This window comes from Oryctolagus cuniculus, chromosome 5 (genome assembly GCF_964237555.1).
Source record: "Oryctolagus cuniculus chromosome 5, mOryCun1.1, whole genome shotgun sequence".
In the NCBI taxonomy this organism is placed as follows: Eukaryota; Metazoa; Chordata; class Mammalia; order Lagomorpha; family Leporidae; genus Oryctolagus; species Oryctolagus cuniculus.
Window position 1 is genome coordinate 166,894,396 of NC_091436.1, and position 280,610 is coordinate 167,175,005.

General features: G+C 52.1%; 9 protein-coding genes and 1 long non-coding RNA gene across 29 annotated transcripts in view; 6 read left to right on the forward strand and 4 right to left on the reverse strand.

The window, feature by feature from the left end:
* Positions 1–14,766: 14,766 nt before the first annotated feature.
* Positions 14,767–16,311, forward strand: LOC138849727 (tubulin beta-4B chain-like). The gene is made up of 4 exons (XM_070074489.1): positions 14,767–14,991; positions 15,496–15,604; positions 15,880–15,990; positions 16,065–16,311. The coding sequence occupies exons 1-4, from the start codon at positions 14,896–14,898 to the stop codon at positions 16,172–16,174; spliced, it is 426 nt and encodes a 141-aa protein (XP_069930590.1). The 5' UTR covers positions 14,767–14,895; the 3' UTR covers positions 16,175–16,311.
* Positions 16,312–20,099: 3,788 nt separating this feature from the next.
* SERPINB9 (serpin family B member 9) lies at positions 20,100–240,441 on the forward strand. 2 transcript variants are annotated; one of them, XM_070074483.1, is made up of 8 exons: positions 20,100–20,110; positions 229,791–229,894; positions 231,685–231,862; positions 233,428–233,565; positions 233,948–234,065; positions 235,354–235,496; positions 237,228–237,383; positions 238,824–240,441. In XM_070074483.1, exons 3-8 carry the CDS (start codon positions 231,695–231,697, stop codon positions 239,229–239,231), a joined length of 1,131 nt encoding a protein of 376 aa, XP_069930584.1. In that variant the 5' UTR covers positions 20,100–20,110; positions 229,791–229,894; positions 231,685–231,694; the 3' UTR covers positions 239,232–240,441. The 2 variants fall into 2 exon arrangements, with proteins under 2 accessions (XP_069930584.1, XP_002721003.2); XM_002720957.5 differs by lacking the exon at positions 20,100–20,110 and adding an exon at positions 229,289–229,448 and having other exon boundaries at positions 229,794–229,894.
* On the forward strand, positions 23,375–27,075 carry LOC100349792 (tubulin beta-2A chain). Its single transcript, XM_002720954.5, has 4 exons — positions 23,375–23,681; positions 24,761–24,869; positions 25,144–25,254; positions 25,841–27,075. The coding sequence occupies exons 1-4, from the start codon at positions 23,625–23,627 to the stop codon at positions 26,899–26,901; spliced, it is 1,338 nt and encodes a 445-aa protein (XP_002721000.1). The 5' UTR covers positions 23,375–23,624; the 3' UTR covers positions 26,902–27,075.
* BPHL (biphenyl hydrolase like) lies at positions 27,519–65,847 on the reverse strand. 3 transcript variants are annotated; one of them, XM_070074484.1, is made up of 8 exons: positions 65,660–65,812; positions 60,384–60,485; positions 58,197–58,300; positions 54,658–54,824; positions 52,206–52,359; positions 41,285–41,416; positions 38,668–38,791; positions 27,519–27,821 (listed from the first exon to the last, which is right to left on the reverse strand). In XM_070074484.1, exons 1-8 carry the CDS (start codon positions 65,764–65,766, stop codon positions 27,734–27,736), a joined length of 978 nt encoding a protein of 325 aa, XP_069930585.1. In that variant the 5' UTR covers positions 65,767–65,812; the 3' UTR covers positions 27,519–27,733. The 3 variants fall into 3 exon arrangements, with proteins under 3 accessions (XP_069930585.1, XP_069930586.1, XP_069930587.1); XM_070074485.1 differs by lacking the exon at positions 60,384–60,485 and having other exon boundaries at positions 65,660–65,847; XM_070074486.1 differs by lacking the exons at positions 38,668–38,791; positions 60,384–60,485 and having other exon boundaries at positions 65,660–65,823.
* On the reverse strand, positions 69,846–118,528 carry RIPK1 (receptor interacting serine/threonine kinase 1). Of its 5 annotated transcripts, XM_051855900.2 has the most exons (12): positions 118,392–118,518; positions 114,847–114,923; positions 106,049–106,269; positions 104,891–105,047; positions 102,341–102,478; positions 99,031–99,259; positions 96,712–96,861; positions 86,164–86,240; positions 81,423–81,513; positions 79,457–80,056; positions 73,469–73,618; positions 69,846–71,800 (listed from the first exon to the last, which is right to left on the reverse strand). In XM_051855900.2, the coding sequence occupies exons 3-12, from the start codon at positions 106,198–106,200 to the stop codon at positions 71,514–71,516; spliced, it is 2,031 nt and encodes a 676-aa protein (XP_051711860.2). In that variant the 5' UTR covers positions 106,201–106,269; positions 114,847–114,923; positions 118,392–118,518; the 3' UTR covers positions 69,846–71,513. The 5 variants fall into 5 exon arrangements, with proteins under 5 accessions (XP_051711860.2, XP_069930581.1, XP_051711861.2 ...); XM_070074480.1 differs by lacking the exon at positions 114,847–114,923 and having other exon boundaries at positions 79,457–80,026; positions 118,392–118,528; XM_051855901.2 differs by lacking the exon at positions 114,847–114,923 and having other exon boundaries at positions 118,392–118,528.
* Positions 108,003–142,237, forward strand: LOC138849893 (collagen alpha-1(I) chain-like). Its single transcript, XM_070074947.1, has 3 exons — positions 108,003–108,027; positions 118,072–119,265; positions 119,548–142,237. The coding sequence occupies exons 1-2, from the start codon at positions 108,003–108,005 to the stop codon at positions 119,178–119,180; spliced, it is 1,134 nt and encodes a 377-aa protein (XP_069931048.1). The 3' UTR covers positions 119,181–119,265; positions 119,548–142,237.
* NQO2 (N-ribosyldihydronicotinamide:quinone dehydrogenase 2) lies at positions 122,774–170,913 on the reverse strand. Of its 7 annotated transcripts, XR_011388853.1 has the most exons (9): positions 169,909–170,263; positions 162,147–162,218; positions 159,497–159,661; positions 154,945–155,075; positions 152,350–152,463; positions 151,018–151,119; positions 133,548–133,704; positions 127,786–128,552; positions 123,565–124,975 (listed from the first exon to the last, which is right to left on the reverse strand). XR_011388853.1 is itself a non-coding variant. In XM_008274279.4 (7 exons), the coding sequence occupies exons 2-7, from the start codon at positions 162,151–162,153 to the stop codon at positions 147,580–147,582; spliced, it is 696 nt and encodes a 231-aa protein (XP_008272501.2). In that variant the 5' UTR covers positions 162,154–162,218; positions 170,852–170,913; the 3' UTR covers positions 147,035–147,579. The 7 variants fall into 7 exon arrangements, 5 of the variants coding, with proteins under 5 accessions (XP_008272501.2, XP_051711882.2, XP_002721012.2 ...); XR_011388852.1 differs by lacking the exons at positions 123,565–124,975; positions 127,786–128,552; positions 169,909–170,263 and adding exons at positions 122,774–122,988; positions 167,666–167,858; XM_008274279.4 differs by lacking the exons at positions 123,565–124,975; positions 127,786–128,552; positions 133,548–133,704; positions 169,909–170,263 and adding exons at positions 147,035–147,756; positions 170,852–170,913.
* SERPINB6 (serpin family B member 6) lies at positions 176,792–201,789 on the forward strand. 4 transcript variants are annotated; one of them, XM_008274283.4, is made up of 8 exons: positions 177,817–177,951; positions 189,805–189,878; positions 189,959–190,133; positions 191,842–191,994; positions 195,387–195,504; positions 196,580–196,722; positions 200,541–200,696; positions 201,235–201,789. In XM_008274283.4, the coding sequence occupies exons 3-8, from the start codon at positions 189,969–189,971 to the stop codon at positions 201,637–201,639; spliced, it is 1,140 nt and encodes a 379-aa protein (XP_008272505.2). In that variant the 5' UTR covers positions 177,817–177,951; positions 189,805–189,878; positions 189,959–189,968; the 3' UTR covers positions 201,640–201,789. The 4 variants fall into 4 exon arrangements, with proteins under 4 accessions (XP_008272502.3, XP_008272503.2, XP_008272505.2 ...); XM_008274280.4 differs by lacking the exons at positions 177,817–177,951; positions 189,805–189,878 and adding an exon at positions 176,792–177,253; XM_008274281.4 differs by lacking the exon at positions 189,805–189,878 and having other exon boundaries at positions 177,800–177,951.
* Positions 220,253–228,870, reverse strand: LOC103352280 (uncharacterized). Its single transcript, XR_007923328.2, has 2 exons — positions 228,734–228,870; positions 220,253–225,557 (listed from the first exon to the last, which is right to left on the reverse strand). It is a non-coding gene; the product is annotated as an uncharacterized lncRNA (long non-coding RNA).
* Positions 240,442–267,145: 26,704 nt separating the features above from the next.
* The window catches only part of SERPINB1 (serpin family B member 1), a 16,823-nt gene continuing 3,358 nt past the window's right edge, over positions 267,146–280,610 (forward strand). Inside the window, exons 1-4 of one of the 4 annotated variants that reach the window (XM_051855914.2) lie at positions 267,146–267,429; positions 276,608–276,783; positions 278,332–278,469; positions 279,133–279,250. In XM_051855914.2, coding sequence (XP_051711874.2) covers positions 267,426–267,429; positions 276,608–276,783; positions 278,332–278,469; positions 279,133–279,250 — 436 coding nt within the window. In that variant the 5' untranslated portion in view covers positions 267,146–267,425. The other 3 variants (XM_051855916.2, XM_051855915.2, XM_051855913.2) reach the window with 3 other exon arrangements.

Consider the following 280,610-nt stretch of genomic DNA (forward strand, 5'->3'; position numbering starts at 1 on the left):
CAGGAGCCTGGATGCTGGTTTCCATCTGGGTCCTGGGAAAGGCCAGTCCACCCCCACACGCAACACGCAACCCCCACGATCATAACACCCCCCATAGTACAGCAGGAATAGAGAGGTGTGTCTAGCTGAGAGACCCTGAGCCTCACTGGGTCCCAGCACACTGTGGGCGAGCCCCTCGCTTGGAAGGGAACAGAGGGAGCTGAGAGAGGGCTGGAAGAGCCACAGGCTTCACCATGAAGACTGTGGGACAAGCCGGGTGCGTCGGCACGAACTCTGTAACGGGAGACCCGCGGAACAGGGGCGTCTCACCAGGTGTCGGCGGGGACAGGTGACAGCGAAAGGGCAATGGGAACCAGCCTCTGTCTCCTCTGCCTCAGCCTCAGCCTCAGGGAGAAGCCGACTGCGGGTCTCCTGAACTGGCCGAGACGCACCTACACGAAGTTGAATTTACTGCTCCTGCCAGACAGGAGGAGAACTGCCGAGACAGAAGTTACAGTCCGCGTTAGGGAAGCTTCACAACAAATAACACACCTGTGTTCTGTTAAACTGCCACCTGCGATCCTAGCGCTCTGTGTGAGCGCCGGTTCAAGTCCCGGCTGCTCCACTTCTGGTCCTGCTTCCGCTGATGTGCCTGGCAAAGCAGCAGATGGAAGCCCAGGTGCTTGGGCCCCTGCACCCACATAGGAACCAGAACGGAGTTTCCTGTCTCCTGGCTTTAGCCTGGCCCAGCCCCAACCGTGGCAGCTGTTTGGGAAGCGAACCAGCAGATGCAAGAGCTCTCCCCCCTCTTTCTCTTTAACTCTGCCATCCAAATAAATAAAGCTTTATAAAATTAATATACCTGTATTCCTTTCCTGGAACTTCACATTCTATAACAATGGACATCAGCAAAGCTAAAAACATTGCCAACCTGATGAAAAATAGTATCTCCCTTTCATTTTGTTTATCTTTCTTCATTCTCAGTAGGGATGAGCTTTGTTCATGCTATGGGAGGTGCTAATTTTAAATTCACCACAGTGTTCTTTAAATTCTGTGCATTTAATGCTTACAGGTTAGGATATGGGTGTCTGCAGATAAGCCCAGGTGCATAGAACGGGGTCCTGCCATTTTTACCTTTCAACTGAGTCGGTCTAATCTGTAAGCATTAAGTAGTCTACATAAGAGAAATACAGGGGACTTCAAAAAGCCTGGGAAAAAGGAATTCAAGAGAATTTTATTTTACATCCTTGTGCATATACTTTTAAAAGATTTATGTATGTATTTGAAAGACAGAGTTACAGAGAGAAGGGGAGAGACAGAGAGATCTTCTATCTGCTGGTTCACTCCCCAGTGGCCCCCAATGTACAGGGCTGGGCCAGGTCGAAGCCAGGAGCCTGGAACTCCATCTGGGTCTCCTACAGGGCTGGCAGGTGCCCAGGCACTTCTGCTGCTTTTCCCAGGCACATTCACAGGAAGCCCGGTTGCAAGTGGAGCAGCCAGGATTCAAAGCAGAGCTCAGATGGGGAGCTGGGGTCACAGGTGGTGGTTTAGACCACTGGGCCACAATGCTGGCCCCCTTGTGTTTTAACTAAGCATTGCCCCCTGCTTCGGACATCAACATGCCACTGTAGTCTGCAAATTCATAAGTCAGAAAAACAGTGACTGGGCTGCTGTAGAATTCAGACATCATCACACTCCTATTTTCTACTTCTATCATTTCTTTTTTTACTTGCGTGTTCATTCACTCAGCAAGCATTTATGGTGCTAGGCACTAGGAGTACAAATAGAAACAAGACACTGTTCTCACCCTTAAGGATTTTACAGTCTGGGGGCTGGAGGCAGACATGATGATGTAATTTTTATGCACTTACTCATTTGAGCCACATATTCATGTTCTACTTGAACAAGGACCAAAATACAGAATAGGGATTTTAATGCTGTGTGTGTTCTGGTAGATGTTTCCTTAAGATGGGGCAGGCAGAGCCAGGCAAGGATCTAGACTACGGGCCACCACGTTCACGGCGTAATCTGTGGACAGCACATGCTCCTGCTTCTGGCCGGAGGCCAGGTCAACAGATAAAGAAGTTCTTTTGAATGAGAAACACAGTTAAGCATTGAAAACTTGAGCACAAGAAACACAAGATAAAAACAGAGCCCCACCGGCTCCAGGAGACAGGTCTCTCACTGGCGGACTTCAGCACAGCCCGTCTGCCAGTTCCACCCTTCCTGCACTACGGCGCATTTCTAACCAGGAAGCCAGCCAAATCGTGGCTAAGTGCACGGCCCGAGTTTTGAACAACGAGGAAACCTGCTGTGTTTCAGGCCTAGAAGCCTTTATGGGAATCTTAAAAAAAACAGTTTTTAACTAAAAAATAAAACTGGGAAGTGGAGAGAAAAGCAGTCAGCTCCCGCACCCGGCTTCAGCCTCGGCCGTCAGTGAGCGTCGTGTTCTGGGCCTGCGCGTCTGCCTCTTGGGCCCAGGTCCTCGTCTCCGCAGAGCTAAGCACGCGAGGCAGAAACAAGCCCAGGGCACTGGCAAGAGCAGGATTTACTTAGCAGACAGGGAATGGACACACACGTGCACACGAGGGCTTTCCTGGGTGGGCCAGCGGCTACGCGCAGAGAGGGGAGGAGGCGCAGAAGCATCCCCAGGCACCGTCAAGCGCAAAAGGCAGTCTCTCCTGAGATGGTGGTGCCCCAACTGAATGTAGGGGAGAGGGAGAGAGAGAGACAGACAGAGACAGAGAGAGAGAGAGAGAGAATGTGCGCCTCTGTGTGTGTCTATCTCCCTCCCTCCCTGGGGGATTCATGGCTTCCCCTGTATATCATGGCGTTGCTTCCTTCCTGGCCCCGGGATGAGACACAGGTGCATCATGGGAAAGTGGGCCTCAGACTGACATGTAAGGGGGCGGAGCTACAAGGCAGGGCTGGCAGAGATTCCAGTTCACCCATCCCTCTCCCTCTCGCCTCCTGGTTTGTAAACCATTTTTAAATGGAATTATCTGAAGGGAGATTATAGACATCATGACACTTCATTCCCCAATGTTCCAGCTTACCCTCTCGGGACAATGTCATTATCACACTCAAGAAACGTTCCATTTCTTGGTTGCTGAGCGGATCGCCTGATCTCCAGCTGCCGGCTCAGCCGGCCTGGGAGCATGTGCTGGCACCAGCCTCCTGCCTGGGCACTCAGCGCCGTCCCTGCCCTGTCTAGAACGAGAAGTCCAGAGACCGTGCCAGGCACTCACCCATCGGCGTAGACCCCTGCGTGCTGGTAACGTCCGCATCCCTGGAACCCGGCTAGGCTGATGCCCCTGGCCTGGTCCTGCAGCCCTGTGGCCCCTGACGGGTGATTCCTGAAACGTGATTGAAGCTGTCAACCACGAGTGGCGGGACTGGCCACAGACCTTTCCCACTTGCTCCTTGTGCTGGAACGGTGCCAGAAAATGGCTCTCAGTAACGCCCAGGAGCTGGAATCCCATAATATTCATGTCGGCAGAGAGCTGCTCATAAAAGCAGATTCCACTGCAGCTTCTCAGCAAAGAGCAAAGGAAATGCTTCGGGCGCGTGAAGATCGGATCACGGGAGGCGCTGCTGCCCCCCCGCTCTCCCCGCCTCCCCCTGCGCCCCCCCCCCCCCCGCCCTCCCAGCTGAGCCTGCAGCAGGGCACGGACAGTGGATTCGCCACATCCCACTGGCCACCTGCAGTGACCGACACAGCACAGACCCCGCACCAGCACAGACAGGTCACGGGACACGGGGATGTGCCAGGCTTGGCCCCTGCCCTGGCCATTCACGGCTCCAGGGAGGGGTGAGGACGCTGGGCAGACGGCCTGGCATTTCTCAAGGGGCACACAGAGGCTTGTGTGAATCAGGGCTGACTGTTGGAAGGACAGAAAGGCGGAGAGAAAAGGGACAGGCAGGGGAGGAGTAAAACTAGAGCAGGCTCAGGGCTCTCACAGGCAAAATAGTCCATGGACGCTGGTCCTTCAGGGCGTGGAAACACTCACTGGAAACAGAAGCCACGGGCGAGCTTTTGGGTATTCTGCTTTTGCCACATCAACGCCCAACAAAGGACAGAGGCACCGGGAAGGCAGGAAATGAGGGGTGAGGAGGCGCAGGCTGCATCCCCCTTCCGCCTGTCTGTGCCTCCCGAGGCTGGAGCTGGTTACCTAGGAAACAGCCTGGATGTGAAACGCCAGGCAATGTGCTGTCTGGAGGCACAGAGGCAATTGCTGATTATTTGCTGGCATCGTGAGATGCCGGCCATTTTCTAAACCCGTCTGAGCCGGCGTCTTCACACGTCAGGGGAACGTGACACCTGCTTCGCACACGGGGCGTGTGCATGCATCAGAGCTGGGGCCCGGATGGCTCTCAGAGTGGATTTCTTCCCTTCTCTCCCACTCACCTCCTGAGTGTGGAATAAACAGGATGTAGCTTTGGTATGGAAACAGTCTTGGCAATGAATGAGAAGGAGACCAATTTTGCAGTAAGAACACTTCCGATGTGGCACTGGACGATCAATCTTTTGTAAATTGAAAGATCAGCTAAGATGCATACCCTATGAATTCATCCCTTCTGAAGATTTTAAATTTCTTTCCTCGAATGTTTTAGTCCCTTTGTATAAGCACAGCCACGCAGTAGGGTCCAAGGGTCTTGAAAATACCTTGTTTCGGGCTGGCGCCGCGGCTCAATAGGCTAATCCTCCGCCTTCAGCGCCGGCACACAGGGTTCTAGTCCCGGTTGCCCCTCTTCCAGGCCAGCTCTCTGCTGTGGCCCGGGAAGGCAGTGGAGGATGACCCAAGTGCTTAGGCCCTGCACCCGCATTGTAGACCAAGAGAAGCACCTGGCTCCTGCCTTCGGATCAGCGCGGTGTGCCTGCTGCAGCGGGCTGGCCGCAGTGGCCATTGGAGGGTGAACCAAAGGAAGACCTTTCTCTCTGTCTCTCTCACTGTCCACTCTGCCTGTAAAAAAAAAAAAAGAAAGAAAAGAAAAATAAAAATACCTTGTTTCTCTGCTCCGGTTCCCACCTAAACTGGAGAGGGATTTGGGCCCCAGAGGTTGCAGCAGCAAAATGGCAACATTGTTCCTGATAAAATCGAGGCATGGACCTGTGCAGCAACAATGGGCCTTTTAATGCTGCTCCCTCCAATTGGAGAGACTCCACCCACAGCTCTGGCAATCAGGACCTGACCCTGTCTCAGCCCCATCCCCCCACCAGTCGGGGGCTGGTGGTCGACCACCCCCACAGTCACACATGAAGTAGAGATTGTTGGCCTCATGTGCCTTAGAGACCTGGAAGGAGTTACAACTCTAAGTTGTACCCCCACACCCACCCCAGCACTGTGGCATAGGGGGCTAAGCATCTGCCTGCAGTGCCGGCATCCCATGGGAGCGCCGGTTCCTATCCCAGCTGCTCCACCTCCGATCCAGCTCTCTGCTACGGCCTGGGAGAGCAGTTGAATATGGCCCGGATGCTTGGGCCCGGAAGAGGCTCCTGGCTTTGGATCAGCCCAGCTCCGGTCGTTGTGGCCATTTGGGGAGTGAACCAGCAGAAGGAAGCTCTCTCTCTCTCCCTCTCTGTAAATACCTCTTTAAAATAAATACATTAAAAAAAAAAAAAACCAGGTTCCCAGTTTTCATGATGCCATGATGCCATCTACTGCCAGGCTCTCCCTTCGGGCCAATGAGGTCCTCATCTCAGCTGCTCCAGTGGGGGCCTTCGGGAGCCCCTCTCTCTGAGGTGTTTCAGCTGGAGAGGGTGGCTTCACACAAAGCGGCCACCCACGCCTGGGGGCTCACAGGCCGAGGGCTGGTCCCTGGGGGAGGGCACCCTTTGCCTGGGTTTGCTCTGAAGGGGCATCTGAGCTCAGAGCGCCCTCGGCTGTATCATTCTGGAACTGCACCGTGCCTGGCTTCCTCACTCTCCCGTCCATCTCCAACTTGATTCTCGGCATAAATCTCTCTGGAACCGCTTTCCTGAGGAACCGACGAGACAATCAACATCAGAGTGACGTCATCGCGCATCTGGATTGCAGGAAGGTGATGGATGCCACCACATGGAATTACAGCCGAGAACGCACTCTGCAGTCATATTTGTTCTTCAAAAAATTATTTAATAAGGTAGAGTTATAGAGACAGAAAGATCTTTCACCTACTGGTTCACTCCCCAAATGGCCACAATGGCCAGGGCTGGGCCAGGCCAAAGCCAGCACCCTGGAGCTCTGTGTCTCCGACGTGGGTGGCAGGGATCCGAGCACTTGGGCCACCTTCCACTGTTTTCCTAGGCTCATTAGCAGGGAGCGGGATTGGAAGTAGAGCAGCCAGGGCTCTACCCGGCTCTCACAGAGGATGCTGGCCCTGCAGGCTGTGCCTTAACCCCCTGGGCTGTGATGTCAGCCCTTCAGCTTTCTTGTAGTTAAACGACATTTCTCCCTAGTTCTTTTTCTCTCCAGTTCGTCTTTGTGGAGTTCCTGTCCCTCTGAGGTTGCCTTTCCAGGCCAGTCTTGTGCTATTGTTACCACTTCTCTCGTTTTCCAGCTCCCTCTCTTCTTCCTGCATTTCTGGGAGACCTGCTTGACTGACTGATGCAGGAGCAGCTAATGCCATCAACCCCAGGCGCACAGCGGGCCCAAGCTCTGCCCCTTATGAGTATTCAATTAAGGGGGTTTCTAAGAGTAGCTGGGACTTGCTCCGAAGCTGTGCAGTGCCCGGACGGTCTCCTTGTTTCTGGCATAGACTTTCCACACTGTGTAACCTCCGTTTTCCTAAGGCCTCGTAAGCCTCCGGCCTTTTTGCTCCCTGGCAATGTGTATCATGCCATACATATTTTACCACCTTTACCAATGAGACGGCCCATCCCCACATAGCCTCTGCAAATAGACTGTCGTCATCTGACCCCGAGAACCCTTGCTGTGTCCGAGAGGCCGTCTGATACCCGGTCACGGTCACGTTTCTGGTCCTAACACCTACGTGACCCTGACTCTCACCCCCAACTCCACTGACTTCACAGTTCCGTTTTCTCCATCATTTGTTGCCATCTCCCATGGCAACACCCAGAACGAGGGGTCAGGATGTGGTCCTGGGATGTGGCCGACAGGTGGCCTACGAAATACTCCATTCGAGAGTTCGTCCACGTTCTTTGAAAGAGTACTCTGCCCTCCCTTCAGTCGATCCCTTTCAGGATTGTTCTAATGGTCACATCGAGCCTGAAGCTAAAGTGTTGAAAATGAGGCCCCAGACCTCTTGTGATCCACCCTGCCCACCCCCACCAAGGACAGCAGGTGTCTGGGAGACATGAAGGGGCCGAGGACATCACAGAGGCAGATTTGGGATGCCACATCTGAACCGACCCACGAGGGGCCCTGGACTCCAGCTCTGACCTAGCTCGCTGACAAGGGCTTTCACAGAGACGTGAACCACTCCTTCTCCTACCTTTGTTTGCTCCCTGGGTCACAGTCTTTCAGCCATGGGGACTCCCCACCCATCCCACCCAATCACCCCTGGAAACCCTTAGACTGCACGTTCTAACAAGAATACCTCATTTTCTTTCACAGTGCTCTGCTACAACGTAAGCAAGAGAATGGAGAAACTTGGCCACCAAACAGGACCCCTCAACCACTATCCTCTCCCCCTCACTCACCCCTTCTGTAGGAGACAATAAAAATGGCCACTTACACTCTTCCAAAATCCTACCCTCGGGGAAGCCGTAGGCTCTAGTCTGCCCGTTCCTTAAAGAGACCCCGATTCAGACGGGAGCAGAGAGGTAGGTGGATGACTCACTACCCAGTTGTCCTCCCGCTCAGCTGGCCCCTCCCCCAAGCCCCAGCCCCCCCCCATCTTTTAGCCCACCACCTGCACCCCGAGATGCGCCCCCCTGCTGGAGGACAGCCAGGCTGGAACCACTCCCGGTGGGGCCTGCTCCTGTCAGGTACAAGGACGCTTTGTCCTCCAAGAGAAGTGGCCGATACAGAAGCTGGAACAGCAACGTAAACAAAAGCTCGAAGGATTTCAGAAGACACTACAGAATTTCAGACCCAACTCCAGCCTTGCACTTGACCTGGGGTGACCTCTGTGTTGTCCTGTCCACCTGCTGCCCCAGGCCCCAGCCCTGACTCCCTGGTGGTGCCGCAGCCTGGCCAGCATGCTGTGGGAGCTGCAGCAACAGCCGTAGTGGCCACTTGGGGGGTGAACCAACGGAAAAAGACCTTTCTCTCTGTCTCTCTCTCTGTCTCTAACTCTGCCCATCAAAAAAAATAAAAAATAAAAAAAATAAAGATTGGTGGCCAAAGCTCTCAAGCCAAAAAAGCACATTCCTGTTTGTCAGGTTATTCCAAGGGTCCCAGGGTCACTCCCAGGAGCCACAGGCAAAGGGCAGGCCTCCCTCTGGGTAAGATCTGCTCACTGCACAGTTACCACTGGTGTCAGAAGAAGGCATTCCTACAGCAGAGACAGAGGGAGAGAGCAAGCTTTTTCATCTGCTGGTTCACTCCCCAAATGGCCTTGATGGTCACGGCTGGGCCAGGCAGAAGCCAGAAGCCTGGAGCTCCATCCAGAACCCCCACGTGAGTGGCAGGGGCCCAACCGTGTGAGCCGTCTTCCACTGCTTTTCCCAGTCACATTAGCAGGGAGCTGCATTGGAAGTGGAGCAACCAGAACTTGAACCAGGGCCCTTCGGATGCCAGCTTTGTAGGCAGTAGCTGTGCCACAATGCCAGCCCTAGTATTTCTTGGATAGAGTCATAGTGAACAGCTAATCCGCCCTATAAAACCATCACACACTTTCATGCTTTTGTCCCAATTTGATTGTTCTCTTCCCCTCTTGATCTGCTGCAATTCCAACCTTACAATGAATTTCTGCAGCCATGCTTGGTATAGAGTTAGGTGATGGCCAACAAAGGCCAGTCCTTCCTCAGGATGGTCACTGCACTACCTCTGGAGGAGGCGTTATTGAGCTCAGTCCTCGATATATTTGATGATCAATACCGGTATCATCATCAGGGCCATCTAGAAGGTAGTTGACCATTACTGGTAACCAGTCCGTGTTCTATCACACTGCAGTCCGGTAATCCAAGAGCCAAGACCTAACACTTCACTGTGAGAATGCCACTCGGTCATGAGCATGCCTGCCCATCGTCATCGTATGACCAGAATGTCTCCCCAGGGAGGGCACTCGGGGTTCCAGAGGCACATGTGGGCCCGGCAGCGCAGGGCTCCACCCTCTTGGGCATCCACTGCACTCGATGCCATCAGTTGTATACCATCGCTTGCTCTGAGCCTCCCTTGAGACACTGGCTTCCCCTCACTGCACAAACCACTTATCCAGCCCTTCACTCCCCGGTCCCTTCCTCCCTCTCTGCTGTTTTCCTGATGAGGTCAAGGCACAGCCTCAACAGCAGGCCCTCCCTCTGGGATTCGGACGGACGGGTTAGAAGCACAGTTAGCTTCCTGCCGGGGAGTCATCCCTGCTTCTGGCACCTCCTGTTGCTGCCTTGGTCTTGCCATTCCAAGAAGAGGAAGTCGCGGTAGAACTGTGCAGACACAGGCACATCCTCCCCGCCCCGTCTTCCCCAGACCCCACAGAAGAGTGGGGGGACCCAGCCAGTGTGCACCTCACCCTGGCCCCCTGGTACGTGTGCCAGGCTCATGCCATGATCACTCCGTTTTAGGTGCTCAGTTTGTGACGATTATTCTGTTCTCTACCAAACTTCCCTTCTGAAGATGAAAGTGTGTTCCTTATCCCAAAGAAAGGAGACTCGGTGGTCCACACTGGGACCTTCTGTTCTAGTCCTTTCAGGGCACTTGCCTCTACCGCTGTCCAGCAGCCTGGCTGCTCCCATGAGGACTCACGTGTAGGCTTCAGGGGCCAGCAGCATCGGCCATGCTGGGCCGTTTTGTGCAGGGCCTTTCCCGTAGCCCCCACAGGCTGTGAGTCTGTTGCTGGCCGACTGGACAGCCGGCTGTGCCTCAGAGGGTGTGAGAGGAGTGTGGCTGGCCTCAGCCATCTCCGTATTACCAGTGTCCTAACGCTGCTCATTTCACGGGCCCAAGACGCCACTTACGCTAGTGCACCAGGACGTCCACCTGCCAACTCCAGCCACTTTCTGATCCTGGAAGATCCCTCGCTGGACACGGCCATGTCCTATGTTAACATAGCCCTCAAGTCCTCATGGCGATTTCCACAGAGCCGTGTCCCCGTTGGCATCCTTCTACCAGGCCAGTTTTCCATTGCCATTGGCCACTGCCCCAGAGCCAGCAAAACCCCCAACGGAACGGCATGCGTTTCGGCCCACTCAGGACCGTCTTCACCTTCCTCCACCAGGGTGGCAGCCTCCCCAGCAGGACGCCGTCTATTCACCTCCAGGAAGCAGTGGCTCCTCGTTAGTCACCGCACAGTTCTGTGTAAGACAACGCCCAAGGGCTTACAGGGTCCGGCAGCTCCTCGGGCGATTCCAAAGTCAATCCTAGGAGAAGAGAGACGCTGTGGTTACAATTACCTCCTCCTTGCGTTCCCTGGGTGCCATGATCTTGTATATGTCATTTCCGTGGCGTTTTATTTTTAAATTTTTAAAAATTTGAGGGGCTGGTGCTGTGGTGTAGTAGGTAAAGCCACTGCCTGCAGTGCCGGCATCCTTTTGATGTCCCGGCTGCTCCACTTCCAATCCAGCTCTCTGCTATGGCCTGGGAAAGCAGTAGAAGATGGCCAAGTGCTTGGGCCCCTGCACCCACATAGGAAACCTAGAAGCTTCTGGCTCCAGATCGGCACAGCTCCGGCTGTTGCGGCCAATTGAGGAGTGAACCACTGGATGAAAGAACTGTCTCTCCTATGTGTAACTTTTCCTTTCAAGTAAGTAAACAAATCTTTAAAAATTTTATTTGAAAAGCAGAGAGAGAGAGAGAGAAAGAGAGAAGGAGAGGGGGGAAAAGATCGATTAGTTTTCCATCCACTGGTTCACTCCCTTAATGCCTGTAAAGCCTGGCCTGATCCAGGAGCCAGGAGCCCAGTCCGGGTCTCCCACATGGGTGCCAGAGACTCAGGTTCTTGGGTCATCACCTGCTGCCTCCCAGGGTGCACATTAACAGGCAGCAGGAGTTGGAAGTACGGAGCTGTTCTGAGTACTCAACACCATCAGTGCTTCCCTGACACTGCCCAAGTATTACGAGATTTTAGGTTTTTAGACTGCGGCTGGCCATCCCCCTCCTGGGAATTCACCCAAGGGAAACGCAGTCAGCATGTGAAGAGTTGTCTGGACCCCCATGTTTATTGCAGCTCAATTCACAACAGCTAAGACATGGAATCAACCGAGATGCCGGTCAACTGAAGACTACATTATGGGGGTGGGGCCCAGCGCTGTGGCGTAGCGGGTAAAGCTGCTGCCTGCAGTGCTGGCTCCCACATGGGTGCCCGTTTGAGACCAGGCTGCTCCACCTCCAATCCAGCTCTCCGCTACGGCTTGAGAAAGCAGTAGAAAATGGCCTAAATCCTTGGGTCCCTGAACCCACGTGGGAGACCCAAAGAAGCTCCTGGCTTCAGATTGACACAGCTCCCGCTGTTGCTGCCATCTGGGGAGTGGACTAGTGGATGGAGGACCTCTCTCTCTCCCCCTACCCCTATCCTTGCCTCTCCCCCCTCCCCCCCACCCACCGCCTCTCCTATGTAACTTTCAAATAAGTAAATCTTGAAAAAAGAAATTATGGGATAGGTATACTGTGGAATACTGCACAGTGGTAAAAAACAAACAAAAAATCCGAAATCTGGTCACTTGCAACACAATGCGTGAAACTGGAAAACATACTTAGTGAAACTCCAGTCCTAAAGGGCTAAATCCCACATGTTCTCCCTGACCCGTGATAACTAGTAGAGCACCTAAAAAGCAACCTGTGGAAGTGAAATTGACACTTGGAGATGCAATGACTTTGAACAGCCCTGGGCTCAACTGAGGAACAGTTTTTCATATTACTTGAACTCTTAACATAGTTAATCATATGTATATAAAGTTAGTTGAAACTAGATCTTAGTAAAAAAAAAAAATTACGAGTGGTGAGGAAGAGGGGTGGGAGGGCAGGGATAGTGGGAAGAATCACCATGCTCCTAAACTTGTAACTAGGAAATGTACGAAGTCTGTATTCCTTAAATAAAAGGTTTCTGGGGGGAAAGACTGGGGCTGGCATTTAGCCTGTGGTCAAGTCACTGGTTGGGATGCCTGTGTCCCACACCAGAGTACCTGGGCTAGACCCCCAGCTCCAATTCCAACTCCAGCTTCCTGCTCACGCTACCCTAGGAGGTAGCAGGTGTCAGCTCAAGTCGCTGAGCCCCGACCCTCGCGTGGGAGACCTGGGATGGAGTCTGGCTCTCAGCTGCAGGCGTCTGGGCACTCCCCAGCAGTCAGGAGTTCTGTCTCTATCTCAGGTAAAAGAAACAGATCATTTTATGTCTTTCAGTCTTAGGATGGTTCTAACGTCCAACAAAAGACCAGTTATTACCTCTTGAAGGGAAATTTTGTGGTTCAAACTCCAGCGGTCACCACTGGGTGACATCTTGCAGACTTCTGCCATCAGCCCAGTCTGTACTCCACACAGTGATACTGTGTATCTACACCATCACTCCAGGCAAAACACCACCCTGTGTGCCCCCCCACAATCTCCTTGATTCTCAGCATGTCCAACCAAAATTGGCTAGAGAGCAGCTTTATATGCCTTCTGATTTATAATCCTAGGAAAAGGGAGCCTTTCCCAGTCCCCCTCAATATCCATGTCCTTAGATTCATGTAAAGGAGGCACAATAACATAACACCTGTGGAAACAATTTTTAGCCAAATGTTCACCTTAATCCCTTCAACCATTTCCTTCCCACACCCTCCAAGTCTAATTGTAGTCCCAGTTAGGACTTCAACAGGTTCGGGAATTACGGTGCTTGCGGCTCCCCTGTGGAGTTCTAGAAACCGCTCTTCCCCACTCCCAACCACCGTACCCACACGTGTACAGCCTGGGGTGCACATCCTGGAGGATGGAGTCCAGGGACCTACGCCCTCCTGTCAGTCATCTCGGTTGGATTCTCAGAAAGCTGTCCCAGGTGACTCTGAGTGAGGTTTCTCATGATCTTGGCTTGTGACTGCACAAATCCCTCCAGAGGCCGGAGTGGTGGTGCAGCAGGTCAGCTGGCTGCCTGGGATGCTCTTAGCCCGTATCAGAGTGCCTGGGTTCAAGTCCCATCTTTGCTTTCAATCCAGCTTCCTCCTAAAGCACACAGTAACTACTGTATTATGTCCGATTTAGCTTTTCTAGTCACTGGGAGATGCAAAGATCTACAAAAGACATACTACACCTACAAGCCGAGACAAAGAATTCCAACTCCAGAAAGCTCTCCAGAAGCCATGGATCAAGAGGCTAAGAGCCTGGGAAGAAACCAGTAAGACTTGATGCTACAGCAGCTCAAGGATGGACACACTGGGGCCGACGCTGTGGTGTAGTGGGTAAAGCCGCCGCTTGCAGTGCCAGCATCCTGTATGGACGCCAGCTCAAGTCCCAGCCACTTCCGATCCAGCTCTCTGCTATGGCCTAGGAAAGCAGTAGAAGATGGTCCAAGTCCTTGGGCCCCTGCACCTGCATGGGAGACCTGGAGGAAGCTCCTGGCTTTGGATCGGCGCAGTCCCAGCTGTTGCAGCCATTTGGGGAGTGAACCAGTGAATAGAAGACCTCTCTCTGCCCCACTGTCTTTGTGTAACTCTTTCAAACAAATAAATCTTTAAAAAAATTAAGAAAGGACACATTTTCTGCCTGGGGCTGCTGGCTGTGGCCGCACAGGAAGCTCACCAGGACTCTCACTCCCCACCTTCTGCTTCAGCTCATCAGAACTGCAGATACTCTCGTCAAAGTCACCATCCGCGCCAGAGAATAGGGAACTCCAGCACACATCTCGCGATGGTCCGACATTGGGCACGATGCTGGCTGCCCAAAGGATACCTGTGCATTGGTAGAAATGACCGCTCTGTGCATATTCCCATAGACCTCGCTGATGTCTTTACTATCACCAAAAATAGATTGCAAACCGAAACGACATCAAATTGCCACTATCATTCTCCACGCAACACTTACGGATGCTCCAGGTCCAGCATCCAGGCTCTCCCTTCCAGCCTCAGATCCGAGCTTCCCTCTCTCACTTGACCTTAGCCCTTTTATTGTATCCCTGTTTACCTCTGAACACCTGTTCTGAGACAGTCACTGCTGGCAGTGTAGCAACACGCTCAGCCGACGACAGTCCTTTGGGTCCTAGAAGACATAAAGACCAGCCCACCCCTGAGGACACCCTCAACCTCGACATGAATGATACCCCATTCCCGACAGCGTTTGCCTGCCAGGAACAGGCCAAAGGCTTGCAGCTTGCCCATTTCTTAGCCACTACCTCGGCTTGGGTAACGATAGTGAGGTTTTCACCTTCCCCATAGTCCTACACATTTCACCTGCTGCAAAAGACGCAGGCACCACTCAGCATCTAGGGGCAGAATCAGCTGGCCCTGGGGATCAGAGCTGCCTGTGGGAGGGAGCGACTTTGCCAGCTGCCGACCTCAGCTTGCTTGTCCTTCATCAAGTTCCTGCGAGTCCCATTCCCCACACCTTGCTAGAGAAGAGCTTTTATCCACTGGACTTGGGGGCTTGCAGAATACTGAGACAACAGCTTAATGTTCTCCGCATGAGTTTCTTCTCGTCTGTCTCACTTCTCCTATTTGAGCATAGAATCACGAGGTGAAGCTATCAAGTACATTCCCTTAGCATGGAGGTCACTTGGACGTGATGACATAGAGGGAGACGGCGCGGCCCCGTGGAGCTGCAATTCCTGAGCGCGGAGGGGAGGCAGCAGCGGGCACGGTGCAGGGTGTGGGCGGCAGCCTGCACAAGGACGTGGTCTCTCCCGACCGCCATGTTGCCCACCCCAGCCTCCCCGCCCCCTCTCCTGCTGCAGTTCCACAATGGAGTCTGCGCCCTCCGGAAGGCCAGCCCCTCCCACCGCAGCCAGGTACCCTCCCAGGCTCCTGCTGCCCAGCCCCTCCCACTCGAAACCTGGCCAGCACTGGAGGCTCTGTGTGGGTCAGTGGCACACACCTGCACTGCCCGACGGCTGCCTGGGGTCTGTGCCAGGAGCCACGGATCTCTGGAGACGCCGAGACGGTGGGGGGGGGACTGGGGGGCACCTGGGGAGGATCCTCAGGACCTGTCCATCAGCCAGGACGGCAGGCACCCACCCTCTCTGGGGGGGGCAGCTGCTGGGCCCACGGCTTCCCCTGGAGTGGGGGCTCCTGCGGCTCCCCCAGCCCTTCAGTCTGGACATAACAGGACGATGCCCTGCGGCTCTGCAGGCGTCTCTGCAGCGGGGACATGGGGCGAGCGGTCCTGCTCTCGGTCTGGACTCCCCGCGTGGCTGCAGTGCACAGCTGCTGCTCCAAGGACGCGGGAGCAAGGGGAGGGCCAGCCTCGGAGACCAGGGAGGCCCCTCAGCCATTCCTTCTGCTTCTGCTTGCAGTTCTGGGAGGTCATCAGTGACGAACACGGCATCGACCCCACCGGCAGTTACCATGGCGACAGCGACTTGCAGCTGGAGAGGATCAACGTGTACTACAACGAGGCCGCAGGTGAGTGCCGGATGCTCGCCCAGCCAGCTTTGCCTTGCAGGCCGAGCCTGGGGGACCGTGCTAGGCGCACACGAATGCCATGCTGCTGCATTTTCGGTGTGCATGCTAAAAGCCACACCTCCCTGCTCCCGGCACATTTGCTCAGCGTGTCCTGTCCCTAAGCAGAAAGCCCGCCCTCCTCTCCTCCGCTGGTCTGATGCTGGAAGTCTGTCCAGTGAGTTCTGCCCGGGTTCCTCCACTGAGCCCAGGCCTAAGTCAGCTCTTGTTCCCTGCAGGCAACAAGTACGTCCCCCGGGCCATCCTGGTGGACCTGGAGCCCGGCACCATGGACTCGGTCAGGTCGGGACCCTTCGGCCAGATCTTCAGGCCGGACAACTTCATGTTCGGTGAGTGCTCAGGCAGGGGGAGCCGGGACAGAGACTCACTGGCCTCCAACCTCCACTCGTGTTCTTGGGTTCAGAGCCGACTCCACCGACAGCTGGGGTCTCCCGGGCCTGGGCGCTCTCCACGGCCGAACGCCCACTGTCAGCCTGCAGAGGCTGCGGGCCTCCACGCCCCAGCGGCCTGTGACGGGCAGGGCTGAACTGCAGCACAGCCTCGGCGATTTCAGTAATGACAGCAGGCACTGCAAGGAGCCAGACGCCGGGCACAGGTGGGAGGGAGGCTTCAGTGCTCGCCTGTCCTCCTATCACTATCTGTGCCCTCGCCCTTCCTGACTACTATACCTGATTTGAATATTTATAGTCCCAGCTGTTTTGTTTTTTAAAACAGGTGACTTTTTTTTTGACAGGCAGAGTTAGACAGTGAGACAGAGAAAGGTCTTCCTTTTCTGTTGGTTCACCCCCCAAATGGCTGCTATGGCCGGTGCGCTGCGCCGATCCGAAGCCAGGAGCCAGGCGCTTCCTCCTGGTCTCCCATGCGGGTGCAGGGTCCAAGCACCTGGGCCATCCTCTACTGCCTTCCCGGGCCACAGCAGAGAGCTGGACTGGAAGAGCAGCAGCTGGGACTAGAACCGGCACCCATATGGGATGCCAGCACCGCAGGTGGAGGATTAACCAAGTGAGCCATGGCGCTGGCCCCAAAACAGATGACTTTTATTAATCTGTCTTCAACTGGCTTTATTATCAACCTCATGCTTGTGAGGGTCACCAGTACTTTGAAACTTTAAAAGATGTGAAAATCAAAGAGGAGAAATATTCCATCCACTGGTTCACTCCCTAGATGGCCGCAACAGCCAGGGCTGGGCCAGGCCAAAGCCAGGAGCTTCATCCAGGTCTCCCATGTGCGTGGCAGGGGTCCAAACACTTGGGCCATCTCCTGTTCCTTTCCCAGGCGCGTTATCAGCTCCATCTGGCGCTCGTGTGGGATGCTAGCGTCGCCGGCAGCGGCTTCACCTGCCATGGCACAGAATCCTAATGTTAATGGCCGAGACGCCTCCTGGCAGCTGCACCGGGACCCAGCCTGGCTTCCTGCATGTCGCCAGCATGACAGCTGCCGCGGTCAAGCCTGCATCGCTGCAGCCTTGGAGCAGGGCCTACCACGCTGGCCAGAACGTCTTTGCCTTTGCACTCGGGTCTGAAGCCGCACCTCCCCCACCATCAAGGAAATAAAATCCTGTTTCATCAGAGGTTCGGAGAGCAGTGAGGCGGGATGGACAGTGGCCGAGGTGGAGCCGTGGCTGACATCCACATGCCTGCAGACACACGGGCTCTTTGCAACAGACGTCCTTGCCGACACTGGACTTGCCGTGTGCCTCGAGCCCTTCCAAACAGCTGGTGTTTCCGACCACCACCCGTGGTGACCTTGCAGGATCTCGTTTGCCAGCCCACTTTGGAAAAAGCCTCTGGTTATTGAACGTTAGAGAGCCAACAGCCTGTCTTCCCCGGCTGTCGGGCGTGACAGCTTGGGCGTGTGCTATGCCCGGCCTCTTACAGGTCCCGCTGGCTCCAGCCCTTGGCACCCCCAGCGGTCCCCTGGTCATCTGAAGCAGCTTCCCGGCTCCCTCTCCTGCCCGGGCTCTGTTCCCCACGCCCTGGAGCTCCCCAGGATGCGGACCGCCCTGCTCGGGGCCCACCCCAGTTCTCCCCTCCACGTGGGAGAGCCGACCTAGGACACTCAGGAAGAAGCTCCATGTACTGCTTTTCTACAGTGACATAGACACTGGCACCAATTCAGCAGCTTGCGGCGGCCATGGAGCAGGAGGCCAGCAGGCGGGCAGGGAGGGTGCTCAGCCCCACAGCACCCCTGCCCAGGGGCGCTGTCCTTTGGCGCGCAAAGGCCTCCTTCGTGGGCTCAAGAGGAACCAGGCACTCACCGGCGCAGGTCTCTGCACGCTCACTGCCTGAGGCCCGGGCTCGGCTCGTGGACACATCCTGCTGCGAGTCTCCGTCCCTGCCACAGGGTCCAGGCCGGCCCCTGGAGGGCCATCGGAGGAGGGGCTCTACCACTTCCAAACTGAATCCCCCACCTACAACTGGGTGGAGACACGCCCCTGCTTTAAAAGGGCTCGTGTGATTCGCTGTCCTGAGGTCAGCTGACTTGGGACCTTAATTACGCTCGTTAACTCCCATGACAGCAGTAGCTAAATTAGCGTTTGACTGACAACTGGGAAAGGGTGTGCGTATACCTGGGCGGGCGAATCCCGGCCACTGAAACAACAGGGTCTTCGGGATCAGCTGGGCCCGTCTTAGGAGGCCAGGTGACTTTTCTACTTACTAGCTGTGTGGCCGTGGGCACGTATCTCTTCGCAAAGAAAATGGTAGTCACAGTACCCACTTCAGAGCTGCGCTGAGGATGAAGGGGACACTTATGCAAAGCACCTGGCACACAAGAGGGCAGGGACAGGCCTGCAGCGGGTGCTGCGGCACAGCGCGTTAAGCGGCGGCCTGTGATCCTGGCATCCCATACGAGCACCAGTGTGCGTCCCTCCACTTCGCTTCCCATCCAGCTCCCTGCTGTGGCCTGGGAAGGCAGCGGAGGATGCCCAAGTGCTCGGGCCCCTGCACCCACGTGGGACCAGATGACGCTCTGGGTTCCTGGCTTTGGCCTGGCCATTGCAGCCATTTGGGGAGTGAACCAGCCAAAAGAAGATCCCTCTCTCTCCTCCCTCTGCCCCATAATTCCACCTCTCAAGTAAATAAAATAAATCTTAAAAAAAAAAAAAAAGTCTGTCTTAGGCCGAGCTTGGAGTAGCATGTGAAGTTTCTTTGAGTCAGCACAGTGCAGGTCTCACTGCAACCCATGTCTCACCCCCGCCGTACGGACCCTGCTCCCCCTCTCCCTGCCAGGCCTTTGCACCCACAGCTGAGACTGCCCACGGCTGAGACGGCCCACGGCTGAGACGGCCACGGCTGAGATAGCCACGGCCAAGATGGCCTATGGTAAGATGGCCCACAGTGAGACGGCCACAGTGAGATGGCCACGGTGAGATGGCCCACAGTGAGATGGCCCACAGTGAGATGGCCCACGGTGAGGCGGCCACAGTGAGACGGCCACGGTGAGATGGCCACGGTGAGATGGCCCACGGTGAGATGGCCCACAGTGAGATGGCCCACAGACTCTGCCTCTCACATCCATCTCTGATCAGGCGGTTCACCTGCTGACTCGGTGCCTTCGCCTGCCTGGCCTGGGCCGCCCCCTCCACCTAAGCTCTTCCCACCTGCGCCCTTTGCTGCCCCACTCTCTAAAGCCTGCACGGGTGCTGGATCAGAGAGGAGAAGCTGGGACTTGAACCAGCGCCTGCAGGCGGAGGCTTAGCCTACCGTGCCAGAGTGCCAGCCCCCTCCTTTCATTCTTTAAAGCGTATCAGCAGGGGCCAACACTGCGCTGCATCGTGTTAAGCTGCAGTCTGAAACAGACATATTGTCTGCTCTGCTTCTGATCCAGCTCCCTGCTAATGCACCTGGGACAGCAGCAGAAGACAGCCCAAGTGCTTGGGCCCCTGCCACCCACATGGAGACCCGGATGGAGCTCCAGGCTCTGGCTTTGACCTGGCCCAGCCCCAGCCATTGCATCCATTTGAGGAGTGACCCAGCAGATAGGTTTCTTTCGTTCTCTTTCTGTCATTCTGCCTTTCAAAACAATAAGACAAATCTTAAAATAAATAAATAATAAGGTGTATCTGCAAGGGAGGTTTTACCACTGGGCACTAAAAGCATAATGTTTGTGTTCTTTAGTACTTTCAAAAGTTTCTAATTTTAAAAAAGATTTATCTATTTTTTTTTTGAAAGGCAGAGTTACAGAGAAGCAGAGAGAGAGAGGGAGAGAGAGTCTTCCATCCGATGTTTCACTCCCCAGGCGGCCACAACGACTGGAGCTGTGCTGATCTGAAGCCAGGAGCCAGGAGCTTCCTCCAGGTCTCCCACACAGGTGCGGGGGCCCAAGGACTTGGGCCATCTTCTACTGCTTCCCCAGGCCATAACAGGGAGCTGGATTGGAAGTTGAGCAGCTGAGACTCAAACTGGTGCCCATGTGGGATGCCGGCAATGCTGGCCCTGCAGGAGGCGGCCTCACCAGCTACGCCACAGCGCCGGCCCCTAAATTTCCTAATTTTATAATCAGAGAATGTATAGCAAACATACCACATACAGTCAAGTGCATATTATATTCCTATCAGTCTGGGGAGTGTGACTTAGATTTGACGTCTAACCAGGAACGGCATCTTCAGCTTTCAAAGTCCCAGACTGGCGGTTGCGGTAAGAATGGACACACTCGACAGGCTGGAGTTGGGGTGCAGCCAGTTAAGCCGAGCCCTCTACCAGGACCACAATCACGAGTCCGAATTTTGTCATCCCTGCCCCAGGATGCCCTCTGGGTGGGCGTGGCCGAGCACAAACCCAGGTGGTGACAAAAGCAACCTGTGGGGCTGGACAACGTCTGACTCCTGTCCTCCCCTGCCGACAGCCGGAACACCTGCTCCTTTTTAGGCAGGAAGAAAAACAGGCAAAAGGCGAGACGGAGCAAACAGCTTTCCCCCAGTGCTCCTCAGAAGCCTACGCCAGGCAAGGGGAGCATTGGTTGGCTTCCTGTCTCCCTGTTATTATCTGCGTTGGGGCTGTACAGAACGCAAGGCTTTGCGACAGCGCGGTGGGGTTTGGGACACAGAGCAAGGGAGGAGCGCAGGACTCAGGGCCCTCCGATGAGTCACCTTGGGCAGGGCAGGCGCTGTGTTCAAGGCTGCCTGTGCGTTTCCCTGATGACATACTACCAGATCTCGGGGCAGGTGCTGGGAGGCGAGGCTGTAGGCTTGGAAAAGGCCTGGGCCTGCCCTAATAAACGCCGCCACGTATTGATGTACGGTGCATCCCGTCTGTCTACTCACAGGCGGTGCCTCTCGGCTTCCCGGCACGCGGGCCACAGATCACTCTGCAGAGGGACAGGCGCTTGCCAAAGGCTGGCGCTGGGGAGCAGCAGAGCGGGCTCCTCCATGGGCGGGGGTGGGGGCGAGCCAGAGCCCACCTGGGAGGGGCCCAGTGGGGCTGGGGGGCTGGGGCCCCTCTGATAGAGGTAAAATGTCCTGCACGAGCAGGCTGCTGGCTGTGGCTGGAATGCCTGTGGCCAGGCTGACCGGCACCTGCCCCACTAACAGCTTCTTGTGCTGATGTGTGACCCTGAGACCTTAAATGGCACCTTCAGGGTGGCTGCCATCTTGTCCCCAGAGCTGCCAGGGGAGGGGGCTGAGCCCCCAAGGAGACCCCCCATCTCCATGAGCCCCACGCCGATCAGCACACAGTATGTGGAACCCCCGTCCAATGGCACCCTGAGAATGCCTCGGAAACCCCGGGCACTTGCTGAAGGCCAGTGTCCTGTCCGGCATGCTGCCCCGCACACTTGCTGAAGGCCAGTGTCCTGTCTGGCGTGCTGCCCCGTCTCCTCTCGGACCAGACGCCTTTCTGTCGAATAAAAGCGTCTGCCTCTTTGCACATTGTTTCCTGGCTTTTTATTTCTCTACGGAGCTGAGGAAAAGAACCCACAAAACCAGCTCCTGCACCGGCCTCCCCTTCATGGCCGGTAACATCTCTGGTGCCCGAGGCCGCCCCTTCCAGGTCTTCCCCTCTGCCCATCTTTCACCCCAGATCTCCACCTGGGATGCAACCACAGAGCCCAGGAGGCGCTTTTCTGCAGAGCAGTCTCTGGAGTGGTCCTGGGAGGCCTGGCTGGTCGTGAAGACCCAGGATGTAGGGGAAGGCGGTGGAGGCCGAGCCCCCGGAGAACTGCACTGAGGTTGTGTGTGGGGGGGGGGGGGTGGCAGCATGGGGACCACAGGGAGGAGGAGGTGAGAGTCTAGGACCCTGAGAGCAGGCTCTGGGTGCTGCCTGGCTGCCCAGGACCAGCGCCAAAGTTGGGGTGATGACGACGCTCCCGGCCGAGGGGACCAGCTCCGAGACAGAGCAGTGATTAGCAGGGCAGGAGACACGCATGCTCATAACGACAGCATCATGCCGGGTTTTATGGAGGGCTTTTTGCTCCATAAACTCGATGGCCTTTCATATAGAGCTTCTCCCTTCCTGCTCACAAAGCTGGCTGCGGGGCACCTATAATTAGCATCATTTCAGACCCGGAGAAGCCGGTCCCAGGGAGGAAAAGGCGGCGGCCCCCATTCACCCAGCCACTGTCCAGGATCATCCTTGATGATCCTTGCCCGCGGTCCTGTCTGCGCCCTGTTCAAGCCATCACACTCACCCGGGCTTTCTCCTTGTAGAGAAGTTTTAGAGCTGGGGGCCGGTGCTGTGGCATGGTGGGTCAGGCCGCTGCCTGCAGCACCGACTTCCCATATGGTTCAAGTCCCAGCTGCTCCACTTCAAATTCAGCTCCCTGCTAATGTGCCTGGGAAAGCAGTGGAAGATGGCTCCAAGATTTGGGCCCTCCCACACCCATGTGGGAGACCTGGAAGAAGCTCGTGGCTCCTGGCTTTGGACCGGCCCAGCCCAGGCTATTGCGGTCACTTGGGGGAGTGAACCATTGGGAGAGTGGATGGAAGATCCTGCTCTCTGAAAAAAAAAAAAAAAGAAAGTTAGTTCTAGATTCCTTCACCTTCTAGCTTTGGGGGTACTCAGGTCTTCCTGTCTCCCCTGTGGCCTGTGAGCTGGGGTAGAATACTGGTTATTATGGCAGGCGGCAGGTCCACAGGCAAATGCAAGCCACCTGCGTCACTTAACTTTTTTCAGATAGTCCTATTTTTAAAAAGTTAACACCATATATCCCAAACCTTATTATTTTGCTATGTAATCAATATTTAAAATTAGCAAGAGAATAGTGCACATCATTTTATCTTGGGGAGCCCGTGAAATCTGGGGTGCATTTGATACCTACAACGCGGCTCAGTTCAGAGGAGCGCTTGGTGGCCAGCAAGCCACATGGGCTGGCAGCCCCTCAAGGGGCCAGTGCCGCTCTTGTGGGGAGCAGGGTCTGGGAGCCCTAGCGCATGTAAGGTGCACACCTGCAAAGCCCCACCCAGAACAGCAAGGGACCGAGGCACACGCGCTGCCCAGGACACAGCACCCCTGGCGAACAGCTGGAGACCCACGCAGGGCGCCTCTGCGACCCTGGGCGCCCATCTCCAAAGAGAACCAGATGCCTCTCCCAGATTGGGGACTGTCCCTCCGCGGGCTCCAGGACCCGGGCCTCCATCCCCACTGCAGGGTCGAGAGAGGGGGCGTGGGACGGGCACTGCGGCGAGGCCAGTAGACTTCGCGCAGGGGTGCAGCCACGCCCGGGCGTCCGAGAAGGGGTGGCCGGCGGGAGCGGGGCGCGGGGCCGGGCACCGCCCTTGCACCACCGTCGGCCTCCGGGCCCGGCGCCCCCGCACCTCGCACCGCGCCCCAGCTCCCTCTCGCGGTGCCGCAGTCCCAGGCGCACCGCCGCGCACCGCCCCATGACGTCACCGCGGCCCGATGGGGCGCGGGCATAAAAGGCGGAGCGTGGGGGCGCAGCGGCAGGTCTCCGCGCTGCCAGTCTCGTCGCTCCACGCCGCGCTCACAGCTCCGAGGGCCAGCGCCTCTCCCGCTCCGCAGCCGGCACCATGCGCGAGATCGTGCACATCCAGGCGGGCCAGTGCGGCAACCAGATCGGCGCCAAGGTGAGTGGGCTCAGGTGGGGGCGGGGGCTCCGGGGGCGCGTTCCGCGGCCGGGAGGCCCCGGACGCCGCGCGAGCTGCCCGGGCGCAGATGTGCGCGCCTCTCATCAAGGCCGCTGCGGCCCCGGGACGCGGCCCTGCGCGGCGCAGCTGCGTGGCGCTCTGAGCGTCCATCTGCACTGCAGTCCACGTACCTGTGAGCCGCGCGGCAGAGGGCACTGGTGCATTTTCTGTCCTTTGATGGAAAACTGCAGTGTCACTGCACTGACAACGCCGCAGAGGCCTCTCTTTGGGTCGTAATTACGATGACCCGGGTTTTTAGGGAAACCCTCCGAAACAGACCCTGTCTAGACATGATGACATGGAGGGAGACGGCGCGGCCCCGTGGAGCTGCAATTCCTGAGCGCGGAGGGGAGGCAGCAGCGGGCACGGTGCAGGGTGTGGGCGGCAGCCTGCACAAGGACGTGGTCTCTCCCGACCGCCATGTTGCCCACCCCAGCCTCCCCGCCCCCTCTCCTGCCGCAGTTCCACAATGGAGTCTGCGCCCTCCGGAAGGCCAGCCCCTCCCACCGCAGCCAGGTACCCTCCCAGGCTCCTGCTGCCCTGCCCCTCCCACTCGAAACCTGGCCAGCACTGGAGGCTCTGTGTAGGTCAGTGGCACACACCTGCACTGCCCGACGGCTGCCTGGGGTCTGTGCCAGGAGCCACGGATCTCTGGAGACGCCGAGACGGTGGGGGGGGGACTGGGGGGCACCTGGGCAGGATCCTCAGGACCTGTCCATCAGCCAGGACCGCAGGCACCCACCCTCTCTAGGGGGGCAGCTGCTGGGCCCACGGCTTCCCCTGGAGTGGGGGCTCCTGCGGCTCCCCCAGCCCTTCAGTCTGGACATAACAGGGCGATGCCCTGCGGCTCTGCAGGCGGCTCTGCAGCGGGGACATGGGGCGTGCGGTCCTGCTCTCGGTCTGGACTCCCCGCGTGGCTGCAGTGCACAGCTGCTGCTCCAAGGACGCGGCAGCAAGGGGAGGGCCAGCCTCGGAGACCGGGGAGGCCCCTCAGCCATCCCTTCTGCTTCTGCTTGCAGTTCTGGGAGGTCATCAGTGATGAACACGGCATCGACCCCACCGGCAGTTACCATGGCGACAGCGACTTGCAGCTGGAGAGGATCAACGTGTACTACAACGAGGCCGCAGGTGAGTGCCGGATGCTCGCCCAGCCAGCTTTGCCTTGCAGGCCGAGCCTGGGGGACCGTGCTAGGCGCACACGAATGCCATGCTGCTGCATTTTCGGTGTGCATGCTGAAAGCCACACCTCCCACTCCCGGCACATTTGCTCAGCATGTCCTGTCCCTAAGCAGAAAGCCCGCCCTCCTCTCCTCCACTGGTCTGATGCTGGAAGTCTGTCCAGTGAGTTCTGCCCGGGTTCCTCCACTGAGCCCAGGCCTAAGTCAGCTCTTGTTCCCTGCAGGCAACAAGTACGTCCCCCGGGCCATCCTGGTGGACCTGGAGCCCGGCACCATGGACTCGGTCAGGTCGGGACCCTTCGGCCAGATCTTCAGGCCCGACAACTTCGTGTTTGGTGAGTGCTCAGGCAGGGGGAGCCGGGACAGAGACTCACTGGCCTCCAACCTCCACTCGTGTTCTTGGGTTCAGAGCCGACTCCACCGACAGCTGGGGTCTCCTGGGCCTGGGTCTCTTTCCATGGCCGAGCGCCCACTGTCAGCCTGCAGAGGCTGTGGGCCCCCACGCCCCAGCGGCCTTTGACGGGCAGGATTGAACTGCAGCACAGCCTCGGCGATTTCAGTAATGACAGCAGGCACTGCAAGGAGCCAGACGCCGGGCACAGGTGGGAGGGAGGCTTCAGTGCTCGCCTGTCCTCCTCTCACCATCTGTGTCCTCGCCTTCCCAACTCACTGTACCTGATTTGAATACTTGTAGAAATGTTATAAACATATGGATAAAATACGTTGTTAATCCCGTGTTCCCCAATTAAAGGCCTCATTTCCTGTTGTGCTCCCCAAACCTTTGAGAATCAGGAATACAGAACTTGCAGGTATAATTGGTATTGAAGAATGTTCTAGACCAGCCCTGCCTTCTCCACAGTGCAGCCGGCAGAATTGAGTTCTTCAAGGTCAGAACCTGACCCTGTCCTTTCCTCCCTCTAGGCCAAAGCGGGGCTGGGAACAACTGGGCCAAGGGCCACTACACGGAGGGGGCCGAGCTGGTGGACTCGGTGCTGGACGTGGTGAGGAAGGAATCCGAGAGCTGCGACTGCCTGCAGGGCTTCCAGCTGACCCACTCGCTGGGCGGCGGCACGGGCTCGGGCATGGGCACCCTGCTCATCAGCAAGATCCGCGAGGAGTACCCCGACCGCATCATGAACACCTTCAGCGTCATGCCCTCGCCCAAGGTGTCCGACACCGTGGTGGAGCCCTACAATGCCACGCTGTCCGTGCACCAGCTGGTGGAGAACACGGACGAGACCTACTCCATCGACAACGAGGCCCTGTATGACATCTGCTTCCGCACGCTCAAGCTCACCACGCCCACCTACGGCGACCTCAACCACCTGGTGTCGGCCACCATGAGCGGGGTCACCACCTGCCTGCGCTTCCCCGGCCAGCTCAACGCCGACCTGCGCAAGCTGGCCGTGAACATGGTGCCCTTCCCCCGCCTGCACTTCTTCATGCCGGGCTTCGCGCCCCTCACCAGCCGCGGCAGCCAGCAGTACCGCGCGCTCACCGTGCCCGAGCTCACCCAGCAGATGTTCGACTCCAAGAACATGATGGCCGCCTGCGACCCGCGCCACGGCCGCTACCTGACGGTGGCCGCCATCTTCCGCGGCCGCATGTCCATGAAGGAGGTGGACGAGCAGATGCTGAACGTGCAGAACAAGAACAGCAGCTACTTCGTCGAGTGGATCCCCAACAACGTCAAGACGGCCGTGTGCGACATCCCGCCGCGCGGCCTCAAGATGTCGGCCACCTTCATCGGCAACAGCACGGCCATCCAGGAGCTGTTCAAGCGCATCTCGGAGCAGTTCACGGCCATGTTCCGGCGCAAGGCCTTCCTGCACTGGTACACGGGCGAGGGCATGGACGAGATGGAGTTCACCGAGGCCGAGAGCAACATGAACGACCTGGTGTCCGAGTACCAGCAGTACCAGGACGCCACGGCCGACGAGCAGGGCGAGTTCGAGGAGGAGGAGGGCGAGGACGAGGCCTGAGAACTTGTCACGTGCGTCGTGCACCTCAGTGAAGTGTGGTCCTCCAGCATGGTCTATTTGTCTACTATGGTGCTCAGTTTTGCCTCTGTCAAACTCACCGTTGATGTAATGATGTGGAATTCTTTTATTTATTGTCTGCTGACATCGATACTAATAAAAGTGCATGTGTATAAATGCTTGTCTTTTTCTCACTTTAATTCCTCTTAGTGTTTCAGGGTCTAATTTGAACAGCAATATAAGAATACTGTCTGTTATTCATTAATAGCATTCCTGCCCTTTTGGTAACGATCAATGATAAGTCACGACTCTTTCCAATGGCCCAAAGATTTAAAATGGTCTCTCCAAGGGGTCCATGCGGAAGGGCGGTTTGAGGAAGCAAACCTCCCCTTATGTGCTGTCATTCGGACTCCTGGGAAGCGGGAGAGCCAAGCCCTCAGGCTAGGAAGGTCTCCTAGTTTTCTGCTTCTCTTTGTACAGTGTGATAAATGCAAGTGCAGAGGGGGGTGATGCTACATCCCTTAGACAACAGGTACAGGTGCATTCCGGCTGTCCTGTGGTCGCCGAATTCACACTACAATGTTATGCTGAAAGTATTTGAAGGTAAATCACAGCAGGGATTTGTTTTTTAAGACAACATTAGAAATTTACAATTTAATGTTAAAATTTCATTTTTTGCAGCTGTGAAATCTAGAGGTCATCTCTGTACCATTGTTTCAGTTTGATTGGGGTCAGATTGTGTGGGGGAGAGGAGGGGGGAGCTGTGACATCCCAGTTAGAGGCAACAGTGTGATGGAAGGCCACGCCCACCGAGAACCATGGAGACTCGGCTGTGTCACTGGAGGAAGTCTTCTACTAACTTGTTGAATTCGTTTGCAAAACGTAAATGCAGGTTGTGTTTGCCTTCTGGCATCAGATGTAACCTAAAAAAAACCAAACCGCGTTCTCATCAAAGGAATCACTTGGAACCCCTTCCCCACGCAAACATTTCATGAAAATAAAATTGCTACATCTTTCCCATGAATATATTTTTGGGGATATATCATGTATGCATTTTGCACAAATGTAGACATGAGTGTGAATCCCCTTGGAGGTTGACAGCCTGGAGGGTGACTGTAAGGCCATCATATTTGGCAGTCTCGCTCCTCTCTCCCATCCCATAGGCAATAAATCATTTGAAAACTGTCCGTGGCAGAGGTGATTTGTGGTCAAAATAAACACATTTCAATGAAGTCTATCTTGACAGGAAGGTTGGAAAGATAATACAAATGGACGTGAGTTTCTTGGTGTGTGTGTAGTGTAGGAGTACAAATCCGTTCTCCAGGCCGTTGTCCAGTGTTCCAAGCTGCCTGCCATCTCTGGGGTACTGAACGAGTCAGTCTGAATACAAGCCAGGCACAGACTTCCCGAGGACTGAAGACGGGGCCCAGTCAGCAGCCCTGGGGCCAGGGAGCCACCTGGCTCGCTGCATCATCTTGGTGGCAACTCTCACTGCACTCAAAAGGCTGCTACTTTTCAATAGGATTGTGGTCCAAGGACGCTGGTTGGTGTTTTTTTGTTTTTTTGTTTTTTTTTTTGTTTTTTTTTTTTTGACAGGCAGAGTGGTCAGTGAGAGAGAGACAGAGAGAAAGGTCTTCCTTTTGCAGTTGGTTCACCCTCCAATGGCCGTCGCGGCCGGCGCACCATGGGGTGCAGGACCCAAGGACTTGGGCCATCCTCCACTGCACTCCCGGGCCACAGCAGAGAGCTGGACTGGAAGAGGGGCAACCGGGACAGAATCCGGCGCCCCAACCAGGACTAGAACCCGGTGTGCCGGCACCGCAAGGCAGAGGATTAGCCTAGTGAGCCGCGGCGCTGGCCACTGGTTGGTGATTTCTATTAAGTGTATTATTAAATGGCAGGCTTTGCTGACTTCTGCATTTTACCTAGTGGCCACAAACTTGTAAAAATTTTTAAACTTATTTTCTAGTTATTTGAGAATGCACGTCCATCTGCTGCTGCACTAACAGCTGGGGCTGTGCCTGGTGGAAGCCAGGTGCCTGGAACTCAACCCAGGGCTCCCACGTGGCAGGTCGGAGGTCCAGTCCCTCGAGCTGTCACCAGATGCCTTTCAGTGTCCACACTAACGGGAAGCTGGGTCAGGAGCTAGAGGTGGGACTTGAACCAGACCCCCTGGTGTGGGATGTGGCTGTCTTAACTGCTAGGCTAAATGCCTACTTCCCAAGTGGTAAACAGTGCTGCTAGGATATCAGCACAGGTTCAAACCATTTTCTCTACAAAGACAACTGGATATTAAAAGGACTATATTGGGGCAAAATGCCAGCTACTGCACTGCCCAATTCTTGGACGTTTCAACGTGGGGGGCCTGAGAGCTGGCAGAGCTCCGTGGCACTTGGGAGGACTTGGGAAGGGAACTGTCTTTGGAAGACGCTGGGCCTCTTGCAACTTGACCGCACTGGGGTGGGGATAACGCAGTACAGAGAGAATAACTTGTGGAGGACCGATGGTCGGTATCCCTCGGAGGCCCTGGGGAAGTTGCTGCATTAATAACAACCGGAATGTTCTAGCCCAGTTTTATGGCTGTTCAGAAAAGAGAGGCTGCACAGGATGCACAAAGCCAGGATCCCATTCACCCTACAAAAGCAGCAGCTCAAGGCCTATTTTTTTTTCCTTTGGTGTGTGTATGTGTATGTGTCTTATTTTATTTGAGAAGTAGAGTTAGAGAGGGAGAGACAGGTCGTCCATCTACTGGTTCACTCCCCAAATGGCCACAATGGCTAGAGCTGGGCTGATCTGATGCCAAGAGCTTCTTCTGGGTCTCCCACGTGGGTCCAGGAGCCCAAGCACTTGGGCTGTTTGCCACTGCTTTCCCAGGCACATTAGCAGGGAGCTGGATTGGAAGTGGAGCAGCTGGGACTCAAACCAGCGCCCATGTGGGATGCCTGCGCCAGAGGCTTGGCCCACTACACCACAGCGTTGGCCCCAAGGCCTGGTTTTTTGGAGACAGAAAAGAACCAGTTGCCAAGGATGCTGAGGTCACAGTCCAGGCTGAGCTGCAGCCCAGACTCTAAGCTATGTTGACTCGGGGGCAGAGACCCCACCTGCCAAGCCTCAGGTCCCCTCGCAGATACCCAATGTGGCCATGTGCTCTGCTTTGGCTGCTATGATTGTTTCTTTAAATTTTAAAATAAAGACTCATTCTTATTTATATGAAAGGCACAACTATAGAGAAAAGGAGAGAGATCTTCCATCTGTTGGTTCACTGCCCAAATGGCTCCAATGGCTAGCGCTGGGCCAGGCCAAATCTAGGGGCTTCCTCCAGGTGTCTCCAAGCACCTGGGCCATCTTCCACTGCTTTCCCAGGCCACAGCAGAGAGCTGGATCAGAAGCAGAGCAGCCGAGACTTGAACTGGTGCCCACATGGGATGCCCGCCTCGCAGGCATAGGCTTTACCTCCTACACCACCATGCAGGCCCCAGCCTACGATTTTCTTAATTCCCAGTAAAGAAGGGAAGAGACACTAATGGTAAATCCCTTCTTTTAGCCATTTAGTGTTGTCTTCACTCCTACAGGCATCTCCAGGTCTTGAGGAAATAAAACGAGATGACCTTCATTACAAATATGGGCGAGCTGCCCAGGACGCTGACTGACCTGCTGGACAGGATGGGCACTCGGTGAATAGAAAGCAACCCTTCTCCTTGACGCCTGGGAAGCCACTTCAAGGTCATTTGGGTCCCTTCCTCCTTTTGGTCTGACACAGGATCCACTAGACTCAAACTTGTCTTGTATCCTCTTTGCCAACAGGACGACGGACAAGCAAGAACATTAGCTATCAAGACAGAGCAGGGGGTTAAGTCGCTGCTTGTGATATGCCGCACTGGAGTGCCAGTCTGAGTGCCAGTCGCTCTGCTTCCGGTGTACACGGTAAGGCAGTAGACGATGGCCCAAGTACCTGGGCCCCCACCACCCTTGTGGGAGACCTGGATGGAGCTCCAGGCTTTGGCCTGGCACAGTCCTGGCTGTTGAGGCCATTTGGGGAGTGAACCGTTGGACAGAAATCAATCCATTAATCAACCAACCAATCTCTCTTCCTCTCTAATACTCTGCCTTCCAAATAAATAAAAAATAAATAAATCATTCACACTGGGGCACTGCCGTTTCCTGCCTCGGGCTCAAGTGGAAACACAGCTCTTCCCAGGCCCAGAGACTGCTGGCTTTCAGGCCAGAACCACACCATCGCCTCTCCTGGTGCTCAGTCCTCTGGACTTAACTGGAACTACCCAGCAGCTCCTCTGGGTCCCCTGCTTGCCGAATCACACTGAGGACCTGAGACTTGTTAACTCCCCTAACTGCAGAGCTGCCAGTTCTCTATGAGGAATCTTCACATGCACACTGTTTCTCTGAAGAGACCCTCGCATGCCCCCATCCCTGCACTACTGCAACAGTGCTGGAGATTGAAACGGGCAACTCGCCCTGGCCTGGTAGCAAGCTCTCCCCTGATGTCTCCTGGGGACTCTGCCGCCTGCACCCCAGCCAGAATCCCCCCACCAAAGTGGCCGCTGCGTGCCAAGCTCTCAGCAAGTCTTAAATGCACAAACGCCTTCTCGTTCATTCCCCAGAAGGATGTTCTGAGTCGACAGGTGCCATCATCTCCATTTTACACACGAGGAGACAGAGGCGCAGGCACAGACAGTGCACACAGGCGTTCAGGCTGTCACCAGGCCACAGCCTAACCCTGGTCTGAGTTAACCTGTGCAGCGCTCCTACCCCACTGCCATGAGCGCAGCTCAACAGCCCCAGGACTGACTCTGGTTTCCGGCCAGATTCTGTTTCCACCTCTCCCCTCTAGGCAACCCCAGCCCGAGGTGCCATGTCTTTGCACACATGGACCAGGCCTTGGTCCCGCCTCCCGGGTCTGGCTCTCAGGCCTGGCCTGCAGCACACAGCTGGACCTGCTCCAGTGGCCACACCCACCACAGGATCTCGGCCCTCCGAGTGCCTCCTGCTCTCATTTTCCTTCTTTCTGCGCACATTACGTGCTTTAAGATGTTCTAGGTGACACCCTGGGAGAGGCGAAGTGTCCAACACAGGAATATTACAGTTGCACAGTCACATCTGTGAAAAAGTTAGGACTAAGGAGCTGCATGGTTAGAGATATGCGTGACTGGAGGAGGTGGAGACGAGGAAGCTTAAACCCAGGAGATGTTCAAGCTGTGACCAGAAGGCCAAGTGCATCTGGCCCAGCACAGGAAGGGCTGAGGGATGGAAAGGGGTCCCGGGCAGGAGCCCGGCATGTACAGCTGGGTCTGACGCCCGATCCAGATCTCTTCTGAGCTTCTAATGCCTGGGACCCAAGCCAGCACTGCTCTGAGCTGACTTCTGTCTGTCCCTCCCCCGAAATCGACTGTTGATGCCCTAACCCCAGGGCTCAGAGTGTGACCTTAAATGGATGTAGTCTTCAAAGAGGTCATGAGGTTGAAATGAGTTGATGTGGTTACGCCACAGTGCGTGTGACAGTCCTTCAGAGAAGAGGGGAGGTTCGGAGGGAAGACCACATGAAGACACTCAGAGAGGGCAACCCTAGAAAAACCAACTCTGCCCACACCTTCACCTTGGACTCTGGAGCCACGAGCAAACACAGATGCTCTTCAGCTTACAATGGGGTCACACACCAGGGAGCCTCTGCACGCTGAAAATGCTGTTAACATACCTACCGAACCTCAGAGCTTAGCCCGCCTACCTAGAACACTCTCGGAACACTTACACTTACACACGCCTACAGGTGGGCAAAGCCACCCAGTACAAAGCCCGGTTTCTAGTAAGATGCGGACTATCTCGTGCAATTCACGTAATACCACTCTGCAAGGAAAGAACGCTGTATGGACGTGCTCTGGCACCGCTGCAAAGTGGAGAGATCATTCTTCAAACCCTGTCCAGTCCAGGACTGCACCCACCTCCGCTGGCAAGCACTCAGAGCAGTCTCAGCAGCCCTGGCTGACACACGTGGCGTGACCCGCTGTGCGGCCACATCCTCTTCTGAGCCGGCTCTCTCCCAGCCATCCACCTCAGCCCCGGGGACTGACGGCTGCCAAGCCTGCTCCACAAGGATTTCCTGAAAGCAAGCTGAGGCGGGCCTTCTGGGTGACGCCAAGCCCAGGCCAGACCGGCTTACTAGGCAGCTGGGGGCGACGTTGGTGATGCGCAGTGCAGGGGCAGGGCTGGACGTGCAAAGGTCGAGGGCCAACGTCCGCTCCCGTCACTGCTGCAGTCTGGGCAGCTCTCTTGCCTCTCAGAGCTTTGCATCCCATTTTTTTCTTATGGGAGGAATTCGGTTTTCCACAAATAAAACCACTGAATGCAAATGATCTCCGAACCCTCTGAACTCGCATCTGAGAGGCTCAATCATTCACTCTTCTCCCACAGAGAGGGAAGCGAGGGCGGCAAGTGGGCACAGCTGGTCTGCTGAGCAACCCCGGCTCCCCTTCGGCTTCCTTCTGAGGAGGGAAGGGCTGCCTGGTGTTTCTTGGGGAATATCTACAGAAGGACAGACAACTAACATGCGCCTGGGCAGGTGTCAGGCCAAGTGTTACGACGGCCACGTCCCACACTGCAGTCCTCACTGGAAACCTGCCTTCCGTCTCACTCCAGCTGTGTGCTGATGCAGCTCGGAGAGGAGCCGTGTTGGCTCAGGTGACTGGGTTTCTGCCACTCAAGTGGGAGGCCCGGATTGAGTCCCTGGCTCCCGGCTTTGGCCTCAGCACAGTTCCAAGTGTTGTGGACATCTGGGGAGTGAACTAATGGATGAGAAAACTCAAGTCAAAACAACTTAAAAAAAAATCCCCAATCCTTCCATTAAGAAAACAACGCACTGACAAGGTAATGAAATACCAAGTTCACTGCCACACTGAGCTGCTTCCCTGCTGTCACGCGGCTGCTGCACAGGTCACAGCCGGGTTCTGGTATTCAGCAAATCCACTTTCCTTTTGTGGGCCGACACGGGGCAACACAAACCTACCAAGCTCTCGGCAGAATCAGGCAGAGAGAGGCAACCAGTGAAAAATACAAGCCAATTTTATTTTGCTTTAATTTTTAGAGATTTATTTATTTGGAAGGCAGAGTTACAGAGAGAAGGGGAGATGTCTTCCATCCACTGACTCCCTCCCCAAGCGGCCACACTGCCGGGGTTCAGCCAGGCTGAAGCCAGGATCTAGGAACTTCAGCTGGGTCTCCCACACGGGTGGTGGGGCCCAAGCACTTGGGCCATCTTCCGCTGCTTTTCCCCGGCCACAGCAGGGAGCTGGATGGGAAGGGGAGCAGCCGGGACTCCAACTGGTGCCCATATGGGACACTGGTGTGGCAGGCGGTGGCTGTACCGACTCCACAACCCCAGCCCCACAAGCTGATTTTAGATGGTCACTCCTGAAAACACTCAACCCATTTGTCGGTAAGAATATTGTTAAAGAAAAGGACTGTCTATAAAACAGTCCACAGAAGTGTAACATCTGCACGGCAAGGGAGTCCTTCTCCTAGGTTGATGCATTTGTTGCTAGGAGATGGGTCTGAAACAGAATTCCTAAACTACATTTCCTCACTCTTACTGACCCTGCTTCAAGGGAACACTGCATTCACTGTGCATGTCACTGTGCACGAACCTGTCATTTCTGAGCTGGCCCACAATTACCCAGGCTCCCTAGCACATCATTCCAGGCACCCCTGTCATAATAAGAGTGCGCTGAGGGGCCAGTGCTGTGGCGAAGCAGGCAAAGCCACCTCCTATAATGCCAGCATCCCATATGGGTGCCAGTTTGAGTCTCAGCTGCTTCACTTCCCATCCAGCTCTCTGCTACGCCTGGGAAAGCAGTGGAGGATGGCCCAAGTCTTTGGGCCCCTGCACCCGCGTGGGAGACCTGGAGGAGGCTTCTGGCTCCTGGCTCCAGATCTGTGCGGCTCCGCCCATCTGGGGAGTGAACCAGCAGATGGAAGATCTGTCTCTGTCTTTCAAATAAATAAATCTTAAAAAAAAAAAAAAAAAGGGTGTTGATGCGAAGCAGCTGTGCTCGGCTGGAAAGCACTTGCTAGGAGGAGAAAGGTTTTGGAGGCCGGCGTGTGGCACAGCAGGCTAATCCTCCGCCTGTGGTGCCGGCATCCCATATGGGTGCAGCTCTAGTCCTGGCTGCCCCTCTTCCAATCCAGCTCTGTGCTGTGGCCTGGGAAAGCAGTAGAAGATGGCTCAAGTCCTTGGGCCCCTGCACCCGCATGGGAGACCCGGAAGAAGCTCCGGGCTCCTGGCTTAGGATCGGCACAGCTCTAGCTGATGTGGCCATCTAGGGAGTGAACCAATGGAAGGAAGACCTTTCTCTCTTGTCTCTCCCTCTTACTTTCTATAACTCCACCTCTCAAATAAATAAATAAAATCTTAAAAAAAAAAAAAAAAGGTTTTGGGTTTCTCATTGACTAGCTACACAAACTTAGACGAGTGTTTAACATTTCCTGGTCTTGATTTCTCACCTGTAAGGTGGACAATATGTTTTTCATAAGTTTGCTGTGAAGTATAATTAGATATTTAAATAAAATATCTTTAAAAATATACAATGCTGGTCGGCACCGTGGCTCACTAGGCTAATCCTCCGCCTGTGGCACCAGTACTCTGGGTTCTAGTCCCGGTTGGGGCGCTGGTTCTGTCCCGGTTGCTCCTCTTCCAGTCCAGCTCTCTGCTGTGGCCCGGGAAGGCAGTGGAGGATGGTCCAAGTGCTTGAGCCCTGCACCCGCATGGAGACCAGGAGGAAGCACCTGGCTCCTGGTTTCGGACAGGCGCAGCACGCCAGCTGTAGTGGCCATTTGGGGGGTGAACCAACAGAAGGAAGACCTTTCTCTCTGTATCTCTCTCTCACTGTCTAACTCTGTCTGTCAAAGAAGAAAAAAATATATACAATGCTATAGGGAAATATCATATATATACATATATAAATAAATAAATTTAAAAAACCAAAAACTGAGACTTACAGCAAAATTTTGGGGGCCAGCATTGTGGTGCAGTGGGTTAAGCCGCCACCTGTGACATCAGCATCCCGTAACAGACACCAGTTCAGTCCTGGCTGCTCCACTTCCGACCTAGCTCGCTACTAACTGGAAAGCAGTGGATGATGGCTCAAGTGCTTGGGCCCCTGGGACCCACATGGGAGACTTGGATCAAGTTCCTGCTTCCTGGCTTCAGCCTGGCCCAGCTCTGGCCACTGAAGCCATTCTGAGAGCAAACCGATGGATGAAAGGTCTCCATCTCCCTCTCTCTCTAACTCTGCCTTTCAAATAAAGTCAGTCTAAAAAAGTAAAAAGTACGCTACTTGAATTTTCCACCACGAATATGACTTAGCATTATTCTCTTACAAAAGTCTAGTTTGAAAGTACCTTGTGGGGCCGGCACCGTGGTATAGTAGGTTAATCCTCCGCCTGTGGCACCGGCATCCCATATGGGCGCCGGTTCTAGTCCCAGCTACTCCTCTTCCAATCCAGCTCTCTGCTGTGGCCTGGGAAAGCAGTAGAAGATGGCCCAAGTGCTTGGGCCCCTGCACCCACATGGGAGACCTGGAAGAAGCTTCTGGCTCCCGGCTTCAGAACGGCGCAGCTCTGGCCGTTGTGGCCATTTGGGGAGTGGACCAACGGAAGGAAGACCTTTCTGTCTGTCTGTCTCTGTCTGTAACTCTACCTCTCAAATAAATAAATAAAAATCTTTTAAAAATATTTGTTAAAAAAAAAAAAGAAAGTACCTTGTATTTCCTAGTAAAGCAATAAACATCTCTGTTAGCCTTTATGTCCACCCATAACTTCTTTCCTTATTCTTTCCTTACTCTCTAATCTGGCCAAAGGATTACTTATTATAAATGCCCGTGTATATTTCTTTTGATTTGTGGCTGAAGTGGTATAGGAGAAAGGAGAAAATGTATGGAAAAAAGAGAGGCCTTTCAATTTCTGAAAACGCTGTATAGATACAGGAATGATAAGGGTTTACAATGATTGTCACTGCAGAGTAACAAACCATTGGAGAGCCCGCTCGTCAGCATCACGTCGCAGAAGACGGTGACACGGAGTGGAAGGCTCTGGGCCTGCCTTCCTGCTGCTGCGGGGGCTGAGGGACCCTGACGAACCCTGTGGGGCAGCGCTGGCCCTCACAGGCCTCAGCAGTGGCCTGATTGGGGGGGGGGGCAGGCAGCACCTTCTCACACTGCTATTCTAAATCCAACTTCCAAAGGATTCCACTGAATTCCAAGATGCCTGGGGCAGCTCAGAGACACCTGCAGCCTGGGGAGGGGTCCAGGCTCACTGGGATGTCTCTTGGTTAGAAAAATAGTCAGTCCAGGGCTCCCCCATCTTCCTCATTCTCACCTCCAGGATGTGCATCCTCTGTGTGTAAAGGAAACAAAGAACGTACTCAACTCGGAATTTCTAGCTTGGTAACAGCACCAGTGAAAGCTGGCTCCCGTACCAGCCAGTACTTAGCACACAGGTTTCTGTGTATACAGAAATGAACGGGACTGAGCAACACGACTTCCGCTGGCCTGATGAGGGCCTCACTACGCCTCCTGCTGTGGTCTCTCCCTCAGCCTGCGGCCGCTCTGTAAGACATAAGCCGCAGCCGAGACCCGAGACGGACGCTGTCCCTCCAGTTAACCCAGCTAACATCTCAGTGCCAGCCTCTGCTGAGCGAGGCCGCGACTCACAGGCCCTGACAACACGAAGCGATATCCAGTGCACCCCAGACCCAGACAGACCGCAGCCCACCCTGCTACGCCAACGGAAACATGCCAGCCCTTAGCACTGACCAATCAAAGGCCACGTGCACCGTGCGCCAGCCAGCAGCCACACGAGCTGACAAGCACTGCGCACCCCCGCCTGTGAACGGTGAGACTCACTGCCTTCACCCCCTTGGGGAGGCGGGAAACTGGGCTTTGCCTGCCTGGCTCCCTCCTCTGTGCACTGCAATGAACTACCTCTTCCTACCACCCCGGTGCCAGCGACTGGCTTGATGTGCACGGCACGGGCAGACCCAGGTCTGGGGCTCTCTAGCAACTCCTCCAACCAGTTCTGGGGTGTTCTACAAGTCCCCTGATGTCTAAGACTGCCTGGCAGAAGTAAGACTAAAAACTGGCGATACGCATCTGCTGTCTTACCAGGTATGTTATCAGAGTCACCTGTGTGTCATGGTGGATGCTGTACTCGGTGTCTGTGGCCGACAGGTCCTCATTATGGTGTGGAGACATTCAAGACCGAACAAACATGTGAAGCTTACAACATGATTTTAAGTGGAGGGAAAAGGTAGGATTCAGAGCTGAGTATAAAATAGGACTACATCTGTGTATAAAAATGCTTATGATGGTAAAGTATTTAAATGGGCAGCAAGCCAAGAGCAACTTGTTTTCTTATTTTGGTATTTATGTGTATATTTTTTAAACTGTGGGTAGTGCTTTTATGAAGATAAAAAAACTGAACTGAACTGGAAATTGGGAAATATGAAGTTGTTTCAGTGAACAGTGCTGGATCTAAATGCCAACAGTCATCGATGCTGCAGAACTTGTGAGCCCATCTGCCAGCCAGAGCAGCCAGGAGAGACCTCTCTCTGAGAGCCTCAGTCCTCCCAGGCGCGGGGACCCCCAGGGCGGGGTCGGGAAGGGCTGCGCCGCGTGGGAGCCGCCCTGTGCCCACGCCTCAGCCTCCTGCCTCCTTCCTTCCTGGGATGAGGTTTGGCGACAGGGAACTGATGTAGTGACCACTCACCGTGACCCTTTCACATGCTCATGCAGGAAGTCGGCGTGAAACCGTGGGACCAGAGGATCCTTCTCGCCGTGCACGATTAAGGTGGGGCACTGAACCAGGGGCAGCAAGTGCCGACAGATGTTACCTGCAAGACAGGAGTGCCAGGGCTCTGCCTCAGTGCGACTCTCGGTGACTGACGGGGAACGGAAGGCAGGCGCCACGCCCCTCGCTGCACCTCTGCTCCCTTGTCTATAACGGGGGTCACATCTGTGCCTACGGAACGCGGCTGCACCTCTGCTCCCTTGTCTATAACGGGGGTCGCATCTGTGCCTACGGAACGCGGCTGCGCCTCTGCTCCCTTGTCTATAACGGGGGTCGCATCTGTGCCTATGGAAGGCGGGCGCCACGCCCCTCGCTGCACCTCTGCTCCCTTGTCTGTAACGGGGGTCGCATCTGCCTGTGCCTGCAGCCACCGTGCTTTGTGTTTCCTTTTTGATTCTTCTGCTGTTTTTCCTGCTTGGTTCTTCAGCTCCGCCTGACTGAGGCTCATAATTCATGTAAAACAGCAGGGGAATGGAACAAACACAGACCGCCCAACTCTACGTTACGAAGGGGCAGTCGGGCCCCACTGCAAAGCAGTGGCCAATGCTGGACACCCGGTAAGCTCTTACCTGGAGTCACCTCTCAAATGGTGGCTGTGAGGGCCCTGACCAGTCCCTGGCCACAGGGACATGATGAAGACACAACTTGCTAATGGCAAGTAGGCGTTCTTCATCGTTCAGGCCTCTGTGCCAAACACACATCTGAGAGAGGGGGAGGTGCCAACTGTGCAGCTACAGAACAACCCGAGCTCCAGCCCTGACTGTGGAGGCTTGGCGGCTCCTTACCACACTGAGCTTACAATAAAACAGAGCGACCATGAATCCCTGGGGCTGTCACTGAGGCTAAACACAGAGGTGTATCGGAGAGTCTGGCACTGACTCGGCTGGCTGCCGCCTCCTCCTCCTCTCCGTCTCCGCCTGCGTCACGAGGAACGCAAGGGTGACCTGTGGCCAGGGAAATGCCTCTCTCGTCCCTGAAGCTGCCCTTTCCTGTCCCTGGGGTGACCCGCTCCTGCTAATTGAATAACCAAATGGGGATGCTGCTGTTTGTTTTAGGGACTGTTCCCACAAGCGGAACAGGATCACTATGAAGCACGCATTTGCGATTTCGAACTTAAACCCAAAAACTAACATTTCCAAACGTCCTTTTCACTGTGAAAGCTTTGTCGGGTGACAGGGCTGGGAAGGATCATCTAGCAGATAGAGCTGGTGCTGCAAACACGTCCTGGACCTGCTCCAAGGTTAGCCCTTAACTCCTCTGTTCTTCCAACCAAGATGAAGAATGAGAGACTGCAAACAAACACTTGTATGCAAATAGGCTTTAACTCAGACTATCTATGCGAGACGTCTATTCTTGCTGTTAGCAGAAACCTTGTTAGGTTTTCAGATAAAGAAAGGGGGCTAGTGTTTGTAGCTAAGGTCATATAACAATTCTGAAGACAGGAAAGTAACTAAATACTTTCTTCTTCATACTAATTTCTTAAAATATTTATTTATTTGAAAGACAAGGGGAGACAGAGAGAGAGAGACAGAGACAGAGACCTTCTGTCTACTGGTTCACTCCTCAAATGGTCACAACAACCAGGGTTGAGCCAGGCCAAAGCCAAGAGCCTGAAACTCCACCCAGGTCTCCCACATGGATAGCAGGGAGCAAGCACTGGCTCATCTCCTGCTACTTTCCCAGGCGCGTGAGCTGGGGGTTGGAACAGAAGTGGAGCAGCTGGGGCTCAAACAAGAGCCCATATGGGATGTTGGCATCACAGGCAGAGGCTTAACCTGCTGCACCACAGGCGGGCCCCATTCCTCACACTAATTCTGTTGAAGATCAGGACAGAAAGTGCCTCCTTGTCTGTCCTGGTGTCAGAGGATGTAGTCGGGTGGCACGACACAGACTATATTGTGGCTGTTCTATAGCGAGTTAGAAATTAGAATTAGGAAACAGAAATTGGGGCAGGCGTCGGGGTGCATCAGCCTAAGTCGCCACTTGCAGACACTCACACGCTGTGTCAGAGTGCTGTTCCGGGTTCCTGCACCTCCAGTTCTGACCCAGCTTCCTGCTAATGCATCCTGAGGGGCAGCAGGTGACGGCTCTGACATCCACGTGGAGACCTGCACTCTGCTCCTGGCTCCTGGTTTGTTGGCTCAACCCTGGCTGTTGCAGGCATTTGGGGAGTAACGTGGGGAAAGACCTCTTTCTGCTTCTCTTTCAGGCGGATGAAAATCAATAAGCAAAACAGAAACTGAAGCTTCCTGAGGATGACTCTGTCATCACACACACAAGGGAGCAGAAGGAAAAGGAACAGCCTGCTGTTAAAGACGCAACAATAAGGGCCTTTATCCGTGCGGTCCTGTCTCCAGTTGAAGGCAGATTTGTGACACAAGCACTTGCATTGTCTACGATGACTAGCGTTCTGTCCATACACTGGTGTGCAAGGGCAACAGGCGACTCATGGATCATGGGGACTCGGGAACACGATGGGCAACTCAAGCATCCTCTCTAACCGACAAAGGAGCCGTCAAACAGCCCATGCACCTACCATCTGGGAGGCGTTTAAACTGCTGTATGCCGTCCACCCACTGTTCACAGGTTTTGGCAAAGTAGTCATAGCCGTACAGGGCTTCCAGGGGCTTTCTTGCCTTCTCACTCCACTTAGAGACATCTCGGATGCCTGGAGAACAGAAGGACACGTTTAGTCTCGCACGAAGATGTCAGTCACCTTTAAACATCCCAGGCACAGGCCACCGCTGGGCCGTTCACCGCTCAGTCCATGTGCAATGCTGGAAAGCTTTGCCTGGCACCTCGTGGCTCACTCTTCACGTCAGCCAGTTGTCTTTTTTATCTATCTATCTGTCCATCCATCCATCCATCCATCCATCCGAAAGGCAGGGTTACAGAGAGGGAGAGACAGACAGTGAGAGATCTTCCATCCACTGATTCACTCTTCAGATGGCTGCATTGGTCAGAGTTGGGCCAGGCAAATGCCAGGAGCCTGGAACTCCATCCAGGTCTCCCGCACGGGTGCAGGGGCCCAAGGACTTGAGCCATCTGCTGCTGCCTTCCCAGGTGCATTCGCAGGGAGCTGGAGCAGCAATGGAGCAGCTGGGACTCAAATCCAGCCAGGTGTCTTACTCGAGTGTCAGCCAGGCTCCCCCTGGCACCCGGGGGCCCACCCTCTATCCACATTAAGTGTATCAGACCCCCGACAAACACCCAAGGAATGGAATTAGATCTGCACTTGAGGCTTTCTGTTAAGGGCCTAAAATCAAAGAAAACTCTCCTCTACTGCCTGAGTAGACATCAGTCACCTGTGAGATCCACGAGAGACTTGTTTCAGGACCACTGAACACACCAGACTCTCTGGACCCTCAAGTCATTCAGCAGACGGCTCAGTAACTGCACATAACCTGCACACGTCCTCCCGCGTACAATCTCGCATGCTGCAAGTGCCGCGTAAGCAGCTGCTGTACCACCAGGGAACAAGGACAAGGAATGCACCACCAGGGAACAAGGACAAGGAATGTACCACCAGGGAACAAGGACAAGGAATGCACCACCAGGGAACAAGGACAAGGAAAGCAGTTTGCACACGTCCGGGACAGGTGCAGTCCCCCCAGACATGTCTACCTCCAGCTGACGGGCTGCGGATGCAGGCGGCGGACTTGGAGACAACGAGGTATTTTTAAGAGGAGCTTTTTTCCCTGAATGTCCTATCTCCGTACATGAAAAAATACACGCAAATGATTTATTCTAATTTCTGCTACTGGAGAAAAAGTGGGTATAAAAGGCTAACTACTTATTTCAAACTCTGTTAGAGAGGAATCATTAGTAGGAAAGAACCAGTATCTAAAACCCACTTTTAAAACGAGTCAACAAATGCAGTAACTTAGCCTAACCTCTTCCTGATTTCTTTAAACACTGGTAATTTAAAGATTCGAATGCTCTTGAGCACGTTAAATATTGCTGACTGAGCATTCTATAGTGCCTTTGCTAAACAATCCACCTGGAGAGACCACCTGACAGCAGTGACATGAACTCCCATCAGTCTACAATGGTACGCACCTGCAGACAAACAGCGCCCTCCCCAGATGCAGCGGCTGCGTGGAGGATGACCTGCCAGTCACACCTGCAACGGCTCTCTGGAGGCCGGATGCCAGCACGGAGGCCGCCTGCCCTTGCTTCCGCAGGTGGCCGTAAGCATTCAGAGGGACACCCAGTGACTGCAGAGGGCGCAGGGGCAGAACTGCTCTGCATGAGAGGGCAGTCGGGGCGTAGAGAAGCAGTCTGGAAATGAGGAGGTGAGGGGGATGTCTGGGGAGAAGAACAAGGGGAACTGGGAGTGGGAGAGAGAGGAGAGAAGCTACGAGATGCCGGCATCCCATGTGGGTACTGACTCAGCTCCCTGCAAATGCACCTGAGGAAGCAGCAGAAGATGCCCGAGTACTTGGACCCTGCCACCCATGTGGGAGACCCTGATGGAGTTCCTAGCTCCTGGCTTTGGCCTAGACCATACCTGGCTACGGTAGCCATTTGGGGAGTGAACCAGAGGATGCCAGAGGATGGAAGATTCCCCCCACCCCCACACTTCCTCCCTCCCTCTCTGTAAATCTACCTTTCAAATAAATCTTTTTCTTAAAAAAAAAAAAAAAAAAGGATAATGTGAAGACACTCAATAGTAAACTTCCCTGCTGATACTTTCCCTGGGGATTTGGAGACCACAACCTCAGACAGGCTGCTGGCAGTGGAATGACTACATCATTCATAAAACATAGTTTGGGCTGGTGCCGCGGCTCAATAGGCTAATCCTCAGCCTTGCGGCGCCGGCACACCGGGTTCTAGTCCCGGTTGGGGCGCCCGATTCTGTCCCGGTTGCCCCTCTTCCAGGCCAGCTCTCTGCTATGGCCCGGGAGTGCAGTGGAGGATGGCCCAAGTGCTTGGGCCCCTGCATCCCATGGGAGACCAGGAGAAGCACCTGGCTCCTGCCTTCGGATCAGTGTGGTGCGCCGGCCGCGCCGGCCATTGGAGGGTGAACCAACGGCAAAAGGAAGACCTTTCTCTCTGTCTCTCTCTCTCTCACTGTCCACTCTGCCTGTCAAAAACAAAACAAAACAAAACAAACAAACAAAAAAAACAAAACATAGTTTGGCCACATTGTTGCAGTTCTAACAATTAATGGGCCAGGGGCTGGTGCCATGCACAGTGGGTTAATCCACCGCCTGTGGCACCAGCATTCCATATGGGCACCGGTTCGAGTCCCAGCTGCTCCTCTTCCGATCCAGCTCCCTGCTATGGCCTGGGAAAGCAGTGGAAGATGGCCCAAGTCCTTGGGCCCCTGCACCCATGTGGGAGACCCGGAGGAAGCCCTTGGCTTCTGGCTTCAGATTGGTGCAGCTCCGGCCATTGCAGCCATTTGGGGGGTGAACCAACAGATGGAAGACCTTTCTCTCTGTCTCTCTCTCTCTCACTGTCTGTAACTCTATCTCTCAAATAAATAAATAAAATCTTTATTAAAAAAAACAATTAATGGACCTGGCAGCTGAAGGTATGTGAGTATGTCTGTAAGAGAAAGGGAACCCTGAAGTAGAACAAAGGTGGCAGGGTGACTCAGATGCGGGGCAGGAACACTGCTAGTGCTGGCTGGGGGCGCGAAGCCTGCGATTCCTGCCTGAAGCCGAGGAGGAATGGCCCAGGCTGGTTCTGCGCACTGGCCCTCACAGGCGCAAGCCTTCTCAGAAGGGAAGCATTCAAAGGATGCTCACTGTGCTGTGTGTAGGTTTTCAGTCTCAAAGTACGCAAGTGTCGCCTCCTGGCCAAAGGGCAAAGGTCACAAGAGAAACAAAGTCCTCTAAAGCTGATGACAGCACTAGAAAACGGCGAGAGCGAGCGAAAGGAACTCTGCAGAACACACGACACAGAGACAAGGAGACGCGGAAGACAGAAAGACGAGGTCTACGACAAAGCACACACTCCAGACGAAGGCGAAGGGAGAAGACATGACAGGTGGGAGTGTTTTCAGAATGGATGCAAGCAACCATGGGCAAAAGTCAAACAGGACAAACGGAATGAAATCTGCACTGAGACACAACTCAGCAAACCAACAACACGTCCCGGGTAAAGGGAAGCTCTGAGAAACAGAGAGGAAAGACAGGCGAGTCCAAAGGAGGACACGCGGACCCACAGGAAGGGCTCAGCAGCAGCTGAGGGGGACTGCAGAGCCGGGGAGAGCAACTGCTGTCCCCTTGCATCCCCCGCCTGTCTTTCAACAACAAGGGCCAAATCCAGATGCCCTCAGGCAAACACTGGATCGGCCTCGAGGAAGGGACGCCTAGCGAGACACACCGGGCTGGAAGTGCAGGGCGAGTGACCGCTGGGGAATCTACACAGCAACCAACAGCACTCTGTGTGCCAAGCAGGAAACCAACACTGGGACACCTCCGCATGTTAACATGAAATAGCGCTGTCCACAAAGAAAGGGGAAAGAGCCACAGCTGTGAAAAGGTGTCTGCAGCACAACTACCCTTCAAGGGGTTATTAACTCCATTATCAAAAAACCACCATGAACAAAATCTGAACATCAGAAACACTGTAATAACACTGCAGTGTTCTGAGCGGGCGGAGCCCTTGGCTGTTCGCTCTGCTGTTGCACCTCATATGGCGCACCTGTTAGAAACACTGTATTACACTGTACGTATCATGCTTCATAACGGGGGAGCAACTTCAGTCTAGCCTCGAAGGTGCTGGTTGGGATGTGAGTATCCCATAGTGGAGTGCCTGGGTTCAAGTCCCAGCTTCTCCTCCAATTCCAGTTTCATACTGATGTCCACCCTGGGAGATGCAAGGTGACGGCTTAAGTAGTTGGGTCCCTGCCACTCATGGGGGAGACCTGGATTGGGTTCTGGCTCCTAACTGTAGGTATCTGGGGAATAACCCAGTGGATAGAAACTCCCTATGTCTGCCTTTTACCCAAATAAAATACATTTTAAAATATTACATAATTAAAAAGATACGAACAGGTTTCATACTGAAATAACCCAAAAGGTGACTAAACACAAACATTCTCCATCTTATTAATGATAGTAAATGAAGACTACAGTAAGATGACAGTTCACACTCACTTGATTGGCTAGGGAGTTAAAAGTCTGATAATTTCGGGTTTTTGTTGCCGATGTAAGTTACAGAATCACACAGAATGCTGGCAGAAGTGCAGATTTATTTTGTTGGAAACAATCTGTCACTTGTGCCGTGGTGCATCTGTCCACTTTCACGGGTGGGCGGGCGTACCCTCCAGAGATACTGCTGCTCCTGCGCCCAAAGGCACAGCACAGAAATGTTCACAGCAAACCAGAAGCACCTGGTAAGCACAACCTGGCGAATCCGCCCAGCGCACTGCACACCAGCAGTGAAAACCACTGCACTGGCGCCACCAGCGGCGTCATGAGCGAACCTCGGAGGTCAGTGCAAACACACACAGGATGAACGCGTTTTCATAAAGCTCAGGAACACGGAGACTAGATATGGTTTAGAATATAAACGTATGCAGCGAAACTTTTTTCAAAAAGACACCGGGCTGACGTGTAGAGCCAGACGAGGGAGGGAGCGGGCCGGGGAGGAGGCACAGAGACACAACAAGGCCCATCCTGGCCCCAGGGTGGGCTCGTGGCTGTCATAACTCACCCTCATCACACGTGCTGCACTCTACTTATCAAATACAAAGACACTCCAGTTCACTGGTAGAAAATGGAATTCAATGAGAAACTTATTTTGGTGTAAGAAATTTTGAAACCTCTGAAATCTGAAATCCTGGAGAATGCATATTATGAGAAAAACTATATGCACGGATTTCAAAATTTCCTGCATCCAAATAAATTTATTTTAAATTTCATTTTCATGAACTTTTAAAATACCCCATATATAATAAAAATTATAAAATAAATTCGTAAAAAGAAATATTCCTATGATGCAAGGGCCAGACCCTTGAAGCACCAAGCTGGCTGATGTTCAATGTGCAAGCTTTTCTGAAAACCGAAACAAGACAGCAGGCATGTGTAGCAAAAGACTTCCCCAGGAATGTCAACCTGGACAAGGCTTCAACTCCCTGTGGAAATAGCGTCTCAGTCCCAAAGGGCAGGAAGTCCAGCTGGAGCTGGAATAGCCGGATGTTCACATCAGGTTAAGAACAACAGTCTGGGAGTCGGACTGCCTGGGTCGGAGCCGCCACCCTGCACTGACTACCTCCGTGACAGCAAGCACTTCACCCCTCTAAGCTACAGACCTCTCACCAGAGAAATGAAACTCGAACAACACTGTGGAATAAAGTGTAAGTAAATTAATACAGAATGGGATCACCACAGTGCCGGGCATAGGCAAGCATCTGACAACACTTTCTGTATTTATTTACTTCTGCTAACTGACTTAAAGAGAAAGCTAGTTTTGGGGCCGCCTGCAGTGCCGGCATCCCATATAGGCACTGGTTCCTGTCTCAGCTGCTCCACTTCCGATCCAGCTCTCTGCCATGGCCTGGGAAAGCAGTAGAAGACGGCCCAGGTCCTTGGGTCTCCTGTGTGGGAGACCTGGAAGAAGCTCCTGGTTCCTGGCTTCAGATCCATGCAGCTCCAGCCATTTCGGCCAACTGGGGAATAAACCAGCGGATGGAAGACCTCTCTCTCTCTGCCTCTGCCTCTCTGTAACTGCCTTTCAAATAGATAAATAAATCTTAAAAAGAGAGAGAGAGAAAGAGAGAGAGAGTTTTGTCCCCAAGCACAATTACCATAAAAAACTAAGTAGCAGTTATGTTTCACAGTGAAGTTTCCAGACTAGCCACTTGAATCAGTTTGCTGATTCAAAACAGAATTTGTATCCCCAAGGATACAATTTTTTTTAAGCATGTAATGGAACCAAATGGTGGAACTGTAATGGAGAAAGTGTGTTCACACAGCATTAGTTAGTGAATTAATCCAGAGAACATTATTTGAGGCCAACTAAGTGTTAGTGCTGGCACAACTCGAGTCAGGTATGGGCTCTGACTTCACGGGCCCTGCGGTCCAGTCAAGAACCCACAAGAGCGGTGCCGTCATCTCCCTTCTCTGCAGGGCCAGGTTTCAAGACCCTCAGTAAACGTCTCGAAAGGAGGACAGTACTGAGTCCTGCCTGACGCTGCTTTTCCCTGCGTGTACGTTTCTATCATAGAGCTCTACAACAGGCATGATAAGAGATTCACAACAATGAATAATAATGAAATAGAACAACTGTAATGATATATTATAATAAAGATCACTTCAAACTTATAGTTTCCAGAATTTTCTATGTAATATTTTCAGCCCTAGTTCACCACAGGCAACTGGAACCGTACAAAAGGAAACCACAGATAAGGGGGCTCATGTAACCCGCTGGGCATCACTTATCAAGGTGAGAAATTTTAGAGGAGGTACAGGTCTGGAGGAAACATCATGGGTTAGTCTTCTACACACCAAATTTCAGGTGTGTGTGGGGCGACCAGATGAGATGAGAAAATCCAGCAGAAAGTGCCTGGGATTTGGGAGTAAGAGGAGACCAGTCCTGGGATGGGTGTAAAATGAGAGACCAACCGCTGGACACAAAGCCAGAGAAGAGCCAGGAACAGGAGGCATCCACGCAGAGAACACAGTGGCCAGGACTTTAACTTGGAGAACCTTCCAGAAGACGGGAGTGATCAGCAGCACACATATCATGAGCCTATTTTCACAGGCTGCAGAGTGAGCATGGAACCACAGGGCAGCCAAGTGTCCCTCCCGCAGGCTCCCAGAAGGCACTGCCTCTGCTGGACTGGGGGGTCAGGCCGGGGAACAAAGCAGTGGGAAGAAAGCAGAGAGGCACTGCACGGGACACGTTAGGCACAGGGCTGAGCGAGTGCAGAGCCAGAGCAACCGCACACTTGGAGTTTACAGTGACTGAGGCAGGGGAGGGAGGGGATGGGGGTGCACAGGACAAAGGGCCACCGTGCACGTCAGTGCAGCGTCTCAGGGTCTCAGAGGGACGGGCACCCAGCAGGTCAAGTGTTCAGGGACGCCTGCGTGGAGGTGGTGCTCGGAGCTGGGTGCTGGGGGGAGGACTCGCTTGCTGAGGAGCCTGGCTGGAGGGGAGGCCAGTGCGAGCCGGCGTATCAGAAGGCATGGGGCAAAGCAGTGTGGAGGCGAAGGCTGGCGTCAGGAGTGGCAACTGATGTGGTGTGGGAAACGCACAAGAGGGCCGAGGGAAAAGGAAGACGTGTCTAGAAGGGCCGGGTGGGCAGTACTGGCACGGGCAGCCAGGCCGCTTGGACCTCACTGACGTTACTCCAGGACTTTAAGTAGGAAAACTCTCCCACGCTAGGAGACAAGCTACACTAGGAGAACGGGGGCCAGGTGGACGGTGGGGAAGGGAGAGGTGGGGACAGGCTGGGTGGCATCTGAGTGCAGCCACATTAAACAAGAGGGCAGAACAGGGGCCAGGAGGACAGGGAGAGGTGGGGACAGGCTGGGTGGCATCCGAGTGCAGCCACATTAAACAAGAGGGCAGAGGAGGGGCCTTCAAGGGACAACCCTGGGTTCTGGCTTTCGTGTCTGTTGACAGAGACTCAGGGAAAGGACAGGTGAGTGAGGTGTGTGTGTAGGGTGAAGGATTCATCATGAAATAAGAAGCTCATTTTAAAGTTTTATTTATTTGAAAGGTGGAAGGACAGAGAGTGGGACAGAGAGAGAGGGAAATATCTTTGATTATCTGGTTCACTCCCCAAACGGCCACAATAGCTAGAGCTGGAACAGGTCAAAACCGAAACCCCAGAACTCCACCCTGGTCTCCCATGTGGGTGGCAGCGGCTCAAGCACTTGGACCATCATTTGCTATCTTCCCAGGCAGTTCAGCAGGAAACTGGATTGGAAGCAGAGAAGCCGAGACTTGAATGATGCTGATATGGGAGGCCAGTGCTACAGGCAGAGGTTTTACCCATTGTACCTGTGGGGAGCAACTCGGACTAGACTAAGTTACTGGAATTAAGACTTATTCTATGCATCTGCTCTCCCACAATATGGCGCTGGGAGAGGAGCAAACAGCTTCTACCCAGCTGCCTCTCGCCAACTTGACAAGCTGCAGGAGCTGCTCCTGATTGGAGGAGAGCAGCGTACTCGGCGTGTGGGTAGCAGAGTTGGGATTGGTGGAAGAGGACTATAAAGGAGGAGAGAGACAACATGCACGAGGAACATCTAAGGGGAACATCTATCTGAAGGAACACCTGTGCAGCCCCCGAGAGAGCCGGCCGGCAGTGTGCCGCTCCCCCGCGGAAGTGGGGAAAGTGGCTAGGGGGAACCGCCCTTCCACGGTAGCCAACCCGGGAAGAATCAGCAGCAAACCCGGGGAGGGCCGAGCAGACAAAAGAACAGCGCAGGGTCCTGTGTCGTTCCTCCACGAAGACGGGGAGCGACAGTACCATAAGGCTGGCCCCAGTAAGTTCAATTTTGGACCAAGGCAGATCATATCCTGGGGCATAACATGAGCCTTAAGAAATTTAAAAGAATTGAAATCACATAAAGTATATTTTCTGAATCTAATGATAATAAACTCAATACAGATAACAGAAAAATATCTGGGAAATCTCTAAATTCGGAAACTAAATAATATATTTCTAAATAAGCTTGGATCAGAGAGGAAGTCTGGAGGAATATCAGAAAGTATCTTGAACTGAACAAAAGTACAAGATATCAAAATGTGTAGGAAGCTTAGTTGTAGCAGTGCTTAAAGTAAAACTGATAGTGTATAATGCTTAGATTAGAAAAAAAAAAAGAAAGGCCTCAAATCAAGAAGCTAAATTTCTACTTTGAGACAATGGAGAGGAAAGTAAATTAAAACTCAAAGCATGGAGAAGAAAGAAAATAATCAAGAGTAGAAGCGATGACACTGAAAACAGAAAGCAGCAGAAATAAGTCAGTAAACCCAAAAGCTCGTTCTTTAAAAAGATCCATGAAGTTGATAGACCTCTAGCTAGATTGGCCAGGAAAAAAAAATACAGATGACCCAGATTACAATATCAGGCAGGAAAAAAAGAGGAGCTATCACTACAGACCCCACAGTTTTAAAGGTAACAAGGACAGAAACAACCTACAAGTGCTTGTTGGCCTAGACCAGAGGGGGACTGTGCTTATTTCCATGGGAACAGTTCCTGTGGTGTGGCCTGCAGTGGGCTGGAGGGGCCAGGGGCCAGAAGGGACCGGAGAAGGAAAGACAGGAGAAAGCACAGACGCCTAGAGCCCAGGCGGCTCTTTCGACGCGTCTGAGGAAGGCTATGGCGTCCAGGGTGTCAGCTACAGACAAGGGCTGGCAACTCACTCCCTCTGCTGTGGTGAGAAGGCACTGCAACAGCAGAGGTGGGGCAGAGACCCACGGGAAAACACCAGGGCACTGCACAAGGCAGACCCTTCCTCTGAGCCAGGCAGGACACGGTGGGGACGGGCAGGAGGACTGCCTCCGAGTCTCCTGTCTCTTTTACAAGGCAGAAAGAGGTGAAGAGCCAAGGTTCCGCACCAGAACGCTGCATTCAGGCTCGGACACAGCCACTTGACTCACACAAGCACGGAGAAGGTGACACGCCACCCAGGGCCCTGCAACCTTCTTTTGTAAAAGGCCAGGAGAGTGAATCCCTGGGCTCCGGAGGCTGGGGCCTTGTGCAGGACAGGAAACAGCCTACCCACCTTGTCCTAACTGCCTGGGGGGCCGTCTGGGGTCCTCTGGAAACACTCGGGACACAGAGCAACTGGCTGAAGAGGAGGGGCCTGGGCGGCCCTGCCAGCAGGTGGTAAGGGGCAGCCCAGACCCTGGCCCACCCCTCCTCCTCCTGAGAGCCTGGTCTCAGGGCAGCAGCTGGAGGCTGAGCGACTCCTGAGCTGCTGGCTGACGCTGCCTGGTAACTGACTGTCCCCATGTGTCCCGGGGCTCCCAGCGCAGCCCGGGGAGCAGACGGGCAGTGGGAGGGCACGGGCGCTGCAGGCTGCTCTCTGACCCACAGCACCAGTGCAAAAGCAGATCCAGCGCAGGCTGGCCACAGGCTGCGGCGTGCAGCGCCTGTGTGGTGCCTCTTAAAAACCTCTAAGAAACGCTTGAAGAATGACTTTCGAACCGCAGAAGGCACAGCAGCTCCTTCAACCTGTAGAGGAGGCTTCGCGTTTCAATCCAGCGCGGTTATTTTTAACAGGGCTCCTGGCGACACTGACCTCGCCCCGTCCCTTCTTAGGGCAGTATCAGAGTGACATAGGGGCTGACCGCACTCGGGCTTTTCCCGAGTCATTCAAGTCCCGCTTCTGAAACAGGAAGCTTTAAAGCCCAGGTGCTGCACTGCGCTGCTTCTGAGCACTCAGCACGCTTCCTCCAGAGTTGGGAGGCGGAAAACAGAGAGGCTGCGACTTGCCGACACGGGTCAGGGTGGGGAGAGCAGGCCCTGTGGTGGCGGAACGTACCCTGATAAATCCTGACGTCTTCATCAGTGACGTAGGCGTTGGCTCCCCAGATCACCATCTTGCGGACGTAGGACGGATACTTGGCGGCGGCAATGAGTGCGGTTATGCCGCCGTCACTCCAGCCCAGCAGAGACACCTTCTTAAACTGCAGCGCCTGTGGCACACAACAGAATGCAGGGCCCAGGTTACTACCGCCCTCTGCCCTGCCGAAGGAACCCGGGCGTCAGGAGCAACCAGCAACACAGGTGGGTGGTGTGGAGCGCCCTCGTCTAACACTGGGTGGCGTCACGCTTTCTCCCAATGAGTCTGCAGTAATACAACTCCTGAAACCTGACTGCAGGGCTGGGTTTGGAATCCGAGGGAACTACGGCTTCCGGTGGGATAAAACCTTGAGAAACTCGAAGCAGCAGGGACCAGCGTGCTTGGATCTGACAGTACTCCGTGTGCACATGCACGTGCCTGAGCAAGGACTTCCAGGACAGCAGTGACCAGAGCTGCCGGATGACGCGCAGCCCGGCGTCTGGCTGTGCCACTGAGCCCAACCGTGGGAAGAGCTGGTCACAGGCCGGCTGGAAGAGAACGTCATGGGGAAATTAGGTTAGGCTCAGGTGAATTAACCAGGGCTAAAAAGGAAGTGGACCAACATTATACCCAAGAGATGCTGCCTAGAAGTGAAGGAGTTAAACTTAAACTCAGCCATGTTGAAAGTTAACATCTTACAATAACAAGCCTCCCCTTACCTTTGAGTTTTCTTCAAATCCTGGGAACTGGTTCAAAGACCAGATGGCCGAGCCAACAAGATAAAGACCAGGTGGCCAGGCCTGTGGGACGCTTGTGTAAAATAATACCAAGAACCCTGACCCTATGCTGAACTCACTGGCTAAGTACTTGCCAGGAAGAACGGATCCTGTGCTAAACGTCAAAGAGAAAAACAAAAACAAAAACAACAACAAACTGCTTACTCACTTGAATAGTCGCCAGTTTAGGACAAGTATGAATTTAGAGCACGAGCCTATCAGATACTGCGTACCTGAACTTGCACGTTCAACTATAAAAACCCTAACGACCTTAGGGTAGGGGCACCCAGCTGCGCCTGGTGCGGACGTTGGACCAACTCGACTTTGAAATGAAGCTCTTGCATCTGCACCAGCCTCGGCTCCTGGTGGTCTTAATTGGTTGGAATCAGACGTTTCGGGTACAACAGTGAAGGAATGAACAAACACTCGTCCAAGACGCTTACTGACAGGATATAAACTGCTGTGACTACTAGAGATAATAACTTGGCAAGACCTTGTAGCACGAACATTTGTATCTTCTACCATCCAGCATGCCACCTCATAAACTCGTAATGGACCCTGTACATGTGTCCTGGGCTCCATGACATGGTACAGTACAGCAAAAAGTGAGGACTGAAATGTCCACAAACAGAATGCTCACGCCACGCATGATCACAGGGAGAAAGAAGGTAACTTAAAGATTGTTACTTATCTACCTTAGGAAAAAATGGGTGAGGACACAGCACATTTTATATGATGAGACACAGCAGGCTCCCTTCACAAGGGGGATGTCTGACTGCAGCTGGCACTGGCTCCTGTGAGCAGTTCTTTTTCTCTACGCAGTGTACAGTACAGCATGGACTCATGTCCCAGGCGAATCATCACCCCGCTCAGAGTGCTGCACGATTTAAAACTTATAAGCTGTTTTCTTCTAGAATTTTCAGACTGAAATCTTGGAAACCAAAACCATGGATCAAGGGGGGCTCCTGTGACCTGTGTCTGTGAGAGGCTGATGCAATGCTTACTTACTGATACGGAACCGCCTGATGACAAACTGCTCGATAAAAACAGCAAGTTGCAAAAACACTGGTACAGCATGATGCCATCAGTACTAACCTGGGTATTTAAATATGTAGGAAAAATGGGCCAGAAAGGTAGAGTCTTTCAAGTCTCGGTAGTAGGGTCTCCAGATGGCTGGATTGTGGGATCTTTCTTCTTTATAGAAGTTAAGACCCTTACCCAAAATGCTTGGGACCAAGACGTATTTTAGATTCAGATTCTTTTTTTCAGATTCTGGAATATTTGCAGTTATATAATGAGTATCTTGGGAATGAGACTCAAGTATAAACGTGAAATTCATTTATGTTTCATAGATCCAGTTTCACTAGCCTGAGGTGATTTCCTACAATATTTTTAGTGCACCTACATTGACTGCAACCTATTGTAGGTCAGGTGTGGAATTTTCTACTTGTGGCACCATGTCTGCCTCAACAAGTCTCAGATTCTGGAACACTGTAAGGATTTTCTATTTTGGGATTAGGGACGTGCAAACCATTTGCTTTGAAATTTCTTACAGGGTATTATCTTTGTAAAAGAGAAAAAGGACAACAAAATCAAACAAAGTGAATGAAGGTGCCCGGCCATCCCCCACCGCTGGGTGCTTCCCTGGGACCCACCTTCATCAGATCAATGGCATCTCTGGCATCCCTCTCAAAAAAGTCCACTGGGAAGTCACGATCCGGGGGCCTGGAATGTCCGTATCCCCGAGGGTCCCAGGCTACCACCGTGAACAGCTTCTTACTTAGGTTCTTAAGCTGGGGTCCGAAATCAGTCTCGCCACTTCCTAAAAACAGCATTAAGGTTACCTCAGCCGAATGCTCTCACTGTATCAAACATGGCACAGCACGAGAGAAGCAATAATCACCCTAAAACAGAGGGCTGGCGCCAGGCATTGGGCCTGTGGCTGAGGCCGGCGTCCCACACCGCAACGCCTGCCTTCGCTTCCCGGCTCCCGACCCTGACACCAGATTCCTGCTGGTGCACCCTGGGAAGCAGCAGGTGATGGCTCAAGTGGCTGAGTGCCTGCCATGCATGTGGGAGACCTGGACTGAGTTTCTAGCTCCTGGCTCTGGCCCAGTTGTGGGCATTTAGGGAGTGAACCAGCAAACGGGAGCTCTTTGTCTCTCAAAAGAGAAGCACTACAGCTAGTCTCCACTTGGCCATCAGCAAGGCAGGCCGGTCACTGCTGAATTCATTCACTGGGAGGTGGAACTGTTGTCCTGGCGCAGTTCAGATCTGTCGCTGACGCCCTGCTCCGCCGCTGCCTGGCTATCTATTTTCAGAAGAAACGAGGCTCTAACTTCCTTTGTTCCTTTTTTATTTCAGCATTTTTCATACCCCTTGAGCTTAATTTTCATTTTCTTTTTTTGAAATAATTAGTGAAAATGTTTAGAAACTAACTTACAGATGTATGCTTATAGGCTATTTTATTTAAAAAATTTTTATTTAAAAAAACAAAAACAAAAACTCATGGGGCTGTGGCATGGTGGGTAAAGCCGCCACCTGCAGTGCCGGAATCCCATATGGGCTCTGGTTCTAGTCCCGGCTGCTCCACTTCCGATCCAGCTCTCTGCTATGTCCTGGGAGAGCAGCAGAGGATGGTCCAAGTGCCAGTCCCTGCCACTCACATGGGCAACCCAGATGAAGCTCCCGGTCCCTGCCTTCAGCCTGGCTCAGCCCCAGCCATTGCAGCCAATTTGGGGAGTGAACCAGTGGATGGAAGATCTGTCTTTCTCTCCTTCTCTCTGTAACTTTTTCAAATATGTAAATAAATCTACAAAAAATTGAAAAAAAAATCAGAAAACTGAAACACCTCGATAGGGGTTAGGGGAGGCATGAAGGGAAGAAATCAATTTAAGTTTGTTTGATTAAAACAGCACAGAACTATAATAAACAGAGCCTGTGGCGGCCTTGACTGGCAGCCCCTGGCCTGCCCATGGGGTGACACAGGTGTGTATGTTCACACCCACTACACATGGTGTGAAGGCACTGCACTCTCTCCCAGAGCCTGGTCCAGGCCAGGTCAGCATTTCACTTGTAAAATCCACTCGACTTCCAGCAAACAGAGCTCAGGCCACAGATGCACACTGAACACCTTGCCCGGTGCCCTGGCTGTATTCAAAAGTGTCTTTCAAGGTGGTGCAGGCTCATTTCACACAGGTGAATCATTCAGAAAAAACAAAGAAAAAAAAATCAATGGACTGTCAAGCTAGGACTGTCCGAACACAGGAGCCTTCTTGGAGGTCCTTGACCTGCAGGGCTTCTACAGGGGGCAGGAGGGAATAGGGAGGGGCAGGGAAAACAGGCTGGAGACAACCACAGGAATCTGGCACACCCCCACGTAGAAAGCCCGGTGCCAAGAACGGGAAACTAAGCCTTCGAAGAATGAATGGGGAGCCCAAGCGTATGTCCACGGATACCAGTGCCCAGGACCTGTGACGCCCGTGGAGAGGGCGACAGGTGCTGGGGGCCAGGATGTGAGAATTTCACTGGCTTGGGTTCTGGAAGCATGCCGATGCTCTACACCAACAGTAACTAATTAGAAAAAGCATCTTGTGCCTGGATAACGGCTGCAATGCTGAAATAATGGAAGTCTGAAGTCACTGGTTTTACAGGTAACTCCGGCTTACAGCCAGCCATCAGAGTAAATGCCCTCCTTCATTACTTGCAAATAATTATGGATTTAAAAAGGTACTAAACACCATCAGATGGAGAACATTTTGTTTTTTTTTGTTTTTTTTTGGTTTTTTTTTTTTTTTGGGCCAAGGACCATCTGGATATTTATAACATCAACCGTGGGCCACACAAAATTGTCAACTTGAAAATTAGCCTGCCCCTCCTCCCTGCCACTCTGCCTGGATGTCTTCGACTCTAATGAATCTTGCTTTTAAATCCAAAAAAAAAAAAAAAAAAAATTAGCCTGCTATAGATTTATTGAATTTAAGTCCCACCTGCAGTTGCCTTAGCAGGGCCAGGACAAATGGTTCTGCAAGACTGATACAGCCCACAGGCTCCACGTTCCCCAACACTGCCATGGACACACAGGCCGCACTAGCCACAGCACCATGCCAGTCAGCTGGGCTCAGGTGGACCACCAATCAACTGAAAAATGTTTGCCCTTAATTGTCAGGAGAAAGGAGCAAATCACAAGGAAGTGAGTATATGCCAGGGTTGTTTAACTGAATTAAAAATAAAGCAATAAAATAAAACCCCTTAAAGCCACACACGGCACGTCCTGGGACCACCGTAAACTGCCCCTGAACTTCTTGGTCTTATTTTTTTGAGAGGCAGAGTGGACAGTGAGAGAGAGAGACAGAGACAAAGGTCTTCCTTTGCCGTTGGTTCACCCTCCAATGGCCGCCGCGGCTGGTGCGCTGCGGCCGGCACACGGCACACGGCGCTGATCCGATGGCAGGAGCCAGGTACTTTTCCTGGTCTCCCATGGGGAGCAGGGCCCAAGTACTTGGGCCATCCTCCACTGCACTCCTGGGCCACAGCAGAGAGCTGGCCTGGAAGAGGGGCAACCGGGACAGAATCCGGTGCCCCGACCAGGACTAGAACCCGGTGTGCCAGCGCCACAAGGCGGAAGATTAGCCTAGTGAGCCGCGGCGCTGGCAACTTCCCCTGAACTTCAACACCTGTTCTGGGGCAGGAGCCCGAGACCCAGTGGGCTCCCCTTGCCCTACATAATGCCAGGGTAATATGGACATCTTTGATTTTCAAAAGGACTTGAAGGTTTCTTTTTACCTCTTACTTTAACTGAACAAATTCTCAACAACAGGGTGCTCCACTTGTCCTGGTTTTAGCACCGGAAGTCCACATCCTGGGAAACCGCTGGACGCCAGGCACTCTAGGAGGGCCGGACACCCACTGACCTTGTTCTCTCATCGTTCCCTTCTCACACCCCTGCCACCTTCCCAATTACAGGCAACTGTGGCTTCTCACTGTGCTTATGGGAAAAACTAGAGACAAAGCAACGAAAAAAATACATGCAGTAGGAAGTCATGCACTTTTCTAAGGCACTTAAACGTGACTGTAGCAAATATGACTTGAAACATTCAGCAAAGCACTGAGTTGGGAAATAACCCTTGGCCGGCACTGTGGCTGCATCCCAGCGACCACACAGCATGCGGAAGCACCAGGAAAGCATCCAGACCCAGCATCCCCGGAAGCAGCAGGACCGCGTGCTCGCCCTCGCCGGTCCGCTGGTAATGCAGGTGCACGCCGTTCACAGCCACTTTGGCAGACGTCACTGCGGTGCTACAAGAAAAACAGCAGTAATTAAAGACTCACCCTCAGAGAAAATGATTTGGCAGTACAAGTCTAACAAACCTGGTCTTTTGGAGCCGGCACCGTGGCATAGCAGGTGAAGCCCTGCCTGCAACACGCCATCCCACCTGGGCACCCGTGTGAGTCCCAGCTGCTCCACTTCCAATCCAGCTCCCTGCTATGCCCTGGGAAAGCAGAAGATGGCACAGGGGCTTGGGCCCCTGCACCCATGTGGGAGACACAGAAGAAGCTTCTGGCTTCCTGGCTTCAGCCCGGCCCAGCCCTGGACGTTGTGGCCATTTGGGGAGTGAACCAGTGGATGGAAGACCTCTCTTTAACTCTGCCTTTCAAATAAATAAATAAGCCTGGTCTTTTATATGCAGTTTCACCCTCAGGCTTCTTGGACTATTCTGTGTCTGTTTTCCAGCCCTAAAAAGTACGTTGGGTCTGTACTTCTGGGAAGAACCGTGTCTTCATGTCTGAACCTGCCTCGGCACCCAGCCTGGGGCTCCTCTACAAACGCACCACGAGGCTTCCTGAAGTCAGTGGCCACACAGGCCGGGGCACAGCCGCGGTGAGCGGCAAGCCAGCAGTGCCCACGTGCAGACTGACCCGGGGGCTCCACACAGGGAAATGCAAGGGGCGGCGGAGGAACACCGACCGGGAGCACCTTCTGGACCCAGCGCGCCACCAGCACTTTCAGCCTCTTGGTGGCATTCCCACAACAAGGCCGGGTCCAGGAGTCCAAGGGGAAGGCTTTGATCTCAAGGCTGCTTTGTAGGAGCAGGGCTTCCTGTGTCACCTGGCCAGCTACAGGAGGGCTACGGTCAGGGATGACCCCCACACTGACATGGCCACACTGGTTTTTATTTTTATTTATTTTTTATTTTATTTTTTGACAGGCAGAATGAACAGTGAGAGAGAGAGACAGAGAGAAAGGTCTTCATTCCATTGGTTCACCCCCGAAATGGCCGCTGTGGCCGGCGCACCACACCGATCCAAAGCCAGGAGCCAGGTGCTTCTCCTGGTCTCCCATGCGGGTGCAGGGCCCAAGGGCTTCCGCCATCCTCCACTGCACTCCCGGGCCATAGCAGAGAGCTGGACAGGAAGAGGAGTGACCGGGACAGAATCTGGAGCCCTGACTGGGACTAGAACCCAGTGTGCCAGTGCTGCAGGCGGAGGATTAGCCTAGTGAGCTGCGGTGCCGGCTGGCCACACTGGTCTTTAAGAAGCTGAAATGTTTTGGAGTTGACTCCAGCTCAAGTCCCCATCTCACCAGCCCTGCCCTGATTCGGCATTTGACTGGCCAAGCCTCAGAGCAGGGCTAACCCCAGGCCCTGTCTCATCTGAATGGCACGTGTGCCAAAGCAGGTGTTCTGGCTAGCCTCTCCTCTGCTGCTCTTCTGGGCGCCCCAGAACAGAATACCCAGGGACAGACACCAAGAGCGCATGCGCGTGCGGGGCTCCCGCACCAGCCTTCCAGGCCTCCCCACCGGTGTCAGGTGGACGGCTGAGGGGCGTGCAGAAGGGACACGTGGCTGTGGGCAGGGGCCAGAGGGGCGCCCCTGTTCTCCTGGCTAGCACATTTAAATCAACCGCGACTTCCTTTTTCTTTCAGCCCCTGCCTAGTCCAGATAATTACTGACTGAAACACTGTTAAAAAACTGAGGTTCTGTTTCCTCTAGGTTTCATCTTACTCACCAGCTTCAAGCAGGGAAGGATGCAGAAACAGAGGGGTGGTGATGGGGGTACACCTAAACTCACTACACCGTCTCTGAGAAACCAAGACAGCACCGGGCGTCATACCTACAGGCCATGCCTACAAGCCATCCTGTACAGAAACACCGCGCAGGGGCACTACGAAAGCCGCTGACACCGCAATGCTGCCAATGCTAATGATGAACACCTGTTTCCTGTGACAGTGACTTTACTATCTTAGGGTCAAGAAGCCAACGAGCGCGCTCCACTGACACAGGTTCACCGGCGCACCTGCTTTGCCACACTGGGCCCAGGAGCAAAGGCTCAGGACGGTTCGCTGTGCAACCCCTCAGGGAGGGAAAGCAGAGAGGGGCACCTGAACGGCCGGCATTGCCATGGCTCGCGGCAGTGACGCGGAAGGTCCCCATCCCCTTTACTGCTCCAGCGCTGAGGGCCCTGTTGAGGGCACGTCCACAAACTGGTGGGAAAATGCAAGTAAATGACAAGTTTATTTTGGTGCAAAATTTTCTCAAGTTCATGCATAATCTCCATTTTCCATGAACTTTCTGAAGGCCCCGCCTACCATGAGAAGCTCCCTCCCTCACCCTTCTCAATGCCCAAAGCCCATCCTTTTGTAAGAACGGGCGTGGCTGCCTCCAGCCCTGGATCACGTTCATGGCCATCCCTAAGTCTCCTGCAAACCCCTGCCACTGCCCTCTGCCCTGGGCTGTGTCTGTGCCCGGTTCCTTTCCATGCAATTGTAACTACTGCCGTCCCATATCCTTCTGGCAGTCTAAACGGAACACAGAAACAAAACCAAGTGACCCAGAGTTCAAAGGCAGACAACCTGGAGGGTTCACTTGGAAGACAGAGACAGATCACATCAGGGTTGAGTAGAGGTTGGAGATGAACCTCCAAAGGTGGTAAAATTCTGAAAAAGGAATGTAACGGGGAAGGCACTTCTGGAAGCACTCACACGACGGAAGGCCCGACACAGGCGGCAACGAGCCAGCGCGCGGCCTTGGGACTGGGAAGCCCTGGTGGCGGGCTGACCGTCGCAGGGCTGTGCAGGGAAAGACCAAGATCCAAGGGGAAGACCAGGTCCCCGGCGCTCTGTCGTCAACATCCCAGACGCCCATCGCACCACAGGTAGCTGCCGTTATCCCATCAGCCCTTCCCTCGGCGCGGACGGAGGCTGCGAGGCCCGTGCCCGATTCTCCCGGTGGGGGAAGAGGCGGGAGGGCTGTCTATGAACAGCAGCAAACCGATTTCAAACACAGGAGAACGTTCACTCTTTAAAGAGAACAGAGCTCCTGAGCGCTGCTTGTTTCCACAGCACACAAGCTCTTCTGAAGTACTTCTGCTCCAGTTTATGGAGAGCCCCCGAGAGCCTGGCCAGGCGTGGTGTTACCAGTTCAGTGCACACTGGCAAAAACAAAGAAAAAAAACTCAGTGCTTCAGTGGCCTTGATGTGCTTATGCCTCCAAGTACTTTCAAGAAACCAACTCCTCCCAACTCCAAGGAAAAAGAAAACTTCAGGAGATTTAAAGGACAAAGTGAACGCCGCCTGTTTCTCTCTCACCCCTTTCTCCCCGCCCCCACATCCCGTCTCTGACCCAGGTGCCCTGCAGCAGGTGTGTTTATTAGAATCACCTGTGGAGACATCAACCACATAGGGCAGAGTCCAGCTCATTAGCTCTGGAGGCACGGCTGTGGGGTCGTCTTTCTACAGTACCAAATCTCTGCTGCACTCCTCACCTATCCAGATAACTCCTGAATGAATGCTTTGTGCTGGGCACTACAGGCAGGCTCACCTGCAACTCGGAACCTAGAAGGAAAGAGAAACAGATCGCCTGCTACCAGCACTCACCAGCAGTGTGCAGGGTTTTACAGGAAAAGCTGGGGGACAGAGACCTAGGGCACAAGGAACCAGCTCCACACTCCTGCGCCAGCAGCTCCACGTCTGCTCACATGGCCCCCTTTTACCAGGGTATTTCCTGCCTCTCCCTGTGTCAGTGGGGCTCAAACTCAGGTTTGAGCAGGGCCGCAAAAGCCGGAGCTAGGCCATTCTGAAGCCAGGAGTTTCTTCCAGGTCTCCCACGTGGGTGCAGGAGCCCAAGGACTTGGGCCATTTTCTACTACTTTCCCAGGCCACAGCAGAGAGCTGGATGTGAAGTGGAGCAGCCAGGACTAGAACCAATGCCCACATGGAATGCAGGCGCTGCAAGCGGAGGATTAACCTACCGCACCAGCCCCCCACACCCCCTCTCCTGTCTCGGATTTGACCTCCACCCCCCTTTCCGGGAGGCTGAGAGGCAATGTCGGGGAAGCGGAGGAGGTAAGAACAGCACAGTGGTATTGAAGACCCTGAGCCGCCCCCTCAGAAAGGGAGCTGACTGCGGAGGGCGACAAGGCTAGCGGAGCCACTTACTCAGAAACACCCACATTTTCAAAGTCCCAGGAGTGCCTGTCCAGGGGCCAGCGCTGTGGTGTAGTAGGCTAAGCCTCTGCCCACAACACGGGTATCCCGTATGGGCACTGGTTCCAAACCTGGTTGCTCCACTTCTGATCCAGCTCCCTGCTAATACGCCTGGGAAAGCAGCAGAAGATGGCCCATGTATTTGGGGCTCTGTACCCATGTGGGAGATCTGGAAGAAGCTCCAGGGTCCTGGCTTCAGCCTGGCCCAGCCCTGGCCATTGCAGCCATTTGGAGGGTAAACCAGCAGATGGAAAATCTGTCTCCTCCTCTCTGTAATTCTACCTTTGAAATAAATAAAAGAGTGTATGTTCAGCATGTTTTTTCTGTGTATTTTGTCCAAAGTACTCAGTAGTTACAATATATTAGCTACCTTGAAGCTTGAATTTACAAGAACCTTGATGACTTTTTACTTACTTTGTATCTGGCATTATTCAGATCTTGACTATTTGCACTGTAACTGGTCGCACCTGCTAATCACTGGGTATTTCTGCCTCAGGCTTTCTACATTGTTTCAAATCCTCACAGAAGCTCTGCAAGGCAGGAGCCTCAGGGAGGTTAGGGAACCTGCCCATTCACACAGTGAGCAACAGTAACAGGGCCATCAGTTCCAAAGGCCAGCCTTTCTCTTCCACCCCACAGCCACAGCCCCCACCAAAGCTCAGGCACGGGGGCCACTGGGGCCGGGCATCCCAAGGGTGACTTGGGGAAATACCTGGTTCTGTCAATTATTAATACTGCAACTGTCCGCATCACTCAACTTCAAGTAGAACCTGGCTCAGGAACGGATCACCTTAGAGACTATGAAATGAGGGTCAAAGTTCCAAACGACACATTTGGCCACACAACTCAGCTGCGTGTTGGGCATGGGCTGAAGCAGGTTGTTTTTTTTTTTTTTTAATTCAGCATTTATCTTGGTGAGTCTTGGAGCAGCTCTCCAGCCCTTTAAAAAAAATCTAGTAATTTTAAAGCTAGATTGGGCTGACCATGGAGGATGCAGTACCATTTTTTTTTTTGTAAGATTTATTGATTTTACTTGAGAAAGCCAGAGTTACAGAGAAGGAGAGAGAGATTTTTCATCCACTGGTTCACTTCCAAATGGCCACACAGCTGGGGATGGACCAGAGGGAAGCCAGGAGCTTCTTCCAGGTCTCCCATGTGGGTGCAGAGGCCCATTAGCAAGGTGCTGGATTGGAAGTGGAGCAGCTGGGAATCAAGCCGGTGCCCATATGGGACGCCAGCGATGCAGCCGCCGGCTTTTCCGGTTTCGCCACAGCGCCGGACCCTGAAGCAGTTTTTACAGGAGTGCTTCTGGCTACCCGCTTTGGGCTGCAGCCTGTTCACAGGATTAACCAATGCCACTGCCTTCTTCCCCGGCCTGTTCTATCAACTTGCAACTGTGTCTATGAAACAGCAGTCCAAACCCCAGAGAAACCCGATTTTCAGGGACATTTTTGAAAGAACACAGTGCAGCTAGATGTAAGGGACCTTCTCTCAACCACTGAACCACCTACGGAAACCAGGATACTGGTACAATCACACTAATCTCAACGCTTCCGGAGGCAGGAACTGGCCAGAATGCCAATTTCACGGTTGATCTTTACAGTGGCACCCACTATCTGCATCAAAAGTCCTGAAAATCTTCAAATAATTCTAAAGCAGCAATAAAACACATCAAATGCAAAGCTCGAGCCATCAACCACAACAGGAAAATTTAAAAACCGCATCAGATCTGCCTTCCTTTCTTCCAAAACAAGTTTTCAAGTTAAAGTTTCCAAGTCGGAGAAAGTGACGCTCTCAATGCAGGCGCCTAAACGCCGTTCCGAGCTTTTCTCCTAGTCCTGGTTCGCCTGAGTACTCCAACAAGCTCGCGGGAAACTGAATTAAGAAGTCTACTTTGGTGCAAAACGCTGGAATCCACGCAGTCCGCTCACAAGGCGTGTGTTCCGCGAACTTCCTGCGGACCCCCGGGGAAGCAGAGCGCACAGCAACGCCGGCGTCTTGCGGCCGGACTCGGTTTTGGCTCAGCCAGACGGCCAGGGCATCGGAGGCGAGAGAGCGCACGGGGAGCCCGGGGCACTCGGAGGTGAGAGCGCACGGGGCGCCCGGGGAACTCGGAGGTGAGAGTGCACGGGGCGCCCGGGGCACTCGGAGGTGAGAGCGCACGGGGAGCCCGGGGCACTCGGAAGTGAGAGCTCACGGGGCGCCCGGGCACTCGGAGGTGAGAGCGCACGGGGAGCCCGGGGCACTCGGAGGTGAGAGCTCACGGGGCGCCCGGGGCACTCGGAGGTGAGAGCTCACGGGGCGCCCGGGGCACTCGGAGGTGAGAGAGCAGGGGGCGCCCGGGGCACTCGGAGGTGAGAGCGCACGGGGCGCCCGGGGCACTAGGAGGTGAGAGCGGGCACGGGGAGCCCGGGGAACTCGGAGGTGAGAGCGGGCACGGGGCGCCCGGGGCACTCGGAGATGAGAGCGGGCACGGGGCGCCCAGGGAATTCGGAGGTGAGAGAGCAGGGGGCGCCCGGGGCACCCGGAGGTGAGAGCGCACGGGGAGCCCGGGGAACTCGGAGGTGAGAGAGCGCACGGGGAGCCCGGGGAACTCGGAGGTGAGAGAGCAGGGGGCGCCCGGGGCACTAGGAGGTGAGAGCGCACGGGGAGCCCGGGGAACTCGGAGGTGAGAGCGGGCACGGGGCGCCCAGGGAATTCGGAGGTGAGAGAGCAGGGGGCGCCCGGGGCACCCGGAGGTGAGAGCGCACGGGGCGCCCGGGGCACTCGGAGGTGAGGGCGCACGGGGCGCCCGGGGCACTCGGAGGTGAGGGCGCACGGGGCGCCCAGGGAACTCGGAGGTGAGAGCGCACGGGGCGCCCGGGGAACTGGAGGTGAGAGAGCGCACGGGGAGCCCGGGGAACTCGGAGGTGAGAGAGCAGGGGGCGCCCGGGGAACTCGGAGGTGAGGGCGCACGGGGCGCCCAGGTCTCCAGCCGGCTCGGATCTCAGACGGGAGAGAAGGTGTCCTCCGGGGACTGCCAGCCATTGACGAAAGGCCCGTACTGCGACCCCAAGTACAGGGACCGCCCCCTGCCGCCCAGCCCACCTGAGGCCCGCGCGCCGCTCCAGCCGACCCCCACCCCGAGAGCGCGCGCACGCGGGGATTCCCGGATGAGAGGCGCGCGCCATTACCCGAACGCGGCTGCGGGCCCGGCCCGGGAAACACGGATCCCAGGCTTCAGCTGTGACAGAAGCAGCCGCAGCCGCAAGGCGCTCCGCGAGCCCAGCGCCACTGCCATGGTCGCAAGTCGCGCCACGGCCGACAGTGCGCATGCGCAGGGCCCTAGCCCGCCCTCGCCCCAGCCTCCTCCGCTCCGCCACGCCCCCTGACGCCACGACGCGCTTCTGGCTCCTCGGGCCTCGACGCCCAGTCACGCCCACAGCCCGCCCGGAAGCCACAGCTGTCCTCCCTCAGGTGCGGCGAGCCGCGGCGCCCTGCCACGCCCCCTAACGCCACGCCCCCGGACGCCACGGCCACGCCCACAGCCCGCCCGGGCGCCACAGCTGGTCCTCCCTCAGGTGCAGCGAGCCGCGGCGCCCTGCCACGCCCCCTAACGCCACGCCCCCCGGACGCCACGGCCACGCCCACAGCCCGCCCGGACGCCACAGCTGTCCTCCCTCAGGTGCGGCGAGCCGCCGCGCCCTGCCACGCCCCCTAACGCCACGCCCCCGGACGCCACAGCCACGCCCACAGCCCGCCCGGGCGCCTCAGCTGTCCTCCGTCAGGTGCGGCGAGCCGCCACGCGCGTAGCCCGCCACGCCTCTCCCAGCCCCGCCTGCCTTGGAACCCTCGCGAACCCGTCTAGACGGGCTCCTCGACCCTGTCCGTCGCCGTGGTGCCGTGGCCGTGGCGGCGTGCACAGCGGGCTGGGGAGGCGAGACCGCGGCCCTGCGGCCGGCTAGGGCGTGAGGCGCTGGGGGGGGGGCGGGGGGCTGCGTTCCCTTCTCTCCATCAGGGTGGCTGCAGGTGTTTTTTAAACGGAAGCAGTGTCGGCACGGCCGCTGTGGGAGCCAGGAGATGACGTTAACGTTACGCGTGGAATTGCTGTGGGAGGCAGCGGTTCCCCGTCTGGGGTACACCCGAGGGAGTGAGCAGGGGCCTGAGAGCGCTGCACGGGTCATAATGCTGACGTAAGCGAAGGGCGCGGAGCGGGGCAGGTGCGCGCGATGGCGGGGGCTGTGACGCACCTGCCGCGGGACGGCCCTTAGGGCCTTGCAGTGAGGGAGCCGTTCACGAAGGACCCGTACTGCGGCCCAGGTACGGGAGAGCAGAATGGGGCGTGCACACTCGGGGTGAGGGGACCGATACTGCGACCCCACGACAGGAGAACAGGAAGGGGTGTACACACTCGGGGTGAGGGGACCGATACTGCGACCCCACGACAGGAGAGCAGAATGGGGTGTGCACACTCGGGGTGAGGGGACCGATACTGTGACCCCACGGACAGGAGAACAGGAAGGGGTGTACACACTCGGGGTGAGGGGACCGATACTGCGACCCCACGGACAGGAGAGCAGAATGGGGTGTGCACACTCGGGGTGAGGGGACCGATACTGCGACCCCACGGACAAGAGAACAGGATGGGGCGTGCACACTCGGGGTGAGGGGACCGATGACCCCACAGACAGGAGAACAGGATGGGCTGTGCACACTCGCGGGGTGAGGGGGTGGAGGGTGGCAGTTTGCTGGATGCAGACTTCTAGATTTGCAAAATAGAGAGTTGGTGGGTGGATGGCGGTGATGGTTGTGCAACTCCGAGATCGTAGTTGATGCCACTGGACGGTGCAGTTAAAAATGGTTGAGAAGGTGGAAGTCACCTAAACGTCTGCAACTCCAAGTTAAGTGGACAGATGTGAGGGCCATCTGGCCGCGACATCTGTCACCCGATTGGTCGCCAGGGTTGATTGGGCTGACCTGGCTGGCTAGGCGGGTGTCCCCTTCCTCCCTCACGGCTCCACGTGCGTCCCTCCCGAAGCTGCGACCTTCCCCTTCCCCGCTAGAGGACGACCGGTCTCGGTCAAGGGTCAAGGTAGCTGCGCGCCCCTGCCAGAACCTCCAAACAAGCTCTCAAAGTTAAGTGGGAGAAAAAGCTGCCCCTTTAACTGGCTGCCATTCTGCCTTCCTTAACCGCACACGGTGGCAGACTTGTGGCCACGGCTGCAGCTTTGGCTTGGATTCCTCCAGCTTCGGCTTTCTCACGTGCTGTTTTTCCTCCAGAGCCTCCTCGTGGGACAGCTCCATAGGAACAGTACTTCCAAGTGTTACAGCTGTGGACCGTTCCAGCGCCTGCAGCGTCCTCACTGGCCAACTGCAGCTTCTCGGGCAGCAAACGCAAGGTTAGTCTAACTACAGGATATGCAAAAAATGCTTGTAATCTACTTTTGACTTAAGTCTACCCCCATCAGTTCCTGCAAAGCAATACACAATATCTGAGTTCACATGGATATCATTTGACCTCCTGCAATCTTTAGCAGGGTCAGTATTCCTTATTTTTTCCTGAAATGTTGACTGGGAATTCTTCTGAGATGAAGATTAAAAAAAAAAAAAAATAGTAGTTGTCTGGGGGCAGGTGTTGTGTGCAGCAAGTTAAGCCACAGCTTGGGACTCTCAATTCCCACACTGGAGCAGCAGTTCAAGCTACTACGAGTCTAGCCCAGCTCCCTGCTACTGTGCCTGGGAAGGCAGCAGCAGATGGCCCAAGTGCTTGGGCCCCCGCCATTCACGTGGGCCATCAGGATGGAGTTCCTGGCTTTTGGCTTCATTGTGGCCCAGCCCTGGCAGTGGCGGCATCCGGGGAGTGAACCAGCAGAAAGATCGCTCTGTCCCTGTCGCTCTGCCTTTCCAATAAATAAACTTTAAACAAGTGTACAGTTTTTTATTTTTTTTAAAGATTTATTTTACTTGAAAGAGTTACAGAGAGAGAGGAGAGGCAGACAGAGAGAGGTCTTCCATCTGCTGGTTCACTCCCCAGCTGGCTGCAACGGCCAGAGCTGCGCCGATCAGGAGCCAGGAGCTTCTTCTGGGTCTCCCACGCGGGAGCAGGGGCCCAAGGACATGTGCCATCTTCTACTGCTTTCCCAGGCCACAGCAGAGAGCTGGACAGGAAGTGGAGCAGCCGAGTCCCTAACCAGTGCCCATATGGGATGCCGGCGTGGTAACCTGCTGCGCCACAGTGCTGGCCCCAACAAGTGCACAATCTCAAACCCAGCCATCCTACTGTCAAGCAAAGATGGCAGCACTGAGCTTCCAAGTTGTTGGTCTGACGGTTTACTAAGCACGTACTTGAGGACTTCCTTCACGCACACTGTGGCACAACAGTGTACTGCCATTCTTGTGCCAGCATCCGAGGACGCACCCCCTTCGTCTTTCCATCGACCTCGTGTGCTGCTGCCACCACCACCTGAGGAAACAGGCCCTAGGCCACACAGCCGAAGAGCAGCCGGGGGAATCTGAATTCAGAACTCCAGAATGCTGACCTTGGGTTACTGCGTACTGTGGAGCTCACTGCAGAAGGCCAGCCCTTCACTGATTCCATGATAATCCCCTGCTTCTAAAACCGTGAAAGGTAAACAGTAAGAGAAACTTTCTCTGTAAATAGATATTACATCAACGCTAAGGAAGAACCACTTTTCTTCCTGAAGCCCTTGATTGGATGCGAGACTCAGAGCAAAGACTATGCCCACAGCAGCAAGCGGGAAAGCTGCCAAGCAGGCTCTCGTTCACCACGGATAACCTCGCGTGTGAGGATCTCCTGGAGCCCGTGAAGGACAGCCGTGTTGTCGGCCTGTTCATTGTCTGGAAGCTTCCCCTGGGCGCCATCAGCGGGGTGAAGGGCAGTGCCTGCTTAGGTTTTCGTGGCTACAGTGAAACACCTGAGCAGCTAACTTTACAAAGTACGTTCAGCTCCCGGTTTTGGAGGTTCACGTCCAGGGTCAGGTGGCTCCCCTATTTCTGCCTCTGTTGGGGCTGACCAGTGGCAGGAGCTGAGAGTGTGCCGATCACATGGTGCGCCAAGATGCAGAGAGAGGGCGTCTGGGACCAACCCAGGCTGTGTAACCAAACGTCTCTGAGGAAGGAGCTGCCAAGGGCACAGCCTTAGTGACTCAGGCCCGCCCTCCAGGCCTGCCTTCAAACATCGCTGGAAGAGGCCTCCACCTCGCAGTGACATTATCCTGACTTAAGCTTTAAATGTCTGCAGGCACTTAGGGACCAAGTGCTACTCAGACTAGACAGCAGGAGTGGGCACAGGAACGCCGGCCTGAGCAGTAAACCAACAGTGGGGACTTCCAAACTGTCACACGTATGTCAGTGTACGACTTCAGAGGTGTAACATTTTATTCTAGAAGGTCCATTAAAATCTTATTTCTCTCTCTTAACACTGATCTCTGAATGTGGAGACTTGAGAACACCATCAGAATGAAGGCACAGGGAATTCGTTTTTAAAGGGAAACACCCAGGCCTTGCTGCGGAAGTCAGGGCACTTTCTTTGCCCTCTGCAGGCCTACCGCTGAGTGGCAGCTGGGTGGTGAGCCCGGATCTGTGTGTGGACAGGAGACTGAGCTCCGATGTGCAGCACTGTTCTCCACGGAGGCGGCTGTGCCCTTCCGAGGAACACGGAGCCACATCTGGAGACGGGTGTCACACCTCAGGGGAGGAGGCGGGGAAAACCGGCACTCAGGGCACCTGGTGGGTGGAAGCCGAGGGTGCTGCCAAGCATCCCGCAAGCCACGGGACAGCCCACGGCAAAGAGCTATCCTGATCAAGATGCCAGGGGTGTTGAGGGAGAAACCTTGCTTTGCAGCCTCCTTCTGGGGGTGGGGGTGTGGCTGGCCGGCTGTGTCTGCTGGAGCTGGAGGGGATTCAGAATCAGAACCGACACGTTATCAGCCCAGAACCCCGGCATCCGTTCTGACAGCTGGAATGGCCACCCCTGTTCCCTTCCCCCTCCTTCCCGGGAGAGCGAGGTCAATGGCATTCCCGCTGTCCAGAGGGCCCTGGGCACCTTCCGTCTGTGGCTCCTGCGTTGCCTCCCGGTTTCCAGTGGGCTCAGAAAGGCCAAGTGCCGGGGCACAGTGAGCAGCCTCTCCCGCTGTCCCTTGTCTACTTCTTAGCACAGAGAAAGCACCTCGACAGTACACTGCGGCAAACCGAGGTGGCGGCTCCCCAGGGACCAGTCCCCAAGCCCCAGTCCTGCCTGGGGGCAGAGATCACTGCTCCTCATATGCCCACTCTCCTCAAGGGACCCGGGCTGTGCAGAAAGACCAGGACACCAGGGAAGAACTGAAAAAAAACGAAGGCTTTCTGCAGTCGTCACAGTTAGCAGTTTCTTGGGAGCTCTGATGATTTCCCCGCCCCGCCCGACTTCCCCCGCCCCGCAGCATTCCACAGGACACCCTCGGTTCATTTACCCATTAACTGAGTATAAAGTCAGCTAACGTGCAAGTGCGTATAATGGAGAGGAGACTGCGTGCAATTCATAAAGCCTGCGGTGACCGACAGAGTGCTCGACGTGAAGTTAACAGACTCTGCCGTCTGCAGATGAACTGTGGCCGCGATTCAGAAGTACCTATTGAGCAGAACGTAGAACCCCACTGTTCTTGGGTTTTAACAGAAGCCTGTGTGGAGAAGGGAGCTCTGATTTTTTTTTTTCCTTTCTCAAACAAAACTCCAGGAAACAGAATGATTAGCATAATGGAAAGCGATCTCCCTCTAGTATCTCTCTCTCCCTTTCAAAAGCCAACCGGGCCGCTGCTTCTGATTGGTTCTGGGCCTTGAAGAGGTCTTCTTGCTTTCCGGAATCCGCTTGCCAGGATTTCTCTTCCCATCCTGCAGCTCCGAAAGTGCAGGAAATGATTTTGATGTCGACACGGAACCCGTCCCAGTGCGAACAGAATTCTGGACGCGCTGGGCAGCTCTTAGCAATGGGCTCCTCGCTGAGTGAGGCGTCTGCCTCCTGCTGCCAGGACCTCCCGCCTGGCCCCAGGGCTACTTCTGGCTGAGCTGTATCAGACAGGTGAGGAGATCCTGTCTGGAACACTGGTGCAGCGCACGGGCCAGCTTCCCCACAGTGGCCCCCTTGGTGCCTTCCCGCATCAGCCACTTCTGGAGCATCTGGTAAACCTTCTCTTTCAGTCCGTCTCGCTCATAGTCATGGTCAATCTCGTCGATCTGCGATTCGGTGAGGCCCAGCTTCCGGGCACAGTTTTTCCAGTGTTTTCCCAGGTTGTCCCTGACGGGGCTCAGGTGTTTGTCCGTCAGACTCGTGGTGTCATCTGCCGAATGGAAGAGAGAAGACAGCATCAAGCTACACCCCTTTCGTGCATTCTGGCTCCCAAACAGCTAGAGAAACCTGGGAGGCGAAGAAGGGGATTCCTTAATCATAGAGCTGTCGGAAAGGGTGAAAAAGAGAACTCAATGATGTGGTGACTCACTGGAGGAAACCAGCGTGCTGCCGGCCTGGGAGTCCTGCAGTGAACTGGGATAGGGCGCTCACTTCCTCTTAGCAGGTGTATCCCTGAACTACCGCTGATGGCTTTGTGGTCAAAACCACCACGTGCTCACTGGGCTGGGTGCTCCCTACAGTCCTAGTCAGCAGCCCTGTTCACAGTAGAACTTCTTGGATGTAAAGGAGAAAAGCACCACCTTTGTTCCTTTTGCACATTTCCCATTTACACCTGGCCAGAGACAAGGCCACTAACCTTTTGACCCTGTGCCCTCCCCTGCCACACTTCACCCCACAGTTTCCTCCTATCCAGTCGTGGAAACTGAGGCCATCAAGAATGAACCTGACCATCCGATGTGAACCAACAAGCGTGAGTCTTGTTCCGTGCCTTCCCTTGTCTTTCAAGGGATAAGGAGTCTAAATGCTTCCATGTCTATTTGAGATCCATCCTTAGCCTCCCCTTCCAACTGCTGTTCCCTCTTCTCTGTACTTACTGGATTCTTCCCCTTAACCCTGCATAAAATAATTAACAAGAGGAAACAAAAACACTTACATTCCTGACTTTCATCCAAACTCGAAAAGCTAAACAGAAAGACATCTCATTTCCCCCACTCAACTCCCAGTCTTCCTTGCCCACCATAATGCAGCTCCCATCGCTACCACTAGATGTCAGTAGTCCATGGACCGAGATAACGTTTGTCAATATCTTTTAGGAGAGGGATTCTGGGTTTCATCAGATTCTCAGACACCCTTGGCTACTCAAAGGTTAAGAACCTCTATTCTAGGTATGTTAAAAGCTGTCCTTTAAATGGCTCTGAGCAAGGGTTGGTAAACTATCACCTGTGGGTCCAGTCTCACCTCCTGTCTGTTTTTCGGTAAATAAAGTTTTATTGGCACTTAGGCCTGCTCACTCATGTGCACACGAAGCAGTGTGTGGAAGCCTCTGCATTGCACAACAGAGCTGAGTAGTTCCAAAAGAGACCTCAGGGACAAAACCTAGCCTACTTACTATCCGGCTGTTTACGGACAGAATCCGCCAATCCCAGAGTCAATCAAAAACCTGTGTTCTAAATTATGCTAGACTCACGACTGCTTTCCCCAGGCTGTTTCAGGACTAATGCTATGGGTCTGCACAGCAGAGCCCTACGGAAGACAGCCCTCTGGTTTTATTACAGAAGTGCTAGTGAAAGCAGTGTTTATCTCGTGTAGAACCTTCTTTGATGATGATGAAAGTCTAACACTTCTACAGAACTGCGTGCTAGGAGCTCTAAGCTCTTTCACACATCAACTCATTTCATTTTTACAACAAAGCCATGAATCAGATACTGTGATTCGTCCCATATTACAGATAAATACATGACAAAGGAGTGAATCTGTGGCTTTTACAGAGAAAACGGGGTAGCTTTCAGGAGAGTCATGGGGCAGTTTTCAGATTCCACTACATCCCTCTGAACAGGTGAGAGAGCTCACAGTTGGTGGACGCGTAAGGGACCCTTACCGAAGATGGCTTGGTACTTAGAAGCTGGCTCCTGTAAGTTTGTGCACAAGCATTCTAGTGGTGGTGAGCTTATCCCGCCGATCTCCATGTAGTTACAGGCTCCAAGCTGAATGCCACTGCTGTTGTATATGGTGCATTTCATAGACTCTTCTGAACAGAGAGAAACACACAGGCGAGGGACATTTAAATCACAAGCAAGAGTTACAACAGGGCGTCCCTTCACGGACGTTGAACTTCATCACCTATGCCTGTCTTTAAATTTTTCTTAAAATGCAACCCACCTAACAGCCACGAGGATGGTACTTATAAAAAAGGAAAAGAAAAAAACAGAAAATACCAAGTGTTAACAAGACTATGCAGAGAACAAAACCCTTGTGCACAGAGTGCAGAGGTTCATCAGAAACTTAAAAACTCCCGTGTGATCCCGCAATTCCATTTCTGAAAGTGGGATTGTGAAGAAGTATCTTTACACCCATGCTCACAACAGCACCCTTCACAGCAGCCTGGAGATGGAGACAGTCCAAGGGCCCACCAACAGAGGGCTGCACGGACAACAGGTCTCCACCAACAGAGGGCTGCACGGACAACAGGTCTCCACCCTCAGAGGGCTGCACGGACAACAGGTCTCCACCCTCAGAGGGCTGCACGGACAACAGGTCTCCACGCTCAGAGGGCTGCACGGACAACAGGTCTCCACCCTCAGAGGGCTGCACGGACAACAGGTCTCCACCAACAGAGGGCTGCACGGACAACAGGTCTCCCACCCTCAGAGGGCTGCACGGGCAACAGGTCTCCCACCCTCAGAGGGCTGCACGGGCAACAGGTCTCCCACCCTCAGAGGGCTGCACGGGCAACAGGTCTCCCACCCTCAGAGGGCTGCACGGACAACAGGTCTCCCACCCTCAGAGGGCTGCACGGACAACAGGTCTCCACCAACAGAGGGCTGCATGGACAACAGGTCTCCACCAACAGAGGGCTGCACGGACAACAGGTCTCCCACCAACAGGGATGCACGGACAACAGGTCTCCCACCAACAGAGGGCTGCACGGACAACAGGTCTCCCACCAACAGAGGGCTGCACGGACAACAGGTCTCCCACCAACAGGGCTGCACGGACAACAGGTCTCCCACCAACAGAGGGCTGCACGGACAACAGGTCTCCACCCTCAGAGGGCTGCACGGACAACAGGTCTCCCACCAACAGGGCTGCACGGACAACAGGTCTCCCACCAACAGAGGGCTGCACGGACAACAGGTCTCCCACCCTCAGAGGGCTGCACGGACAACAGGTCTCCCACCAACAGGGCTGCACGGACAACAGGTCTCCACCAACAGAGGGCTGCACGGACGACAGGTCTCCACCCTCAGAGTTCAGTGAGCTCTCCTCTTCAATTCTTACTGAAGGCAGCACACTTAGTAAGAGGAAGGGACTCGGGCCCTGTTTCACTGAAATGATGAAGTGTTTCTTTTCTTTCTGGGCTCCCTGATTCAGACATAGCCTCCTTACAATGCAAAGAAAATTATTTCTAATCAATGTAGGGTCAGGACTAACAAAAGCAAATAAAAGAATCCCGTTACATTTGCAAAGAGAAACTCAACTTGTTCATTTATTAACTCAGGGCTTTGCAGGGTCATCTTTCGGGGCAGGAACGCAGATCATTCCGTTATTCTTACAGACTCACTCTCTTCCTGCACTGGGAGCATCTCAGATTCACTGAGGGCTGGACCCCTGGATATCTGCGACTGGCAGGGCAGCTACGGGAGGAGGAGTGGAAACAGACTTCTGGCACCGAGCTAGTGTGACTGGGTTACTCTGACGGAGTTCAGAGCAAAATGAAAGTTAAATATTGGCTGATGACCTGCCTTTTACCCACCAGGATTTAAACTCCACGAGGGAAGGGATTCAGGCTCTCTCCCACTGCTGTATCTTTCCAGGCCCTAGACCACTGCCTGGCACAAAGTGGGACAAGGCTTAGAAGTTGCGGGGTGGGCATTTTGCCTGGTAGTTAGGACACTCACACCCAGGTTCAACCCCTGACTCCAGGTCTGGCTCCTGCTGCAGCTTCCTGCTGGTGCAGACCCCGGCAGGCAGCAGCAACTGGGACACCTGGATGGAGTTCTGGCTCCTGGCTCCACTCTAAGTCTTAGTTGTTGTGGGTATTTGGGGAGTTAACCAGCAGATGGGAGCTCTAACTGTCAGATTCATTCTGTTTAAAGATTTATTTTATTTATTTGACAGAGTTACAGAGAGAGGTAGAGCCAGAGAGAGAGGTCTTCCATTCACTGGTTCACTCCCCAAATGACCACAATTGCCAGAGCAATTGAGCTGATCCAGAGCCAGGAGCTTCTGCTGGGGTCTCCCATGTGGGTGCAGGTGCCCAAAGACTCAGGCCATCTTCCACTGCTTTCCCAGGCCACAGCAGAGAGCTGGATTGGAAGTGGAGCAGCCAGGACTCAAACTGGCACCCATATGGGATGCTGGCGCTGCACCTGGGCTTTAACCCACTGCGCCACAGCCCTGGCCCCTATCTACCTTTTGAAATCTTTTTAAGGGGCCAGCGTTGTGGCATAGCCAGTTAAGCTGCTACCTGCAGCACTGGCATCCCATATGAGCACCAGTTCCTGTCCTGGCTTCACGGCCATTTGGGGGAGTGAACCAGCAGATGGGAGATCTCACTGTCTCTCCCTTTCTCTCTGTAACTCTGCCTTTCAAATAAATAAAATAGATCTTTTTTCAAAAAACTTTTAAAAAATAAATAAAATGATATAGTAGCACTAATGGAAAGTTTTATTGAAAAACACAAATGAAATAGAAGGGTATTTCATGGGTCAGCGTTGTGGTGCAGGGGGTTAAGCCACCACTTACACCACTGCCATCTCATACAAGCACTAGTCGAATCCTGGCTGCTTCATTTCCACACCAGCTCCCTGCTAATGTACCTGGGAAAGCAGCAGGAGATGGCGCCGGTATTGGGACCCTGCCACTCAACTGGCAGACCCCAAAGGAGTTCCTGGCTCCTGGTTTGGCCTGTCCCAATCCTGGCCGTTGCAACAACTGGGGAAGTGAACCAGCAGATAGAAGAGCTCTCTGTCTCTCTCTAACTCTGCCTTTCCAAAAATATAAAAAAAATTTTTTTAAAAAAAGGACATTTCACTTATTTGATTGTGTGTAATGTAGATCTCACTTGATGCCCGATTCCATGCATCTTTTAACAAAACCCATAGAAAAAATCCAGAACGTTTTCATAAGAAGCTTTGGGATTTCGAAAGAGGAAATCCAAATGGCCAACAGGCACATGAAAAAATGCTCAAGGTCGCTAGCAATCAGGGAAATGCAAATCAAAACCACAATGAGGTTTCACCTCACCCGGGTTAGAATGGCTCACATACAGAAATCTACCAACAACAGATGCTGGTGAGGATGTGGGGAAAAAGGGACACTAACCCACTGTTGGTGGGAATGCAACCTGGTCAGGCCACTATGGAAGTCAGTCTGGAGATTCCTCAGAAACCTAAATATAACCCTACCGTTCGACCCAGCCATCCCACTCCTTGGAATTTACCCAAAGGAGTTTAAATTGGCAAACAAAAAAGCAGTCTGCACCCTAATGTTTATCGCAGCACAATTCACAATAGCCAAGACCTGGAACCAACCTAAATGCCCATCAACGGTAGACTGGATAAAGAAATTATGGGATATGTATTCTTTAGAATACTATACCGCAGTAAGAAACAACGAAATCCAGTCATTTGCAACAAAATGGAGGAATCTGGAACACATCATGCTGAGTGAAGTAAGCCAGTCCCAAAGGGACAAATACCATATGTTCTCCCTGATCAGTGACAACAGACTGAACACCAAAAAGGAAACCTCCTGAAGTGAAATGGACACTATGAGAAACGGTGACTTGATCAGCATAGCCCTGACTGTTAATGAACAACTTAATACATTATCCCTCTTAGTATTTTTTTTTGTCTGTTCTACTTAATATGACTGGTTTCATTCTGTAATTATCACACAGTTATTCTTAAGTGTTGAAAATTAACTGAAATGTGATCCCTGTTAAACATAAGAGTGGGAATAAGAGAGGGAAGAGAGGTATAATTTGGGACATGCTCAAGCTGACTTGCCCCAAATGGTAGAGTTAGAAACATACCAGGGGATTCCAATTCAATCCCATCAAGGTGGCATGTACCAATGCCATCTCACTATTCCAAGTGATCAATTTCAGTTCACAATTGATCATAATGAAAGGACTAAGAGTCAAAGGGAGCACATAAACAAGTCTAGTACCTGCTAACACTAACCGATAGAATAAATAAAGGGGAGAGTGATCCAACATGGGAAGTGAGATACTCAGCAGACTCATAGAATGGCAGATGTCCTAAATAGCACTCTGGCCTCAGAATCAGCCCTAAAGGCACTCGGATCTGGCTGAAAAGCCCATGAGAGTATTTCAGGCATGGAAAGCCAAGACACTCTGGCAAAAAGATCTCTGTGAGTGAGATCCCAGTGGAAACAACAGGTCTTCAAAGAAGGAGGTACCTTTCTCTGAAGGGAGGAGAGAACCTCCACTTTGACTATGACCTTGTCTAAACAAGATAAGAGTCGGAGAACTCAGAGGGCTTCCATAGCCTTGGAAACTCATGACTGGGGCATAGGGAGATTACTGATGCCATAGACAGGAGTGTCAATTGGTAAAGTCAACAACAGGAGTCACTGTGCACTTACTCCTCATGTAGGATCTCTGTCCTTAATGTGCTGTACATTGGGATTTAATGCTATAATGAGTACTCAAACAATATATTTCACCTTGTGTTTCTATGGGGTTGCAGACTGTTGAAATCTTTACTTAATGCAAACTAAACTGATCTTCTGTAAAAAAAAAAAAAATAATTATCAATTCCCAACTTGACTCTCACTGGGATTAAACATGACAATAGGTCTGATCTGATTTCATCATCATTTAAAAAAATCATCTATTATTTTTCACTTTATGTTTCTGTGTGGGAGCAAACTGTTGAAATCCTTACTTAATGTGTGCTAGGCTGATCTTCTGTATGTTAAGATAATTGAAAATGGATCTTGATGTGAATGGAAGGGGAGAGGGAGTGGGAGGTGGGAGGGTTGTGGGTGGGAGGGACGGTATGGGGGGGAAGCCATTGTAATCCATAAGTCGTACTTTGGAAATTCATATTCATTAAATAAAAGTTAAAAAAAAAAAAAGAAGAAGCTTTGGGAGAACTCTGCCTTTTGAAATAGAATGTAACAAAGTTCTGTAGTTCTGAAAACTTCCTCTACTGCTAATTTCAAGATTTCCAGGACACTGTATGGATATGGTTGACAGATGCCAATCAGCAGTTAAGGTAGTGTTGGGATTCTCTGACACTGACGCTGGATATTCAGTTCTTTCTACTAGACTGTCAGTAGCTACTATCAATGAACTTGTACTTCATGGGATAATGATATGGGGATGGAAAGAAAATCTTTCATCACAAATGGCAGTGTTTGGGCTACCTATGAAAAGAAATAAAGATGTCCAAGAGGAATCTTTAGAGAATTCATGGAAGACACATAGTTTGAACAAACTGCATGGATTTCCAAGGCTTTTGCACCAAAACAAACTTATCTTTTGAGTCCATTTCCTATGAACTTTGTGAAAATGAGCTACCTTCATACTTTTTAGAAAACAGTGAGTGAGATTAGCGTATAAGCAGCTATCTTCCCATTTATTGGAGATTGGGTGTAACATGGCCACCAGGTGGTGCAGGTTAGAATGGAAGAAGTCACCAGGACCTGTAACAACGTGTGGGGGCGCCGTGATGGATCCTGGGCCCAGACTGCACTATTCCCACAACCACTCCGCGGTGGCCAGGCTCACTTTGCACTTGAAGGCTCCCACTACTCGCCCTATGTCACCACCCTCCTCGTTATGTCCATCATGCTGCTACGGGGCATTCATTGTCAGCAATAGAGATGCGTTTACCTGCTGGCGACAAGGAGCTGAATGGAATGGTGGGCGTGTTTCCTAGTAGGTTGGTCTCAGGCACTGGAGTTTTATACAGACTTGACATTGGGCTTAGACTTGGCCCATACCAAACTGCTTGACCTGCTGTTCCCGGCTCCAAAGGCCTTGTTCCAAAACCATGTAGACTGTAGACTCCATTGTTCCAATATGGCAGTTGGGGTTGGCTGGTTAGTCCTGTTGGTTGGTGTGCTGCATTGCTATGACTGGTTGTACCAGGGTAACTGTGGACTTTTATTCCTGTTTTCTGAACATTTTCATAGGGTGTCTGCTGAGCAAAAGGGTCATAGGAAACCCTCCGTCTCCTCTCCTCCTCTCTGCTGTAGGCCACACTCTGCCTGGGCGGCTGTCTCGTCTGCTTGTCCATGCGGCTGCCGTAAAGATGGTAGTTGGCTTCCTCCTGGAGCTTACTCTGCAGGCTGGGCTCATTCTCTTCTTGCGAGATCTCAGGGCAGGCAGAGAAAAAGGACACCTCCACTGGACCCGTCATGAAGCCCTGGGAACTGTGCAGGGAGCTGGGCTGTTCCGTGGCTGGGAGGGAACGATCCACATTGTAATGGGCTTCAGAAAACGTGAAAAATAAAGTACAGCCTGAACAGGGTCACGAAGCTGAAAACAAGCAAGAGGCAAGAACAAGGCACACAGAGGGTCCTCCTCCCCCAAGTTCCACAGATCACACAGCCTCTGGCCCAGAGCGAGGGAGCGCGGGAACAAGCAACAGGAAAGCGAGTCTTATAGGGACCAGGGAAGACAGAGGCTGGCTTGAGCAGGGAGGGCGGCTGGCTCCTTACAGGGATGCCGGTAGAAAAGACAGCCGTAGCTCTGTCCTAAGCACTTCTAGGAAGGCTTCCATTCCTTGGAAGCCCTATGAAAGCAGAAGCCGTTACCACGATCTGCTGGCTGAGGCACAGGAGTGGGAAGTAACTTGCCCCAGGTCCGACAGCTAACACGCGGCTTCCCTCTTGTCATGATGCAAATGACAATGAAAATCTGCCGGTTCTGCCCTGGATCCAGTCACCTCTGACCTCCCTCCCTTCCTTCTCTCCTGTCACTTTCTCCCCTGTCACGTTCTCTCCTGTCACGTTCTCCCCTGTCACGTTCTCCCCTGTCACGTTCTCCCCTGTCACGTTCTCCCCTGTCACTCTCTCTCCTGTCACGTTCTCCCCTGTCACGTTCTCCCTAGCAGACGTATTATGTCGCTCCTGTTTAGGAAGCTCTGGTCATTTTAGTGAGAATACTGATTACTTCCTATTTCCAATATATTTCACTTGATTCTTGAATACATTATGGATCCCTTTAAGGCAGAGTTTCTTCTGTTTCCCACATGAAGGCTCTTCAAAAAGCTCATGGAAAATATTAAAAGAAACAAAGTATTAAGAAAACATTTTTGGGCCGGCGCCGCGGCTCACTAGGCTAATCCTCCGCCTCGCGGCGCCCGCACACCGGGTTCTAGTCCCGGTCGGGGCGCCGGATTCTGTCCCGGTTGCCCCTCTTCCAGGCCAGCTCTCTGCTGTGGCCCGGGAGTGCAGTGGAGGATGGCCCAGGTGCTTGGGCCCTGCACCCCATGGGAGACCAGGAGAAGCACCTGGCTCCTACCATCAGATCAGTGCGGTGCGCCAGCCACAGCGCGCTGGCCGCGGCGGCCATTGGAGGGTGAACCAACTGCAAAAGGAAGACCTTTCTCTCTGTCTCTCTCTCTCTCACTGTCCACTCTGCCTGTCAAAAAATAAATAAATAAAAATTTAAAAAAAAAACATTTTTAAAAGATGAAGAAAACAACTATGCATTGATTTCAAACTTGTCAGTACCAAAATAAACTTATCTCTTAACTCAATTTTCCATGCACTTTTTGGAGTATTTTGTACAGTGTTCAGGAGAGGAAAGAGCCAGTGGATGAATGGAGACGTCTGAGCTCGGTGCAGGTTACCTGAATTCGACCTGCTCGGAGGCACTGGCACACAGTCCAGCTGGAGAGACTGCATTCTCTTCACGACTGCACTCTGCTCTGGATACTGCTTCTGTGAAGAGAAGCACAACACCAGGGAACATTCAGCTCCAGAAATCACTGCGAGGAGAATCAATCTTTTCAGAAGGTGGAAATTTCATACAGATCATACAAGCAGGAATTTTTTTTAAAATTGGTGCTTCTGCCAAACAGCCAAAACAATCCTGAAAAAGAGGAACAAAGTAGGAGGAAGACTCATACTTCCTGATTTCAAAACTCACTCTAAAGCCATGGTAATCAAATATGGTACTGGCATAAAGACTGACAGGTAGACCGATGGAACAGAAGAGAACCCAGAAATCAATCTTCCCATCTATGGTCAACTGACTTTTTTTTTTTTTTTTTTTTTTTGACAGGCAGAGTTAGACAGTGAGAGAGAGAGAGAGAGAGAGAAAGGGCTTCCTTCCGTTGGTTCACCCCCCAAGTGGCTGCTACAGCCGTGCTGTGCCAATCCGAAGCCAGGAGCCAGGTGCTTCCTCCTGGTCTCCCATGGGGTGCAGGGCCCAAGCACTTGGGCCATCCTCCACTGCACTCCCTGGCCACAGCAGAGAGCTGGCCTGGAAGAGGGGCAACCGGGACAGAATCCGGCGCCCCGACGGGGACTAGAACCCGGTGTGCCGGCGCCGCTAGGCGGAGGATTAGCCTAGTGAGCCACGGCGCTGGCCAACTGACTTTTGACAGTTTTGCGAGGATTACTCAAGGGGGAAACCAGATATATACATATCAAAGAATGAACCTGAACCCTTAATTATATCATATACAAAAAGTACTCAAAATGGATCAAAAATATAAATTTAAGTGCTAAAATTATAAAACTCTTGGCAGAAAACATAGCAGAAAAGCATGGAATTGGTCTTGGGGGTGATTTCTTGGGAATGACACAAAAATCAAGGGCAACAAAAGTAAAAATAAACTGTACCACATCACGGTACCACATCAAAATTCACGCCTTCGTTGCATCAAAGACACTATCGAGAAAGTAAGGAGACGTCCCTCAGAGTCGGAAAGCATTTGTAAATCAAACATAACCAGTAAGGGACAGACATCCACAACAGATAAAGAACTGCTGCAATTCAGTAACAAAACACAACCCAGAAACACTTGTGCTAAAGACCCGGCATTCATCCAGATTTTCAAATGTCCGGCAAGCACAGGAAAGGATAGTCAACATTCGTCAAGTCACTGGGGAAATGCAAATCCAGGCCACCACGAGACTGCTCTAATGACAATGGTGGCAGATCAAAGCCACCATCAGAGATGGCTCTGACAAAACAAAAAGCAGGCAGTAACAAGTGTTGGCAAGGATGGGAAGAAATGGTGTTCTGGTACCCTGTTGCCGGGGAATGTAGAACAACACAGTTACTGTGGGAAACAGCTCGACGGTTCCTTAACAGGAACACAGAGTATCTTTTTAGCTAGTAATCCCACTGCTAGGACTGTCCTCAGAGTGCAAAGCAGGGATGTCAACAGATACTTGTACAGCCACATTCGCCACATTGTTCTTCACAACAGTCAAGCTGAGCACCCATCAGCAGGTAAATGGGTAAACACAGTGAGGTGCAGCATCAGCAGGGAATGTCGGTCCACCGTAAAAGGGAAGAAATTCTGATAGTGCTACCAAACGCAAACATCTTGAAAACACTCGGCTAAGTGAAATACGCCAGACCCAGAGGAAAAATATTCTATCTGATCTCCATGAACTTCCCAGAACAGGCAAATTCAGATACAGAAAACAGAGCCGATTCCATGGGCAGGAGAGCGAGGGATGGGAGTCACTGTGTAATAGAGTTTCTGTTGGAATGATTTTTTTTTTAATTCTGGAAATGGGTAGTGGTGATGGCTGCACAATCATTTAAATCACTTAATACCACTGCACTGTACACTTGCTAACTACCAGACCCAAACGGAGTGCAGGTTCAGAGAGGTCATCCACGCTTCAGTGGGACCCCCGATCCTCTTCTCTGGGATTTGTAAGATTTCTCTAGATATCACTGGAGTCTTGTCAGTTACACGTGTGCCGCAGCCGCCCCCCCCCCCCCCCCCCCCGCCGTGGCTGGTCATCCCATAACGGGTTCTTATTCAAGGAGTACGTTCTTTCATCAAATCTATCAGTTTTTGCTCTTACAGTTAATGCTTTTGTATCTAACCTTAGAGCAGGAGAAACTTTTCCGATGATATTTTCCAATAGCTGTATTCTTTTGTTTTTCCCATTTATGTAAGTCATCGGCCTGGAGTTTTTTGGTATGGTACAGATAAGAGTGCAATTTCTTTTTCTTTTTTTTTTTCTTTCTAAAAAGTTCGTTTGGTAACTATTTGTGGTGGGTAAAACATAAATTAATTTTTTTCCTGTACTGATTTTATAACCAAAAAAATCCTATTATGGATTCAAAAAGATTCTTTTGAATGTTATATGTAGGTATCCCATCATTTATCCATGACGACAATCCTGGTCCCTCCTTTGCAACCCTCTTCTCTCTTGCTCTATGGCAGTAGTTAGGGCCTCCACTACAGCACACTCACTAGAAATGGTGGAGACAGCATTCTAGTCTCACACAGTGCCTCTAACAAAAGCTGTTAATATTTTATTAGTAAGAACAGTATTTGCTGTGATTATGTCAGATACCTTATTACCAGACAAGGAACTTCTCCCTTTCCTGAGTTGCTAATATTTTTAATTATGAATATACGCTGCATTTTAACAACTGATTTTTCTACATCCATTGAAAAGAGGCATTTTTTTTCCTTTTAGTAAGATTATTCCTTAGAATGACAGACTTTCCTGAACTAACTTTGGTTTCTTGGAATAAGTCCAACTGTTTTTCTGTCCACTGATGAACTCAGTCTATTTACATTTTATGTAAGATTTTTATTTCTATTCTATTAAGGGAGATTGGCTGTGATTTTCCTTTCTCGTACTTATGCCTTCTTTTTCAGATTTGGGAATCAAGTTTATGCTGGCATGAGATGAGTCTCAAAGAGTCTCTCGATTTTCTGGAGATGTGTGAAGACTGCGATCATTTCATCTCTGAGTACTGGTAGAGGTCGCTGATGAAGCTGCGTGGCCGTGGGCTTTCTTTGGTTGTAGGAAGACTTGATCATGATGCAACCTCTTTAAAAGCTGTGGGCTTTTCTGCTTTTTGTTTGTTTGTTTGTTTTAGAGGGTGGGTGCACACTCACTCCTGCGATTTCTGCTGATTCACTCCCCACATGCCCACAACGTCCCTGGCTGAGGCCAAAGCCCAGGTCAGGAACTCACTCCAGGTCTCCCACATGGGTGGCAGGAAGACAGTCACGCGAGCCATCACCACTGCCTCCCAGGGTCTGCAGGGGCAGGGAGCTGAGTCAAAAGCAGAACTAACATCCCACCCAGGGACCCCAAAGCAGGACAAGCTTCCTGCTAGGCCACGCCCACCTCCCATCAACCTTGTTGAATGGTGACATATTCATATTCACCTTTCTCTATTTCAGTCAGTTTTGCTATGTTACACTTCTTTCCTAGAAATTTGTCCATTTTAACTAAATTTTAAAATTAATTATCAAAAGGTTGTTAATAACTGTCTCTATAGCATCTGATGTGTGTAGGGTCTACTGTAATACCTCCTTAGTCATCATTTCAATCTTGCCTCTTAAGTTTAGTCAGTTTTATTAGCCTTTGTTTTTTGCTCATCTTGTTCTTCAGATATTCTACATCTTTCCTGATTTGTCTCTGTTCTATCAATTATAGATGCTAGCATCAAAGCCCGTGGATTTATGCATTTATCCGAGTTCTGTCATTTTTTGCTTTTTTCACGGTAAGGGCATGTGATGACGGGTACATTCATATTTAAAGCTGTTGCATCTTCCGGTCAATCGGACCTTTAATCATTCAGAAATACTCTTGAGTCTTTGCGATAATGCTTTATGCTGATACCACTTTGGCTGCCCTCTCAGTTTGCACTGGATATGCCTCTTTTATAGTCTGCACATTTCTCAAAAGCCTGGCAATTCCTGCCTCTCTGTTGTAGTTTGAAGTCTGTTTGCTCGCCTGTTTCATGTACTGTGGCATGTTTCTCATGCTCATGGGGGGATGCAGCGGGAAGTTCGGGCAGTACACGGATTCCTGAGTGTATCCGTGCCGCTCAGTTCCTAACTGGGTTTTGACACAGCTCCCTGACCTCTGACCCCAAACTCACAGCTTCAGCCCGAGGCAGATGGCGCTGCCGCCCACTGCTGCACACAGGGGACAGGGGTCGGCAGCCAACTCCTGTAGACGGCACCGTGGGGTTTCCACAGGACGGCCTCTGTCAGCGTCCCAGGCGCCTCTGCGGTCACTCCCACACCTCCTCCAGGACGTCTCCCTCAGCACTGGGTTTTAGGTTAACATTTCCTAAGACGTCTTGGCAGATACAGCTCTGTTGTCTCTCGCTCTCTCAGGAATTCCTCAGAACGACCACTCTGCTCCCTGTACTTTCCACTCTTTCCCAGGGACACTGCGCTTTTGTTTCACGTCACCACGCACATCGGCTCTGCTGCAGGGACGGGTCTAGTGTGCCGACATGACGATGTCTGCACATAGTGGCTTCATCGCAAAATCTCAGTAGCAAATCACACCACTTCACTTCTCGCGGTTGGTAATGTGGTTCTGATAGAGGCTAACATGCTGAGCTTCTGCTGTGGTACCTACCTTTAAGCTCTTCACATCCTCTTCTACGAATTCCTCGTAATGACTTGAATAAAAAGGTCTAAATCTTTCTTCAATATCTACATGAAAAAAAATAGTACTTTAAATGTCTTAAATATTTCTAAAATAAAATTTAAATATGAGCAAGCTACTGTCTTTGAATTACTTACCTTAACCTGTGCGCCAAGGGGTAAAATAAATGATTAACCCTCACATCACTGACTCCGACGAAGAAACTAAGACCAAGCACCACGCAGACAGAATAAGGGATAGGACCCCACTGGGACCACGGGCTCCGCCCTCCAGTGTGCAGTCCCGCTGGCCAAGCCACTAAGTCCTAGCTGATGCGGGTTCCTCCCCAGTGAACAAGGATGGGGGAACTCCATGTATCTGTGCCTCTGGCATCAAAGATTCGTAACAGGGTAGGATATGCAAAAGAAAGATGTTGTGCAAAGGGTTAGAGCTATTAGCTTGAAAGGGAAAAGCCAGCTTCCAGGCCCAGGAGTCAAAGAGGCACTCTGACATGGGATGCAGGCAGCCCAAGGGCAGAATCACAGGCCGTGCCTCAGTGCCTGCCCGCAGAATAACCCTTCTCTGAGAAACCCTCGAGAGTGGTTTGAGGCACTTCCGGGTGAGGGGCGCTGGCGTGGCCCACCTGCCAAGCTTCCCTCCCCACCTGCTGCTTTATGAGTGTCTTCTACTTGGCTGTTTTGAGTTGTATCCATTATGAAATGAGGATATACTTCAAAAAGTTCATGGAAAAATGGAATTAAAAGAAACGTTTATTTTGCTGCAAACATTTTTAAACCCATACAGCTTTTGTCATATAATTTTTCATCAATTTTTGAAGACCCCTAGTGAACAGGTAAACACAGGGAGAATGTTTTCCTCAGTCCTCTGAGCCTTGCTAAGGAACCGCATGAGAACACCTGACTCGGGGAGCTGGGCACACTGCGAGCAGCCTCCTACCCAGTTTGCAGCTGGCATCAAAGCAGGGGCAGTCCTGGGGACTGAGCCCGTAAACCCGCGAAATCTGATGATGACCTGGGTACTCAGTGCAGAACTGAACTACACGTCAAGACACCCAGCTGGTGACACATTTGGCATCAGAAATGGAATCATGAACAAGACACAAAAGGTAAATATAACAAACTTTCATCCTCCTCTTGAGTGTCCCAAACCATGGCAGCTGACGCCAAGTTGAACAGTTCTAAATGTACAAGCAAATGTTTCCTCTTATGCAGGAGGACTATCTGGGGCACCAACACCCAAGAGGTAAAAGGAGGTGGGCGTCTACACTTCACTCAAATTAGTAATGTGCCAACATCAGTAGACTGTGATAAACCATGCACACAAAGTGGGATACTCAGAATGTCAGTTTGAAAAAATTATACAGGATGGGCACTTGGCACACCCATAAACCATGCTGGAGTGTCTGAGTTCAGTTCTAAGCTACGCTTTCCATTCCAGCTTCATGGAAAATGTGCACCCTGGGAGGCGGCAGATGATGGCTCACGTAATTGGCTTCCTGCAGCCCACATGGGAGACCTGGCTTCAGATGTGCACAAAAGAGAACTACAGAAATGTTCATGAACTCATAGGGATGCAGGGAAAAGAAAACAGAAAAGAAAATCAAAAGAGAAGAAACAGAAAACAATAAAATGAGACTTGGGTCCCAATAGCCTAATAATTACATTAACTGTACATGGTCTAAATGCATCAATTAAAAGAAAGGAACTGATGGAGAGATTTTAAAAAGATGATCTGGGGCCCAGCGCTGCGGCACAGCAGGTAAAGCTGCTGCCTGTGACGCTGGCATCCAAATGGGTGCTGGTTCACGTCGCAACTGCTCCACTTCTGATTCAGCTCCCTCTAATGACCTGGGAAAAGCAGTAGAGGATAGCCTAGTGCTTGGACCCCTGGACTCACATGGGAGACCAGGACAAAGCTCCAGGCTCCTGGCACAGCCCTGTCTTGGCCATCTGGGCAGTGAACCAGCAGATGGAAGATTCTCTCTTCTCTTTTCTCTCTCTAACTCTTTCAAATACATAAATAAATCTTAAAAAAAAAATAAAAACATGATCCAACTGCATGTTGTTACAACAAACTCACCACACTTGTGGTAATACAGGCATCTTACAGCAAATGGGTGGGAAGAGATGAACTATGTAATCATTAATCAAAGGAAGGCAGAGTGACTGTATTCAATAACATAGACTAAGAGCAAACAAAATTCCTAGAGACAGAACGGGATATCTATACGCTGAAGGATCAATCCATCAAGAAGATATGGCAATCCTAAATGTGTAGGCACCAAACAACAGAATTGCAAAATATGAAAGCAAGAGATGATAGAACCAAATGCAGAAACAGACAAATTCACAGTTAAAGTTGGAGACTTGGGTACCCCTCTCTCAACAATCAAAAGAGCTAGACAGTTAAGAGAATTTCTAGATATAGAAGAACTCAATACCATCAACCAACAACAGGATGCAACCAAGAGTTAGCGAACAGTCTAAGTGACCTGGGCAGCATAACCAGATATTCTCCCCAAGTGCCAGTGTAACATGTAACAGTGTAACATGACATAACATGTGTAACATAACATGTAACATGATATAACATGTAACATGACATAACACATGTAACATGACAGACCATATCCTGAGCCTTAAAACAAATCCCAACACATTTCGAAGACTTGAAACATACAAAACATGTTTTCTGATCATAGTAGAATCAAGCCAGAAAGTTAGTAACAATAAGATAACAGGAAAATTTCCAAAATTTTGAAAATGAAACAACATGCTTGTAAACAATACAAGGATCAAAGAGAAAAATCTCAAGGGAAATGAAAAAAAACATGTACTGAGATAGGTACGGCTGTTGGCCTAGCCGTCAAGATGCCGCTTGGAGCAGCCACATTTCATACTGGAGTTCCTGGGTTTCAGTACTGGCCCCACTCCGGATTCCAGCTTCCTACAGATAATGTGCAACCTGCCAAGCAGCTGGGTCCCTACCGCCCATGTGGGAGGCCTGGACTGGGTTCCCAGCTCTTGGCTTTGGTCTGTTTCAGCCCCCTCTCCTCTATCCTTCTAAAATAAATAAAATTAAATTTAAAAAAAATCCATCAATGCAAATGAAAATCAAAATATAACAGAACTAAAACTGTGAGACACAACTAAAGCAGTGCTGAGAAATAAATTCACGGCGATAAATGCACACATCAGAAAACAGAAGAGGTGGGAGGTACTTAGCCTTAAGATGCCCACATCCATATTGCAGTACCTGGACTTGATACCGACTCCAGTGTCCGACTCCAGTTTCCTGCTAATGCAGACCCTAGGAGGACTGATGATGGCTCAAGCAGCTGGTTCCTGCTACCCACATAGGAGACCTGGACAGAGTTCCTGCTCGGAGTCCCGGCCATGTGGGCATCTGGGGAGTGACCAGAAAGAAGCTCTCTCTGTGCTTCTATCTGTCTCTGTTTCTGTCTCCGTCTCTGTCTCTCTCTCTTTGCCTCTCAAATAAATTAAAATTTAAGAAAACAAAACAACAAAAAAAGACAGCAAGAGACAACAATAATGTAAGTTCCCTCCTGAAGAACCCAGAAAATGAACAGCCAAACAAACACAAAGCAAGCAGAAGGAAGGCAATGGTGCTAAGAGAAGAAATCAAAGATCAGAAGACAGAAAAAGTAGAGAAAATCAATGGAAAAAACTAGTTGTTTGAAAGATGAGTAAAACTGACAAACCTGTTCACAAAGACTGATACAGAAAAAAAAAAGACACAAATTGCTAATACCAAGAATGAAAGAGGCTATCACTATGCAAACAAAGGATACTAAGGAATACCAAAAACTGCTTCACACGCATACATTTAACAACTTACAAGAAATGCATCACTTACTCAAAATACAAACTACTGCAACAAATCATGTGAATATAACTGCTAACGAAATCGACTCCAAACTTTAAGACTACCCAATCAGAAACCTCTCCAGGCACAGATGGTTACGTGGGAGAATTCTACCAAACTTTTCAAGAATTAGTATCAGCTCTACACACTCTCTACCAGAAAACAGAAAAGCAGGGAGTGCTTCTAGTTCATCGTATGAAGTCATTTTATAAAATCAGCATTGGGCTCTGCTCCTCCCTGGCTGCCTGAGGGCAGAGGGTCACCGTGACCAGCACTTGTCTGGACCTGGAAGTTCACGACCACTATCACTATCACTTCAGCAAACGATCACGGCCCCTCGCCCGAGGAAGCCAACAGCGCCTGAGACAGAAGCTCGGGGAACGCTAGTGAAGAGGGAGAAGACTCCACTGGATGCCATCTTTGTATTTGGATTCAGAACCCATTTTGGTGGCGGCATGATTTACAGTTTGCAGAGAAAAAAATGAGCCCAAACATAGACCTGCAAGACATGGCCTGTGTGAGAAGGAAGACCTAGACAACAGTGAAAGGAACGTAATTCAGAACAGAGCCCGGGGACCGCCACGGCCAGTGTCACCGCCGGCAGGGACCTGGAGATCGGATGACAGCAGAAGAGTGCAGGCTGTAATGACTTTATCTGTGGTGACTGTGTGAATCGTTAACATCACAACTGGACAGGTAATACAAAAAGAAAACTAGAGACCAAAATCCTCAGGAATGGGCACACAGCAGTTCTTCACAGGGCACTGCAAATGGATCAGCAGTGTGTAAGAAGGACTACACACCAGGACCAGTAGGTCTCATTTCAGAGATGCAAGATTTCTTCAGTAAAAAAAAAAAAATCAATCAGTGGGGCCGGTGCTGTGGCGCCCTGGCCTGAAGCACCGGTGCAAGGTTGAATCCCAGCTGCTCCACTTCCGATCCAGCTCTCTGCTGTGGCCTGGGAAAGCTGTAGAAGATGGCCCAAGTCCTTGAGCCCCTGCATCCGCGTGGGAGACCCAGAAGAAGCTCCTGGCTTCAGATCGGTACAGCCCCGGCAGTAGCAGCCAATTGGAGAGTGAACCATTGGATGGAAGACCTCTGTCTCTCTCTCTCTGCACAACTCTTTCAAATAATTCAATCTTTAAAAAATCAATGAGTGCAGTCCACTGCATTAACAGGGTACAGAAGGAAAAATCGTATGGTCATATCAGTTGGTGCAGAAAAAGCATTGAACAACATTCAACAACAATGCGTGATACAAACTGCAGAAAAATAGGACTATGTATGATGAATTTCTTATGGTGATAAAAAAAATCTACTTTTAGAAAGTAGGGGAGAGATACCTACAGCTAACATCACACACAATGGTGAAAAAATAATAAACACCTTCCCTCTAAGGTGGAGAACGAGGTGAGGTTGTCTGCCCTCGTTGCCTTATTCCAGACAGCACTGGAAGTTCTAGCCAGGAAATAAAGTAAGGAAAGGTGACGGATGGCACGTATCAGACAGAGAGATGCGTATCCGAAAGGAAGAAACGTGTTCGTAGGCGCCGTGTCCAGCACGGCAGGGTGTCGGTTAACCCGGGAGAGACGAGGTCGCATAGAAGGAGGAAGCGGACTCAGACTGAAGAGTCTCCCCCCGGGCAACCAGGGAGCCACTGTCCACGGCCGGGCGGGGGCAGAGGCAGAGACCCAGATGTCTGGCTACTCCAAATACCTGTTATCAACAGTGACGTGATTCATTAATCATAAAAACGTCCAGTTTCGTGAACACAGGATTTCCTGATGAGGGAGTTTAAGCACAGTGGAACAAGGAACAATGGGGAGTGTGTTGTTTACATGGGAGCTGGGCTGTAGAGAACAGCCACAGGTGGGGGGCCTGAGGGGGAAGGGTTACCAACTGGGGTGAGCGTCCCACTTGCAGTTCACGGAGCCCACAGCACTTCCTTAGCTGCTTCCGCATCATGTCAAATGACCTTGGCCGCTGCTGACACAACCTGGCCAAGCATGCCTTCAGCAGAATTCAGGCCATGCGGTGGACCCCGACGTGAAGGAAGACATAAATATACATCACAAAGGAAGAAATAAGTATTTGCCAGTATTTTTAAGAGTTACTGGGGCTGGGACTGTGGCTGTGGCATGGTGGATAAAGCTGCCGCCTGCGGCGCCACCATCCCATATGGGCGCCAGTTCGAGTCCCGGTTGCTCCACTTCCAATCCAGCTCTCTGCTATGACCTGGGAAAGCAGTGGAAGATGGTTCAAGTGCTTGGGCCCCTGCACCCGCGTGGGAGACCCGGAAGATCCTGGATCCTGACATCAGATGGGCCCAACTCCATCCAGCTATTGCAGCTATTTGGGGACTGAACCAGCAGACAGAAGCTCTCTCTGCCTCTACCTCTCTGTTAATTATGCCTTTCAAATAGATATATCTTTAAAAAAAAAAAAAAGAAAGGAAAACTATATTATATATTCATGAGGATTGTGGCATGTAAGTTTTCTTCTTGTATTATCTGGTTGTGATAATCACACAGTCAGGGCTGGCATTGTGGCATAGCAGGTAAAGTCACTGCCTTCGAGGCTAGCATCCCATATGGATGACCATTCAAGTCCTGGCTGCTCTAATTCTGATCCTGCTGCTTGCTAACACACCTGGGAAAGCACCAAAAGATGGTCCAAGTGCTTGGACCCCTGCACCATGTGGGAGACTCAGAAGAAGCTCCTGGCACCTGGCCTCAGCCAGGTCTACCATTGCAGCCACTTGGGCAATGAACCAGCAATTGGAAGATCAACATCTCTCTCTCTCTGTCTCTCTCTCTGTCTCTCTCTCTAATTTTGCCTTTCAAATACATAAATAAATCTTAAAAAAAATTCACACAGTCGGGGCCAGCAGCATATGGCATAGTGGGTAAAGCTGCTGCCTGCAGCGCCAGCAGCCTGTATGGATGACAGTTCAAGTTCCAGATGTTCTATTTCTCATCCAGCTCTCTGTTTTGGCCTGGGAAAGCAGTAGAAGATGGCCCGAGTCCCTGGGCCCCTGCATTCTTGTGGGAGACCCAGAAGAAACTCCTAGATCCTGGCTTCGGTCTTGTCCAGCTTTGGCTGCTGTGGTCATTTGGAGAGTAAACCAGTGAGGGGAGATCTCTCTCTCTTTCTCTCTCTCTGTAACTCTGTCTTTCAAAGGAGTAAAAATTTTAAAATTCACACAATTACCACAGATAAAGTCATTGCAGTCTTCACTTCTACTGTATCCAATCTCCAGGATACATCCACAAGCACCAACATTAGCCTACTGCCCCTATTTGGAGATGACATGAAAATCCCTTTAAAAATGTCAGAAACAAATCCCTCCTAGAACTAAAATGAGAGTTCAGCAAGGTTGCAGGATACAAGATTAACATGGCAAAATCAACTTTATTTCTAAATACTAGCAATGAACACACGGGCACCTAAATTAAACATACAATACTACTTATAATTGTTTACCAACTCTATTTCTCTACCACCCCACCCCATCTATCTGAGAGTTGCATACTGAAAAACAGTGGCAACACCAGAAGCTGACAAGGATGCAGAGAACTGGATCACTCACGCACTGCTGGTGGGAATATATAGTGACGCCGCCGAGGACCAGCCCTGTGGTGCACTAGGTTAATCCTCTGCCTGCAGCGCCAGCATCCCATATGGGTGCCAGTTCTAGTCCCAGATGCTCCTCTTCTGATCCAGCTCTCTGCTATGGCCTGGGATAGCAGAAGATGGCTGCTCCACTTCCAATCCAGCTCTCTGCTATGGCCTGGGAAAGCAGTAGAAGATGGCCCAGGTCCTTGGGCCCCCGCATCCATGTGGGAGACCCGGAAGAGGATCCTGGCTCCTGGCTTCGGATCAGCACAGCTCTGGCTGTTGAGGGCATTTGGGGAGTGAACCAGCAGATGGAAGACCTTTCTGTCTGTCCCTCTCACTGCTATAACTGTACCTCTCAAATTAATAAATAAAATCTTAAAAAAAGAAAAGATACAGCCACTCTGGATAATGGATTGGCAGTTTAAAAAAAAAAAACACCAGAGACCTGGAACCACCACATGAGTTAGCTGCTTGTTTCACCCCTGGGTATTTATTCCAGAGATTTGAAGACATTTTCACATAAAAACACAGACATGTATATTTATAGTAGTTTTAGCTCCAGTAGCAAGAACTGGAAATAAGTCTTCCAGGGGAGGGGGGTACAGGTAAACTGAGGTACAGCCACACCACGGAATACCACTCAGCAATTAGAGGGTGAAATCTTGATGCATGTGACGACGTGGAGGACCCTGCAGACAATTACGCTCGGTGGAAAACAGCCAACCCCAAAAGGGGACATGCAGGGGCGGGGTGGGGGGCTCCATTTATATAACATTCTTGAAATGAAAAAATTATAAAGGTGGAGAATAAATTGGTGGCTGATGGAGGAAAGGAGGTGAGGGCATGGAGGCAATGTGCACGGCTACAAAAAGCAACCCGAGGGGTCGTCCTGGTCAGGGAGCTGTGCCGCAGCTGACTGCCGGTGCCAACGCCCTGCGGTGACGCGGGACTGCGGTCTGGTAGGGGATCTCCTTTAGAGGAGTAGCTTTGTGTTATTTCTTGTAACTGCATATGAATGCAGAGTCATCTCTAAAGAAGAACACTTTTCCCTCCTTTTATTTGACAGGCAGAGAGAACCTGCTGGGTCATGATCTCCAAACGCCTACAGCAGCCAGGGCGAGGCCTGGTGGAAGCCAGCACCCCGGGACTCAGCCCAGGTCTCCATGTGGTCGGCAGGGACCCAAGGACTTGCGCCATCGTCTGCTTCCCAGGGTGTGCAGCAGAGGGGCTGGACCAGAAGCAGAGCCGCTAGGACGGGAACCAGGCATCCTTGTGTGGGATGCAATGCAGTCGTCTCAACGCAGTGTCTTAATCCGCGCAACAGAGGCTCCCCACCCCCAACAGGAACTTTGATCTCAGCAGGTGAAGAAGGACTGAGAAGGGAAGACACCAAGCCAGGCAAGCAGGAAGGCTGACTGGCACCTGAATGGACAGCTCGGCCAGAGCGCCCTGAGACCCCGCGATGGGACTGGGGCCCAGGGCTCTCACAGCAGACACAGGATGGCAAAGCGCTCTGCAGGCTGCCACGTGCCTCCGACCACACGCTTCTCCTCACCCAGCTCACAGCAACCTAGGCCAACCTGCAGGATGGAACACTCACCTGCATATCCAGCTAACAGGAGGGGAAAGAAGTCAAAACAGCCAGGAAGCAGAAGACCAGCTGAAGCAACCAGGACTGACGAACAGAACACACCACGTGGTCCACACCCACACGGAATACTGCTCAGCCATAAAAAGAAATGAAATTCGGACACAGGGTATGCTATGCTACGTGAAATAAGCCAGGTACGAAAGACAAATACAATATGGCCCCACTTAGATGGGTAGCGTAATCGAGGACAGAAAGTAAAACAGAGGTGACTGGGAGGAGTGAGTGTTTAATGGGCAGAGTTTTGGTCTGGGAAGGTGAGAAAGCTATGGAGCTGGCCAGTGGTGATGGCTTCACCAACAGTGCCACTGTACTTAACACCACTGAACTGTACAAGCAGTCTTCAGAAGGCTGATGGAAAACGCATATTATGAAAAAAGTACGCAGAGATTTCAAAATTTGGGGGGAGGGGCAGTGCTGTGGCACAGCAGGTTAAGCTGCGTCCTGTGATGCCAGCAACCCATACTGGCACGGGTTCAAGTCCTGGCTGCTCCACTGCCAAACCAGCCGTCTGCTAACGTGCCTGGGAAAGCAGTGAAAGATGGCCCAAGTGCCTGGGCCCCCCTAGGTGCGAGACCCTGATGGAGTTCCAAGCTCCTGGCTTCCACCTGGCTCAGCCCTGACCATGTGGTCATATGGGAGTAAACCAGCAGATGGAACATTTTTCTCTCTTTGTCTCTCCCTGTCTCTGTAACTCTGCCTCTCAGATGTGTATGAATAAATTTTTTAAAAAGTTTTTTGCACCAAAATAAACTTAAAAAAAAAAAGTCTATTTGAGAGGCAGAGATGGAGAGAGAGAAATAGAGGAGCTGCCATCTGCTGGTTCCCTCCCCAGATGCCTGCAAATCCAGGGCTGGGCCAGGAACCCACTCCCGGTCTCCCATATGGGTGGCAGGGGCCCAATCACTACAGCCACCACCACCACCTCCCAGGGTCTGCATGAGCAGGGAGCTGGAGTAGAAGCCGGAGTGGATACTGAACCCAAGTTATCAGTATGAGTGTCTTAACCACTCACCCCTAACTGAATTTTAAATTCCATTTCCCAGGAACTTTTTGAAGTATCCACACGTAGTTAAAATGGTTAAGACGGTACATTTTGTAATATATACATGTTAACACAATAAAAAAATAGTTAATTATAAAAAGAAGAGAGAGAGAGAGTGTGCAACAGGCCTTCTACGCCCTCATGCTTCTGAGAGAAACGCCATGTTTTCAGAGCTCCGTGTCTGAGACTGAGGCAATCAGCAGGACACGAGAACTAAGTGGAACTTGGTTTCCTGAAGACGCAGACCCGGTCTCCCAGGTCCTCCTGGGGAGCCATCACACAGGGATGCGGACGCGCCCCACAGCGCCAAGGCCGTGCTCACCAGGGAACGTGGGCCGCGCTCTCGGGTCCGCCTCCCAGCAGAGCTCCATGAGGCGGATGAGCTCCCCGGGGCAGTCCTCGGCGACGTCGTCCACGTCGGGCCGGTTGCCGGACTTTATGCAGAGAATCAGCTGCTGCTCACAGATGGCATCTGGAAGGGAGAGACGCTTTCAGGTGGTGCCCCTCTCGCAGGCAGGGAAGGGGCAGGGGGACACAGCGGGGACAACACTGCTGACGTCTCGCTGCCTAGGGTGCGTGTGGTGTGCGTGCCTCATTCCAGAGGACCGGAACGGCTGTGACAAAGAGCTGCCACCGTTCATCAGGGGATGATCGAACTACATCTTAGTCCCGCAAACAAAGACAGAATTCGCAGCAAAGCTGCCTGCTGGCAGAACAACGTGATCACACGGGCGAAGCCACTGGCGTTCTCCAGCCTGTAAGTCAAAGGCAAATGTGGCACAGGCCTGGCCTCTACGGAGCTGTTCAACGAGTGACTTAAAACCCAGAGTGACGGGGCCTTTCGGGTCTGGTAATGCAACCATGACTAGAATGGAAGGCTGAGAAGGTGTTCTTGGGTCCAGAAAAATAAGCAGGAGGCATCCAGTAGAGAAGGGGGCAGGGGGATACGGGGAGGAGGCTTCCAGGCCAGGGAAACAAGACAGGAGAGGATGGGGGGATACGGGGAGGAGGCTTCCAGGCCAGGGAAACAAGACAGGAGAGGATGGGGGGATACGGGGAGGAGGCTTCCAGGCCAGGGAAACAAGACAGGAGAGGATGGGGGGATACGGGGAGGAGGCTTCCAGGCCAGGGAAACAAGACAGGAGAGGATGGGGGTTAGAAGTCAGGATGCACTTCAGAGGTTCCTCCACCAGAATGATGACTGACAACGGGCGAGAGGGTACGGGACAAGGCAGAGGCCAGATCCTAAAGGGGCTTGTGGTCCGCACGGAGGAACTTGAACCCAACCCCGAAGGCCTGCAGAGGCTCAGCAGGTCTTAAAGCAGGGCAGTTAAGCGGTCGCGTTTGCTGTCTGGGAGGACTATCGTGGTTGGCTGCCACACGATGGCCGTCTACACCAGGAAACTGTAGCAGAAAGAAGGAGGGTTGGAGCTGAACAGAGGCCGTGGGGTCAGAGAAGTGCTGGCACGAGAGAGCTGCAGTCGTGCCTTGAGGTCTGGAGGGATGTGGGGACAAGCGGCAGCAGACAGATGGCGGCGTGCTTACTACAGACGAACGCAGCTGCGCGGGTGCAAGGACGGCATTGTAAACGCATCTGTCGGAGGGGAGCTGCTTCGGGGTTCCTCTGCTACCTGCGGTGGCTTTAACAGGCGAGTGGGGAACCAGGCCAGGGCCAGACAGTCAGAGGAACTGGTGGAAGAGATGACACCTAAACCACAGGACGTGACCCTCCCAAGAAGGGTGTGCAGGGAGGCGTCCATTGTTTACACACTTCGCAGACGCAAGGACGGCTACCTGTGCACTCTCCGCCTGCACAAACCAGGACTTATCCTTATGTTCCCAACGTCACCCTCGTGGGTCCTGGAAAAAAATTCTCCAGTGCAGGCGCAAGTGAAAGCACGAAGCATTCTCCGTGTGAAAGCCAAGTTCTCAGGCCGGCACCACGGCTCACTGGGCTAATCCTCTGCCTGCGGTGCCGGCACTCCTGGTTCTAGTCCTGGTCGGGGTGCCGGAGTCTGTCCCGGTTGCCCCTCTTCCAGGCCAGCTCTCTGCTGTGGCCCGGGAGTGCAGTGGAGGATGGCCCAAGTGCTTGGTCCCTGCACCCCATGGGAGACCAGGATAAGCACCTGGCTCCTGGCTTCGGATCAGCGCGGTGTGCAGGCCGTGGTGGCCACTTTGGGGGGGTGAACCAACAGAAAAGGAAGCCCTTTCTCTCTCTCTCTCTCACTGTCCACTCTGCCTGTCAAAAAAAAAAAAAAGAAAGAAAGAAAGAAAGAAAGCAAGCAAGCAAGCAAGCCAAGTTCTCATAAGCACTAACAAGCCAGGCTTTGCCACCAGGAAGACCCTGGAATTGTCCGGCACCTCCCAAGCTCGGTGCATGCGCGAGGCTCCTGTTTGTCCTACGACCTGTCGTGGTAACCCGCAGCGGAGTGACTCATCCAATCCACAAACACGTACAGGGCACTTGGTAGGTCCCAGGCACCGTGCATGAAGACGCTGAGGAAACAGCCGTACACGGCTCAGGCGAGGCCCTACCCTCAGGGAACCTACAGTCTCACGGATCGAGCTGCCACTCAACAGAACTCCTGGTGGATTTCAGTTTCGATTCCTAACGACAAGTGCCCCCGCACAAGCTTCTTACTTTCGTACGGCTCCTTATTGGCAAGGACTGCCCAGAGTACGATGGCAAAGCTGTACACGTCCGACTTCTCCGTGGGCTTCGCGTTGACGTCATTCAGGTGCTCGGGGGCCATGTAGCACAGGGTGCCGCCAGTTTTCTTGCGGGTGCTGTTCACTTTCCTCTGCTCGTTGTGTTCCTCTTTGGTCAGTTTGCTCCACGTCTTAAAGGAAGCAACGCCAAGGTCGGCGATCTGCGAGTGAGGTCAGACCCAGGGATTATTCTGGGAAGGCCACACGTCAATCAGGGTTGATGGGTGCACCGGGCAGGTTTAAAACAGCTACTTCTGAACAGACTCAAGGACAAACTTTATGTTCCCTCAGCCATGTGGGAAATCTCCCTCAGCAAATACTCATGGGGCCAGCGCTGCAGCTCACTAGGCTAATCCTCAGCCTGCGGCGCCGGCACACCGGGTTCTAGTCCTGGTTGGGGCACTGGCTCTGTCCCGGTTGCCCCTCTTCCAGGCCAGCTCTCTGCTGTGGCCTGGGAAGGCAGTGGAGGATGGCCCAAGTGCTTGGGCCCTGCACCCGCATGGGAGACCAGGAGGAAGCACTTGGCTCCTGGCTTTGGATCAGTGCAGCGCTGGCTGTAGCAGCCATTTGTGGGGTGAACCAATGGAGGGAAAACCTTTCTCTCTGTGTCTCTCTCACTGTCCAACTCTGCCTTAAAAAAAAAAAAAAAAAAAAAAAAAAAAGGAGATGCTCATGTGAGTTAAGCTGCCGCCCGCAATGCCGGCATCCCCCACGAGCACTGGGTTGAGTCTCTGCTGCTCCAGCTCCCTGTGAAGGTGCCTGGGGAGGGAGCGGCAGATGAGCCAAGTGCCTGGGTCCCTGCCACCCACATGGGAGACTCAGATGAAACTCCTGGCTCTTGGCCTGCGCATGGCCCAGCCTGGGCTGTCTTGGCCATCTGGGGAATGAAGCAGTGGATGGAAGCACTGTGTGTGTGTGTGTGTGTGTGTGTCTTCCTCTCCATAACTCTACCTTTCAAATGAAACAAATAAATCTTAACAACAAAAAAATAAGTACTCATGTGAAATTCTGGTATGTCAGGTCTTACGCAACAAAGGGAGGCAGAAAGCAGAAGCTGCCCCGGACACACTTGTTCTAACTCCGTGCGGGCTCTGCATCTGCTCTGGACTCTGCCTGCGGCGGACGCTGGGGGAGGGGAGATGGTAAGTTCTCCTCTGCAGATGGTAACCGGATACCACACCTTCTACTTCCCCACAGGGCGTCCAGAGGCCCAGGGATGCGAGTTTCCAAGGATCCCAAGGACACACTGTGGTGCTGCTGGCTTTGAGCTGGTGGCCTGAACCTAAGCCGGGAAGGGGAGGAGGAGAAAACAGATGGAAAGGCAGAGAGAAAAACACAAGGTCAGACACGGAGCAGAGAGGGAGGCGGCAGGGCAGCGGGACAGAGCAGCACAGCGAGGGCACAGTTCCACTTCTGCCTCTGGGAACCCACGTGACGGCCTCAAAGGCACATACTGGGGCCGGCACCGGTGCTGTGGGTTCAGCCGCTGCAACTAGCATCCCTGTGTGTGCTGGTCCAAGTCCTAGCCGCTCTACTTCCAATCCAGCTCCCTGCTAGTGCACGGGAAACACTGGAAGATGCCCCAGCACCCGGGTTCCTGCCACCCAGGGGGAGACCTGCATGCAGCTCCAGGCTCCTGGCTTCCGTCTGGCCCAGGCCTGGCCACTGTGGCCATTTGGCGAGGGGGTCATTCTCTCTCTGGAACTCTGCCTTTCAAATTAATAAATAAATAAATCTTAAAAATAAGTAAGTTAGCCGGCGCCGTGGCTCACCAGGCTAATCCTCCACCTTGCGGCGCCGGCACACTGGGTTTTAGTCCCGGTCGGGACACCGGATTCTGTCCCGGTTGCCCCTCTTCCAGGCCAGCTCTCTGCTGTGGCCAGGGAGTGCAGTGGAGGATGGGCCAAGTGCTTGGGCCCTGCACCCCATGGGAGACCAGGAGAAGCACCTGGCTCCTCCTGCCGTCGGATCAGTGTGGTGCGTCGGCCGCGGCCGCCATTGGAGGGTGAACCAATGGCAAAGGTAGACCTTTCTCTCTGTCTCTCTCTCTCACTGTCCACTCTGCCTGTCAAAAATAAATAAATAAATAAATAAATAATAAGTAGTCAATAAAAGTCACACATTTTTGAGGGAAGGCTGTGGTGCAGCAATGAAGACGCCACCTGGGGTGCCAGCATCCTGTACCAGTCTCTGGGTTCGAGTCCCAGCTCCGCTTTCCATTCCAGCTTCCTGCTAATGCGTCCTGGGAGAAAGCAAGTAATGGCTCAAGCGGCTGGGTCCCCGCCACCAATGGGAAACCTGGCTTGGGCTCCCGGCTCCGGGCTCTGGACTGGCCCAGCCCCGGCTGTTGAGGGCATCTGGGAGTGAACCAGAAGATGGGAAAGGGTGCCTTTCAAATCCATTTAAGAACTATGAAAACTAAAATTCAGAGATGTGAACCCAGAACTGTGAGAAATACGCTACTAAAGAGCTATCATGAAAGAAACAGGAATAAAAATGTGTCCAAGCTAGAGCGAAGCGTTAGAGGCAGCATCTTCTGACGGAGAGGGGGACCGGCAGGCACAGGTCCCGAGTTCCTCCCTAGGGCCACGTCCCTCGACTCCTGAGCTGGGATTCCAAAGCCTTGAGTGGCCAAAGGTACAGTTCCTTTCGCTTGTCTGCTCTACCACAATGGGAAAAGAGTTTGTAAACGGATACTGATTTTTTCAAAGCGCAGATGGCATTAAACAGAAACTATAAATCAGCGAAATTTCAAAGCAGATGTTTCTTGATGCCAAAACGCCCAACTTGCTACTGACCTGACTCTAGGCCAGATCTGAATGCTGGAGATTTTCCAAGCATGCCTTCACACCCCTGTACTTCCAGAGAAGAGTCCTAGCCACACAGATTTCCCGGGGGAATGATGGGGAAAATGGCCCACTCTAGGGTCAGCAAGGCAAGCCTGACATGTTTCCATCTAGAGTCTGACAGAGCAGGAGAGCAAAGGCCAGCAAAGTGGTTCCTCCCCATCCCATCCAATTCCACTTCTCTCCGAAGACACCGGTTCCACTCTCAGTTACCGCCCAAGCCCATCAACCCTGTCTTTCCTCTCAACCCGCAGCGGAGCCTTTCGGCCCCGCCACCACCACCACCATGTGCACGCAGGCTAGTCTTCCTGTATCTGCCATTTACAGGAACGGGTTCAGGGCAGGGACTGAGGCTCAGACTGCTGGACCTCCTAGAAGCCTGCAGGCTCCGGCTACCTTAATGTGGAAGTCGTTATCGACGAGGATGTTCTCGGGCTTCAGGTCCTTGTGAATCACACCTTCTCCGTGCAGGTAGCACATCCCTTCGATGGTCTCTGCAATGATCCTTCCTTTTACAGAAAGCGGGATACTGATCTAAAACGGGGGATGTTACATCTGTGAAGTGGAGAAGTCAGCAAACAGGCCAGTGCAGCTGTTAGGTTAGCGTGGCAGGGTCCGAGGCGGGCACCTGGGGGTCAGCCTCCCGCGTCCTAATCCCCGGGTTCCATTCCCAGCTCCAACCCCCAATTCCAGCTTCTTGCTAACACAGCACCTGCGAGGCAGCAGCTGACGCATGAAGTAGTTGGGTCTGTCACCCACGTGGGACAGCTGGGTGAGGTCCTGGCTCCTGACTTCAGTCCTGGGCGAACAACTGGGGTGTGAACTAGCGGATGGGAGCTCTATCCATCCATCTCTTTCTGCCCCTCAAAAATGTAAAAAATATGTATCTTTTTAAAAAAATATACTATTAAAGAAAGTCTCTAGGTGTCCTCACACTGCAAGCCTTTCTCGTCTGTGCAAGGCTAGGACGCTCCCACTGCAGACTACTGGACACTTCAGAACCTCATGGAGTGGCAGGTGTTTGGAACAAGAGTCAAAATGCGGCTTGGAACGGCCGCATCCCCGTCGGGATGCCTGGGCTCAAGTCCCAGCTCCACTTCTGACTCCAGATTCCTGCTAATGCACACCCTGGGAGGCAGCAGCTGACGGCTGAAGTAGCTGGGTCCCTGCCACCCACACAGGAGGCCTGGATTGGGGCAGGCATCAAGCTGGCCCTACTTGCTGGTGTGGGCACTGGGGGATGAACCAGTGGATAGGAGCCTTCTCTGTCTCCCTGCCTTTCAAATAAATAAAATATAAAATAAAATAACTAAATAAGAAAGTTCATGGAAAATAGAATTAAAAGATATGTTTATTTCTGTGCATAAAAAATTTGGGGCCAGGGCCTGTGCTGTGGCTTAGCAGGTAAAGCCTCCATCTGCAGTGCTGGCATCCCATATGGGCGCCAGTTCAAGTCCCGGCTGCTTCACTTCCAATCCAGCTCCCTGCTAATGTGCCTGGGAAAGCAGTGGAAGATGGCTCAAGTGCTTGGGCCCCTGCACCCATATGTGGAAGACCCGGAGGAAGCTCCAAGCTCCTGGCTTTGGATCGATCCAGCTCTGGCCATTGTGGCCATTTGGGGAGTGAACCAGTGGACGGAAGATCTCTCTCTCTCTCTCTCTCTCTCTCCCTCTCTCTGCCTCTCTCTGCCTCTCTGGAACTCTGCCTTTCAAATAAATAAATAAATCTCAAACAAAAAATGAGGGGGGCCGGGGCCAGCGCTGTGGTACAGTAGGTGAAGCCTCTGCCTGTGGAGCCAGCATCCCACATGGGTACAAGCTGATATCCCGGCTGCTCCTCTTCCGATCCAGCTCTCTGCTGTGGCCTGGGAAAGCAGTGGAAGATGCCCAAGTGCTTGGGCCCCTGCACCTGCATGGGAGACCTGGAGGAAGCTCCTGGCTTTGAATCAGCCCAGCTCCAGCCACTGCAGCCAACTGGAGAGTGAACCAGCGGATGGAAGACCTCTCTCTCTCTCTGTGTGTGTAACTCTGACAAATAAATAAATAAATCTTTACAAATTTTTTTGAAAAACTATTTGGTTTAGGTAAACCCTTTTTATTTCCCTGTTTTAAATCTTATACTGTGTTATTGTTGCTAATGTTCTATAAAAGTTTCTTGAATTGTTTCAAAAGGTAATCTTCAATCTCCCATCTTCTCTTGCAGTCTCATACAGCACACATGCTTAATCAATCAATCAACATCTGTCACCCTCTTCATGGCGTGCATGCTTTCACAAGCCGGCTTTAGCTGCTATGTATCAAGCATGTACCCACATCAGATGACAGGCTTCATTAGGACAGAGCCCACCTGGGAACTGGATCAGACACAGGCTGACAGGTACGGTCAAAAGGCCCAGAGGACCTTCCAAGTGAGTGACACGGCGGCTGTCAGAGGCTGAGAGGATGGAGAAACGACTCCCTGGGCTGGGACAGGCAAAGAAAATCTAACAAGGGACTGACTTCAAAAAATCCAAACAGGGCCAGCACTCTGCTGCAGTGGGTTAAGCCCAGGCTGGCATCCTGTGTCAGAGCATGGGTCAAGTCCCAACTACTCGGCTTCTGACCCAGCTCCCTGCTACTGTGCCTGGGAAGGCAGCAGCAGATGGCCCGAGTGCTTGGGCCCCTGCCACCCACGAGGGAGACCCGGATGGAGTTCCTGGTTCCTGGCTTCAGCCTGCCCGGCCCTGGCCGCTGTGGCCATTTAGGGGAGGGAACCGGGGATGCAAGAGCTCCTTCTCTGGTTCTCCCTCTCTCTGTCACTCTGTCTTTCAAATAAAATAAATGCATCTTTTTTAAACAAATCCAAACTATGAAGCAACTCACGAAGGGATTATGTTATAGCAGTGCGCTGTAAGCAAACGGCCACACGGCAGCCCCGCGCTGGAGGGCTGGCGACCGTGTCCTGTACCTCGGCTTTGAGCACGTGCATCAGGCTGCCCTTCTCCATGTACTCCATCACCAGGCAGTAGTTCCCCTCTTCCATGACGACGCCCAGGAGCTCCACCACCCGGCTGTGCTTCAGCCTGTGCATCATCCTCCCCTCCTCGAGCAGAGACTCGTTGTACCTGCGGGCAGGGAAGGCACCAGGCTCAGGAGGGCAAGGCCCAAGGAGCTCGGCGCGCGCCTCCAACGCTTCCCATCTCCCGCACTTCTGCCACGCTTGGGTCTGTACTGATGGCTCCCCGGCTCAGAACACACTAGGAGGCACCTTTATATTGCGCCTTAACAGGGACTGGCAGTGGGTGCTCAGGATATGTGACGGAATGACAGGTGCACAAGCGACAGTGCTGGTGCATGAAGAAAAGAATGCACAAGACAGAGCAGTAAGAAACATGGCCTTGGCACTGTGGCGTAGCGGGTAAAGCCACCGCTTGCAGTGCTGGCATCCCACAGGGGTGCCAGTTCGAGTCCTGGCTGCTCCACTTCCGATCCAGCTGTTTGCTATGGCCTGGGAAAGCAGTGGAAGAGCCCAAGTGCTTGAGCTCCTGAGCCCATGTGAGACCTGGAAGAAGCTCCTGGCTCCCGGCTTTGGATCGGCACAGCTCTGGCTGTTGCAGCCAATTGGGGAGTGAACCAGCAGATGGAAGACCTCTCTCTCTCTCTCTCTCTCTGCCTCTCCTTCTCTCTCTGTGTAGCTCTGCCTTTCAAATAAATAAATAAACCTTAAAAAATAAAAAGAAACATGGCCTCTGCCATACCCATTGTAACAAGGAGAGTGGGAGGGAAAACTCTCCCCTGGTTACTTGAAAGAGAAGGCTACCGGAACCTCTCATGAATGAACCGTCTGTTTTCATAACTAGGGCTGGTTTGCACCAAAAAGGTGAAGCAAGTGAGTAGCTTCAGGAATTCCTCCCATTTCTCATCACCTCCCAGATCGTCCATTATTTATCGGCTGTGAGCTTCTGTCTGAGCAGCCCGAGTCCTCACCAGTGACGACAACAACCTAAGAGTTCTCATTCCTTGACGCAGGTCCACGACCCGAGACTCCCGCCAGGGTCTGCCTCGTCCTGAGAGCTGGCCACTCATGGGCGCAGCCGTGTCCCACCCGCCCCTGCTCCCAACTCACTCGGCACGCTTGGGCCCTGTGTACACCTTCTTCAGGATCACTAAGCCGTGGAGTCTGTGGAAGCACAGAGACACCTCCCCGAAGCCGCCGCTGTCCAGATCCGCCTTCTCCAGGAAGTCACTGGACTTCATTTTAATGTCATCCAAAGACATGTCTGCTTGCTGTGTGCGGGCTCAGAACGCCCCCAGATCCACCACGTCCCCCCGTTCCCAGGTTGTGTCCTGTAAGGAAAACAGAGAGGGCGTCTCAGGGCAAAAACATCGTTACTCAGAAGTCCGGCCCACCTCCCGCCAGCGCGGGGGCCTGTGCGTTATCAGCCTCCGAGAGGGGCGGCTTCTAGTTCTAAGAATCCGGGAGACGGGGGTGTTTATGCCCCCAGCTTTTCATTTCTGCCAACAGGGGCCACTAGGAAGCCCTCTAAACCTCCCTGCCACACAGCACCTATACGTTGGAGACCGGAATACAAACGTGTTCTGAGGCGCGGCTGTGCTCCGTGGAAAGGACAGAGCTCCGGGACGGAAAAGCAGCAGGCACTGGATAAAGGCAGAGGCCCCACGTCATGCCCTCGCAGGGCACTGCCAACCTGGCCACCCAGACACCAGGGCTTAAAGCCCGACCAGGGACAAGAGCTGAGGTCAGGGCATGCAAGGAGAGAGGGCTGCAACAGACTGCCACGGAACGCGGCACCCTCAGTGCCACCCTCAGGACAGCACAGGCCAGAGTGTGACTGTCTCGGACGAGGCATGGGCTCTTTACAAGACGTCTCTGTGTGAATTCACCACTTGGAGCCTGTCTTCACATACGCCTGGGCTTTTCGATTTAAGGGCATGGCCAGGATTCTCCAAACCAAGAACTTTCTCATGTAGAAGGTGGCTGCAGGCCGCTGGCAACTTCAGGTTAATAAACCTAAATGTCTGTGCACTCGGGATTCCCAAAAATGAAACTTAACATGACCTTCCTTCCCCAGATGGTAGAACACACAAGAAAAACATTTCCTAATGTACTATGGGTAGACCCAGCAGACAAAACTGGAAGCCACTGGAATTCTTTTTTTTTTATTTATTTATTTATTTATTTATTTATTTATTTATTTTGACAGGCAGAGTGGACAGTGAGAGAGACAGAGAGAAAGGTCTTCCTTTGCCGTTGGTTCACCCTCCAATGGCCACTGCAGCCGGCGCACTGCGCTGATCCGATGGCAGGAGCCAGGTGCTTCTCCTGGTCTCCCATGGGGTGCAGGGCCCAAGCACTTGGGCCATCCTCCACTGCACTCCCTGGCCACAGCAGAGAGCTGGCCTGGAAGAGGGGCAACCGGGACAGAATCCGGCGCCCCGACCGGGACTAGAACCCGGTGTGCCAGCGCCGTAAGGTGGGGGATTAGCCTAGTGAGCTGCAGCGCCGGCTGCCAATGGAATTCTTACACACTGGTGGCAGGAGAGTAAAATAGTGCAACCACGGTGGGAAAGGGTGTGGTGGCTTTGTATAAAACTGAGTGCACGGTGCCGGATTCTTTCCCAGTTGCCCCCCTTCCAGGCCAGCTCTCTGCTGTGGCCAGGGAGTGCAGTGGAGGATGGCCCAAGTGCTTGGCCCCTGCACCCCATGGGAGACCAGGAGAAGCACCCGGCTCCTGCCATGGGATCAGCGCAGTGTGCCGGCCGCAGCGCGCCAGCCGGCGGCGGCCATTGGAGGGTGAACCAACAGCAAAGGAAGACCTTTCTCTCTGTCTCTCTCTCTGTCCACTCTGCCTGTCCAAAAAAAAAAAAAAAAAAAAACAAAACTGAGCACACAGCTGGTTGTGACCCAGCAGTTCCAATCCTGAGAAAACCGGAAATGCACAAAAAACTACACAGTGCCCACTGCAGCTTCATTCACAACAGCCCACGCTCCATTCACACAACAGAACCCTCACTCGGCAACAGACAGGAACTGAGCTAGCGATGCAGAACACGGCGTGATGAAACGCGATCACATGATGCTCAGTGAGAGAAACTGTCCACAAACAACACGTGCTGTGCAGCTCCACGTATTTAAAGTTCTAGAACAGTCCAAAGCAGCCCGCTGTGAAGAGAACACTGGTCGCCCGGGAGCAGGGGGAGGACTGAGCGGGAGGGGGCATGAGGGAATTTTCCGGGATGATGGTAACGATCTATTGTGCCCAGGCCGGTTGGGGGTGCACAGGCATTCGCATCTGCCAACACTGAGCAAGGGCACAGCTGGGTCTCCATTCCCGCTGGTTCTGCATCCATGCCATTGTGGCTTGAGAATATCTGAAAGGGGCCAACGTTGTGGCATAGCAAGTAAAGCTGCTGGCTGCACTGGCATCCCATATGGGCGCCGGTTCGAGTCCCGGCTGCTCCACTTCAGCTCCCTGTTAATGCACCTGGGAAAGCAGCAGAAGATGGTCTGAGTGCTTGGGTGCTTGGGCCTTTGCACCCACGTGGGAAACCAGGATGGAGCCCCTGGCTCCTAACCCTGGCCATTGCAGCCATTTAGGGAGCGAAGCAGTGGATGAAGATCTCTCTCTCTGTTTCTTCCTCTCTGTCACTCTACCTTTCGAATAAATACATCATTCGAAAAAAGGAAGTATTTGGAACAAAATACATCTGTACTAGACACACACAGGCTCCTCTTCTTGTCAGTATTCCCTAAACAACAGTACAACAACTAAGCACATAGCACCGACATTGTACTAGGTAAGCCATCTAGAGATCACTTTAAGTATACGGGAGGAGTTTTAGGTTAAAGGCAAAGTCTATGGCATTTTACACCAGAGACTTGAGAATCCCTGAGTTTTGGTGTCCACAGGGTGACGGGCAGGGTCTCTGGGAACCGATGCGACACAGGCTCCAAGGGACATCGGTACTCTTTAAGAACTGCAGTAAAACTTACAATCAGAAGAGAAGTCTGTAAGTATTTTGAACCCTCGTCAGTTCTAAGCACGGTGAGGTAGTCAGGGGGATGTGTACTCTGAAATACATCCCCTCCACCCAAAAAAAAAAAAAAACCCACCCAGCCTGGGGGACAGCCAGGTCTGCACCAAGCAGGGTCGAACCACACTGAGAGGGGCGGAGCTCCCCGTGAAGAGTGCTCACTCGGCAACTTCTTGAACGGTTTTCATAACAGGCTGCTGGAGGGTACAGAGTGTCTAAGCAGCCTGGGCAGGTGTTTCTGGGAATGCTCTCGGCCTCCCCTCCCTCCCCGTCTTGTCCAGTGGCCTGCAGCCCTCAACACACAGAGACCGCAGGCGGCCCTGTCTACCCAGACCAGGCCCACACGTCGGCTCCTCAGTCTGGCTCTGGGGGCCACGTTCCCCATGAGGCAAGACAGTGGCCAACAAGAGGGAGCACCCGGACAGAAGCACACCCCCGGGAGGGGCGGGGGACGGGGCTGAGGGCGAGCGGGTGCCGCCGCGCGCTGTAGGTGAGACCGTGGGAGCACCATCCGTCCGCTTGCTGAGTGTGTCCTTTAGCTCAGCCCCGTGACCTTGCGGAAGTTACTAATGCCTCCATTTCCCCTCTGCAGAGGGAAATGGTAACACCACTCCCGGGGCTGCAGAGGCTGTGAGAAGGAAGCCGCTGGCTCTACCAGGCTGGCCGTCCGCATTTACCCACGCCGGATCCGGGTGCCCTGCAGGTCTCCACCGTCTCTGTGACAGGGACGTGGGGCAGGGGACGGAGGTGGAGGGCACAGGAGAGGCGGATCTGTGTGGGGCCTGCTCAGCACTTACTGTGCATCCACGGAGAAAAGCGGACCCGCGTGGCCGTCCCCCACCTCGGGGGGAGTGTGCTCCACCCCCTCTGCGCCTCGGTCAGCCATGTTCTTCTCCCGGCCTCTTGCCTGGCTAGACGCTGCCCATCCTTTGGGTGTCAGCAGGATGTCGCTCCTGGGGGAAGCCATCCTAAGACTTGCACAGCCCCAGGACTTCTCCCTGAGAGTTAAGGCTGCTCGTGTCTGAGAATGAGCCCGTGGAGCTCGGGAAGGCAGACAGCGTCACAGACAGCAGGCAGGGTCCTGGGTGCCTACCAGAAGCTCACAGACGGCAGCGCATCACGAGATGGGGGACTTTTTTTTTTTTTTTTTTTTTTTTTTTACAGGCAGAATGGACAGAGAGAGAGAGAGAGAGACAGAGAGAAAGGTCTTCCTTTGCTGTTGGTTCGCCCTCCAATGGCCGCCAGAGCCGGCGCGTTGCGGCCGGCGCACCACGCTGATCCGATGGCAGGAGCCAGGTGCTTCTCCTGGTCTCCCATGGGGTGCGGGGCCCAAGGACCTGGGCCATCCTCCACCTCACTCCCTGGCAACAGCAGAGAGCTGGCCTGGAAGAGGGGCAACCGGGACAGAATCCGGCGCCCCGACCAGGACTAGAACCCGGTGTGCCGGCGCCACAAGGCGGAGGATTAGCCTAGTGAGCTGCGGCCTTGAGATGGGTGACTTTTAAAAAGGACTACTTTGGAGTGGGCATCTGTCCCCAGAGTGGAGTGTCTGACTTCGAGTCCCGGCCACGGGCCCCAGTACCAGCTTCCTGCTAAGGCAAATCCCGGGAGGCGGCAGAGACGGCTCAAGCGGTTGGGTCTCTGGCGCCACGTGGGAGACCTGGATTGAGTTTCTGCCTCTCAGCTTCAGCCTCGCCCAGCCCTGGCTCTTCAGACAGCCGAGGAGGAAACCAGTGAACGGGACAGCACCGTGTCTCTCTACTGCACAAATAGTAAAAAAAAAAAAAAAAAACAAAACAAAACAAAACAAAAAAAAACACTAATAAAAAGTTAAAAATAAAAAAAGGATTACCTAACTGTGCAAAAATAAAGCACATGTTAAATGGATTATAACACATTCCTTAGAATGTTACATAACTATGCAAATAAATTTTCAAAAAGTCTGTAGCAACAGTGTATCTGTACACACACAGAGAGACTAGAGATCTTCAGAGGGTTCACAGAAATATGTACTATGAAAAAAACACATGCATGGATTTCAAAAGTTTTGGTACCAGGAAGCCCTTGCTGCTTGCCGTAACATGTGTGAGAAGGATCTAGTCTGAGGCGCTAAGATTAACAGGAGTTTGCAAGACTCAATCAGAGCAACATGCATTTTGCCAGAACAAACATCAGATTTACGGCGAAGCGTGGGTGGAAGAATGGTGAAACGCTGGGTGCTTCACAACAGGTCTATGGGCAACGCCCCAACACGGATGACACGTTTTAGGAAGGGACCGATGCGTGACCATCAGGCCTGCCGCAGCAGATCATCCATGTGAACCCACAGGGAGAAGCACGAGTCTCGTTCACACTCTGATGGAAGATGACCTGTGAAAACAGCAGGAGCGACAGCGAACACCACAGGCATCTCACGGGCCCAACTGACACACTCAGGACTGAAAATTAAAAGGGAGCAGGCCTGCTCTGTGGGAGCCGAAACTGCTGCATCCAGACCAGGGGCAGACAAGAGCAGGGCTTTCCATGGAAATTTTAAACAACGGGGATCAGAGCCTGAAGCAGGGCCGGCGCTGTGGCACAGCGGGTTAAGCCGCTGTCTGCAGCGCCGGTATCCCCTACGGGCACCCATTCGAATCCCAGCTATTCCACTTCCGATCCAGCTCCTGTGGGTGCAGCTGGGGAAAAGTGGGAGACATCCCAAGTACCTGGGCCCCTGTACCTACAGAGGAGACCTGGAAGAAGCTCCTGGCTTTGGTCTGGCCCAGGCCCGGCCACTGCAGCCATTTGGTGGAGTGAACCAGTGGATGGAAAACCTTTCTCTCTGTCTCTCCCTCTCACTGTCTGTAACTCTACCTCTCAAATAAATAAAATCTAAAATAAATAAATAAATCATAGACAGAAGCCCATACTGACCTGTATACTCCTAGGACTTTCAGTTCTTCAAGGACGGACTAAATGGTAAATGTCATCACTTACTGTGGGGAGCAATTCGGACTAGACTAAGTTACTGGAGTTGGGACTTGTTCTGTGCATCTGCTCTCCCGCAATGTGGCGCTGGGAGAGAAGAAAACAGCTTCTACACAGCTGCCTCCAGTTCAGCCAATAAACTGTAGGACCTGCTCCTGATTGGAGGAGAGCAGCGTACTCGGCGTGTGGGCAGCCGAGTTGGGAGTGGCAGAGGAGGACTATAAAGGAGGAGAGAGACGGCATGCACCAGGAACATCTAAGAGGAACATCTAAGGGGAACATCTAAGGGGAACACCTGTGCAGCCCCCGAGAGAGCCGGCCGCAGTGTGCCGCTCCCCTGCGGAAGTGGGGAATGTAGCCAGGGGGAACTGCCCTTCCACGGAGGTGGAAGGGATAGTAGCCAACCCGGGAAGAACCAGCAGCAAACCCGGGGAGGGCCGAGAAGACGAAAGAACAGCGCAGGGTTTAGTGTCGTTCCTCCACGAAGAGGGGGAGCGACAACTTACCAAAGTTATTTTGAACTTGATGAGAAAGTCTAGGGGAGGCATGTGGCTTTCCCATTCTGTGTCTGAGCACCTGTTCAAGTCCTGGCTACTCTGTTTCAATCCAGCTCCCTGCTAACATGCCTGGGAAGGTGCCACCCACAGACGTACAGCAGGGCAGGCTATACATCAAAATATTCATATTGGCCTTTCAGTGGTAGGGTTCATTTTAATTTCTAAATAATCCCCCCCACACACTTTTTCCTGGTGACCATACATAACAGCAGTGTGATAGAAAACACTGGCTTCCTACCTCATTGCTGCTGCTTATCACACCAAAGGCCTGTGTGATAAAACTCTAGTCCCCAAGGTCTTTTGTTCACAGAACTGAAAGAGTAGAAACATAATTCAGTTGGGGTTTTTGAAGGTGGTGCCTTTGGCAGTTGACTAATTGGGTTGGTTTCCTAGGGTGGAGCAATCCTAATGATTAAATCCTCATGGCTTCTAGGAAACCCACGTAAGACAGTCAGGTGATGTTCTATGCACACTCAGGGTTCTGCCAGCAAGAACACCATCACTGAAGATCACACACACACACACCAATGGGGCCTGCCCAATCTTGGTCAGTGAACCTCCAAAATCATGAGCCAAAATAAGTCTGTCTTTCCTTCATAAGCAGCTGGTGTAAGGAAATGCGTGCAGACGGGTGCCTCCTCACACAGGGCGTCCAGTGTAAGGAATCAGGGCGCAGAACAGAGAGGAGACAGGAACACAAACTCACAGCCACACCGACTGTATTCAGAGAGGTAAACTCGCAGAGGTCGGCCGACTGCCAGCCTGGACACAGACCGGAAGAACACAGGCAGAGGGCTCCAGAGGTGGGTGACCCACTGCGCCGTGCACAGACTGAACACGCGGCACAGAGCCCAGAGGGGGGTGACCCACTGCGCCAGCACACAGACTGAACACGTGGCACAGGGCCCAGAGGTGGGTGACCCGCTGCGCCATGCACACAGACTGAACGCGCGGCACAGAGCCCAGAGGGGGGTGACCCACTGCCGCCGTGCACAGACTGAACACGCGGCACAGAGCCCAGAGGTGGGTGACCCACTGCCGCCATGCACACAGACTGAACACGCGGCACAGAGCCCAGAGGTGGGTGACCCACTGTGCCATGCACACAGACTGAACACGCGGCACAGGGCCCAGAGGTGGGTGACCCGCTGCGCCGTGCACACAGACTGAACACACCGCACAGAGCCCAGAGGTGGGTGACCCACTGCACCATGCACACACACTGAACACACCGCACAGAGCCCAGAGGTGGGTGACCCACTGCGCCGTGCACACAGACTGAACACGCGGCACAGGGCCCAGAGGTGGGTGACCCACTGCGCCGTGCACACAGACTGAACACGCGGCACAGGGCCCAGAGGTGGGTGACCCACTGCCGCCGTGCACACAGACTGAACACGTGGCACAGAGCCCAGAGGTGGGTGACCCACTGTGCCAGCACACAGACTGAACACGCGGCACAGGGCCCAGAGGTGGGTGACCCACTGTGCCATGCACACAGACTGAACACGCGGCACAGGGCCCAGAGGTGGGTGACCCACTGTGCCAGCACACAGACTGAACACGCGGCACAGAGCCCAGAGGTGGGTGACCCACTGCGCCGTGCACACAGACTGAACACGCGGCACAGGGCCCAGAGGTGGGTGACCCACTGTGCCATGCACACAGACTGAACACGCGGCACAGGGCCCAGAGGTGGGTGACCCACTGTGCCAGCACACAGACTGAACACGCGGCACAGGGCCCAGACCCCAGGGGCTGGGGCAGGGGGCGGCAGGCAGAGGCGAAGTCCTCCACACAGGTCTTTCCAAACCTGGGGAAGAATGCGGGGTTGGCAGTAAAGACAAGAGGGTGTGAGACAGAATGTGAGAATGGCTGTGTCCGCTCTGCGCATGCCAGCAGTGGGTCACCCACCTCTGCAGATTTGCTTTCCCTGAATACATTTGGTCTGGCTGCAGATCTGTACCCTGCCTCCTGTCTGTTCTGGGCCCCATGTGAGGAGGCACCGGTCTGCACTCTTCCTCACAGCCTGTCAGGTTTCACTGTAGTAGTAACAGCTGACTACTGGATCCCCTCTTCCTCGCTAACAGAACTCTGGTTTCGGCCAGGAATCGAACGTGACCACAGCACTGCTCTAAGATTCTGTGATGCTCCAAGATTCTTGATGCTTCGCCCAGATGAACAAGAGCTCTGAGCAAAGAACCAATGAGAAGCAACACCGCAACAGAACTTAAGCATTATCATTTATATCAGCGTATCCTGACTCTGCCATGTGAATTCTACTACCATCACCTCAATGCACAGAATGAAGAAACTCAGATTTGGAACGGAACGAGTCACTTACAAGGGGCAGTTCCTGGAAACCAACTTCTGCCTTTCACTCCGACTTCCAGCGTCAGTTCCCTACCACGGAACACCTCCCTAGACAGGCAAAGGATAATTCATCTTTAGAAAAATAAATATAAAGACCCAGTCTTACTGCTTTGCTCACCTATATTCGGTGAGTACGCTACAGTCAGAAACATGGAGTACATACAGGCAAAATTTTGAAAACATACACAAAAATATGGTTCACAATCAATATTCTGGGGCCAATGCTGTGGTGTAGTGGGGAAGCCACCCCCTCTACCACTGGCAGCCCATATCAAAGTGCTGATTCCAGGCCTGGCTGCTCCACTCCCAGTTCAGCTCTCTGCTAATGCGCCCGGGAAGACAACAGACGATGGCTCAATGGCCTAAGCACCTGCCACCCACCTGGGAGACCCAGACGTTGGTCCAGGCTCCTGGCTTTTATCTGGCCCATCCAAGGCCATGGGGTATCTGGGAAGTGAACCAGCAGAAGACTGATATCTCTCTCTCTCTCTCTCTCTCTCTCTCTCACCTTCTCTACTTTTCAAATAAATAAACCTTTAAAAAAGACCAATATTCTATAGATTAGCATGGCCAATCATTTCTGACAATGTAATATTCAACCAATCATGAGAAGTTATGCATTTTGCTTCAAATTCCCGGATCACATTGGTGGTATTAACACGTTACGGGTTAATAAGCACCCAACAGGGGCCGGCGCTGTGGTATAGTGGGCTAGGCCTCAGCCTACTGCACCAGCATCGCAAATGGCTGCTCCTCTTCCCATCCAGCTCTCTGCTGTGGCCTGGGAAAGCAGAAGAAGATGGCCCAAGTGCGTGAGTCCCTGGACCCACGTGGGAGACCTGGAAGAAGCTCCTGGCTTCAGGATGGCCCAGCTCCAGCCATTGTGGCCATTTAGGGGATGAACCAGAGGATGGAAGACTTTTCTCTGTTTCTCCCTCTGTGACTCTCTCAAATAAATAAAGTAGAATCCTTTTTTTTTTTCCAAAAAAGCACCAAATAGTAGTAGCCTGCCGAATTTTGAGGTTGATATTAATATTCCAGGAATTTTTCTTAATACTCACAATCCTGAACATAGATCTCTGAGGCTCAAAACATTACATAGAGAGGAAAATTAAAAGCTGATCATTATTACTGGTTTATCATTAATAATAAATTTTCTGTGTATAGAAAAGCTGCAGCGGGGCCGGCGCTGTGGCTCACTAGGCTAATCCTCTGCCTGCAGCGCTGGCACCCCGGGTTCTAGTCCCGGTCGGGGTGCCGGATTCTGTCCTGGTTGCTCCTCTTCCAGTCTAGCTCTCTGCTGTGCAGTGGAGGATGGCCCAGGTCCTTGGGCCCTGCACCCCATGGGAGACCAGGAGAGGCACCTGGCTCCTGGCTTCGGATCAGTGCAGCGCAGGCCATGGCAGCCATTTGGGGAGTGAACCAACGGAAGGAAGACCTTTCGGTCTCTCTCTCTCACTATAACTCTACCTGTCAATTTTTTAATTAAATGATTTATTTGAAAGGCAGTTAGAGAGAGAGGAAGAGAGAGAGAAATCTTCCATCCTCTGGTTCACTCCCCAAATGGCCACACAGCCTGGCCCAGCCCCAAAACCAGGAGCCAGGAGCTTCATCTGGGTCTCCCATGTGAGTGGCAGGGACACAAGCACTGGGCCACCCTCCGCTGCTTTCCCAGGTGCGTTAGCTGGGAGCTGGACTGGAAGTGGAGAAGCCGGGACTTGAACCAGTGTCCGTATGGGATGCCGGCATTGCAGAACGCAGCTTTAACCCCCTGAGCCACAGCACTGGTCCCCCACACCTGTAATTAACCACAAGTTCCCGGTGGTCACAAAATGCAGATGAGTACACCACCACTCCAAGTTCACCCACAAGTTCCCGGTGGTCACAAAATGCAGACGAGTACACCACCACTCCAAGTTCACCCACAAGTTCCCGGTGGTCACAAAATGCAGACGAGTACACCACCACTCCAAGTTCACACCCGCCTCGACAGCTTCCAGAGTTGAGTCACAAGATTCAGCACCCTCAGCCGAGGCCGGCAGCCTTAGCTGTGTCGGAGACAAACAGGAGCCCCGAGGGCGGGAGGAGCCCCAGAACCGCAGCGCCTCCCCCACCCATCCTCAGGAGGCTTCCTCAAACACTGGGAGTGGGGCGCAGTCTGCGGCTTCCGAACCCCGAGGAGCCCGCGGCACTCCCAGGAAAGCAGTTACCACCGACGCCCGGGAAGGGGAAGCTGCAGCCGGCACACTCCCCTGCCCGGCTCGGAGACCACAGGGATCATCTTTAAACCCGCTGGGACCCCACGTGCACAAGTAAAAGGCCCGGGGCGGACCCCTGCAGCGCCAGCCTCCCTGAGGGCACCAGCCTGCGTCCCAGCTGCTCCACTTCCCATCCAGCTCCCTGCTAACGCACCTGGGAAGCAGTGGAGGACGGCCCAGGGCCCCTGGAGAAGCAGTGGACGGCCCAGGGCCCGGGCCCCGGGGAAGCAGGGGAAGACGGCCCAGGTTCCCCGGGGAAGCGGTGGAGGACGGCCCAGTGCCCGGGCCCGGGGAAGCGGTGGAGGACGGCCCAGTGCCCGGCCCCGGGGAAGCGGTGGAGGACGGCCCAGTGCCCGGGCCCGGGGAAGCGGTGGAGGACGGCCCAGTGCCCAGGCCCCTGGGGAAGCAGTGGAGGACGGCCCAGGGCCCGGGCCCGGGGAAGCAGGGGAAGACGGCCCAGGTTCCCCGGGGAAGCAGTGGAGGACGGCCCAGGTTCCCCGGGGAAGCAGTGGAGGACGGCCCAGGTTCCCCGGGGAAGCAGTGGAGGACGGCCCAGGGCCCCGGGGAAGCGGTGGAGGACGGCCCAGGGCCCCGGCCCCTGCTCCCGCGGGGCAGACCCGGATGAAGCTCCTGGCTTCGGCCTGGCCCAGCCCTGGCTGTTGTGGCCACCTGAGAGTGAAGCAATGAATGGAAGCCCTCTCTCTAACTCTAGCTTTCAAATAAATACATAAATAAATCCATTTACAAAAAAAAAAAAAGCTCAAGACCCTTTCAAAGGGACATTTCCACAGCCCTGTGAGGACGCGCCCTTTTTCCTAAAGGCCCTGCAATAGCGTCTCTAACAGCAGCGGCCAGCGAGCACCACCAGCCCAGCCCTGGAGCCGGCGGGAACGCCCAGTGCGGACCACGCCGGTCAGCACCGACTTCCGCGTCTGCAGGCCCCGCCCCCCGCCCGAGGCCCCGCCCCTTCCGGGGACCCCGCCGGCGCCGCGGCAGACACAGCCCGCAGCGATTTACTTTCGTTTTCGCGGCGAACTCCCTCCCGAGGCCCGGAGGGGAGAAGCGGCGGGGGCGAGTTAGCGCGCCGCCGCCCCTGCCCCTGCCGCCCCTGCCGCCGCCGCCGCCGCCCCTGCTGCAGCCGCAGCCCCGAGCGGGGCGAGGTTGTCCGGCCCGACGCGGGGCAGCGGGGCCAGCGCTCCGCGGGTGCGCAGTGGCCGCCGCGGCCCGGCCCGCCCGCGCCCCGCGCGCGCCAGCTCACCGCTCCCGGCCCCTTGGCCGCGGGCCCCTCCGCCGCCGCGTCCGGCCGCGCTCCGCTGCCGCGCTCCGGGAGGCCGGTCCGGTGGCCGAGCCGTCCGCGCGCCGAGTGACCGAGCCCGCGGGAGGGCGTGGACTGCGGCTGCCCCCGCCCCCTGCCCCGCCGGGCGGAGGAGGGCGTGCGCGCCGCGCGGGGCCGGGCGCCCGAGGGGAGCCGGAGATCGCGGGGACACGGAGAGCCCGGGGCCCGCAGGGAGCCTGCGTGGGGAGTGGGCGTGCGCGCCGCGCGGGGCCGGGCGCCCGAGGGGAGCCGGAGATCGCGGGGACACGGAGAGCCCGGGGCCCGCGGGGAGCCTGCGTGGGGAGTGGGCGTGCGCGCCGCGCCGAGCGCCCGAGGGGAGCCGGAGATCGCGGGGACACGGAGAGCCCGGGGCCCGCGGGGAGCCTGCGTGGGGAGTGGGCGTGCGCGCCGCGCCGGGAGCCGGAGATCGCGGGGACACGGAGAGCCCGGGGCCCGCGGGAAGCGCTGCGTGGGGAGTGGGCGTGCGCCCCGCGCCGGGCGCCCGCGGGTCCTGGCTCCCGGGTTCGAGAGGAGCCCGGAGGCCCGGAGATCGGGAGGACACGGAGACCGCCGGGGCCTGCGCGGGGAGTGGGCGTGCGGCCCGGCGCCCACGCTGGCCCGGCCGGAGGAAGCGTGCTGGGTCCTCCGTGGCCCTCCCCAGGGGGAAGCACCTGCTGTCGGTGTCTACTGAAGCGAGGTGCGCTGTTACCTGCACACGCTTGCGGCCTGTAGGAAGATGTATACGGCGTGTGCGCATCGGGAACGTGAGCAGAGGATCAGAGAATGCCCGGGAGAGGCGGTTGCGGACTGCTACCTGGTAGGCCGATAACGGGAAAACGCGGCAGGAAGAGAGCGGGCAGAGGTCCTCGGAGGCGGCGCCGCAGATGGGCGGGTGCAGAGAGGCTTAGCGGCCTAAGCCCTAGGGGCTTGCATACTGACCCTGCTACTGTTTCGCGCATAGTGGAGGGACTCGAACCTAAACCACTGATATAAACAGTTGCTGGTGAGGTGGTGGAGCAACAGGAACTCTTGATTTAATCCTGGTGGGAATGCAAATTTGTCAAAAAAGAATTTGGTCAATTTCTTACCAAAGTTACAGTTTTTCCATACAGGGCGGCGGTTTTACACCTTGGTATTTGTGAATCGAAAGCTTAAGTCCATACACCTGTGTATGATTTTGGATCACAGCTTTGTTCGCGATTGCCGAGACTTGTAAGGCAACCCAGGAATCCTTCATGGGCGAATGTTAGAAACAACAGAAACCTGTGGTGCATCCCTGCACAGCACTGCGAAGAAGCGAGGGGTGCGTTGTGGGTGGCGGGCAAGCTGCTGCCCGCAGTGCCGCCATCCTGTACGGACGCCGGTTCGTGTCCCAGCTGCTCCACTTCCGAGCCAGTTCCCTGCTGATGGCCTGAATGTGTGAACCCCTGCTACCCCCAAGGGAGACCATCAAGAAGCTCCTGGCTCCTGGCTTCATCTGGCCCCACCCTAGCCACTGCTGCCATCTGAGGAGTGGACCAGGGGATGGAAGACCTCTGTGTCTTCTCTAACTTTCAAATAAATCTTAAAAAAAAAATTGAGTTGTCACAAAAAGACACGAAGGTTTCAGGCATCCCCAGGGCTCTTCCAGTGTATCCTGTTTGGATAAGGGTTGCCTGTGGTATTGGTCATTGGTATCTTCTGCTTTGTCAGTCTTTCTACAGATTTATCCACTTCAATGATCATTTCAAAACATCAACTTTATTTTCTGTTAAGTTATTTGACTTCTACTCATATATATATATATATATATATATTTGACAGGCAGAGTGGACAGTGAGAGAGAGACAGAAAGGTCTTCCTTCGCCATTGGTTCACCCTCCAATGGCCGCTGCGGCCTGCACATTGCGGCCAGCGCACCGTGCTGATCCGAAGGCAGGAGCCAGGTACTTATCCTGGTCTCCCATGGGGTGCAGGGCCCAAGCACTTGGGCCATCCTCCACTGCACTCCCGGGCCACAGCAGAGAGCTGGACTGGAAGAGGGGCAACCGGGACAGAATCCGGCGCCCTGACCAGGACTAGAACCTGGTGTGCTGGCACCGCAGGTGGAGGATTAGCCTAGTGAGCCGTGGCACTGGCCTGACTTCTACTCCTATTTTTATTATTTTCCTTCTGGTTGTATTGGGTATGTTTTGTTCTCTTTTTTAAAAGATTTATTTACTTGAAAGTCATAGTATAGAGAGTGGGAGTTTGTGGGGGTGGAGGTAACAGAGAGAGAGGTCTTCCATCCATTCTGAAGCCAGGAGCCAGGAACCTCTTCCAGGTCTCCCATGTGGATGCAGGGGCCCAAGCACTGGGCCATCTTCTGCTGCTTTCCCAGGTGCATTAGCACGGAGCTGGACTAGAAATGACGCAGCCAGGACATGAACTGGCACCCATGTGGGATGCCAGGCATCACAGGCAGCAGCTTAACTACAGCCTGTTGAGATTTTCCCAGTTCTCTGGTTGCCAAGTAATGTGGGGTTGGGTTATGTATGTTTGGGATATTCTGAAATATTGAGCTTTAATTCTATAGGAATGCCATTTTTGTTTTAGCAAGATATCACCCTGGTAGTTGCAAGCCACAAGTTAAAATGGAAGGCCAGTGGACACTTTTCTCAGAGCCTCTGTGGTGCCGTTCAGACCTGTCTCGTGTGAGCAGCCCAGTGGGCAGTCTGTAATCGGAGCAGCAAGCTCACCTTGGCGTTGAGTCGAACGTCTCTGATAACGCCGCCTGGGTTCAGAGCCACATGTGGGTGATCCAGCGATCAGCCTCGAGTTCCTGACACCGCTGGTCTCCCTGTGGCCCCCTCAGGACTTCTGGTTTTAGGGGGCTTCTATTCACACTGCAGACAGAAAGCCAGGGCTTTACTTGCCTGCTACGCCCAGTGCTTCAAGTGCGCCTCTGTCCAGAGCCAGGCGGTGAAAGAGGGGCGTGCACTGGGCCTTGGCCCCGACTCCACGGTGGCCGCAGAGTCCCTGATCGGAGGCACAGCTCTCTTCTTCGGAGTCTGGCTTTCGCAGGCTCCGTTTGTTGCCACCGCAGGGTTCTTACACACTTGAGTGTGCAAGAAAAGAAAAAAACGGAGGATGTCACACTCCGCTTGAATATTAGGAATTCCGTTCAAGCCAGAACTAGGGGGCTTCTCCTAGAGTTGTTTCTGTCTTCAGCCTGTGCCTCCTTGAGAATTTTTGGCTGCGATTTCAGGCTGAGGGATACTACAGGAAACAGGGGTGCACGCACTGCCAGGCTGCCTGTACCTGGATTCTGGGCTTGCAGATCTTCCTGCTGATACTTGCTTTTCAGATCCCTGAAGCAGCTGCTCTCAGCACCTACGAGGGCTTCCAGGCGGCACTCAGTGGAGAGACAGGATGGAGCAGGCTCTTCCATCTCATCCAGGGCCAGAATCAGGACTTGGTTTTTATTCCCGTCAAACAAAACACAATCTCAGATCCAGACAATCGTGCTGGTGAGTGCCGCCAAACATTCAGGGAACAAAAGATCTGACTCTTAATCCAGAGAATAAAGAAAAGAGATCCCCCTCCCAGCTCTGTGTTAAAATCCGACAAGGACGGGAGGAGAAAACGACCGGTGAATCTGACTCATCAGCACCAGTGTAAACTTTGTAACCCAACTACTAGCAAACAGAAATAGGACAAGATAGCATAACCAAAGTGAGTTTCCCCGGGGCATCGGAACACGCTTCCGAACATTCGATGACATTCAGCAGCCATTCGTCACGCTAAGGGGGAACCCTTAAACACTTCCGCGTAGAAGCCAGATGAGGGCACCTGTCACCCCCGCACAGAAGGTTCTAAAGCCACGGCCCCAGGGCTGAGGTCACAGGGTCCCTCTGGGGAGGTGCAAAGCTGCACTGCCACGCGGAGCGCTGAGAGCTCCAGTGCCCGCCCTGTGGCCTGTAGGACGGACAGGGAGCAGCAGAGGGGGGTCTCCCACTAGGGAGGGAAGCAGGGATGGTGGCAGGAGGAGGACTTGGCTTTCTGAAAACAGAGACTGAGCAGAGTGCGCGTCCTGTGCTGGTATATGAATATCTACTTACGTATCTAACAAGAGCAAACAGCAAGACGAAGGAGAATTTTATCACACTAGGAACCGTGTGTCTCCCGTTCCTCTAGTCGCACGCCCCTGACTAGTGCCTGCGCTATTTTGGGGAAAGTCAAACTGCCACGGTTTCGGCTTCTCTGCAGCTTCCTCCTGGGCACGCGGGGAACAGCTGGAGCTGTGTGCCCGGGCTCCTCGGGGCGGAGTCCGGAGCCCCGCAGCCTGCAGGGGTGAGTCCACTTACCCTCCAGGAAGAGCAGACACGCTCTGCGCCCTGGAAGCGGGGCGTCGCCAGGCTCCGGTCCCTTTGTAGTGCAGACTTCGTGTGCAGGTGTTCATGGTGTGTCCTTTATATGCAGTCCTGGGACTCGGGAGCGGGAGGAGCAACACGAAAGGACATCAACCAGGGACTGCTCTGCCGCGAGGAGCAACACTTGGTTCTCACCCGGAAGTCTTGTTCTGCCGGTATCCATGAAATAGGATGGAATAGGCTAAATCAGGCTCATGAAAGCGGCAATCCTAGAACCCGCCTGGCCTGACAGTTGTGTAGTCCTATTTTGCTTACATGCAACAGTTAGTTAGTTTGTTTGTTTGTTTGTTTCTTTCTTTCTTTCATGATTTATTCATTTGAAAGTCAGAGTTACTCAAAGAAAGGAGAAGCAGAGGCAGAGAGAGGTCTTCCATCCACTGGTTCACTCCCTGAATTGGCCACAACAGCCGGAGCTGTGCCGATCCAAAGCCAGGAGCCTGGAACTTCTTCCGGGCCTCCCTTGGGTGCAGGGGCCCAAGCACTTGGGCCATCTCCTACTGCTTTCCTAGGCCATAGCAGAGAGCTGGGTCAGAAGTGGAGCAGCTGGGACTAGAACTGGCGCCCATATGGAATACCGGCGCTTCAGGCCAGGGCATTAACCCACTGCACCACAGCGCTGGCCCCACATGCAACACTTTCTATGACAGCGTTTTATACGGCATACATAACACCACACTTTTTCCTATTGAGTTTATAGCATTTTCAATAAAAGGGACATATTGGACTTAGTCAAACCCATATTTAGGATTCTTCATTTAAAAAAATCTATAATTTGGTGATTTTTAAAAATAACTCCCTTAGGATAAATTCTCAAGAATGAGGCTAAAGTATTAAATGTATGTGACAAGTTTTCTTCATAAATTATGTCTTTACTTTCTGGAAGAAAAAACAAACGTCATAGTAGTAGTGGAAAAGATGGCTCCGTGATCATATCTGTGACTAAAAATCATTGTAAATGGAGACTAGGCCCAGGCTGTATCCTGGGGATGTGAATCCAGACGGCGTCAGGGTAGCCTGTGAAGACGGAGGAAGATTGCATGAGCTGTGTAAACACTAGCTCATGGAAGTTCATTACCATGTGGGTCCATTGTTTATCAAGAGCATTTTTGCACACCGTTAAATGGTAGCAGTCGAAACCATGCAGAAAGTTAAGCCGCAGAGGTTTCATACAGACTCACCAACTGCAGTACAGAATGACTAAGTTACAAGGAAGCTTCGAAGACACCCACCCCAGGAGGGCAAGCGTGGAGGTTACTGGAGATGGTTTGCTCCTGCTGGAGCTGGTCTGAAGTGGCCAGGAAGCAGCAGGGGAGTACAGGTGTGCAAGGACTGTCCAGGCCGGAGGGGACAGACGCCAAGGCAGCGTGGCACGGGCAGGGTGTGGTGGCTGTGCAGACCCCCCCACGCTGAACTTCGGCTCACTCTAGAGGAGACGTGGATAAAGGTCCATGAACACCCAGGGAGTGTCCAGTGTGGCGTGGTTGGGTCCTCACGACACCTCCACTGCTTTTCTCGTTCATGATGCAAACGCAGCAGCGAAACTGGTCTGGGAGCCGAGGGCCTCACACCACGCAAGTGTCCCGAGCTCCACCCGAAGCCTCTGCTCCCCGCCAGCGTCACAGAAGTAGGAAAGCCTGGCCCCTTGCATGTCGGCCAATGCCAGTTTACTAGAAACCCACTCCTGAGCGTGAGGACAAAGTTCACAGAATGCAGGGCTTTTCCTGTAAAGATCTCTGCAGTTTCCTGATCCCGCCTGGGGCAGGGCCCGGGACGCGGACGTGCAGTGGAGAAGGGGGTTTCCGGTGGGCAGCAAAGCCTAGGTCCTCACTTCCCCCAGGGGAGCAGCTCAGAACCACCGGCCGGCGGCTTCCTGCTAGACACGGGTTCCTCCCAGGAGGAGGCCTCTCTCCCACCTGGGGCCAGCCTGCCGGAAGTGGTTCCAGCACAGCTGCCCACCACTGTTTCCAACACAGCTGTGTTTCAGCCGCGATGCACAGAGCTGTCACCCAGCCCTGGATGGTGAGTACAGAGCAGAAACCGCACCAAGAAGGGCTTGTCCTGGACCCCGTCACGATGGATTCGGTCCGTCAGTTCTCACACGGCTGCACTAGGAGGCACTGTGGACTCTCCATCAAACTTACTCACAGAGAAAGGGAGAGAGAGAGAGAGAGAGAGAGAGAGAGAGAGAGAGAGAGAGATTAGGGCAGAATACGTTATCATTTCCCAAGTCTGATTGTTTTTATGCTCAGAATCAACTCTTCTTGAAAAAAATATTGTATTCATTCATTTTAATGCTAAAGAGAAAGAGAGAGAGAGAGAATCTCCTATCCACTGATTCATTCCCCAAAGGCTAGCAACGGCCAGGCCAAAGCCAAGAGCCAGGAGCTCAATCCGAGTGTCTCGCATGGGTGGCAGGGACCCAGCTACTTGGGCCATCGCCTGCTGCCTCCCCAGGTGCTCGCTGAGGACGCTGGCGGTCAGAGCAGGGCTGGGACTTGACCTCAGGCACTCAGGGTGCGTGAGCATCCCAAGTGGCGGCGTAACTGTGACCCGAGAACCAGCTCTCACAGTCCATCGTTGAACACCCAGGGGTGGCTGCGTTGTTCCGAGGTGGGGGGAGGTTCGGGTGCCAGGACACAAACGGTTTTGAGAGAGAAACTCACGGCTTTAACAGGTGCAGAGGCCACAGGATGTAACAATAGTCTCTCCTGGGCCCAGCGGATGTGGGTGTCCTCTCTGGCCCCTGTCCCAGGGTGGGTGAAATCAGGGCTCATTTATCCTGGGAAAGGTAGCAGTTGGAAGAGGAGCAAAAGAGATGTTTTTAAAGAATTACAAAAAAATTTGTTTAAATCTGTTTAAGAGGGAGAGTGACAGAGAGAGCTTCCATCTGCCCTTCACCTCCTAGATGGTCACAACAGCTGGGCTGGGCTGGGCTGGGCTGGGCTGGGCTGGGCAGCAGGAACTCAATCCAGGCCTCGTGTGGGTGGCAGCACCCAATGCCTTGAGCCGTGACCACTGGCCCTGCCCCACCCAGGATCTGCATTGGCAGGAAGCTGGAGTCAGAGCCAGAGCAGACGTGGATAATAAGCCAGGAGGACAAACTCCAGTCACTGAACAGAAACGCTGTCACCGCAGGAATAAGTCAGGAGTGGAAGGAGAAACAAAATCCCTGCCACTCGTTGTCATTTCTGGTGTACGTGCCTGTGTCCTTCCTAGTTTAACAGTCATTTATAGGGCCCGTGCTGAGGTATGGAGGGTAAAGCTGCCACCTGCAGTGCTGGCATCCCATATGGGCGCCAGTTCAAGTCCCAGCTGCTCCACTTCCAATCCGGCTCTCTGCTGTGGCCTGGGAAAGCAGCGGAAGATGCCCAAGTCCTTGGGCCCCTGCACCTGTGTGGGAGACCCGGAAGAAGCTCCTGGCTTCTGGCTTCAGTTCAGCTCAGCTCCAGCCATTGTGGCCACTGGGGAGTGAACCAGCGGATGGAAAACACATTCTCTCTCTCTCCCTCTCTCCCTCTCTCTCCCTCTCTCTCCCTCTCTCTCCCTCTCTACTTCTCTCCCTCTCTCTCCCTTTCTCCCTCTCTCTCCCTCTCTCTCCCTTTCTCCCTCTCTCTCCCTCTCTCTCCCTCTCTCTCCCTTTCTCCCTCTCTCTCCCTCTCTCTCCCTCTCTCCCTCTGTCTCCCTATCTCCCTCTCTCTGCCACTCTGTCACTCTGCCTTTCAAATAAATACAAAAATCTTTTTAAAAAATACTTCATTTAGAATGTGGTCAGTGTTTTTCCTCTTTATGTATACTTGTTGAATAAACATTTGTTGAATGATAACACAGAAAAATAAATAAATAAACAATGAATGTATCTGGAAGAGTGGAAGTCTACCAGGTGGAAGAATCTGGGAAATCTAAAGTTCATGAAGCTCCTTAATAAACCCAGTAAGCCCACCTTTCTCCTGCGCACACCCCTGACGAGCCTGCTACAGGCATTAGCCATCGTTACCATCAGTGTTGAGCTAACAACAAGCTAGCATTCTGGGCTAGGGCGGGAGGCACACAGACGCATCCACCGGCTCATCCCCATCCCCGAGTTAGAGGAGGACACAGAGTCCTTAACCGGCCTGAGTGCCGTCCTGAAGCCGAGGCTCAGTCCAGAGTCAGCCACCAGAGGGAGGCAAGTGCACACTCCAGCTCCAGCCGTGCCCAGTACTGTGCAGCGGCTGGGTCAGGCCCCTTAGCTCCCTGAGGGTCAGTCTAGAGTCCACAGTGCCCCCAGGAGCCCACCTGCCTTCCTTCGGGCTCCCACACACAGCGTCCAGGGTACCGGGCTGTAGAGCGTGGAGCAGTGGCCTTGCTGACTCAGATCTGGCCGAGGCATGTGTTTGGAAGCGATACCTTGAGAAGGAGGACTGCCTGTGCCACTGATCAATTTTGTTTTTTTAGAAAGAGGAGAATGTGCACTCATCAGAAAAACCACGAGGGTCTCCCTTAAGTTCTAGAATCTTCCAGGCACGAGGCTGGTTTGCAGCCTCGGTGGCCTTGCACATTCCGTCCTGGCAATGCCAGGTACAAGGGCTCCCGCACTGAGAGCCGTGGAAGCCGCGGTGTGGGCACCGCGTGAGCCATCGCACTGGACCAAGGGCCTGGGCACTCAGCAGCCAACCAAGACCCTGGAGTCCTGACTACAGCCATCTTGTTGCCTGCACAGAAATGGATTTTGAGCACCATTTCTTGATGTACTTCCTAGGAATACGTGTGGTGCCAGTACTGACCACACTGCAGCCTGAAGTTTAGAAAGCTACATAGTTCTAACAGGAGGAAAAAGGAACCTTAAATACCACTCCCGCAGCTTCCTGAACTGTGGCCTACTCCTGAGTTGTATCTCTGGGCAGAGACCTCTTCTTAGACTGAAGAACCCTGGGCTGCAGAGAGAAGCTGGGGAGAGTGTGCCATACCTCAGCAGGCTCACCCCACACACGGTGGGCAGCCCGGCCACGTCAGAATTCACGCCCCTCATCAGGAACACAGGGGCCCCGCCTCTTCAACTCTGCATGAGCTCATGAGGTGTGAGTGTGTCCAAGACCACGCAGCTTCCAGGCTATTCCCGAGGATATGATGCGCGTGCTAAACTAGAGGGAACAGGTGGGTGAAAAGCACCAAAGGACAGGGATCCGTGTTGGAAGAAGGGGCTACCTGCTCAGCCAGTGACGTCTGTCCAATCAACTTGGGAAAATCCAGCCACAGTCACTTTCAACCAATAACCAACACGCAAGGCAACAATGCAGGTAGTTAATGGATACAGCAGGTAGCACCAAGAAGGGTGGACAGGTTAGCTCCACCTGGACAGGTCAGGAAGACTTCCCGGACAGGATATCCTGGAAGTGGACTTCGAGGGGTACTCAGGATTTTCCAGGCAGAAGAGACTGAAGATGAGAAGGAACGAGGTCATTGTAGAGAGAAAGCATTCAGCTGACTCAAGAATTCTGTGCCCAAGTGGGAGGCTCATGTGTGCCATGCTTGGGATATTTGTGGCATTCAAGGGAGGCAGGGAGGGTCCACAAGGAACCAGACTGGAGGGTAGGTAGGGCCATATCTCCAAAAGGTCCTAATTGCCATGCTAAGAAATTCGGATTCATTCTGGAAGCAGTGGGCAACAACGGAAGGTGTTGTTGGAGCTGGACAGTTAACTTAGAACCTTCGCAGATTTGTGTGTCGGTGAGACCTGTGGGCAGCAATGTAGAGAAGGCCAAGGTTGGAGGTTAGACAACTCGTTAGGAGATGACCATAGAATAACAAAAGCGTTCCAGGCCCCACAGGACCAGCATGGACATCTGGATTCAGGGCGCTGTCACGGGAATGGTCAAACCCACAGGCCTGAGCTCCTTACCAAAGCATGAGTCAGCCCCCCACCCCCACCTTGTGTCTTCTGCGCACGCCCCCCGCCCTTGTCGTCTGCCTTCTGCCTCCTCCGCGGGGTGATGCAGCAGTGGGCTCTCAACAGATCCTCAACTTCTCAGCCTCTGGAACTATGGGAAACACTGAGAATCTCTGTCTTTTATAAAGTAGCAGTGTGGGCATTGTGTTACAGCTGCACGCAACGAGCTGAGACACACCTCATCAGGGCTTCCCATTCTAAGGAACACAGCACAGTAACCAGAGTTATTAAAATGCACGGCCAGTCTTTCCTTGTGCTTCCAAACAATGCTGAAGGGAGCACAATTCAAAAGGCAAAGTGACACAGCAGGCCCACCCCCCTGGGTGGGAGCCATTGGAGAGCAGGGTCCTGCCTACCTACCCTGTGGATTCTCACACTCCTCACTCGTGGGCCAGCAGCAGTTGCTTAATGGGTGCTGAGTAGGTGTTTGTCGACTCCCCCTGTGCAGCCCCTCAGCCTGCAAACCCACGGCTCCCCAGCCGTCACTCACTCGCCTGCCCCCCTCTTGCACGTGGACCCAGGCGCACCTGCCTGGCGGAGTCTGCTCCGCTTCCAGACTTGTAGACAGCTCAGGTTCCGTGCTGGAAGAAGAGGCTGGGAACACTGAGGTGTCATGACTCTGTCTCCATCACATTCGGGACACTCCAGCTGAGGGGTGACAAGGACCTCTCGGGCACCGTTAATGGCAGGAAGGCAAGGCTGGCCAGGACAGGTGGTACTGGAACAGCATCAGCCTACAGACTCGAGGGCTGGAGTGTCACTTGGAGGAAGAGGTGCACTGCTGATTCCACCACGTGCCAAGCAGTGTACTACACTGAGCGCCTTAGCATACTAACATTCGAAGTCATACATGTAAGCCCGGTGAGGTCACCGCTGTTACCTTTGAAGTCATACATGTAAGCCCGGTGAGGTCACTGCTGTTACATTTGAAGTCATACATGTAACCCTGGTGAGGTCACTGTTTCCATTTTTCAGAGAGGGTGGCCATGTGCCTGATGTCACAGAGCTAATAATGTGCACACCTGGACTTCAACTCAAATCTGTACAGCTTCAGGGATCAAAACTGTGACGCTGTATTTTATTTGTCTAAGAGTTTAAAAATGCTCATTTGTCTTGAAGGAGAAAACTAGAATCTGTCCTAGTGCCAAAATTGTTTTTTTTTTAACTTTGCTTTGCCTTCTTTTTCAATCTATTGTTTGGATGCAAAAGAGAAAGAGAACAGCACTGTTCAAGAGTGAATTTGTGAGAAAAATCTATCAGTGTGATTGCCTCAGTAGAGAGACCTGAAACCTGATATCAGATAACACCATAGTAATCAATCACAATATTTTGTGCACTTCCTTTTAAGTTAGGAACCAAAAGTTTGTATGCTCCCAAAATTCATATGTTGAAATCCTGACATCCAACGTGATACTCTTAGAATGTGAGTCCTGGCCAGCACCACGGCTCACTAGGCTAATCCTCCGCCTTGCAGCGCCGGCACACCAGGTTCTAGTCCCAGTTGGGGCACCGGTTCTGTCCCGGTTGCCCCTCTTCCAGGCCAGCTCTCTGCTGTGGCCCGGGAAGGCAGTGGAGGATGGCCCAAGTGCTTGGGCCTTGCACCTGCATGGGAGACCAGGAGGAAGCACCTGGCTCCTGGCTTTGGATTGGTGCAGCGCCGGCCATTTGGGGGGCAAACCAACGGAAGGAAGACCTTTCTCTCTCTCTCTCTCTCTCTCTCTCTCTCTCACTCTCTCTCTCTCATTGTCTAACTCTGCCTGTCAAAAAAAAATAAAAATAAAAATAAATAAAATAAAAATTAAAAAAAAAAAAAGAATGTGAGTTCTTTGGGCAGTAATCGGACCATGAGGGTAGAGTCCTCATGAATGGGATTAGTGCCCTTATAAAAGGGACCCCAGAGAGACTCCTCTCCCTCTTTCCACTATGAGAAAGACAATGAGGGGGCTGGCATTGTGCTGTAACTGGTAAAGCCACTGCCAGCGATGCGGGCATCCCACATGGGCACCGGTTCGTGTCCCAGCAGCTCCCTGTCCAATCCAGCTCCCTGCTAATGCACCTGGGAAAGGCAGCAGAGGACGGCCCAAGTATCTGGGCCCCTGCACCCATGTGGGAGATGCAGATGCAGCTCCTGGCTCCTGGCTTTGGCCTGGCCCAGTACTGGCCATTGTGGTCATCTGGGGAGTGAACCAACAAATGGAAGATCTCAATCGCACGCTCTCTCTCTCTCTCTCTCTCTCTCTTTCTGTCTCTGTCTCTCTCTGTGTAACTCTGACTTTCAATAAATGAATAATTTTTTAAAAAAAAGAAAGAAATACAATGAGGAACTGTGGTATGGAAGACGGCCCTCACCAGAACCTATCTCCTTGACACTGAACTTTCAGCCTCTGGGGCTATGAGAACACACACACACACACACACACACACACACACTTCTACTGTGTATAAGCCAGTCGATAAAACTTTGTGACAACTCCATAGAAACTCTGGGAGAATCTTGAGAAGGGAAAATAGGACCAGTGCAGATTTGGGGGTCAAAGCAGACTGCTGTATTCCAATATTGTTAAAAAACCATCTCTGGCCCATAAGCCTGGCTGGCAGCTCTCGAGAAGTGGCCCAAGGTGTTCACTGGCCTGCACGTGGACCACTGGTACGAGTGCAGCACACTGGTGTTAAAGGCACCACCAGTTTGTTTCCCCAAACACCCATGCAGAACACTTACCGTGCCATCCATTATGTGGTCACGGAAGGACAGTTACTGAATTAGGCAAAAGGAATTCTCTGAATTAGAGATGAAATGTGACCCAGTCACTCCCCAGTGATGTGACAGCAGCCCTCAGCTGAGTCCACGCGTGCAGGGCACACGCATGATGTGACTGCGGCCTCAGCTGAGTCCACGCGTGCAGGGCACACGCATGATGTGACAGCGGCTCTCAGCTGAGTCCACGCGTGCAGAGCACACACATGATGTGACTGCGGCCTCAGCTGAGTCCATGCTTGCAGGGCACACATATGATGTGACAGCGGCTCTCAGCTGAGTCCACGCTTGCAGGGCACACGCATGATGTGCCCTCGCAGCCTCAGCTGAGTCCACGTGTGCAGGGCACATGCATGATGTGACTATGGCCCTCAGCCGAGTCCACGCGTGCAGGGCACACACATGATGTGACTGTGTGACTGAGGCCTCAGCTGAGTCCATGCGTGTAGAGCACATACATGATGTGACTGCAGCCTCAGCTGAGTCCATGCGTGCAGAGCACACACGTGATGTGCCCTCTCAGCCTCAGCCGAGTCCACGCGTGCAGGGCGCACACCGGCTGCAGCTCTGCCTGCTCGTTCATCTCTCGGGAAGAACCCACTGCAGACCTGGTCCTCACTGCACACGGGTGAGAGCGTTTCCCCACCACCACAGGGGAAGAAAACCAATTCGGGGGAATTCCTCTCGATCATAGTGGAAGAAAGCCATGGTCAAATAGTTGTTATATTCAAAGTAGAGAGATAGTGAGTTTTTTTACTATAGACTCTTAAAATAGTGTTCATCTAACACTGTTTTCACTGATAATTTGCAAGATTCACGTTTATTTGATTTTTACAGTGCATAGGATTGGAAAATAGGATGGAATAAATCATATACTCTCAACATGAAACAGAAACCCCTTATTAAAGTAGGATGGATATAAGTTGACTATTCCAAGTGCATGGTTTTACTCCTATCCTGGAAATACAGATACTCAACTTACAGAGGTTGACTTATAATTTTTTCCTATATTTATAATGGTGCAAGAGTGATGGTCACATGAAGCCATACTTTGGATTTTGCATTGGATCTGTCCTGGGCTAGTGGGGCACAATCCAAGCCTCCCTGGGAAACCTGTGACACTCTGCAGTGCCCTGTGCTGCTAAGCCAGGATGCACAGGAGGCTGGGAGGGGTTAATACATATTTTAAAAGAGTTATGTATTGGGGCCGGTACTGTGGTATAATGGGTAAAGCCACTGCCTGCACTGCCAGCATCCCATGAGGACACCGGTTTGAGTCCTGGCTGCTCCACTTCTGATCTAGCTCTCTGCTATGGCCCAGGAAAGCAGTGGAAGATGGCCCAAGTCCTTGGGCCCCTGCACTCATGTGGGAGGCCCAGAAGAAGCTTCCTTGCTCCTGGCTCCTGGCTTTGGATCAGCCCAGCTCCGGCCATTGTGGCCATTTGCTGAGTGAACCAGCAGATGGAAGACTTCTCTTTGCCTCTGCCTCTCTGTAACTCTACCTTTCAAATAAATAAATAAATAAATCTTTTTTAAAAATAGTTATGTATTTATGAAAAAGGCAGAGAGAGAGAGAATTGTTCCATCCATTGGTTCACTCCCAAATGACCTCTATAGCCAAAGCTGGGCCAGGCTGCAGCCAGGAGCCAGGAGCCAGGAGCCAGGTCTCCCACATAGGCAGGGCTTGAGCCATCATCTGCTGCTTCCCAGGCACACTACCAGGGAGCTGCACCAGAAGCAGAGATGCTGAAACTCAAATCAGCGCTCCGGTAGGAGACGCAAGCGTTTGGCTTGACCCACTGTGCCACACGCCTGCCCCAGGGTTAACACATTTGTAACTTCCCGTGTTTCAGCTTATGAAGGCGTTGGTTCATGCTGAACATTGGAACCAAAAGGACACTGACGTTTGCTCTCAGCCATGGCCTGGCCACACCCGGACAAATATCAATCAGTTAGGAATGTTTTTGGTTTTGTCTTCTGAAAACCCGAAGGAATTTGATACTTAACCCAAAGCACAAAGAACTAACCTGAGATCCTGAGGCCTGAGCATCATCTGTCGGGGGGGGGGGGGGTTCAGGTAACGGGGAGATCTGCACTGGGGACATCTCACAGACTCTGTCACCTCCCCCAGTCCCGGTGTGAAGGGTTGTCACGGCAAACGTCCCTGCAAGGCTTGTCGTCTTTCTGGAAAACAAAGTGTCAAACGCTCTGCTGTTAGAGCTGCACTAAAACTGCACGCTGAAACGAGCTGGGGCAGCAACAATGACAAGGACAGAGCCCAGATTTGTGAACGATCCGTCCAGAAACAAAGGAGAGAGTGTCGTGCATAACACGCAAACTATCGGCTCCATTTCACTCTCCCGGGAATAGGAGTTGAGAATCAAGCAGTGTTATTGTTAAGGATTTTAACCCTCATCCCCAAATCCCATGTTTCGTGTCTTGGACCATGTCTTTTTTCTCTGAAGATTTTATTTATGGCTCCCATCTGGAGAATGCAAAGAATGTCTTCATAGCTGTGGATTGTCATCCCACCAAACCTCTCTTTTTAAATTGTATTTATTTATTTGAAAGGCAGAGTTACAGAGAGGCACAGGCAGACAGAAACACAGAGGTCTTCTATCCATTGATTTACTCCCTAAATGGCCACAGTAGCTGGAGCCGGGCCAATCTGAAGCCAGGAGCCAGGACTTTCTTCCAGGTCTCCCACATGGGCTCAGGGACCCAAGGACTTGGGCCATCTTCCGCTGCTCTCCCAGGAACATCAGCAGAGAGCTGGATCAGAAGTGCAGCAGCCAGGACTTGAACCGCTGCCCATGTGGGATGCTGGCACTGCAGGCTGTGGCTTCGCCCACTACGCCACAGCACCGCCCCCCGCCCAGGGTGCACTTTGGTCAGGAGGGGTTTACATCTCAACCCTCAGGGGGCACCAGCATCACTGGGCACGGTCCATGGGTCATCACAGGGCTCTGTGGCCCCCTGCTGTCTATGCATTAGGGCATATTCAAGACAATCAGCCAGGGGCTAGTGTTGTGGTATAGTGGGTAAAGCCACTGCCTGCAGTGCAGGCATCCCATATAGATGCCGATTCGAATCCCAGCTGTTCCACTTCTGATCCAGCTCTCTGCTATGGCCTGGGAAAGATGGCCAGTGGAAGATGGCCTAACTCCTCGGGCCCCTGGGAGACCCAGAAGAAGCTCCTAGCTTCCAGCTTCAGATCGCCCCAGCTCCAGCCATTGCAGTCATTTGAGGAGTGAACCAGCGGATGGAAGACTTCTCTTGGTCTGTCTGTACGTCAAAAAAATTAAAGCAAAACCAGCCAGTCTGACATCAAATGTACCTAGAGTCATCTGCTACACTGCTGTGGGGTCCAAAGCTTGTGTCTCCTTTCATTTAACCCCACAGATCTCCAAATTCCCTCAGCTGGACTCCAACCCTTGCACCCTACATTGAAAGAAATGCTGGGGGTTTTTGCTTCCAGCCCTTGAGAGGTCAGCAGACTGGAAATCCACCAGCACCCATGGTTGCGACTGCCATTCTAGGGTCCCTGTGAGTCTGTGCCCTGCACAACCCTGTCAGCTTCAGTCCGCTGGAGTGTGCATGCCCTTGATGGTCCAGCAGGCCCCAAGGAGGGCCTCCAGGTGTCACTCACCTGCACTCCGCCATTGTCCTCAGAGCACAGCATGCTGCCAATGGGTGTTGGCAACAAGGTTTCTAAAAACAATGCTTATCTAGACTTATTCTAATAGTATTCTCTTTCATGCAACAAATGATCATACATATATGAACGTAAATGCTATATAATCTGATTTAGAGACAATAAAATGAATGCTTGGAGTATCCATGACCTGGCTTGGAAACAGACCAAGAATAAACCCCATGAAAGACCTGCACGCCTCTTCCTACCACATTACTCTTCTGAATATGCTGTTACCATTTTAGTACACGAGCGTGAATCCCCAACCGACTTTTTATTTGGCAGTAGAAAGCGATACTTTGCACCCTCTTTCATTTCTCACTCAGCTTGAGAATTATGAGATGTGTATGTCATATGTGTGTGCTTGAGGCTAATTTTTTTCCTAGACTGTAAGACTACCAACGCCTAATTCTGCACAGCAAAGTTTTGAAAGGGCTGCATTGCACACTGCACACCAGCAGCACGCACGTCCTCAGGAATGCTTGGACCTTGGGATTCCTCCTGACCGCTGCATGTAGAAAGGCCCAGCACTGTGCCCTAAATCTGCTGACAGCATAATTAAGCTGGCATCTTAGCCTGTGCTCGTTAACTGAGTGTGTGTGTTCTCTTGCATGGAATAAACTTGTATTTGTGAGTATGTGTGCATGCGTGTGCGCGTTCTTTTATACGGCTATTTGGAGCCTTTATTCTTTGCTAACAAGAATCCAAGAATATAAATATCCTTCAAAATACTGTTTGAGATACATCACCCAAGTTTTGAAAACGAAGTACTGTCAGCCCTGTGTACCTGTGGGGTTCCACAGCCTTGGGTTGAAAGGAGGGAAAAAACAAATCTCATTTGTACCGAAAACACGCAGACTTTTTTTCTTGTTGTTATTCTACAAGCAACATGGGGTAACAACTGCTCACATGACATTCACACTGCATTAGGTCTTATAAGTCATCCGGAGTGATCTACAGGATCCGGCAGGATGTGTGTCAAGCATATTAAATAGGACGCCAAGGAGCAGCCATTTCGTATCGGTGGGGCTCCCAGAAGCGATCTCTCCCAGATACAAGGGACAACTGTATCTTAATTGACATTCAGCTTTAAGTGCTTCTAAGAACTTCCATTACAATTTCAACATATATCCATGAGTTATTGAAAAGAGGACCGTCAAATTTCTAGTTCTGCATTTTCTTAGTTCTATTTTATGACTCCTATTTAATTACATTTTGATTAGAGTGCTTTCTTTATGAATTCTTTGAAATTTGTCCAGATCAGAACATTTATATTGTCAATGAATGCTTGAGAAAAATATGAAATTTCCTAGTGCTGGGTGCAGTGATTTTTATAGACCTACTAAATCCATCTTGCTCACATATGCATCCTTTTAATTGAATCTGCTTGATTACCACTTACTAAGAGTTGAAATCTCCCACTCTGATAGACTCGTCAAGTTCTTTTTATAGTTCAATGTTTATAATTCAAAATTATTTATGAAATACATAGGAGCTTGGAATCAATATAGCTTCATAATGAAATCATCATTACACAGAGACTTTTATCTCTAATAATGGTTTTTGCTTTGTTGTCTCTTTTTTGATATTAATACAGCTATCCTGTCCTATTTTTTTAAAGATTTTTATATTTATTTTTATTTGAGAGGTAGAGTTACAAGCAGAGAGAGGGAGAGATAGAAAGAATGGTCTTCCATCTGCTGGTTCACTCCCCAAATGGCCTCAATGGCCAGAGTTTGGCTGATCCAAAGCCAGGAGCCAGGAGCTTCTTCCAGGTCTGCCATGTGGGTGCAGAAGCCCAAGCACTTGGGCCATCCTCCGCTGCTTTCCCAGGCCATAGCAGAGAGCTGGATCAGAAGAGGACCAGCAGGACACAACCCATATGGGATGCCAGCACTGCAGATGGAGGCTTAGCCCACTATGCCACAGCACCAGCCCTTCTGTCTTCTTTTAAGTTAGTATTTTATTGGTATATTTATGCTATCTTTTTACCATTACTTATCATTGTTTGAAATATATCTCTGTAAACTACAGATAGCTAACTGTAATTTTAAATCTATTTTGACTCTTAACACTTAATCATTTACCATATTTTGAGATTACAGATATATTAGAGCTGTACATATTTTATACCTACAAGTTGTCTTACTTTTACTGTTCTTAAATTCATATTTTCTTTTAGATAATCATATTTTATTCTCACTCTATTTTTCTGTATTTGAAAAGCAGAGTTACAGAGAATCAGAGTCAGAAAGAGAGAAAGAGAAAGAGAGAGAAAGAGAGAGAGAGAGAGAGAGAAAGAGGTCTTCCATCCGCTGGTTCACTCTCTAGATGGCTGCAACAGCTGGAGCTGTGCCGATCAGAAGCCAGGAGCCAGGAGCTTCTTCCACGTCTCCCACATGGGTGCAGAGGCCCAAGCACTTGGGCCATCTTCTACTGTTTTCCCAGGCCATAACACCGAGCTGGACTGGAAGAGGAGCAGCCGGGACTTGAACTGGCACACATATGGGATGCTGGCACTGCAGGCAGTGGCTTTACCCGCTACACCACAGCACTGGCCCTCATTTTTCTCTATTAATTTGGTCTTTGATTTCCATTATTTTAATGCTTCCTCTTGAAACTTGAGTACACACATCTCACTTAAAATCTAAAGTTAATCATTAAGTATTATTACACCCTCCACCTAATGTTATCATTGCCCAGCGTTTATGGCTGTACTGACTGTTAAACTGTGAACCAGAGTGTCTGTCACTGTTTTATAGTCACTGTTCAGACTCACCCACGTTTACCGTCTCCTTTGTTCTCCACTTCCTCTTGCAATTCAGACCTTCTGTCCCTGCCCAGTCATTGCCATTCCAACAGCAACAAAATTCCCTGAAATTCCTTCCATAAAGTCTGTTCATAGAAAACTGTATTTCTTGATTTTGTTATATCTTTTATGCTAATAGTTGAAGGAGAAGTCTAGATTTAGTTACTTTTTTCATCAACATATTGTTGATACCTTCCACTGTTCTTGGTTTCCATTGCTGCTGCTGAGAAATCTGTTGTCAGCTGAGCTGTTTTTCCCTTATGGGTGATCTATCTGTTCCTTGCATTTTCTTTTGTGTCACCACACTGTGTCTGGATACTGGTTTTGTTTTATTTATCCTCCTTGAGATATGTAACACTTACTAAATCTGAGTACTAATATCTTTTATAAATCCCAAAGATCCCTAGCTCTTGTCTGTTTTGAAATATGGAGCCCCTCCATTTCCTCATTCTAGAAATCCAAATAAAAGTACTCCATCCTCAAGCCTCTTAAACCTTCGTTCTATCCATTTCATTCCTTATTTGTTCAGATTTTTAGGTTCACTAATTCTGCATCTGTATCTAATCTATGGTTTAACCTACTCAGTGAGTCTTTAATGTCTATATATTTAAATTCTAGAAGTTCTATTCAGTTACTTGAAAAATTGAGAGGCACAGAAACAGACAAAGAGAGAGAGCTCCCATCTGCCATCTCACTTCCCAAATGCTTGCAATGGCTGGGCAAGGCCAAAACCAGGAGCTATGAATGCAACCTGGGTCTCCCATGTGGACAGCAGAGACCCAGTCACTTGAGCAATCACCTGCCACCTCCCAGGCTGCACATTAGTAGGAACTTGAAGTCAGGTGTGGAGCTGGAACTCCAACCCACACACTCTGAAACGGGACTTGGGCATCTTAACTGCCAGGCCACACGCCCACCCCATGTATCCAGATTTTTAAAAATGGGTCTGATCACCTGCACATGTCTTTCTTTAAACATTTTATCCATGGTTATTTTGTGCTACATATTTCACAACGCCAGTATTGATCCTCACGAGTGACTAGAATCTGTTGCTTGGTGTTTTCATTCATCCCCAGCCACGATGTTGTTTCCTTGTGTGTTTGGTGACTGGGGAGGGCTTACGTTCGGCAGATCTTCCTCAGGGGGAATCCTGGCAGGCAAGAGGTGTTTTCTCCAGAGACAATTTCTGTTTACTTTTCTGTACTAAGGTTGCTGTCATTTGGGGCCACTGGATTTCTCCCGAGTTTGCAGATGTAGACTGAACAAATTCCAATCCAGGATCCTACGGTGCAGGAGTGGAGAATGAGACAGATGGCTGCTTCCCCTTCAGGGCAGTTGTATTTCCACCCACCTGCTCATCAAGGTGGGGAGCTTGGATGCAGGGTCTCAGTTAAGCTGCCCATACACCCGAGGTCTAGTCTTGTTAAGCTGTTGGTATCAATGTTATGACCCTCAGGCAGCCTGAGACCACACCTGCTTACCACTCTGCCCTCAGCAACTAGTTTTTTTGCTGTTGTGGGGTGGGAGGTTGGAGGGATGTATTTGGCTATTTCCCTCGGTTTCCTGTCATCTTGGTGATGTATTTAAACATGTATTTGTTGTGATTTCTCTAGCATCTAGGTTGTATTGTAGGAGGGCTTCTCAGAACATTGTCTGCCACAGAGCAGAAAACAAGCGATTATATGGCAAGTCTATCTGTTTTCCACAGTGGCTGCACTAATTTACATTCCCACCAACAGTGTGTATAAGTGTTCCCCTTTGTCCACATCCTTGTCAGCATTTGTTACTGTGTTTTGGAGTTCAGCAATTCTGACCGGGTGAGGTGATATCTCATTGTGTTTTTGATTTGCGTTTTCCTGATGGCTATGATTTTGAGCAGTTTTTCATTTATTTGATGGCCATTTGTATTTCTTCTTTTGAGAACTACTGAAGTCCTTTGCTCATTTCTCCACTGGACTGGCTGGTTTTTTGCTGTTGTTGCCGTGAGCTTTGTAAGTTTCTGATGTATTTGGGATATTAATCCTGTGTCAGATAGGTGGTTGGAGATACTTTTCCCCATTCTGTTGGGTGTGTCTTCACTCTATTGATCATTTCCTTTGCTCTGCAAAAGCTTCTGGGTTTGACATAGTCTCATTTGTTTGGTTTTTCTTTTGTTGCTTGTGCTTTGGGGGTCTTGTCCCAGAAGTCATCCCATACAACAGTGTCTTGGAGTGTTTCCCTACATTTTCTCCCAGCAGCTTTGTAGTCTCAGGTCTTAAATTCGGGTCTTTTACCCATCTTGAGTTGATTTTGGATATGGTAATAGGTATGTATGTGTGATAGGTAATTTCATTCTTCTACATATGTAAATCCAGTTTTACCAGCACCATTTATTGAAGAGATTAACCTTACTCCACTGTATGATCTGAGCACTCAAATCAGTTGGGTGTATGTAAGTGGATTAATTTCTGGGCTCTCTGTTCTGTTCTATTGATCTACATATCAGTTTTTATGCCAGTATCAAGCTGTTTTTAATTACTATAGCTTTGTAGTATGCTTTGAAATTGGGTATTGTGATGCCTCCAGCTTGGTTTTTCTTGCTCAGGATTGCTTTGGCTATTTGGGGTCTTTTGTGATTCCATACAAATTTTGGGATTGTTTTTCCTAACTCTGTAAAGAATGCCATTGGCACTTTGATAGGAACTGCATTGAATCTATAAATTACTTTAGGTAGAATAGAAATTTTAATGATATTGATTCTTCCAATCCATGAGCAAGGAATACCTTTCCAATTTAGTGTCCTTGATGATTTGTTTCATCAATGTTTGATGATATTCATTGTAGACATCTTTCACTCCTTTGGTTAAACTTATTCCTAATATTTTATTTTCTTTTGTAGCTATTGTGAATGGGATTTCTCTGTGAGTTCATCATTAGAATACAAAAAAGCTACTTTTGTGTGTATGTATGTTTATGTAACTTTACTGGTTGATCAATTGTAACAGCTTTTTGGTAGAGTTTTTGTTTATCCATGTGTAACATCACATCATCAGAAAACATGGATAATTTGACTCCCTCTTTTCCAATTTTGATGCCCGTTCTTTCTCCTCCCTAATTGCTCTTGCTAAAGCTTCCAGTATTATACTGAACAAGAGTCATGAAAGTGGACATCCTTGCCTTGTTCCACATCAAGAAACGTATCCATATTGCTGCAAATATAGTTTTGTAAAATTTGTTTTATAGCTGTCAAACCAATGATTAAGAATGTTATAAAACTAGTTTTTTTTTTTTAATTTGTTTTTATTTACTTGAAAGGCAAAGTTACAGAAAGAGAAGAGGAGGAGGAGGAGAAAGAATCTTTCATCCACTGGTTCACTCCCCAGATGGCTCAACAGCCGGGGCTGGGCCAGGCTGATGCCCGGGAGCCTGGAGCTTCTTCTCAGTCTCCCTTGTGTGCGCAGGGGCCCAAGCACGTGGGCCACCTTCCATTGCCTTCCCAGGCCATCAGCTGGATCAGAAGTGGAGCAGCTAGGACTGGAACCAGTGCTCATATGGGGTGCTGGCACTGCAGGTGGTGGCTTTATCCAGCCTCTATACTACTATAGTTTTAATCTGTGATTACTTTAAAATTTACAATAAATGAATGAAATGGTCATTTTGCCATTCAATTATTGTTTATAGCCATTGTCTATATTCCCACCATAATAGCATCTTTTTGCTTTTTATTTATTAAACTGACTTGGTGAAGTATTACGCCTTTTTATTGTAGTGTAATTTAAAAATATATCATCTCAAAAGCTAAAAAGAAAAACAAAAGACAAGGAGAAGGAAAGATGGTGGGAGGGAGTGGGGGAGGGAGGGAGTGGGAAAGGGAATATCATTATGTTCTTAGAATTCTATGTATGGGGGCCGGCGCTATGGTACAGTGGGTTAACGCCCTGGCCTGAAGCACCGGCATCCCATATGGGCGCCGGTTCTAGTCCTGGCTGCTCCTCTTCTGATCCAGCTCTCTGCTATGGCCTAGGAAAGCAGTAGAAGATGGCCCAAGTCCTTAGGCCCCTATATCTGCATGGGAGACCCGGAGGAAGCTCCTGGCTCCTGGCTTTGGATCGGCGCAGCTCCAGCTGTTGCCGCCATCTGGGGAGTGAACTAGTGGATGGGAGACCTCTCTCTGTCTCTCTCTCTGTAACTCTGCGTGTTAAATAAATAAAATAAATCTTAAAAAAAAAAAAGAATTCTATCTACAAATCACAGTGAATCTGCCAAAAACTAATTAAAATAAATAAACCCTGTTCCTGAGATCTCAGCGAAACCATGATTTATGGAGGACTGAGCACCTGCTGGCACCTGGCACATCGGGTGGGTGACTGCGCAAGACCAGCCTTCCTGCCTCGCAGCTGGGGAAACCGAGGCCTGGAGATGTCGCTGACCTGCTCGGGGCCACTCAGCCAGGCACCGGCAGAACCGGGTCTGGACGCTCGATGCTGCATCCGCCTGGGCCCACCCACAACTTCCGGCAGAACATTTCCCCTCTTCTTTTCCTCCCCTTTACTAGATACTACACACTTCATCCAGTTCGTGAGAAAGAGTTTGATATATTATACTACTTTGAATCTGATTTTAATTCTGATGTGCCCATATGAATGTTTTTATATTAAAATCATATTCCAGGGGCCAGCGCTGTGGCATAGCACGTAAAGCCACCGCCTGCAGTGTCGGCATCCCATATGGGCACCAGTTCGAGTCCTGGCTGCTCCACTTCTGTTCCAGCTCTCTGCTATGGCCTGGGAAAGCAGAGGATGGGCCAAGTCCTTGGGCCCCTGGACCCACGTGGGAGACCTGGAAGAAGCTCCTGGCCCCTGGCTTCGGATCGGTTGGGGAGTGAACCAGTGGATGGAATACCTCTCTCTCTCTCTCTCTCTGCCTCTCCTTTTCTGTGTAACTCTGACTTTCAAATAAATAAATAAAAACTAAAATCATATTCCAAAACTGAGTTATGCTTCTTTCACTGGGAAACTTCATGTCTCCATGTAGATGGTAACCATGCTTACTGAATCATTTAGGCTTGTGTTGCTTGTAATCGATACAAACCCAACTGAAACCACTTCCAGGGGTTGGGAACGTCTGCTCTGTGGGCCGTGTAAGGTCCACGAAATAACTGGTCTGGCCCTGCCAAGGCAACCACGGGCAGGACATGGAATTCAGTGAATCTGGAGCAGGCTGATTTTTAAGCTGATAATCCTATATGGATGTGAATGACGTCTAAATACCCAACCAGGAGGCTGCTGCTGTGGCACAGGAGGTTAAGCCTCTGCCCACAGTGCCCGCATTGCATTCAGGCACTGGTTCAAATGCCAGCTGCTCCACTTCTGATCCCTCTCCCTGTTAATGCAGCTGGGAAAAGTAGCAGCAGACGGCCCAAGTACCTGGGCCCCTGCACCCACGTGGGACACCCAGTATTAGCTCCTGACTCCTGGTTTCAGCCTGGCATAGGCCCAGCCATTGCAGCCATTTGGGGCGTGAACCAGCAGCTGGAAGAATCTTTAAAAAGAAATGTTCCCCACTCCTGATTAAGCAAAAAGGCGATGACTGCCTCACACAACCAGAGAACTGCAAAATCCAACTCTGCTTCCAGCAGGTGGACCCAGGTGCTCTAAGGCGTGATCCGACGCTGTCTCTACGTGGCCTGAACAAGCTCTCAGTGTGGGCTTCCTCGGCGCGTGGATATTCAATGGCGTGGCTCCTGAACAACTTGACTGTCACACCCCCAACTCTCCCAGCAGCAGACTTTCCTATGAGGTCCACTTGGCCCTTAAGTCTAATCTCATTAAAGCTGAGAGCCAGGGCTGCAGTTAGTGCTGGGCCATAGAACAGATTGGCCAATGCCACTCCTGGGTCCAGAAGAGGGGCCACTCTCATGAAAACCACAAGATTAGGAAAAGGGCGGATTCCCAGAGAAAAACCAGGGTGTGACTGGGAAGCAGCTCCCCGGGGCACGGTCAGGGGCACTGACCACTAAAGAGCAGGGCAGAGTGGACATGCAAAGGTGGACTTGGCCTTCAGCATGGACTGGAGATGTCCAGAGCAGGCAGAGCCAGCCAGCCCTGGGCCAGGCGGGACACAACAGGAGCGAAGACCCAGCTGGGAAGGAAGGAGAGTGCCGAACAGGTACAAATGCAGGGATTGTGGGGAGACTCCCAGACAAGGTGTCACCCGGAACCCCAGGGGAAAAAGCCGTCTCTGGGCAGCAGCCGTGGACGGAAGGCTTGGTGTGCCCGAGATCACCAGGCGCTCACTGCTACCGGCAAGGCCGTTACAGCTTCTCACAGAGGGCACCCCTGATCCCCTGCACCCACGCAGCACACTGAGAAACCTCCATGAGCACACGCCCTCCCCACTCATCCCCAAGAGAAGGGAAAGAAAGGCTCCCTGTTGGAGGCAGAAATGCCAGTGTGCACCTGTCAGGCTGCCCCAGACGGTGCCGTGGAGACAGAGACTTGCACACGGCCACATCCTCAGACAGGACCTGGATCCTAGTCCAGTTCACAGACACCACGGAGCTGAGGCGGCGGCGGCTCTGCAGCTGCTGTGGGTCTGCGTTCGCGCTTCTGGATGATGGTAGAAGATGCACAGTGCACGTGCAGGTGGTCGGGTTCCCAGATGGGGGGTAACCGGGAGCTCAGGGATGTGCACGGACCCAGGGAGCATCTCGCTCCACCACAAGCATCGGCTTTGTGAGTCGTCATCATCAAAGGGTTCCATCCTGAGGATGTGCAGGCCGGCTATGGCCGCTGAACCAAACTCGAGGAGAGCTCCAGTTACAGTCGAGGCTGGAGCCACCAGGCAGCCCCTTCTCTCTGCCGCCCCCATCCCTCTGGGTCGGGGAGGAATGAAGGCCCGGCTGATTGGTGCATCCAAACCTTGCTTGGAAGAGGGTTTGGTGGCTGACATCCTGTCCATGAATGGGCTGCGGCTCTGGCTGATCTGCTTGAAGACTCCAAGCCCGAGAGGGTGAGAGGCTTCTTCCCTCTGCCCGAGGCCGACAGAGGCATCTGGTGTTTGCTTCCCGGAGCGCAGGGGCAGCCTGCACGCCCAGGATGTGTGCTCCGCGAGCTGCACGCGCAGGGAACAAAGACCCTGCAAGTCGTCAAGCCGTGTGCATGGTCAGCGTTGTGGCGCAGCGGTTTCAGCTGCCACCTGTGATGCCGGCACCCCCTGTCGAGATGCCGGCTCGAGTCTCTGCTGCTCTGCTTCCGACCTGGCTTCCTGTGAAGGGGCTTGGGGAGGCACCAGAGCCGGCCCAGGTGTTGGGCCTCTGTGCCCTACATGGAGACCCAGAAGCAGTTCCCGGCTCCTGGCTTCGACCTGGTCCGGCACTGGCTGTTGCAGCCATCTGGGGGTGAACCAGCAGATGGAAGACCTCTCCCTCTGTCTCTCCATCTCTCTATCTTTCAAATAACCCAATATTTAAAAATAAAAGATGTGTGAACAAACGGGACATGGGGGAAGACTGCAAGGGTGCTTCAGGAAGTGGCTAGAGGAGAGGCCTTGCCACGGGGGCCCGCGGGGCCACCCCAGCGGCTTGAGGACAAGAGCCCCTCAGAGCACCTCACGGAGCTGCCGTCCAGGGACGCCTTGGGAGAAGTCCTCTCCGAAACGGAACTCCAAGACGATTCTGAAAAGCAGCCAGAAGGTGGCGCCAAAAAAAAAAAACACCAAACAAAAAAACAAACAAACAAACAAACAAAAAAACAAAACAGGGGGGAAATGATGGGGAAAAGGAGAAAATGGCTCCGAGCGCGCAGATGCTGGCTCTGTGAAAGGTGTCGCGAGGACGGTGTTTGCGGAGAGCATGAAGGCTGCCGGGAAAGAGGATGCACTTGATGACGGGGCAGACGGACAGGGCGCTGGGCTGACTCCCGGGGGAGCTGTGGGTGAATCTGGTGACGGGGACGGCCGGGGCTGCTGGGAAGTGGAGGAAGAAGGGTCCCCGTCCTGGGTAGTAAGGACGAAGGGGAGGAGGCGCACGGTGGTGGCGGTGATGGTCTCTGATTGCCTCAACTCACTGCTGCTGTTTTGTTTTTTTTTTTTTTTGAATTTTATTTATTTACTGAGAGGCAGAGTTAGAGAAGGAGAGACACACAGAGAGAAGTCTTCCATCCACTGGTTCAGATGGCTCCAATGGCTGGAGCTGGGCTCATCTGAAGCCAGGAGCCAGGAGCTTTTTCTGAGTCTCCCACGCAGGTGCAGGGACTTGGGCCATCTTCTACCGCTTTCCCAGGCCACAGCTGCATTGGAAGAGGAGCAGCCGGGACTCGAACTGGCACCACAGGCTTAGCCTACTACACCACAGCACTTGCTTCTAAGCAGATTCATCCAACTACCTGTGTGGTGCTGAGCTCAGGGGTTTAAAGGAGTGTTACACAACATGCATACAGTGGCAGAGTGACATCCACCAAGGTTTTGAAATTTCCATTGTGACAGGCACCTTGTTATTTTAAATGTACGCTCACCACTGTTCACTTAAAATTTCACAGTCATAATGCAAGTGAAAGAAAGATGGAAGACGTAAATCCAAACATAACACTAAAACACTAGCTAAGAGGGAGGGGCGGCGGGGCCAGCGCTGTGGCACAGCAGGTAAAGCCGCCGCCTGCAGTGCCAGCACCCCATATGGGCGCCAATTCGAGTCCCGGCTGCTCCATTTCCGATCCAGCTCCCTGCTGTGGCCTGGGAGAGCAGCAGAAGATGGTCCAAGTCCTTGGGCCCCTGCACCCATGTGAGAGACCCAGAAGAATCTTCCGGCTCCTGGCTTTAGATCAGTGCAGCTCTGGCCATTGCGGCCATCTGGGGAGTGAACCGGCAGACGGAAGACCTCTCTCTCTCTTTCTCTCTCTTTCTCTCTCTCTCTGCCTCTCTGTAATTTTGCATTTCAAATAAATAAATAAATAAATCTTAAAAAAAGAGAGTAAGGAGTGGATAGAGAGAGGTTGGTCAAAGGCACAAAGTTATAGCCAGACAGAGGGAAGAAGTCCCTGTGCCCTCAGAGCCGTAGGGCGACCAGCTAACGATCATTTATTGGATGTTTCAAAATTGCTGAGAGAGGATTTGCAATGTTCTCACCACAAAAAGTGTCTCATGTAATACACAGGCTAATCCCCCTGATTTGATCATTACACATTGTATACGTGTACCAAAATATCACACTGAACCCATAAATAGTTACCATTATGTATCCATTTTTAAAATAGCTCTGAATGGATTAAACTTCCCTATTAATAAAAGTAGAAACTCTCCACTTGAGTCATAAAACAAAACCAAGTGGAAAAATAAACCCAACAAGCCCAGCTCCATGCCCAGAGAACTATCTGAAAATCAGCATCACCATGAGACAGCGACAGAACCAGAGAAAAGAAAACGCGGCTGAGTGACGATCAGTCAGAACAGGCGTCCGCAGAGCCGGCTGACTGCTGAACCACAGCCGGGAGACACCCTCGCACACCCCACTAAATCCAGCGGTGCGCTTTGCTGTCCCACTGAGCGGCAGCGCCGCCTGCTCAATCGGGCCCACAGAGCGTCAGTGCCCAAAGTACCAGGGGGGAGTGCACTGGATGGGCTTCTCCTGCCAGATGGTTTTCAGCCTCTGGGCCCAGGACGCCACCATGGCTTTTCTTTCTTCTTCTGATGCGTACTCAGGAGCAAAACTGATCTGTGGGGCAAGGACCTGAAATCCACAGAAGTGCAGTGCGCCATGCTGGAGCCACAAAGGAAGGAAAGAACCCGTTAGGAGCTTGCACACCATACGAGAAAGTGATCAGAGAGGGTGTGAAACAGTCCTTCCACACACTGTACATCAACCCTACTGCCAGAGGCCGCTGAACACTGGCTTCCCTAAGACCTTAGGGTGGGGTGAAGAGCTTGGGGCAGGGGTCAGTGCTGTGGGGCAGCAGGTTAGGCCACGGCCTGCAACGCCGACATCCCCTATGGGCACTGGCTCGAGTTGTAGCTACTCCCTTTCTGATCCAGCTCCTTGCTAACGCACCTGGGAAAGCAGTGGAAGATGGCCCAAGTCCTCGGGCCCCCGCACCCACATGGGAGACCCAAATGATGCTCCTGGCTTCAGCCTGGCCCAGCCCTGGCCATTGTGGCCATTTGCAGAGTGGACTAGCGGGTGAAAGATCTCTCTGTCTCTCCTTCTCTGTCTGTAATTCTGCCTTTCAAATAAATAATAAATATATATTTTTTTAAATAAAAAAGAAGTTGGTGCAGCTGGAATCCTCAAACCGAGACTCAAGTGTAATCTTTGTTACTGATTCAGACACCAAATGTCACAGTTTTCATTCATCAGGCAAATTACAGTGCATTCAGACTAGGGATTATTCTAAAATAAGCTATTCTAGTTGCAATGTGCCACCATGGAAGATTGTTCAAGATATTTATTGAAATGAAAGCAATGGATTTTAAGCAGTATTGGTGGCATGCCATTTATAGGAGAATAAAGAACTTAATAATAAAAAGTCTCTCTCTATGTATATACATATATGGGCCCTAGGGAAGTACAACATTTATTAAAAGTGATTATTTCTGAGAAGAGAGATTAAGTGGATGGACTTTTTTTATATTTCACATCATCTCATTTTTCACAACAGTATATACTTCTGCAAAATTAAAAAAAAAAGGTAAAGATTTTTCAAAAGCAAAAATTTAAGACTGGATGACAATACGTGAGAGACCACCGGCCCGTGGAGAGATGGCACTCAGCCTTCAAACCCCACACCTGCCTCTGACCTCAGCACCAGGTGGTCAGTGACCAGCCACACCCCATTTGCTACATCTCTTTTTCTCAGACAACATGACTTTGTCACTAGAAACCAGCTCAAACACTGTAATCAGGATCAGTCAGAGAAATCAGTAAACAGACTGGGTAAAAAAAAAAAAAAAAAAAAAAAAAATCTGAAGTCAAAGCCTGCATCAATACACAAGTAATCTTAGAAGATACGACTGCGGTGGCCTTGTGGGGCAGTGGGTACAGTTGCTGCCTGCAGCACTGCCATCCCGTATGATCACCAGTTCTACTCCCAGCTGCTCCACTTCCCATCCAGCTCCCTGCTAATGTGTCTGGGAAAGCAGTGGAGGACGGTCCAAGTGCTTGGGCCCCTGCTACCCACATGGGAGACCCAGATGAAGCTCCTGGCTCCAGCCTGACCCAGCCATCTGGGGAGTGAACCAGGACATGAGAGATCTCTCCCTGTGTAATTCTGACTTATAAATAAATAAATAAATAAAATAAATAATAAATAAATAAATAAAATCTTTAAAGAAAACAGAAGACAGAACTGGAGGGGGCTGGCACCGCGGCTCACTAGACTAATCCTCCACCTTGCGGCGCCGGCACACCGGGTTCTAGTCCCGGTCGGGGCACCAGATTCTGTCCCGGTTGCCCCTCTTCCAGGCCAGCTCTCTGCTGTGGCCCGGGAAGGCAGTGGAGGATGGCCCAGGTGCTTGGGTCCTGCACCCCATGGGAGACCAGGAGAAGCTCCTGGCTCCTGGCTTCTGATCAGCGCGGTGCGCCGGCCGCAGCGTGCCGGCTGCGGCGGCCATTGGAGGGTGAACCAACGGCAAAAGGAAGACCTTTCTCTCTGTCTGTCTCTCTCACTGTCCGCTCTGCCTGTCAAAAAAAAAAAAAAAAAGAGAATTGGATGGTCCCATTTACAACAAAGGCAAGTAATCAACCTAAAGATCTGTGCACACTGCCCACACAAAGAAAATGTAATGTTCTGAAGACACAATGGGATTAATTTCACTGACAAATAATAAAGACCACCGACATCCCAGCAGACTCACGGGCAGGCAGTGAACCGGAGAGCTCACAGGGAGGGGAGCGAGCTCACACAGGCGGCTCTGCGAGCTCCGCTCCCGCCTTGACAAATGTCCCTGCACAGCTCTCCGAGCTCCGCTCCCGCCTTGACAAATGTCCCTGCACAGCTCTCTGGGTCTCCCGGGTCAGGATCCCCCATTCCACCCCAGCTCACATTCACTGTGGACACCCGCGGCAGCCAGAACTCCTCCTGCCCGCTGCCTTGCCCTGGGCAGAGAGAGCCACTCCTCAGGCCCAGGGTGCACCGCAGGCAACATGAGGAACACCTGGGAAAGCAGGCCTAGGAGGGGCTTGGAGCTGGCAGGGTGGGGAAGCTCGGAGTCCCAGGAGGAGGGCGGGGAGGTGGGCTTGCTTGTGGGCTCTTCTGCCCCCAGTGGGGGTCAGCACGGCTGCAGAGGCCAGCGCGTGTGGGGGTCAGCACGGCTGCAGACGCAGCCCGTGGCCACTGGGAATGTAGGGCTCAGGGTACCTATTGCCAGGGCCTAACGGGCGCTGCCTTCACCAAGCACCACTGGAACCCATGAGGGCAGCTCTGCAGCTGCACCACTGAGCCTCCTTCATGCTCGCGTGCGCTCGCTCTTGCTCTCTCTCTCTCTCTCTCCCTCTCTCTCTCTCTCACACACACACATACACACACCCCTTGGGACCAACCTAACCCAAAATTCAGTTCTGTGCCCTGCCTCCGTGGATTCAAGCAATCGCAGGCTGAAACTATTTGGAAACCAAACTGTGTCTGTCCTGAACACGCAGAGGTGCTTTTCCTAGTACTGTGCCCTGAACAGTAGCTCCCAACAGCGGCTCTGCAGTGCTGACATTGCCTGCGGGGACTATGAGTAACCCAGAGGTGACTTCAAGTCTGCAGGTGCACGTGTGTTGGTTCTAGACAAACACTGTGCCATTTTAGCCAAGGGCCTTGAGCACCTGTGGATTCTGTATCCGCAGGGGCCCTGGAGCCCACTCCCATGGACACCCAGGGACGGCTGTGTGTTCACCTATGGGTCAGCCTTCCCACTGTCACCAATAAACATGAACATGGGCAAAATGTTACGATTTTCTGTATCCGGACGGAGTCGAGATGGTGCGGAGAGGCAGCAGGTGCAACGCCACCCCCCCCCCCCCCCACCGAGGCCTGCGTACCTGGAGTGGCCACAGGAAGTACCGGAAATCGCCGCTGGCCCCGGTGTGTGTGTACATCTCAGCCGTGCCTCCCGTGGTCAGGGAAAGCAGGGCTAATTTACCCTGCAAGAGAGAAAGCAAATGCCAGGAGACGGCAAGAGTGCCGCCTGACTCCAGTCCCCAGGACTGCAGCGGCCAGGAGGGAAATGTGGGGTCAGGTCCCGCACAGATGCGCCCACGCCACACTCCCGTCCCTGGCAGCCCACCCACAGGGCCCAACCGCATCCTAGCGGTCGGAGCCACCGCACCGAGAGAACAGAGGCCAACACACGTCCAGACTTCTGGCAGGACGTGCGTGCCAGGGGCACAGTGTGAACGGCTGAGGAAGGAGGCGGGCGGGCCCAGCGCACAGCGGCCACTCAGGGAATGGAAGTGGCATTCGTGGTGCAAGGCAGGTGGTGGTCCCTGGGTCTGTTTTCCTTCTGTGTACCTCTTTCCTGAGGTGGTTTTAGAATTTAAAAACTTCACTTATTTTAGTAGGAAATCACTTTTGTAAGAAGTTCGTGGCCCGGGAGCTGTTGCTGTGGTGTAGCAGGTTAAGCCCCCGTCTGCAGCCCCTGCACCCCACGGGGCGCCGGATGAGTCCCGGCTGCTCCACTTCTGACCCAGCTCCCTGCTGATGGCCTGCGTATGCACCGCACTGGAAGACGGCCCAAGTGCTTGGGCCCCACACCCATGGGGGAGGGCTGGATGAAGCACCTGACTCAGGGCCCAGTCCTGGCTGCTGCAGCCATCTGGGAAGTGAATCAATGGAATGAAGATCGCTCTGTCTCCTTCTCTCTCTCTCTCTCTAGCTCTGCCTTTCAAATATATAAATCGATTTTTTAAAAAAAGAAATTCGTTGGCACCACGTGTCATGCATCTACCTGTTCTAGGCATGCCTCTCCCTGCAGTGCAGGTGACTCCATGATCTGTCTCACAGGCAGGCAGGTGCCCTCATGCAAGGCCAGGGCTGGACTTTGTATAAGATGGCCCCTCTGGAGCCAGGGCTGGCTGCTGGTCACCCATGTCGAGTCGCCCACATTAGCCTTACCCAACACCTTGCCCCAGTCCCTACTTTGTCACGAGTGCAGTGGCTGTGCGTGTGCCTGGATCTCTCCCCCACACCAGCCAAAAAGCTCCAGGAATCTGTCAATAATGCTTTTCTCAGCTACATACAGCACCACAGTGGTTTGCACATGGATTGTGCTCCACCAGCACTCGCTGAAAACAAGAGAGCAAACTGGAACTGGACAGGTACCCCACTTCCACCCGCCCTGTCATCTACAGGAAGCTTTATGCCAGCGTACATACCTTCAGAAAACCAGCATCGTAGATTCCTGGGAAGTCAAAGGCGAACCCCTGGCACAGCACCCTGTCCATCCAGCCCTTCATGATTGCTGGCACGCTGAACCAGTACAGCGGGAACTGGGGGCACAACACCAGGGAGAGATGAGCGCTTGTCTCCGGATTTCACCACTGAGTCTGGGGGTGCAGAATGAGCCCTGCTGTCCTAAGCACTGGGCAGGAGGTGGCAAGCCACACGGTCAGCTCTGAGGGGCGCAGCGTGGCCGCAGTAGGTGGGGTTGACCACGGTCCTGCTCGCTGTGATGGGCGGCTCTGCACACACATACCATCACCCCCACACACACACCATCACCCCCCCACACACACACCGACAGCCCCTTGATGCGGCTCCGTGGGCAGCCAGGGAGAGCTGAGAACTGGACAGTAGCTTTGGGGCAGTGCTCTCTGTGCCTGGGCCAGTCAGGGGCCAAGAGGAGGAGTGTGGAAAAGAGCTTGCCCCTCCGCGTGCCTGGGGAGTGTTGGCATGTGGGAGTCAGACCGAGGCGCTCCAGCTGCGTGGATGCCACAAAGCCAAGGCTTTTGCTTGCGTTCTACACACCAGCAGGAAGACCTAAGTCCTCCCTGCTCACCACAGGACCCCCACCACCTCATCCAGCGTATCATCTAGAAGGAAAATGCACACAGGCAATAATCTCCCATGAATGGTGGAGGCCCATGTTTCATGTGCTATCAACATAAACCAAACTCGGGACTCGACACTAGAATTCAAGCTCCGTGACCTATTGCTGTGTGATGTGGGTAAGTCACTTGACTGCTCTGTGCCTCCCCTTCCTGACTCATCAGACAGGGCTCCTAGTCCTGCTGGGCTCATGGGATGCAGGTTAGGACCCAGGGACACATGAAGGTGTCCAGGACTGAACAAGTGCCCAGTGAGTCATGGCTCTGACAAGAACAGCAGCACTAGGACAAGTGATGAGCAAACCTTCTGTGAGTGCTGAATGAATGGAAAAGCGGCAGGAGGGGTGGGTGGCACCTGCTCAGCTGAGCCAAGGGGAATGGCTGAGCTCAGTGCTGCCGGTGCACGTGGGCCCCGGGTGCTGGCCTGACTACTACGTGTGGACGATAAACCCCAAGGTCACCCAGGTCTGGGGCCCGGTGAGTCCACCCACATCTGCTGAGGATGCAAGATTGCCCAGCACTTCGACCAGCTTAATGATCAATGCTGCTCAGTAAGCAAGGGGTGGCGGCAGGGAGGCGAGGTCAAGGGGCAGCCTGGGCTGGGGAGGCAGCAGAGGTGCCCCTCCCCCCCGCAACAGGGTTACTTTACGAAGGGTTTGGGAACCCCACCAGTCCTGGACACACTGGGAAGTGTCACATGCCCCCTGCTCCCCTCCCTGCACCCCCCATGACAATGGTGTCCCTCCCACCCCTCCCCTCAAGCAGGGCTGGAAACACAGACACTCTCTGCGGCCATCAGGTCCCTTGCGGGAAATCCTGGGTCTGGGAACCCAGTGCCCGCACGCAGGGACAGAGAGCAGAGCCAGGTGCAGGGAGACACAGGTGGGAGCTCCGGGAAGGGAGCAGAGGCGCTGAGCCCCGGATCTCTGTGCCTGCAGCCCAGCCTCGGCCGGGGGGTGGGAGCGGGGATGGGGGCCCAGGGCCTGGATGTGTCCCCCGGAGTTCGTGTGCTGGAAGCGGAACGCCCAGTGAACAGTGTCAGGACCTAGGACCCTTAAGAGCTGATCAGGCCAGGATTCTGCCCTCAGGGACTGGTTAGCGCTCTTATCTCAGGGCTGGGCTAGTTATCAGGAGAGCAGGCTTGTTATCAAAAAGCGAGTCCAACCCTCTGGCGCTCTGCCTCCCTCCATGGCACAGGAGAAGGGGCTGGCCCTTCCTGGCCTCCAGAACTCTGCCTTTTCTTTAGAAATGCCCCGGTCTCCAATACCACGTTACAGCAACTTGAAAGGGACTAAAGCGAGACCCCAGGCGACCACAGCCTCGTGAGAAATGCCCCCTTTGTAGTTTCAGCTGGGTTTCTAGCAACCCAGTGCTCCCGAGGCACATCTGCTGCCCTAGAGGCCCTGACCACTGCGCCAGGAAGGCCCCCGAGTGAGGAAGGGCCCCCTGAGTGAGCGCGCCGGAGGCCGCTCCCGGGGCCAGCTCTGTCGAACAGTTTCTGAACAAATGCTGGGGAGGTGGCAGATGTGTGTGCGGGCAGCAGCCAGTGAGAGAAACGGAAGAGTCTCCCCTGACTGATCGGTGTGATCGGGGCAGGGGCTGACAAGCGCTTGGGTGTAGCGCGCTGGCTCCCGCACAGTCCTAGCTCGTCTGGGGCTGGGCACGGAGGAGAAGGGAAGCAGCAGGACCTGCGTGGTTCACACCTTTCCTAGACCATGCTTCCGATTGCTCGGGCGTCAGCGTTAGGAGTGATACTGGCCACACGGACTTCTGCATCCAGCCAGAGGAAGTGCTGGAACTAGGTAACCTGTAATTAGGTGTCCTGACCAAGTGCAGAAGCGTGTGAAAAACACGGCCCCGCTTCGGAAAGCGATTATCCTAGGATGAATCTGATTGGACATGTTCCCCAGAGGGAAAACAAACCTGAAAAATCACCAGATCTGCTTCCTGAACCTTCTTCTGCTCCTCAAGGATGTCGCTGGTCAGACACCTCTTCTTGCAGGCTTCGTAGGCCTCCACCCCGTAGCTGAAGACCTCAGGGTTAGAGACGGCTCCTGGGGAGAAACCGGCCGACTGCTGTCACTCCCAGGAGAGCACGCGGGGCCCATCCCAGCAACCTGTGTGCCCGGACTCCTCCAAGCAAGTCAGCCACCCGCTGCGACCCAGCCAGCACCCAGGCTCCAGGGCAGCTGCGGAAGAGAAAGCCCGGGAGGGCCCTGGCTGGGCACGTCCTGCCTAGCGCGTCCTGAACTCCGCACGTGTCAGCTGTCCTCGGAGCAACGAGGTCACTGTGGCTCCCATCTGCCGAGAGGAGACTGAGACTTGCGAGAGGCTTGGTCAACCCCTCAAAGCCACGGGGCTGACTCAAGGACAGGAGTGAGCCACTCCACCACCTGGGGTGCACAAACCCTAGGTCACTTTGGGAAGAGTCACAGGAACAATTTTAAAAAATTTAGGATCCTTAGCAAGCAGGTCATTTCAACCTGCTTGCATTTGACTTTCATTCAAAGAGTGCTCCTATGTATAAAATGCCACTTAAGTGAGTGACTACTACAGGCAAGAGGCTGTGTTATTAGATGGGCTTCTGGCTGCCACATTACGGGAGAGCCTGAGACCCCCTCGGGCCCTTCACATCCACAGTTGTCCCTCAGTGTCTGCGAGTGACAAGTTCCAGACCCCTACGGACGTCACGTCCACGGCTGCCCAAGGTCCTTACAGAAAACGGCCTCGTGTCTGCACTGAACTTCCGCAATCCCCCTGACCACCTTAAATCCTCTCCGGAATCCCTTGATGAAAACGCAACGTCAACAGCTGTACAAGGCGTTCTAGCGATGGTGTAAACAACTGCATCTCTACTGTTTAGGGGACAGTGACACCAAGAGGAACCCACGTGTGCTCGGTGTCTGCAGCTGGGTGCCCACGTCAGTGAGATCTGCGGCCGTGGGATCTGAAGGTGCAGAGCGCTCACTGTGTACCCAGGGCTTCGCACCTGCACCTGCATGTGTGTTTGATACTGGGATCTCTAAGGATCCACACCAAAAGGGCAGGGCTGTGGTGCAGGACCGAGCAGGTGGGAAAAGATGGTACATTTTATATCCTGGTACCTACATCTTTAAATATGTTTTGACATTAACTGTGTGCACCATTATTTCTTTGAAAGTCAGCAGCACCATATCCCAGCAGTCTCTCTGTTTCTAGTCCCTGCTCTGCCCTTCACCAGGAGAAGACTGACTCATTTAAAAAGACGACGACAAAGACAAGGACGTCGGCTTATGGCCATGAGTCCTGAATATTGAAACCAGAGAGCTAGTTATCACGATTACAAACAGAAGGAACTTAGGGAAGAGTATTTGCAGATGGTCTGTGTATCTGGAAAGCCCCAAAGAGTCAGCTTGCAAGTCTTTCCACACAGTAAGAACTAGTAGTGGTTGACTGCACACACACCCACACACAAACAATCCCCTCACAAGACAACCAACCACTTAACAATAATGACAGACAAGCTGCCTGAAGAAAACGTTTACATAGACGTGGGGCTGGCAAAAAGACCTGGACAAATGAAGTCACTCCAGCACAGAGTGCCAATTCTTCCTGCATTCACCTATGAATGGAATGAGACCACAGCAAAAATACCATGGGTTTCCTTGTGATTCTGAAAAGCTAATTCAAAAGATCTCATGAGAAAATAAAGCAAATGTACTTACGAAAAATACAAAATAAGGGAAATGAGGGTGACTTAGCTCTGAGATATTAAAAAACATTGTGGGGCCGGCACTGTGGTGCAGCGGGTAAAGCTGCCACCAGCAGTGCCAGCATCCCATATGGGCACCAGTTCAAGACCCGGCTGCTCCACTTCCAACCCAGCTCTCTGCTGTGGCCTGGGAAAGCAGTGGAAGATGGCCCAAGTCCTTGGGCCTCTGTACCCATGTGGGAGTCCTGGAAGAAGCTCCTGGCTCCTGCCTTTGGATCAGCTCAGCTCTGGCTGTTGTGGTCATCTGGGAAGTGAACCAGCAGACACCCCCCCCCCCCGCCCCGGCTCTACCTCTCTCTGTAACTCCATTTTTCAAATAAATAACATAAATATTAAAAAAAGATGGTTCAAGTCCGTGGGAGACCTGGAAGAAGCTCCTGGCTCCTGGGTTTGGATTGGCCCAGTTCCAGCCGTTGTGGCCTTTTATAGAGTGGACCAGCAGATGGAAGTGCTCTCTCTCTCTCTCTGTCTCTGCCTCTCTGTAACTCTGCCTTTCAAATAAGTAAATAAATATTAAAAAATTGTTTGCCAAAATAATTAAGATCATGTGCTACTGAGTCATGAATAGACAAGGGAAAAGCAAAAAGAAAGAGCAGAATGCCATTACAAGGGGGAACTGTTTAAAGGCTTATTTGCTCACTTAAAAGGCAGAGAGGGAAAGAGAGAAATCAATCTATTTGCTGGTTAACTCCCACAACAGCCAGGGCTAGGCCAGTCTGAAGCCAGGAGCCAGGAGCTTCATTCGGGTCTCCACACATGGGTGCACGGGTCCAGGCATTTGGGCCAACTTTCACTGGTTTCCCAGGCACATTAGCAGGGAGCCAGATCAGAAGTGGAGCAGCCAGGACTTGAACTGACAGCTATTTAACCCACTGTGCTACACACCGGCCCCCAACATGAGAATTCTGATTTGAATGAAGGTGCATTTTAAATTAGGGGCAAAAAAGCTGGGTCTGGCAGGAAGTAGTGATCAGACAACTGGGTCGGTACTTGCACAACAAACTGGACCAGTTCCTCAAGTTCTACACAGGAATAAAGCTGAACTAGATCAAATATTTAAATTTGAAAAGTAGAACATATCAAATATCAGAAGAAACTATAAAACATTTTTTATAATTTACATTTTATGTAAATTATATCCAGAACTCATAAACAAAAAAGACTTTTGCTAAAAAGTCAACTAGGGGCTAGTGCTGTGGTGTAGTGGGTGAAGCTGCCACCTGTGGTGCTGGCATCCCATATGGGCACCAGTTAAAGTCCCGGCTGCTCCACTTCTGATCCAACTCTTGGCTGTGGCCAGGGAAGGCAGTGGAAGATGGCCCAAGTGCTTGGGCCCCTGCTCACACGTGGGAGACCTAGAAGAGGCTCCTGGCTCCTGGCTTCGGATCGGCACAGCTCTGGCCATTGCAGCCAGCTAGGGAGTGAACCAGTGGATGGAAGACCTCTCCTTCTCTCTTTCTCTGCCTCTGCCTCTCTGTCACTCTGCCTTTCAAATAATAAATAAATCTTTACAAAGTCAACTAAATAAAAGTAAATAAAGTCCTGAGTAGAAAACGCCACCATAAGGAAAGCAAAAAGCAAACACACAAAACAAAACCCAAATGAGGAAGAAACACTGGCAGGTAGGTGTTTGGTGAGTGGCTACGATGCTGCTCGGGGCCCCTGCGTCCTGTGCTCCAGTGCCTGGGCTTGAGTCCCGGGGAGCCGCTCCACATCCACGTCCAGCTTCCTGCTAATGCAGACCCTGGGAGGCAGCAGGTGTCCTGACACCGACGTGGGACACCTGAACTGGGTCCCAGCTCCTGGTTAGACCTGGCCCAGCCCCAGCTGTTGTGAGCATCTGCAGAGTGAACCAGCAGGTGGGAGGCTTCCCTCTGTCTCTGTCTGCCTTTCAAATAAAATGACAACAAATAAACAGCTTAAAGCCTTTCCAATTCATATTCTACACTGTAGACTACTTTTAATATATAAAGAGTTCTTTAAAATCAGTAAGAAAGGAGACCAACTAGCTACCTAATGGGAAAATGAACAAAGCATATGCAAGAAACAAATACTCTGTTAAAATATTAAATTTTAATATTTTTAAATGTTTATTAAATTTTAATTAAGTATTGCTGTTCTGCCTTGTTCCTATAAATGAACATTAATAAATACAAGCATTAAAATACTAAGCTTTACTTATAATGCAAGAACAAATTAGAACGATAATGGGAGACCATTTTCTCACTTGCCAGTCTGGTATTCATCAGAAGACTGCCGGTGACAGTGAGGAAGTGAGCACTCATAAGCCCTGCTGGTGGGAGGGTAAACCGGCACAGCGTGCCTTCATCCAGGAACACGAACAGTGGACAGACGTCCCCTCGGTCCGGCAAGTCTGCTTCTGGATACACTTGTGTACACAGCCAAACACAAGGCCTTGAAGACACACTGAAGCTCTGTTCCTAACGGCAAAGGACCAGACACGACCAAACGTGCCCTGTAGTTGGGGACACAACACACTTGTGCAATGGAGTACTGCAGACAGCTATCACACCGAGACCACCTCTGGAGGACACACGGCACCAGACACCGGCTCCCTGCCGGCAGAGAGACAGGCACGGCAAAGAGACTGACACTGCAGACTCCTTTAGCCTGATGCTCAGCTTTCCTAATTTTTTTTTTTTTTAGTGAAAAAACACAAAGAAGGAAGTTTCCCAGATGTAGAGCCCTCTCCCCCTGCCTCACCAGCGATGTCTTTCCTCGTGGCCCTCGGCTCGAAGTCCATGGCGTACAGGTCGGACACGGTGACGGCGCAGCCCTGCCTGCTCAGCTCCTCCACGGCCACCCGCTTCAAGGAGCCGTTGAAAGACTTGGGCTCCTGGTGGGCGTAGACGATCAGCACCTTCTTACCTAGAGCGGGAGCAGAAATGGTTCTCCTCGAAGAGCAGTTTCTCTGGGTCAAAATTCAGTGAGGACTAAGATGAAAATTAAATGCTTAGGTGTGTGAATGTGGGCGAAGCCAAGAAATACCATGGTATTCTTTTCCATGGGTCACAGTTTAAAATAATGGATTTTTTTTTAGCCAAGTATATCATACTTGGTTTTACTAAGACAGACTGAGTATCCATTATCTGAATTTGCATAGGACCAGCAGTTTTTTGGGTTTTGGAATATTTGCATGGATTTTTTTTTTTTTAGGTTGAACATCCTAACCCAAAGATCCAAAATCTGAAATGTTGTAAAATCTGAAACTTTCTAAGTACCAGTGTGCATCTCAGATTTCGGATTTTCAGATTAGGGTTGCTCAACCTGAACATAATTATATCTCCTAAAACAAACACCTAGGGACAGGGTTGTGCTACAGCGAGCTAAGCCACGGCCTGCAATGCTGGCATCCCCTATCAGAGCGCCAGTTTGAGTCCTGGCTGCTCCACTTCCAACCCAGCTCCCCATTAATGTGCCTAGGAAGGCTGTGGTTGATGGCCAATACTCGGGCCCCTGCCACTCATGTGGGACATTCAGATGGAGTTACTGGCGCCTGGCTTCATTCTGGTCCAACTCTGACCATGGCAGCCAGCTGGGGAGTGAACCAACAATGGAAAATCTCTTTTGCTCTTTCTCTTCCTCTCTCTGTCACTCTGCCTTTCAAATAAATAAATCTTTACAGACAACAACAATTAAACCATTTAAAAGCCTGGTCTAACATGAAGATCCTCTGTGAGACATTTTCCCCTTAACACCAAGATAGGAAGGGACTGGGATTAACCTGGGGTGTTAGCTACATGGGCAGGTGTCAGCACCTGTCAGCCTGCACAGTTCTGCTTCCATCCACCGAAATCTGACACTGAAGCCAAACATGAAGAAACAGGCCCGTGGGCCCAAAGGGGAGGGCAGGGCTACCGGGAGCCCACGTTGCAGTGTTGTACTGTTGCTGGAGAGGAGTCTGAAACAGCCAGGTGCTACGGGCGCTGGCTGATCAGTAACAGCCCTCACCTCTGAAGCAGGATGTCCCACATGCAAATTACAGACTGAGTTCTTCGGGGACACAGCTCGGTGGCTGGTGCAATGAAACTCGCCCGTAACACCTGGGACCAGTTCTTGATGTGAACTTGGCCGTGTAGGACCTTGATAAGAAAACCATCATTTGTTTTTGTTGCTAGTTTGAAAGAAACACTTTTGGGCATTCAGCTGTGGGTGAAGGTCGAATTGCATGCACAAGATTAATGGTTAACATTTTTATATTGCTTAACAGACTAAACTCTACCAGGGGCTTAATAGGAAAATGGACACAGAGGAAATACACCAATGTTCTTCAGCTAGGGCCAGTGTGGCCTGCAGGGGACGCTTCTCCAAATCTGGAGACATTCCTGGTCAACACAACAGGAGAGGAGTCGCCAGGGGCACCACCGACCCACCTGAACACTGCACGGGACAGCTCCGCTAATCGGGCCCAGAATGTCAGCAGTGCCAAGGCCGAAAAACCCTCATATAAACAGTAAATAAAGTGCATTTATATGTTCTAAAACAAAAGGATTTCCATGTTACACTATCACATGAAAAAAGGAAAAATTATGTGTGTAGGGAGTGGCACTGTGGCATAGTGGGTAAAGCCTGCAGTGCCAGCATCCCATAAGAATACCAGTTCAAGTCCTGGCTGCTCCACTTCCAATCCAGCTCTCTGCTATGGCCTGGGAAAGCAGTAGAAGATGGCCCAAGTGCTTGGGCCCCTGCACCCGCGTGGGAGACCTGGAAGCAGCTCTTGGCTCCCGGCTTCGGATCAGTGCAGCTCTGACTGCTGCAGCCATTTGGGGAATGAATCAGCAGATGGAAGACCTTTCTCTCTCTCTCTCATTGTCTGTAACTCTGCTTTTCAAATAAATAAATAAATCTTAAAAAAAGAAAAAGAAAATGCAGCTCCGTATTTGGAATATGACTAAATGGATTCATCAAACAAGCAAAAAGAGACAAAAAATAAAAAAAAAAACAGAAAAGGATACATTTAAACAAAATTGTGTGTGTGTGTCCACCAGCATGATAAGCAGATGCAAAACTAAAGATGGAATCAAACTCAATTTCCACCCACAGCTCCCCAGGGTGTAACTTGGAGACTATTTTTTTGTGTGTGCCTACTATGTCCCAGGGATGATTTTGGGGACTGGAGGCACAGCCAAGGCCAGTGAGGCCTGGCCCCTCACTCTAAGGGATTTAGATTCTGGGTGCAGGTAGAAATAGACAAAACAAGAAAGACAAAACAAGGTAACTGCAGACAGAGGCCCATCTTAGAAACAAAATGGGGTTCACACAAGTCTGTCCCTGCTGTATGGACTGTTCATAGTGAACAGCATAGGATCCCACTTCCAGTTTAAAGCCCGCCTCTCCCATAAGGAGTCCTTACCTGCCATGGCGTGGGGAGATGTGTTCCTTCTCTGTGTTCCAGGCAGCTGCCCTCTTCTGGGAACCCAGCAATCTGTTAAAGACAACAAGAGTGGGAGAGGCAGGGAAGAATGTGCTGAGTCTAGGCCTCGCCTCTGCTTGGTGAAGATGATATGCGTGGACTCCAGTCCCAGGTCTACGCCAGATTCCAGCCTCCCGCGAATATACACCCTGGGAGGCATCAGGTGATGGCTTAAGTACAGGTGAGACACCTGGATGGAGTTCCAGCCGCCTGGCTTCAGGCTGGCCCAGTCCACGCCACTGTGGGAATTTGGGGAGTGAGTAAGCAGGTAGCTCTCTCTGTGTCTGTCCCTGTATGTGTGTGTCTGTGTGTGTCTTTCAAACGAATAAAAATAAATAAGTAAAAATTAAGGGGAAAAAAGGCTTCTCAAAAGAGGCATGGAATCCTTGATGATTTAGATTTTGCAGTATGTCAAAATTGATATATATATTTATATATAGTTTTTAAAGATTTATTTATTTGAGACAGTTACAGACAGAGAAAGAGAGGTTGGCCGGCACTGTGGCTCATTTGGCTAATCCTCCGCCTGCAGTGCTGGCACCCAGGGTTCTAGTCCCGATTGGGGTGCCGTATTCTGTCCCAGTTGCTCCTCTTCCAGTCCAGCTCTCTGCTGTGGCCCAGGAGGGCAGCGGAGGATGGCCCAAGTGCTTGGATCCCTGCACCTGCATGGGAGACTGGGAGGAGGTACCTGGCTCCTGGCTTCAGATGGGCGCAGCGTTGGCCATAGCGGCTATTAGGGGAGTGAACCAATGGAAGGAAGACCTTTCTCTCTCTCTCTCTCTCTCTCTCTCTCTCTCTAACCCTACCTATCAAATAAAAAAAAGAGAGAGAGAGAGGTCTTCCATCCGCTGGCCACAATGGTAGGAGCTGGGCTGATCCAAAGCCACAAGCTTCTTCTGGTCTCCCACACAGGTGCAGGGGCTCAGGCACATGGGCCGTCCTCTACTGCCCTCCCAGGCTATTAGCAGAGAGCTGGAACAGAAGAGGAGTAGCCTGGACACAAACTGGTGCCCATATTGGATGCTGGCATCAAAGGCGGAGACAACCTACTACGCCACAGTTCATATATATATATATATATATATAACATATTGACTTATTTATTTATTTAAAAGGCAGAGTTACAAAGAGGACGAGGCAGAGAGAGGTAGAGAGAGAGAGAGAGAGAGAGGTCTTCCATCCACTGGTTCACTTCCCAGATGGCCACAATGGCTGGAGCTGCACCAATCTAGAGCCAGGAGCCAGGAGCTTGTTCTGGATCTCCCACGCAGATGCAGGGGCCAAGCACATGGGCTATGCACTTCCATAGCAGAGAGCTGGATCAGAAGAGGAGCAGCTGGGACTCAAACTGGCGCCATATGGGATGCCAGCACTGTAGGCGGTGGCTTTACCCGCTACGCCACAGCACTGGCCCCTATGTATATTTTTTCTTTCTTTTCTTCCTTTTTTTTTTTTTTTTTTTTTTTTCCCAAAGTGACCTCAGACCCTTCCATGAAGGCAGACCCAGGAAGTCAGTGTGGGTAGGAGGCAGAAGCTGTGCCTTCTCGGCCTTCCTGGCTTCCGGGGTTGTCCCACTGGCTAACAAAGGCAGCGGAGCAGCTGAAGGGCAGGGGTAGCAGTGAGCCCCCACCCGCCTCTTTCCTGACCCAAAAGTATGGGGGCTGGGTTTAGACCCCTCCACCAGAGCTCTCAAACGTTCCCTAGGCCAGCGGAGACATCCGCCTCTGAGGGCCTGGGCCAGATTCCGGCTCTGCTTTTGTGCCTGTGGCTCCTGTCCCGAGCCCCTGCACCTGCGTGTGCCCACACATCCATCCCCGGCAGTCGGGGCCACGGTGGTGTGTGCCTGGTGGTCGGCACGTGCCAGCACTCTGCAAATGCCAGTTCTCCCCAGCCGGCCTGAGGCAGGAGGAAGGCCTGTGTCCGCAGCCCTGGCTGGCCACAGCCAAGAGACGGGCTTCACTCCAGGAGTCGCAAGGCGCTGGCCACAGCGTGCTTCAAGACCTGCTAGGCTCCTGCCCCTCCCCCGTCCTGTCTGTGTGAGCCTGTGGTTTTAACCAAGTTAGCTGCACCCTTCCACTCAGAACTGGCAGATGAGGGGGCCAGGCTGTCTCCAAGGGACCTCCACTATCTTCATGAGCCGGAAGCCAATGGGCATACATTATATAGAACCCCTGTCCAAAGCTGGCGTCGTGGCTCACTAGGCTAATCCTCCGCCTTTCGGTGCTGGCACACTGGGTTCTAGTCCCGGTGGGGACGCCAGATTCTGTCCCGGTTGCCCCTCTTCCAGGCCAGCTCTCTGCTGTGGCCAGGGAGTGCAGTGGAGGATGGCCCAAGTGCTTTGGCCCTGCACCCCATGGGTGACCAGGAGAAGTACCTGGCTCCTGCCATCGGATCAGCGCGGTGCACCGGCCGCGGCGGCCATTGGAGGGTGAACCAACGGCAAAAAGGAAGACCTTTCTCTCTGTCTCTCTCTCTCACTGTCCACTCTGCCTGTCAAAAATAAATAAATAAAAAAAAACTTAAAAAAAAGAACCCCTGTCCAACAGGCACCCCCATAGGAGGACCCCATAAAAAAACGAAAAACAGCAAGACCTGAAAAACCCCGTGCACTTCCTGAAAGCCAGTGTCGCTTCTGGGCACCCCGCCTGGCCTCTCGGACGCTTCACTGTCGCTTGCCAACCAAATAAAATGTCTGCTTCTTTTGGCCTTTTCCTTCCATACGAAGCTGAGGAAGACAACCCACAAGACTCGCTCCGGTAACCACCCTCCCCTCTGCATCAGGGAACAAATGTGACTCAAAATTGGGCAAAGGACAGGCACGGACATTTCTCCAAGATGATTCACAGATGGCCGTCAGCACGAAACAACGAGATACCACCTCAGACCCTCTTGGAAAGCAACTACTAACACAGAAAGTGACAAGGAGGGTTGGCAAGGACTTGGAGAAACTGGGCCCCTTTGCACGCTGGTGGGACATAAAATGACGCACCTGCTAAGAAACGCAGTTGAGGTGCCTTGAAAAAATACACATGAAGTTACTGTGCAAGTCAGCAATTCCACTAAGGTAGCCACCCGACAAAGCTGGAAGCAGAATCTAAAGAACCCTTGGTTCACAGCTGCAGCGTGCATAAGAGCCAAAAGGTGGAAGCAGCCCCTGGCCAGGTGGTTCGGCCATGGGGTGAACAAGACAGACGAGAAAGGAACTTTAAACTCCAGGTGTGGGTGGAGGGGAAGATAACAAACAGTCCCGGGTGTGCTGAGTGACCGCGACAAGTCAGTGATGGTGGCGGGAGAGTGAAGCACTCCACGGGGAAGATGGCAGGGGTGCACCTGCTGCTAGACGGTGGTCCGGGAAGATGTCCCTGGGCAAAGACGAGGAATGGTGATACAGAACCAGCCAGGCAAAGATCTGCGGGCACAGAGGGCCAGGCAGGAGGAACGGCAAGTAAGGGCCTACGGCGGGAACTGCCCAGAAGAGTTCAAGAACCAGCCGGAAAGATGACTGTGGCTTAACAAAAGCGGCGTGGTGGGAGACGTGGTCAGGAGGGTGCGTGGGCGCTGAAGAGGCGGCTCTCAGCTGGCAGCACGGAGGATTTTACGCTCAGCGCAGCAGGACAATGTGACTGACTTCTCTTTGGCTTTTTTTTTTTTTTTTAATATTTATGTATTTATCTGAAAGAGTTAAAGAGAGAGATCGTCCACCTGCTGGTTCATTCCCCAAATGGCTGCAGCTGGGCCAGGCCAAAGCCATGAGCCAGGAGCTTAATCCAGGTCTTCCATTTGAGTGCAGGGGCCCTAGCACTGGGCCATCCTCTGCAGCTTTCCCAGGCCATTAGCAGAGAGCTGGGTGGAAGTGGAGCAGCCGGGTCTCAAACTGGCACCCATATGGGATGCCACACTGCAGGCAGTGGCTTTCTCTGCTATGCCACAGCACTGGCCACTTGACTTCCCTTTTAAAGAGGTCATCAGTGTTGGGACCAGCATTGAGGCATAGCAGGTAACTTCGCCGCTGCAGTGCTGGCATCCCATGAGGGCGCCGGTTCGAGACCCGGCTGCTGCTCCACTTCTGATCCAGCTCTCTGCTGTGGCCTGGGAAAGCAGTAGAAGATGGCCCAAGTGCTTGGGCCCCTGCACCCACGTGGGAGACCTGGCTCGGCTGTTGCGGCCATTTGGGGAGTGAACCACTGGCTGGGAGATCTCTCTCTCCCCACCCCCTACTCTTTCAAATCAATAAAATAAATCTTTTTAAAAAGAAAAAGGTCGCCAGTGTCACTGCAGCCTCTGGACACACCTCATCCTGAGAGTCCCAGAGCGAGGGCCCAGGCACCCTGGTTTGGGCGGAAAGGCTTCCTGCCACCGCATTCTCCAGGGTCCCCAGGTCTCTCCGCTCCCTGCTGTCTGGCTTGGACCAGCTGACTACTGCGGTCCCATTCCTGGCCACCAGAGGCATGAGCTCCTGACTCCTCACTTCATCCAGTTCTCCCTGGGGCACAGAGCAAGAAACTGAGGCCAGGCAGTGAGCGCCTTGCTCGAAAGAGTACAGAAAAGCCGGCAAAGACCACAAGCCAGCCCTGGGAGTCCAGAGCTCTTCCTGTGGGCCTCGGCTGCTCCCGAGCCCCCATCCACAGCTCCGGAAGACCCCTTTGCTGGAGTCTAGGCAGGCACCCAGGCCCACAGGAAAGGAGAGCACCGTGGAGGCCGACCTGCAGGCAGCGCGTCCGTGGGCGCTGCCGCTGTTTCTGATGCACACACGGGTCCGTCCTAATCAGCACACAGAAGCCACCGCTCCCCGGGCTCACCTTATTATTTCCTGGTCCTGTCGATGCAGGGCCCCCCGCCTGCCGGTCACTCTAACGGCCACACAGCATTTCTCTGTGTGGCCACACCATTGTCTGCAGGCCCTTTTGTGCCCATTTCCCTACTCCTGGGCACTTAGGGCATTTCCATTGTTTTCCAGAACTGTACAGAGTGCTGCCAGAAGTGTGCATGATTCAACACCGTGCCTTTCCATGCCTCTCACCAGCCGGGACTCCCAGAGGCGCCAGGTTTAGACGCTGGCTTTTCCAGAAAGAGGAATTGTTCTCCCTCAGGCTGTTACAGCGTCCTTGATAAACAGGCAGCTCCGGCGGCCCAGCTGCACTAGGGATTCGGGGCTCCTCTGTGTCCTCGCGTCACAGGCGGACAGCGCCAGCCCCCGCTTCCATCACAGGCGGACAGCGCCAGCCCCCGCTTCCATCACAGGCGGACAGCGCCAGCGCCTGTTTCCTTCTCTTCCGTCCGGCTCTGCCTGGGCCTAGCAAGCGGCGGCGCTCAGGAAGAGGTCGGAGCCATGCCGGCTTCTAAACGGTCCCACGTGTGCACGGTCTGGCTGGGAGGTCAAGAGCCCCGAGACCTTAAAGCCCCGCGATCGCAAGAATCTTCCCCCCAAAACCCAGGTCCCCCGCCCGTGGGACACTCACCCTCCAGCCAGCGCACGCCCCACGGGAGGAGCCGCCGACAGGACCCGCGCGGGAGACGCGCTCGGACTCCGAACCGGGTTCCGGCCCCGCGAATAGGGGCGCGGCGGCTGCGCTCTAGCGGACCGGAGGCCGCCGGCGCCCCATGCCCCGCCCTCGGGGACGCCACGCCCACTTGCTCTGCCCCGCCCTCGGGGACGCCACTCCCACTCGCTCTGCCCACACCCCGCCCCAGGGCCACGTCTCTGCCCACGCCCCGCCCACACCCTGCTCCCGGAGCAGCCGTCTCGCCGGCGCCCCGCCCCCCTCCACCGTCCTCGGGCCCCGCCCATTCTCCCACCCCCGGGCTGCTGTCTCGCCGGCGCCCGCCCACGCCCACGCTTGGGTCCCGCCCCGCCCCTGACGTTAGCCCCTCCCAGGCTGCACCCTGTGCCCTGCCCCGCGTTGTGCAGGACTCCCTGTAGGGAGAACCGGCCCGGCGGAGGCCGGCACTGGACGCTTCCTCCTTGCCCACGAGTCCGGCTGAAACTGAAGATCCATAGTAGAGTACTTAGCACAGGGTGCTGCAGGAGGCAACCGAGCCCTTCCCATGCAGATCCCTCAGAACAGAAAAAAGCGTTTTAAAGACACACTCTGCGGGAGTCCAAGCAGGGACGCTGCGGGTGCCCAGAGAGCGCTCAGCGAGCCCCAAGAACAGGAAGGTGGCTGTGATCGACGTGTCCGTGTAAGTGCATCTACCGGAACGAGGGCACCACTGCCCAGGACACAGGGTGCAGAAGTGGGGGAGTGCTCCCGGCACCCCACCCCAGGGCGCTCAGCCCGGGACCCAGAGGGAGCTGCCAGGAAGATGGGCTCCGGCACTGCCGCGCAGGGAGAGAGCCTGCTGCCCGTGCCAGGCATCCGTGTGCCAGCGCGGTCGTTCCTGCTGCTCCACTTCCCATCCAGCTGTTAGCAGGCCCAAGAAGGCAGTGATGGCCAAGTGCTTGGACCCCTGCCACCCACCCGGACAGGGGATGGCTTCCCAGCATCCTGGCCGCTGCCGGACCAGCCCCTGCCACCCACCCCGGACAGGGGATGGCTTCCCAGCATCCTGGCCGCTGCCGGACCAGCTCCTGCCGTTGTGGCCACTCGGAGAGTGAACCAGCGGATGGAAGATGGTGCCCCTCCCTCCCTATCATTCTGCCTTATCAATCATTTAGATCTTGACTTCTTTGAGAACAGTTGTAGTGACTGGCCAGCCCAAACCTCTTAAGACGCACGGAGCAGGGTTTTGAGATCTAGGAGAATGTGAACCACGTTGCGGTTGCACTCGGGGAACTGACATCTGGGGCTTACTTGGGAATGCGTTGTAGAAGCGCTCTAGGGTATGGGTAGGGTCTCCAACATCTAACCAAACGTTGGAGCGCCAGCAGAACGCGGGGCTGCTGGACTTGCTGAGCGCCGACCACGCACGCCGCCCGTCTCGTTGTGACCTGGGCGGGTACGACCGGTCCACGTGCGTGAGCGTGGCCTTCGCGGTGGTTTCCGCGGACAGTGCCAGGCCCAGCACGTACGTGGACCTGGGCGTGCACGGATGCAGCGCGGGTCCCTGCTCCTCGCGGGGCCGGACCCTGCTCCTGTTCCCGGCGGAAGACGCGCCGCGCGCTCCCCGGCGACTGCCAAGTGCGGCGGCCCCCTCTGCTGGAAACTGGAAACCGAGGAGCGAGCGGAACTACAGGCGGAGGCTAGTGCTGAATCAAGTCAAGAGGGCGCTGTGGCAGACACTGGGAGCCCGGCCTCCTGGGCAGGTACTAGGCGTCCCCTGGCCCTCCTCTCTCCGGCCTGGGCCCCCGGCGACCCTTTCTAGGCCGGCCCCCAGACACAGCCCCAGCCTCATCCCCAGGGTCGCAGCCCCTCCTCCCGGTGAAACCTGCTGGGCGCAGTGGGGCGGTGACCTCAGAGCAGCCGGCTCCTGCCAGGCGGGCCCGGGGCGCGGCTAGCGCCACGGGGTTAGCGGGAGGAAACGACGCCCCCGGAGTGGGTGAGGGATCCCGCAGTCTTGCTGCAGCGCTCTCGCTCAGGCTAGGGCTGTGCCTGGGGCCCGGCCACCCAGCGCGGGCCTCGTGGGAGGCCCGGGGATCCCAGCTGCTTTTAGTGCGGACCCTGTCCTCTCTCTCGGTCTAGCTCAGCCGCCTGCCCATGAGAGCCCTTCCCGGAACTGCCCCCCTGCTCTGCCCAGAACCCCGTGGCCACCCTCGGTGACTCACCCTGTCGCTTCCTCCACTTGTCCAGGGGCCCCGGGCCAACTCTTTGAACCCCGCCTCCTCTGTCCGCTGCCAGCAGGCACCGCACGCCGGGACCAGTCTGGGGCTGGGGAGACACGGAGCGTCCCCGTTCTCCCTGTCTTGCTTGTGGTCCCAGCTGGTGCAGGGCAGTCCCCTAAGCGTCACGCGGGATTCCTCCCTCCTCACACTCTCTCCCAGCAATCCCCATGTCCTGTGTCTTCTCCCTTTTTACAGCTGCTGGCCTGGTGCTCCTCGCCTTGGGTCTCGCTCCCACCCGTGTCCACACTGTGGCAGTGTGGCACAGCAGGCTTGCTAAGATGTGGCTCTGCCACGTGGCTACCCAGCTCCCACTATCTGCATGATGAAAGAAAGCTCCTCAGCGTAACTTCTGCAGACCTGGGCTCAGCTGTCAGAGCCCCCGGGACAGCGTCCTTGACCCCCCCCCCCCCCCCCGCTACTTCTCCTGTTCCCTGCCTTCGCACTTAGCACCATTCCAGCACACGCGGGGGTCTTCAGGCTTCGCATTGCCAGCACCTGGTGTCATTCCTTGCTCAGTGCAAGTCTGAAGGAAACAGACACAGCACGGCCAGTGGGTCACTGGTGCCCTGTCCAACCCAAGAGAGAGAATCCAGTAACTCCGAGGATAAGAACTCGGGTGAAAGAAACGGAGAGAGGTTTACTCAGGCTGCGAGTAGCCAGGGGAGGCGGCAGGCTAAGCAGGCTACTGCCTGAACTCCCAGCTTCTCCCAGAAAGGAAAGGAGACCAAACCTTACACTGGGGACACAGCTTCAGCCATGTGTCAATCACGGAAGGGCCCGGGGAGGCGGCCGTCCAGGCACGCCAGGGCCGCTTGGTGGCGCCCGGCTGGATAGAAGCCTGGCTGTTTCCGCTAGGAGCCCACGCTTCCTCCCTATCCCTCTTTACCTGGGATCTGCAGTCTCAACCATTTCTCTGCCGTCCTGCTGACTGGGGCGGGTCAGGTTACTCTGCAACTCTAGCCGGCTAGCTCAAGGCGTTTCTGGAATTTTCCAACAAGCATTATCTACCCGTGGAATTGAACTGACACTCTATAATGAGTCACAAGGCCAGCAGTTCACTTTTGTTCAGTCAGAATGTGAAAAGGAAAAGAAAGCTGTATTCGGGACGGATGCGTCCCCACTTCACCCACGCCTGCTGGGGCCTCCAGTGAAGTTACTACAGCCTGCAAATGAGCGAAAGGACTGTGTTGTCCGTTTGCTTGGAAAGCTGGGAGTGTGGGAACCCCAGCAGTCCCTGTGAAGATCCCGTGTTGCCTTTGGAGAAGACAGTAGGGGGTACGAGACGGTGTGTGTTCAGGATTGAGAGAGCGTGTGCATTAGGGTGTAAGAGGGCGTGATATTGTGGGAGAGCCAGTGTATTACGGGGAAAGAGAACGTGTTCTGGGGTGCAGGAGTCAGAGGGTGACCTGATGCTCCAGCCCCTCACCCAGCCCACTTGCTCTGTCCGTAGGGCTCACTGGACAGGCACTTTCTTGCTTAGGAGCTAGGGATCCTACTTCAGCTAGGTTGGTGCTGGAGTCTGAATGTCCTCGCTAAAAATCAGGCTGAAGTTATTTCCCACTGTGGGGTGTTAGGAGGTGGGGCCAGGGGCTGGTGCCATGATGTAGCGAGGAAAAGCCGCCGCCTGTGCTGCTGGCATTGCATCTGTACGTGCTCTAGTTTGAGTCCCAGCTGCCCCACTTCTGAGCCAGCTCCCTGCTAAGGTGCCTGGGAAAGGCAGTGGCAGATGGCCCAAGTGCTTGGGCCCCTGCACCCACGTGGGAGACCTGGAGGAAGCTCCTGGCTTCAGACAGTCCCAGGTGCAGCCATTTGGGGAGTGAACCAGCAGATGGAGGATATTCTCTCTCTCTCTCTCCCCTCTCCTCCCTCCCTCTGCCTTTCAAGTAAATAAATAGTTAAAAAAAAAAAAAAAGGTGGGGCCAGGTGGACGCTCGCAGCAGTGACTAGGGCTGTGCCATGAACGGACGCATGGATTCATGAGTTACTGGCTTATCTCGAGAGCCGGCCTGTTCCGAAGCCCAGTTTGCTCCTTGTCTTTCATATGTGTCCCTCTCAGTGTGTGCTCCTCTGGGTTTCCCAGAGCCACCCCCCACCCCAACCAGGGAGACAGTGCTCCTCAGATGTGGCACTTCAACCTGGGACCTCCCTGCCTCCAGGACCATGAGCCACATAAATCCCTATTCTTCTTAGAGTTTGTTCTATTTTATTTGAAAGGCAGAGAGACAGAAAGAGACATATAGAGAAATCCTCCATCTACTGGTCCACTTCCCAAATGCCTACAATAGCCAGAGTTGGGCCAGCCCAAAGCCAGAGGCCAGGCACTCCATCCTGGTCTCCCAGGCACTCCGTCCTGGTCTCCCAGGCACTCCAATCATCACCTGCTGCCTCCCAGGGTGTGTACTAGTCGGATGCTGGGTGGGAAGTGGAGTAACTAGGACTCCAGGACCCTGATGTGGGACGCAGGCATCCCGTAGTGACACAACCACTCTGCCACATGGCCACTCCTCTGTTCTTTATAAAATACCCCATATTAGGTTTTCAGTTATAGCAACAGAAAATGGACTAGGACAGTGGGCACTGAGAAAGTGAAACTGCCCACCTTCGTTTATAAAGAATAAAAATGGGGCCGGGGGCTGTGGTGCAGTAGGTTAAGCCATATTGGAGTGCCCAGGATCAAGTCCTACCTCAGCTTCCAATGCTTGTGGGAGGCAGCAGAGGATGAATCAAGAACTTGGCTTCCTGCCACCCACGTGGGAGACGGCATGGTGTTCCAGGCTCCCGGTGGTTCTGGGCATTGGCTAGTGGAGTGCATGGAAGATCTCTCTCTCTCTCTTTCTGTAACTGCACCTTTCTAATAAATCTTTTCTGAAAAGATTTATTTATTCCTTTACTTTTAAAATAAGATTTATTTATTCATTTATTTGAAAGGTACAGAGAGCAGAGCCAAAGGCAGGGACAGAGAGATCCTCCATCCACTGATTCACTCCCCAAATGGCCACAAAGGCCATAGCTGGGCCAGACTGAAGCCAGGAGTCAGGAGCTTCATTGGGGTCTCCCACACAGGTGTAGGGGCCCAAGCACTTGGGCCATCTTCTGCTGCTTTCCCAGGCGTATTAGCAGGGAACTGGATCAGAAGTGCAGCCGCTGGGACTCGAACTGGTGCCCACATGGGTTGCTGGTGCTGCAGAAGGCAACTTAACCCGCTGCACCACGGCGCCTGCCCTAAATAAATAAATCTTAAAACAAATGGAAACGCCCTGCCCACCCTCCACCAAGGAGGAATCACAAGCACACCCGTCTCCTGCCCTCCTCTGTGTTCAGTCTGCGACACAAAGCCCACATTTTGGAATTACAGCCTCTTCGACCTCCAAGTGGGCCATCAAGGGAATCCCTCTTCAAAGGGAGCACGAAGTACGACCAAGGAAGCGCCCGTTTGCGGCCGTTTGTGGAGCGAACCAGTGGATGGAAGACTCTCTCTCTCTCTCTCTCTCTGCCTCTCCGTAGTGCTTTCAAATACATAAATTAATTATTTGGGGGAGGGGGCGCTGTAAGAGGCCGCCAGCCCCCTCCTGTCTCTTTCCATGCCCAGCTCAGTGCTCAGCCCCACCACGGTCCCTAGGGTAACTAACGGGGGGGGGGGGGGAGGGTCTGGCAGCGGCATCCTTCCTCTCACATCAGCTGCGGATGCTACTGACCTGGGTCTCCCTCGTTCACTTTCTCCTCAGTCTTCCTCCTCCTAACCCTCCCTGTGTGCACTCTTCCTGGCCACCTTTTACAATACTGGTTGCTATCAGGTCGGCTCCTGGCTTCTGTCATCAGATCCTCAGCCCCCCGGGGCCCCAGTGCATTCCTCCCTGGATTCATTCTGCACCTGTATCCCAACCTCTGTCTCTGTCTCTACCTGTCCTCAGGATGGCTTCACCCGAACGTTTCACAAGCTCTCGGAATCGCTTTTGAGGCACATCAGTTCTTTATTTGACTCCCAGTTCTGCTCTGCCTCCCTGCTCCCACTCAGACATTGGAGAAAATAAAGTGGGTTCTTTGGCTCCAGTCCCCAAAAGCACTGAGCTCTTTGCAACAGAGCAGGGGCAGGGAGCAGAGTGGACACAGCACTTGCAAGGCCGGAGCCCGGAGTTCCTTCCCAGGCTGTGCTGAGAGGAAGTCCAAGGGCCCTCACGGCGGTGCAGAGCGGTTTCAGCTGCAGTTCTTCGTTCTCACGGTGGTGACTTATCCTCGGCCAAATCTGACTCAGCACCTGGTGCTGCAACCGCGTAGCGGCCACCTCAAGCCCAGCTTCCTGGACAGCCACCGGGGGACCTTCCATGGGTGAGGGTCCAGCGCTGACAAGCCTCGAGGACAACCACCGCATCAGGTGTCAACGATGTGCCTGCTGCCTACCTTCCTTCCTCTTTCCGACCCCACCCTGGGTCCCTAGCGACAGCGACACTCGCCATCGGGAGGCCAGCACCAAGAATGCGCCTGAGGCTTGTTCACATCCTCCTAAGTAAAGAAGAGGGGAAAAGTGTACAACAGAGGCCCAGCTGCTGGAGGAGTGACTGTCGACCTTCCGTCGTGAGTCTCTGCAGCCTGGGCTGCCAGGGGTCGTTACTAACCAGCCCTTGTCACGTGAACTCCAGCACTGCATATTCATACCATTGTCATTGTCAAAAACCAGGGTGTGTGTGTGTGTGTGTGTGTGTGGCACAGGAGTGAAGATGCCCCTTGGGACATCCACATATCGCAGTGCCTGGCTGGAGTCCCACCTGCCCGTGTCTGTTCCAACTTCCTGCTAATGCCCACCCTGCGAAGGCAGCAGACAATGGCTTCAGTACTTGGATTCCTGCCACCCACACAGGAGACCCAGACTGCGTTCTGGGGTCCTGGCTTTGGCCTGGCCCAGCCCTAGCTGTTGGAGGCATTTGGGGAGGGAACTAATGGATGGCAGATCTCTCTCTTTGTGTCTCTCTGCCTTTCATACAAAATAAAGACAAACATTTTATAAGACCACAAGCCTGGCTACTTTCATCCTGACTCAGTGTTCCCTCATAAGCCCATCAGCACATTAGGTTATGAAAACAAGTTATAAAATAACTTTATATAAGCAACTTCACGTTAGGGCCATCACTCTAGGAGGATGCTGAGCCGAGAATGATTGACAGGCGCCCTCTGGAAGCATTTGTTCAGTCTATGCCAAATGCAGGCAGAGACGAGCAGACCGCAACGCCTTCTGAGGTGTCTCTGCCGAAGAGACGTGTACAGCAAGGGCGGAGGAGGGCAAGGACGGCCTGGCTCCTGCGAGGCCACACTGCCTCCTTTGCTCTCTAAGTGTCAACAGCACCGTATCTGCTTTACATGTTTGGGTAGTCTGGGGTGCATATGAATGTGTGAGTCTTGTATATTTTTCTTGATCCTCTTATCAATATATGTGAGATATATATGTGGTCTCTTTCTGCACTTTTTGATTTAAAGCCTGTTTTATCTGATAGAGTTTGGGGTTTCCACTTGCATGGTGTAGTTTTCAGCCCTCTTCTTTCAGTTGCTATGTGATGTGTATCTTTACCTGTGAAGTGAGTCTCTTGTAGGCAACTCACAGTTGGGTCTTGGTGTTTTGTTTGTTTGTTTGTTTGTTTTTGTAGTCATCCAACCTATACCTTTTGACTGGGGAATTTAATCCATGTCTATTCAAAATTAATACTCATCTTGTTGGTTGCGTACTGGTTGTTTTACATATTCTCTGTTTCTTTATGCCTCTCTTACTGTTTCTTTTTGTTTTGCTAGTTTTCTGTTATGATAAAGATAGATTTTCTTTTGTGTATCTGCTCTGTAAATTTGGTACTGTCATGTGTTTTGCTTTTAAAGGTTCATTTTATTTATTTGAAAGGCAGAGTTACAGAGGGAGAGAGCCAGAGAAGAGAGGAGGATAAATCCGAAGCTAATACAATTGGGGTAAATGAATTGGAGCGGGCAAAGGGGGCAGGCGGTAGCTTTACCCTCTATGCCCCAGCGCCAGCCCCTTTCTTTCTTTTTAAAAGATGTATTTGAGGGCTGGTGCTGTGGTGCAGTGGGTTAACACCCTGGCCTGAACCGGCCCATATGGGCGCCGGTTCGAGTCCCAGCTGCTCCTCTTCTGATCCAGCTCTCTGCTATAGTCTGGGAAAGCAGTGGAGGATGGTCCAGGTCCTTGGGCCCCTGCACCCACGTGGGAGACCCGGAAAAAGCTCGTGGCTCCTGGCTTCGGATTGGCGCAGCTCCGACCGTTGTGGCCATCTGGGGAGTGAACCATAGGATGGAAGACCTCTCTCTCTCTTTCTCTCTCTCTCTCTCTGCCTCTCCGTCTCTCTCTGTGTAACTCAGGAAAATAAAAGAAATCTTTATTTAAAAAAAGAGATGTATTTGTTTATTTGAAAGGCAGAGTTGCAGAGAGAGGAGAGAGAGATTCCATCACTGATTTACTCCCCAGGTGGCTGCAACTGCTAGGGCTGGGCCAGGCCGCAGCCAGGAGCCTCCCAGGTGCGTGCAGGGCCCAAGCTCTTGGGACATCCTCGACTGCTTTCCCAGGATCACTGGCAGGAGCCAGATCGGAGAACTGGTGCGCAGAAGGGACGGCAGCTGGCAGCCTAGCTTAACCTGCTGGCCACAGGCTGTCCCCGGGCTCGTTTTAGACGGGCTAGCACGCCCCCTCCAGGCCCCTGAGCCCCTGGAATGGCCCGAGGCTGCTCCCAGAAGGCAGACTGGGTTTCATCTTTTGTATGATCTGTCTATCGTCGGAGGCTTGAACACAAGAGGTGATGGGAGGGCCTTGCGCCTTTTTAGCTTCTGCTCTCACTGTCCTGTACCAGGAGCCGGCACCTTCGTGGTCAGCGAGGCCTTCGTGGTCAGCGAGGCCTTCGTACTCTGCGGTCTCTCCAGGGGCACCGCGACCATCTTGCTGGAGCGGCGCACGGTCGCCCCCTGTCGGGAAACTTCGGGAGGGCCGCCGCTCGGGTCCTCCTCCCCGGTCGCGCAGAAAGGACGCGCGGCCTCTCGGTGGCCAGCGGCCGGCTGGAGCCTGCAGACGCGCAGATGGCCGGCGGGGGCCGGCGGGGGCAGGGGTCCGAGTGCGGTGGCGTTTACCTGGCGCACACCTGGGAGCCTCTCCCTTCCCGCGCTTCCTGCCCCGCCCCGGCGCCCTGGCCCGCGTCCCCGGCTCCGCCCGCAGTCCAGCCCGCCGGTATTTGAGGCCCAGGGCGGCTCTGGCGCCTCATTCCCGCTGCTCCTCCAGCTGCCGGCCGTGTCGCGCGACTCTGCGGTAGGTGCCTGTTGCGGGACCCGCTGTGGCAAGCGAGGGTCTCCGGGACGGGGACGGGGACGGGCAGGCGCTGCTGGGCAAGCCCGGGGCGAGTGCTGGGCCTGGGACGCGGGGACCTCAGCGCCCGGAGGAGCGGGGCGTGACCGCTGCGCGGAGCCGTGACCCCTGCAGCCCCGGACGGGGGATGGGGCGAGAGCGTCCGGGCTCGGATTCCCTCCTGGAGCCCGGTGGCGGCCGCGGGGGAGCTGTTTGGCCCGCCGGCCGGGCCCGTGACGCCGAGACCCGCCCGGATCGGGGGCGTGCAGGCCCCAGCGCGCGGGGGAAAGGCAAAGGCGGCCGGCGCGGGATGGGGGCGGCGTGGAGTCGGCCGGGCTGCTGCGCCGGGGCCTTGGGCCACAGGTGATCCCCGCGCCCCCAGCCTCCCGCGGCCGCGGGCGGCCCCCACCCAACCCGCCGCCGCAGGTGGTCCCCGCCCCCCGGAGCGACGGCAGGGGACGCTCCTGGCCGCAGGTGACCACTCCCGCCCCGCGACCGAGAGGGCGCGCGCGGGCTCGTGACGCCGGGCGTTGGGGACGCCGGAGGGCTGGCGGCGGCGGAGTCGGTGCCGGTGCCGGCGTGGAAAGCGGACCCCAGGCCGGCCTGCGCTCTGGACTGGCGAATTCGCAAGTCTGGAGGTCGCTCAGGCTGCGCTGATAACCGTGAGGACCACTGCGCGCCCCCTTGCTGCTCTGTCTTTATTTATTGTAAACTAAACTCACCGCAGGCAAAACGAACCATGATCTGGTGTCTTAGAGCTAAGAGGGCCGGGAGAAAGTTGGGTCCCATTTGGGTCTACTTGAAGTTGGCATTTCTTCCCTTTTTTCTCCCTGAAAGCAGACGTGTGGGGCAGGAGCATCTGCGTGCCGTCAGTCGGGAAGCTGGGTCAGGCGCGGCTGGGCGTGGTGGCACCGGGAAGACTGTGCCCCCAGGCTGCCTGCCTCCTGCCTGCTGTGGTTTAGGGCTAGGCGAGGGGCTTGGAAGTACTAAGTGCCTGGTAGTGCCGGGCTGAGGCGAGCGGCTGCTGCTGTCAGCATGTGCCGGTGTGTCACTGTGCCTCGTGACCGCCGAGTCACTGCACCCCTGTCACTGGGTGCCGTCACAGTGAAAGGGTACACTTTGGGTGACACTTGGCCATGTAAACTAAGTTCTTAAAATTGTATAAGGCCAATTCCAGCCCAAGGCGTTTTATTACAACTCAGAGTATTACAGTTAACTCAAACCAGTAGCAGTAGAGTGAAATCAGTGTACAGAATCAACATTCTTTTCTGTATTTCTGGTAAGAGCACCCACGTGGAGGCTGTGCGGGCCCACTGAAGACCCCATGCCTTCCATTTCCAAGCTTGCTGGACCTGGGATTCAGCCCAGGCATCGGAAGCAGGAAAAGAATGTATAATTCCCCTGTTTCCATAGTAGACACACAGCAGATGCACACACACACATGCACGCACCCCCCCCCACCCCCACCAGACAGCCTCCCTCAAGAAAACGAAGGTGGGATAAAGCAGGGGCTCAGGTGTCCCTGACAGTGACTTTGAGTGGTCCAGATTGTGTAGGGAATGAAGACATCGAAGAAGTAAAGCAGCACAATTCAGTAGTGACACCACAAAGAGGATTAGCACAGTTACTGGGGATGCTGTGAGGCACAAACGACCCTAGGATAAATTTTTTAAAATATATATCAAACCAGTCATTAAGAAAACTTAGTATCAGTCTGTGATTAAATACTGTTTTTATATTCAAAGATCCTGCTTTTAAAGCAGTAAATAATTTTAGAATATACAATGAATTTGTCATGTGCATGTAAGGGCACTTGGCTATGTTGTTATATACTGCAGCTGAAGAGGCAGGTGTTGGAAACCCACTGCCGGGCATCGAGTTTGCAGTCTGAGCTGGGAAACAGGCATCCTTGTAAGACACATTCACAAGACAGCAGCTTCACTCTGACAATCTCACTAGACTGTCTAAAATTTTCTTTGCTATTGGAAATGTCTTAGTAAGTGGTAAAGTTTAAATCTGGGTTTATTTTTCTTTTAAGCTCAGGACCTTTTTAATCTTTTTATAATTGTTAAAATTTATATATTATTGTAAAGTGAAAACTGTTTTATGATTATGACTATTCAGTGGAAGGTGACTTTCAAATGCAAGTTTCAAGACAAACAAGGATTTCAATAATCTATGCTCAATGCTTGGCACATATCTGATGATTAAAAGAGGGACTAAATAACTGAAGAAATACAGCTTTTAGTATTCCAATATGGGTTGATTCTGCTGACCACATGGTTTGCGTACTTGTAACCATTTGTGTTTAACTCCTTTCTCATAAAACCTGGCTAAGACAATAGTCAAGGAGCTTTTTGCATCACTAGGAACGAGGACAAAGATCAGAGAGGAGGCAAGCGGAGACCGCAGATTGCTGGAGGAGGACAGTGTCTAGAGGAGGGAGCTCAGTGTCCATGGAGGAGCCAGCACTGCTGGAATGGGGGGCTGTGGTCCAGCATGAACCCCCCCCCCCCACTCCTCCTCCACCTGCTTCTAGGGCACGCCCAGCCGCCAGACCTGGAGCTTCCTCCACGTGCCAGTTCTGACCCCTGTGACTGCACGCAGGGAAGTCACCAGCTGACACCTCCTGCACATGACCCGAATTTCCACAGCGTTTTGTATTTTCTTCTTAAATATGGACTAACACCCAAGGGTCATCAGGCAGTTCTGGGAAACTCAGGTATAGAAGAGAGAGATCTACAGAAAATAAAGCACACACCAACCACAATAACAAAAGGACCCCAGAGAAAGACAATGAGGGCAGAGAAGAGAACTCAATGGAACTACAGTTGATATTCTCTGAGAAATTAGAACCCGAGACTGTGAAGAAGGGATACCAGAGAATAAGAATCCTTGGAGATTGAAAATATAATAGCTGAAGATTAACTCCCAAATCAGCAGAAGAACTGGAAGGTGAAGTCTTGACTATTTTCTGGAAAACAGAATGAGGTTATTGTGGTGGAAAATGCAAGAGAAGGAAGAAAATCAGAGGCAAGATTCCTAACGTGTGCCTGGGGGGGACTTGGAACCCTCCACTCTGGGTGGCTGGAGGGCTGAGCAGGGTGGTGGAGCTCTCCGCCACTCACCTCTGCTAGGAGCAGCCTTGCCCCAAAGTGCCGTAGTCAAAGCATTTTCTGTTTGTGCCCTGATAGGAAGAAGGTTGGGAAGTCCCAGACGGGTGTTAGTACCTGACTAATAGGAAGTACAGAAAAAGAACAGAGGGTCAGTTTGAGGGGAATGAGCAAGTGCCTTGAACATTTTTCCTAGAGTGGGAAAGAAACCTCTTACATTGCTAGATTGAAAGGGCGGGTGCAATGCCTAGTGAAAGGAAGAAACTGTGCCCCCAGAGGTCCATCACTGTGAGGTTTCTGAATGTCAGGGATGGGGTCAGGCTTCAAAGCTCCCAAGGAGTGGGGTTGGGAGTGCATGTCAACACAACCAGGGGCAGAATGTCATCAGACTTGCCAGGAGCAAGCTGGCAGCTGGGGAGCCACGATATGACGCCTCAGAAATCCCCAGGGACCCCGCCACACCCTCAGTCATACAAGATGGTAGAATGAAGGTGCTTTCAGACATGCAGGACATCAGAATTTTCTGTGCTCTTAGAAAGTTATTGGGGGGGCTGGCGCTGTGGCGTAGCAGGCTAAGCCTCTGCCTATGGCGCCAACAGCCCATATGGGTACTGCTTTGAGTCCCAGCTGCTTCAGTTCCAATCCAGCCCTCTGCTCTGGCCTGGGAAAGTAGTGGAAGATGGCCCAAGTGCTTGGGCCCCTGCACCTGCATGGGGGACCTGGGAGAAGCTCCTGGCTTCAGATTGGCGCAGCTCTGGCCTTTGCAGCCATCTGGGGAGTGAACCAGGGGACAGAAGACCTTTCTCTCTGTGTCTCCCTCCCTCTGTCTGTAATTCTGCCTCTCAGATAGTCTTTAAAAAAAAGTTACTGGACAGTTTGTTCCATCCTAGGAAGGGCGTAAGGATATTCCAGAAGAGGCAGCTATGCAGCGCACTGCAGAGCAGTGGGTCCACAATGGGATCGTGTAGATAGTGTGGCTGCTGGACACTGGCACTGCAGCTGCTGTGTATAAAGACAGAGGAGCGGGGCAACTGTAGCCCAGAGCAATGCCCCTAGGTAAAGGTGTGTTTTTAGAAGAGGAGCCAGTGCTGCAGCTCACTAGGTTAATCCTCCGCCTGCAGCGCCGGTACCCCAGGTTCTAGTCCCAGTCAGGGCACTGGATTCTGTCTGGGTTGCCCCTCTTCCAGTCCAGCTCTCTGCTGTGGCCCGGGAAGGCAGTGGAGGATGGCCCAAGTGCTTGGGCCCTGCACCCGCATGGGAGACCAGGAGGAAGCACCTGGCTCCTGGCTGCAGATCAGCGCAGCGCGCAGGCCATAGCAGCCATTTGGGGGGTGAACCAACGGAAGGAAGACCTTTCTCCTCTCTGCCTCTCTCTCTCAGTCTAACTCTGCCTGTCCAAAAAAAAAAAAGAAAAAAAAAGAAAAAAGAAAGAAAGAAAGAGTGGGTGTAACAGAGCTTGAAACAGGGATCTAATTTACAGCGTGATATATGAGAGGCTGAGAAGGAAACATCTATCCAGGTTTGCCACTGATGTGCCCAACAATAGTGGCAGCACCAAAACTCATTTGCTCTCTGAGTATTCAGGTTGTTTTTGTTCTTTATAACTCTTCTTCTTCATTAAAAAAATCAGAAGGCTGATACTATGTACTACAAAATAATTTAATTGAGCCTGTAAAATCCAGTTATTGCCATAAAGCAAATATTTTTTTTTAAGATTTATTTATTTGAAAGTCAGAGTTACACAGAGAAGGAGAGGCAGAGAGAGAGAAAGAGAGAGGTGTCTTCCATTCAACTGGTTCCCTTCCCAGTTGGCTGCAATGGCTGGAGCTGTGGTTAAAATGTCAGGACCAGCCAGCGCCGCAGCTCAATAGGCTAATCCTCTGCCTGCGGCACTGGCACCCCGGGTTCTAGTCCCGGTCGGGGCACCGGATTCTGTCCTGGTTGCCCCTCTTCCAGGCCAGCTCTCTGCTATGGCCTGGGAGTGCATTGGAGGATGGCCCAAGTGCTTGGGCCCTGCACCTGCATGGGAGACCAGGAGAAGCACCTGGCCGCAGCGGCCATTGGAGGGTGAACCAACAGCAAAAGGAAGACCTTTCTCTCTGTCTCTCTCTCACTGTCCACTCTGCCTGTCAAAAAAAAAAAAAAAAAAAAAAATGCCAGGACCCAGGAGCTTCTTCTGGGTCTCCCACGTGCTTGCAGGGGCCCAAGCACTTGGGCCATCTTCTACTGCTTTCCCAGGCCACAGCAGAGAGCTGGATGGGAAGTGGAGCAGCCAGGACTCGAACTGGCTCCCATATGAAATGCCGGCATTGCAGGCAGTGGCTTTACCCACTACTCCACAGCGCCAACCCCTAAAACCAGTATCTGAGACCAGCATCTGGAGAAAAAGCCACCAATTTGTGTATTTCCACTAACCACATTAGGAAAGTGTGGATACCGTGGAGAAAACAAGCATCAGTTAACTGAGCTATATGTGTAAAAAGGCTGAGTCCAGTAATGTATTCAGATGAGACAAATGACAAGCTTTAAAAAGGCCCCAAAGGGACAGGTGTTTGGCCTAATGGTTAAGATACCCACATCCATTTCAGAGTGCCTGAACTCCATTCCCAATTCCAGCTCCCTGCAAATACATACTGTGGGAGAGAGCAGACGATGGCTCAGGACTCGGGGCTGTGCCATCCATTTAGGAGACCTGGATCAAGACCTCGGCTCCTGGTCTCAGCCTGGTCCAGGCATTTGGAGAATGAACAAGCACAAGGGAGCTCTCTTAGTCTGTTTCTCTCTTTCTGCTCTTCAAAACATAAATAAAAAGACATAAATTCAGACATTACATCTAGGATTGCTTTACAAAAGTGGTTATTACTGGTTCCTGGGTTAACAAGCCTAAGAGTTACACAAATCAACTTACAGGCCTAACATTTAAGCTGAAAGACCTAGTGCCAACCCACATGATAGAATGTGGAGCTCTGCAAATGAGATGGAGGAAAACTCAGATCATATTCCGTTGTAACACACCAGGCTACAAGGAACTGAAACTTGGCGTTTGGCCAAGACTTTGTAAAATCCTAATGACGGTGGGATTGCGGCTAGAGCTTCCTATCAGGTCAAATGTGCTTATCTACAAAGAGTGAACACCCTGTGCCAAGCAGCAGCTGGGATGGGATAATAACCATGAACCAGGCAGCCGCACCCTCTTATCTTTGTGGAGAGGGACATGTTACTTCTGATTAATCTCAGGAAATCATTAAAGTGCACATTATTATTACTGTAGGAAAGGCATACAAAGATACACCAAATATAAATTAAATACATTAATATTAGTACCTTTGGATGGATTTAAGTAGAGGTGTAGAAGTAAGTTTTTAAAAAATCACTTTACTCTTTTGGGTATGTTTAAACATGTTTGGAAGTTTTAGGAGACAAGATTATGAGCTTTTTTAGTTCTGATTTATCAGATAAATGGAAGTTCAAATGTTTCCAAAGATTAGTGAAATCTGACATTAAAATGTTACCAGTGTTGTGCAGGAGTATGGCCTCGTGGTTAATGCACCCCATATTAGAGTGCCCGGATCTGAGTCCTGTGTCCACTCCCAGTTCAAGCTTCCTGCTATTATACACCAGGGAGGCAGCACGTCAAGTGATTGGGTCCCTGCCACCTGCATAGGAAACCTGGGCTGAGTTCCTGGCTACCAGCTTTGGCTCTGCCCAACCCTGGACGTTATAGGCATTTAGGGAGTGAACCAGCAGATGAGAACTCTCTCTGTTCATCTACCAAATTAAAAAAAAAAAAACAAAAAAACAAAAAACCTCTTTCAAAAAAAAGTCACCAATGCTTAAATATTTCAGAAAAAATAATTTTGTACCTTTCCGTCATATGACTGTGATTATTAAAAATGAATACTTCTACTAATATCCTTTCATGAATGTGACAGAATCTGACTGGTTCTTTGTTATTAGCATTTGAAGATTTTTCTCTGTGGCCATAGTTATTTTTATGCATAATATTTTGATTAGTACCTGAGAGCTTTATACTCAATGAAATTCTTGGAAGTGAGTTTTTTTTTTATTCAGATGGTATGGATGTCTTCATGGCATTTTTTTCTTCATTCTTTTATTTATTTAAAATTATTTATTGATTTGAGAGAGAGAGAGAGAGAACTCCCATCTGCTAGTTCACTTCCCAATCTGGGAACAAAATTCACATCTCCCACATGGGTGGCAGGGGCCCAGTCACTTGTGGCATCACCACTGCCTCTGAGGGTCTGCAGTAGCAGGGACCTGGAGTCAGGAGCTGGAACTGGGAATTGAACCCAGGAACTCCCTTGTGGGAATGTGGATGTCTTAACCACTAGGCCAAATGCCCGCTCCTTCATTCCTCTACTTTATTTATATTTTGTACATAATTCTAATTACACTCCAATTCACAGTATCACTGCTTAGTAGATGAAGGAATGATTATCCCATTTAGTCAGTACTGGAGATGAATGCTTTTTGTACTTATGAAGCTCATGTTTTAATTTGCTCCCCATCTTGAATGTTCTCCCCTTTTAGGGGAAAGACTGTGCCACAGTGACTAAGAGCCATACAGATCCGGTCTCCAGCCCTTACTCTGCTACCTGTAGGTGTGGGCCCTCTGGGAGCAAGAAACTTAAGAGTTAAGGCATAGTTTCTTGGCTTGTAGAATGCAGAGGTTAACAGCACCTACCTCATAGAGTTGTAAGATCATTCAAGAAAAGTGCTAATATAGGACCTGGCACACTGTTTTGTCCAGAAAATAATATTTATTATTTTTCTTTGACATGTAAGCTTTTTTATATGGTGATTAGGATTTTTTTCTTTTGTAAATTTGCTGAAGTCCTTTGCACATCCTTCTACTGGAGTCTGCTTTATCAACTTTCTTTGGACCCCATTTTACTGTAATCTCTTACCAGTTTCCAGGGTATTTCATTAATTCTATTTTTTTTTCAGATTAACTATTAAATAGTTTGCTAACCAGGTTCACTTTGTCTCCTCTTGATAATTCTCCTTCTTGTTTCATGAGTTGTATTTGCCTTGACCAGAGCTGTCACAACAGTTACCACCAGCACTGGCTAGCAGCTCTGCTTCTCTGTTAACGTTTTGTCACCAACTGTCATGACGGCTGCTGAAGTGGATGGTTCTTGTCTTCTTAGGGAAACCTCCTTTCTGACCTAAGGGCCTTTGCCAGGAGTGGGCTGCTCAGTGAATTTCACAATTCACATATTTTCCACCAATAGATTCTCCTGTAGCTCCTGGATAAACCCCCAGAGCTTCACTGGTTTGTATCTTTTTGATTTAGCAATATTTTAAATATAGAAAATGAGTATAATTCTACTGTCCATGGCTATCAGCAGTCAACCCCTATTGAAAAATGGAACGTTATTCCTGACCTCACTGTGGGCTTTGAAAATTGAGCTATGTTTTTGCTCTTTGTTCTGCACTTGATGTTAATGATTACTGAATGTGGAGAGGAAAGGGAACACAGGTACCAGGTGAGAGGGTTCATGTCAGAAATCAGGTCTTTGAGCATGAAATCCCTCTGACATGATGAAAAGGACATGCCCTGGTTTTGGCCCCAGATGGTGAACTGTGTGCTGGGCAGACGGTGCTGACCTGGCAGGTGTGTCTTCAGGTGAGGAGAAGGCAGCTTTGCCTTTCCTGAGGTTATTGACATAAAGGTTGCATCTGACCGATGATTTAGGGCTTTACTAGAGACAGAGAGCTTCGTTGATGGCCTTTCCCGGGTTGGCATTTCCACTGGAATTGAGAATCCTTCGATGTTTAAGGGGGAAATGTGTGCTGGTGGTAAGCAGTCCTGGCCCTTCCCCAGGCCAGCTGCGTGGGTGACAACCCTGGTCCTTTTCCCAGTCACTGAGGAGCTGTCCTGCCCGGCAGCCTCCCTTGGTGAGCTGAACCGTCTTAGGGACAGTCACATGTGTCCCAAAAGACCCAGTGCAGTGAGGAGTTGGCAGATATTTGAGTCTTGAATCTGTACCACTTCTATTCTTAATTCTGACTTCAGAAATTCCCTGTTTTACCCAGTGTTTGCTGAAACTGATGAACAGGTAGCTCTTGCTGACCTAGAATCTGAAGGACCACAAGTAGGCACAATTTTGCTTGGTTTCATGTCATGACTACCTTTGTCTGCACTGATATTCCCATGGCTCTGCAAAGTCCTGGAGTTATTTCTGATTATTAAAGGATCCAAAAGGACTTGAGTAATGCATCCATTCTATTGTACTGTCATTAAGGATGAATAATCTTAGATGTGTATGGAGTCTTAGCAAACCAGCACTGCCCAGGCTCCACCTGGTTTTTATAATGAACAAAGAGCAACTGGCAAGCAAAATATTGAAGCAAGGATAGTGAGCAAGACTTAAGCATGTATGTTAGCTGTTGTGTGAGTTTCCTGTGGCTGCTGTAACAAGTACCCACTAACTCAATGGCATAGGACAACACATGATTTTTATCAGCATTCTGGAGGTCAGGAGTCTGCAGTCTTACTGAGCCAAAATCAGGGCCTCGGCAGGGCCAGGCATACCTGAGGCTGGGGCCTATTTAGCTCACAGTTGAGGTGGTTCAAGAGACCATATCTGGTGATGGCCTTCACGCTGACAGGGTCACAGGACATCACATGGTGAGACACAGAAGTGTGCATGTATGTATATGTCTTCTGATGTCTCTTGCTCTTCTAGTGGAGCCAATTATGGGGATGCCCACCTGATGTCTTTAATCCTAATCATCCTCCAAGGACCCCACCTCTTAACACTGTAGTTGGATTAAGTTTCCATCCTCTTATTGTGCAGCAATGGGGATGAAATGTCAACAGTGAACCCTTGGGCAATACATTCAAACCATGGCTGTTTTCACAGTCCACAGAGGCATCTTGCTTCATTCTTCACCCTGGAGTCTTCTATAGTGTCAGATCTCTGCTTCCCAGGGCAGTGCACAATGAAAACCCCTAATCAAAATACAGTAGGGTGGGCAGTAAAGAAGAAGTTGTCATGCCTGCACCACAAAACATCTGCAGGTGTCACTACACCTTGCAAACAGAGCTAGCAGGGCTTATCATAAGAAGTACCACTGCCCTGTGGTATATCAGATAAGACAAGGCACCGAGGCCAGCACAGATGGCCAACTATGGCTGTCGCTAGCAACAAACACACATCAACTCTTGCAGTGAGCTCCTTTGATCCATGGACTTTGTTCAAAGCTGTTCATATGATTCCTCCTTATCGTTGAAAGTTCTCTTCACTTGTATTTCCTGGGGTGTCCCTATGATTTTCATGCCACTTTTCAACTCTTCGCTATTCCCAACTGAACTCTTTTGTCCAGGTTGCCTGTCTACCTGAGGTTCCTTTTGCTGGGTTGATCCTCCCTGTGATGAGGAAATCTATCATTGCGTTTAGGGGTCTTTGGAATGATCCAGAATAATCTCCTGTTTCAAGATCCTTAGACACAGCTTCAAAGTCTCTTTTGCTGTTTGAGGGCACATTGATAGGTTCCAAGGATTAGCACCTGGAATGTCTCTGGGCCCTTATTCAGACAGCCGGTTAACCACGTGGAGATCTGGCAGTTTTCATTGTCTTCACAGGCCCTTCAGTTGGGTGCCTCTTTCCTTCTCCTGTGCACTCCAGGGTGCACCAACTCTTGCTGCTCCTTGTACATGTTCTGGGGGTTCCCACCCACTGCCTGGGGAGCCACTGGGAAGGTCCTAGAATGCAACATCCTTCACTGGGGACAGGAGAATTTAGTAAATATTTGTGAACCATGTCACAGCAGACAGGTTCTGCTTCCCACAGCCACCACCCTCCCCAGCTTGTTCTGCCACATTTCTGTACCTTCTGTCTGGACTTTTTTCTTTTAAAAAATGTATTTATTTATTTATAAGGCAGAGTTAGAGAGAGAGTGAGAGAGCACACTTCTATCCAAAAGTTCATTTGCCAAATGCCCACAACAGCCAGTGATAGGCCAGGCTGAAGCCAGGAGCCAGGAACTCCATCTGGGTCTCCCATGTAGGTGAAAACACAGAAATTCTAAAACATTCCCAATCACTCCCTGAGCAGAGTGGGCACCCAAGTCCTCAGGCCATCAGCAGCTGCCTTGCTGGCACATCAGCAGGAAGCTAGACTGAATCATGGAGCAGATGGGACTCAAACCAGCATTCCTATAAGGGATACAGATGTGCCAAGCAGTAGCTTAACACAATGCTTTTTAAACAAACAAACAAAACTGCCTCTTTTTCTCTCCCCTAATTCCTTCAGTCACTTCCTGAAGTCAGGACTTCTTGAATAGGAGCTGAAAGGCCTCTGGGCCCAAGTGATGCTGTCTGCTCCTTAGCTGGGCTCCGTCACTTTGCTTTTCCTGCTGTGAAGCAAGGAGCTGACAACAGGTGTCTCTGAAGGCCTGCTGCCATCACCATTTGTGACTCACTGCTGACAGAATACAGCCCGTCTGCAGCCTGCCCTTGTGGCCCTGCTGGCTTCCTGCGCTGGAGCCTGCTCCACAGAGGCTGTGGAAGCCCTGACCTCTGGGCCTGGGCCTGGAAGTGGAGATGGGCACACACCCAGCCTGCTGGGAGACGAGGCTGAGGAGCAGAGAACACACAGTCGTGTGCTCTCATGGTCCAGGATGATGAAGGCATGCCATGCCTGAGGCTTGGCGGGGGGGGTCCCTCAGAGCATGGCCTCAGATCCAGGCTTTGCCACATGCCTGTTTCCTAGGAGAACTGAGGGTCAAAGGGTACTTGTTTGTAAGGCTATTACATTTTAAGATTTGTTTGTTTGAAAGGCAGAGTTACAGAGACAGAGAACTTCCATGGGATGGTTCACTCTCCAAATGGCCCCAACAATCAGCACTGGGCCAGACAAAAGCCAAGAGTCAAGAGCTTTATCCAGTCTCCCACATGGGTACTGGGGGCCCAAACACTTGGGCCATCTTCTGCTGCTTTCCCTATGTGCACTAGCAGAGAGCTATGTCAGAAATGGTGCAGCTGGACTTGAACTGGTGCCCATATAGGATGCTGGCATTGCAGGCAGTATCCCAACCCACTATGCCACAACACCAGCCCCTTGGATTGTCTTTTAAGGCTTTGGTTACCCCCAAATGGGATCCCTTCTCTCACACCACAAAAACACTGTGAGATAATTTATCATCTTTGGATGATATTCAAATGATAAAACAGTACCCATAATACACCAGAACACACCAGAGAATGCAGACATGAAGCAAAAGCCAGAAACACCTTCTCCCCCCTGGGAAGTGACTCCAAGGAAGAGCCACATGTGCCACCTCTCATGCTTTCACCATATGCACAAGTGCAAGTTCCCACAAAAGAGGACAGTCTCTAACCATGACTCTCTGTTTTTCACTTAACACTGGAAGCACACGAAGTAATTTGGAAAAGACTCAGACAGGGTTCTGGGTGCCCCCACTTGCTTGCAGGCCCTGGGATTACGGTGAGTATCATGGGGAGAGTGGAGATGTGGTGATGTGCCAGCCTTCTCTATGTGCTACTGATTGTGGTCTGCCATTCCAGGCTTGCCATTATGGATGCTCTCTCAGAAGCAAATGGCACCTTCGCCCTAACCCTTTTGAAAACGCTGGGTGAAGACAGCTCGAAAAATGTGTTTTTCTCGCCCATGAGCATCTCTGCAGCCCTGGCCATGGTCCTGATGGGGGCAAAGGGCAACACCGCAGCTCAGATGACCCAGGTACCTAACCCATGTCAGGAAGACATGTCAGGAAATGCTGTCTGCTGTCAATCAAGTCCTCTACATCCTCAATCACACAGGGATTGCTCCTGACAGAAACTGAAGGTTGACACCACAGGGTGTGGGTAGAGAGCTGACAAAAAAGGATATGCCACATCTGTATCCTGGGGACAGAGAGAGTGTGTTTGACTCAGAGGAGTAAATGGTTTTATCACCACATAGCCTGAGTGTGTCTCAGTCTGAGTCCTCTGATTCTCTGGGGGATTGTCACCTGCTCTTCAACTGGGACTTGAACACCAAGGCATGGCTCATCCAGGCTACCCAGGAGCCCCCACTGTCAGCCCTTTGGCCCCATACAGTTCCCCATCCTCCCTCAGGTAAGGTACTCGGACCCCAGCCCTCCCAGAACCCTGAAGTCTCATCCTTTCAGGGGGTCAGACACTCAGGATGGGAGTCCCAGAACGGGACCGGTAGAGGCTCTTCAGAGATTTGTGAACTAAAGGGACAGTCTGCCTCCTCTAACCCCCTGACATGTGATGGTGAGGCAGGCAGGGGCAACTGTAGTGCACAGTCCCTTTGGGAGTGATGTGAGGAGGTGTGCCAGTGTGCAAGAGCTGTGTAACAAATACCACCAACTGGGTGGCTGGAACCACAGTTACTGCAGGTTGGGTCCCAGATCAAGGTGTCAGCAGGGTGGTTTCTCCTGAGACCTCTCTCCTGGTCCTGCAGTTGTGTCCATGTCCTCATCTCCTCTCAAGAACCTCAGTCAGATCAAATTAAGTCCCACACTGATGATCTGCCTCTAACTTAATTATCTCTTTAAAGACCCTATCCAAATATGGTCATATTTTGAGGTTCTAGGGGTTAGGGCTTTAACATAGGGAGTGTGAGGGGACACAGGGTGTTCCACAGCAGGAGGTATGGGAGGCACAATACAGTCTCCGGACTACAAGCCAGAGCCCCATGTCTTAGGTTTTTATCCTGGAAGATCTCCACCATCTGTGGCTGTGAAACAAATCCTCCCAAAACTTAGTGGCTAGAAATAACAGAGGTACATTGTTTCTCAGAGTTTGTGGCTTGACCAGTTCTGCTCAACATGGTGCTAGCTGGGGTCACCTGTGCAGCTGTTTCAGCAGGAAGCTGTGCTGGGAGGTCCGAGAAGGCCTCTCTCCAGCCTAGAACATCAGGGCTGGCTGTTGGCTGAAGCCTCAGTTCTCCAAGCAACTCTCCCCTTGTGGTGGCACCTTCTTTGGGGCCCTCCATGGGGTCTCCAGCCAGCTAACTTGGCTTCCTTCCATCATGGTGGATGGCACACAAGAGAGCAGGTGTGGCAGCTGCTTAGGAGTCCAGATGTGGAACGGCATCAGTCTGCTGAAATCTGCTGGTCAGAGCCAATGATGGACTCAGCCTAGCTCCAAGGGCAGGGGAGAGACTCCACTTTATGTCAGGAGTGGCCTCCATTTGCAGAGGTAGGAGGGGTGGTGGGCAGCCTTGTTTGCAGCCCAGCTGCCAGTAGTGAGCATGCAGAGCCTGGACAGTGGAGGGCACTTCTCATACCAGTGCTGACAAGGTGCAGGGAGGGGTGTGAAGACACCTGACACCTGCAGTTGGACGAGCTGCAACAGGACCCATCAGCACAGTTGTTAGTCCGAGTTTCATGTTGTACTCATCTTCTGAAATTGTGTTTTCATTCTGTCTTGGATTGCAGGCACTTTCTTTAAATAAAACCCAGGGTGGCGGAGCTGGTGATGTTCACCAGGGCTTCCAGTCACTTCTCACCGAAGTGAACAGGCCAGGCATGCAGTACCTGCTTAGAACAGCCAACCGACTCTTTGGAGAGAAGACATGGGAATTCCTCTCAGTAAGTTGCACTTGCTGGTTTTCACTGAGCAAAGGTGGTGGAGACCAGGGGACTACGGGCTGCAGCATAAATGCAGCATAAATACAGAGGAGGGCGACAGTTCTCCCAGGTTCTCTTTGCTCACAGACTGTCATGATGCTTTTCATGAAATAAACAAAAATTATGTAAGTAATGTTTATATCATGAAGTAAACAAAAAGTATTTTTGTGTACATTCTTGCTGTGCAAATAAAGCAGGCGAAGCAAAGGTCCTCATCAACCTCTCTCCACACCCATCACCCCTCTCTTCCCCTGCCTGGATAAGGGCTTTTAATTAACTTAAAATTAAATTAAAGGACTTGATGTGTGTCTTTCTGCATACATACAAACTTTTGTGGATTTTTCCTCACCATAATGCTATTATGCCATACATATTGTTTCATAATTTGTTCTTTTATTCTTTGCATCTCAGCATATGAGGGCACTTCAAAAAGTCTATGGAAAATGGAATTGAAATAGAAGCTTATCTTGGTGCAGAAAAAAAATTGAAATCCATACATATGAGGGGTCTTCAGAAAGCTGGTGAGAAATATGTATCATGAAAATACTATGCATGAGCCGGCGCCGCGGCTCAACAGGCTAATCCTCCGCCTAGTAGCGCCGGCACACCGGGTTCTAGTCCCGGTTGAGGCACCGGATTCTGTCCCGGTTGCCCCTCTTCCAGTCCAGCTCTCTGCTGTGGCCCGGGAAGGCAGTGGAGGATGGCCCAAGTGCTTGGGCCCTGCACCCCATGGGAGACCAGGATAAGCACCTGGCTCCTGCCTTCGGATCAGCGTGGTGCACCAGCTGCAGCGCGCCAGCTGTGGTGGCCATTGGAGGGTGAACCAACGGCAAAGGAAGACCTTTCTCTCTGTCTCTCTCTCTCTTTCTCACTGTCCACTCTGTCTGTCAAAAAGAAAAAAAGTAAAAAAAGAAAGAAAAAAATACTATGCATGATTTCAAAAAATTTTTACAACAAAATACGCTTATTTTTAACTTTTTTTTTTCACAAAATTTTTGAAGTGCCCTAAATTGTATCTCTCTCTCACACTTTTTTAACCATTGATAATCCCTAAGAATTGATGGATCCGAATATGATAAACCATTCTAACTGATGGGCATTTAAGTCAAACACAATTTAGACCATTATAGACAATGCATGTTTTATATGTGATTTTTTTTAGTGTATCTACTTGAAAGGCAGAGTGACACAGAGGCAGAGAGGGATATTTTCTATCCCCCAGTTCACTCCTCAAATGCCCTCAAAAGCCAGGGCTGCAGCAGGCCTATGCCAGGAGCCAGGAACTCATCCAGGTCTCTCACATGGGTGACAGAAGCATTATCCACTGCCTTCTCAGGTGTATTAGCTGGAAGCTGTAATGGAAGCAGAACAGCTGGGACCTGAACCTGCACTCCAGATAGGGGATGCAGGCTTAACCCACTGTGCCACGACACCGCCCCATATGCTGCATATGTGCAACCTATGTGCATATGTTGGCCCAAGATGGATTACAAGGGAGGAAGGAAGCACAGTTTTAAACTTTTAATGCCCATTTCTACCCACTATCAACGCTACAAGTTATTAACCTGTTAAATTTGCTTGTTTATGAGACTGAATAACTTTTCTTATGTTCTTGGAGCACATCTAGATTGAGCATCCTTAATCCAAACATCTGAAATCTGAAACATTTCTAATCCTGAGCATTTTGGATAAAGGATACATAGACTGTGGGGTTTTTTTGTTTTTGCAAATTCTGTTTATATATTCTGTCATTTTATATTGGGCTGCATCCCTTTTTTCTTATTGATTTCTAAGAGTTCTTGTACATGTTGGGATATTAAGCTTATTCTTTTCTATGATTTTTTTTCCCATAAGTTTTCAAACTAGTTTCAGGTTCTCATGTAATTGTCTTAAAATGAATTGGTGTCAAAGGAATGTAGTCAAATGCCAGCAACATGCTGAGAATTGAACAACATCATGTTGCTCAATATGTAAGACAGGAGTCATGACAATAATTAATCTAGTCCTCCAAGTAGCACTATGAGATGGAGCTATCGCTGTCTCCTTGTTGGAGGCCTTGAGACATTGATGGACTTCTCTAAGGCCTTACAGCTAATAAATCACAGAACAGGTCTTCTACTGTGTCACATCGTCTAAGGCTACATTGAAGGAGAAACTAAAAATCCCAATATATAAAAACAGTTCTCAAGAGTAGAATTAAATATTTAGCCATAGCTATTCAGAAGAAAGATTACAGAATTCTTCATAGTGCATTGTCAACAATGTTAACAAGTTAATTTAATTTTTTAAAGATTTTCATTTATTTGACATCTGGAGTGACAGAGAAAGAGAGAGAGAAAGATAGAAAGACAGACATCTTCCATCTGCTGGCTAACTCTAAATGGCTGCAAACAGCCAGGGCTGGGCCATGCTGAAGCCAAGAGCCTAGAACTCTGTCCAGGTCTCCTACATGGGTGGCAGTAGCTCGGGCACTTGGGCTATCTTCCATTGCTTTCCACGGCACATCATCATGGGACTGGATAGAAGGCAGAGTAGCCAGGACTTGAACCAGCACTGATATTGGATGCTGGTGCTGAAAGCAGTGGCTTAACCCTCTGTGCCACAACACTGGCCCACTACCTAACAAGTTATTTCCGCTCATTTATTTTCCATCGAATTTCTCACTTTAATATGGCATAATATAGGTGTTCACCAATACCATTATCACTTAATAGGATTTATTAGCAAAATAGTATGAATTGGTTTTGAGAGTTGCTCACTGTTGACCCATCCAGCACAACCAATGGACACACAGCTATTTAAGTCACAGTGCACTTAATTAAAATGGAAATGGAGAGAACCACTCAGCTCCCAGATGCCGCAGCTGTGTCTCGGGTACTCAGCAGCGCTGCGGCACTGTTTTGGACAACACTGACCTGGAGCGTTTCCATCATCATGAGGAGCTGTGGTGGACGAGCCGCTGTGGAGTTCCTCCCTCTCCCGTGCTCTGCGTCTTGAGTTTGCGGTTGTGGTTCCTGCAGGGCTACCCCTCACTCAGCACCTGCTGGGCTTGGTCAGATGCACTCTGTAGTCACTGTATCTCAGGGTCAGTCACCTCCCAGATCCCCAGCCATCCCCTTCTAGGACCCAGCAACTTGTGAGGTTCATTTGATATCGAGACCATTATGCTCAGTTTATATGCTAAGATTAAATATTGCTGAATATTGAGAAGTTGGGTTTCAACTTCATATTTCTTTAGAAATTACAATCTGTGAATCATGATTATCGACTTTGTGCCTTGAGGCCCTAAAGAAGTGAGCAGTTGATGTTATGATTTTTGTAGCCATGTGAGTAACTTGCTCTCTGTATCCCAGACTTTTAAAGATTCCTGCCAAAAGTTCTACCAAGCAGAGTTGGAAGAGCTGGACTTCATGAACTCCACAGAGGAGTCCAGAAAACACATCAACAGCTGGGTGGCCAAAATGACAGAAGGTGAACGTGTATTGTTGCTTTCACAATACTGTAACGTTTTACTGTCAGTTCCTTCACAATCCTTCACAAGAGGATCGTGTGTAAATAGGAATGACTGCTGTTCCTTCTAAACTGCAAATTCTACAAACCCACTTGTGAAACAGCCAACTTGTGAAATAGTCAACTTGTGACTTGTTCTCTTTCTCATCAATCTGCATCTGTGATGTCTCTCAATATTCAGAACTTCTCTTCTGGAACAATCCATACTTAATCTTTCTTTTCACAAACAGCATAAAGAAGCATTTGCATGGCAGACCTCGAGCTGTTGCATGGTGTGGTGTAGCTCATGCCCTGGTTTCCATGCCCTGTCAGGTTGCCCAGCCAAGTCTCATCTGCCTGTGGCTCTTAATTTAAACTGTTCTTTAAAGGATAATTTTTTTGAAAAAAGATTTGTCTTATTTATTTGAAATGCAGAGCTACAAAGAGAGAGGAAGAGACACAGAGAGCTCTTCTATTCGCTGGTTCACTCCCCAAATGGTCACAACAGCCGGGGCTGTGCCAGGCTGAAGCCAGGAGCTTCTTCCAGGTCTCCCATGTGGGTGCAGGGGCTCAAGTACTCGGGCCATCTTCTGCTGCTTTTCCAGGCCATTATCAGGGAGCTGGATTGGAAGTGGAGCAGCCAGGACTCGAACCAGCACTCACATGATGTTCACGTTGCAGACAGTGGCTTCCCCCGCTATGCCACAAAGCCAGCCCCTAAAGAACATGTTGTAACCACTCATCTTTTTAAGCAATGCTTTAAGTTACAGGCACAAATCATTCCTTTCTATCTCATGTGTTATGAATTTCTCCTGCACATATTAACATCTACTTGTTTATTTTACATTTTATTCAAATGACTGCATTTTCCTTATCAGAACTTTTAAAGTTTTTGTTGCTTATTTTAGGGATAAATATTCCTTTCTATTTAGGGAACAGTAAAGTCCTTTATCCACATACTTGATTATTCAAGGAGATGGTACCTTGCAAATGTCATTCCTGATAGATATATCAGCAAACTCTTTTAGCTGACTGGTTCTTTAATTCTCCATTTCAGATAAAATTACCAACTTGCTGTCCCCAAATTCAATGAATTCACTGACCAGGCTGATTCTCGTGAATGCCATCTACTTCAAAGGAAATTGGGAAAAACAGTTTGACAAGGAGCGTACCCAGGAGAGACCGTTTAAAGTCAGCAAGGTGAATATCATGCGTAAACAAAGGAGATTCCCAGAAATTGTCCCTGTGTTCACACTGATTTCTGAAATATGCAAGAAGGCCACCTCAAGTCTCCTGATTGAGTATAACCTGAGCTGGGTACAGCCTTGGGTGCCTGGCAACAAGGACTCCCCCACCAAGCCCTCGGCCTCTCACCCTTCATCTCCTTTTGTGCATTATCCAGAGAGGCCGCACTCTTCAGGTCCCTATACTGTCACATGCTATGCCAGCGTGTTCTGCACGTGGCAGATCTGATGGTGTCTTTCTCAGGCTTAATTCAGTCCTTCTTGGCTTTTTAGACCATTTGGGATAAAGTTTAAACTCTGAAATATGGTGTGCAAGGCTCTTTGTGGACCTGAATCCTGCCAATCTCCTCATTCCACCTGCAGCTGTCCAGGGGTGCATTCTTGGATGCCCTTCATAGTTCTCTTCAGGGTCCGGTGTCTAGGCCCTTCCCCAAGCCAGCACCATGGCCCTGCAGGCTCTGCAGGGTGAATGGCTACTTTCCCACAGGGAGAAGGCTGCTACAGTCTGAGTGTAGGCAGCTGTCATACGAATGCCTGGCCTGTGATTGGTTCTCAGCAAACACTGAACCAGGGGTGCTCTTCAATCTTGTTTTGAGAGTAAGGATAATGTAAGTACATATTTTTGTCCAAAAACAAGTGAACAAAAGGACATGAACACAGAACAGGCTGAGTTTAGCCACTCCCAACTTTGCAGGTATTATTTGTTGATGGCCCTAACCTTTCTCTTGTTTAATCCTTTAAATATTTTGAAATTTATCTTCATTTTTATTTAAATGGAAGAGAGAGAAAAACAGAGAGATCATCTATTCATTGGTTTACTCCCCAAATGCCTACAACAGCTGGGGCTGGTCCAGGCCAAATCCAGGAGCCTGGCACTCAATCTAGGTCTCGCATGTGGTTGGCAAGGACATAAGCACTTCAGCCATTACCTGCTACCTCCCAGGGTGCACACTGGCAGAAAGCTGTAATCAGAAGCAAAGCTGGGGCTCAAACCTAGGCACTGCAGTATGGGATGCTGACATCTCAAATGGCGTCTTAACCACTTTGGTTTACTCAAAAGTTTTTGTTTTCATTTCTTTTTAAAAGGCAGAAAGATCTTCCATTGGCTAGTTCATTCTCCAAATGCCTGTAACAACCAGGGCTGGTTCAAGCCCAACAGGTCTCCCATGGGTGGCAAGGACACAAGCACTGCGCCCTCACCTGCTGGCTCCCAGGGTGCACACTAGCAGGAAGCTGGAATCAGTACGGCTGGGACTCAAACCCAGGCATTCCAGTATGGGAAGCGACATCTTAATGACCTCAGTTCATTTTTTTCCTTTTCTTTAGTTCATAGAGACTTTTGTACATAATCAAGAGCAGTTAGAATAAATTGATTACAGTGTATTCTTCATCACTGACCCTAAGTTAAATCTTCCAGGCAAATTTGAGCCTGACCCTTCAGTTTCTCAAAAAATGTATTTTCTTCTGAAACCAACTGTCCTCATTTCCCCTGGAAAAAAGTCTCTCTCCGTGAAACTAATCTTTAACAAAATGTACGTTGGGACTTCATTCAGCTGTAACCCCAGCTCACTCTAGAAGTTCAGAGACATCTGTCTCCCTAAACAGGAAGTATGGGGTGGGTGGAGACAGGGGACAATGTGGCCTGGGGGCCATGTTGTCAGGGAATTAGCTCCCTCCCTGCCCTGCTGTCCTCAGCATGAGACCCCTTCCTCCTGCTCACGGATGGGACGGTGCAGACTCTGCCTCCAGTGTCCAGGCAGAAGGGCAGAATGACGGGGGGTGGACAGCAGCAGCCTTGCGCTCCTGAGGTTCTGCCTTTGTAATCAGAAAAGGAAGGCGCTCTGTCACCAGGGCCTGAGCCACTCAGTGTGGCTTCTGCTGGGTGTGCGGAGTAAGTTTGCTCTTGCTGTCTCACCAGTGGAGAAAGCCAGGGGATGGGACTGCACAGGGTGTTAACTGTATCAGCTCAGTGCAGGGGAGGGATGTTTGTTGATACAATTTTCATTTCATTTCTAAATGAAATGGAGTTGGCCTACACAGTTGTGTATGCAGTGCATCAGCCTGTTACTAAAACCAGATCCTTTTGTATCACAAGACTGGGGGCTTTAGCCCTGGAGGAAACAGGGAGAAATTCCCCAAGATAGTACAGTAAACAGCTTCTGAGTCCAAGCCAGCAGGGAGACTATTTTTTAGGTAAAGTTTCATCAGAACACAGCCACGCTTAATTTGCTTACCTGTTTCATCCTACAGTGGCAGAGCTGAGTGGTTGTGACAGACACTGTGTGCTCCACGAAGCTCTGCTAGTCAGAGTGAAACCGTGCTGGCTGCTGGTTCAAGGAAGTGACTGGGGAGCCAAGGACAAGGAGGCCAGTGCTGCTGAGGGCCAGCTCAGGGGGGCTGACAAGGTGGAGACAGCCACAGCAGAACATCTTGGGCTGTCCAACTTAATGCAGAGTACTGTGCCCTAGAGTACTGTGCCCTACCAGGGAAATGGAGACTGTACAGTACTTTGGCTGTGCTGGTCACATAACATCCAGGACATTTGCAGGGGTTGCTAGTGTTAAATTGCAGAGGGCTGGGATCTAAGGATTGGGAGTGGAACATAGTCACTGACTTTGGGGCTTTTTTACCTTCTGACTGGGGATGCACCTGCATCACATGCAGCTTTTTTTTTTTCTATTAGTATGTACTAATTTTGCCTAGTCCTTCTAGATTCCCACTTGTTTGTTCACTCATTCATTTAGCAGATGTTGATGGAGCAGCTGCTGCATACAGGCGCTGTGCTGTGTCCTGTGCCAGTTATGTAAGCAGCTCATATTGTGCTGGGCAGAGGCAGACAGCATGAGAGGAAAGGAGTGTATTAAACAGTGCTGGGTGCTGCCCAGAGTACACAAGGGAATGAGAAATTGTGTTGAGGGTGGGAGCTCTCAAAGAAGCCATTACCACAAAGGTGATATCTGAGTAAAAACCAGAGAGGCAAAGGTGCACTCTCCAGCGATGAGTGAGTTGGTTTTGCTGCAGAGACCACAAAGAGGCCCCTGTGCCTGTGGCAGATGAGCAGAGTGTGGGAGCTGAGACTGGAGAGGCACTGGGGGCAGGCTCTTGTCCAGATGACAGGTTAAGGACTCAACTTTGCTCTTAGTACAAGGGGAAGGAAGGGTGTCTATAGTCAAAAGAGCAGTGTGATCTGACTTAAATTTTCTGGGGCCCCTCTGGCTGCTGGCATGGAGACCTTCCAGAGCCAGGTGGACGGCAGTGGCAGCAGAAAGAACAGGTTGGATTTTAGCTGCATTTTAAAGGGAGCTGGTATCACTTGCTGATGACTTAGATGCAGAGTGACAGGGTCAAGGATGCTCCACAGGGGTCGACAGCAGGGTGGTGGTGTTACTCTCACCTGATCTGGGCAGATCTGTAGAGAGCGCTACAGCAGTACATGTAACATTGGGAATTGCCTTCATGTACGCATACGGTGTCAGGTAAGCATACGGTGTCTGGAGTACAGAGGAGGGGCGGTCTCTGCTGGGGCCGTGGACTTGGGGATTATGTTTCGAGTTGTGAGACTGAAAGAGATCACCAGGACAGCAGGGTCGAGCTTGAGCCCTGGGCCCCTACTGTGTGGAGATAAAGGTGAAGACGAGCTGGCAGGGAGGGTCTGGTGGGAAGTCCTGGACGCCAAAGCAAGGAAGTGTTTCTAGCAGCAAAAGCTAGCCGCTTTCAGATTTGTCCAGTGTGACTACTGGGTCTTGTTTGAACATTTGTCCATTTCCTTGACAGAACAAGGAGAAGCCTGTGCAGATGATGTTTAGAAAGTCTACTTTTAAAGTTACCTACATAGGAGAAATATTCACCAGAATTCTGATGCTCCCCTACGTTGGCAAGGAGCTGCACATGATCATCATGCTTCCAGACGAGCACATCGACCTGAAAACGGTAATGAGCCCTGGGAACGCCAGAGAAGCACACTTGGAGTCCTTTTTTTAAAAAAATTTTATTTGAAAGGCAGAGTTACAGAGACAAACAAACAGAGATCTTCCATCTGCTGGTTCATGCCCCAAACGGTGGCCAAAGTCAGAAGCCTGTAGCTCCACCTGGGTCTACCACACAGGTGGCAGGGGCCCAAGTACTTGGGCCATCTTCCACTGCCTTCCCAGGCACCTTAGCAGGGCGCTGGATCAGAAGCAGAGCAGCCAAGACTTGAACCAATGCTTAAATGGGATGCTGGTGGTACAAGAGGTGGCTTAACCCACTGTGCTGCAGAGAGAGCGCCCCCTTCTTATTTATTTGAAGGATTTATTTGAAAGGCAGAGTTAGAGGAACAGAGACTCCTTACTCTCTGGCTTCGAGGCAGCAACATGGCCTGCAGCAGCCACCCTGTACACCTGCTAGAGAGCATTATTTCCATTGTAGCACCTGGCCCTGTTGGCCACATCTGCCCTAGGTCTTAAAACCTTCGGTTCTCTTCTTCTAGGTGGAAAAAGAACTTACTTATGAGAACTTTGTTGAATGGACGAAGCCAGACATGATGGATGAAGAGGAGGTGGATGTTTACCTGCCTAGGTTTAAACTGGAGGAGAATTACGACATGGAAGAAGTCCTGCGTGGCCTGGGTATGACTGATGCCTTTGATCAAGCCAATGCAGACTTCTCCGGAATGTCCTCCAAGAGAAACCTGCACTTGTCCAAGGTTGTGCACAAGTCCTTTGTGGAGGTCAACGAGGAGGGTACAGAGGCCGCGGCTGCCACTGCCGCCATCATGATGATGCGGTGTTTGAGGATCCCCAACCAGTTCTGTGCTGATCGCCCCTTTCTCTTCTTCATCCAGCACAGCAAGACCAACGGGATTCTGTTCTGTGGCCGGTTCTCCTCTCCATGAGGAGGGTCACTGCTGCCACAGCCTTCTCCTTCCCCCACCAACCCACTTTTCCTGACAGTCCAGTGTGCCTGTACCCAAGTGTCCTTATCATCGTGCTGGTGACAGTCTAAAAATAAAGGCCTGTGTGGAGTCCCAGGTTCAGGATGCTAATGTGTCTGTCTTTTCATGTGAGATGGTTTTCTAGAAGCTGAGACCATCCCTCTCTGCTGATCTGTGGTCACACCGGCTCTTGTGTTCATGCTCAGGACCAGGCCCCACCCACATCCTGCAGTGCGGAAGATCCAGCAGCTTCGCTGTGAGCCGACAGCAGTCCTCATGGCTGGCTGTGTGTGCCTTCCCCAGGCAGAAGTCATACATGTTGCTTGCTTTTTTTCACTGCCAATGGAATCCTATCCCATGTTTAGTGAGAGTACAATGGAGAGCTACAAGGAGGTTCAGGTCTGGAAAACCCTCAACAGGGAGCCGGATTCTAGGACTTCTGTGTGTTCTCTGGCAGTTTGCTGGGATGCAGAGAGAACAGGCAACTCAGGCCAGTGAGCAATCGGCCCCTTTTCCCACATGCATTTCTGCTTTCCTGGCAATCAGTGATAATGCGCCCTAGCCACATTCCTGAAAATGTTACGTTGCCACCGGAGGGCGAGACAACCAGACAGCTTCCCTTTGCAGGAATGCAGATTACAACACCTTCACAAGAAAACACTGGATGACTCTCCCCTTCCTGTCAAGTATTACCGACAGCAAATGGTGCCTAAGGTGTCTGCAGCCACCTGTGTCCCTTGCTGGAAATGCAATCATCCCATTCAGCAGTATGAGAATGAGTTGGTGGGTCAGGTTCAGGTGGAAGAATTGTGCCATTTTCCGGGGGACAGTGGAAGAAGGACTTCCAGTGGCCTATTTGCAGCCCACAGGAGCCTGGGCCCCTGCCACTTCAGTGATGCTACTCACACACTCACTCTGCAGTTCCCAAGCCATGGTGGCAGAAAGGTGCTTCGTCATCAGAAATTATGAGCGGGATCAGAAGAGAGAAGTGGGGGCAGGGCTTGCTGGTTTTGTCACTTGTCTTTTGTCTTAGTCCATTTTCTATAACAAACAAAAAACGTGAGGCCGAATACTTCATAAAGAAAACAGTTATGTAGCTCATGGTTTGGGGGTCCAAGAACACGGCACCAGCATCTGCTCGGCTCTGGAGAGGGCTTTGTTGTGGTAGAGGTGCATGGCGCAGTGGCAAATGGTGCCTGGAGGTGTGCACTGGGAGGAACCCATTCTCACAGGAACTAACACAGTCCCGTGAGGCTTGCATTACTCCCTCTGAGGGTCGAGCCCCATGGCCTAAATACCTCCCACCAGGTCCTGCATCTTAAAGGTTCCCACTGCCTCCCAGCATTGCTGCTCTGGCAACCAAGGTTCCAGCATTATGAGCCTTTGCGTAGTGCTCTTGGTATTTCTGAGGGAAACCAGGACACAGGGACTTGGAACAAGGACTCCAACGTGGGGCGTGTTTATGCGATGCCTCCACTGCAGAGGGAGCCCCTGAGAGTGCCTGCCAGCAGCGCCAGCCTGACATCCTATTCCTGGGGAGGAATGCCAGCCCACACCATCCTGCAGAGGGGCAGGGAGGGCGGCAGGTAACTGGTGGGGTAAGGGGAGTGCTCTGTGAGCATGCAAGCCTCAAGGCACCCATCTTCCCTTTCCTCAGGATGAGGACCTCGCACCATATGGGCAGTGCACAGTGAGGATGGGCACCGCACAGTGAGGATGGGCACCCATTCCAGGATACAACACAGTGCACGTCCTGCCCTAAGAGGCTCTCTGGTGCTTACAGACTTCACTTCAGCTTTCTGTTCACTTGCCTTTGAAGAATTATCTCTTGGTATTTGTACTTCAGGAAAAGGGACAACCATCCTAACAGTGCTTCCACATCTTTTATGAAATGGTACTAAAAGATATAATTTTTTATTTAGAAAATTTTAAAGATTTTTTTTCAACTGAGTAGAAAGGGACTTCAAAAAGTTAGTAGAAAAATGGAATTAAAAAGATAAACTCAGGGATGGGCATTTGACCGAGCAGGTAAGATGCTGGTTTGAGATGCTGGCATCCCGTACCAGGTGCCTGGGTTAGATTCCCAGCTCCATCTCCCAGTTCCGGTTTCCCACCAGCGCAGATGCTGGGAGGTAGCAAGTGATAACTTAAATGACTGGGTAGCTGCCACCTCTGTGGGAGACTTGGATTGCATTCCTGGCTCTTTGCTGCAGCTTCAGCTCAGGCCTTGCTGTAGTGGGCATTTGGGGAGGGAGCCAAATGACAGCTTTCTGCCTCTCTGCATCTCAATAACAAAAATGTTCATTCTCGTGCCAAACTTTTTGAAATCCATCCATATAAGAGGCTTTCAAAAAGTTTATGGAGGGCCGGCACCGTGGCTCACTTGGTTAATCCTCTGCCTGAGGCGCCAGCATCCCATGTGGGCACCGGGTTCTAGTCCCAGTTGCTCCTCTTCCAGTCCAGCTCTCTGCTGTGGCCCAGGAAGGCAGTAGAGGATGGCCCAAGTCCTTGGGCCCCTGCACCTACATGGGAGACCAGGAGGAAGCACCTGGTTCCTGGCTTCAGATTGGCATAGCAGTAGCAGCCATTTCGGGGGTGAACCAACGGTAAAGGAAGACCTTTCTCTCTGTCTCTCACTGTCTAACTCTCTGTCAAAAAAAAAAAAAAAAAGTTTATGGAAAACACATAGTATGAAAAAACAGCAGGCCACTGTGGCTCAGTGGGTTAAGCCACTGCTTGTGATGCCCACATTTCATGTCAGAGTTCCAGTTTGAGTTTTGGCTACTCTACTTCACTCCAGCTTCCTCCTAACATGCTTAGGAAAGTAACAGATGATGCTAAGTGCTTGGGTCCCTTCTACCCACATGGGAGACCAGGATGGAGTTCCTAAATCCTGACTTCAGTCTGGCCCAGCCCCAGCTGTTGTGAGCATTTAGAGAGGGAACCAGTAGATGGAAGATTCTCTCTCTCTTTCTCCACCTCCCTCTCTCTCCATCTCTCCCTGTCACTCTGCCTTTCAAGTAGTTGAAAAATAAACATTTTAAAAATTATTTTGGGACCAACCATTTTTTCCCTTAAAGATTTATTTATTTGAAAGGCAGTTACAAAGAATGAAGGAAGGGAGAGCAATCTTCCATTTGTTGGTTCACTCCCCAGGTCATCACAATGGTCAAGCTGGGCCAGGCTGAAGCTGGGAGCCTGAAACTCCATCCAGGTCTCCCACATGGTTTACAGAGACCCAAGTGCTTGGACCATCTGGGGCTAGGCCAGGCGGAAGTCAGAAGCCTGGAACTATATTTGGGTCTCTCACATGGGCAGGGACCTAAGCATCTGGGCCACCATCCACTGTTTTGCCAGACACATTAGCAGGGAGCTAGATGAGAAGTAGAGTGGCCAGGATTCCAACCAAAGCCCACATGGGATGCCAGCACTATAAGTGGTGGCTTAACCTGCTATGCCACAACATTGGCCAAAATGATCTTTAATTCCATTTTTCCATGAACTTTTTAAAAGTCCTCTTGTGTATACTTTTGTATAATCACAAAAATATTATTTAAAAACTATACCCCCAAAAGGCTTTTATTATATTTAACTATTGTGGAAGTGGTGGGGAACATGGAAGTGCAAAGCTCGTTCTTTTTTTATTTTAATTTTTTTTTGACAGGCAGAGTGGATAGTGAGAGAGAGAGACAGAGAGAAAAGTCTTCCTTTGCCGTTGGTTCACCCTCCAATGGCCGCCGCGGCCCGCGCTGCGGCCAGCGCACCGCACTAATCTGCTGGCAGGAGCCAGGTACTTATCCTGGTCTCCCATGGGGTGCAGGGCCCAAGTACTTGGCCATCCTCCACTGCACTCCCGGGCCACAGCAGAGAGCTGGCCTGGAAGAGGGACAACTGGGACAGAATCCGGCGCCCCGACCGGGACTAGAACCTGGTGTGCCGGCGCCGCAAGGCAGAGGATTAGCCTAGTGAGCCGCGGCGCCGGCCTTTTTTTTTTTAATTTTTGACAGGCAGAGTTAGACAGTGAGAGACAGAGACAGGGAGAGTCGTTTCTTTCTCATTCACGCCCATCCTATGCGTCCTCCTCCAGCTTCTTCCCATTTCAATTCACTCTTCTTTAAAAATGACTCAGCCTTCGGCAACCAGCACAGGCAGAGTCCAGGCCTGGCCCTCTGGGCTCGGCTGAGCAGATGACCGGTCGTGCAGATGGTGCTCAGAGACAAGGCATGAAACTCCTGGCGCTGGAGTCACTCCTCACAACAGAGCAGTTGCGCTTCACATTGCTCTTCCCGAAACTACGGCACACAGTCTAGGAGAGGAGCAGGGAACCTTGGGCTGAGGCCCGCTTCTCTGTGAGTACCCTGTGGCCAGGCTCTCCTTCACTCCCTCCCTGAGGCTGTTGATAGCTCGGGAATGATACCTGCCTTGCAGTCAGGTGGACCTGGATTCAAATGCCCGTGCAACTCTGCATGTTGTACTCAAGGCACAAATTACTTAATCTTACCCAAGATACACACAGAATGACAAAGAGGAAAGACTTTTAGTGGACTATCTGGCAAGTGTAGCCTTGTTCCTCCAATTGTATGAAAGTATGAGTTTGTCCAAGGAGTCCAAAGTTCTTGCATCATGATTAAATTAATTTCACCCATCCCATTGACAGGACAAACACACAGGCTGCTGATTTTATCTGTAGACAAAAGGCCAGATACAATTTCTTCTCTTTAGAAAAGTTTTCTCAGTTTCACTTACTGCCTCCCCCTTTTTTAGCAAATAGTCACTTAAATAATTTAAAAAAGTGTCAAGCGCAAATAGGTGAATTATTTAAAAATTGTACTAGTTTTCTTGAAATTCACAACTGTAAAATTACAGGAAACATACCCACTAAAGAGAAGGATAAATGAAGGAGCTGCCTGGGTTCACTGCTGTCACCTGGAGACTCTGGAAAGACAGGAAGCAGCAGAGGCAGCGGTCACAGCTAACTAATGCTGTCCTCTCTGGCCATGCACGCTTGAAAACTCTTATTGCTAAGTAAAACTGGCCCTTTCTTAGTAAAAATAAACTCAGACTCTTCTAATTTATTGCACAAAGGCAGCCTGGGCTGCTCTGGGCTTTCTTAGGATTGCCTCCCCCCAGGCCTCCAGTCCTCGTCTCCACGTACATTGATGCCTGCTGCATCTCTGGATAGAGCATTCTGGGGCAGCTTGACTCACGGGTGTGTGTGTGTGTGTGTAGCTGAGGAGAGCACAGAGCAGCTATAAGTGGAAAAGGGAAATAAATGCTGAAAGGAAGTGTGATGGTTTCTTTGTGAATTTGCAGTAATTTAACATCCTTTTTAGGAGCCTGGCAAGTGAATGAATAGATATGCTTGCTCAATGTTTGCCCCTTCCTTCACAAAGAAGAACGAAGAACAACCAACAAAAGACTGCATTTTGCGGTGGAAGCCCTAGAACTCAGCAAGGGAGAGATGGGAACCCTGTAAGACACTGGGACAGTGTGTAAGACCTGGGGCAGCAGTGTAGAAAGTAGAATAACGCACACTGGCAACCACGACCCTGGTGCCCCAGCCAGGAGACTCCCCACTACAGGAGGAAGTCCCAGCAGGAGACTCCCCACTACAGGAGGAAGTCCCAGCAGGACACAGCACCACAGACGCTGGCAAGCCGAGTGACAGGAGAAGTTCACAGATGCTGTAGGCTTGGGTCCAGTTAGGACAGCTCCCTGCACTCTGCACTGTGGCTCTCCTTTAGAGAAGGTCATTGAATCCTCCCCTCATCCCCCAGAGCCCAGACTGCTGCAGCGTGGCGACACACTGGGGGCTAGAGCCATGCTGCCAGTTGCCAGCAGCCCACGCTGGCCAAGACTCAAGTCTCACAGCCCCCTCAGCCACAGCCTTGGCCAGCCCACAGTTGGGCTGAGCCTTTGCTGAGAAATAAATCACATAAAGCAATCCTACTTACAATAGCTACAAAAAAATAAACCCAAATAAAGAAAAAACCTAGGAATAAATCTGACAAGGAAGTAAAAGATCTCCAAGATGAAAATTTCAAAAACTGATGAAAGACACAGAACAAGATACACAAAAATGGAAAGCTCTTCGATGTTCATGGATAGGAAGAACTAATATTGTTAAAATTTCCATACTAACCCCAAACAATTTACAGTTTCAAGGAAATCCCCAACAAATACCAATGACGTTATTCACAGAATTAGATGAAAACAATCCCTAAAATTCATACTGAAACACAAAAGACCCCAAATAGCCAGAGTGGTCTTGAACAGAAAGAACAAAGCTAGAGGCAGCCAAATACCTGATTTTGAAACATACCATAGGGGCTGCTGCTGTTGCTTAGTAGTTTAAGCCTCTGCCTGCAGTACCAGTAAACCATATAAACACTGGTTTGTGTCCCTGGCTGTTCCTCTTCCAATCTAGATCCCCTCAGATAGCCTGGGAAAGCAGTGGAAGATGGCCCAAGTGCCTGGGCCGCTGCACCCACGTGGGAGACCCTGAAGAAGCTCCCGGCTTCGGATCAGCCCAGCTCTGGCCATTGAGGCCATTTGCAGGGTGAACCAGAGGATGGAGGACCTTTCTTTCTGCCTCTCCTCTATGTCTGTAACTCTGCCTCGCAAATAAATTATTTTTAAAAACTTAAAAACATACTATAGGACTATGGTAATCAAAACAACATGGTACAGACATAAAAGCAAACACACAGGCCACTGGATCAGAACAGAGATCCCAGAAATAAATCCATGCATCTTCAGCCAACTGATTCTTGACAAAGGCACCAAACACACACATTGGAGAAAGTGCAGTATCTTCAAGAAATGGTATGAGAGGTAGTGGGTAAAAGCTGCCGCTGCAGTGCCGGCACCCCATATGGGCACCAGTTCTAGTCCCGGCTGCTCCATTTCCAATCCAGCTCTCTGCTGTGGCCTGGGAAAGCAGTAGAAGATGGCCCAACTTCTTGGGCCCCTGCACCCATGTGGGAGACCCAGAAAAAGCCCTTAGCTCCTGGCTTCCGATCTGCACAGCTCCAGCAGTCGCGGCCAATTGGGGAGTGAACCAGCAGATGAGAGACCCCCACCCCGCCTCTCTCTGCCTCTGCCTCTTCTACCTCTGTGTAACTCTTTCAAATAAATAAGTAAATCTTTAAAAAACAATGCTGCAAGAAAACTGGTTATTCATATGCAGAAGAATGAAACTTCTCCCCTATCTCTCATACTTAAAAAATCAACTCACAATAGATCAAAGCTATAAATGTAAGACCTGAAACTATGAAATTATTAGATGGAAACAGAGTAAATACTTCAAGACACCTGTATAGGCAATAATTTTTAGATTAAGACCCCCCCCCCAAAGGATAGGCAACAAAAGCAAAAATTGACAAATGAGATTGTATCTAACTAATAAGCATCTGCATAGCAAAAGAAATAGTGTGAAGAGAAAACCTTCAGAATGGAAGAAAATAATTACAAACTGTTCATCTGACAAAGGACCGATATCCAGAATATACAAGGGGATTTGAAGAATTTGTAAAAAACTGAATCAATAGGTAAGTTTATTTTGGCACAATTCTGAAATTCATCCATAATGAGTCTTCAAAATGCTCATAGAAAATGCATATTATGAAAAAACTATGCATATATTTCATTGTTTTGCACCAAAATAAACTTACTTTTAAATTGAAATTTTCCATAAATTCTTTCAAGTTTCTTTGTATAAGGAATTCAGAAAACTTAACCTTAAATAATTCAATTAAAATAAAATGCTCTGAATAGACACTTCTCAAAAGAAGAATAACTACAAAAAAATGCTCAGTACTACTAGCCCTCAGGGAAATGCAAATTAAAACCTCAATGAGGGGTCGGCACTGTGGCACAGCAGGTTGACACCTATGATGCTGGCATACCATGAGCACTGGTTTGAGTCCCGGCTGCTTCGCTTCCCATCCAGCTCCCTGCTCATGCACCTGGGAAGGCAGCGGAAGATGGCCCAGGTGCTTGGGCCCCTGCCACCCATGTGGGAGACCTGGATGGAACTTCCGGCTCCTGACTTTGGCCTGACCCAGTAGACATTTGGGGAGTGATCTTGTGGATGGAAGATTTTCTTCCTCTTGTTTCTCCCTCTTTCTCTCTGTAACTCTTTAAAAAAATTTTTTAAAAAAAGAATGACTGGATAAAGAAAATGTACATAGTCAGCATGGAATATTATTCAGCCATAAAAGAGTGATATGCTACCATTTGCATCAAAGTGGATGGAACGTGAGGCCATGGTGTGAAGTTAAAGTAAGCCGGGCACAGACAGAAAATACTACACGCTCACACTCATTTCTGGAAACTGAAAGACTGATCTCAGAACAGAGCAGAACAATGGTCACTAGAGCCTGGGATGGGAAGGGAAAAGCAAGGCTACAAAGAGGTTAGATAAAGGCACTAAAACCACTAGAAGAGTGCAATTCTCAAAACATAGAAATGACTAATATTTGAGGAGGCAGAAATCCTGATTATCCTGATCTGATCATTATACATTGTATATTTACCAAATTCTTGTACCGCTCTCCATAAATCTGTACAAATGCTATGTGCCAATTAAAAATAATAAACAAGTCATAAAGGAAATAAATAACTGGAAATTTTCACTATGTGATTAATGGCAAAACCACTGTAGCAACAGTTTGAGCTTTTTCTACAACAATTTACGGCCTCTATTTTCCTGTACATATTTTAAATATGCATAAAATTTACCCACTGGCCCTGCCATATGGTGGCTGCTCACAGAAGGAGCCACCTCACAGCCAAGTGTTCGTCAGAGAAGACTGCATCAATCAATTCTTTAGCGTATCAGTAACAGATCTGGATTCTGTAACATTACTATTCCCCAGCAGGCACAATGCAGGGCTTTGCCAACAGAGGGCACTGGCTTCCAGCACCATGCAGAGGCCCAGCAGCCCGCACACAGCACCGTGAGCCATTCTCATGCTCCTCCCCTGTAATGGCCATTTCTGCAGTCACGGTGCTGCAGCCTCAAGCGATGGAATCCTACAGGGCGTGTGGTCTCTGCAGTCTAGCTTCAGCCTGCCTACACCCTCAACAGCGGCCAGCTCAGTGCCCAGCGTCAGGTTCCTATGGGAGCCATGCCCTCTTCAAAATTGGAATCTCAGCTGGAAATGTGTGTGTGAGTGGGGGGTGGGAGGCCAGGAAAGGTATGAGGTCCCCAAGCTGCCGTTTTCAGACACTACTGCTTCCCTTTCTCTAATGAACAACTCTTTATGGTAATTATAAATTAATTATATTAATTAACTAATGTGGGTTATTTATTTATTTATTTGAAAGTCAGAGTTACACAGAAAGAGGAGAAGCAGAGAGAGAGGTCTTCCATCCGATGGTTCACTCCCCAGATGACCAACATCTGGAGCTGTGCCAATCCGAAGCCAGGAGCCAGGAGCTTCTTCCAGGTCTCCCACGTGGGTGCAGGGGCCCAAGGACTTGGGCCATCTTCTACTGCTTTCCCAGGCCATAGCAGAGAGCTGGATTGGAAGAGGAGCAGCCAGGACTAGAATCGGCGCCCATATGGGATGCCTGCACTTCAGGCTAGGGCCCTAAATTTATCTTTTAATTCCAATTTTATATGAACCTTTTTGGATATCTTTCCATGTAAGATTTGGTAGTATCTGCTATTTCAGACACCAATTGAGGGTCTTAGAACATATGACCTATAGACAAGGAGGAAATACTTTGAAGATCTATCAGACTGTCTCCTGCCACTATTAATAAAAATACATCATTATGGCCGGCGCCGTGGCTCAATAGGCTAATCCTCTGCCTTGTGGCGCCAGCACACCGGGTTCTAGTCCTGGTCGGGGCGCCGGATTCTGTCCCGGTTGCCCCTCTTCCAGGCCAGCTCTCTGCTGTGGCCAGGGAGTGCAGTGGAGGATGGCCCAAGTCCCTGGGCCCTGCATCTACATGGGAGACCAGAAGCACCTGGCTCCTGCCTTCGGATCAGCGTGGTGCGCCGGCCGCAGTGCGCCAGCTGCGGCGGCCATTGGAGGGTGAACCAACGGTAAAGGAAGACCTTTCTCTCTGTCTCTCTCTCAGTGTCCACTCTGCCTGTCAAAAAAAAAAAAAAAATACATCATTAAAAATGAAAAGCCTGGGACAAGGGCTGAACCAGGCAGGACACATGGGCAACAGGTATAAGTGGGACTTCCCAGATAAATGAAGGTGTATGGCTGTTGCAGTGATGAGCCATATATGAGGCCTGTATTTCCTATTTAACACTTTTTGTAGAACATCACAGAAGGAAGGATCTACTTAGAAGACAAACAGAGCTCCCTCACCACCACCCAACCCGAGTCAAGTAGTACTGCTAGGAACCACCCTTGGAGGAATGACAGCACCCTGACAGCACTCGACAACTTCCTTCAAACACAAAGTCCGGCACAGTAGTCACCTTGACCCTTCTCAACTGAGGCCTGCTGGGCCCTGCACATTCCTGAGCTGGCAAGTCACCACATGTCCTGTTAGAGTCGACCGCCCGAAAAACATCACCAAGAGACATCTCTTATGCAAACAGCAAGGGGAAGCTTTATTGATTATCCAGCATGCTGGGGCTGTCTGATCATCATGAGCAGAGCAGCCCCGAATAACCAAAGGTTAGGGTTTATAAAGGCAAAAACCGCAAAACCAGGAAGGGGAAGAGAATACACGGTTGCTAAGCGGTTGCTAAAGTCTTACAATCAGCAATTATGATCTTAAGACATAGACAAATCACATCTTTATTATTAGTCCAGGTAACCCAGGTGCAACCTTTTTACTTTTAAGCTTGAGCAATCATGCTAGGGGGTTTTTGTGTGTTGCCAAGGGTGATGTAGTGCACTGCTATTGTCCGACTATTTGAGATCATAGTTTCAGACCCGAGTCTCGGGGGGGGGGGGGGGGCTTTCCCAGAATGCAGTCTCAAGTGCTCCAAAATGGAGTCCCTACTGTCAAGGTACTACTTCACTCTGTTTTACTTTCACAGCTGCACCAGGAAGGTTTAAACCTGTAAGCTTAAGCTTAACTTTTTACACCCACACACATACAATTTTAACTCTTCAGTCCCTCTCTACAAAACAATTCTAGAGAAACAGGGACAGAATCTGCCATCCGCTGATGCACTCTCCAAATGTCTGCACTGGCCCCGGGCTGGGCAGCAAAGCCAGGTCTCCCACGTGGGTGGTCGGGACCCAGTGACCAACTACCCCTGCAGCCTCCCCGGGTGCTCGGTACCGGGAAGCTGGGAGTGGAGCTGGGACTTGCACCCAAGCCCTGTGACCCAGATGTGGGCATCCCAGCCGCCGTCTTCGCCGCAAGGCCAAACACGGTGCCCACTTCTCTGTACCGCGGTGCCTGCGTCTTGGCCATGGCCTGAGCGTTTGGAGACAACCATGGTCCACTCGGACTCTCGCATTCAGGACAGACCTGGCGGCAGCGCTCAGCTCATCGCGGCGAGGGGGACGCGGGTGGATCTTACGTGAGCGGCTCAGACGCTGTCTAAGGAGGCTGGGCGACCATCAGAACAGATGAACCGCAGCGAGGAGAGACGTGGGCGAACTCCGTGAGCACGGCCCACGCAACCCCACGGAGTCGGTGTTATATCTTAATGTTAGCCGTCGCAAAGCACACCGGACACCGGAGTAAGGGAAAGGGTTTATTGGGGAACACCCTACAGACTGGAGTGAAGCGGCGGCGAAGGAAAAAGAGAGAAGGAGACTGTAAGAGAGAGAGACAGAGAGGAGAAGAGCTAGCAAGGAGAGAAGAGAGAGCAGAGCAGAGGAGAGAGGAAAGCAGAGCCCAGAGCCCAGAGGAGGAGGCTGGAGAGAGGAACGGGGAGAGAGAAGGGGAAAGAGGAGAGCAGAGCCAAGAGCCCAGAGGAGGAGGCTGGAGAGAGGACCGGGGAGAGAGAGGAGAGAAGGGGAAAGAGAGAGGAGCCAAGAGCCCAGAGGAGGAGGCTGGAGAGAGGACCGGAGAGAGAGGAGAGAAGGGGAAAGAGAGAGGAGCCCAGAGCCCAGAGGAGGAGGCTGGAGAGAGGACCGGGGAGAGAGAGGAGAGAAGGACCGAGAGGGCACGTGTGCAGGAACAGGCCCTTTCACAGCTTCGCCCGAGGGCGGGCAGGGAAGCAGGAGCAGCCAATCGCATCAGGGTGGGGGTGGAGCCTGGCTCAGGCAGCGGGCCACGCGGCCACCTGGCTACAACCGCCAGTTTCCTAACAGTCGGCCTCGCGCCCTCAGCCCCAGACCCCGCAGCTGTGGGGCCGCCATTCCCGGAATCCGCCCCAAAGTCCGCTCGGGGCCCTGCGGGCGTGGGCGCCTTAACGTCCTCTCCAGGCGCCCGCTAGGCCTGGATCTATTCACGTGAGGGGATAAACACGGTCGCGCGCGAGTGTGGACCGCCCCACGCATGCACCCGTCACGAGCGGACCAGGGAGAACACGGGAGCCGTACCTGCGGTCCGGTCCCCGGGAGACAGCGGCCCTCGTCTCAGCCCCTCTCACGAGGTAAGGGTGGCGCCCTAAGGAGACGCAGAGGGTGGGGTCTGAGCATGCGCCGAGGACCCGGATGGACAGGTGCATGCTGGGAAGGCGTGGTGTCTAGTCCGCCATTGGAGAGAGACGTCCAATGGCGGGGCTGGAGGAGTCCCGCTCGCCTCGCCTTGAACCGCCTGGTCACACCGCGTGCGCACGCCTCCTGCGCTCTGCTCCGTGAGCCGCGAGGGCCGTCGGCCGCCATCCTCGGGGCCCTTCCGCGCCTGCTGCTGTGGGGCGCACCGGCTGCAACGCGGCGGGACCTCGGAGGGCAAGTGAGGAGCCTGTGAGCCCGCCGGCGACTCCTGTCGCGCAGGCCGGCGGGGACAGCCCCGCGTCGCAGGGCTGGGGCGGGTCAAAGGCAAACCTACTTTATCAGGCAGTTAACTGCGTGCGCGGGCTTGTGGAAGCAGGAAGCGGGCATACAGAAGCGAGACGTGGTTAGCCAGTCAGCCAGTTTCTCTTTAGCTTTTTTGAAAAATCTAACGGTTCAGTTATTTAACTGTCCCCTGTCGGGCCAAGCAGGGTGTCGCTGACCTTGGCGCCATGGCTGCAGCCACGTGCAGGCAGGAGAAACCGGGGTCTGCTGGCCTTGGCCGTATCAGGGAGGCAGAAGAACAGAGCCAGAAGCCGGCCGGCCACAAACCGGCACTTCTTCTCGTGAGGAGCAGGCCCTGCTTGCAACAACCAAACAGCCCCCGAAGTCTGCAACCACCGGCGTGCTGTCCCAAACAGCCCCCGAAGTCTGCAACCACCGGCGTGCTGTCCCAAACAGCCCCCGAAGTCTGCAACCACCGGCGTGCTGTCCCTGTAGACACCCTGAACTCCGAGTCACCTGCCACACTGCATCGCGGATGCCGTCCTGGGGCGCACCGAGAGAGGCGAGCGCATCTTTTGCTCCACCCTGCAAATGAAACCTATCCTAGTGAGAACAGGACGGGGAACAAGGAGGGAAGAGGGGGAGGGCTGGGAGAGCGGGTGGCAGGGCGGGTACGGTGGGAAGAAGTACTGTGTTCCCAGTGTGTGGGAAGAAGTACTGTGTTCCCAGTGTGTGGGAAGAAGTACTGTGTTCCCAGTGTATGGGAAGAAGTACTGTGTTCCCAATGTATGGGAAGTACTGTGTTCCCAATGTATGGGAAGAAGTACTGTGTTCCCAGTGTATGGGAAGAAGTACTATGTTCCCAGTGTATGAGAAGTACTGTGTTCCCAATGTATGGGAAGAAGTACTGTGTTCCCAATGTATGGGAAGTACTGTGTTCCCAATGTATGGGAAGAAGTACTGTGTTCCCAGTGTATGGGAAGAAGTACTATGTTCCCAATGTATGGGAAGTACTGTGTTCCCAGTGTATGGGAAGAAGCACTGTGTTCCCAATGTGTGGGAAGAAGTAAGTACTGTGTTCCCAGTGTGTGGGAAGAAGTACTGTGTTCCCAGTGTGTGGGAAGAAGTACTGTGTTCCCAGTGTATGGGAAGAAGTACTGTGTTCCCAATGTATGGGAAGTACTGTGTTCCCAATGTATGGGAAGAAGTACTGTGTTCCCAGTGTATGGGAAGAAGTACTATGTTCCCAATGTATGAGAAGTACTGTGTTCCCAATGTATGGGAAGAAGTACTGTGTTCCCAATGTATGGGAAGTACTGTGTTCCCAATGTATGGGAAGAAGTACTGTGTTCCCAGTGTATGGGAAGAAGTACTATGTTCCCAGTGTATGAGAAGTACTGTGTTCCCAATGTATGGGAAGAAGTACTGTGTTCCCAATGTATGGGAAGTACTGTGTTCCCAATGTATGGGAAGAAGTACTGTGTTCCCAGTGTATGGGAAGAAGTACTATGTTCCCAATGTATGGGAAGTACTGTGTTCCCAGTGTATGGGAAGAAGCACTGTGTTCCCAATGTGTGGGAAGAAGTAAGTACTGTGTTCCCAGTGTATGGGAAGAAGTACTGTGTTCCCAATGTGTGGGAAGAAGTACTATGTTCCCAATGTATGGGAAGAAGTACTGTGTTCCCAGTGTATGGGAAGAAGTACTGTGTTCCCAATGTATGGGAAGAAGTACTGTGTTCCCAATGTATGGGAAGAAATACTATGTTCCCAATGTATGGGAAGAAGTACTGTGTTCCCAATGTATGGGAAGAAGTACTGTGTTCCCAATGTATGGGAAGAAATACTATGTTCCCAATGTATGGGAAGAAGTACTGTGTTCCCAGTGTATGGAAGAAGTACTGTGTTCCCAGTGTATGGGAAGAAGTACTGTGTTCCCAATGTATGGGAAGAAGTACTGTGTTCCTAATGTATGGGAAGAAGTACTGTGTTCCCAGTGTATGGGAAGAAGTACTGTGTTCCCAATGTATGGGAAGAAGTACTGTGTTCCTAATGTATGGGAAGAAGTACTGTGTTCCCAGTGTATGGAAGAAGTACTGTGTTCCCAGTGTATGGAAGAAGTACTGTGTTCCCAATGTATGGGAAGAAGTACAGTGTTCCTAATGTATGGGAAGAAGTACTGTGTTCCCAGTGTATGGGAAGAACTACTGTGTTCCTAATGTATGGGAAGTACTGTGTTCCCAGTGTATGGGAAGAAGTACTGTGTTCCCAGTGTGTGGGAAGAAGTACTGTGTTCCCAGTGTATGGGAAGAAGTACTGTGTTCCTAATGTATTTATGAGACGCATGCAAATAAATTAAAAAAAAAAAAAAAAACCCTGAGAGCCTGCTGGAAATCTTGTGGGGGGTGGGGCTATGGCCCCTCATGCAGTGGAGGCGGACCCTGTCCGCTCAGGACTGGTCCTAACTGGATCCTATCAGATAAGGCCTGCCTTGGCCTCACAGCCCGGAGTCCGGGACAGAGATCCCTGCTTGGCGGTCCCCTAGGGACTGTAAAGCTGGTCAAGGTTGATCTGGAGTGGGGAGGCACCGGGGGGCAGAGCCTCTCCCTGACCACACTGGAGCTCGGCCCTTAAGAGCCCGCTTCTCGGCGGGGGCTCCGCCTTGGGCTGTGAAAACTGTGAACTCCGTGGGCAGCAGGCTGGGCCTCCGCCTGCAACACCATCTCCCGTACGGGCAGCAGTTCGAGTCTCAGCTGCTCCCAGCTTTGGCCTGGCCTGACCCATGGCCATTGTGGCCATCTGTGGAGTGAACCAGTAGATGGAAGGCCTCTCTTTCTCTCTCTCTCTCTTTCTCTCTCCTGTTTGCCTTTAAAATAAGTCATTCTTTTTTTTAAACAAATGGCCTTCTCTCATCATAAATGATTCGTCATTTCCTTCCAGCTATATTAAAAAACTGAAAACACAGTTCAAGGCTGAATTCCTTAATGCGCTGCCTAAGGAAACTCAAGACTGCCGAATTCACTGTTGTGTCTGACATCTGAGGACAAGTCCCCCAACCTCTGTTCTTAGAGCGTTTACTAAAAAGAGCTTCCACTTGTCAATTTTTCCTGTCCCTTTGAGCTATATGAGGGGCTCAAGAAAATACACATTATCTTTCTTTTTTTACCACTTATTTATTTATTTGGAAGGCAGAGTTATATAGACGTAAAGGCAGAGGCAGAAAGGGGCAGGGGAGAGAGAAAGGTCTTCTGCTGGTTCACTCCCAAAATGACCACAACAGCCAGAGCCGGGCCAATCCGAAGCCAGGAGCCAGGAGCTTCTTCAGGGTCTCCCACGTGGGTGCAGGGGCCCAAGGACCTGGGTGTTTCCCAGTGCTTTCCGAGGCCATGGCAGAGAGCTGGATCGGAAGTGGAGTGGCGGAGTCTCTAAGGTGGAAGCTTTTACCAGCTTTGCCGCAGCACTGGCCCCACGTGTCATCTTGCAATCCAGTTTTGTCATGAGCTCCCCGAAGCCCCTTGCACACGTGCACCACTCCCGCAGCCCAGGAGTGTGCTTCTCAAGGACCCAGAGGCCGTTCCTTTCGTGGAATCACCAGGAAGGACAGGGCCTCTGCCCCCAGGTCACCTTGGGGAGGAAGGATGCTGGCTTGGGTAACTACACAGCCGCCCCGCATGTTTACTGCGTCCAACCCTGTGGGGGCTTTTATTTCCCCGATTCTGCTTGCTGTGCAGTTCCCCTGCCCCCACCCTCATCCTTCCTTTGAAACCTCCACTGGGCCAGGCGTTGTGGCACAGGGGGTTAAGCTGTTGTTTGCAATGCTGGCATCCTATATAAGTACCGGTTGGAGTCAGCGCTCCACTTCTGACCCTCCTGTTAATGCACATGGGAATGCGGTGAAAGATGGCCCAAGGGCTTGGGCCCCTGCCACCCACATCAGAAACCCAGATGGAGTTCCAGGCTCTTGGCTTTGGCCTGGCTTAACCCCAGCAAATGGGCCATTTGGGGAGTGAACCAACAGATGGAGGATTTCTCTGTGTGTGTATCTCTTTCTCTGTCACTCTGACTTTCAAATAAATAAATCACTTTTAAAACCCCATTGCCTCTGCAGAAATCAAAGTCAAGTTCATGTTACATTGGACCCGCTTCCCTGTTGTACTAACATGCTTGTATGATTGATTAAAATCTGTCCTTACCACTTTGCCTGGCATCTTATTTTGTTATCTTTGACACAACTCCTCCCAATATTGATCTACAAGAGGGGAACCACTGTGACAGCTAATTTTACATGTCAGCTTGACCAGGCCATGGGTCCCAGGTATTTAGGCCCCAGAGACTGGGAATGCCTGCAGCTCTAGATAGGTGAGAGATGAGGACCCCAGAGATGAGTATTTTTAATGACAAAGTTTTTGTATCTTTTGAATTTCCACTTCTGTATTTATAGCCTTCATAGTGTTAACAGTGTCAGGTGCATTACCACACACAATGTGAAAGATAAATGAGGGATGGACACTCAAAAATGCACACTGTGGCGTAGTAGGCTGGGCCTCTGCCTGCGGCACCGCCATCCCATACGGCTGCTGCTCTTCCGATCCAGCTCTCTGCTTATGGCCTGGGAAAGCAGTGGGGGTGATGATCCAAGTGCTTGGCACCCTGCACCTGCATGGGACAGCCGGAAGAAGCTCCTGGCACCTGGATTCAGATCGGATCAGCTCCAGTCATTGGGGCCATTTGGGGAGTGAACCAGCAGATAAAAGTCCTTTCTCTCTGTCTCTCCCTCTGTCTGTAACTCTACCTCTCAAATAAATAAATAAAATCTTTGTAAAAATTTTAAATGCAATCATTGGAGGCAAACTGCTGAGAACCTCTAACCTCTGGTATTGATTTTAGTCAGCTTTGTAAAGCCACAGCGCTGAACTACTCTTGCATGCACACACTGACCACCGAAACCGCCCACTCTGACCCACAAAGACAGCCAGCAGGGACGATGCCTTCCGCTGCTGACCTCAAGAGAGAGGGAAGGTGGTGTGCACAGGTAGTGACAGCAGTGGCAGCAGCTGCAGGATCCCTGACAGGAGTGTAATCAGGTGGGGAACCCGGGGACGCTGGAATAGCATGGGTGCCATGGAAACAATGAATTGAGCTGTGTGCAGAAAGGAACTGATGGGTTACACAGCCAGGACTTGGGACTCAAACCAGCCAGCCTGGAATTCCAAATTTAATAGGAACTGCTTCCAGAAGTCATGTGTACTCAGAAAGACTGAGGGCATTGCGAGAAGGCTTACCTGTACCCTAAAGGGACAGGGGTGCCCGGTCACTAGGTTATCACATGTGTTCCACGCACGGCTGGAGGTACAGAGGGAGACATCACAAAGAGAGGTTGGACTTCCTCCCTCCGGAGGTGAGGCGTAGGGCACGGTGGCCCCGGGGTGTGCAGCGCCGTCAATCGGCCACAGCTGGGTGGGGGCCTGTGGTTCCTGGACACAAAGCAGTGGCTGCTGGGCAGTGGCCTGCTCCAGCCAGCTGCCTTGAGTCAACCTGCAAGAACCCTGGTTATTTTCCACAGGGTTGGGTGGAGGTGCAGTTACTTCGGGGGGGGGGGGGGGGTGCAGTGTGCCGGCCTGCAGCACAAAGAACCGGGTTTCCTGAAACAGAGAGTGGGAATGCAGGGACAAGGACGCAAAGAATGGAGCCAAGACAAGTCCGGATCAAGGCTCGTTTATTCAACAAATCCAGTAGTATTTAAACGTGACCAGTTGTTTACAAGAAGGAGCACAAAAGATTTACATATCAAAAAGGCTTTTAAGGTTACACAGAGTTCCCGATAAGGTTCTTAATTATTGATTACAAGGGTACAATAAAACACTTAGGTGATAAATGCAGGTTTCAGGTGTGACTGATTATCTGTATCATCTCTCGTGAGAGGTTTAGCAGTGAGATAAGGTTCTTCCCGTCTCTTCCAGGAATCTCCTTAGTCTAATTGTCTGTGCCGGGAAGTCTCCATCCATATGTTTAAGTGTAAACAAAGGGAGCCACTGCCTGTGGCTGCCCACATCACAGGAGTTCAGGGCCATGAGGGTGTGGGCAGTGAGAGGTCCCAGGGCTGGGTGGGCACTGAGAGGAAAGACAAGGAAGCCTGATGGCTGGGGGTGTGGGTCGCCCAAATGGGACTGGGGAGAGAGCGGCAGAGTTGCTCTGTGAAAATGTTCCAGTGTCTGCCTGGCCATCAGAGTGAGCTGGAAGGCCTTGCAGGCACACAGGTGTGGAGTGTGTGCGGGTGTGTGTCATGATGGGGGTGCTAGAGCGTGTCATGTTACCACTTAAACACTGCAACAGAATGCAGGTGAGAGGCGACTGTGAGGGCTCAAGGGAAGTTCCTGTAAGGTGAAGATTGATGGGGTGTGTTCCTTTGTTCAGACAGGACAGTCTGTCTCTTTCTCCTTCTATCTCCCTCTCTCTCTCACACACACACACACAGACCAGCAGAGTGTGTGTTTAAATAGGCTTCATGAAATAAATGGTGGCTGCTAGACTTACAACAGTATTATTACATGAAATTACAAGCAGCAATCACTTGATTTAGTAATGAAGCCTCTTGAGGGACAGCTTTTCCTTCTGCGTTCCAGGTGCATGTGGCCGAATCCTGCTGCCCCTCACCTGGAAGCTGCCCCACGGAGCTGAACCCAAGTCAATGCCTCAACCAAAGTGCCCGCTTGTGGCGTGGGCCTCGTAGTTGGTGTCTGTGCCAGGGGCCCTCTGCATCTTTCAGCAACCCCAGTGGAAAGCAGGGTGTCTTTCAACCAATGCACAGGACGGCACCTCAACAAAGAAGTACCTGGTCCTGCGTCAGCCCATTCTTTGTCACTTTAACTAAAATAATTGAGAGGAGCTGCATAGGAAAGAAAAGATGTGTTTCGACTTATAGTTGGGGTTACAGGATCAGGCAACCCCACAGCCTGTCGGAGGGAGGCTGGTCACTGGCAGGTGTGGGAGCAGGAATCAGAGAGAGAGAGAGAGAGAGAGAGAGCACCTTGGCTGAACTTGAACTGAAACAATGAATCCTCTCATGAGAACCATCCTCTGAGCACCCCCCCAACCCTACCCCCCGCTGCCGCCATGACTTAAACACCCCCCGGCAGATGCTGTCATTAGATCAAGTCTCTACCTGTCATCCATTACATTGTCAAGTCCTACCAGCCAACCATTAAGACCTCATGGTTTGGCCGGCGCCGCAGCTCACTAGGCTAATCCTCTGCCTTGCGACGCCGGCACACCGGGTTCTAGTCCCGGTCGGGGTGCCGGATTCTGTCCCTGTTGCCCCTGTTCCAGGCCAGCTCTCTGCTGTGGCCAGGGAGTGCAGTGGAGGATGGCCTAAGTGCTTGGGCCTTGCACCCCATGGGAGACCAGGAAAAGCACCTGGCTCCTGCCATCGGATCAGCGCGGTGCGCTGGCCACAGCATGCCAGCTACGGCGGCCATTGGAGGGTGAACCAACGGCAAAGGAAGACCTTTCTCTCTGTCTCTCTCTCTCTCACTGTCCATTCTGCCTGTCAAAAAAAAAATCATGGTTTTCATGGGTTTTGGGGAGACAAATGCTACACAGCCCATAATAGGCCCCAAAGGTCAACAATACTGAGGTTGGGAAATCTCGTGTTAGACAATAACATCAAACCCCTTTTCCTATGGGAAAGTGAGGAAGAGAGGGAGGGAGAGACTGATTCACGTGCTGAAGGCCTGGTCTGCAGTGTGGTGGCGCTGAGAGGTGGTAGAACCCAGGAGAGGACAGTGGGTGGCCTCTGAAGACATTAATGCAGGTCTCTTAGGACCTGTTGGGTTCTTACAAGAGTGGGTTTTGTAAAGCAAGGTCCCGCCACGCACTTGGATCCTCCTGCACATCTCCCTTTCTGGTCTCTGCTGAAGGGCCGGAGTAGCTGTTTCGAAAAAGTGCCTCCATTTGGAGAGGCAGGCTGACTTACTGGAAAAGCAGCCTCACTCTGGGGAAACTGAAAGTTACAATGGAACAGCACAGCTTGCTAGGGTCACCATATAAGGAAACCCCCTGGGACTGACCCAACCAGGAACAGCCTCGTTGGATCAGGAAGTACCAGAGATGACCCCAGCCCACTGTTAGCCCACACCCCTCAGTGACATAACCCAGCTTTAAAAGAGGCTCCCAAGCACGGCTCGAGGCCTTCCTCTGCCCTCCGCTGCGCGGTTGAGTAGACGGGGTCCCTGCTGCAGCTTGTACTTCCGAAATAAACCCTGCTCTTGCATTTCGGTGTGTTCAAGTCTCTGGCGGCATTTGGGGATCCAGCGATCTGGGCACATCTGCCACGTTGGGATACGCCTGGGGCTCTTGCCAGGACACTGGCACCATGTTTCCGGGAGCCTCCGGTCATCAGAATCATGAGCCAAATAAATCTCTGTGTTGTATAAAGTGCCTAGCATTTGGATACTTCAGCAACAGGAAATGAGTTCATCCAAGGGCCACACTCCGAGTCTTGCTCTCGGTGGCTCCTCAGTGAGTCCTGGCAGACATTCCTGGGGCTGCTCCTTGAGTAGGATACAGAAGAATCCATAAACACACAATGACGGCATCGGTGAGAGCTCTCCTTGTTGTAAACATTCATTTCCAAAGGAAGGGAAGCTGGAGTGGCGGGGTGTGGCCTCACACTGTTGTCCCTGTGACCTAGGAACTGGACGTCTCTGTGTGAGTGTCTGCCAGGTCATCAGACCAGCACTGCAATCCAGTGCCTTCTCTGGGGCTTATCTGATCATGAAGTAGACATTTTTGAAAATTATTTAAACTGGGGCTGGTGCCATGGTGCAATAGGTTAATCCTCTGCCTGCGGTGCTGGCATCCCATATGGACACCAGTTCTAGTCCTGGCTGCCCCTCTTCCCATCCAGCTCTCTGTTGTGGCCTGGGAAAGCAGTAGAGGATGACCCAAGTCCTTGGGCCCCTGCACCCAGAGACCAGGAAGAAGCACCTGGCTCCTGGCTTTGGCCATTGCAGCCATTTGGGGAGTGAACCAACTGATGGGAGACCTTTCTGTCTCTCTCTCTCTCTCTCTCTCACTGTCTGTAACTCTACCTTCCAAATAAGTAAATAAAATCTTTAAAAAAAAAAGAAAATTATTTAAACTGAGTATTAAGATATCAGATTCCACCCCTCTGGACAGTGCTGGAAAAATCCAGAGAGATGTTTCCTTTTGGGGGCCTTCTTTATCTTCTATCTGGGAGGGACCTTATAAACCAACCAGATAGGAAAGTATTTTTAAGATATACTGTTGATTTCTTAAAGTAATAAGATGGGAAAGATTTTGAGTAGGAAATATAAATAACTGATTTTAAGATCTCTAGATTGTTAATCTATTTCTGAATGGTTTCGTGCCCTCTGTAAATCTTCTAGTGGGGGAAGAAGACAAAATAAAAACTATAATTTTTTTTTATTTGACAGCCAGAGTTAGACAGTGAGAGAGAGAGACAGAGGGAAAGGTCTTCCTTCCGTTGGTTCACCCTCCAAATGGCTGCTACAGCCGGTGCGCTGTGCTGATCTGAAACCAGGAGCCAGGTGCTTCCTCCTGGTCTCCCATGTGGGTGCAGGGCCCAAGCACCTGGGCCATCCTCCACTGCACTCCCGGGCCACACCAGAGAGCTGGACTGGAAGAGGAGCAACCGGGACAGAACTTGCGCCCCAACCAGGACTAGAACCCGGGGTACCGGCGCCGCAGGTGGAGGATTAGGCTAGTGAGCCACAGCACCGGCCATTATAACTTTTTTATTGTTGTTGATGGTTCTGGTTTCTCACACTTCAGCAAATCTGTCTTCTGTCACTGGAACTTGTCATTTGGATTGAGTTCATCTTGTGCTGGTCCCATCCTCACAGAAAACTTCTTGCAATGCCAGGGACAATGATGCCTCTTTGCTGCTCCAAAACTCACAGGCATGCAATTCTGAACACAAGAAAAAGTGCTACCAGATGTTAAAGCTCAATCTTAACACTTTTCTACACTGCCTTTGGATGCCACCACGTCAGAGATCAACAGCAAGGACTTGGTTTCTATTGGTCCAGACTTGAGGCAAGCTTTAACGACGGGTGACCCTATGTAGCTGGTCAAGGTCTCCTCTTCCAGGAAAACAGAGCCACAAAACCAGCTTTATAACTGGGAAATTTTCCAGAGTAAAAATATAACCCCTTTTGGCCTATAATATCTTTCTCAACTAAAGGCCTGAAAATTATTAGTTGATTCTCCTTTTAGCCTGGAGAAATAATGTTTAATTATAAAGTCCAGAGGCTGGTGCTGTGGTAAAGCACATAAAGCCACCACCTGCAGTGCCAGCCTCCCATATGGGCGCTGGTTCGAGTCCTGGCTGCTCCACTTCCGATCCAGCTCTCTGCTCTGGCCTTCAAGCTGGTTGAAGTAGCATAGCGGCGCCAATATCAGCTCTACCCTATAAAGTTAGTGTTGCCCTGATTAGCTACACCCCCTCTGCCTGCCCTTTAAAAGGTGTGCTTGCTCGTTAATGCAGCGGACATGTTCACCGAAGCTTGTCTCGGGTGCTTCTTGCTGAAGGACGACGCCGCCCCACCAGGCCGACAGTGTGCGGGCCTCTCGGGTGAGCCTGCAGAGGTCCCACCGCCAGCCTCTGGAGTTTCCTCTGAATGTCTGGAGCTGACGGGCTGGTGAAGGGCTCCCTTCAGGGGTGATGGGGTCTATGTTAGGACCCCTTTAAGGCCTCCAGCAGTCAAGCAGTCATCCCTGGAATAAGACCGTATTCTCTTCTTCATGTTGCGTTACCTCCCTGGATAAGGAAGGTATGGGTTTCAGAATACGTATTTCTTCATTCCAGCCACTAGAGAAGTTCTCCTTGATCTTGGCACTTCAAATCTCGATGACCTTGCCCAGCTATGGAACTTCCCGGGGTTGCCACATCAGACTGCTTGGGCTGCTGGACTGGCAAGGAGTCAGCATGGGCTTGGGATTCAGCCCAGATCCACTGCTTTCCTTCAAGGGTACAAGTGGACAGGACAATGTGTAGATCATTCTGGGTCAAATTGAAGGTCAGTGAGGGCCTAAAATCCCTCAGCAAATTTGGCGAGGTCTTCTGAGAACCTCCCCAGCTTTTGTTGGCAATGATTTAAGTCAGTCGTGGGAACAGGAACAGGTACTCTAACTGTCACACGTCTGCATCAGCTCCCCATCTCAGAGGACATCACGTACTTGTACATGGATAGTGTGTGATTCCAGGTGGGCTGTCCGGTTTAGAGGGAGACATACCATAGCAGGATTTGTGTTCTGAGGCTTTTTAACAGAAAGTAGTCTTTTATTATGCTGGCATAAGGCCCAAGTGGAATTTCTTATCCAAAATCCTGAGCCCCAAACAAAGAGGGGTATTTCCTTATATAGGGTTTTAGCCCCTTTGTCTCCCTACATGCATACATCTGACTGGATATTCTAATGGTACGTGGCAGCCACAGGAATTCATAATAATACTGAGCATGTCTATGCAGTTACCGGTGAGTTTTTTCACACACATACTGAGCCATGAGCTGTCCCCCAAGATAAACACTATTGCTCTGTACTAACGAGCAGAACCTGAATGGTTACATAGAAGCAGATACGGACAGCAACCATATTTCATTCCCAGGAGAGATACCCTCCCCCCCCCCTTTTTTTTTGACAGGCAGAGTTAGAGAGAGAGAGAGAGAGAGAGAGAGACAGAGAGAGGTCTTCCTTCTGTTGGTTCATTCCCCAAATGGCCACTATGGCCAGCGCGCTGCGCCAATCTGAAGCCAGGAGCCAGGTGCTTCCTCCTGGTTTATAAACCTTCTCTAATGTGTGCAAATATAAGCTTATATTTTATACAAATTGTTCATATATCTCCATGGCCTACTTCCACCTCTACTTACTCTAAACCTTTACTATAAACCTTCGTCAAGATAATTGTCGGGGCCGGTGCTGTGGCCAGTGCTGTGGCGTAGTGGGTAAAGCCGCCACCTGCACTGCCTGCATCCCATGTGGGTACCGATTTGAGTCCCAGCTGCTCCACTTCTGATCCATCTCTCTGCTAGGGCCTGGGAAAGCAGTAGAAGATGGCCCAAGTCCTTGGGCCCCTGCACCCACGTGGGAGACCCGGAAGAAGCTCCTGGCTCCTGGCTTTGGATGGGCTCAGCTCTGGCCATTGCTGCCAGTTGGGGAGTAAACCAGTGAGTGGATGGAAGACCTCTCCCTCTCTCTCCCTCCCTTCTTCCCTCCCTCCCCCCCCACCGCCTCTCCTTCTCTCTGTGTGTAACTCTGACTTTCAAATAAATAAATGAACCTTTAAAAAAAAGATAATTGTCTATCAATTTTGAGGTGCATAATATTCCATTGGATGACTGTCCATGCTTTCAATAAATCTACTTGTAGATGATAACTTAAAATTTTTAATTACTTACAGTATGTCCTACTCTTATGAATATCCTAAACATGTTCTCACAGTCTTAACATTTTTGAGGAAATATTCCGAAAAATAGTACTGTTGAGATAAACGCTGGGCACTTCAAGTTGCCATCAATGTTCATGTACAAGTCTTCGCATGGACATAGACTTTCATTTCTCTTGAGTAGATACATAGTGGAATGGTTGGGTCATATGGAAGATATACATTTAACATATTACTTATTAATCCATTTTCATCTTATTTGAAAGGCAGAGAGACACGGAGATCTCATTCTCAAAGGCCCTAACAGCCAGGGCTAAGCCAGGCCAAGCTGGGAGCAAGAAGCTCCATCCAGACTTCCCATATGAGCGGCAGAAATCCAACTACTTGAGCCATCTATGCTGCCTCCCAGGGTCTGCATTAGCAGGAAGCAGGGCTTGGCCTCAAACCCAGGTACCCCCTAGGGATGCGGGTGTCCCATGTGGCTCTTCAATGGCTAAGCCAAATGTCCACTGCTCCAGTACGTTTCAATATCTTTAATTTATCTCAGAATCTGTATTAGATGAAATACCCGAAAGAGGCTAACTTTATAAAGAAAGGAAATGTAGGGGCCGGCACTGTGGCATAGCAGATAAAGCCGCTGCCTGCAGTGCAGGCATCCCATATGGGCGCCAGTTCGAGTCCCAGCTGCTCAACTTCCAATCCAGCTCTCTGCTAATGGCCTGGGAAAGCAGTGGAAGATGGCCCAAGTCCTTGGGGCCCTGTACCCATGTGGGAGACCTGGAAGAAGCTCCTGGCTCCTGGCTTTGGATTGGTCCAGCTCCAACCGTTGCAGCTATTTGGGGAGTGAACCAGCAGAAGGAAGACCCTCCCCTCTTTGTAACTTGGCCTTTCAAATAAGTAAATAAATAAGTAAATCTTTTTTTTTTTTTTGTATTGTTTTGTTTGTGTGTGTGTGTTTTTTTTTTTTTTTTTTTTTTTTTGACAGGCAGAGTGGACAGTGAGAGAGAGAGACAGAGAGAAAGGTCTTCCTTTGCCGTTGGTTCACCCTCCAATGGCCGCCGCGGCTGGCGCACTGCGCTGATCCAAAGCCAGGTACCAGGTGCTTCTCCTGGTCTCCCATGGGGTGCAGGGCCCAAGCACTTGGGCCATCCTCCCCTGCACTCCAGGGCCACAGCAGAGAGCTGGCCTGGAAGAGGAGCAACCGGGACAGAATCCGGTACCCCGACCAGGACTCGGACTAGAACCCGGGGTGCCGGCGCCACAGGCAGAGGATTAGCCTAGTGAGCTGCAGCACCGGCTGGCTCAGGCTTCTAGAACAACTCAAGTCCCTGGCTTGCCTCACTCCAATTCAGGCCCTAATTCCACTTGAGTTGACATCAGTGGAGGGCCAAGGCTTCTGGGAAAAGCTCTGCCTTTCGGGGAAACAGTCGCTTGGTCTCCTCCCTCCCTCTGGACACCACCCCGCCAGCATTCCACGCTCCCAGCTGTTTGTGGCAGGAGGACGGAGCTGGCACCTTGGATTTCCAATGACGTCATGGATTGTCCCTGCCTCTGAGCTCCCTGATGGGGGACGCAACAGCAGGGGACTTCAAACTTTCGTGGAAAAAAACGAAATAAAAGACGTTTATTTGGGACACAAAAACGAAATTTGGAATCCATGCGTAGGTTTTTTTCATGGTAGGCATTTTCCATGAATTTTTGGAAGGTCCCCTGCATATAAAATTTCAAAAAAATTTTGTACCAAAAACCCCCTTACCTGTTAATTCCATTTCCTATGAACTTTTCGAAGTTCCCGGTAAAGGTCCCCAGCCAGTCTGATGATGTCTGTTGCCTTGTGGGCCTGCGGCCAGCCTGGCCACCTACGGCTGGGCCAGCGGCGCCGCCTGCGAGTCAGGACACCCGCCCGCTGTCCGGACCCAGGACACGTCCTGATGGGAGGTGGGACCATGACAGAAGCGGTCTTCCCATGGAATTCCCTTAAGGGAACGGGTGGAAGATGCACCACACTCCTCACCCTAGATTCGGAGCCTGCCACGCCCCTGGACCGAGGAAGGCCAGGGTCAGGGTCTCCTCCCTGCCCCCGATCCTCGGGGCCGCCCCGCCGCCCAGCCCCGAAGTCCCCGCCGGCGCCACGACGCCCTAGCTTTTCCGATGCCGCTTTGGAGTCACCCTGGCGCCAAGGACGCCGAGTGTCCGGCCGGGGCGCAGCGGCGAGGCCAGGCTGGGCCCGGTCCGCTCAGGCCAGGCGCGCGCAGGCGAGGAGGAGACCCGGGCGCCGAGCGAGCGCCAGCACCGGAGACGCCCGCGCCCGCAGTGACCCCAGACACCCGGGCGCCGCCCCCTCGCAGCTCCGCCCGCCCACCGCGGGGTCAGCAGAGTTCCGTGGGGCTGGGGCGGTTGGGGTATAAAGGCTGCGTGCGCCGGCAGGGGTAGGCGTCCGGGCGCGGAGGGAGCCAGGCAGGAGGCTGCAGGTGAGCACCGGCCGAGGCAGGGGGAGCCAGCTCTCGACGAGGAGACCCTGGAGGCGGGCAGTGGCGCTGTTTACAGAAATCGCCTCTGGCCATCCCAGCCGGTCGGTGGCGCAGCTGGGCTGTCTGCTGCGCAGTCCCCCGTGGGCCGCGGACCCCGCCCCTCTGCAGGGTCCTCTCCCAGGGGCCTCTCCAGGTGTCCCTCGCAGCCCCTACGGCTGCGTCCTCTCTCTCTGCGCGCCTCTCCCCTCCGTTCTGCTTTACCTCTGCCCGCTAAAAGTCACTCCCGGTCCACCTCAATCCTCCCAGAATTTACCCCAAATTGATGAGGCCCTTCCTGTTCCCCAGAGCCAGCTTCCAGGGCCTCAGAATCAGTGGTGCCAGCGGCGGCCTCTGCCTGCGAGCGCGTCGGGTCTCCTGGGCTAGCTCCAAGGACACAAGGAATCAAGGTAAGGGCTGAGCAGGGACGCGCCGGCCCGCAGGACGGCTTGCAAAGAAGCCTGTAGGGTCAGGGGCCTTCGTGGGATCCACAGGTTGCAAAGGTTCAGGGGTGGCTTTGAAAGGTCTTCAGGGTGGCCAGAGGGAGAGGCTGGAGTAGGGGAAGGGGTTGGGTGAAGGGAAGGCCACTTACATGAAACAAGATTAGAGAGATTTTGTTTGTTTAAAGATTTATGTATTTATTTGGAAGGCAGAGTTACAGAGGGAGAGACACACACACACAGAGATTGTCCATCTGCTGGTTCACTCTACAAATATCCAGGAGCTCCATCTGGGTCTCTCACGTGGGTGACAACTTGGGCCATCCTCGGTTGCCTTCCTAGGCACATTAGCAGGGAGCTGGAGTGGAAGTGGAGCAGCCGGGACTCAAACCAGCGCCCCCATATGGGATGCTGGGTTTGCAGGCAGCAGCAGTAACCCACTGCCCCACAACCCTGGCCCCAAGCTTAGAGCTCATTTGAAGGCCATGGGTGTGGCCTTGATTTGGAGTGGGGGTGTGGGGGGGTCAAAGGATCAAGATGCAGCCTTTCTCTCAGGATGTTGCATAGTTTGTGTGTGTGTGTGTGTGTGCGCGCTGGGTAGCTCTCCTTGACTGTTTGGGGCCAGTGCCCTAGCTGACTGGACTTATGTTTTAGTGAGCACAGGCCCACTGGAGTGGGGGTTCCCAGGCAGGGGGTGAGGGGCTCTCAGGAGGAGCCTGGGTGGCCTAGACCAGGCACAGGGTTAGAAGTAGGTAGGGTGGAGGGAGTTGGGGGCAGAGGGCAGGCCTTGGCAGTGGGTGTTGGGGGAGGAGGGAGAGCTAGGAGGAAGAAGTCAGGGGTTCTCCCAGCTGGTGACTCAGGCTGGCATTCCCAAGGACCCCGGGGGCTGGGGGAGGGTGACAGGACTGTCCTGAGGCCAGAGCTGCCCCTGCATGTCCACTTTTGCTTTCCTGTTCTGGCTGGTTTTACTTCCTCTCCTTTCACAGTTTTCTCAGCTCCCTCCTTGCCTTGTGTTTCTACAGGGATCAGGGCTCCCCTGTCTCATGCACAGCCCACTCTCAGGGCTTTGGCTGTGACTCTGAGTAAAGCTCCCAAATCCATGTTTCCAAATGAGCAAGAAGACTGAAAGCAAAATGATGCAGGAGCCAGACACAGTACGGGTGACACCAGAGCTCACTGCTCCCAGCTCTGTCCTCTGTGTCTGTCTGTCTGTTTGATCAAGTAAGTCAGGCCTGGGCATCCTCCTGAGGCTCTCAAGCTGGTTGATGAATTACCTTGGAATCCGGATTTACTGCTCGGATGAGGAACAACCTGGAGTAGATTTCTCCCAGGCCTCAAAGTCCCTGAGCATCAAGACGAAAACCAAGAAGCCATTGCTGTGGGGCAGCTGTCTGCAGTGCAGGCATCCCGTGTGGGCTGGTTTGAGTCCCAGCTGCCCCACTCTGACCCAGCTCCCTGCTGATGTGCCTGGGGAGGCAGCAGAAGATGGCCCAAGTGCTTGGGCCCCTGCACCCATGTGGGAGACCAGAGGAAGCTCCTGGCTCCTGGCTCTGGCTTGGTCCAGCCCTGGCAGTTGTGGCCATTTTGGGAGTGAACCAGCAGATGGAAGACCTTTCTCTCTCTCTCTCTGTAATTTTGACTCTCAAATAAATAAATAAATCTTTTTTAAAGAAAAGATGGAAACCAAAAGTAGCCCTCCAGGTCTGAGTGCGCCCAGGGCTGTGTAGACACAGTGCTTTCTCCCTCTTCTTTGCATCTAGACCCTGCAGCATGGACGCTCTCTCGGAAGCCAGTGGCACCTTTGCCATCCGCCTCTTAAAGGGATTATGTCAAGACAACCCTTCGAACAATGTGTTTTATTCTCCCGTGAGCATCTCCTCCGCCCTGGCCATGGTCCTCTTGGGGGCAAAGGGCAACACCGCGGCCCAGGTGGCCCAGGTAAGCTGGCCCACTGTGGCCCTCGGTGGGGGCCAGGCTGTGGCTGCTTCGCTCTGTCTCCAGCTTCCTACTCGTGCCCGGGAAGGAAGGCAGGCCGGGGGCCTGCACTGTTTTCAGAGGGGTGAGTCTCCCAGGGAGGTGCCGAGGGGAAGGAGAGACACGCACCTCCTCCACTGAGGTTTTCTTTGTGTGGGGACAGTGTTGCCCCGGGTAGTGACCTGGAGAACGCTGTCAAGTTTTTGTCCTGCATTGTCTTTGTATTTAGAAAGTGATACCGCAACTATGTGAAGCCTAAGCTGCCGACGTGGCTCTCAGTTTGGGGGCAAAGACTTTGCAGCTATAACTGCTCGTTGGCAGGGAGGCTGATGCCTGTCGCACGGCCTCTGTGTCCCAGCCTGTGTCCCTCGCTCAGGCCATACATGAACAGAAACATGCACAAGGCCTGTGCTTAATGACACGCCAGACCAGACGGTGAAGGCTCATTCCTGCTGTTCCACAGATGTTCCGTGGCCATCTGGAAGGGGTTAGAGAACCAGTCCCTGTCCCTGGGTTGACGGGGTGTGCAGGAGTCCTAGAAGAATCCGACGACATGTGTGTCATGTCTGAGCACCTGCCTCGTGGGAGGGTGGCTGCTTGTTTCAGAATGACTTTCTCTTCCCTTGATGAGCCTTTACTGCAAGCTTACTCATTATGATCATTTCCGTCTCATCACCAGGGAGTGAGGTTTGAAGACTCTTTAGAGCCTAGTGTTGCATTTTTTAAAAAATATTAGTCTCTTGAGGGTACAATCTTTTTTTTTTTTTTTTTTTTTTTTTTTTTTTTTTTTTTTTTTTTTTACAGGCAGAGTGGACAGTGAGAGAGAGAGAGAGACAGAGAAAGGTCTTCCTTTTGCTTTTGGTTCACCCTCCAATGGCCGCCACAGCTGGCGCGCTGCGGCCGGCGCACCGCGCTGATCCAAAGCCAGGAGCCAGGTGCTTATCCTGGTTTCCCATGGGGTGCAGGGCCCAAGCACTTGGGCCATCCTCCACTGCCCTCCCGGGCCACAGCAGAGAGCTGGCCTGGAAGAGGGGCAACCGGGACAGAATCCGGCGCCCCGACCGGGACTAGAACCTGGTATGCCGGCGCCGCTAGGCGGAGGATTAGCCTAGTGAGCCGCGGCGCCGGCTGAGGGTACAATCTTAATAACTATGTTTTAGTCTTACTAATCACATTACACATTTCAGAGCCTTCCTTCCTTTTGGAGATATGTATTGTGGTTGTATTTCTGCCCATTTTTCTTTGCATTTTTAGTGCCTTTAACTATGTCTTTTTTGGGATATGTTTTATAGGCAAGTTTTCCTCTGTGGAAGGTGTGCTCTTTGTGGGGTGTGGAACTTAGGAGCCCCTTCTCTGGGCCTCTCTTGCCCTTGTTCTCTCCACTCCTCCCCCACTCCCAAGAGTGTCACTCCTCCAGCATGCAATAAATGGTCCATTAAAATAAAAACAGCCTCCTCTCAAGGGATACTTTTATGGAGCATAACAAACCCAAGAGCAAGGAGGTCATTTTTAATGATTTTTCTCTACAGGTGCTTTCTTTGACCACAGAGAAGGATGTGCACCAGGGCTTCCAGTCACTTCTCACCGACCTGAACAGGCCGGGCATGCAGTACCTGCTTAGAACAGCCAACAGGCTCTTTGGAGAGAAGACTTGTGAATTCCTCTCTGTAAGTCCAATCAGTAGAACTGTAACACAGTTGTATTCAAAATACCTGGTCACGTAGAGCCTGGGAGAAACACCTTAGAGAACTTGGGAAACGTCTAGTGAACTTTTTTTTCTTTTTTAAGGATGCCAGTTTCACAATTGCACCTTGCCTTCTTTAAAATGTGACTGTAAAATTGCTATATTCATCTCTGCTAGTTGGAGACTCAGTCCTTACCTAGTTGCAAACTCTGATATTTTCACACATGCTAGACTAGGATGGGACCACTTTTAGGAGATGCATATGCTCTTTTTAACTAAAAAGTGAATGTGAGATCAGAATTTTTGGCAGCTTGCTGGCATCTCGTTCAGCCAGGCAGCCTCACTGGATGCTTTTCTCTCCAAAGACGTTTAAGGAAGCCTGCGTTCAGTTCTACCACGCTGAGCTGGAGCAGCTTTGTTTTGCCAGAGCTGCAGAGAAATCCAGGAACCATATAAACACCTGGGTCTCCAAGAAGACAGAAGGTCAGAAGGATGTGTTGCTGCGCGCTGCTCCCACCCGCCCTCCTTCCTCTCCTCCCCCTCTTCCTCTCCTCCCCCTCTTCCTCTCCTCCCCCTCTTCCTCCTGGGATTTCACCGCTGTTTCCGGTGGTTAACCTTGTGTTATTAGTTGAGCTCCAGCGGATTCATAAAGGTTCCTAGCACATGTTCAGGTTTCCAACAGAATTTTGTGTATTCTCCTAGGACCAGAATGCCTGCTGCAGACATCAAAAGGAAACTCTTAGGTTGGACTTCCAGCTTAGTAACTTCTAATAAAACATCCTTTCACTAGCCTGTGATGTGCACCAGTCAGTGACCCCACCATGTCTGTGAGGGAGATTGAGCCATGCACTTGGGCTGCTGCTTCCAGGTTCCCTGAGGCCTTCATCGCCACTGTCTTCACAAGTTACAATGACTTCTGCTTCCTTTGTGCCTTCCATTCACGCTCCTATAATTAGACTTGAGAAGCCTAGAGTTGATTGGCCAACTCCAGGCCCTCTCTCAGGGCTGATCATTTCCAAAGACTGAAAAGAGCTCCACTTGGGGTTCTTTTTGATTTCGGAGAGTGTCCTAACCATAGGAAGTAACTGTGGCCCCTCTAGCCCGACTTCCATGTCCTGTTCTCTGACCTGCTATAGTGTTCCTGCTTTGTCCCAGCCTGCTTTTTGCTGGAGGACTTAGAAGTCCCTTGGCATCCTCAACCTGGTGGATTTCCAGAGGTGTCGGTAACAAAGAATACCACTCACAGGTGTTGTTTCTCAATTCTGTAAGTAATAATCCAGTCTCAGCACATTCGGAAAACTAATGTTCAAGCTATTTTGTTGATATTCATCTTATTTGAAAGGTAGACAAAAAGAGAGAGAGGGAAGAGAAAGAGATCATTCATCTGGTTTACTCCCCAAATGCGGTCGGTCAGCAGCCAAGACTGGGCCCGGCTAAAACCTAGAACTCAATCCAGGTCTCTCCCATGGGTGGCAGGGGCACAAGTACTCGAGCCATCACCTGCTTCCCCCAGGGTGGGCTAGCAGGAATCTAGAATGGGAAGCAGAGCTTGGATTAAAAGCCAGACCCTCCCCTATGAGACGCAGGAATCCATGTGCTTTACCCAATGGCCATTTGAAACATCCCTAGACGCAGAATGCTTGGTTCTTGATGAATACTTTAGGATCTGCCAGTATCTCAGGCTCAGTCCTACCTAGCTGCAAACTCTCGTAGTTTATCCATCATACATCTGTAAAAGACAGCTATATGTGGTGTCTGCTTTTCCCAACAGGTAAAATTAATGAGCTGTTGCCGGCAAACTCCATTAATGCCCAGACCAAGCTGGTTCTCGTCAGTGCCATCTACTTCAAAGGAAGGTGGGACAGCAAGTTTTATAAACGCTGCACAAAGGAAATGCCTTTTAAGATCAACGAGGTAGGGAGAAGCTTGACAAAAGAAATCATGCTAGTTTGATGAAGAAATTAATGGAAAAGCTTGACTTTGTAAGAGCATAGATGACTGGGTTAAAAATAATAGAAACAGTATATTTCTCAATGGATTTATAGATTCAGGAGAAGAAAGTTAAAGAAATAAAAATATTTGCTGCCTCTAATTGTGCACATTTTATTACTGCTCTGCTGTCTCAGAGTTTTCATACCTCTCTTGAGAGCACCTAATCCTGAAAACTGAAGGTTTTCCTTAAAAATCGTTCCCTTAGAATATGAGATTTGGGACAATTGGGTTAAAATGAATGAAAATATATGTGGGTATATATAGATGATCCTCCACTTAAAATGGTTTGACTTATGGCCGGCGCCGCGGCTCACTAGGCTAATCCTCCGCCTTGCGGCGCCGGCACACCGGGTTCTAGTCCCGGTCGGGGCGCCGGATTCTGTCCCGGTTGCCCCTCTTCCAGGCCAGCTCTCTGCTGTGGGCAGGGAGTGCAGTGGAGGATGGCCCAAGTGCTTGGGCCCTGCATCCCATGGGAGACCAGGAGAAGCACCTGGCTCCTGGCTCCTGCCATCGGATCAGCGCGGTGCGCCGGCCGCAGCGCGCTGGCCGCAGCGGCCATTGGAGGGTGAACCAACGGCAAAGGAAGACCTTTCTCTCTGTCTCTCTCTCTCACTGTCCACTCTGCCTGTAAAAAAAAAAAATGGTTTGACTTAATGATTTTTGGATTTTATGATAGATTTAGAAGGCTTGTCTCCCTTGTCAATGAAGAAGCCTCTGTATTTTTGTTGCCAGACTGCTTTCTGGGATGGTATATCTGTTTATACTCCAATAACACTGTTGGGAAACTGTTTCATCCTCCTTTATTAAGTTTTTTTCTAATTTAATAGAAAAATTCTCTACCTAATTTCATGTGATCATATTGTTTGCTTAGATAAATTGGCTGAGCATACTTTAAATGAGGAAATCTGACTTCCTCTGGAAATGCCAGGTACCACATTTTAAAAAACATTATTTATGTACTTATTTGAGACGCACAGAGTTCCCATCATTGGTTCACTCCTCATGTACCTCCAACAGCTGGAGCTGGACCAGGCCAAAACTGAGAGCCAGGAACTCTCAGGTTATTGAGTAATAACCCAGTCACTTGAGCCATCACCACAGTGTCCTAGGGTTTGCATTTGCAGGAAGCTGGAGTCAGGAGCCAGACCAGGTATTGAATGCAGGTATTCAGAGATGGGATATGGTGTCTTAACCACTAGGCTCAACACCTTTCCCCGAAGGAACTGATTTTGTTTTGGTGAACAGAGTGTCTTTGCACGGTTACCCGCTTTCCTTTGATGACTTACGGTGAAAAGACAGAGCTGCTTGACATTCTGTGGGTGCTAGCTAGAGCACAGCTAAAGGTTACTTCCAAATGAAAGTAAAAGAAAAGGTTATTGTGGTACAAAAGAATTTTGAAAATCCATTTACTTTTATCGTAAGTCACATTTCCCATGAAATTTTTGAAGACCCCTTGCTTACATGGGTTTCAAATATTTTTTTTTTTTTCCGCAACAAAATGAACATCTTTTAATCTGATTGTCCATGAACTTTTCAAAGTTCCCTCTGGTGCTGAAAAACTCCTGGCATCCGCTACAGTTCACTGGAAACTCTTCCTTGCCTCTTTCAGTAACGTGTTTTAAAATTCCACACTCATCTGTTCGTTTCCACCAGAAGGAGCAAAGGCCGGTGCAGATGATGTATCAGGAGTCCAAGTTTAAAATGTCCTACGTGAGCGAGGTGCAGGCGCAGGTGCTGGAGCTGCCCTACGAGCAGGAGGAGCTGAGCATGATCATTCTGCTCCCAGACAGCGGCGTGGATCTCAGCACGGTGAGCTGCGAGGGCTTGAGGGTCTTCCCGCTCCGAATCCCACTGGAAAATCCAGTGACACCCTCCATGTGTGTCATCCTTTGTGTTCCTTCTTACTAGGACAACACTCTAGCATTGCTTTCACATTTGCATTTACTTTTCAAGTCAGTGGCAAAGCACAGTTTGCAGGCACTTAGTTTTGGGATTTCTCTCTTCTCTGGATGGCCCTGCCAAGTGACTCAACACATCTTGGTCTCAGTTTTCTCAGAGCTAGAATGGGACTGATGATAAGGTCTACTTGATAGGGTTATTTAAGAGAAAGAAATGGTGATAACTCAAGGAAAAAGGCTTAGTACATTGACAAATGTCAAACCACTATATATGTGAGCCATTATTACCATAATCATTGTTTTTAGTATCATGTTTTTAAAAAATCTAAGAACCAGGGGTCGGCGCTGTGGCTTGGTGGGTTAAGCTGCTGTCTGCAGTGCTGGCATCCTATAGGTTCGAGTCCCAGCTGCTTCACTTCCAATCCAGTACCCTGCTAATGGCCTGAGAAAGCAGCAGAGGATGGCCCCAGTGCTAGGGCGCCTGTACCCACATGGGAGATCCGGAAGAAGCTCCTGGCTCCTTGCTTCAGCCTGACCCAGCCCCAGTCATTGTGACCATTTGGGGAGTGAGCCAGTGGATGGAAGAACTCTCTCTCTCTGTTTCTCCTCTCTCCTCTCTCTCTCTCTCTCTCTCTCTGTAACTTTGACTTCCAAACAAATGAATTTTTTTAAAAAAATCTAAGAATCAGAAATGGGGAAAGAAAAAATGTTACATTTTTGTTCCAGCAAGGCAGGGGGGAGAGGATGGCGGTGGCCAGGAAGGAATGGAGTTCATTGCTCAGAGAAGGGAGCAGAGACAGCCCAACCTGGTGCCGCCCCCTGCTTGCTCATGTCAGGACTGGTGCCTAGGTCGAGTCAACCCTCACCCGAATGGCCAGCAATGGGAGCTCTTGACCCGAGGGGTCTGTCCACCTCCTGTGACTCCAGAAATCACGCGTAATACCAATGCAGGGCAGATTTCCCTTCTGGGTGACTTGTACTGAGAGCCCGTTCTTTCTTACCAGCAATGGTTGTCCTCAAAACTAAGCATTGTTGAAAACAGAACATCGTCCATCTGGTCATGTATACTTGTCAGAGTAAAAGGTATCTCGGAAGCTGTTGGGTAGAGAGAAGACAGCCCAGTCTTCCTGCCTCCGGGCTGCTTGGTAAGGAAGTCGTGTATGGAATAGCACAAGGGGTACACGACAAGTCAGAGAGCTCACAAGCTTCCTGGCAGATGAAAGAGCTCCTGTGCCATGTGACTAATCAACACACATCAGCAAGCGGAAGGGGACTGCCTGCCTATGGGAGTGCGTGCACTTGGAGATACCCACTGACGTCTGAATCCTTAAGTCTAATTTGGATCTTTCAGGTGGAGAAGAATCTCACTTTTGAGAAATTCACAGCCTGGACCAAGCCAGAATGTATGAAGAGTACCGAAGTTGAAGTTTTCCTGCCGAGGTTTAAACTGCAAGAGAATTATGACATGGAATCGGTGTTTCAGCAGTTGGGAATGGTCGATGTCTTCCAACAGGGCAAGTCCGACTTGTCAGCCATGTCAGCTGAAAGAGACCTGTGTCTGTCCAAGTTTGTACACAGGAGTTTTGTGGAGGTGAATGAAGAAGGCACAGAGGCCGCCGCGGCAACTTCAGCCATGGTGGTTCTCGAATGCTGCGTGGAATCTGGACCCGTGTTCCGTGCTGACCACCCCTTCCTTTTTTTCATCAGGCATAACAGAACCAAAAGCCTCCTGTTCTGTGGCAGGTTCTCTTCTCCATAGGAGTGCACTTCTGTGCCCGCGAGAATGTTCCTCTTTCTGTGTCTGCATGGTCCCCTCTGCGTCTCCACGTGCAGAGACGTAGGCAGATTCCTCATTCTTCTGAACCATTTCTTGGTGCTGCATAGTCAGCTCTCCCCATACTGGCCGCTCACTTACCACTACTAAAGCAATATCCTACGGCAACAGGCCATAGGGTTTCCTGTATGTAGGATGTAGTTCAAATTCCATAGAATGGTATGCAAAGTTTTCCTAGAGGTCTCCAAATACATTCCCCACTCATTGCATGTGCAATTCATTCTCATCACATTGTACTTTCTTGGCATCTCAAATCTGTCAACAAACTTCCCGTAATCTGACTGTCTCAATGGCAGTAGATGTTGCTAGATATCATTGCTACTATTTATAGTTTCCTGTTGCATTGACTTTTAAAAATTTTCTTTGATGCATTTTTTTTTTACATTCACCAGTCACCCAGTATGTGCCAAACATTGCATTAAGTGCTGGGAGTTGAAAACACCTTGTTGTCCTTTGAAACCTGTGCCCAATTTATGTAGCTTTTATGACAGCCAGAGTTGATTATTTGATGCCTTTAAACTTATCACGTGATCCTCTTGTAAAGATATCCCCTTTCTTCATGTTGTAGTATCTCCCCACTTCCAATTTTAACAGTAAAAATTCTATTGAATGCATCGATTTCATTTCAAAGGCCATGCAGAATTTTTCCTTTTGTCCATAGCCAGCTGTACATCTTTCACCTTTCACTGCACACTGAGGGCACTGCTCTCATGATAATCATTTTATTAATCTCCCTGGGTAATGCTTAAATTCAACTACACTTTAAGCTCATTGAGGATTGACATTCATCTTACACATCAATGTGGCACTTATAGTGCAATCATAAGTAATTTGATTATATATGAGTGCTATAACTTTAATTTATGTCATATAGCCAACTTGATTGTGGATTTTTGTGAATTTTTTTAGTGAGGTAACATTCATATAACATAAAATTAACCATTGTAAAGGACACAGTTCAGTTCTCCCTCCCTGCCCCCCAGTCTTCCTAATGCCAAAAGGAAACTCTGTATCCATTAAACAATCACTCCTCAGTTCTCCCCCCTTCAGCCTCTTGTAACCAGCAATCTGTTTTCTCTATGCATTAACCTATAATGGAAATTTCATATAAATTGAAGTATATAATATATGACCTCTTGTGTCTGGTTTCTTTCATTTAATGTAATATTTTCAATGCTCATTCATGCTATAATATGTATCAGTCCTTACTCCTATATCTATACACTGTATAGATATAATATAGCACAATTTATCCACTCATCCATTGGTAGGTATTTGTATTGTTTCCCCCTTCTAGTTATTTGTGGCTAGTGCTGCTATGAACACACATATACATGTTTTGTTTGAATACCTGTTTCCCATTCTTCGGGTGTACCCCTACATATGGAATTGCTGAGTCAGACGGAAGTCCTTTGTACAGTGACTAAACTGTAACATTCCCACCAGCAGTGGGTTTGCCTTCCAGTTTCTCTACACATCAGCAACACTTGTTATTTTCTTTTTTCAAATTCTTGTCATCTGGGTGGGTATGAGGTGATACCTCATTGTGTTTTTGATCTGCTTGTCTCAGCAAAAAGAAATTTGAGAATCTTTTCGTGTGCTTGTTGGCCATTTCCATATCTTTGGAGAAATCTCAAGCTTTTTGCCCATTTGAAAAAAAAAAATTGGGCTGTCAGGGCTGGCACTGTGGTGTAGTAGGTTAAGCCTCTGCCTGTGGGGCCGGTATCCCACGTGGGTGCTGGTTCGTGTCCCAGTTGCTCTTCTGATCCAGGTGTCTACTAATGGAAGCTCCTGGCTTCAGATCAGCCCAGCTCTGGCTGTTGTGGCCATTTGGGGAGTGAACCAGGGGATGTAAGACCTCTCTCTGTCTCTCCCTCTCTCTGTAATTCTGCCTCTCAAATAAGTAATTAACTCTTTAAAAAATATGTACTATGGACAATAAATCCCTATCAGAGATTTTTTTTGTTAATATTTTCCACTGTTGTCTTTTCACTTTATTGATACTAGTCATCACAAAAGCTTTCCATTTCAGTGAAATCCAGTTCTCTTTTTGCCTTTGTTGCTCATACCTTTAATGTCTTGGCTAAGAACACAATGCCAAACCCAATGTCATGAATAAACTTCTATGTTTCTTCTAAGACTTCACGGTTTTGGCTCTCATATTTATATTTTTGACCATTTTTAAATTTTGTAAATGATATGAGGTGGAATCCAGCTTAATTTCTTTGCATGTGGTTATCTGCTTGTCCTAGCACCTGTAGTTGTTTTTGAGTTGGAAAAAAAATAGTAGTGACAAGAAACAAAAGGGAAAGATTCTATCTAAACAAGTAGTAGACACCAGTTAATAAGGAATCAACGCTGGGATATATAAAGAACTCCTACAAATCAAACAGAATAAGGTAGTGAACTGATGATCAGAGAAATAGAAGCGCCATGAGATAGTGTTCCACATCCATCAGATGGGTGTCAAGTTAGGACGATGGACAGCACCCAGTGTCAGCCAAGAAGTAGGGAAACAGGAGGCCTCATGGGAACGTGATCTGATCCAAGCAAACCAGGAAATGATCTGGCGGTGACGAGAGTGGGTGTTTGTGCTGGGCTCCAGCAGACTCCCTTCTGGGTGTACACTTCTCCTGGTGCATTGCACAGGTCTGTGAAAGGACAGGGACTAGGACCCTCAGCCTCACCTGCAGCAGTAAGAGCTGGACCTTGATGTCCATCTCAGATGAAACAGATCAGGAAAATGTAATGCACACTTTGGAGCACTGTGTAGGAGTCAGAAAGTACAAACGGGCTGTGCATCCTGGCTCATGGGCAGAAGAGGCAAGAGACTGACAGGGAGAGGTATACAGTCCCTCTTTCATCGAAGCTATAAACATCTACCACATGGTGCATTAAACAAGGATGCACACCTATTGCACTTCGATTGCTGGTGAGAGCTTTGTCATGTGTTCGAATTCTCCCTCCTATGAATTGTACTTTTCTGTTTGGGTGTCAGTTTTCTTGACTGTAACATAACTCTATTAAAGGCAGTATTACAGAAGAAATAACACCAGAGACAAAGGAAAGCAGACCTCGACACTAACCTTCAAAAGTGGCTGTTCCCAGTTATCTGGGGAAGCAGCTGTGCGCGCTTATCTTGTCTGGCAAGGGAAGATGTCCTTAGTTCTGCTTCTGTAACTCCAATCATAAATCTGTCCTACAAACCTGCCCCAGTGTCTCTTATAAGCGTACGGGACCCAGCGACCATTGGAAGTGTGGTGCTAAGGCACATGGCTGCAGTTTAAACTCCCCAATGCTAACAGTGCAGGCATGGCGCTGATGAACCTATACACGTCACATGGCTGCAGTTTAAACTCCCCAGTGTTGACAGTGCAGGCATGGCGCTGATGAACCTATCCATGTTGTAAGAGGCTTGGGTTGGATGCCCGCTTCCAGACGAGCCCACTGGCGGTCACATGCCGCTGGGGGTTTCTCACTCCGGGTTTCTGTTAACAGCACCCCTGTCGCATTTTTCCTCATGTTGTGGCTGTCCTTTAAATTTTATTCTACGTTATGAATACCCAGGACTCCGCCCCATCCGCGACCCCGTGGCCGAATCTAGGTCCGTCCCTGCGACGTCCGGCAGGACTGCTCATGCACAGGACGGCCTTCCCCCGGGCGGTCACACGCAGGCACCTGGACAGCCATTCTGCGTGTGGGACCGTCGGGGACCCGGTCCCCGTTCCCGAGCCGATGCCCTCGCTGGGTTTGGTGAGGAGGTGAGGTTGAGGCCGCACGCCAGCTTCCCGATCCTTGGCTGGACGAGGAGCCGCTTTTTCCTTCTTGTTCTGAACGGAGTACAAGGAGGGGTTCTTTCTGTTTCATTTTTGCCGGAAACGCCGACACCGTGGATGTTTATGAGAAAAACAAACAAGCAACGCGGGAAGCGGTCAGGCAGGCGCCACCCCAGGTCCGCTGACAGAAAAGCCAGGGTGTCCTGTCCGCGCGACAGCGACCGCCCACGCTCCGGCCAGCACAGCGCGGTCACTTCTTGCGTCCCAGGGGCACCCGCCTCCCAGGCCTCAGCCACCGGGCGACCTGCTCGGGCGTTTCGGGCAAGCGCTGGGGGACGCCCGGCGGAACGCCCCGCCCGCAGCCCGGCCGGGCTGACCCCAGTGCCGGCCCCGCCCGGGTCGCGCCCCCTCGCTGCGCACGGCGCATGCGCCCCGGGGCTGCCCAGACGCGCGCCCCTCGGCGGAGATGCTCGGTACTGCACCGTGCTCGCTGCAGGTGCGCCTCGTTTTCCTTAAACTTGAAGGCGGGCCTGGCCCGGCAGGGCGGGCTGGGGGCCGGACGAGGGTAACCGGCCTCCCACGCGGGAGAGCTCTCCGAGGAGCGGGGGGGGTCCCTGGGCCGCGGGGCCTGCGCCGGCCGGGCGGTGTTGGGAGGGCTGGGGAGGGACAGCAGCTCCCCCAGCGTCCGGCCGGAGATGGCCGCAGCGTCCACCCTCGGAGGGAGGGGCAGGGCCGCTGCGCTGGGGCTGCCAGCCCATGACACCTGCGGCCGCGGGCACGGCGCACGGACGGGACGCGCAGGAAGCCCGGCGGAGCCCGGGGACAGGAGGACAGGAGGGAGGGACGCTTGTTTCGGCCCTCGGCGCGCTCGCTTTGGCCTCGGCGGAGGGTGAGGAAGGACTGAGGGGGTCTAGGGCGCGGCGTGTGCCCAGGGTGAGGATCCACAGAGGCTGGGACGGCTCCTCGGTGTCCACTTCAGATTCCCAGTCCACCACGCTGCTGCCTCGGCCTGAGCACCGGCTTCAGCATTGAATATGTTGGGAACTGGGGCGAGGCAGCGACTTAGGGCATGGCTGGTAGAGGCTGATGTTTCACAGTATGGCCTCCTTGGCTGTGCTACCACCGCCTATCCAGATTGGCCGGCATCCCCTGGCCTGGCGCCCCGAGCGCCCCTCAAGTCCCCGTGATGGACCTACAGTCCGAGGAATAAGTGACCTTCTATGGGTTGATGCCACTGAGACTAGGGGATTATTGCAGTGAGACCTAGCCTGTCCTGGCTGATAGGAGTCATGTGGTGTTTCCTTTCACACCGAATGTTGCCCTAAACCACTGAACTCCTCAGGGCCTTAGAAAGGTGGGAGAAGGGCCAGCGCTGTGAGTACAAGGCTCTGCCTCCACCTACAGCGCCAGTGTCGCCCGTGGGTGCTGGTTCGACTCCTGGCTGTTCTACTTACGCTCCAACTCCCTGCTAATGGTCTGGGAAAGGCAGTGACAGACGGCCCAAGTACTCGGGCCCCTGCGTCCATGTGGGAGACCTGGAAGAAGCTCCTGGCTCCTGGCTTCAGCTTGGCGCAGCTCTAGCCATTGCAGCCATTTGGGGAGTGAACCAGTGAGCCAGAGGATGGAAGACCTTTCTCTCTGTGTGTCTCCATCTCTCTGTCTGTAACTCTGCCTCTTAAATAAATCAATCAGTATTACGAAGAGAGAGAGGGAATACCAGCCTGACCTATTGTTTCACGCGATGGTTGCAATCCAGTGAAATGCAGATGTGCAGTTGCCTCCTAAGCTGTAAAGAATTGTGTCCTTTAGCCATAGAACTAGAGGTTAAATGATCTCTGGGGAATTTTCTAGTTCAAAAAGTCTGCACTCACATGAGTTTATCAAATAGAACGAAAACTGGGAGAGACCAGAGCAGCTGCTCTTGGGTCTGGGCAGACAGTGCAAGGCTGTAACCCTTGAGAGGAGAGTGGCACCGGGCAGGAGTTCCGGGAGCTGCCCGGGTGCACTTTCGCACCGTGGCACCGGGAAGAGTGGGCTCATCTGTCGGAAACCGGCTGCTTTGGGCGAGCGGAGGTGAGAGCCCGGTGGTGCTGCAGCAAAGGAGCCTTCCCTAGATGTGAAGCCCTTGACCTTGACCTTGGACTTCCCAGTTCCCAGAGCTGTAAGAAATCAGTCTCTGTTCCTTGTATATCGCCCAGTCTCGAGACTTCGGTTATAGCAGCACAAAACAGACACCAGCACTCCAATATGGAATGTAGGTATCCCAAGCAAGATGTTAACTGCTATGCCCAATGCCTGCCCCCAAATAAGCTTATCTATTAATTCGATTTTCCATGAACTTTTCAAAATACCTTGTACATGTAACTCTTGGGAATGAGTCAGCTTTCCTGGCTAGAGCAGGGACATCACGAAGTGTTCTGTAAGTCTTTTATCAATCAGCCACAAACAACTGAGATAAAGTGTTCACTCGCAGCCTAACGCGAGTGTGCGCTCTGGCCGCTGCGGGACCTGATCCGATCAGATGTTGCCGTTGTCGTTCTTTGTCGGTTGCCCGGGAGCGGCAGGCTTCCGTTGACCACGTGCCAACACTGCTGCCGCATCTCTTCCTGTGTGCCTCGTGAGCTTTCCCTGCGTGCGGATTCTCAGTCACTCATCTCCCTCCTGAGACAAGCGAGAGCTCTTGGCGCTGAGCGGGTGTGTTCCTAGGTGAACGCCCACTGCCCATTGGAAAACTGAAGGGCAACCTTTAAGTTGCTCTACTCTTTTGGGGGGGCAGCTGCCTTTATTTCAATTTTTTTTAATAATGTAGATTCTTTTAAAAATTTTTATTTGATATAATTATATATACATGTTTACAGAGTCTATTATGATATTTCAATACAGATATGTATTGTCCGATGGTCAAATTAGAGTAATTAGCATATCATCACCTCAAATATTTAGCTCTCAACTACTCTCAACTTCTGTGAGATCAACTGTATGGAGTCCATATGTGAGATCATGTGATATTTGTCTTCCACTGAACAAAGTGTCCTCTAGGTTCATCGTTGTAAATGATGAGGATTCAGCTGTTTAAAATGGATGAGTAGTGTCTTATTATGTATTTATGCCGTATTTTTTATCTGCTCGTCTGTTGATAGATACTTAAGTTGATCCGATGTCTTGCTATTGTGATAATGGTTTAAAAAAACATAAAGGTGCAGATGTCTCTTCAACAAATGTAATTCCAATAATTTCATTTCCTTTGGATACATACTTACTAATGATATTGCTGCATTGTATGGGATAGTTCTACTTTTAACTTTTTAAAAGGATGTGAAACAATTTTATGCCAACAACTTTGGCTTCTTATGTGAAATACACATTTTTTGAAAACAGAAATTTGGAAAATTCACATGGAAACAATAAAATTTTTGAATAGCCCTGTATGTATCTAAGAAATTAAATTCATTTTAAAAATCTTCCCATGGAGATAACTAAAGTCTTAATAGTTTCACTGCTACACATTTAAGAAAGAAAAAAAAAAACAATAATATGTTCTTTCAGAAAATAGAGAAGGATAATATGTTTTCCAACTCATTTTTTTATTTTTTGACAGGCAAAGTGGACAGTGAGAGAGAGAGAGAGAGAGAGACAGACAGAGAGAAAGGTCTTCCTTTGCCGTTGGTTCACCCTCCAATGGCCTCCGCGGCCGGTGCACCATGCTGATCCGTTGGCAGGAGCCAGGTGCTTCTCCTGGTCTCCCATGGGGTGCAGGGCCCAAGCACTTGGGCCATCCTCCACTGCACTCCCGGGCCACAGCAGAGAGCTGGCCTGGAAGAGGGGCAACCGGGACAGAATCCGGTGCTCCGAACGGGACTGGAACCCAGTGTGCCGGCGCCTCAAGGCGGAGGATTAGCCTAGTGAGCTGCGGCGCCGGCCTCCAACTCATTTTAAGAAACCCATCATAATCCTTGATCTCAAAAACTAGAATTCAAGGAAAAATTATAAAACTATAGTCCAAATCAATACAGGTAAAAATAATCTTGGTAAATAGACAGGAAAAATCAAATATGAATAATTTGATTTTCTTGTTTCTTTTGTGTATTTGCCTTACTATTGAAATTCGTACTTCTGTGTCTTCATGATGGTTGTTCTTGTCACTTCACTTCTTGTTTATTTTTTTTAAGATTTATTTATTTATTTGGAGGCAGAGTTACAGAGCATCAGAGGTAGAGAAAGGGAGAGGGGAGTGAACCTCTGCTGGTTCACTTCCCAAATGGCTGCAACAGCCAGAGCTGTGCCAATCCGAAGATCGGAGCCAGGAGCTTCTTCTTGGTCTCCTACGTGTGTGCAGGGGCCCAAGGACTTGGGCCATCCTCCACTGCTTTCCCAGGCCATAGCAGAGAGCTGGACATAGCAGAGAGCTGGATGGGAAGAGGAGCAGCTGAGACTTGAACTGGCACCCATATGGGATGCCTGCAAGGCAGTGGCTTTACCTGCTATGCCACAGTGCTGGCCCCTCATCACTTTTTTTTTTTTTTTTTTTTTTTTTTTTTTACAGGCAGAGTGGATAATGAGAGAGAGAGACAGAGAGAAAGGTCTTCCTTTTGCCATTGGTTCACCCTCCAAATGCTGCCACTGCTGGCGCACTGCGGCCGGTGCACCGCGCTGATCTGAAGCCAGGAGCCAGGTGCTTCTCCTGGTCTCCCATGGGGTGCAGAGCCACCCGGGACAGAATCCGGCGCCCCGACCGGGACTAGAACCTGGTGTGCCGGCGCCGCTAGGTGGAGGATTACCCTACTGAGCCATGGCGCCGGCCCCCTCATCACTTCTAATGTGGAACTTCCTTAAGGAGTTCTGTGGGAGTGGTCTGGTGGTGATGAATTCTTTCAGATTTTGCTTGTTGTGGAAAGTCTCTTTCTCCGTAATTTCTGAAGGGTAGTTGTGCTGGGTATTGTATTCTTGGCTGGCAGTTTCAGCACTTTGAACACTTCACCTCATTCTCTCCTAGCCTGTAAGATTTCAACCGAGAAGTCTGCCACTAATCGAATAGGTATAACCTTATAAGTGACACGTCACTTTTTCTGCTGCAGATTTTCAAATTCTCACTGTAGTTTTGTTTCTTTTAAAGATCTTTTATTATTTATTTGAAAGCCAAAGTTACAGAGGGAGAGGACAGTGAGAGACCTCCCATCTGTTCACTCCCCTGATGGCCAAAACAGCCAAGACTGAGCCAGGCCGAAGCCAGGACCCAGAAGCCGGGAGCTTCTTCTGGGTCCACCGGGGTGCAGGGGCCCAAGCACTGGGGCCATCGTCCACTGCTTTCATGGGTCCCTTAGCAGGGAGGTGGATAGGAGGTGGGGCAGCCGGGACATGCCGGTGCTGCAGGCTGCGGCTTTTCACCACGGAGCCGCAGTGCCGGTTTAGCTGATGGGTTTGACAATTGGCGACAGCATGCCTCAGAAAGTATAATTTTTAGTCACACCTATTATGGGTCCTTTGAACTTCTGGATGTCTGTATATTTTCCAAAATCTGGAAAGTTTTCAGCAATTATTCCATTGAATGGCGTTTCCCTACCCTTCTCCTTCTAGAACTTCCCTCGGGTAAAGGTTTGCTAACTTACTGGCGCTTCGTAAATCTTAAAGACTTTCTTCACTCTTCTTTTTTCTTTCTGGTTTTCTCTCCCTTCCTCCCTTCCTCTCTCCCGGGGTGTGCGGGGTGGGGTCTCAAATGGCCCACGCAGCAGGGGTGAGCAGGAGGGGCACCAGGGCTGAGGCAGTGCAGGGGTGTAGCAAACAGCAGCCCCCAGTGGCTCTGGGCCTGCGAGGGCCCGAGGATTCCCAGCAGCAAATGACGCGAGGGTCTGCGGCCTGAGTGGGGGCTCCCAGGGGCTTCCTTCTGGCTCTGTTCCCACAGAGCAGGGTTCCTCTTGGTGCAGGGATGATCTGGAGAGATGGAACGACCTCTTTGTGTGGCCACCCTGTGTCTCCAGGGCCGACAACACCTAGTCCTGGGCTTGCTTTTCTGCTCAAGCCGCTTGCGGCTGGGGTCTTCCTCCAGGCTGTGCTCTCTGAGGGTGGGGTGGGGGTGTGCTGGGAGCGGTGCCTTGATGTGGCTAATGCAGTTCTGGAGGCTGACTCTGGGGATACTGGCTTGGAGGCAGGGGCTTTCTTTTTAGAGATTTATTTACTTGAAAAACAGAGTTACACACACACACACACACACATGCACACACCACGGAGAGATCTTCCATCTGCAGGTTCAATCTCTAGATGGCTGCAATGGCCAGGGCTGGGTCAGGCCGAAGCCAGGAGCCAGGAGCTTCTTCCAGGTCTCCCATGTGGGTGCAGGGGCCAGCCCAAACGCTGGGGCCATCTTCTGCTGCTTTCCCAGGCCATTAGCAGGAAACTGGATCAGAAGTGGAGCAGCCAGGACAGGCACGGGTACCTACATGGGATGCCGGCGTCACAGGCAGCCACTTTACCTCCTTTAAAAAAAAAGATTTATTTATTTGCTTGAAAGTCAGAGTTATACAGAGAGAGGAGAAGCAGAGAGAGAGAGAGAGAGAGAGAGAGAGAGAGGTCTTCCATCCACTGGCTCACTCCCCAGTTGGCTGCAACGGCCGGAGCTGCGTGGATCCAAAGCCAGGAGCCCAGGTCTTCCAGGACTCCCACACGGTTGCAGGGGCCCAAGGACTAGGGCCATCTTCTACTGCTTTCCCAGGCCATAGCAGAGAGCTGGACTGGCAGAGGAGCAGCCAGGACTCGAACTGTCGCCCGTATGGGACGCCGGCTCTGCAGGCAGAGGCTTTACCCGCTAGCCACAGCCTGACCCCCGCTTTCCCTCCTGTGCCACACACTGGCCCCCCCGTGCTTTCTTTCTGCAGAGGTGACGGTGCTCAGCGTCTCCTGACATTAACACACCGAGAGCTGAGCTCTTGCTTAGTTAGGACAGCCCGTAGGTGCTTTGAGAGAAAGCGCGTGATTTCCGCACAGCAAGTCATGTCCTCATGACTGATAAGGAAAACAGCTACGAACTTAGCAACGCTGTCAGTAAGTAGGAATGAAAACCCTTCGGTGGTTTCTTCCACGTGCCGACCAATTCTGTGATACCGTGTGGTGTCCAGGGACTCCGTTAGATTCAGATCCTGCCTGGCCAAACAGGCATTTGAAGGCTTCCTGCAATCAATAAGCTAAAGCCACACGCTTTCTCTCAAATCTGGTGGCTCTTACAATCTCCCTTCGGGCTTGATAACGTGCCGGTGGCTCACAGAGTCCGAGAAAGCACTTTCTTTCCTAGCGGCAGTGTATGAGGCTGTGAGATGAGGGTTCCCATTTTTGTGTTGTTTGGTGGTTTCAGGATTCCTTGGGTATTTCTCCAACATATAAATTGGTAAATTTTAGAGAAGGAAAAGTGCTCTATTTTTAATGACTCCGGGGTTTCCAGCCTTAGCCATCAGCAAATGACTTCTCCTGTAGTTATCTCCGTATTTAACCACAGGGCAGTAACTTGTCTCACAGCCCAGGTCACAGCAGCCGGAGAACCAGCTGCTATTTCAAGTGGTTTCTTCCCCAACAACCTTGTTTAGTAAACATATAGGAATGTTGATGTTGGTCCAGATGCTGGGGTTACAAAGATCTAAAAACTTCTGCCCTGTGAGATCCTTAGCTTACGTTGTAACTGGGGTTAACTCCTGCGTCCCCCGAATCAAACCCATCTCCCCTGGGAGAGCTGACGCGCCTCTGAGGGTGATGTTAGGGCCTTCCTCCTGGGGTTAAACGTGCGAATGTGTCTGATTGTCCCATGCAATACCTAAGACGTGATAGGTCCCGGTGAAGCCGGTGCGGCGCATACTCCCAGCTACCACCTGCTGCAGCCATGCTCAGTGCCACTCCCGGCACAGCCGAGTGCCTGAGCTCACTGCTGGCTCCAGGCTTGACTCCAGCTCCCTGCTGATGTGGATGCCGGGAGGCAGCAGACCGGATTCGTACCCCCCATCCCGGAAACCTGCACTGCGTTCCTGTCCCCCAGCGTCGGCCCTCGCTGGCGTATGGGGAGCAAGCTGTCTCTGCCTCTCTCTGCCTCCCTTTCTGCCTGCCTCTCACACAAATAAAACAACATCAACAACAACAAAGTAAGAGTCAAATGCAGCTACCATTTCACCTGTGGAAGCAATTGACACACCTGCTGTGATAACGCATAGCAGACGTATCCTGAACTGAGGACCAACTTTCCCAGCTGTGATAAGCCTGTCATGCCCAGAAGTCAAGCTAAGGTGAATTGTCATCCATTATAACTCCTTTTCACTGGGTGTTTGAAGCTATTCTCAACAACATGGCGTTTAGAGAGTTGGTCCTAACAACTGGTGCTGCAAGGAGGTGAATTCTGTTTTTTTTTTTTTTTTTAAATGATGTTAGGAATAAACAGAACTAAACTAGTTTGATAAAATAGAGATGCATTTACAATGTAAATAAATGGATTGGAAATAATGATTTCAAGAATCAGAGGGGCCATCGCCGTGGCTCACTAGGTTAATCCTCTGCCTGCAGCACCCGCATCCCATATGGGCGGGTGCCAGGTTCTAGTCCTGGTTGCTTCTCTTCCAGTCCAGCTCTCTGCTGTGGCCAGGGAGGGCAGTGGAGGATGGCCCAGGTGCTTGGGCCCTGCACCCGCATGGGAGACCAGGAGAAGCACCTGGCTCCTGGCTTCAGATCAGCGCAGCGCTGGCTGTGGTGGCCATTTGGGGAGTGAACCAACGGAAGGAAGACCTTTCTCTCTGTCTTTCTCTCTCACTGTCTATAACTCTACATGTCAAAAAAAAAAAAAAAAAAAAGAATCAGAACTGAATCAGAACTGTTCCCTTTGGAGTTTTTAGATGCAAACGAGTGCCTGGACCCTGGAGACGACTTTTCTCTGTAGCTGCATCATGTGAATACGCTGAGTCAAGTTCACGTTTTTAATCACTTATGACCTTTCACCTTCCCCTTCCTGTGATCTGGTTGTGGTCATGTGGTTTCAGTGCCATCTGCTGACTTTTAGAATGAGAACAGATCCACTGGGAGGACGTGTCGGCGGGCTCAGGTTTCCATGTGCTAAACAAGGGAGACAACCTTGGGTGCTGTGCTTTGAACCCGGCACCCAAGACGCACCTCCTCAGCATCTGTTCCGGGGGATTGCAGATGGTGTTGGATGATGAAAGAAAAGCTGGAGCGCATGGAAACCCAGAGCTTATCTGAGCCTTCGGTGATTCACAAATACGGGCAGCACCAGATGCAGATGTCTACCGGTGTCTTCTCAGGAAGGGCTGAAGGGGGAACTTCCACATGGAATTTGCAGAAGCAAGATAAAGAAGCACGTTTGGTTGGTTGGAGTGGAGAGTTCCTGGTTAGAGTTGAGTTGGTGTTATTCAGCGACATTACAGGAGGCCATTGTTTGGGGATGAATGACCTGCTCCGTGTCTAAGCGTCCAACAGACCAGACCAAATCGAAATGAGATGGCTCGTGCTGGAGCTGCACCTCACCAAGCCAACACGGAGCCGCTGCCTGACCTTCTCAGAAGTCAGGACATGAACCCAGTGACTCCCGTTGTTGATTTAACAATTGGCACTCTTATTTATGACGTCAGCAATCACCCGAGACTCTTGCTATGGTGTGGGAGCAAATGTGGAAATCTTTACTTAACATACGCTAAATTGATCTTCTGTATATAAAGACAATTGAAAATTAATCGTGATGTGAAGGGGAAGGGGAGAGGGAGTGGGAGAGGGGAGCGTTGTGGATGGGAGGGAAGACACGGGGGGGAGGAGGCTATTGTGGTCCATAAGCTGTACTTTGGAAATTTATGCTCATTAAATAAAATTAAAAAAAAAAAAAAAGAACAATGGGCAGGGACAGCCTCCACCTTGCCAGATGCAAAAAAAAAAAAAAAAAAAAAAAGTCAGGACAGTGAAAGATAGCAGCCGGATTTCCCACGCACGCTGGTTGCAATTGCCAGGGTGCTTTCCATTTTCATTTTGACTGCCATGGTAATGAGGTTCTTTGTGCTCTAACGTTAGCAGTCTCTGAGGGGAGGGCGGTTGCTGGAGAGAGCCTCCTGGGTTCTTTTCCTCAGCTTAGTATAGAAATAAACAGCCAGGAAATAATTTGCAAAGAGCCGGAAACTTTTGTTAGACAGGAAAGAAACTTGTATTTGATTGGCAAGCGATGGAGAAAGCATCTGGTCTGAGCGGAGAGCAGGCGGGGTGCCCGAGTGGGATGCTAGCTTTGAGGGAGGGGCCCGGGTTTTTAAGGCATTACTGTCTGTTCTTTGGATCATCCTATTGGGAGTGCCCATTGGATGGGGGTTTCATGTACCTATGTTGATTGTCTTGGGGCTTAATTGGCTTGGGGCTCATGGAGATAGTGGGAGGGTCTCCTGGAGACGGTCCCTCTCCTTAGGGGCTCAGCCCCCCTCCTCTGCTAGCTCTGGGTGAAAGCTTGCAGCCACCCTGGGGGTGTGATTTAAAGCCTTAAGGTCACACAAGATAGCCTGGATCTCCTGGAACCGGTCCGGCTCTCCCCAGGGGCCCAGCCCCTTCCCCTGCCAGCTCTGGGTGAAAGCTTGCACCCACCCTGGAGGTGTGGTTTAAAGCTGCAAGGTCACACATGCAGCACGAGGAGCTATGGTGGGGGTGATGCCGGTCGGTCTGGAGCCAGGCTTTCCAGCCACGGCAGACGGCTTGTTTGTGAAGGACGTCTGAGGGGCCCACAGCCCCACTGAACGGCCTCATATCCCGTCTTCTTTAATCCACACCCTACCACTGTAGGGACTAGAGTGTTGCTCTGGCTACTTCCTCCTGGGGCCCTTAGGGTGTGGGAGGTCGGGAGTGGGGGTGGCCATCCAGGTGGCTGTGGCAGGATGCAGTGTCCACACTGGGTTCCATCTGAAGGGCCATCTGCATCTTGATGGATCTAACCTCTGAGAGACAGACTTGACAAGGCAGTTAGAGATGCATGGGCCAAATGTTCGAGTAAGGCGTAGCGCAGAACGGGCCCCGCAGAGGAAGTACCCAGGCTGCGGATGGCAGCCAGGATTTCAGTTGTTCCCAAGGCTGACCTGTCAGGTGGGTTTAACTAACAGCTTTTTAACCGTACTGTCTGCTGTAGGCTGTGATCTGCTTGTGGTCTACAGTTCTTGAGGTGTTGATAGAGAAGCAACAAGAGTTGTTCACTACGCACCTACTCCTCCCTGTTGGACTAGCACACAGTCCAAAGCAAGTCTGTGGTCTAGGACCATCTGGCTGGTGAGCTCAGAGCCCTCTGTAATCTCGGAAGTTGAAGCCAGCTTCTTGGGCTATGTCACCCACAGCGGCGGTGATGGTCGAGGCCTGCAGGTGAGCACTGACCGCTCCATACGTCGGCCCAGCGAGGATGCCACCAGGTGGTAATGCCTAGCACGATCGGGGCCCCTGGTGCTCTTTTGACTGATGTTAGTGTTAGTTGTTGAGAGGGCCTGGTAGGTCTCTTCAATCACTGGTTTAGAAAGATTTCCTCTGAGTGTGGTATCAATTGGCCTAGAGCCCAGCACCCTCGAGTCTTCCGGGTGCAGACATCTTACACCCCATGCCTTTTAGCCTGGTCATCGTAGCCCGTAAAGAGCATTCCTCATGGGAGGCGGAGGGGTTTGTGCTGCTCTGGGCCCCTGGCCTGGGTTCTTGGGTCACCGGTGATGTTAAGGAGGTCAGTTACCTTACTGTTAAGAATCTTAGTGCCTTCTTCTCCCAGGGTGCTTCTAAGGTATTGATGTTCCTTTGTATGTGTGTGGGTTACATTATCCCTACCCTCACCATTCTGGAACATCTTACATGCTGTTTCGCTTGATGGAACAGTTGTAGTTTTACTCTCCAAGATTTTATTGCAGTTTGATGGGCCAAAAATAGAAGTATGACAATATAGCCCTCCCATATCTACGCAGGAAGTCACTTCCCCCTCGCATGAGAGCTGCTCTATGGGGATGACAGGGTTAAGGAGGGACAGTTTTTGTCCGGTAACTGCTGGGACAGATCCACCCAAGGTTGCTCAGTTGCTGTTGGTAGGGAGGAGAAGTGCGTCCAGCGGCTGATTAGGTTAGTAGCTGTGCTTGCTAATCGAGGAGTGATGCTCGACCCTGTCTGTCTGGAGAGAGCCAGTGGCTGTGTGTGTCAGCTTTAAACAGGAGACAGAGAACTGGGAAGCGGGCTGACAGCTTGCTTGGGGAGCACATTCTACCTACGTCTGCAGGGTCCACAGCCCCCAGCCCCATGGACGGCCTCATGTAATTAACCAAAAGCTACCTGAAATAACCTCATGTAAGCAATTGGCTGTTTTTCTATTGTCTGTCTCCCTGTTCCCACCATATAAGGAAAGTGATTTTGAAACAATCAATCTCATTTTTGTTCTTTTTTTTTTTTAAAAAAAAAAAGGTTTATTTTGTTCTTTGAAAGACAGAGTAATGGAGTGAGAGAGAGATCTTCCATCCACTGGTTCACTCCCCAAATGGCCTCAAAACCAGGAGCTAGGAACTCCGTGTGGGTCTCCCACATGGGTGCAGGGGCCCAAGCACTTGGGCCATCTTCCACTGCTATCCCAGGTGCATTAGCAGACAGCTGGATTGGAAGTGGAGCATCCAGAACCAGAACCAACCCAATACGGCATGCCAGTGTCAGAGGCGGTGACACCACAGTGCCAGCCCCCTTGATATTTATTTGTTTATTTAAACTTGTCATTTGCTTTTTATAATAACTCTAAGCACCGGTCAGACAGGAGCTGTTAACTTCCCTTTATAAAAAAAGGAACTTGGAGGGGCCAGTGCTGTGACATAGTGGGCTAGGCTTCTGCCTGTGCTACTGGTATCCCACATGGGCTCCAGTTCAAGTCCCAGATGCTCCACTTCTGATCCAGCTCTCTGCTGTGGCCTGGGAAAGCAGTGGAAGATGGCCCAAGTGCTTGGCCCCTGTACCCATGTGGGAGACCCAGAAGAAGCTCCTGGCTCCTGGCTTCGGATCAGCTCAGCTCTGGCTGTTCCAGCCATTTGGGGAGTGAACCAGCAGATGGAAGACCTCTCTCTGTCTCTGCCTCTGCTTCTCTGTAACTCTACCTTTCAAACAAATAAATAAATCTTTAAAAAAGAAAAAAAAAGTAACTTAGAACAGGAAGGCTTAGGAACTTGTTTACTATCACAGGTAATAAGTGACAGGGCTTGGCCGGCACTTCGGCTCACTAGGCTAATCCTCCGCCTGTGGCGCCGGCATCTCATATGGGCACCAGGTTCTAGTCCCGGTTGCTCCTCTTCCAGTCCAGCTCTCTGCTGTGGCCCAGGAAGGCAGTGGAGGATGGCCCAAGTACTTGGGCCCTGCACTCGCATGGGAGACCAGGAGGAAGTACCTGGCTCCTGGCTTCGGATCAGTGTAGAGCACCGGCCCTAGTGGCCATTTGGGGAGTGAACCAACGGAAGGAAGACCTTTATAAAATTAAAAAAAAAAAGTGACAGGGCTTTTTTATTTTTAGATTTACTAATTTATTTGAAAGGTAGAGTTACAGAGAGAGAAGGAGAGAGAGAGAGAGAGAGATCTTCTATCCATCGGTTCACTCTCTCAATGTCCACAACAGCCAGGGTTGGGCCAGGCCTAAGCCAGGAGCCAGGAGTTCTTCCAGGTCTCCCAAGTGGGTGCAGGGGCCCAAGGACTTGGGTCATCCTCCACTTTCCCAGGCATATTAGCAGGGAGCTAGATCATAAGTAGAGCAGCTGGGATTTGAACTGGCACCCATAGGAGATGCCAGCACTGCAGGCTGTGGCTTAACCCTCTGTGCCATGGCACCAGCCCCCAGAGTTGGGTCTCATGCTTGGATACTTGATTGCACAGAGATGTAAGCTAAAGGAAGAGGATGGGGTTAAACTCAAAAGCTCCAGCAAAAGGTTGATGGGCTAAACAGCTGAGACGATGACTAAGCCAAAGGCGCAGCCAGGGCAAAGATGTGCAGAGATAAGCCATACGGTGTTCCCAGAAGGGGCTGGCTCCACCCTGAGAAGAGGCTCGAGGGCTAGGGCCATTCTGAAGCTGTGTTTGGATTTAGCTCCAGGGCCACTGTTCATAGTCAGTGGAGACACACAACCTCCTGGAAGATTGAGGCACTATTTAAGTCTTTCTTGACTTCCCAGAACCTAGTCTGATTCCTGGCAGTTCAATCAAAATTACACTACAAGTATTTATTGTACAAACAACTGGAGCTCCGGGTCACAGGTGATCTGGTAGCCAGAAGGGTCTGGTCTGGGGGCCTGAGGGTCTGAAACGCGGGGGAGGCGCGGGAGGGGGAGGCTCGCTCAGAGAACCTGGATGTGCTCTGTTTTCCCACAAGGAGATGACGTCTTGGACAGGCAGCTGGCTGCAGTCCAGTGCAGAAAGAAAATGCAACCAAATTCTTTTCTGCAGGCGTTGAGGTAGAACTCTGTCTTTTTCCAGTTGTCTGACACAGGAAAAAAGGGAAACAAGAAAGATGGAAGGAGTCAGGAAAGGAGGGAGGGATAGAGAGATTTTTTTTAAGGACTTATTTATTTTATTTGAAAGAGTTAACGGGGGAGGTGGGCAGGGTGAGGGGGAGAGAAAGAGAGAGAGCAATCAATCCTCCATCCACTGGTTCACTCCTCAAATGGCTGCAATGGCCAGGACTGACGCAGGCCAAAGCCAGGAGCCAGGAGCTTCCGCCAGGTCTCCCACGTGAGTGCCGGGGCCCAAGCACTTGGGCCATTTTGCACTGCTTTCCCAGGCACATTAGCAGGGAGCTGGATTGGAAGTGGAGCGGCCGAGAGTGGAACCGGTGCCCTTATGGCTGCTGAGCCACAGTGCCAGCCCTGAAGTGGGATGTTTCCACAGCCCTGTCTCCATCCTCATTGCAACCTCTCCTCTCACTTGTGGAGTTTCATTCTGTGCCATGGGTCACCCGCCTGGGTCCCACCTTCTCATTGGTGTGAGTTTTGAGTGTGTGCTCCAAGAGACAGGCATGGGGCCTGTCTTGCCCAAAAAGGTTACAGATACAGCCCCCTCCCACCTTGTCTGTATACAGAAAGGGGCTTTCCTGCCTTCCAGTAAGCAGGCCACCAAGTTTCCAGTCACCAAAGAGGCTGAGAGCAAGTGGGTGGGGAGGTCCATGGCACTGCCTTCTTCCTGCAGCTTTGCCCTCGGGGAAAGTCCTGTGAACGACACACTAAAGAGAGAGAGAATCTGCCATCTGCTGGTTTATTCCCCACATAGCCCCAGTAGACAGGGCTGCACCAGGCTGAAGCCAGGAACTCCACCTTGGTCTCCCAAGTGGGTAGCAGAGACCCGAGTCCTTGGGCCATGATCTGCTGCCTCCCAGAGTACGTGTTAGCAGGAAACTGGACCAGAAGCAGGCGTAGCTGGGACTCCAACAGGCTCCCCGCGGGCACCACGGTGGCCGCCTGCACGTGGCGTGTGTGTGAGACAGTAGCGGTTGCCTTAGCAGGTGCTGGAGGCCAACTTTGTGCTCCTCTTGGTCCGTGTCTTCCCCAGCAGCGCAGCCCCCGCTGCCCCCCGCAGGCCCTCGTCCACATCTCTGCGCAGCCTCTCCTCTGGCTTCCAGCAGGCCAGCTCCCTTCCTCCTCTCCAGGCCCGCCCAGAGCCTGCAAGCCTCTCGCCCTGGCCCAAGGCCCAGGTACAGGTGTTGCACAGCACAGCCAGTGCTGCCTCCTTAGGTGACGCCCGGGACACTGCCGGTCGCTTCCATGCTGGCTTCCTCTGGCCCAGCTCTGCCTGTTGCAGTCATCTGGGGAGTCAACCAGCAGACAGGAGAGCTCTCTGTGCAAGTCGGCCTTTCAAATATATATATATATATATATATATATGTATGTATTTTAAAAAGTGTACAACCATTTTCCAACTAGTAACTATTCAACCACTGAAAACCAACTTGAGCCTCATCCTCAACCAGCTGCCGGGGCAGGGGACTGGAATCTTCTTGAGCTTCAGCTCCATTTTGGCCTGTGGCCAAAATACGCCTCCCTCCAGGGTCCTGGGGACCTGATGGGCACCAGGGTCAGGGGCTCAGGGACCCAGCCGTGAGGTGCTGGGCAGCAAAGCCCACAGGTGATGGAGAAGGAATTGTCTGGGTCTCAAAGTTAAACTGTTGAGATGACTTCCTAGTGGGATTGTAGAGTCACAGGGATGTGACACACCTGTAGAGTCACAGGGATGGATACGTTAAAAACACTTTAATTCTGGCCGGCGCCGCGGCTCACTAGGCTAATCCTCCGCCTAGCGGAGCCGGCACACCGGGTTCTAGTCCCGGTCGGGGCGCCGGATTCTGTCCCGGTTGCCCCTCTTCCAGGCCAGCTCTCTGCTGTGGCCCGGGAGTGCAGTGGAGGATGGCCCAAGTGCTTGGGCCCTGCACCCCATGGGAGACCAGGATAAGCACCTGGCTCCTGCCATCGGATCAGCGCGGTGCGCAGGCCGCAGCGTGCCGGCCGCGGTGGCCATTGGAGGGTGAACCAACGGCAAAGGAAGACCTTTCTCTCTGTCTCTCTCTCTCACTGTCCACTCTGCCTGTCAAAAAAAAAAAAAAAAAAAAAAAACAAAACAAAACAAAAAAAACACTTTAATTCTAAAACTAAAGCTCAGGTTCCATAGACTAAACTACACAACAATGCTTCCCACTGTTCACTTGGGGTTGGCATCATTATATTGCATTGTAGTGTATTTTATTTTATTTGTTTATTTTTAAAAGATTTATTTATTTATTTGAAAGGCAAAGTTTCAGAGAGGCGGAGAGAGAGAGAGAGAGAGAGAGAGAGAGAGAGGTCTTCCATCTGCTAGTCCACTCCCCAGTTGGCTGCAACAGCTGGAACTGGGCTGATCCAAAGCCAGGAGCCAGGAGCTTATTCTAGGTCTCCTACGTGGGTGCAGGGACCCAAGGACTTGGACCATCTTCTACTGCTTCCCCAGGCCATAGCAGAGAGCTGGAACAGAAGTGGCCGGGATTTGAACTGGTGCTCATATAGGAAGCCGGCACTGCAGGCAGAGGCTTTATCTGCTACACCACAGCGCCAGCCCCACAACAGTTTTCTTAAGAATAAATTATCTCCTTGTTATGCTCTCTAGACAGTAATGTATTTTGTTTTAGGTAATCAATACCTCAAAACATAAACAACATTTACAACAACCCATGAACAGTTCTGCGACTGGAAACACTTCAAATTGGAAACGTACTATGTGTTTGCTATGGCCTGTATTAACTGTAGTATGAGTGAGATATGAAAATAACTTGGTATTTGCCTGAGTAATTGTTCAGCTCCGCAGTGGATTTTAAGCACACCACAGAGTTTGGCATTTCTTCTTTTCCCTTATTAAACTGGGAGACTCAGGACGGGGAAGTGGCCTGGGTGTGTGAACCTCTGTTAATGTCCTGGCTCTCTGAGAGGGGACTTGGGTGCCATGGTCCTTGGTAGGAATGGGGGACACGAAGCAGGTCTGAGTACTGACCCACACGGGGACCCGACGCCCCTCAGCTCTTTTGCGCTTATTATGAAAGGCCAGTGAGCGGCCAAAGCCAGGTGCCGTGGTCAGCAGGGGTGGACTCCCTTCCTCACGGCAGGGAGAAGACACTACATGAAGGCGTCCGTGCTCCGCAGCGTGGGCACTGCCAGTGTTCTTGACTGAGCCAAGGCCGGTTTTTCCAGGATGCCGCCTGGGAGAGCTGTCCCTGTCCAAACGTGTGCAGGAGTCCTTAGAGGAGGGCACTGAGGAAGGGCCCAAGGCATCCACCGTGACCTTGGGGGCAGCCCAGGGCACTGCTGCCTGTCTTTCCCTCGCCCAGCACAGCAGGGCCAGCAGGGCCTGTGCTCCGGGTCTCCCACTCCGAGAGTGGCTCCCTCCCTGTGACTGCTCTGCTGTATCCTGCCTTGTCCCACTGGCCGCAGCGACCATCCCACGTTAGGGAGCTCCTCCGAGAGTCTGGGCTCAAAACTTAGTGCGGTACTGTGATTTTCAAACAACTTGGGCCATCTTTGGCTGCTGTGTAGTATGCGGAACCTGGAGCAGAGGGGACTATTAATTTGGGCTTATAAATAAAATGAGTATTCTATTTTTTAAAAAAGATTTATTCTATTTGAAAGGTAGAGTTACAGAGAAGAGGGGGAGAGATGAGAGATGAGAGAGAGAGAGAGAGAGAGAGGTCTTCCATCTGCTGGTTCACTCCCCAAATGGCTGCAAAGGTCTGGGCTGGATCAGGCCAAAGCCAGGAGCCAGGAGCCTCTCCCAGGTCTCTCACGTGGGTGCAGGGGCCCAGGCACTTGGGCCATCTTCTGCTACTTCCCTAGGTGCATAGCAGGGAACTGGATTGGAAGCAGAGCAGCTGAGGCTTGAACCGGCGCCCATATGGGCTGCTGGCATTGAAGGCAGTGGCTTAACTAGTTATATCACAAAGTCGACCCCGAAGTGGATATTCTAGATTTGGCTGTTCACAAACCATTGCCTAACTTCCCCTCCAGGGGCTGCCTCTCCAGCCTTTGGGTGTCATGTCTGGCCTTCCCTCGTGACCCTGTGAAGTCCTCCACTGGGTAAACCCCACAGTCCTCCATCTCTGATCACAGCTTCCCGCCCTCTGCTCTCTGGATAAAGACCCCAGACAGAGAAAAAGGCTCGGTTGTTCAACTCATCTGTAGCGTCTGGCAGCAGAAGCAAGAGAGAGAGATGAAGTGGGGGAAAGAGGAGGAATGAGCTGCGTGCTTGGAAGCGTTTGAGGCGCCCCTGGCTAAGTAGCAGCTCGGAGAACTTCCCCCGCTGTGGGCTCCCATGGCTGGACTCCGCTTCCCTCTCACCTGTGCTGTGTGCGTGGTCTCGGCCACAGCGGCCAGCCTGGCCGCGCTGTGGTCAGGTTCTGTGTGCTCCTGGGAGGGAAGTGCTCACTCAAGACTTCTGCTTTGGTCTGGGTGGAAGCTCTGGTTCCCTTCCAGGCTCAGGCACTCCGAACACATCTCGACGTGAAATAGGGAACAGGGTGGGGTTGCCAGCGTCCAGACACCCCCACCAGAAGAAGCCGTCCCCAGGGAAGGTGCAATGCATAAGCTTCGGACCCACTTTTGCAACCAAGAGGTGGAAATTTTCTAAAATTCAGCAAGATTTTTGTGTTGGCGCTTGACACCAACTTCCCAAGTTCCCGTTGTTAGACACGGTTGCGCTCACTGCCAAGGTTACACAGATGGGGAAATGAAACTTGGAGGGATTTGCAGGACTTTCCCTTGAGAAATTGTGGCTGGACCTTCATTTCCTGGTGTTGGTGTCAGGGAGACCTGGGGACTCTCTGGTACACCTCTCTTGATTGAAAGTGATGTTCGTATGAGGGGACTTCAAGAAAAGTAGGAAATTGAATGAAAGTTTATTTTGGCAAAAATATTTTAATCTATGCATACGTGGAATTGCACAGTTGAGTGAGTGGGTGCTGGGTGGTAGGAGTCAGGTGTCTCGCTGGTGGGCAGAGTTTCAGAGGAACCTGGAAACCACTGCCTTGGTCCGGCAATCAAGGTGGACACCACCGACAGTGATTAGTTATTGACAGCAGGTACTCTGCACCTGGTAGAGAATGGCTCTTTACCTCCTGCACCCATAACCCCTGTCTAACCAGGAGGAAAATAAGAGGCAGGAGGGGTCAGAGACACGCCCGCGGGCAGCAGTGTACAACCCAAGCTCAGCCATTCCTGATCCTTAAACCCCTCTGGGCCACGTCAGCAGCTGTGCTTTGGGATTGGTTTGGACTTTTGTCCCCCGCCCTGTTCCCTGGGCAGGTCCCAGCCTCCCTGGGCCCTCTTTCCTCTTCTGTATTCTCTGCCTGGTCCATGTGACTTCAAAGTCCCCAGGCTCCAGGATGCAGGACAACCCAGCCCTCCTCACATCTGACTTCATCCATTGCTTGACTTCCTTGTTATCAGTAAAACAACAGTTCCGCAGCTGAGGGGACCAGCCTTTTTGGAGAGCAGGTTGGCAACTTTTGTGTCTTGAGTTTGCCTTTGAGTGTGTTGATCCACCGCCACCTCCCATGCCACGCTGCTCAGCGAAGCATCTACCGGCTTCCTAGGGTCATTTAAAATACTACTTGACCCTGGATATTTTTTTTAATGTTTATTTATTTATTTGGAAGTGAGAGCTACAGAGAGAGAGAGAGAAAGAGAGAGAGAGAGAGAGAGAGAGAGAGAGAGATTGAACCATCCACTGGTTCACTCCCCAGATGGCTGCAATGGCTGGAGCTGCACCAATCCAAAGCCAGGAGCTCCTTCTGGGTCTCCCCAGAAGACTTGGGCCATCTTCTACTGCTTTCCCAGGCCACAGCAGAGAGCTGGATTGGAAGTGGAGCAGCCAGGACTCGAACCGGTGCCCATATGGGATGCCGGCACTGCAGGCGGCAGTCGTACCTGCTGCGCCACAGCGCCAGCCCCCTGGATACTGTTGACAAGGAGAATGCCCTCCGCCAGTGGCAGGCTCCTGCGAGTAGTGTCGTCAAGGTGGTTTTGCCGCAGGATGAAAACTGCATGACTGTCGCAGTCCGATTCTTTGCTGCTGCAACACAACAACCCAGTCTGGGTCATTTATAGTAAACAGAATTGTACTGGACTCCTGTTTCCGTAGGCTGGGAAGTCCAAGATGGGGCAGCTGAATCAGGGGAAGGCCTTCTTGCATCATCCCATCGCTGAAGGCAGGAGGCGGGAGGGCAGGAGAAATAATAATGATAATAATACGAGGTTGGCTTTGTGCACAGTGGGTTAAGTTGCTGCCGGCAACCCCGACATCCCATATCAAGCACTGGTTTGAGTCCTGGCTGCTCTGCTTCCCATCCAGCTCCCTGCTAATGCACCTGAAGTAGCAGCAGGTGACCCAAGTGCTTAGATCCCGGTGCCCACACGGGAGACCTGGATGGAGTTCCAGGCTCCCGGCACCGGCATGGCCCAGCTCTGGCTATGATGGCCTTTTGGGGAGTGAACCAGTGGGTGGAAGAACTATTTCTGTCACTCCTTCTCCCTCTCTGTAACTCTGCCTTTCAAATAAGTAAAGTGAATGTTTCCAAGAAACACAAAATGGTAGCAAGTTCAGCACAAAGGATTGGCACCATTCTGTGTGAAAATGACATATACCATAATAGGAACACGAGAGGGTGGATCTGTGAAACTATGAACTACTGTTGAAAGCTTCTGGTCAGCGCCGCAGCTCACTAGGCTAATCCTCCGCCTTGTGGCGCCGGCACACTGGGTTCTAGTCCCGGTCGGGGCGCCAGATTCTGTCCTGGTTGCCCCTCTTCCAGGCCAGCTCTCTGCTGTGGCCCGGGAGTGCAGTGGAGGATGGCCCAAGTGCTTGGGCCCTGCACCCCATGGGAGACCAGGAGAAGCACCTGGCTCCTGCCTTCGGATCAGTGCGGTGCGCCAGCCGCAGCGGCCATTGGAGGGTGAACCAACGACAAAAGGAAGACCTTTCTCTCTGTCTCTCTCTCTCAGTGTCCACTCTGCCTGTCAAAAAAAAAAAAAAAAAAAAAAAAAAGCTTCTGTACCCAACGTTTTCAGCCAAATGGGCATTCCAGGTGTCTGTCCAATGAAATGGTCCAAACTGGATGATGGCCAAGGACCCTGGAGATTCCAAAACTCTGGTCTGAGTCTGTGCCTCCCATGGGAGTGCTGGTCTGACCCAGGCAGCTGGGTTATCCCAGAGTACAGGCGTGGTGTCCTAAAAATACACTGGGTCTTTCTCCCGAGTTCTTGGCACAGAGCTCCAAAAAGTCTTGCAGTCTCCAATGTGGTGACAATGTCTTTGATTACTCGTTAGGAGCCCCTTTGGACCAGACTTGAACTTGTGCTAATGAGGTGATTCATGGGAGACCTTTAGATAGTTTCAAGGGTGGGGCTGGCCATGCCAGGAGGAACACGCCCATGGTTTCAGTCTTGTCCTTGACCTCTGGGGAGGAGTGGGGGGTGAAGACTGAGTTCAACAGGAGGCCAGTGATATAGTCGATGGCCTGCAGAATGAAAACTCTAGCTGGTAAACACACCGAGGTATTGGGAGAGTGACAGCCCCAGAGAGGGCACGGGAACCCGATGCCTGCCTCCCACTGTGTCTCGCACTTCTCCTCCACTTGGCTGCTCTTAGTAAATAAATAGACAAAACTATGACAGCACTTCCTTGTGTTCTGTGAGTCGTTCTAGCAAAATGACTGAACCTGAGCGGAGGCCGTGGGAATCCTGGAATTGTACCCAGACAGAGGTGGTAGGGGGCTTGGGGGACTGGGGCTTTGTAACTGGCATCTGGAATGAGGCCGTCTTGTGGAGCCAGGTCCTACACCTGTGAGGCCTGTACTAAGTCTGGGTAGTGCGTGTCAGGATTGAGTTGAATTGCGGGACACCTAGTTGGCATCAGAGAGTTGTGTTAGGAGACAGTGGGTGAGAGGGTGTCTTCCCAGCTGGAGGAAGTTCATTTGACAGAGATGAACTGCAGGATCCAAAATATTTAAAACAATATTTTTCTGTTCGTGGTTAGAAAGTATGGGACTGGGGGGCTGGGACTGAAGTGTAGCTGATTAAGTCTGCACCTGTGGTACAGGCATCCCGGGTTCTCGGCTGCTCCACTTCTGATCCGGCTCCCTGCTAGTGTGCCTGGGAAAGCTCTGTTTGGGCTAGGTTGGGCCAAAATTCATATCCCAGGCTCTTGACTCTTACTTAGAGAAGCATTCTAAGTCAGGCACAAACATGGCATGCAGTGTGCTAAGGTTTATTTAGAAAGTGAGACTACAGGCCGGCGCCGCGGCTCACTAGGCTAATCCTCCGCCTAGCGGCGCCGGCACACCGGGTTCTAGTCCCGGTTGGGGCGCCGGATTCTGTCCCGGTTGCCCCTCTTCCAGACCAGCTCTCTGCTGTGGCCCGGGAGTGCAGTGGAGGATGGCCCAAGTGCTTGGGCCCTGCACCCCATGGGAGACCAGGAAAAGCACCTGGCTCCTGGCTCCTGGCTCCTGGCTCCTGGCTCCTGCCACCGGATCAGCGTGGTGCGCCGGCCGCAGCGCGCCGACCGCGGTGGCCATTGGAGGGTGAACCAACGGCAAAGGAAGACCTTTCTCTCTGTCTCTCTCTCTCACTGTCCACTCTGCCTGTCAAAAAATAAATAAATAAATAAAATAAAATAAAAAAAAAGAAAGTGAGACTACACGCGCAGGAGGGCTTCATTTAGGGAGCGTGGGCCGGGAAAAGTCTGCTCTGCTTGTCCTAGGCCCACGAGGTAGAGAGAGAGAGAGCCCCTCCCCTTTACCAGGCTTCTTAGGAGCTTGGAAGAGGGGCCCCAGGTCCCAGGTCAGGGGAGCTACACCCTGGGGAGGGGTCGTCTGATTGCTGATAGGATTACATGGGGGTGAGGTATGTGCGGCTTCCAGCTCTCGAGATCTTTATCTAACTCCCTGACTTTTCCCACTAGAGCTCAAGTGCTTGGGCCCCTGCACGCATGTGGGACATCCAGAAGAAACTCCTGGCTCCTGGCTTTGGACCACTCCAGCGCCAGTGGATGGAAGCTTTCCCTCTGTCTCTCCCTCTCTCTCACTCTGTGACTCTTTCAAATAAGATTTAAAATTAAAAAAAAAAAAAAAAAAAAAAAAGCATGGAGCTAAGCTGAGAAGAGAGCCCGTGGGGAACCGAAGGGGGCTACATACTCTGCTTTTCCTGTGAAAGGAAGGTCAGAAGTGGTGCCGGGGGTGGGGTCCAAGGATGCTCCCCCCCCCCCGCAGGTCCCAAGGTCGGCGCCTGGGGTGGAGTAAGCTCAGCCTCAGCTGTTCCCTCCACGGCAGCTGCCACGGGAGCCTGCGGTTCCTGGGTGGGCGCTTGGCCAGGACGCAGCAGACGCAGTGTCTCCTCTGTCCCGCACCTGCTTCTGTCAGGGCTGCAGTGCTGGGCGGTGGCTGGGTTCTGTACAAAAACCCAGCCTGAGTTGCTGATTTCACAGAGGGCTTAGAATTAAGAATGGCTGTTGGAACTCTGAGGTTAACTCTTTCAGAACTTGAAGCCAATGGAAGTTTTCCTCTTCACTGTGTCTGGATAGACTGCCCAGTCGGCTTCAGTGACACCGTCCTATCAATGGCTCGTGTGGGGGATGAGGCAGGTCCTGATAGCGACCTGATTCTGTAACCTCTGCCCCACACCAGTCCCCAGACACTGCAGAATGAGCCTATGAGCCCCTGGGACCAGGTTCCAAGCCAGAGCCCTCACTGTCGTGGAAAGCGGAACAGGTGTGCCCATCGCTCCCCCTGGGCAGGGAGTCCTGGGGAGAGTACTTCCTGCCTGGCGGTCACCCAGAAAGGCGGAAGCGTGCCGCTCTGATGGGTGAGTGTCTGTGGTCACGGGTCAGAGGTCATGATTCTCAGGCTGCATTTTTGTACAGAACCCAGCCACCGCCCAGCACTGTGGTCCTGACAGAGGAGACACCGCGTCTGCTGCGTCCTGGCCAAGCGCCCACCCAGGAACCGCAGGCTCCCGTGGCAGCTGCCGTGGAGGGAACAGCTGAGGCTGAGCTTACTCCACCCCAGGCGCGTCCTTGGGACCTGCGGGGGGGGGGGGGCGTCCTTGGACCCCACCCCCGGCACCACTTCTGACCTTCCTTTCACAGGAAGGCAGAGTATGTAGCCCCTTCACTTCGCCGCGGGCTCTCTTCTCCGCTTAGCTCCACGCTGTCTATCCGTGAACAGACACTGCTTTAAGCAGGTTGGCACCCTGCGGTTCATCTGTGACTGGCGTTGACCCCCTATTGCCGTGCTGAAACACACCCGGGCAGTCTGAGGTCCTGCAGCCCCTGACAGCGGCACCAGGGCTCACGCTGGGCACTGCTCTCACTGTGCCACCATATCTGATCCAGGTGGAGTCTCAAGTTTAGAGATGTTCCATTTCGTCCGCCCAAACACCGTAGGAGGTTGCTATTACCAGGTCCAATTTATAGACGATTCAGCTGTGACACTTAGAATAGCAGAAGTTGGCCTCAAGGGCCAGCCAGCAAGAGGCAGTGCCGGGATCCACTCGGGTCCTTTGCCAGCAAGAGGCAGTGCCGGGACCCACTCGGGTCCTTTGCCAGCAGGAGGCAGTGCCGGGATCCACTCGGGTCCTTTGCCGGCAGGAGGCAGTGCCGGGATCCACTCGGGTCCTTTGCCGGCGGGAGGCAGTGCCGGGACCCACTCGGGTCCTTTGCCAGCAGGAGGCAGTGCCGGGATCCACTCGGGTCCTTTGCCAGCAGGAGGCAGTGCCGGGACCCACTCGGGTCCTTTGCCAGCAGGAGGCAGTGCCGGGACCCACTCGGGTCCTTTGCCAGCAGGAGGCAGTGCCGGGATCCACTCGGCTCCTTTGCCAGCAGGAGGCAGTGCCGGGACCCACTCGGCTCCTTTGCCAGCAGGAGGCAGTGCCGGGACCCACTCGGCTCCTTTGCCGGCGGGAGGCAGTGCCGGGACCCACTCGGGCCCTTTGCCAGCAGGAGGCAGTGCCGGGATCCACTCGGGTCCTTTGCCATAGAGGCTTCCTTTCGAGTTCCTGTACTGAGCAGAGCATGTGGCTACCGTTTCTGTTAACGCTCAAACTCCCATAAAATATTGGTGAGCACTCAGTTAAAATATCTGAATATTTACTCACATGAACTCCTACTAAGCTAGGCCTTCTACTTTCAGTGTCTGCAAAATCGATTTTTTTGAAATCCAAGTGTAATATTCTCTTTGCTGCCATTTTTCATATTTGTTTAAAATGACATTTCAGCGAGTGGGGTTCTTTTGAGCCTTGGTGCTGCCACTCCCTGCAGTGGGTTTGTGATATTTGTAAGTGTATACTTTTTCCCTCTGTGGCCCCATCAGGTTACTTGTGAGAGGGCGATACAGGACCACACGGAAGACAGAGAGCCCTGGGCACGCCTTGAGAGCCCGCCCTCCCGCGTGAGCCATACTGTGTCATTTCTCCAGGCTACGATCCTTTGGTCCAGCGTTATCTTGCCCTTGTCGGTCTTGGCCTCAGAGTGGAGATAAGAGGTTTCTGTAAACTCCTCTTGCTCGCGGCCGCCCCATGGTTACAGCATGCATACCGTATTCTGGTAACTGTTCCGGGACCTGAATTCTTTCCAGCCTGCGATCCACTCCCATTTAAATTTCCCGTCCTTTCTGCTTGGAAAGCCTCCTTTTCCATGTCCATTTGTCCAGCAACGTCCCGCGGCCCCATGGCTCGGTTGGATCCGGGCCATCTTCTCTGTTCGTTTATTCAACAGGGCTTCCAAATGTCTGGGTGACAGGTGTCCTAGGTCCTGGGCACCCAGCAGGCAGTGAACAGCTAACGGTGTGCGCTTCTGTTCTAATGTGCTGTTCTGTTGGAGGCACACCAGTTCCCACGGCGACTGATGCGAGCTACAAAGCAACAGAAAGGACTTGGGCTGGCCAGGGCGGGAGTCGCCGAGGGGCCGCGTGGAGCAGAATTAGGAGAGAGAGGCCAGAGCGACCATCAGGCCTCCAGAGAGGGGAAGACGCCAGCAGAAAACTAGGAAGTGAGGGGGAAGGGGCGCGGACAGAGGAGAGCCCTCATAGTTTGAGTGTATATTTGCAAGAAAAGACTGAGTTTTAGAGATGTTAGCTTCCCTGGTAAAGGGAACTGAACTGACTGCCGGAAAAAACCGGTTCAGACCTCTTGGTGGAGGATGAGCAGCCTGCTCTCTGCTGCCCTCTGGAGGAGGAAGCGGAGTCGCACAGCTGCGATTCTCCCGCGGGATTTGTTCCATTATCAGCAGGAAGAGAAAGGACTGGAAGAAATCCTGGGAGCTTATTTTCTCCATTTCCGTGAGTCCAACTTTTCCAGTTGCTCAAGATAGGAAAACGCAAACGGGAAGACTTCCCCAGGAGTGTCTGCGCCCCCACAAGCACAGCCCAGGGTTCACAATTGCATGCGGCCATGACATTGTGGTCACACCCAGACCCTCGGAAGACATTATTGGTAGGTTGATTTTGAGCTGAACAATTACTCAGGTAGACACCAAGTTACTTTCATAACTCACTCACATTATAATTAATACAGGCCATAGCAATCAAATATTACCTTTTCAAGTTGAAGTGTTTCCAGTCGCTTAACTGTTCATGCGTTGTTGTAAATTTCGTTTGTTTTGAAGTATTGATTAGCTAAAACAAAATATATTACTGTCTAGAGGGCATAACAAGAAAATAATTTACTCTTAGGAAAACTATTGTGAAGCCAGTGCTGTAATGTAGTGGGTAAAACCACCACCTGCAGTGCCGGCATCCCTTATGGGCAGTGGTTCGAGTCCCAGCTGCTCCACTTCTGATCCAGCTCCCTGCTATGGCCTGGGAAAGCAGTGGAAGATGGCCCAGGTCCTTGGGCCCCTGCACCCACATGGGAGACCCCGGAGAAGCTCCTGGCTCCTGGCTTCAGATCGGTGCAGCTCCGGCTGTTGTGGCCATCTGTGGAGTGAACCAGCGGATGAAAGACTTTTCTCTCCTTTCTCTCCCTCTCTCTCTGTAACTCTGCCTTTCAAATAAATAAATAAATCTTTTAAAAAATACGATTGTGAGATTTACAACTAGCTTCATGTAGCTCCAAGTGAACTAAAAGAGTTACGATTCAGGACCAGCACTGTGTGTAGAGGATAAAGCTGCCGCCAGTGTCGGCATCCCATATGGGCTCTGGTTCGAGTCCCAGCTGCTCCACTTCTGATCCAGCTCCCTGCTAATGTGCTTGGGAAAGCAGCAGAAGATGGCCCAGATGCTTGGGCTCCTATCACCCCCTTGGAAGACCCAGATGAAGCTGCTGGCTCCTGGCTTCAGCCTGACCAAGCCCCAGCCATTGCAGCAGCAGATGGAAGACCTTTCTCTCTGTAATTCTGAATTTCAATTAAATAAGGCAATATTTTAAAAAAGAAAGAAAGATGCCGGCGCCGCGGCTCACTAGGCTAATCCTCCTCCTGCAGTGCCGGCACCCCAGGTTCTAGTCCCGGTCAGGGCGCCGGGTTCTGTCCCGGTTGCTCCTCTTCCAGGCCAGTCTCTGCTGTGGCCCGGGAGTGCAGTGGGGGATGGCCCCAGTGCTTGGGCCCTGCACCCGCAAGGGAAACCAGGAGGAAGCACCTGGCTCCTGGCTTCAGATCGGGTACGCTGGCTGCAATGGCCATTGGGGGGTGAACCAACAGAAGGAAGACCTTTCTCTCTGTCTCTCTCTCTCACTGTCTAACTCTGCCTGTCAAAAAACAATAAAATAAAATAAAGTAAAAATAAATAAAAAAGAAAAAGGAAAGAAGTAGGCTATGGGAGCTGGAGTTGTGGCACAGCAGGGTTAGCTGTAGCCTGTGTCACCTGCATCCCACATGGGGGCACTGGTTGGAGTCCCTGTTGCTCTGCTTCCAATCCAGCTCCTGCTACCGCGCCCGGGAAAGCAGCTCCCAGAAGTGTGAGAAATGCATTTCTGTCTTTCTTAATCACCCCATCTCAGGTGTTTAGTTTCAGCAGCACAAGTGAACTAAGACAGCAACTGGTCCTGAGAAGTGTGGCGTAGCCAAAGCCCCACACGTTCCGGTTGCAGGCCTGTTCCTGAAAACGTAGAAGTGACTTTGGAACTGGGTGGTGGGCAGAGGCTGGCAGAGGTGGAGGTGCGTGCTGGGAAGGGCCTTCATTGCCATGAACAGAGCTGCGAGGGTGGTTCTGACGAGGCTAGACGCAGAGGAGAGCTGTGGGGAGCCAGCCCCTTCTCAAGATGACGTAAATGGCCGGGGTCAGGACACGGCCAGGCATAAGGAAGGTAAAGGCAGTTCTGAGGAGCTCAGAGAGAGGCGTGAGGATGCAGGCAGTGGAAACCTGGGGAAAGACCGTGCATGTGACAAAGTGACAAAGAACTCAGCAGAGTCGTGGCCGTGTCCTTGTGCTCTGTGGATGGCAGAGCCTGGAATACTCGGTGTAAAATATGGCTTCTCTTCGCTGTTGATAGTAAGAGCGAGAGAAGAGAAAAGTGAGTGAAAGCTGGAGTTTGTAATTGAAAGCGTGGCGGGACTGGAAGACCTGGAGAGTTCTCGGCCCGGTCATAGAGGGATGAAAAGGCGCTTGGCAGAGGGTAGCAAGCACCACAGCCAAATCTAACACTGCACAAAGAGATTCTATGGACGGAAGGAAGCCAGATGCTGCTTATAAAGACGACGGAATGGCCTGGAAGCATTTCTGAGACTGTTGGTCCTGCCACGCCCATCACACACCGAGGACATAAGGGCAGGATAGTTTCAAGAGAAGGGTCCCAGGGCCCCATGGGACCTTGGGGCTCACTGCCCAAGGCCGCTCAAGTACCTGCTCCCCACACTGCAGTCCAGTGCTCCTTGGCTACTCGGGGGCCCGATGTGGCTTGAGCCGCCCATCCAGGAAGCTTGGGTGGCATATACCCGCTGCTGACCCGGCAGCTTCATAACGCAGGGACGAGGAGACAGGGCTGCCTCCATCTAGATGTCAAAGGCTACTTCACACAGCCCTGGCTCTTGGACAGAGACTGGCTGCAGGGGTGGGGCCACCCTACACGGAGAGACCCCAGGAGGGTGATGTGTAGGGGAGTCATGGGAGCAGGGCCACCGCTGAGACCCCAGGACTCCAAGGCCACCAACATGCAACTAAAACCTAGGGGAGCTGTAGGCACTGGACTCCTACCTGTGGGAGCTATAGCTCGGGCTGCAGGGGGCACGGTCATGGTATGGGGTCCCTGGAGCCTTGGGGACCCAACCACCGCTCCCAGTGTGTCCAGAAGACAGGACATGGGGAAGATCGCTCTCATGCCTCAGGGTTTGGTGTTGTTTGTCTTGCTGGGCTGTGGACTTATTGGGCCTGTGATTGCTTTCTTCTTTCCTGCCTCTCCCTTTTAGGAATGTCCATCTCCCATGAGAATGTCCACTGTAGCCCCGTCCCCGCCTTGTCTGCTGGAAGCCCGTAGCTTGCTTGATTCCACAGGCTCCCAGCTGGAGGGGTTTGTCTCAGGATGAATGGTGCCTTGAGTCTCACCTGTGCTGAAGTAGGGGACATTTAGATGAGACTTTGGACGTGGACTTCCACGTCGATGTGGGGATGAGTTAAGAGTTTGGGCCGCCAGGATGGAACAAGTGTATTTGCTATGAAGGGACATGACTTGGGGTAGAACACTGTAATTTGAATGTCTCCCCTCCAAAGCTCATGTTGAAACCCAGTCCCCAGCGTAACGGCATTAAGAGACAGACAGGCTTTAGGAAGTGGGTGGATGATGAGGGTCTTCCCTCACGAGTGGGATAAGGCCCCCAGAAACAAGAGGCTCCACATGGCGCTAGGGTCTTGCCTTTCCACCTCCCGCCTCAGAGGGTGCAGCAGCAAGGAGCCCCCTGGGAAGCAGAGAGCCACCCTGACCAGAAGGGACCGAGTGACCCCGGGGGGTGACCTGGCTTCTCCTGTGGCTTCCTGGGGTACATGGTTTGGAGACATGCCTGCTGACAGGGCCCCCCGGGCTGTGACCACCATCTGGCCATGGATGGCCATCTTTTGGCTGAGATTGGACACGACCTTTCTACCCAGTGGGCCAAATTGCACACAATGGTGATGGCGGCTCAGGCCACTTCTACCAACATATGTTGCTACATTTGCATGGACTCACAGGCCATTGCCAACAGCCTGGCCACCTGGTCAGGAGAATGGTAACTGGACTATTAAAGGGTCCCCTGAGCGGGGACAAGGACTAGGACAACAGCTTGGCACCTGAAAGGGACACAGGCGTGTCACTCGGGGGTGCTGGGGCTGCCATAGCCACCTCGAGAGGAAGCTACATCATGACTTTGGATATCCCGCGGGACTTCACCCAGACCAAGGAACGTCCTCACGGCCTGAGCAACACAACAGTGGGTGCAGCTCCCACGGACTGCGACGGGGCCATTGACGGAGGGACAGCTGACTCTCACAGCCCCTGAAGGCAGGCATCGCGATGGGCTGCTGGGGGTGGTGCCTGTCTGAGTAGGGCAGCATGCGTGCTGCGCCCTGCACTCCCCTGCAGTGCATGGAGAAGCCTGCGCTGGTGGGGTGGAGGCGGACGGGGCTGTGGCCGGCTCAGGCTGTGCTTCTGAGATCCTAACCTCAGGGTGCCCAGCCGTTCTTCCCTGTTTTTTATTTTTATTTTTTCATTACAGTGCGTGTCCTGGGAGTGGTCTGCAGCTCAGGTCACCCTCGTTCCCCAGACGAGACCCCGTGACTCTAGGCTGGACGGGAGTGATGCTTCCCCTCCACGGGATCCCACAGAGGGGCGGGATGGGACCAAGGGATGCCAGGGCCTCTGCAGTGGCCCCAGGAGTGTCCGACGCTTTCGGCTGGGTAGACAGTGTTACCAGACACGCCACCCTCGGAGGTGACCTTCCTGCCTGGCTGGACAAACGGCAAGGACAGCAGTCATCCTTAGCGCACGTACGAATGGATGATCGATACGTGAAGACGACTGATTCATGCAGATGCGTAGACACTGTGTGTGTATTGATCTGGGACACGACTTTCTAGTGTATTTGATGCGGACAGCTGCACTCCAGGGGAGCACAAGTCACAACGGCAGAAGAAAAAGCCAGCACTCAGCCCAGCTCTTCCGGGCGCCCACACCTCGGATTTTGAATGAAGAGAAGAGCTCCTCGTGGCCCGCTTTCACACTGACGGTCAGCACCTCTCAGTAGGAGGCCGGGAGAAGCTCCCGCGGCTGGGAGGTCAGCAGACTGCACGGGGCCACGACTGGCTCTCCCCGAAGCTGGCGTCTCAGTAGCTGTGAACCACTGTGAGTCTCGGCTGTCAAGCTCCGCGGAGCTTCTCTCCCAGCTCTGGGGATTTTCATCTCCCGTGTCCGTGAGCTGCTTTGCCCCTTTTGCTGTTAGACAAATTCTCTTAAAAAAAAAAAAAAAATCGGAGTGTGATCTGCACCACTAAGGAGATAGGACTTTCCCTTCGGAGATGTGCATAGGAAAGCAGGGGGCACGTTTCCATGAACGGAGAGGCAGTGCACAGGAACAGCGTTGGCAGTTTGGGTGGAATTACACGTCAGGCATTAAAGGGGCGGAGGGGACTGCCTGTCCCGTGCGATGCAGATGTGCCTATTTTGATGTTATGGGGTGGGGGTGGGGGGCTCTGGTCTGAACTGGAGCTTACTGGGTACAAACGACTCCACATAGATGTGAGTCATGGCCGTGTGTGGGCACGCCCGTGCAGAAGTTGGCAGAGCCCTAACTCTGGGTAGCTGAAAAACAGGGACGTCATGGGATTGATCCTGCCTCAGCGCATCCTGGAGGCCCCCAATTTGCTGCTCCCCCTGCCCGCAAAACTCCCAGAGTCTGGCGCACAGAGGTGGGTTCAATCGGGGTGGAGCGTCCTCCAGGACACATCATGTGATCGCAGCCACTCACACCTTAGTAAGGGACAGTCCACCAGGTCCTGGCTGCAGATCTGGGGACGCTCCGGGACTCAGGGAGGTGCGGATCCCCGCCGGGGGTCCCCGTGGGCCGCTGCCTCTGCTGGGCTGACCCCGGCGCCTGGACTGCCACGCAGGGGACGGGCGTCAGGGCGACACTCCCCTTCCGCCTGCCATAAGTGCGGCCGTGGCCGCCCCGCACTTCCTCCCCGCAGATCACGCCCAGCCTGGAGCCCGTGCGCCGCGCCGGGTAAGCACGGCCCGAGGGGAGACACGGAGCGCGTGGCGGACCCCGCCGCGGCCGCGCGTGGGGGCGGAGCGCTTCCCCTTCTCGGGGACTTCCCGCTCCTCCCCGCGCCGTCCGGGACTCTCCCGCGTCCGCTTCGCAGCTCCAGGAGCCTGCGAGGCGGAGGCCGATGCGCGCCCGCGAGGCGGAGGCCAGTGCGCGCCCGCGTTTGCGTCTTGGGGACCGAGCGGTGCGTGGCCCCGCAGCCTGGCCGGCCCGGCCGAGCCCTGAGCGGGGCGCGGTTCTCAAACATGAGCCTGATGACGGCGTTGATTCTAGCTGCGTCTTTGTGGGACTCCGTTTTGATGAATAGTAAGGGGCCGTGGTTCTGTTGCTTTAAGTAGAAATGTAATTATTTCGGTAACAAGGAAGCCGCGGGTTCTTTGCGCGGAGGTGTGCGGCGTGTGTGCCGGTGCAGGGCTCGCTGGCCGTGCAAGGGACCGAGAGCAGGCTGTTTTAATTGGACTTTGTGTGGCCGGCCGATGCTGCTGCAAATACCCAAACGGCCCTGGCCAGAGAACGGGCTCCTCCACCCAGGGAAGGACCCAGGGGCGGGCCCCACCTCACACTGCGCTGCGTGACAGGTCAGCGCCCACGCGGGCACCCCAGGGGCTAGCCCGGTGCTCCCGCTGAAGCCGGGCCGGCCTGCTCCCACCATGCGCGCAAGGGAACCTGCTGTGCTCTTGAGAGAGGGAGAGAGGGAGAGAGAAAGGGAGAGAGAGAGAGAGAGAGAGAGAGAGAGGAGAGCAAGTCGGAGCCCAGGGTGCTGCAGGGTGGTCAGTGCGGTTCAGGAAGCTGATGACTGGCCTCTGTTCTGTGTTGCAGCCGTCACCATGGAGCAGCTGAGCGCAGCAAACACCCGTTTTGCCCTGGACCTTTTCCGGGCCTTGAACGAAAACAACCCCACGGGGAACATCTTCGTGTCTCCCTACAGCATCTCATCGGCCATGGCCATGATCTTCCTGGGGACCCGAGGCGACACGGCGGCACAGCTGTCCAAGGTCAGCAGAGCCCTTGCCTTCCCGTTGTCCCCTTGCTGGTGTGGCGCCTGCCGGGAAAGCCGAGCCTTTGCCCTGTCTCTGGCGGTGAGGCCAGGCTTTCAGAGGAGCCCCAGGCACACCCCTTGCGCCCTTTACTGCGCACCTACTGTGTGTTTGTTTCTGCCGAGAGTGCAGCGGTGGGCAGAGCTGGCAGAAATCCCTGCAGGGAGGGGTGCTTCTGCGGCCGCGGGCAGCTCTCGGGCAGCTGTTCTGTAAGCCGTGCCACCTCCCGGCTCCCGGGTTGTGCCTTCGTGCAATGGCCCCGTTGGGAAGGGTGACCTTGAGCAAATGAGGGTCTGAGACAACAGGAACCCAGTGGAGGCGCTGGCAGCCTGGCCTTCGTGTGGGGAGCAGGAAAAAAGGCCACCGGGTGATTCTGTGTTCCCGTGGCCTGATCGTGGCTCGGTGGGCTGTGCCTCGGAAGGAGGGTCCCGGTGGGAAAGCAGTCTGGAGACCTGGAAGTTCCCGCGCCCTGGTATGGCGGCAGGTCCCTCCCACAGCACGGAAGAGGCCACCTGCCCAGCCTCCCTTCCTGTCCTCCTGGGCGTGGAGGGCTTTGGGGCGTGGCGGTCCTCATTGTGAGGAAGGCATTCCTCGCTTCCTCTTGCAGCCCAGAGCTCAGGCGAGGCAGACCTGGAGGCTTCCCCAGGCCCCCCCCCAGCTACAGTGCTCCTGGGCCTTGGGCAGGTGCAGCTCTGGAGTCAAACGCAAGCTTTGGCCAAGCCTCTGTTACTCACCACACTACAGCACTGGACCATTCTTAAAAATTCACTTTTTTAAAATAAAACCACCGATACTAACTGCTGGTTGCTTCTTGCAGGGTTATAGTTCCTATGCTGAGGCTTTCCGAGGTCTTGGTAACCTCAGTAGAGTCGTTTGCAGGGTTCCCCCCCGCCCTCCACCCCCCGCATTTCCATGAAGGCGGACTTTGCCTGTCTCGTGCTTTTGTTCTTTGTGGCTCAAAAGCAAGGAGCCAGGCCGGGCCTCATAAAGCCATAAAGGGCTGCCAAAGGTATAGCAGATACACGAGGGAGTGAAGCTTTTGCCGCAAGGCTAAGTTTCAAGAAGTCGTGTAGAGTTCTACAGGTGCCACCAGGCTGGGAGGAGAGAAAAGCTGTCGAGCGCCTTGCGGCTTTGGGTAAGGGCCGATTCTCATTTTCACCGTGCCGCCGAGATCTCCGCCAGACGGTACTGGATACAGCGTGTGAACACACCGCTTCTGCTTGTCTTTGGGGGGAGGCAGATATGTCAGCACTTAGTGTGTTACCACCTACGTCTGTGGGACAGAAATGACAAAGCAGGGATGCGGACACTGTCTCGGAGCGTGCGGTGGGTGTTGGTCTCCCAGGGCCGTGTTCTGGGGTTTCCTGTGACTTATTAAGGAAGGGCCGGGCTGGGACCAGCGTCGTGGGTAACGAGAAGGCGGGCATCTGACGGAAGCCAACACTAAGGCACCCCAGGTCCTTTGGGGATGCGTGGTTGCAGGCGGACTGTTTGCTTGGTCCTTAGGCTTTTCATTTCGACGCGGTTGAAGACGTGCATTCGAGATTCCAGGGCCTGAATGCTGACGTGAGCAAACGCGGGGCGGCCTACGTTCTGAAGCTGGCCAACAGGTTGTACGGGGAGAAGACCTATGACTTCCTCCCCGTAAGTACGCTTCGCGTCGCATTCGGAACCCCGCTGGACACGGAAGGCTTTTCCCCTGCACAGTCAAGTCATGGTGGCGAGTTTTAGTGTTTGCAAACACGCAGGAGCACAGCGTGGGGTGAAGACAGATGGCGGAGAGCCTCCCACTGTCCACGGGGTGGCTTTGTTTTAGTCTCGCGAAATTAAAAAAAAAAAAAAACAAAACACTTCCAGATGTCTTACTAAAGAAGGAGCGAATTCCAGAATTTGCTTCCAAATACAAAATATTTTGCTTATTTATATAAAAAAAAGTTAGCCCAGGGTTTAGAAAAGAATTAGTACTTGTTATATCGCATAAGTAGGAGCATTAGGCTTAAAAAACGATTCATATGGTAAATTGAATGTTATGTGGTTTTTATTCCATAGTTGTTAAAGAAACATAAGAGAATTTTTGTGTTGTAATGGAGTGTAGCCTTTTAGAACACTTTCTATGGCTTTTCAGGATTTTTAGAAAACTGTTTTTACTTTGACAAGTTCGTGGGAAAATGGAATGCAAAGATGTTTATTTTGGGGTGAAAAGTGTAAAACCCGAGCCTAGTTTTCCATAATATGTGTTTTCTATGAATTTTGTCCGCAGTAGGAGTTATTCATGACATTTCCCTTTTAAAAAAAAAAAACAAATAGGAGTTCTTGGCTTCAACTCAGAAAATGTACGGCGCAGACTTGGCCAGGGTGGATTTTCAGCAGGCCTCTGAGGACGCAAGGAAGGAGATAAACCAGTGGGTCAAAGATCAGACAGAAGGTGAGAGCCGGGCAGGTGTCCTCCTCCACCGCCCCCGCCCCCATGGGTCTCATTCCCGGCCCAGTCCCGGGCCCTGGGCCCCCACACCCTGGCCCGTGCACATACGCCTGGGTGTGAGGTCTGTGGTGCCTGCGGCTGGGCAGCTGTCCCATGTCACAAGGGCACCAAAGCTGAGACTTAGCCGTGACGGAACGGAAGCAGCCAAAGAGCTTTTCCCCATCAGCCCCCCAGACGACGTGGTAAAGTCAGAGCTAGCCCGAGTGTGGACTAACAGGAAAGAAGTGTTTCTAAGAATCCGGCTTACCGAAAGATGTTTGGTACACACGTGGGAAAGAAGTGGCCTGGAGTTGCATGGAGTAGGTGAGATCGTGTGCAGATCTGTGGGTGCAGTTTTCGCCAGCGTCACCCCGTCACGGGGGGTGGGGCTGTCTAACAGGCCTCTCTTCTCCGTGGTTACCATAGGGGTCCACAGGCCCACCGAGTGCCGGCCCACTGGTACAGGGATGGTTTCCCGCAGCGCTGGTGCCCACTGGTGGAGAAATTGTTCTACCTTTGCATATTTGTTAAAAACTTTTTTTAAACAAAGATTTATTTATTTATTTAAAAGGCAGAGTTAGAGAGAGAGAGAGGGAGAGAGAGAGAGAGAGAGACAGAGATCTTCCATCCTCCAGAGTTCACTTCCCAAATGGCCACAATGGTCAGGGCTGGGCCAGGCCGAAGCCAGGAGCCTGGCTTTTCCCACATGGGTGGCAGGGGTCCAAGGACTCGGGCCATCCTCTGCCGCTTTCCCAGGCTCCTTAGCAGGCAGCTAGACTGGAAGCAGAGTAGCCAGGACTTGAACTGGCTCTCTGATATGGGATGCTGGTGATGTAGGAGGCAGCTTAACCCCATGTGCCACAATACTGGCCCCCTAAACTTCTCTGTGTGAGAGTAGGCTTCTACTAGATAGATCTGAAGATGTGACATTGAATCAACTAAAAACATCTTAATTAAGGAGTGGCCTTTTACAAACTAAAGCTCATAGTTGATCATAGAATCCAAAAAAGAATTTTTGTGCCTTTAGCCTTTGAGTACAAGTACAGGTTGTGCTGGTTAAAGTGTTGGCTCCTTTGGGGTGGTTTGTGTGTCGTCCTGGTCTACCTCACAGTGTGGTTTGTATTTCGAGCAGGAACACCCCAGTAGGCCTTTCCTAACTTAATACCATGTTAAATGAAGATTAAATAACAATCACACATTTAGATTGTACCTCAGTGCTAATAAATTGTCAGTTCAGATTTGGAATTCCAACATGAGAGTATTTTTTTTTTTGAGACTTACTTTATTTGAAAGGCAAAGGTACAGAGAAGGAGAGAGAGAGGGA

Coding starts and splice junctions, on each gene's coding strand:
- LOC138849727 (XM_070074489.1), top strand. CDS start 14,896: ATGTTGCCCACCCCAGCCTCCCCGCCCCCTCTCCTGCTGCAGTTCCAC. Junction 14,992..15,495: donor GCCCCTCCCACCGCAGCCAG/GTACCCTCCCAG, acceptor TTCTGCTTGCAG/TTCTGGGAGGTCATCAGTGA. Junction 15,605..15,879: donor GTACTACAACGAGGCCGCAG/GTGAGTGCCGGA, acceptor TGTTCCCTGCAG/GCAACAAGTACGTCCCCCGG.
- LOC100349792 (XM_002720954.5), top strand. CDS start 23,625: ATGCGCGAGATCGTGCACATCCAGGCGGGCCAGTGCGGCAACCAGATC. Junction 23,682..24,760: donor GCAACCAGATCGGCGCCAAG/GTGAGTGGGCTC, acceptor TTCTGCTTGCAG/TTCTGGGAGGTCATCAGTGA. Junction 24,870..25,143: donor GTACTACAACGAGGCCGCAG/GTGAGTGCCGGA, acceptor TGTTCCCTGCAG/GCAACAAGTACGTCCCCCGG.
- BPHL (XM_070074484.1), bottom strand. CDS start 65,766: ATGGCAGTGGCGCTGGGCTCGCGGAGCGCCTTGCGGCTGCGGCTGCTT. Junction 54,825..58,196: donor GCTGCTTCCGGGGATGCTGG/GTCTGGATGCTT, acceptor TGCTGTTTTTAG/GAAGTGGCGAGACTGATTTC. Junction 27,822..38,667: donor GAGCATGTGAAAGGGTCACG/GTGAGTGGTCAC, acceptor GGTTTTTTTTAG/GTTACATCTGATGCCAGAAG.
- RIPK1 (XM_051855901.2), bottom strand. CDS start 106,200: ATGTCTTTGGATGACATTAAAATGAAGTCCAGTGACTTCCTGGAGAAG. Junction 102,479..104,890: donor TGCACGTGCTCAAAGCCGAG/GTACAGGACACG, acceptor CCCCCGTTTTAG/ATCAGTATCCCGCTTTCTGT. Junction 81,514..86,163: donor AGGATGTGAAGAGCTTAAAG/GTAGGTACCACA, acceptor TTCTCTTCACAG/AAGCAGTATCCAGAGCAGAG.
- LOC138849893 (XM_070074947.1), top strand. CDS start 108,003: ATGAAACGCGATCACATGATGCTCA. Junction 108,028..118,071: donor ACGCGATCACATGATGCTCA/GTGAGAGAAACT, acceptor CCGCGTCTGCAG/GCCCCGCCCCCCGCCCGAGG.
- NQO2 (XM_008274279.4), bottom strand. Junction 155,076..159,496: donor CACGAGGAAAGACATCGCTG/GTGAGGCAGGGG, acceptor GTTTCTCCCCAG/GAGCCGTCTCTAACCCTGAG. Junction 147,757..151,017: donor ACTTCCTGTGGCCACTCCAG/GTACGCAGGCCT, acceptor TTGTGGCTCCAG/CATGGCGCACTGCACTTCTG.
- SERPINB6 (XM_070074482.1), top strand. CDS start 180,276: ATGAGGTTATTGTGGTGGAAAATGCAAGAGAAGGAAGAAAATCAGAG. Junction 196,723..200,540: donor GACCGTTTAAAGTCAGCAAG/GTGAATATCATG, acceptor TTTCCTTGACAG/AACAAGGAGAAGCCTGTGCA. Junction 200,697..201,234: donor AGCACATCGACCTGAAAACG/GTAATGAGCCCT, acceptor CTCTTCTTCTAG/GTGGAAAAAGAACTTACTTA.
- SERPINB9 (XM_070074483.1), top strand. CDS start 231,695: ATGGACGCTCTCTCGGAAGCCAGTGGCACCTTTGCCATCCGCCTCTTA. Junction 234,066..235,353: donor GGTCTCCAAGAAGACAGAAG/GTCAGAAGGATG, acceptor TTTTCCCAACAG/GTAAAATTAATGAGCTGTTG. Junction 235,497..237,227: donor TGCCTTTTAAGATCAACGAG/GTAGGGAGAAGC, acceptor CGTTTCCACCAG/AAGGAGCAAAGGCCGGTGCA.